Source organism: Rhamphochromis sp. 'chilingali' (genome assembly GCF_963969265.1).
Source record: "Rhamphochromis sp. 'chilingali' genome assembly, chromosome: 8".
Taxonomy (NCBI): Eukaryota; Metazoa; Chordata; class Actinopteri; order Cichliformes; family Cichlidae; genus Rhamphochromis; species Rhamphochromis sp. 'chilingali'.
The window spans coordinates 13206204-13427409 of record NC_137935.1 but is presented as its reverse complement, the minus strand read 5'-3'; the positions used below and the strand labels follow the sequence as shown (position 1 = coordinate 13427409).

The window sequence follows — 221206 nt, the reverse complement described above, 5'->3', positions numbered from 1 at the left end:
CATCAGTTTGTTTGTTTTTTTGTTCAAATCACATTCAGAGCGACTGGACAACAGCAGAGTATCTGAAAGTTACTCCATGTTTTTGACCTTTAGAACAAAATATAGTTACTTGAATGTGAGTGAAACATTACAAGATGAACGTGAACTGAAAACACACAGCAAGTGGGTGCAAAGACAAAAACACAGACAACTCCCAAAAACATGTTAAAGCTGTGGATGCATCACTAACGGCTGCATCCTGATTAACAGGTCTAGAGAACATAAATTCATTAGGAAAGGGTTTACTGAGGAAAAACAGAGTTGGATTTTGTGCGGGACCTGTGTGGTGTTTTTGCATATTCACTTTGCTCTGAAACTTGGCATCTCTTAGAAAATAAAACCCTGGGAAAAGTTATAACTTTACTAAGTTAACATTATGAGGTACATTAACAAGGCTAACCACTGGGCCTAATGACTAAAACCCAGGTTTTGACAAAACTTTAACAGGAGTTGAAGTTTTATTGGCTTCTTACAGCAGCTTGAGCCTTTCCTGTGAGTTCACCACGCTGCATACCAGCAGCATCAGACAGCAGTAACACACATCTGTCAGGTTCTCCAAAGGGACCGACTTCAGCGGGTTTGCCCAGGTGGCCTAACAGTACTATCTTCATTTATTATTCACAACTATGAAATGTATAGCATAGGTTCAAACAGCAACTGATTTGTCACACTTTCTATAACATCTGTCCTTTTCATCTTCTACTCAACTTTAAGTCAAATGTTTTTTTCCCCCATTATTTTTATTTCACAGGTGATGTTATTACATATTCCAGTCTCCAGTGGATTATTTGCAGCAGTGACATTATTGTGGCTGTGGATGCAGCACTCTATGTAAATTAAGCCGAGCTGATGTTTGTGCAGGTTAGACGAGGCATTCGTTCAAGCTGCTGAAAAGGAAGGACTTGAATAATTTGTATGGTATCCTAACTAGTTACCAGGCAGTAGATTTATAATCAAAATTAATTTCCACATTTTGTCCATCTCCATCATATGCCAGCTACTTTTGGAAGAAAAATAAATAAAGAGAGAGCACAAACTGTTCACAGTATATTATGATGTTATTCAATGGTGCCAAAAATGGCTGTGCATGAAAATAGAAGCTTCTGTTAAAAAGATGGATTAGATCCTATCAATTATGCTAGCTGTATAATCGATTTTCAAAATTACAGTAGGCCAGAAATTTTAGTACAGGTTTGCAAGGACCATAAAAGGTCATCAAAAGGTCCCAGTGCTCCCACAGCCTAAAACAGAAGAGCTGAATTTCACATTACCTCCTTCAGTGGACAAGCATAATAGATGCTGTATTAGGATGAGTGACTTGCACACCAGGTTTCACTCCTCTCTGTTACCACCCACCTATTTTACAGGGTTATGTAATTCCTTACTGAGCATTACCTAATGCAGCACAACTTGCCAGACGGGGCTCTTCGGACTGGTGAATATTTCTCCAACAAGCGCTTGCAATACCCTCATGCCTGCCTCATATGTGGGTCCTTGACTTTGAAAGGTCTGGGAAGCCCTGAGGCTAAAACATCCTAGGCGCGGGCACGAGGTCAGTTCAGCAGCGCGCGCTCCCGGCACCGAGTGTGCAGATTTCCCAGCCTTTCAGTCAGTCCGGTCGCGGCTCCCGGAAAGACTCCCACACTGCCTCAGCGATGCCGCACCCGGTCAACGGTTTTCTCCGCAAAACGTCTACCTCAGATGATCAGCCGTAGCCCGAGTGTGAGTCCGAGCCGCGCATTTCTGCAGTGCGATGCTGACAACATGTTTCCTCGTCGAGGAGCCCTGCGCTGTGCAGCATAGAGGAGGCAGCAGAGTGGAGCAGCGGGTACAGTTACAGGTAGGCTGCTGTTTGAGCAGGGATCGTAACTGGCTGTGCAGACATAACCACACCGGGTTTAATGTGCTGTCAACCGCCGAAGCAGTGGCGTGTCCAGCAGGGTGGCCTGGGGGGGCACAGGCCACCCCCCCAACCAGACTGGCCACCCCAGGTGCCACCCCAAAGGCAAAACAATAAAATTCAATCAAATATCAAATGTCCGATTATGTTTTCACGGTGAAGCTCAGATATCCGAGTGTAAGTGAATGCAGCATCGGCTTCTGCGCTTTGTGCATCACGTTAGCAAAGGTAGGAGAGCCAAGCACGAAAGATGGCACCGCAGGAAACAATTTTTCGGTGAAAGAAAATGAGGCCAGAATAAATGTCCCGGTAAGTAATATTAAGTTTGTTGAGTTTAGTAAACTTCGGTGAAATTAGAATACCAAGGAAAAAATAACATTTAAAGAATTATTGCAGCCGTCGAATATTTCAGACAGTATGCTACTGAGGGCAGCTAACATAAGAGTTATGAGTTATAATATATAATCCAAGTCGTAACATTGCTGTATGGAGCTGCAGATTTGGTTGCAGGTTAACATAGCTGGACTGGCCATCGGGCATACCGGGGATATGCCCGGTGACTTATTTTTTATTTTTTTTTGTAACGGCATGAACAATGAGAGGTGGTGGATTGGCCAGATGCAGGTCGATGTGTAAAAATAACTCAGTTGTTTGGTGGTGGCTATGGCGGGGCTTCCACAGAGGCCAGCAGGTGGATGAGGGAAGGGGATGTTAGTCTTTTCAGTTGTTTCCCCACTTTTTTCAAAATCAAACACCAGTTTGTGAGAAGATTATCTTCTTTTTTTAACAGGCAGATAAAGTTTTACATTGGAATTGGCTGATTTGTCAATTATTTGTTACAAATGTTCGTATTTTAATATTAAAAAATGTTTTTGCCCAAAACATATGTGCACTATATGTCAGTAAAAATACTATGCAAATATTGCTGTCCTTGAATGCTGAGTAAACACTGACAAAGCACTGATTGTATCTCTTGTACTTTATCAACGCAGTATCTAAAAACTTTGCACCGTAGTGCTTAAAATCTCATTCTAATAAGAGTTAAAAGCACATTCAGTTATTAGGTTTACAGGGTTATTTAATTATGGTTAACGGTTGGTAGAATTTTTTTTAAACATTATCTGCCAATTACATCTGCCACCCTTCTCCAAATCTGTGCCCCTACCTGGCCCCCCCAACAAAAATTTTCTAGACACGCCACTGCGCCGAAGGTGTGACCATCGCGCGTATTTTAGACCCCCCCCCCCACCAAGCTGATGTGATTCTTGACATTAGAGTTGACTAATGATCGTGTGTTTATGTGTGCGCGTGTGTTACGCACGCAGCTGACCGCTGATCTGTCAGGCCCAACAGGTCAGAGTACACAGGCTGTAAAGTTTTCCCAGTGGATCCCAGGAGTCGGTTTACGGGACTGCAATATGCGCATGATTGCATCACAGGGAATTAAAACTGACTTTGTCTGTCAAGAGGATTTCGTTGCTGGTGTGTGTCTGTGAATCACTGTTGTGCAGTGCGTGGACACAGTGTAACCAAGACCCGTGTTACTGCAACAGTGCAACACTTGCCCTGCAATAAGTGTTGTGACACCTGCACTTCCTGTATTCGAATTTCTGCCATGTGTTTATTTATTAGTTAGAAAGATCTTTAGTGTTTGAAAGCTAAGAATTGTATTGTAATTTGTGAGGCTGTGTTCATTATGTAAGATATGGCAAGTGTGGTGGAGGCTTGAGTATAAAATAGCTGTAGAGTAGAAACAAACATAAAGCAACAGTTCTGAGTGAGATGCTACTGAAATATATTAAATGAACTGTTAATGTGTTAAATGTAATGTATACCAATCAAGTGAATTTCATTTGCCCAGATTCAATTAAATGTAAAATTTTACATTATACTTATGTAACAAAATCACATGTAATTACATTAGTCAAACACAGAAACAGGCAGATTTTTGAGTGAATGGTTAGTCCATCAATCCCTCAGTTAACTGAAATATGTTAACAACATTTGAGTAATCATATATATACATTTTAAATGGCTTTGTTTTTAAGACTGCAGATGCACCAGTAAAGACTTTGAGCTATTTGACATTCTGTACTAATGAACTATATTTTTATCCAGTTGATGACATTTTACACAACTCCCAGAATCCACTGGGTCCAGTTTGTCACTCGGGAACAATTATGTTTGTAATGTCTGTAGGACAAAACGTGCTATTTACAGACACTGTATTTGGCGTTAGGAGATAAATGCATTGGAGATGTCGTAAAACAAACGATTCATCGTAGAAAATATTATTTAGAAATGTGTGTTGGAGTGTGTGGGCTCGCTGTAATAATTGCATTAGTCATATTCTATGGTAATGTGTATTTTGTGTAATGTGGTCCAGTCGACTGTACAGTACAGCCTTATAAATGCATTTCCACAGAGCTGAGTCAAAACCTCCCTGACAGCTGAACATGAGCTTTACAAAGTTTGTAGCTGTTGCAGGGATTGCTGTATTAGATTGCACTAGATTGTAAAGGGAGCTGGGATCTTGTCCTCTGGCATTCCTGCATTTTTTCTTTTTTTGTCTTACACAGTAAAATGGTAAAATGTCTTTTTTTTAGACAAAGTAAACACTCGTGCTTATACTGGAAAGACCTTCATCTTACTGTAAGGGTTAGACTGTCATCCAGAGTGACAGATCAGCTTGTTGATTAAATATTTGGCTCTGTTGCATACAACTTAATCGCCCTGCTGGTCACCCCGCTCTCTGCCTGGCACCGGGGATCACTGTAACTCTGGAGGTTGCGGGGCAAAGGCCGAGCTAAATTTAATCTCACTGTGGTTTGATTTCAAGGAGATTATAAGATCAAATGACCGCTCGCCACCACCATCTCCTCCTCCTCCCTCTATGAAGTGATTTGAGCCCAAGCTTCAGTAACTACAGTTGATTTTTTATTATTTTTTTTAAACGGCATTATCAGAGAGCAGTGCCTCACCTGCTGTCTCAGTCCTGCCGTGCAGAGAAGCAACAAATAGACTTTCTGGTGATGTGTCGGAGCTTCTGGCCAAAGGTTCCTCTGAGGCATCATTTGCCTCCTTGTGCTTACCTCATCCTCAGTCTGGAGGAGCATCAAGTCACGATGGACGGGAGAGCGGTTACCATGGTAACCACAGGGCTTTCTCCTCTGCGTCTCTTGCCTGTGTTGACTGCAATCCAGAGCTCAGAATGAGAGCATGAAACCAAGTTTCCTCCATCGGCCAGCCACTTGCCTTTTGGGGGGTTCTGCAGAAAAAATAAAAGAATTTTATTAAAAGTGCAGTTTAAGCTGATACAGTCGGTATTTAATAAACTTCACAGATACCATGGCCATGTGTATGTGAAAGGGTCACATACCCAGAGACAGTTATCACTATAGACCGTATATAAGAAATGGGCATCGTATTTGGGTCTGAAAAGTAGAACCAGTGCTCAAGGGCCTTAAACCTGCTTTCTTTCTAATAGCAACTATTGGCAACTATGATATAGTCATCTTGTTTTTCCATTCATGACCTCAGTAAACACTTTGCGAATATATTTATTGTCCCAGTCACCAGTTCCAAGTCTTATTGAATCCAACACGAAGTTCATTTTGGTAATCATAGTTCCATGTAAAGTAAATAGTTTATAAAGCAGAGTATCTGATTGGCTGTCATGTGATTTAAAGTCACAAGTTTATGAGTGTGCCGTGCCCTCTCTCCTTATTCGGATTCACCCCTCACATGTGAAATGTAGTTTTAAAGGACCCTGATGTTGACGGGCAAAATGCTCCGCTCACAGATGAGTGGGTGGTGTCATGGTGACTCCTCCTCCCCATCTATGATTATCATCACACTTTGTTGTGTACCTCAGCTTCTCGGATAATTTCAGCTTTTTTCTAGCTCATTTTGGGTTTCTGACCTGCCATCTTTACTATTTTGGCTCATTCTAACCACAACAGGCCTGCAAACCTGCTTCACACAGCCCAGCTAACACTGAAATACAGACACCCAAATGTGGTGAAAACAGCAGGACAGAGTGTAGCAGATTTACACTTATCATGTAGCCAGAAGTATTTATTTAGGCAACTTCCAACAATGTGTGTTTTATCATCTGGCCAGTAAGGGATCAAATTTAAAAAGTAAAAATCAAACATTCTGCAAGCTAGCAGTGATAATTACAATGCAGCCTTATTGTTACTCTTTTTGCTCTTTCATTAGACTTCTGCTAATTCCATAATGAAGGTGTGATTAGGTCATATTACACTGTTTACTGTAGGTCCACAGAATGGGAGCGATTTTTGCATTAATATGTGTCAGTTAAATTCAATTTTTACAGAGAAAGGTAAAAAGACATTTTCATATTCCCTCTCCTTCTTCTTAGCTTCCTTCCTTCCTTGGCTTGCCTTCCTGCCTCCTCTCATATGTGATAAAGTATCTGTGACTCACTTAGACACATCTGCTGTGTGTTTGTAGCTACAAATATACAGGCAGTCATTCTTCTTGTCAGCACACATGCTGATAGCAGTTTCATAAAAAGTGTGCACGACTGTGTAGGCTGCCCTGTTTTTCCTTAAAATGCCATCTAGGCCATCAGATACCGGGGTGACATCCTTTTACACTCTCTGTTGCAGTCTCCTGACATCAGAGCAGCACTACTTTTTTTCTTTTTTTTAAGTGACAGGTAGAGGGTTTCTTTATTTGTACATCTGGATTAGGTTTGCTTAACACATTGAAAATGACTGATGGAGATGTGGTGGAAAGATGATTTCTGCTTGACGTACAGCAGCTCTGCAGTTTTAGTTACATGGGTTTGATGCCTGGTTTGGCGGGATGGTGTTTTTCTCACCTGTACGGCTGCATCAATATGTGCTACCTGTTTCATTGCCAAGATCAACTAGAGTAATGACTTTTTTTTACAGATGTGACAGCTTTATCTTTTTATAGCTCAAGCTATTTGGGGCAATTCCAAAATAGTCCTCCTGTTTTTTCCTCCATGTGTTGTGATTTTCATGATGCTGAGAGGTGTTTGGTATAGCCCTCAATCATATGTTGCTGTCGGCTATCTTCAGCTCATCCCCCACAAGTTGTCAGGCTTCTGTTTCTGTCAGGCAGCTTTAAAGCACACAGCTAGCCTGCCTCCTCTGCAGTGTGCAGTACAGCATGTTCCTATGCTTGATTCACTGTCTTATGCGGTGCCATCAGCAAGGTCAGGTATTGTACCATGTAGCACACATTTTTTTTAAAATCATGGAATGCACGATAAAGGAAATATTGTAAACAATGAAGAGATAATGCTTGGATCTTTTTGTGTTAACCTAGATTTTTAAGCTGTAAATAGAGGCACTAATTTTATTACATGTGCCTCTAGAGCCACATTAATTGGCAGCATACTGTCTTCACTTCTATATGACTTTCCAAAAAACATTCCCTCCGGTGACCCTTATGAAGCAGTGCTTGATGCAACACTTCTAAACAATAAATTAGTTTGCTGCTTGCTTGTATAGTACGTTGGCTCTCCTTTGGCAAGGTTACAGTGTCTATTAGAGAGGAGATGCAGTATGAGATGTGGATGAATTGGAGTCTGATCTGGCCCATATTCCTGTCTGCCTGCTCACATTCTGCTGAGTCAGGAGGCTTTGTAGAAGGCCGTCAACAGCAACTCAGTGAGGCTCTGGGCCAGAGGGGCTGGTGGGAAACTGCTACTACAGCAGCAGTTAGTTGGGGCTGACGAATCTACTTGTTACTCCAAACATTTCTGTGCTGATTAGCAGAGCTGCTTAGGGATGGTAAAACTGCCTTAGAGTTAAATGGAGGGATTTTTAGTGCTGGAGATGAACCTCAGAGGTGTGAAAAGAGGCTTGTTTTTTCCACCCACACGCCCTTTTAACATGCACTGTTTCACAATGCACACCCACATTGGTTAGAAGCTAGTTATGGGAAGATTGTGGTGCCGAGTTTGCTTAATCAGGGCATTTCTTCTGTTTGTTTACAGTACATAAGGAGGTCAGTAGTGATACTGGATTCCATTAGACAGTAAGATAGATCAGGGCCATATTGGTATGAGCCTTTCCAAATATGATGATTCTTACGCATTCTTACACTTAAAACTTTTTAAATTTGAGTTTTGGAGTGTGAAGTTGGCATGTTCTCCTCATGTCTGTGTGGGTTCTCTCCTGGTACTCCAGCTTCCTCCCACAGTCCAAAGACATACAGTTGGTGGGATTAGGTTAACTGGTTATTCTAAGTTGCCTGTAGGATTGAATGTGAGCATGAATGGTCGTCTGTTTCCTGTGTTGGTCCTCCGACAGCCTGGCGACCTGTCCAGGGTGTACCCCCCTTCTCGCCCTGTGGTAACTGGGATAGGCTACAGACCGTGACTTGGAGCCAAGCCGAGCACATAAGAAATAACCCCAGACCAAAATTGCACCTGGACAGCACCAGTATGAACCTTATTTAGTTGTCTGTGACTTGCAACAGAGTGAAGGTCAGTACAGGGTATACTCTATGACCTCCCAATGTGAGGTGGTGCTTTGATAGGGATAAGAAAGAAAGAAGAAAGTGTTCTTTATTGATCCCCGTGGGGAAATTCCTCTCTGCATTTAACCCATTCACTCAGTGAAGCAGTGGGCAGCCATTGGGCGCCCGGGGAGCAGTGTGTAGGGACGGTACCTTGCTCAGGGGTACCTCAGGGTGGCTGTTCAGAGGAATCGACCCCCCGACCTTCCGATCATGGGGCCACTGCTCTACCTACTGAGCTATCCCTGCCCCTAGATAACTAGAAGTAGATAATGGATGAAGTCCATATTAAGACGATAGCATTACACAGTTGCTGCAAATTTGTTGGCTGCACATCCATGATGTGAACGTCCCATTCCACCATAGATGCTCTATTTGATTGTGCAGTATACTCATTGTCATTTTAAAGGAATCAGCAATCAGAGGATCAGTACACTGTGGTCACAAATGGATGGACATGGTCAGCAACAATATTCATGTAAGCTGTAGCATTTCTAATCATGCCAGTTAACACTAAGGAGCCCCAAGTCTGTCAGGAAAAACCTCCCACACCTTTATGACACTAGCCTCAGTTTCCTGTTCTTAGGTGACTGGAGTCACACCTGGCGTGGTTTTCAGCAGCTGTAGCCCATCTGCTTCAAGGTTCAACATGTTGTCCATTCAGAGATGCTTTTTTACATAGCTTGGTTGTAATGATTGATTATTTGAGTTGCTATTACCTTCCCATCAGTGTGAACTATTTTGGCCATTCTCCTCTGATGTACGAAGTCATTTTTAACCAGAGTACTGTGCTCACTGTACATTTTCTCAGTTATGGACCATCTCTGTAAACCTTACAGATGATTTTGTTGGAAAATCCCAGTGGATCAGCAGTTTCTGAAATACTCAGACCACCAACAACAATGCCATATTCAAAGTGATTTGAATCATCTCTATTAACAATTTGGATGCTCAGTTTAAACTTAAGCAGGTTGTTCTGAACATTTCTACGTGCCAAAATTTATTGAGTTGTTGCCATGTGATTAGCTGATAAGATATTTGCATTTACTAGCAGCTTAACAGTTGCACCAAACAAAATAGCCAGTGAGTGGATATCTATGAGCAAAGATAATGATGCTAAGTGAACTAATTTTATCCCGGGGCTCATACTGAAACTGCCATGACAGCCTTGACATTTTCTTGAAGGTGGATGTTTTCTCCAGCTAACTCCTGTCAGTGCAAAAATGATAAAAAAAAAAAAAAAGGAAGAAAGAAAAGAAGCTGATATTCTCATGAAATCCTCTCATGAATGTGCCGTCTGACATTCTTTATATCCCTGAAGCAGCTCCTGGCACTGTAGCATGATGTCATCGCAGATTACAGTCTGGGCTATGTGAATTGTAGCCTTGAGAGTCGCGCACGCTGCAGCCTCAAGTGTGTTAACGTCTGGCGGCTTCATAGGATCGGACTCCTTCTCCCATGCTCTACTCTTACGCTCACCCACCCACTCTGGCTTTGTCTCCCTCCCTCTCCTCCCACTCACGTTTCTCTACAGCGGACAGTTGCAGAAAAGCAGCATCATGGAGGCTGGATGCGTGGTTGCCGCGGTGATTGAGAATGCTGCCTCAGGACCAGAGGGAGAACCAGGAAGTAGTGACGTCCTTGAGAGGTGAGTTGCTCTGTTTTTTTTCTCACATCATGTCAGCTGATGTGAATCATGTAAAAACATAAAAATGTGTGGAGACAGACGTGTGCGTGCGTAGCTCTAACTATCATGTGCTTGTGTGCTCATTTACATGCGTTTTTGCATTTGAGATGCTGCATGAAGGAAAGTAAGAGCAGGACAGCGTTAAGGCTAAAACATGACCCTGTCCCCAGAGAGAGAGACAGACAGACTGTCTCTGTTTCAAGCTTCATCATGTCCAGACTTTACCATATCTCTTCTTCTCTTATGCAATTCACTGTATCCCTGTGGATCACATAAATTACACTGTGTGTCTGTGTTCCTGGCCTGGAGTCCTGATCTCATCATGCTGAATTACGCTGACAAAACCGTGCTCTGTCTCTCTCCTGGCTTTGTTGCTCATAAAAGTTGAGCTGAATGGAACCTCACCCTGCCCTCTTCAATACACTGAGTCACATTTCAAGTGACGGTTTTGTGAAGCAGTCCCTTGTGGGTGAATTGTCTTTATGGCTCACTGAATAGTCAACCTTGGCTTTCCTAAGGGCATCCAACAGACCCCAAATGTGCTACAGTTTGTTTTGTTTTGCTTTCAGATTAATCTGGATCACGGATATTTGTGCAACATATGTTTCCACCTTGACCTGATTGGATTAAACTAGTATTTTCACATATTTCCCAGTTATCATATGTGATGCAATTTAAACCTTGCAGTGCTTGTACAACATGTTTTCTGGGCCATGCTGTTGCAATGTCAGGATTTGAGACCAAGCCACACTTTATGAATTTCTCCTCACTTGCTCCCTCTGGTGTATTTTTAAAAAAAAAGTGACAAGCCTTATTTTAAAGTCTCCGTGGCACAGCAGTTGATACTGTGACATGTTATCTCTCTTTTATTTAAATTCCTGGCCTGTGTCTTCCTGTAGTGACGTGTTACCGTCTACCGAGCTGGACAAAGACGATGCCTTACCTCAAGCCACTAACAGTAATCCTCTAGAGGAGAAACAACCACAGGAGACATCCACTGTCATGGTACACACACACACACACACGCACACACAAACACGCCTCTGACTCATCACTTATACAAGAAAACACATAAACACCAGCAGAGATGGATGTCTCCCTTCTTCCATGAGGCTGCACTGGTTCTGGAGGTTATTCACAGCATCTTGTCACCGAGGTCATATGGCGGACATGTGAAAGTCAGCTGTTATGTAAATTTGCATTTAAGGATATCTCACCAGAGACTGAGATGACATGCTTGATAGCAGCTGAGGTAAAGGTGTGATGACGGTGTCATGCCACAGACACATGATGTCATCTTTTCTCTCTGTTTGTCTTCTTTATCTATCTGAAGGGGGATTTTAAGATGTAAAATTGGTGAATTTTGTTTGTTAATTACCATCTGTCTGTTTCTATCTCTCTCTATCCATATTAATCTCTCTTAACTCTGATATCTGCACATGAATATGCAGAATCTGTTAGCAAGGGACTTGCTAGATTCTTGTTCCTGGAAGCGTTCTGGTTTCTGCTTAAAGCAGTATTAACCATTTACATCTGGTCAATGTTAGACTGCAAGCAGGGAAACAGTCCTGTGAAGAGCAAAGGTGGGTGGCTGTGGGGTAGTGTCATTACCGTGGGACAGCATGTATCTTGTGCCAATACTTCCTGTTTGATTAACCGAACATAGATGCATTTTAAAATGCAATTTAAAAAAAAAACAAAAAACTACTGACTGTATGATTATTATTTCTTATTTGCTTTTTAAAAATGTATCTACATTCTTAAACAATAACGACTACAAAAAACAGGAAGTCCTGGCACCAGATACCCGTTGTCTCATGGTTACCTCCTGAGGGATTATTAGGCAAAGTGGTCACATGATGTGTGCATTTTTTTTTTTTTTAATGTATACTGTATTTAAAAAAAAAAAAAAAAAAAATTCCAAGTTTGCATTTTGATTTTCAAGCTATGTACACGTGGAGTGGGTGGAGACAAGTGTGACGGAAGGATAGTGGCAAGAGTGTTAGGGGAAGTTTGCTCAGTGGTAGAGAAACCTGCTATAATACATGTTTGGAGACGGTGGCACTTACCTAAAGTCAGGAGGCCAAGGTGGAGGTTGCAGAGTTGGCAGGATTAGAAATGAGTACATCACAGGGACGGCTCAAAGTTAGAGAGGCAAGGCTGAAATAGTTTGGACATGTGCAGAGGAGAGATGGTGGATATATTAGACAAAGAAAGTGGATTATAGAGCTGCCAGACAGGAGGAAAAGAGGAAGACTGCAGAGAAGATTCATGGATGTAGTGAAGGAGGGCATGCAGAGGGTTGGTGTGACAGAAGAGGATGCTAGGGATGATCTGCTGTGTCGACCCCTAAAGGGAACAGCTTAAAGAAGAACAAGATTACAGCTTATACTGCATTCATGCGTTCACTATTGAAAACTTGATTTCTAACTGGAAAAATTCCAATGAACTCTGCCTCAAAGTGAGCAAGTTTGCTGCACCAGTTTTCTGAGTTGTTGACATCATGGTGGTATGAAATATGCTGAATAAAGTACATTTTTGGTTCAAAGTAATGAACTTGATAACATCTGACTTGATAACAAGTCAGATAAAGCAGTATTTGTTCATTATGTACTAGAATATATATCTGTCCATTCATGTGCATGGCTTTCTAGCTCTATGGAGCACAATAACAACGTAGTACAGTAACAGAATCCATGGAAAGAAAAGGCCTAATGCTTACAGGAATTGCTAATATTAGTGTAAATGACATTTCAACAAAACATGAACACATATATGATAACACAGTTATAGGATAGCAAAGAATGCAATACACCACAGCATATAGTAATATAACATATTAGCCTTGCATACTATGCTGTAGCATAAAACTTATTGTACTGCTTAGAGTCACTCCTTTAGTGTGTAGCACTTCAGTTGTAGCACCTTCACTCTTTCATGTGATCGACATCATTACTGTGGTCACTGCAAATGGTTCTCCATCAGCTGTCCCGTGACTGACTGACATTTATCGAAGGGTGCTGTCTCCGTTTGGCAGGCAAGGAGCGATGACATCACAGAGCACCCGGCTGAGCCCATCCTGCGTTCCTGCGTCAGCACAGCCAGCATGAAGGTCAAGAACATGAAGAAGTAGGTGTTCCTGGAGACAGTGTTGCTGCTATTATAGGCAGTAAACCAGGCCTCTTATTCAGGCCACTGAAATGAGGACCTATAAAATGACGGGTGTGACACAGACAGATAAGTGAGTCTGTTATCATGTGCAAACCTAACCTCACCCTTCTTCTTCTTCTTCTTTTATGCCAATAAACTTTGCTCTTCTCTTTTTCAGTGTTTTAAATACTGATAAGTTGCTGCGTTTGCTATATTTTTTTGTTTTTGTTTTTCAGGCTGACTTTTCCCAGAGGTCACTTTCCCAGATTGGCAGAGTGTGCCCATTTCCACTATGAGACAGTTGATTTTGGCAATGTTCAGGTGAGACCTGAAAATACTTACACCGTGACTTCAGCAGCAGAGTTTCTATGTTTAGTAATTGTGTCTTTGGCTCGAGTTCAGTGGCCGTTTTAGTGAATTGCTCCAGAAAGGAATCATTCTTTAAACGCAGCGTGGCAGCTGAATCGATAACCTTGTTTGCCTTTCCTGGACAGTTACTGCTCTAGCCTTCTTTCTCCTTAAATGTCACAATAGAGCAAATAGTCTATTCTATCCAGGAATTGTAGGATTTTGTATGAGACAAATTTAAAATCTCAGTCTGATAAATCACATGTTACGTGTGTGAGTGTGGCTGCAGTTATAGTTGATGCAGGGGAAGAGTTAACCTAAAAGCACAGACTAAACCTTAAATCCGGCTTCATAACACAGGCCTCTGAAGTCAGTGATTGGGATTCCTTTCCTTTAACCACGTAATAAATTATTTGGACATATAGATAATTTTCTAGGTTTAAGAAAGACTTTGTTCACTGCAGTGATAATAAGAAGCAGTGAAGCCTTAGTGGCTGCTCATCCATGTGTGGAAGTGATTGTTAGTCGCCTGGTTAATCTCGGTGTAGTGCAGGTTGCTTGCCAGCAGAGTGCGTCAGTCACCTCTGATACAGGCTGCTCCAACTACAGGCTGCCAGTGTCAGCTTTAGGCTGCCAGAGCAGTGTATGCATGTATGCACACATACTTTAAGGCTGAATCCCTACATCTAGTATTAGTCAGCTACAGTGTAACAGGCTGGACGGGACTTCGATTCTTGGATGCTCTGACTCTGTTGCGCATCCTCTTGTGGTTGCCATGATTGTGATGGATGCATCAGCAGCGTTGAGGGAAGTGGAAGCAGCACAGTTCCAGTGACCTTGGAAAGCACCACAAGGAGACAAAAGGCAGAGTCAAGCTGAAATAGAAATTTGGGTGTGTGGAGACATTGCTGTGGGGTGTATTGCACGCCACAATGCAACGTGATGAATCCTCGACTTAATCTGAGAGATTAGTCTTTGTCCCGTGATGCATTTCTCATGTCTCTTCATCCACATAGTGCAGCAGCCAGGCGCTGATCAAGTCTCATATATCATGATTGCAGAATAGCACAAGGACAGCAGACTGCCTCTGTCTGCAGCCTGCCTGATTGATCCCTCTCCAGGTTAGCTGCAGTCTCGCCTTGAGAGCGCAGTGAAGGAGAATTGTTTTGAAATGACAAAGGGTCATCTTTGTGTCTTGTGCCTTTGTATGATGGATGAGCTTGTGTATCTGTGTGTGCCGGCTGAGCCCATTTTACTGGCAAACCCCCTTTTGTTGCCGGAGAAAGGAAAGAGGGTTAAGAGAGAGAGAGAGAGAGACAGAGGGAGAGCGAGAGGAGGAGGGTGATGGAGACCGAGCGCAGGAGAGGGAGGAGGGGGAAGAGATCGAAAAAGGGATGCAGGAAGGGGGGTAACGCACACACACACACATATATACACACATACACACACACACACACACACAGTTGGGAGCATCCTCTTTTCATATATTCTGCTTTTAGAACAGAGCATGAGCGCGCGATGATCCAAAGCACTGGAAATGAGCTTTTTGGGTAAAACGGCAGGGGACGGCAAATAGGCGAGCTGCGTTTGAGCCGCTGCTCTGAGCTAAGATTTGGCTTGTTGGAGGAGCTTGCTGAGGTCCAGGACTGCGGCTGCACACAAAGAGAGAGCCACCTCCTCCAGCTGCGGGGAATATGTGAGATGCCTTAGTGGCAGGTAACATAACCATGCGTTGACTATATATTCATCTGAGCTTCTGATGGTTGATATTCGTGAGGAAATAATGTCACGCTTGTGCATTAGCATGCTCTAGTTTGAAGAGAGGAGCCTCTGAGGTTTGAGCGTCACGGAAGAAGTGATGCTCAAGCATGCCTTCGGTGAAAACTTTGAGATTTTTGCTGTTTTATTTTTATTCAAATCTTTTAAATTGAAACCTACTTTTTTGTCTGTGATTCAGTCCATAATCCTTCTCATCATAATCTCTTTGGCTCGTTGACCCGTCCGTACCTAATTTAGCTGTTTGGTCGGGACTAGTATTTCAGATTCTCACAGTGTACAAGAGCTCTTCCATCATGAATTATTTAGATACAAATTTCTCAGACTGCGTTCGTTGTCACTGTGGTTTGCTGTATTACTGCTGAGCAGTAACTGGGTCGCTGCGTGTTGTATAACAGTGTATCTGGATGAGTTGCTAACAGATATAAATAACCAGAACTTCCCTTGGCTTCGAGGCCTTTGAAGTCGCTGTTACAGTAATGTCTATCAACAAATTCCCAAACTACAGTGAAGCTTTGATCGTTTCAGTTTTGGGGCATATTAAAAATTAGTGAGGAGGAAGAGAAAAAGAAATATTCTTTAAATCTACACCACCTCCAAGTTCTGAAATCCTAACAGCTGATCTATTATACATTTCATACTGCAGGATTTATAGTGAAGTGCTGCTGGCAGATGATATATATCCTCCTTATCCGCCAAATAACTTAACCACGAAGGCTGTCAGTCACATTTAAAGATCATTTGTCGGAATTCCTTTTTTACAAAATCTTCACATCCTCCTATATTAATGCATTATTTGCCCACAGTGCCTTGGTGCTTGATTTTCATCACACTTTTTCACTCCACTGTTCAGCGTAAAAGTGGTTTTACTATTTCATGCAGAAATGGGTCCTTACATGAAGTTCTCCTTGTATACCAGGTCATATACAGAGAGGTTGTTGTATTAAACTGATCAATTATTTAGCACGACAGCCTTCTCAGCGTTAGCTTCTTTGTCTCTCTGTAGCTGGCCTTTGCAGAGGGGCAGAGTGAAGGACCAAAGGCTGGGCTGGACTCCAAGGAGCTGGTCTTTCTGGTCCAGATCACTTGCCAGGTAACATCACTTGCTACTTTTGTGAACGAGATTAGATCGCACGATGTCGTATATTTCTTTCCATTTCCATTTATCATTTGTTCGTCCTCTCAGGGTCGAAACTGGCTGGTGAAGAGGTCTTATGAAGACTTCCGGGTGCTGGACAAGCATCTGCACTTGTGTATATACGACCGTCGTTACTCCCAGCTCACTGAGCTGCCGCGATACGACACGCTGAAGGACACCGATGAGGTATCTATGTCCATAACGTATAAGATCACAGATTTGCCTGAAGTTATCTGTTTAATGTTACAGACAGTTTGTGTTTTACAAATCTTGATCATGTGCTTCCTTCCAGTCAGTAGCCACAATGTTGGCAACCTACCTGTCCCGCTTCTCTAACATCGCTGACAATAAGATCAACTGTGGTCCGGTATTAACATGGATGGAGGTATCTGACTATCTTTTTGGTGATTTTTGTTCTGACATTTTGCTTTTGTTGCAGAAAAACGTAAGTTTTTTTATTTTAATCAAGAATTAGCACAATAGCACAACAGAATTTAGAGTGTCCTGGGCAAGACTGGTAGCATTAACCCTCCACATTTCTGATGGTGAGAGAAACCAGAGCTCCAAGATCATATCAACACAAGCATGAAAGAACTTGCGGTTGTCAGTGTATTTTGTGAAGTAGTGCGTCTCCTGTAGCTCATTCGCCTATAAAGATTACATTTGATGCCCTCCCCTGTAGCCTTAATGACGATTTTGGACATTGAGGGGTTATAAACATGCTTTAATAGTTTAATAGCTTATGCTACATGCTGTGCATTGTTCAGGCTCCGCTTTAACAGGGAACGACTGATATTAAGTCAAGTTGGAGGTAAAAAGAAAATATTTTTTTCCCTCTCTTCTGCTTCCTGTCTCTGTCACTTTTACTGCAGCGACAGAGCTCCCGTTCCCTGCTTCCTGTGCTTAAGAAAAACTGGGCTAACACGTCTCTGTTGTAACACTTTTTATTTTTAGATCGACAACAAGGGGAACCATCTGCTGGTGTCTGAAGAAGCTTCAATCAATGTCCCCGCCATCGCCGCTGCCCACGTCACCAAGCGGTACACAGCCCAGGCCACAGACGAGCTAACCTTTGAGGTACCAGCTATTATAAAACATCTATGAGAAACACACTCCCATTTGTTTAACTTGTTTTTTCTTCTTTAGCTAGATTTTATTTGACCGAGTGTTTAGCATATGCAGATTTCTGATTCCATCATGATTCCTTTTTAATGGACTCACCTGTGATCAGACTCATCATCACACGCTTTGTGATCCAGGTGGGGGACATTGTTTCAGTCATCGACATGCCGCCTAAAGAAGACACAGGCTGGTGGCGAGGGAAACATGGATTTCAGGTATAATAAATGCACAAATGTCCTCTTTCTACTGTATAATAATACAGGTAAAAACAGGTAATACCTTGAATTTAATTAAAGAGAACCAGAGGTGTCCCACTTTGCATCCCTGTTCTGTTTTACCTTTTAATATTTTTGAGTCATTCTATCATCATGGGTCTTCTGCTCGACTTTCTCTGGTTTCAAAAACATTTTGTGTCTGATCCAAAAAGATCTGAATAGTTTCTAAATGGTACTCTAGTTATAACTAAGCAAATAATGTTTTTAAAATATGTTTTGTGTATTTTAATTTTCGAGTCCTACTGCCCCGGAGCAGTCTGATAATCCAGATTAAGTTTAAAATATAGTCAGAGAGACATTAAAAATGCAACAATGTAGCATTTTCATATATATTCTGGCAGTTAGCGTGTGTCCTTGCTTGCCTGCAGCAGTTGTGGCTTTAGACTTACTGTTGGAATGGGGAGTTAAGGTCTTGGAGATACCGATCTCGGCATGAGGAAACGGCAATTTGGCCTCGCGACACTTATGACAGGAAAGTTAATTATTAATCCCTTTCTTATAACTGTTAATTATTTTGCTGTGTTTGATGTATAAAAACATTTCAGGCATTTTATTGTGGATACTTTATGAGATATTCATATTCAAATATAGTTTCAGATTTCAAAGTGTGAACGAAAAACACGCTGGGAGTGGCTCAACAAACCAGAAATACAATGTATACAAAGTAATTAGCATATGAAGCCTAAATTTCACAGCAATCGTTATATCCTCAGACTTTGGACGCACAACATTTTTATGCAAATTGGAGATGGGAGAGCAGAAAATGTTTTTAAAAATTTGATGCTTTCAAATAAATGAACCATTTACAATGTCCATACAAAGTCTGTGGATATATTTAATAATAGGTTTGGCCTGCAACTCCAGGATGCCTTACCAAAGTAATCAAATGTGTTGTTGTCCCTGCTAGAGTAGAAGTAGTTGCTGCCAACAGGAGCACGTTTTGCAATGAGGATCTAGACGCAACGAGACAGACTCACAGGTTTTGTGTCTGTTTGTCACAAACAATGCCAGCCACACTATTGCAGCTGATAGCTGAGGATTTAGCGTCTGAGGCAGCGTCTCATGCTTCCTGACCTATTTCTGCACCCTCGCCGTATAACAGTCTGCTCCAGCATAAAACACCCCCTCTGGTCCTTTTAACATTCAAGCGTATCACAGTTTCTGTCTCTCCCCTTTAGTCCTCTCAGTCTCTCTTCTCTCTTCTTCCAGGTTGGTTTCTTCCCCTGTGACTGTGTTGAGCTGATAAATGACAAGATTCCCCCCAGTGTTCAAAGCTCAGTGCCAAAGCCAGGTACTTTTCAGTGTGTGTGTGTGTGTGTGTGTCGGTGCGTGATGATTTATTTAAGACTTGCTTCCAGGATATGAGTCAGATTGATTTCACTCGCCTGTTATATGTATGTTGGTTGTGTGTTTCATCTTAATCAGTGTGTAAGAAGCATGGAAAGCTGGTAACGTTCCTGAGGTCTTTTATGAAGTCTCGACCGCCGCCGCAGAAGCTCAGGCAGCGCGGCATCCTCCGAGAGCGTGTGTTTGGCTGTGACCTGGGGGAACATCTCCACAACTCAGGACATGAGGGTAAAATGGATTTTTATTTCTCATTTTACAGTGAATCATTTTTACCTGCTGGCTGTTCACATTTCAGTGTAAACTGCTGGAAGGTAAGAACTAATCCCAAAGCAGGGATTACCTCGTGAATCTGTGGCTCTATAGATTTTTGTAGATTTGCCAAAACTGCTTTGTGTATTTTGGGTTTTTAGGCCTTCGGGTCAATAGGTAGACAATACTCATGTGACTTTCATCATGTGTATTACTTTAATTTCATACATTTCTTGCTAAATATTGTAGTAAAATCTGTTCTTCACGCTGGATAATGTAATTTCACCTGTGTTGTGACTCCTTACAATGAAGCGATGCCTACTTGTAACCTTTCCTCGTGGGAACACTTCAGCCAGTGAGTAATGATTCATAGAAAACAGCTGAAATAGGAAAAAATCCAGTTGTATTACAGTGTTTTTCCCTGTTGAAGGTGGGTGATGTATGTTTAAATGCTGCGTAAACACTTCACTCAAGAGTCTTAACAGCCTCAGGACTGTGTGTTTTGGATTCGCTCAAGATAAACCACAGTACCTTGTATTTACAGTGATGAATGAGCCTGTTATCCACTGCAACACATTGACTCAGTGAAATGTTTTTAATTGTTGCATAGCACAACGAGCCATGCTGTGGTACAGAGAAATACGATCCAGGTTTTCGGGCTTTGGCTGCACATGCAGTACTTCGTGGTATGATTGATTTTTGTCAGGGCGTCCCATTCAAAAATTGCTTTTGAAAGAACCGATCGAGGCATCAAAAATGTGTGCAAAATGTAACACAAGCAACGTGATATAGAAAACCTTCAACTTATAAAACACCTGAAGAAAGGATATTTTTAATGACGACTTTCAATTTGACACTAGCTATAAGCGTGTTTGAGTCTTTACTGCAAAGTAATCCATGTCTAAGGTGCGAAAATAGCAGATTATCACAAAAACACACTAAAAAAGCAGCTATTTAAATGTGACTATTGGAGTTGAAACAGAGAATGATGCGGAGATAAGCTGGACGTTTACCACTGTTACCTGCCCGTGGTCAGTGATGGCCAACCCAGTAAACAGACTGCAGTGGTTAGTAAAAGTCTTGGCTTGTAATAACATGTAGAGATGCACAGTACACCGAATCAAGACAAAACGGATGTTTTATTGTTACATCCGCCATTTTCTGTCACTTATCTGAGTCATTGGTCACAGGGCCAGCTGTCTAAGCAAATATGTTCAGGCCTCCCTCTCCCCAACCACCTCCCTAACTCATCCAATGGACCCTCTGGGGGAAGCTCATTTCTACCAGCAGGCTGTATGGAGTGCAGCTGTGCTGTAGCTGAAGCAAAAAAGGAGTTTATTGAGACCATGGTGCAAAACTTTTAGTAGACTTTGGGGCAATTGTGGCAAACCATCAGGTTTTCCAGGAGGGGAGAGCAGGGCTCTACTCACATTGTCTACAGTAAGTGTAGTGCACTGGAATAGTTAGATCCCAGTAGCATGGCTTCCACAGAAGAATCAGAGACTGGGGACCAGGGGGAAGACTTGCCCATCACTGATGGCCAGGCTCCTGGGGTGGATGAGATTCTTCTCGAATTTCTTAAGTAACCGGATGTTTCAGGGCTGTGTTAGTGGGCATGCTTTTGCAGCAAAGCACTGAACTTGAGGACAATGTCTCTGGACTGGCAGACTGTGGTAGTGGTTTCTCTTTTTAAGAAGGTGGACCGGAGAATGTGTTCCAGCTTCATGGGGATCACACTCTTCAGCCTCCTCTGTAAGATCTACGGCAGGCTGCTTGAGAGGAGAGTCCATTTGTTAATCAGAGGAACAATGAGTTTTGGGGTTTTTTATTCTTATGTGGTAATGCATAGACAACTTCAGATATCCTAAAGGAATGAAGCATGTCGCTGACCATCTTTTGTCTATTGCAGTGCCCCAGGTTGTTAAGAGTTGTGCAGACTTCATAGAGAAACATGGAGTGGTGGATGGGATCTACAGGCTCTCAGGGATCTCTTCCAACATTCAGAAACTGAGGTTTGTGCCTGTTTCGCACATGCTGCAAAATCGATATATAACCCTAAACAATTCCTGAGGATTCCCAGGAAGGACCAAATTCCAAAACTGGCATCTACCTTCTAAAATATTCCCTCTAGTCTGAGTTCCCTCTGGGGTTTCAGTGTCTTTTTTTTTTTTCTTCTTTTTGCTTATTTTCTTTTTTCTTTCAAAAGCTTTTTTGGTGACTGAATTATGATAAGTAATTGGAAATATACTGAGATTCATTAAATATTATTTTCTTTTTGAGCTGCTTCTCTTGGAATCCATCAAACACAATTTGTTTCAAGCTGTGCAGCTCTGAACGGCTGTAATGGTCTTCTCATCTAGTTTATGCTTGCCAGGAGGAATTTGTGAAACAATCCCCCATCAGTACATAAATTAGGCACAGAACCTGATGGTGTTTGGCAGCCAATCAAAACGTCTTTTCTCACTTAAAACTGACTGACACCACATGAAATAGTCTTTCAACATTTATGAAAACACAGGAGATAAAAAAGCAGTCGACGATTTTCTGATAATAATCAGCAAGTTTATTAATAGATTTCCTGCATTAGATGCAAGAATGAAGTTTTTTTTTAAACAAAGACACTGAAATAGTAATAATAATTATCATGTGGTAAATTAATGATTTCTGCCTCAAAAGGAGCTTATAGTCCTGTTTTTGTTGTTTGTTTTTCTCATATATTGACAGATGGGCAGTAGGATGACTCCCACACTGTTCTGCTTTCTCTTTATTTTGGTCTCCATGTAGGCATGAGTTTGACTCTGAACAGGTCCCAGACCTGAGCAGAGACGTCTACACACAGGATATCCACTCAGTGGGCTCTCTCTGCAAACTGTACTTCAGGGAGCTGCCCAACCCTCTTCTCACCTACCAGCTCTACGACAGATTCTCGGTAAGGACCACAGCACGGGTTTACACTGGGAATAGATATCAGAAAGGAAGCTGGTATTGCAACAGTGTCAAGTATTACAAGTAGGGCAAAAAAGCTGCGAGGAACCTATTTCTAGTTATTCAGTGTTGACAAAAGAACAGAGGAAATCATTTCAAAATTTCTGCTCATTTTGAAGTGCTGCTCAAAATGGGGTCAGTGCATCACGCTGAGCTTTCTAGGAACAGCGGGGGTTGTGCATGTTAAAACCCGAATAGCAGATTAAGCGAGACAAAACAGTGGCTGCTTTGAATATTTAAAAAAAGAGGGGGAAAACGAGAGCGGGGATGTTGAGGAAACTCCCTCGGCTGTGATTAACGGTCTCGAAGTCATGCGCGCTTTATCCTCTGTCTTTTTACAGGAGGCTGTGTCTGCAGCCACAGATGAGGAGAGGCTGGTCAAAATCCACAATGTCATCCAGCAGCTGCCTCCTCCACATTACAGGTCAGCTTTCAAGCTCGCTGCTGCTGCACCCTGGTGGTCTGAAGTAGAAATGGGATTTTGTAAACAGCATGTCGGACCCTGCTGAGAGCCTGATTTGGTTTGTGGAAGCCGTGAGATCCCGTTTTTCTACACAAGCCGATATCTCAGTTACAAAAATGTCTCACATATTCACCAAACACAGCAATTGAAAGTTATTTTATTTAGCTTGAGATTTGAAAAACTGATCCTACCAGTTTCAAATCTTTTTATTGGTAATAGGAAGGATAACTGTGTTGGGTTTGAGCAGATACAATAAGCTAAAGTTGTCAATTTTAAAGTCTAAAAAGAAAAAAGCTTAGATTAAAAATTTACTTTTTTTCTGCAGGACACTGGAGTTCCTCATGAGGCACCTCTCCCAACTCGCCACCTTCAGCTCCATCACTAACATGCACACAAAAAACTTAGCTATCGTCTGGGCACCTAACCTCCTCAGGTGACTATCATAGCGTCACAGCATTAGCTTTGCTGTTTCATTCTAGCCTTTCTGTGACGGTGAACTGGGGCATGTCTCAGTGGTACAGAGCTGTGAAATGGGTTGCGCTGTGCTTTGCTGTGTTTCAGGTCCAGACAGATCGAGTCGGCCTGCTTTAGCGGCACGGCCGCGTTCATGGAGGTGCGTATCCAGTCGGTGGTGGTGGAATTCATCCTCAATAATACTGAGGCTCTCTTCAGCCCCAAACTTAATTCGATCATAAGGGAAAGGACTGGTAAGTGTTTTTTTTTAAACTGTTTCCCAGTCAAGGATTATAAAAGTTCTTGTATACATTATATACCCTGTATGCATCTCTAACACACTGAACATTTCAACTTTAGGTAACAACACCTTATCCAGACCAAAGTCCCTGATGGTCTGCTCCCCATCCACTAAGTTACTGTCTATAGAGGAAGCTCAGGCTCGCACACAGGTACATCTGAGCTCCCCGGCCACCACCCCCTGCCTCACCCACAGTGACTACATCGAGGTCGGAGAGGGACCAGGAGCTCTCCTCGGCAAGTTCCACACAGTCATCGAGCTTCCGATAGAGAGGTTGGTATATGGCCGCCTTCTGTGATATATGTGAAGGAATCCTTCTGCTTCTCGAACCGCGACTCACGTGTTGTCACACCCGATCTGATCTGTTTATTGATAACAGTTAATGGATGAGCAGCATATTTGGCACTTAATTAAAAGTCATTTACAAAGCAAAGCTGCAAACTTTATAACTAAATTATTCTTTAATTAGATGCCATGAGATGAATAATCGGCCAAAACAAGTATCTGAAAATGTCAAGTTCACTTTTGGAAATTTTGCATTTTCTCTCTTTTTTTATTTTTTTTAGTCCAATCAGATGACTGATGAGCCATGATGAGGCATCCGTCATCTGTCAGTCCGTTTACAGTATTGGTCACAGTTTAATCGCACTTAACGATGATCACGTAATGGGTCTTCACTCAAGTTTTACAACAATTTGGCTGAATACAAATTGTAACACATAAAAAAAGAAATGTGTGGATAAGGTCACTTACAAGGTTTTTCCATTTTCACAGTGTGACCTTCATGCACACCACTTACAAATTCTTGCTCCTGATGGGCTGAAGAATCAGTTCAAACAATTTAGTCATTCAAGTCATTAACATGAGATCCTCCATGATAATAAACATGCTTGAACAACATGAAAAAAGCTGAAAAAACAAATGACAGGAGAGTTCGAACTTTCACTTTGCCACGTGTATCCTGTTAGACGGGGGTTTCCTATCATCATTGTGCTAATCCGGTCCACTCTATGACATGATGATCACGCTGTTTATGGCTGTGGCAGGATCCTCTTTGAGTTTTGAATGGATTTGAATTCTAATACGTTTGTGTAATACAGCCAATGATAAGAAAACCTTTCACTCTCTTCTCATACTTCACAATATCATGCAATTTGTGATTGATCGTGAGTCATCGCTAACACTCTGGTTGTAGACTAGATAATTAATCACATCATATAATGAAAAAATAGTAACTACTAATGTCTTGTTTTTGTTCACAGCAGTTATTTCTTCTTCTTGTACTTTTAGAAACAAGCGCCAGTATTGAAAATGATGCGTTTCTGTGTTGCAGCAGCAAGCGGCCTCCTGCTAAGGCTAAGAAGTCTCCAGTGGGGAACTGGCTCTCTTTTTTCCACCTGGGAAAATCCCATTCTGTGTCCAAACGTAAACTGAAGCGACACCCCAGTGAGCCTAACGAGATAAAGAGCATTGCACTGCCAGGTCAGCTCACTGCTGCTGTTGCGCAGCCAGAAAACATGCAGCTTCTGTACCCCAAATCTTTATTGCTTCTTTTTTTGCATTTTAATTTATCGCTTTCTTGTACTGATTGATGTATTTATTAGAGATGCTGATTAATTTATTAGGAATATTAATTTGATCAAATGTTTGCAGGGGGAAGAGGAGATAGTGGCACTTTGCGCTCTACCAAAAGTGAAGAATCTCTCACCTCTTTGCAAAATTTACAAGGTAATTAATGTTTAATATTGTCTATTTTTTACACTTCAAACATGCTGCCAGTGGTTTATAATATTTTTGTACAACATACTACTAAATAATCAGTATAAATATAATATGAGTATAATTTATTCCATCCCAGGGGAGCCTCCAAGTTACCGTCCTCTCAGACCTCGTTCAACTAGCGAGGCCATGTCTGCCGTCAGTAAAGACGACCTCCACAACGGCGGCAGTAAACGCGACCGCAAAACAAAACCGCCACACGAGAGTCATGCTGGTGCTGACCGTGTCAGTACTGCAGCAGGCATTTCACCTCCGCACCAGGAGGATGACCTCGACCTTTCTCCACCGGCTGCAGGCATCTCTATTTTAGACTTTGACCCCATGTCTTTTCAGTGCAGCCCACCTTCAGCAACCCCTGGACCACAACACGGTAAAGATACAAACAAGTGGAGGAAGAATGTTGGTTGTTCCAGTGAATCAGAGCTCATCTCTTCTCCTAACAACAACAACCTGGCCTGCCTACAGTCTCCAGACATTAGTCCAGTGCTCAGTAAAGGTGTGAGGAAGGTTAGCTACAAGCAGCTCTCCCCTAAACTCAGGAAGAAATCATTTAAGACGCAAGCAGATGTTCAGTCTGCATCCATGTCTCTGCCACCTCAGAAGGTTTCTTCTACCCCAGCGGATAACAGTGACGCTCCACTGGCAGATGGAAAAGGGCCCAAAGCGTCCTATCAACACTGCAGCCCACTCAGCACAGCGAGCCAGGCATCAGCTGTGACAGACCTCACTCAGTCTGCACAGAACATGTCCGATCCAGGTTAGTGCCATTGCTCTTTCACATTGCATACTTGATTTATACTGTAAAGTTAGCGGTTATTTAAATAAGAATGCCTTTCTTAGTTTCTTATGAAAGCTTTTGTGTCTTGTCCCATCATGTCTTACCATAGCTTTGTTTGTCCTGTCATACTGTAGCGTTGTTTGTCTTATCCCTCCCCAGGAACAGATAGACTTATGAGTTCAGTCTCTGTTCTCCCTCCTCACCCTCCCTTGACGAGTGCTGCACGCAAGTTGGCTCTGGCTCTGGCTGAAACTGCCCAAAAGGCCAGCAGTGGCTCCCAAAGAAGAAGCAATGTCCCTGTGCATCCGCTTCACAGACCGGAAGCATCTCACGTCCAGGACAGACCACCACGGCCCTCAGTCCTTGATCTCAAAGCATATCCCCAGGAGTACAGCGGCTCTAATGTCTCCCCTGCTTCCCAGTGGCAAACATCGGTGCACAGCCCTGCGGAGACCCACTGCTACTCTCATCCTCTTCATTTCCTGCCTCCGCACCTCTGCTCAGAGTCGCTACAGGTCACCGACGGACAGGAAAGCATGTGCAATTTCACTCCTAATGTCAGTCCGCTTGGGTCAGGGAGCTTGGATGAAGGCAGCGCTGAGAGGAGGGACTGCAGAGAGAAAAAAGAGCTTAGCGATGTCACGCAAACAGAGCACACCTATCAGAGTGTTGGAGTGTCAACACCCACTCAGCCCGTCTACTCGCCTCAGAGCCCATCGGCTTCTCCTGGATACGTCAACCCGGACTCGATAAACGTTTTTAATTTCCGCTCCGTTCTGGCAGAGACCTCCATGCCCGCATCCATCAAGGAGGTGTTTCCGCGTCCATTACAGCCCTCCTTAACGCATCATTACAGCCCAGAAGAGGAGACGCCGCTCGGCATGCTTGAGGATGTCTACAGTAATCAACATTATCATCATCATCATCATCATCATCATCACCGACCAGTTCAGGCAGCACGAATGCCTGCACCTCACTGCCCTCGGCCTGATGCTCTGTCGGTTCACCTTTCTGGGCCAAAAGGCTTGTACAGGCAGTCCTCCGAAGGCCGCTACAGCAGTTTAGGTTTAAGGCACCCTTTGTCACCTCAGTACAGACGATACCATAGAGATGAGCACCTTATCAGTGGCTGCCACAGGCAACAAGGCCAGTGGCAGAGGTCAGACGATAGAGTAGTCGGGCACCCGGCCATCCGGAGGGCTCGCTCCTTCCATGCCCCTCAGATTAGTCATTACGAGTTGGCAGAGACAGAAGTCCTGCCCCCTGACACCATGTTTTATGTCGAGCAGACAGCAGGCCAGGAAGCACCTTATCAGAGGCTGAATCAGACTGGTCTTCACCCTGTGCGGCCGCAGTTTGAGAACACACACGCTGACTACCACTACAGTCCCTATTCAAATGTGAACCCTGCAGATGGCTCTCGCTATTACGCAGAGCCCTGCCGGCAAAGCGGCATCCGACACAGTAAGTCTTACACCGTGCGTTCAACAAGAGAAAGCGGACAATCAGATTACTACAACTACTCTCCTCAGCGCGTCCCCCCTGTGAACAGAGAGCTTTTCATAGAAAGCAGGGACACTGTTGTTTATGAGGCGAGAGACGCAGAAGTTTTTGAAAGACTCTTATATCAACCAGTCATGCAGGAGAGTAAATCCAGACATAAAAACACATATCCAGCTGCGTCTCCTTGCGAGAGTCCCATCTCGCTTGCTGACACAAGAAGTAGAGACATCGCACACACGAGAAGCAAGTCAGACCCTGGAAATGCCTGCCTCCTTTCCGCTGACAAGATGGAAAGACAAAATGTTATGCTTACATCCCCGACTTCCCAGAGGTCCCAACCGGTAGACCCCGAGGTCACCAGGCGGCAGCGCGTTCACCGCTCAAGCGCGGACTCGGGGCCTTCCAGGCGGATTCACATCAAAGAGCGTTCCTCTCAGCAGCCACCGCTTCGCAAAGTCCCCTCGCTCCCGGAAAGAGGCTGTCCTAACTTTAAGACCGTCGAGCACAACGACAGAAGCCATACGCGAGGTCACGACCAGGATCGATTAATGATGACCAACGCTGTCAACAGCTACTCTGGTATGGTGAAACCCAGCATCCTCAGGAGACCCGGGAGGTCGCAGAGCACCAGAGAAAACCGTCACTACTACCATTACCACGCCAAATCCCAAATGGATCCCGAACATCTGGGATCCTTTTCCAACAGAAGGACTCAGAGCACTAAAGTCAGGCCCACACAATATGACCACATGGAGGGGTATTACGCAGCACCCAAGCCTAAACCCACAAGATCCGTTAAAGCCGTGGCAGGATATCTGCCTGGCCAGGGCTGCATGTCGCCCCGCGGGCACAGACTGTTGTCCCAGGCTCTGGGTCATGAGGCTTTTTATCACGCTGCTCTGAGATCAGAAGCCGGGGTCTACGAGTGATTCTGACCACTGTTTTGTTTTTTTTGTTTTTTTATCTGATTCCACATTGGGGCCAAAGGAGAACAGCACTTTATCCTCAGCCAGACCAACAGACTGTTGCTTTGAAAGTGTGTTTATTTTAACCTTCAGGAGCTGCTACAAAAAGTGTGAAGTGAGGCTGCTGCTGCTGGGGATCATACTGCCAGCGTTAGTGGTAGTTTCATATTTTCCCAGTGGCTTCCAGGGAAGCTAGAAGCCAACAAATGAATCGTATGCAGGCCTTGTATTAAATGAAAAGAGTGTAAACACTAAGACGCATGACGAGAAGAAAATGTGTTTAAAAAAGAAGAGATTTTATTTAATGTCTAAGCAACACAACAAGGGATGACAAGGTAAATTAACTGGTTTTATGAATATGATTTTAAAGTTTAGAATGTGTATAAAATAACAGTCATTTTAAACGTATATTTCTATAAATAACACATCTAACATGTGGCCAATGTACTGTACATTTGTTTTTTATTCTGGTCTGCTCAGACTTCAACAAGCACTTTTAAGGATAACTGTGTACGAAACACATTGTCTTAACGTGGTATACATGAAGCCTCTTGATATATAGCGTATCTATTTTTTTCTGTAAGAAGCAGCTTGCTCAGAATCTTTGTTTAAAATCCAAATTAGCACTTTTTGGGAGGGTCGGTAAAGCGGAAGATAACCTCATGCTTTCTAACTTTGCGCTTCTTTTTCTTTATCACACATTGTGTATTGCAAAATAACAATGAGTGCTATGATTTTTGATTTCGTATTTTCCTTTTCTTTCGTTAAGGTCGAACGCACCGCGGCAAAATATGCTCGAGATGTACATGCGAGTCAGCTCATGCGGTTCGGTGAAAGTGTATTTTGTGCGGCATCGTGCTTTGGTCGCGTAATGAAAGTTTCTTCGCTCTTCATGGGGAACTTTTAACAGTGTGGTGTTTTACATGTTTTATTCATTTAAAGATGCTCTTTTAAATTCTTAATGTAGACGAGGATATTCTGTTAAGACATGTTAATTGAGTTATTTTAGTGAGAGTAAAGAAAAAAAATAAAGATATATTATCAATGATTACAGTGCGTCAAACTCTTATTTCGTGGATATATTTAGAGGACATGACTTAAGATACTGTATATGCATCTTTTTGCTTTACTTTACCTTCAACCCTTACTCATTAGTGTTAATGTCTAAAAATGGATGCTTAGTAACCAGAGATATTACTTTCTTCGTGCTATTTATCAATACATGGCACCTACATTACCCACAATGCAACAATAGGCCGCAGTGCTGTCGAAGAACACACTTTAATGGCTTTCATCTAAACTAATTAATTTCTAGGGGTCTCTACAGTGTTGGAAAAACAATTCTGCTTGCTACGAGATATGCCTTTTTGTAAATTTTTACCACTAATTGTTACCTTAAAAAATGCTTTTGAGGTCTAAATTGGCCTACGGTTCATACTTGGCACTTATGTTTTTGTTTCTAAGAGACAGGCAAACACAAAAAAACCAGTCTAAAACAAAATGTGTAGATGTGCACCAGTGTAACAGGTGTTTCTCTACAATGCATCCATTAGAGGGTGAGGCTACAGAGGTCTGGTAAGCTCACGTCTTTCTAGCTAAACACTTCCTGACCTTTTTGTTTTTCTTGTTTTCATACTTTTAGTTTTTCACTGAAAGCAAAGTCTGGTTTTGGTGCCATTTACAAGATTTTGCTGAGTCACAAAAGGTTTACGACATATAAATGACTTCCAAATTGACATTTTATGTGTAAAGTCAGTTTCCCAGGAATTTGGGTTATAAGCTGTGACTCCGTTATGAATCAGCAGGCTGGGTTTGGAGAAAGAAACTACTGGAGCACTAAAAAAAAAAGCATTCCAGGATTTGAGCTAATAGACTATGAAACATGAAACTTCATCCCTCCAGGTTTAATAGTCAAAACAACATTTTGTGTCAATAGTGTTCTTAAGCAAACTGGGGAATTTCAAAGCTTTTCTGTTCAGTTAAGCAGGCATTATGGAAATACAATATGAAGCGTCGTTAGTCAAATAGTCTACTAACTATCTACTTTTTTAAAAGATCTGAGATGTGAAGAAATCAAGAAATGTGATGTTATAAATCAATTTCTAAAATGCTGTGAATAAACAATGCAGTTATTTAAATAAATATGTATTTATTCCATCTTTCTTATTCTGATCCTCAGGCTGAGAGTCACAGAGCTTGGAGCAGTTTTAACAGTGGCGTGTGCTCACCACCAGGTGGCACTGCAGCACTGCAGAAACAACATAAGCTCCTACTGCATTCAGGGGAGATCACAGACTTTGATTTGCTTCTCAGACATCTCATATCTGCTCAGAAACACTGCAGAGGATCCTGACTATTTTATTGCTTGTATTGCTTTTGAATAACTGTGCAGGTTGTTAAAGAAAAATACCTGGATGTGATGTAGAAATGTGTAAAGAGCTCATTTATTGACAAAGATATGCTCTTCCAGTTAGCTGTAGTAGCGTAATTAGCTGTAGAAGACGAGCTTTAAAAGCGAGTGTGATACTATACTTATATACCTTAAGCTTGTAGCCACAGAAAGCCCATTTAAGCCATGGTTTAAAGAGAGTTGAGGGCAGTAGAATAATCAGAGGGAATCAGCCAAGGTTGTCCAAAGTGTCTGGGGAATTGTTGCATTGTTAGAAATTATTAAAGTGTTCCCCACCAGATCAAAACAGCCTCCCATTCACAGCTGACTGAAAGGCTCGGTCTTTGGCAAAAACCATTAAGAGAGTCTGCGGACTCTAGGCAATGTCTCCTGGCAGCTCTGCATTGCTCCTGGAGCAGCGAGCCATTGTTTATTCATCGCCACATTGGCATTCAAAGTGCATCCTCACTGTTCTCTTTCATAACCAACAAGTTGCAATTTTTATGCATGTGAAGGTTGAAGTCAAATTATTTATGGGAGACCGGACCTGAGGAAGGCGCACGGCCTCTAGCAAAATGGTTTACGTTGAGAGCAATCCTTTTCTATAGGCTATTGAATTCGCTGGATCATAGCAAGATATGCATGTATTATTCAGCTTTTGAGAGAAAGAATTGTTGCCCTGCTAGACTGCCATCTGCTTTTTGGACATTGTGATGCATCTGAGGCATGCTACCCTTCAGGATCAGGTTAAAGTCTTATTTTTCAGCATGGGGACAAATGAAATGAGTGGGGAAAAAAGAGGGGGCCTTTCTAGTGTCCCTCCCTCGAACTTTTCACCGCCCCTCATTGCAGCGAAGGCTTTCAAGTGCAAAATACACACACACACATATATATATATATATCAGAGGGGAAATTGCATGAGCATGTCTCGATGTACCCGAATTGGAAGAAAGAGGCAGAAGAAGCTGAGGTTCAGCTGCGAAGGGAAGGAACTTTCACCTGTATGAGAAATTATTCAAGAACATCTGGTGGAGTCCAGATGCAGAGATGGAATGTGTGAGGCGTGTGGTGCCAAACGCCAGCAGGTGCAAGGTGAAAGGACTCTCACCTCTCCAGGGGCAGGTGATCTGCAGGATAATAGTTACCCACTACTCTTAGGAAGACGACTCTTCAGAGTTGAACAAAATTGTGCACTACAGACTCTTTACATTCTGAGCGAACAATTTAAAATCCTTAATGGTTCTGACTGTGACTGCAGTCAGCAGATCTATTAGTAATATAGCACATGGCAGGAGCTGCGTTTCTCTGGTTCACAGCACTTTAGTGGCTCCATAAAGAACCATTTTTGGTTGTTCATTACAGTGTAATGTTCCATTACAAAACATTATTGGAACTTTATGAATGTTCACTTCCTCATTGTTTCTTTGATGGATCTTGACGGTGAAGTGCAGAGCATATTTAAATAGCAAAACACTGCAGTAGGAGCATCCACTTCAAAACAAACCAAAAAAAAAAAACCAACCCTCCTTTTAGAAAGATATGCATCCAGCTGGGGCTTATTTATGAATACATATCATCAGCCTAAATAACGGAGAAGTTTTTTTTTCCCTTTTTGTGAATATGTATAAAGACGCATTGTCTTTTAACCCACTCAGGCTCAAACTAAACTTTTTATTGCTAATGCACAACCAAGTCCTGCAGTGGTACTTCTGAGTAAAAAAAACCTCATAAAATATGTATGTGGGGTAATCAGGTTGTTAGTTTTTAACTGTTGCAAATCGGCAACGCCTGCCTCGAGAGGGTTAAAAACCTGCTCTCTGTATATAGATAGCAGTGTGTGTGTGATGGCCTGGAATTCTGCCTTAAAATAGATGTTTTAGTGAGCACATAAAGCAGCACCTGATCTTACTCTAAGCTAAAACATCAGTTTCGGGTGCTTTCCCTTGTTCGTGCAACAGAGGAACATCTGATCCGCGTTCTGCCATTCTGGCTCGGTGCCACCTTGTCCTTCTTGGCGACAGTTTGGAGATGAGCGTCGCAGATCCGACTTTGGGTTTCTGTTGTGTTTTCAGCATCTCGCTGATTGGGAGACGCTTCCATAATCACCAGTGTACTGAACATTTTGTATACTTGTTAGCAAAACCCAGAGTATCTCATCTGATAAGAGAAAGTTCTTAGAGATCATCTTCGTCTCACTTAATTAACTAGTTAACATGACAATGGATTCGCGTTTAATTAAAGCAGCCAAGAGAACCTTGTTAGTACTTCAGATAACCAATTAGGCCCTGGCTTTGGGCAGAAATATATATTTTATTCAAGTGTATCCATGGTTTTAGAAAATGAAAATCAGACGCTTTTTAGAGGGAGTAGTGGTGGCAGGGTGGAGGGGAGCAGGGACAATGCTTAGTGATTGAATAAGTGATTAGACCTCAGGTTTACACAAAGGCTCCTCACTTGCAGTAATGGCTGCCTGTTAGGGCTTAGTTCTCTAATTTGACATTCACATGCATATCAAAAGCGACTAAGCAACTGGAAGACTGCGTGCTGGCCCATACAATGCAAGGCGCAGTTTGTGTTGCAAACAATGCTCTTGACCTTTAACTGATGAATAATAGCCTGAGAAACAGAACGTAATTATCCAAGGCAGTACGGCTGGTTCAAAAGGTAACCACTAGTTGAGTAAGCTTTAGCCATGTGAATCCACTTGGGGCGTTTATCTGTAAGCGATATATCTATTATTATGGAGCATATCTGTGCACTAGTGATTACAGTTCGATGATTTTGAATTCAACAGATTTTAAACTCATAAGGCGTCACTAATGAGGAAATGGGGACAAAAGACAAATAAGTCAACAGGTTCTGCGCTGCTGAGGAAAAGGTTTTATTCATCAGAAAAGAAGAAAAATAAAGGCCACCATCTGGATCAAGGAGCATTCAGTGTAACCATCAGATAAAAATCCAGCAAAGCATGCTCACGCTTAGTTGCATGGTTACTGTTATTGTTCCACTGCCACAGGTGGACATACCTCACTTCTGGTAAGTTATGGTTGGTCGGTGACTGTAAGTCAGATATATATCATGACATGCATGATGAAGACCTCGTAGAAAAAAAATCTATAGCTGTGCACAAGAGTAATTCCATCCATGCAGTCATTTAGCAAAGCAGAAACAGGAGCCTGCAGTGCTCCGGGCTCCACCTCCTGCAATTTCATAACCATTTAATTTATACATTTAAAAGCTGAATTTAATTTCTACATTAAGAAACAAAGCATGCTTGGGTATAATTTATCTTTCTGACATGCCCTTTCTTAAAGTGGCCCAAATCAAATAGGCTTTGAGGCGGGGCAGGCAAAGGGTTTTGTTTTTCAGGTTCCAGCAACCAGCGAAATTCTTACGTAACATGTAATATGGTTAAAAGTAAACTAACTACATTATGCCTCCCTCTGCTGTTTATTTTTCCCACATAACTTACATGATATCACATTCAATATGTGGAGACCTTGTTTTCAAAACCTTATTCCTACATTAAAGGTTGGCACACAGTTCACAAAGCCTTAATATAAAATATTTTTTGCAATTAATTAAAGGTAAATAATTGAGACATAGAGCGCCTTAACTCAGAAATGTAGAAAATGACCCCAAACAACAAAATGCTGTTATTACATGTGGTGCAGGAAGTGGCAAACTACCCTGACTGGAGATATAAAGGACTTAATGATGTGTTTACAGGTAATTATCTATGTAACTGGAGTGTGTTCACGTTTGCTATAATTACTCAAGGTTTAAAATAAAACTCTCGAAAAAAACGCATTGTTCGTTGTGCTGCTACTATTCCTCAAAACACTAATTAAGTGAAGAAGAAAAAAGTGTTCCATCTTGTTTCCATTAACTTGTCTCTTTTGTTCTTTCCTGTACACATTTTTCTTGTTTCACTAGCTCCATTTTCTTTGTTCACATCACAATGACTTAGTAAGAGTGCACTAACGCTGGGTGCCGAGACATCTCAAGCTCAGGCTTTCATGTCTTAAAATGAATACCCAGTGATAGCACAAGAATTATGCCTTAGATGATGGCTTCCCTCATCTTGTGGTAGTTTGTCACACAGTATGTGTGCGATCTCAACTGTTGTGTCAACATAGTTCTCAGCGTAGACGTGTAGCGATGACCGCACAGACCAACTATATAAACAGCTCTTCTCAGCAATGTTTCACCAACCGAAAGCTAAATCCTTTGCACAGCTGAACAAAGGAAACGAATTCCAAACATTTCTCTGTATTTGTCTGTGAACCTTTTTATCCACTCACTTTTAATCTGCGCTGCCAAGCCAGAATAACTACTGTTGCTGACATCTTACCTCGCTAAAGTAGAAAAGATACCACAAAAGCATGTGACTTTTGGGTGGAGTGGGGGGGGGGGGATCCACATAACAGTTTGTTAGACCACAAAAATAAGACAGCAGCTTATCTTAAATCATCATGGAGTACTCTTTAAGCCAACCACCTAAAAACAGTTGGTCTCTAGTGGAATTCTCTTGATTTCATTGGGAGTAAACCACCTTAACCCTTTAAGACCTACCATAGAACCAAGTCCGCCAGAGCTTATATTATATTTTTACATGCTGTGGAGCCATTTTTGGGAGCATTTCAAGTTGCTATACATCAATACAACCATTATAGCCCAAACTTTAATAATATGTCTGCATTAGGTGCATAGTAATTACATAAATTGCAAAAAAGTGCAATAAACTACAAAAAAATTGAAAATCGTTTTTGTTTTTTTAACATATATTTCTAGTTAGAGAAATTTAAGAGGCTTATCCCTCAAAACTGTAAATACAAAAAAGTTACACCAACTAGTTTCCCACCACAGGAAATTTATTTTGAGTGTCTTCATAGTTTTATTTTTGAAATACACCAATTTTTATATACTGCAGGAAAAACGAAAATAAATATTATAGTGCAAATTTGCAAAATAACAGCATATGCATCAAAATAAACTATTTCCAGCAGTGCAATATGAGTCTTAAGCATCCCAGAAACGACACAGAAAGTCATAAAGTCAAACATAACTTTTTAAAACACATAACAAGTAAAACACAAGCTCATAAGGCCCCGATCGTAAAAAAACTACATTTCCGCAAAATGACGTCACTTCCGGTTTCGGGCAGGTCATGCGGTCATGTGATAGTTCGCGCTGATGGACGTAGGAAGTGTTACAAACAGCTGATGGATCGGCGAAGCGTGTTTCTGGAATATCATGTTTTTGTTGCTGCAAGTGATTTTTATGCAGTTTTTGCAAAGCTATATGTGGAAGGAAACTGTGACCTAGGACAAGCTGATGGCATAAGATGTAAGTACAACTCCTCCAGTTTCATATGCAAAAAAAATTATTGCGCTAGCTTACTTGGTTGCAGAGCTACCGGGATTTAAAAATAGTTACGCAAAACAGAGCGTGCCCGCTCCGATCGGCTGTAAAGGGTTAAACTGTATATTTTGGATTATTTAATAAATATCTCATTTAATGGGAGGTTCTTTATTCAAATGGGGCTGGAGGAAAAAAAATACAATTAGTTTGCAGATCCATGAAAATTTTAGATGCACATCTAAATGATTTGTTGTTGTTTGTTTTGTGATGATTAGCTGCAGCAAGCCTAACGATGATTAAAAGGAAGGTTTTGCAGTTCAGACACCAGTTGTGCAGTATCACTAAGCACCTCAAACTTCAAACCCTTTATGTAGAGCTGCCCGCCTTTGTGTTTCTTTACTTTTCACTTCTGATAATGAATTATTTTAGTTAGCGAGTTTGCTGTACTAAACAATTAAGGCAGTGGCTAAATCTTCAACCATAGCTCAGCTTGTTTATAAACTTGCCATGCTAAATGACAATTATTAATATAAGGACAAAAGTGCACAAACATAACCGTCATCATCATTCGTGAGGACCCAACACTAACTCTAACTCTAATTCTAGGGAATATATATATATATATATATATATATATATATATATATATATATATATATATATAACATTTTAGTTATTTGGTCTTCGCGATCATGGAGCAAAGAAAATATTAATCCTTCTAACTGACACACATTAAAAAAATCATTTTTTTATTTAAATGCCAATTTTGCCTTTCTATAAAATACATATCCATAAAGTAGAGTGCATCACACAGACACACACACACAATTAGTGCTACAAAAAGAATGCTAAAATCCCATAGGTTTACTCACTAAAACTTGAGCACAAACTTCTGGAATGATCATACAGCACAGAGTAGTATTATTGTAGTATTAGTCAGATATCCCATTAAAAAAGCTCACTAAGGAACCAACAACTGCTGCTGTTCAGCTGTAGTGAGGGTCAGCAGTCAGTCTGCTGTTTACCTCAGCTAACAAGTCTATTTTGTTGGGGGTGGCTGTAGCTCAGGTGGCAGAGCAGGTCAGCCATTAATCAGAAGGTCGGTGGTTCGATCCCAGGCTGCATGGGCAAGATACTAACCCCATGTTTGCCTACTGGTGGTGGTCAGAGGGCCCGGTGACGCCTGTGTCCGGCAGCCTCGCCTCTGTCAGTGCGCCCCAGGGCAGCTGTGGCTACAATGTAGCTTGCTATCGCCTGTGTGTGAATGACTGAATGTAGTGTAAAGCGCTTTGGGGTCCTATGGACTAGGAAAGCACTATACAAATGCAGGCCATTTACTACTTTATTTAATCTTTATGACAGGAGGCAGTGAATCAGTTAAGTTCACTTCTTTCCAATGACAGCAATACTGAGGTGAGTTGACGATATCTTGAACTTTTCTGTTGGCAAGTGTGGCTGTTTTTTTAGCGGCTGTTAGCTTGTGTTAGCTGCGGTTAGCATTAGTCAATTACTTACATTGTTGGACTTGGACACTTAGTGAATAAACTCTCATATGGTTTGAAGATTTAATCAAGCTGTTTATTAGAGATATTTTTTTTGGGACTTCTAGGACACTCAAGCTTATAACCCACTGCTTTTTAGCCAGCTTGTTGTCAGCTGTCATGGGAAGGTCGCATGGCTAATCTATTGACAGTAAGTAATTGGGCCATTAAGCATGTTCATGCACACTTTTGGATGTTGGACCCCTGACTTCAGTTTAGGAGATGAGGCTTAGGAGATGTTTTATCTAGATGTCATAGTGTCTCTTTCCATCATATTTTTGTTTCTTTGGTGAAGGGGAAACTTACTCAGATGAGAAAACACAGCAATGATCCTTTATATCTTGAGTGTGAAGGTGCACAGAAACAACTAGGAGTTCTCTTCTCTGCCTTTGGTGTACGTGGATGGTCTCTATCCACATGCATACAATAGGCTTATGTCCATCTCTAGAGATGGATGGACATGGTAGCTTCCAAAAGCTGCTCCTATGTATTTTAATTGATTAATTCTGATTTAAAAAAAAACATCACCCCAATTAGAGTTATTATAAAGGCACATCTATTAACAGAAGCCAAAACCAGGCTATAAACTATAGAAATTAACTGCTTTTAGAGCCAGCGTCAAATGGCTATTAGAGGAACTGCAGGTTTTGGCATTCATTTTTCAGCCCTTGAGCTTGCCCCTAGGTAAGGGGTACCCTCTAGCTCTTGTTAAAAGTGATTTCTTTTGAATAAGCTGCCTTTAACACATGTATTTATGTATGTAACAGTTGAAATAACGGATGCTGTTCTCCCCCCTTTAAAGTCCACAACCAGAACATCTATGGCATGAAGTTTTCTGCGAAATCTTTCAAACTTTAAACCCTTTTTTCTTCAGCTTCACTCATTGCTCTTAGCATTTGTAAGACAATGCACTGTGCTACTATCTCCAAATGCTGTTCACAAAGACAGTGACTGAAATGGTTACAGAGCATGAAACAGATAATTCTTTTTTTTTTTTTAACTTATCCACATCTTCCCAAATGGGAATGAATTTAAGCTCAAGCTCATTCAAGCTGATGAACTCCATCCCACGATGCCTTTCTTTCAGGTAGGGGCCCTGTGTTAGAATTCAATGCCAATTTAATTAAAACATGTAACTTTTAATTACCTAACTAATTAATTTAATAAGTGAAAAAATAGACTCAGTGATAAATAATTGAGGTGGCAATGTTCCTGCAGCAACTCACCAGCTCCATGTGACTGACTTCAAGGCTTTGTACAGACATTTTTTTTAGGCTGTAGCAGGCTGTCCCACAAAAATAGAACGCTTTCATAAGCTGACAACAGAAACGCACACACAAAAACGTAAGCATAAAAAAAAAACATCCATAGAGGCATTGCAGTGTATATGAAAGGAGCTGGATGACTAAATAAATTTTGTAGGGCAACAATGGTATTTCTTTTACCCGACTATCTCTAAAAGATAATCAGAAATTAAGAATTTGCTTTAAATGAAAATTAATTATGCATCAACAATACTAAATATGATAGAAAGATTACATGCAGACATAGCAGAATAAAAGATAAGAGCAGTAGATTGGGAAATGTTTGCCTTGCTTATTGTATCAGGGTGGTGGCTATGAAGCGGAACATCAATGTAAATTTAGCAAAAGAAAACTTGGTGCCTCTGCAGAGAGGAGTCACCTTGAGATTTGGTTGAGGGAACTTCACAGGATGCTGCTTGAAGCTTAGGCTCAGCAGATAATTACAGATTTCCTGTCTGAAACACTTAACCTTTTTGGGGGAGGGGGAGCGAAGGGTAAGAAAGGCCCTTTTTTTCATGGCTTTTTCTCATTAATAACACCTAAAACTTCGACATCAACATCCAGCACATTTCCTCCCTCTGGTAAACATCAATCTCTGATTAAGTATCAGGGCATTAAACATCAAGCAGCAACATCGCTGACATTAGAGCCTATAGTGCTGTTCGCAGCATCTTTCCGGTTCGGAGTTAATCACCTCACAAACACAAGTCTCTTCTCTCTGACACTTTCATACGGGATTAACAGGCTGGTTGTGTGTGCTTTAATTAATGCAGATTTCTCTAGGTCATACTGTAGCAGTCGGAGATAATTGTGTTGTGGTTATCACAGGCTTCAGGTGCTTGTCCTTCACCATTGTTTCAAACAGCCAGCTCATCTGTTTCATGGAGTATGACTTGGCATTTCCCCCAAAACATAAAAAAGTTATATACATTAGAGATTTTCAGTAGAAGTCAGCTGATTTATTTATTTTTGCTCTACCAACCTATTTGGCATACAGTGGAGTAACATTGTGCATTTTGGCTCATGCACACTGCTTTCTCCTGCAACTTTTACAATGTTACTTATCTTAAAAAGCAAAACGTTGCTCTTCTATACAAAGCAGAAAACACTAAATCGCATATTGATGTCTTAAGAATACAGTCGCCTCTTGTTTGGCGCAATTCCAGTGCTTATTATGATCACTGAAAAACAGCAACATTAAGAAATGTGTAAGCAAGTAGAAATGTGGAGGGTTTGCAGTAGCTGTGAAGGAACATTTCTCTAGCCTGAACATTGAACTGATGGCTGCTGGAAAGCATCCATACATCTCAAAGAGCGGAATTCGTCATCGCTGTTGCTGTTTGAATCCGGTTTGAATAGACACACTGTTCGTATTCCTCCATCAGCTGACGTAGAGGTCGTCAACGTGACTGTGGCTGTGGTGAATGGATGTGGATATTTAATGGATTCTGATGACCCTCTGAAGCACGCAGTGGACTTGCTGCTGAATACTGTCTCTGTTTGAGCTCTGCTTCCACAAGAACAGATACAGAAGATCTTTACTTATACTGCAATATCTGCATGAATTTTAAATTAAAGCTCCTTATTATATGCCATTTAAAATCTGAGCTCATTGAGCTCGTCAGTTTTTTTGTGTTTTCTTTTAACTGAGCTCCTCCCGCGGTGTTTGTTCTGAGCTACCTTGCTTTTATGTTCTGTCTGCTGTAACATAGTAATTACCTGACATTTGGGATAAATAAAATATTCCTCAGTCTTTTTCTTCTTATTATTATAGCAACACTACCCATAGTGACAGTCACCACAACAACAGTGCATAAATCTGAAATATATGCTGCAACTGAAAGTATAAAACGTTAGAATAAATACAGGCTCTTATATTGCAATGTGAGTTATTATTTACTTTAATGTTACAATGTTAAAATGTGACTTTAGGGTACTTTTATATGATTAAAATCAACAAATTTAAAACGGTCTTGGATAAAAAGTCACTTGCGGTTTGTGGAGAACAGGAAAAATACACCAGCGGGCGAAATTACAAGTGTAAGGATTACCAGGCTGCTTTCTTTGACAGAGCGTCAAATACCAAGGTGCCCTTTGGCATCTGTGCTGTGACACACAAGGTATATGGCTATAACTAAACAGGCCCTCCCTCCCAGCTTGTTATATGCAGTTTGTAAAAGACCCCCTGGGCATCACATTTAAACACAATGGGTAAGTATAAATTTAGCACATGTTTTGGATGGGGTGTGTTTTAAAAAGCTAATCAAATGATTGTGTTTTCGTTTTACCAACAAATGAAAAGGAAGTGAACAGAAAAGGAATCAGCAGGTGGAAGAAAAGCAAAGCATAGTATAAAAACCTTGAATTGCACTCTCCTGTCTTGACCCTATAATGTAGACTTTGTTGCTTCTTAAAAGAGTACAATTACCTCTCATCACCCAGCATTGGTGCCACTGGTGTACAAAGGCACAGGTGCCAAAGAACACCATGAATGTCTGTCTGCAACATGACAATGGCAGGATTTGCCTCAGTGGGAGGAGTGGGGTGTATAATACCTATCCAGTATATGGTTAAGACAAGGTGGTGAAGTCAGTCACGTTCTTTAAGTCACACCTCAAACATGTTTTCCCCCGGTTATTTATTATTCCTGCATTTCTCACTTTATTACTTTTTAATCTTTTATTTTGTGTTTCCATTTACATTATAACCAGATACTTTAGCACCAGCTTCTGCAGCTATATTCACCAAATCACCCACAGTTCTGCAGCTAATTTGAGTTAAAAGAAAAAAGAAAAGGAAAAAAAAGTTAATTCTGATCGAAAGACTATAAAATATTCACATATTGAGTCACTGCTTGTTGTGTTTCATAGTGAGGGAAAACAAATGAGTCACAGTAGACCAAACACTGCATTAAATGCTATGTTGATAGTTGTTAATACAGTAAATGGCTGAAAAAGATAAGAGATAATGTGCCGTCAATTAGCTAAAATATTAGCTGAAATATTTAGCATGATGAATAAATGGTTTATCCATTGACCAAAATGAAAATGAAAAAACAAGTAGTATAACAATATCCACTAAAACTGTTTAAAATCAGAACATGTCTCCTTCTAAAGGGCTTAAAATTACTCCTGCTCTACATAATTGCACATACGGACTCTTGCATAAATTCCACATTTTCCTTCTATGCTGTTTGCATAACCTTTAAGGAAATTAGTACAAAGGGCATTGACTCATGGGAATTCGCTACTGTTTGACAGCATTATTTAATAGTGATGATTTTATCTTAACATGATGAAAAATTGTGATGTTCTAACAAATTTCCTGCAGAATGTAAAGGGTTGATACAGCCCACAGTATATATATCTATATATCTATATATAGATATATATATGGCCTGAGTCACCTGAAGAAATGGTACAGCAGTATAAAACAGATATTGAGCTCTTTATAAGGAATTAAACAAATGCAATTGAAAGGTTTCCGTTCTGATTAGATTTGTCCTCCTGCTAATAATCTGACAAAAAAAAGTCAAAGTATTTGTGCTAAACAGGAGTGATTTACAGGGAGACAAGTGTGCAGCCTGTTGCATTTGCCTTTGTTCACCCACTATTTAATCCCACATCATTTAATTATACCTCATCCATGCCAAGTGCTACATGCCATCAATCTCAATCAATCAATTACCCAACTAAACAAGCCATGCTTAGACATTCGTTCACTCTCAATTTCCCCATTGTGCTAATTACACTTAAACATGTCATTCCAAATTAAAATTGAACATTTAAATGGGATTAGTAGCATCTAACTGAAACATCACCAAGACAACCAGCAAGCCGCCCTACCTGCCTTTAATTTAGACGGCTTAACCTCGAGAATAAATATGGAGAAAATCCCATAATCTGCTATATTTCACACAGAAAAAAATCAATACACGGCTAATGTTCTTTGAGAGAAGCATTATATTGCAGTGATTGTATGAGTAAGGGAGAAAAGTGGCTGGTTTATAAGGTTAAACTATTCCCATTAAAATTTGAATAATGTTATTGACCTTTACCTGGGATGGATCACTTAAAGTAATGGGAAATGGTGGCACTGACAGAATTATGATGACAGAAATAGCTTATGGTTATGAATGAGGTCTTGTTCCTCAAAATGCCTATCAATTTGTCAAAATCACTAACATCCACATGCTCAGCTGGAACCCTTAACAGGGGCCCCCAAGCCTGTCGATGTCAGTCATCGTGTCATTTAAAACACTTCTTGCCTCTATCTGTGCCACGCCACGTGTGTCAGTCACTGATGGGAGATCAGATTGCTGCCACTGCTGCTGCTCACCCACGACGAATCTACATCTGTACAGTATTTTTGCCTCGACGCGAGACCTTTCTTCCTTTGTGAGTTTGACGAGTATCAGCAGCGCAGGATGAGGCAGGCAGGTTCAATCCAGCTAATGTATTCAGCATGGTAAACAGGCAGAGTGAATTTGACAACAGATACGAGTTAATAAATTCAGCGCCGTCTCCGAGCAGGACAAGACTACAAAGTGAAACCATGTTTTTTGATCAAGTCACAGCGGCACACCACTTTAAACATTGATATCTTTTTATTAAGACAAGTACTCTTCTGATTTTTTTTTTCCTTTTGTAAAAATGTTGGCGTGAACCAATACAAAATATGCATGGCCATATGAGAAACATCCTCTTCACTACACAAAAGAAAATATGCCACCTGGGAATAGAGAGAAATTTAAGATTCAACAACATAAACAACCATTGTGGGGTTATAAAACAAGCGACCCACCCACCCTGCTCCCGACCCTTCCCCACGCCGCCGCCCCAGGCTTTAAACATAAAGTTCATCCAAATATCCAAGACGTTACAGATCGTTGATAAAACTTCATGTCACAGTAAATACACCATCTTCATCTATGAATGCAAACAGATGCTTGATTGACTGTCTGTGGTCACATCCTATAATTACTAAATAACCGATACTGCATGAGCAAAATGTTACAGTGGAGGAGGAAGAAGAAGAAGAGGTTTCATGAACATCATCGTGATTTTGTTGACACTGACTGTACATCATTTTTGTCTGCTTAACAAATCTAGTTTTTCTTTCTTTGTGAACTAGGTCTATGCAAAATAATTAACGTTTACTGTAACAGTGCACCATATTAAGAACACATAAACTTGTACAACTGAGAAAAACATGTACATCCTGTGGTTTCTTTACTTTTTCGAATAGCTGTGGTACTACAGTATATACTTGGGGCCATAAATTTGCATTCTACCTGAGATGCAAAAAAACACTATTAACTATTAACACTCATGAACCTGAGAGAGTGAAAACAAACATACTCAATATCAAGTATTTCAAAATAACAAAATCAAAAACGGAATTAGAACGATGCTTCCGGCGATCTTTTAACGTTGCCCCATTAAAAGCAGCAATCACCATTTAAGATAAATATCAAATCCCAGAAAACAAAAAGGTCATGCACATAACTGTTCCCATGACACTGTAACTACAATCCAGAAAAGTTACTTTTATTGTAGCTTATTATAGCTTTAAGTACAGTATTCCTCTCTGATAATACAGTACTACAGAGCCTTGTCCTTGAAAATATCCAAATAAATAATAAATGAAGTGAAGCTGAGATAATAACACTTTTTTTGTGGTCATTAATTAAGACAAGTACTATATCCTGGAATACAACATTCTAGTCAGTGGAAGCTGCCAATACTTTTTTTCTTTTCCAGCTTTAAACTCATTCCAGCTTTTTTATGCTGCAGGTTGTAATTGTGATGCCGCTCTATGGTGCGCGGACAGACGACTGGGATGAGTATTGGCCCTGTAAGTTAAAAAGGACGGATATATACAAGGTATACTGTAAGAGTGTACATGAGGATACTGTATGATACTAACCATATGCCTCAAAATCAAAGGAGAAGGCACTAAATTAAGTCCTTCAGTCTTTTCCTTTATAATGATAAGTATCAAGAGGTGGGTTTAAGGCAGTGGTTATCCTTTTTCATAATACATTTACAGATTTTTTTTTTCCTCCATTATTTTAGGCAATACACTGAAATCACTCGCTAATTACCAAACGGATTTTCCTCTTCTAGTCAGAGATGAAGCGCGCGCCGTGTGCACACTGCCGATTTGTGTTGTCGAACAAAAAGAGAGAAATTTCTAACAGCAGACACTTCGTCTGTGAAGGTTTGTGGCTGCAGGATGACAGTAAGAAAATTATCTTTCCCCCAAGTCTAAAGCTATCTGCAAATCTTTGATAACTTGTATGGCCAAGAGCCCTCGCAAGTTATCAAAGGTGAAATGTCTAAAAACACAGCAAGAAAATATAACTCATTCATATTTGCAGCAATACTTGTGTATGGGTAAGGGCAAAAAAAAAATAAAAATAAGCTGTGAATTTTTTGTTCACGTGCTGTATTGACAGAGACGTGCCAGGATATTTTACATGGGCAGGAAACACTGAAGGCCTAACATTCTTTCTTCCCTTAGATACGGCAAATAAAAGGGTAAAACCTTGGAAAATTAATAACTCAAGGCCTTTTAACATCTCCCAGTTAACTGGCCAATATAGTGTGCCATCAAATAAAGTCAGTTATTTAGCGAGAAGCTCACTGCAAAGCTCTATGCTTTACACAAGCTATACTTGCTGTATACTGTATAAGCGCACTATAATTATTAGATTTGGTCCAAGGTAGACTACGTGGGTGGTATGAAAAGGTGACAAATGTCATATTTAAAACAAAAGCGAACAGACACATGGCAGGGTATACCAACAGCTAATGAATACCATTAAATAAAATGTTATGATCAGTGTAGCAGGACCTATTTTGTGTAAGGCGTGTATGTGTGAATGTAAAGTTTGACCCATAATAACACCTGCAAACAGAGTCTTTTGGGTCAATAACTACTGAAGAGGGGTAGAATCAGCTACACTTACAAGCTGCAGTGAAGCTCAAGGTAGCCAAGTCTCAAGCTAGCTGGCTGTTGGCTGTAGTTTTCTATTTATCATAGAGACATCAAGCTTATCTGAAGCTTAGCAAAAGGCATTGTGTAGAGTTATTCTCTCTCTATTATAGATTCATTATTTATGTATCCCAATCAGAAATGACAGAAAGGGCTATATAGAACTTAGAACTGTATATCATGGCACATTACAGCTGCCGAGATATCGTAGGTGGAGTTGGGCAAAAGCCTCTTAGCGACTAATCATCAGAAACCACAAAAGATTGGTTGTACTGTGTGGTTTGGTGCGAAATGGTACGTACCGCCACTTTTACATCACCTTCATGTACAAATACATTCTATGATGAGCAAAATTACTCACGACTGTTATATAAGTAATCAACACAGTGAACCTGACCTCAAAGGGGCTGAGGGAAATCTGCGCTGTAATACTTGAAACCCAATCAGACCTGCCTGTACGAGGGAATGTGGGGAGGAGGGGGGGCCTCTGATGAACTTGCAGGCACTATTGGACTTTGACCCAGCGGGGAGAAATGTGTTGACACCGTATTCCAGTTAATGAACTCTGTAGATTGCTCCAAAAAAAGAAAAAAAGAAAAAAGCACTGAGGAGCAGGCTCATCACGCTGTATCTGGGTACATGAGCTCAAAGCTAGCTGCGGCACACATAGACGAAGCCAAATGCAACAAAAGATCAAGTGGAGTACATGATAAAAGACAAAAAAACGAATCCAATTCAACCGGCGTGTGAGGGGAAAACAACGAAACAAACAAAAGAAAGAGAACAAGGCACAAAATTGTCTGTAAAATAACTGAACTGTACAGAATAGGCCCCAGCTGTCCAGGAAGGGTCGAATAGGACACTCAGCAACACCTCTTCTTCTTACCACTTGGCCACCACGTCAGTCCAACTTTTCCCGCCTTTTTCTTTCTTCTCCTTCTCTTTAAATATTGCCCTCCCTGCCTTTAAGTCATCTTCAACCAATCAGAGTTAGACACAATGCTCCTACAGCACCACCACAACCACTATCACAACCACCAGCATCCCCACCCGTCTCTCCTGGCCTGTCCAGTTTAAATATAATACTCCTTCTTCTCGTCTGTGTTGTTGTGTCCCCCCTCCGCGTTGATGATGGCCGTATCCGCATCGGCTGCGTCGTCCGCCCCTTTGGCTTCATGCGTGAAGTAAGTTCCTGCAAAAGAGCGCACGCAAATTAGCTGCATGCCGCCTCGTCACTCTCTTGTTCACTTCAGTCCCATTGTACTCCATCGGCAACAAAGAAAAAGCAACAAAAAAACCCACTTGAACGCTTAAGATGTGTTCATGATCAAGTATGATTGCCCTGCCGGTGCTTTACCTTTGTGTCTGGCAAAGTATCGACCAAGAACAATGAGCGCGCAGAGGATGGCAAACATCACCACAGCAACCACTCCACCGATGACAGCGTGGTCAATTTTCTGCGGTGCCCCCTCCCCGGCTCTGGAGTCTAAAAAGAGGACAATAACCGTAAATAATTTCATGATCAGCAAACCCTCTCAGGCAGCAACAAAACTAATACCTTCACAGAGACGTGGACAGCACTGGAAGCTGTGGCTATTATATCATTAGGCTGCCAAAATAAACGAAATTGGTTTGTTTTGTCTCAGAGCATTTTAGCATGACCTAACCACAGAGTGGAAACTCTTGAAAAAGCTGCTGAGGAAAAAAAAGTAAGCTTATGTTATTTGCCAATGAAAAATAGATAATAAAGCAGCACAAGCTGGTCCAGAGAGGAAGGTAAACTGTTCACAATATGTTGCTTAAATCCTTAAAATAAGCTATAAATCATTTCAGTTTAGTTTGATTCAGCCTGCTAATAACCAAACTGATGCTTTTTACTCAGAGCAATGTTTCATTTTTCCTCACCAATATCCTTCCAGGCTGTATCTGCGGCATTATAATGCGGTTGTTTTATAAAACCGCTTAAAATTAAGCACCTGTTAATTCAAATTCAAACCCATTCACGTATTACATTTAACACTGACGTTTAACATTTTGGGGGAATAGGCAGATGGGCTTTCTCGCCAACAGTTAGATGAGAAAATCAATATCACTGTTGTGACTGCATGGTAAATAACAAGCTACAGGCTGCAGCCTGTTAGTGTAACTTAGCATAAAGCCTGTAAATGAGGGGCTGGGGGTGGGCTACTGTGGCCTACGGTAATAAAATTCCACTAATTAACCAAATTCAAGTACTGTGAATTTACAGGGACTATGTGCCAGGCTACTTCTCTGAGTTCTGCGGCAATTTGTTCTTTGTGCTAACTAAAGTTAACTCGCTCCTGAATGTAACATGTACAGACATGAGGGCAGCATAGATAAAGAATGAGTGAATAAGAATCTCGCAAAAGTCTCAGCTCACCCTTTATTTCTTTATATTTTGCTAGGATAGCATGAAATAGGTGCAGCAGTTACTGAAACATGCAAACAAAAATCCAAATACCGAACATAAGACAGAAATATAGTTTCTGTACTGTTACTACAAGCTTGAAAGTCAATATTTGGTATCAACAGCTTTATTCTTAACTTTGTTTTAATTTCTCTAAGTAGTCTCAGGAATAGATCTCCAGGTTCTTGAATGACATTCAAAGCTCTTCTTTGGATGTTAGCTGACTTTTTGTTCTAATCCCACACTGCTTCAATGATGTTGAGGTCCAGACTCCGGGGAGGCTAATCTGTGATTGATAGTGTGCAACTGTGTGTTTCTATTCCAGTATGCTTTTACTACATTGGCAGTGTGAAAAATGAAGCTGTTGTCAATCAGATACTTTCCAGGTGGATTAAAATCTGACTATATTTTTCTGCATTCATAATTCCATCAGTTTTAGGAATATCTCAATACCTCTGGCTGAAATGCTCCAAACCATGACAGGGCTGGCTGCAGACTCACTGTTGCACCTCTCACTTGACTTCCTCCATAAATATTGACCATGATTTCAACCAAAAATGTCAACTGTTGGATTCATCACTCCATAAGACCTGTAGGAGCCAATTTTGGATTGATACCTTATGTATGCCGCTAGAGGTCACTTTTTGAGTGACCGTAATTAGTGGCAGATGTGTTTTTGATCAGAAGCAGGCAAATAGTTTGTAACCCCTGCGCTGCTATGTTAATCGTGGAATTAAAGAATCTAAAGGACAAGATGAGTACGGCTGAAGTTATTGGACTGTATCAAGTTTAATAAGTTAATTCATACCAGAGACATCGCATCACCCTCGCCAACGAACACCTCAGTGGCTTCAAGAGTAAGCTTAGCCTGTATAAGACATTAGCCTTTCTCCCTGTGTCCAAAAGGGCCAGATGCACGTATCAGGTCCTGTGTGAGGTTTTTGCTGGATTTTTTTCTGTTTCTTAAGGACACGACTTACTATTTATCTGCTGTAGGGAGTTTAGGCCCGCCACTCCTTCTGTTGCCCTCTGTTTGTCCAGGTTTTTAAGGACACAGCGCACACCACGCTGAGATATGCCAAGTCTCATTAGGAATCACTGGTGCACAAACACTGTCATATACTGTTGATCCTGTCATACTGTGCTATCTTTGCATTTTTCATAGATTTAACTAAGAAATGGGAACAAATTATGCATTTTTGTGACAGGCTGCTAGAAACTAAGTTGTCTGTTGTATGTAGACACAACAGTGATTCATCTCTTAAGTTTGGTGAGTGAGACCATCAGAAAGTCTGGAGAACGATCGCTCAAGACTTTAATAAAATTACTAGAAAATCTGGCTCATTGAAAATAAAATATAAAGAAACTAGGGCTGGCTCGGGACTTTAAAACAGTCGTTTAATTAATAAAAATATCTAATCTATTTTCTGAGCAGGTTTAGAAAAGTCACACTTCTGTCTAAGCATACATTTGTGGTGTTACACTGTTGAACCAAGCTCGTTACGTGGATATTTCTAGCGCTTCGATAGCTGATGTAGCTGCCCCTTGAGTGAGCGATGTTGAAAAATGTTTTAAGACAGTTATTTCACCATGAAACAGTAGACACTGTCTGCAATTTCAGCGAGGGTTCACACACTGTAAAATACAGTCTGATTTAAGAGGCCATTTCTGGAAGTTATAGAGCTCAATCATCAGAAATAGACACAAGTCTGGAGATAAATTGGCGCCCGGTGTCCCCATGCAGAGAAATACGTGGCTGCCTCAGGTGTCAGAGAGTATCACTGTCTAGCACTTAGCCAGATTTATCCGTGCACCACAGAAGAACATGGCAAAATTTGAAGCCTTTAAATTTCTAGTCTCAGAATAGTTCAGAGGCATTTATCAATAGTCTATATCTGTGCACATTTGGACTGATGGAGGAGTGGCGGGTGAGGGAATGGCTCCACTGTTCTTTGCTGCATGAGGGAGCAGCTCAATTTTCCATCAATCTCACTAGTCATGCTCTGAACTTGAATGATTTTGATAAAAGACGAGCGGAGAGTTCAGAATTTCTTAAAGCTGCGAGGGCGTAATAAGTCGAGTCGAAGGGTCTAAGACGAGCGACGCGGGCAGATCTCGGCCTAAAAAACAACACCTTATTTAAGCTGCGTTCACTTAGCACCGGGACATCTTAGCAGCGGAGCTACAATGAAACTAATTAATGAGAAAAGTTGTGTTTCAGTTGAGCGCTCCCTTAAAATGGACTCGTCTTCACAGAGCAAGCCGTTGCTGTGCGTTGGGGTGTGCGAAGCAGGGATGTGCAAGGCGCAGTTTGTTTACTGTATCGAGGATGTCAGATAGCGCGGCTCATTCCCCGAGGAGAGGGAACAGCCCATGCTCCATGCTAATGAACATGCACCCACTAAATGGCCTGCGAACCGTCCTGTCTCCTCTCCCCTCCCTCGCTCACTCCCCACCCCACACCTTGCTGCCCTCACCTTGCTCCCCGCTGTCTTCCGTTTGACACATCCACCAGGAAACATGCAGGGTCTCAGCCGCCTCTGCACACCGAGGGAGACTTTTATTTAACAGGTAGAAAAATTCGCCCAGAGTAAGCACCGAGACCTATCACAAAAATGTCAGAGAGAAACCAAAAATCCTATAATACCTACAGTATCAGCTGTTATGGTTGGTTGCATTTCATGTTGCCTGCATTAAGTACACTACTCAACACTAGTTTTTATTTTTATCTCTCTGTGCTTACTGCAGAGGATGTTCTGCAAAAGCATGGTCTTAAATTTAGTATACATACAATAGATAATGAAGCCTGCAGCTTTTTGCAAGGAGATAATCAAACAGTAGCAAAATAATGCTGTGCAACACAAATGTCTGAAGTGCATTTTACGGTAATTCCTAACAGAAAGGTCAGTACCTGTGAGAAGCACTACTCTGTCTTCAGAATTCTTCTCTATTATCAGGCAGGGTAGGTTTGCTGGTAAGATGCTACTTTTTGCTTTTTTTGCAGTGTTTTCGGAAGTTTTTTAAGGAATCAAATCAGAGGCTAAAAGTCAGAATAAACCACACAGTTTTCACTCCGAGGAAACCAAATTTTTCCATTTTGTCAAAGAGATACTAGGTATCTTTTGGTGTTGATTCATGAGCGCTTGACCCCTTGCCATGAAGCATATTTTGAAGTGTTATTTCTTTTAGTGCTGGGCTAACATTGGATGATATTTACTTCAAACCACAGGTTAGCTGTGGTGCCTGAACATCATCAAAAAAAGGGTTAAAACTGAAGCTAATCGCTGACTGAAAACAAAGCACAGACCTCCCTAAATGCAGTGAGTGACTTTGAAAAATCTCCTGGCTGAGACAATTGTGACTAAAGCCACCAACACACCTCCAGCCTTCCTATAAGAACCAGTGCCAAAGGACACCTTGTGCTTATCTCTGTGATGCCAGCAGCTTCTGACAATAAACAGCCTTTGCTACTTTGCTACATACATTTGGTGGCCATGTCTAAGTCAGATGAAAGGAACCAAAAGGCTTCTTTTGGGTTCACAAAAGGTGAATTCAAGATTTTTTGAGACTTTAACAGCAATTTAACAAATGCCACCTGTGGATAGATAAGTGCCAGACAGTGAATTGCTGGATTAACCCATTTAAAAATGACACACTTATACAAAAGTTTAATTTTTTGGCTCATCATCACTTGATGAGGAGCTTCCTGACTAAAGATCCCTGTAAAAAGATTAAAAAACCACATTCTCACACAATAGTCTAATGCAAGTGTAATAACATTACTACCTTTTACAAAAGGGCCTTTTGTGAATTAAATTCATGGCTTAACACCTGCAGAGCAGATCTCCAAATGAAATAAACTGAAAAAAATGATTCCAGCAAGCTGCTGAATGCTTCAGAATAATTCAACCTTGATTAAAAGAAACCAAAAAGTTCATACACATTTTATTAACTAATGCAAACACACATGTACCAAATATCAGGAGCCAATCAAGTTTAGTGTTTACTTAAAGATGTTTTGACATGCAGGCAGGTGGAAAGCGCTACCTTGTGATTACTAGGAAACCTTCTTTTCCTACTTGCAGCCAGCACTTAACCTGCCAACAATGAATCCTGTATGCATGTCACAAATTACGGACACACCTCATTTGTGATCCTGTAAGGTTGTATGTCGCTCACATGAAAGACTGAGTAAGCGGAACATTGTAGAATAGCAACGTTAAATAAACAGTACAAAGGTTTCCTCTCCAGAAATGCTGATCTGTGTCTGACCCTGATCTCTGACAGGAGCAGGAGCAGATTTACCTCATAAAGTGTTACTGTAATATTACTATCATTCGTCCACATTGCCGTGATGATGCCTTTGTCACTCACTGCTCCAGCACATCCAGGATCAAGATTGTGATTCCTTCCGGCATACATGTTCAGTATATATATAATACTCGACTGTGCTAGGAGCAGGAAAAAAACCTCCAAATGACAGGCAGTATTATTAAAGCAGCCTTTGTGGCCTCACTTGAATTAAGTAGAATTTGATTATGTCTGTAATGTGGCTGGTGTCCATACAGCCAGCACAGCTCTGCTCACGGCTCGGTCGGGGAGTGCTGACATGCCCACACAGGCGTCCTGACAGGATGAGCACAGCCGTGGGGATTTATGGGGGAATAAAGAGGATTTGCAACTGATGCCTGTGTCTGCACGGTGGTGAAATCTGCTCCGCTGAACTCCCAGTACCACATGCTTTACAGTCGCACCTTTCCAGCTCTGTACTGGAATGACTAATTGCCTCTCTGGTCAGTAACAGAGCATCCTATCTGACTGCTACTGTCACTGTTAGAGATCACAGCTGCAGGCCTGTCACCGGGCTGATTACATGGACACATGATTTCAGCCTTCCCATCTTTTTCTTTTAATAGTTTTCCACTCACATAATGAGGAATTTCAGCACACATGCTTCAACCCAACACACACACGCATTATAATTTATAGATGTAATTACATGGATATAATTGAAACAATGACTCTCGTGCATTGATACAGACAAAAAAAACCCTTCACTTGCACTGAATAGAGCCTCAGAGTAACTATTTCCAGGACAAGGGCAGGACAATGAAGCATTGCTGCAGAGTAAACTTAAGGACTGTCAATAGCCATTTTTAGTGCATTGAACTGCTAACATCCGCAGCTCTTGTATTTGTTGCCATTCGAAAAGGAAATGAACGTAATGAAATGAGCATACGTGGGCAATCTCCACCAAATCATTTTTTTGTATTGCTGTTGTAGCAGACCGTCAATAGAGCACAACATTGTCCTCAGCTGAATTCCAATGTCAATGCTCGCCCGCTAAATAGATTCCCCGTGTCTTTTGTAATAACCCAAACAATGATTCGAAGATGTACCAATACAACAGTGACATTTAACAGAGGTGCTCAGATGCAAGTGAAGGCCTGACTGCAACTAATAAAAACTGAAGCTGAATGGAAGCTATGCCATTGAACTTAACCTCCCTGTTTATTGTATCTTTTGAGACTGGCAAATTTTTTGCACACAATAGGAAGAAGTACCCATGGACACTTCATCCTTTCTGTTTTGTGTGCTTTCACCCCAGTTAAGATCAAGGCAATGGAAAAGGTTGATAAAATAATCAAATCCTTTCTCTTTTGCTAGAGTTTGCTAGAGTTGACCAAGGCGAGGTGCCACAAAAGACACAGTGTGAGAAACATAACATTCAGCCTTGAAACCCTAATGTGCCAAGAACACTCCTATCTATCTATCTATCTATCTATCTATCTATCTATCTATCTATCTATCTATCTATCTATCTATCTATCTATCTATCTATCTATCTATCTATCTATCTATCTATCTATCTATCTATCTATCTATCTATCTATCTATCTATCTATCTATCAATCAATCAATCAATCATGGCATGAGGTAGCCTTTTAACTTCAGGGTGGGTTGGCATACTAACCATTTCCCTGGAGACCAATTAAAATGGACCATTAAAATATATATTTTTTCTGTTTCTAATAACTCTTTTAAATAAATAAAAAAAAGGCAGGAAGGGAAAAAAAAACAATTGCGTATGGGAGTCAGAGTAAACAAACGTGAGAAAAACCTAATTAGCATTTCTAAATGATTCTTTAATTTTTCCAATGAAATACTTCAAAGAAAAAAAATGATACATGCGAGAGTTAAAACAACGCTGGTAAATGTTTAATGACTAATTATGCTGAATACTAAATGCACTCCTAACAGTCTTTGTTGAAGTCAATAGCGTACAGGAGTTAAGACTTGACTCCCAAGACTAAACAGAAGTGGAAAACCTGTCAATGACTAAACTGCTGGAAAACATGCTTGAAAACCTGCCAGAGATGGATTCCTATAATACTGTCTGGCATTACATTGCGTGACTTATTCACTAAAAAACAGACAAACCCATGTTCAGGTCGGGCCCTGAAGTCATGTTTGTATTCAGTGCAGCTGCATGTTAAAGTCATAAAGATCTATAAATCCCTGACAGCTTCGCCAAGCACGTAATAAACCTACATTATTGTTAGTAGTATTATTAAGTCCAAAGGGTGCTGTATAGAAGCCAGTGTGGTGTTTACTTGCAAAGCTTATTGGCAGCTAATTTACAGCTTTGCACCTTCTATAAACCAGAAGGATGAAGACTTAAGAAATCCACCTTTAACTCATAACAACCCAAAGCCATGTTTAGTTAGCGAAAGAAATATTGTGTTTAATTGTGTTGTAATCCTACATAAATTATTTATTATTTAGTGAATAATTCTAGTCACGTTTGCAACCTAAATATTTTTTTCCTCTCCAAACAGTGTCTGCAGGTCATTTCAGGTTAAACAACACCCAGCAACAAGCTATTATAGCATGAATGTAGCTGGAGAAGCTGGTGCTGTTTAAGCTCACATGACTGCATTAACATTTTTATCAACTCAAATCTTAAGAACAATTTTCAGCGAGGATATCGAGCTGAAACTGTAAAATTATGGGTAACAAAAAAGAAAAAATTAACCCCAACCTCCTTCCCGCCTTTCCTTTGGTCCTACAGATTAATCAGCAGAGGTTCTGCTGCAGCATGATAAACAACAATTTACTCTGGACTGCAGATACGCTGAAACATAGGGTGTGTTCAATCAAGTCTACAAGATAATTCCCTGTTCCATGTCTTTCCTCTGGCTCCTCTCAGCAAGCTGGGGGAAAGGGAGGGGGTGGGTTACTGGAGGCTTAGCCAGGATATGATGTCCCTGCCTTGGATCATCTCTGAGCATCTGACGAGCTGGAGCATTATCGCCACAGACTCCCTTTATTCCTCCAGAGCTGGAGATTCTGGATAAATTCTGACCCTCTGCCCACAAAAAATACACCCACTGACAGCATGCTAGATGCATACTATTTTTTTTGTTTCTGTGATGCTGTGAATGTCGGTTGTCCATCCTGAAGACAACATTCTCCTTCTTTCAAACTGAAATGAATTTCTCCCGAACAGCCACATACTATGTGCATTTAGCGCGATATGTCTGGTGCAAGTTCAAGCAGTGACTTATCTCTCCCCGGTGGTCGACACAGACACACAAACACACACTCTCTGCATCTTTTCAGACACTGGAAGACCTGACACAATGAACTCCTGTGAAACTTTCTGAACATGAAACAGCACAGAAGGCAAACAACTGTGACTTTCTGTGCTTTAGGTCTGGGGGTGATGCTTCTGAGGCTTCACCAAGGGGAAAAAACATCACCAAAAAAATATTTTAAAAATAAATAAAAAAGTCTACCAAGCAAAATAACATTTTTTCAATTTTTTTGATCCACAAAAAGGAGCAGGAGTTGGTTGACTGCTTTCAGAAATCCTCCTCCATACCTGGTCTCATTCCCAACTCATATACTGATGCTTAGTCCCTTTGGCATCACATTTTAATGCACCAGGTACCACCTTAGAGTAATTTTTCAAGGTTCTGGGCAGTTTGTGAGGCCATAGCCAAAGACGGTAATGGCAGAGAAGCCTGCCTTCTCATGTGGACTTATGCTGGTTGTTACACTTCATCATCCCACAAAATGGTAATCTGAACCCCTGCTAGTCATAAAATGTGTATGTGGTGCGTTGAAAGTAAAAAAAGTGTACGCCTCACAGACTTTCTTAAACAGAACATATTTATGTATTTATTTATTTTATTGAATACATCTGTCCAAGTGACTCTTCTCAGTCTCTACATATATATTAAAAACTCCATGCAAAGGCCGACTGTAACCTCACAGAGAGAATAAAATAATAATGGACATAGTTACCGTGACAGCACCCATGGGAAATCCTTTTTTGAAGCAGGACATGACCATGACCGTAACTTTGTGCTGAACATTGGGGGGGTCAAGATCTCTGTCTACATAAATAAATAAATCTGGGTAAATTCCCTGATGATTAGCAACTATTTTGCTGGTAATACCTGAAATGAGTAAAGAAAATCAACAGCCTATTTATGCAAGATACTTGATAATTCTTATATTTGTTGGGTCTGATTATTGGGGAGGTCATAACCTCCCTAACCCCCTCTGGAAATTACGCCCCTGGACATGACCACAAAAGAGTAGCTCAGGCTGTTAATCTCCAACTCCACCAATGAGCACACTCTGGATAACCCTTCTTTCTGAAAAGTACGATGCGAATTTACAAAATGGGCCTAATTCTTGTTTCTTTTTTTCTTTTTTTTTTACATGAGGGACCGAGCCCATAAACTCAGCAGCAAACTGTTCACTGAGGTCAAATTAGAAAGTTGTTCACTATGGGCAGAAATCTGTGCCATCAGAAACTGAATTTGAATAAGTTAAATTTGAATTTGAATTGCTCAGATTGAATCTGAATTGTAACTTGAATAAATGCTTTTGAAAACTGAATTTGAATTAGTCTAATTTGAAATTGAATTTATGGTTTGAAAATGATCATCACTAAATTGAAATTGAATTTTATATTTTGAAAATGAATTGATTTGCTTTGAAACGGCATTTTATCCTTTAAAAATCCAGCTCTCGAATAATTTCAGTTTCACTTCTCACCAGTCAATTTCAGTTCCAAAATTCAGTTTTTTGGAACTTACATCCGGTTCCGGTTCAAGCGCAGATTAATAGAACTACGTTTTACTAGCGGACCGAAAGTGTTACTGACGGGAATCTACAGCGTCTTGAGTTGAATTAAGACTTCAGAAGTCATTCGTCATGTCGAATGACCAGCAGATAAACTCTCAGGTTGGTAATAAATGTATTACATGTATAAGAACAAGCGTCATGTTAACAAAAGATAGCCGTACAGTAACTTTTATGCTTATTGTAGCTGTTAGCTAAAAACGCTAATTTAGCGTAGTTTGCCCTGAATTCAGCTTTGACAAATATGATCGACGGTTTCTAGTAGAATTCCAAAGTTGTCATCTTGTACCCTCTCAGAGTACCCCCTCTGTATGCTTGCAGAGACCCCTACAGTAGGGAAACATGCAAAACGGTGCCCAAACCTTTGTATTTTAGCTTTATTTATGTCTTACACAGCATCCCAACTCTTTAGCTAACTTAATAACTTTAGCTAAAGTGAATAGTTAGTCTAATTCATTAGTGCAGCATTACTGGATCACCTCTGTTTGAAGTGATATAATGTGATATACAACTATCACTGAAACAGCAAACTTTGTAAATAAGCAAACAACACTTCTCATTCTCTAAACGTTTGGCCACAGCTGTAGATTACACTATCAGTGCTTGTTCACTCTTGACAATAATAACATTTCTAAATTTACTTTGTGCATTTACAGGTAAACAATATCTAATATTTTATCTAAATGACTGCTTTGTCTTTGAAAAGGGTGAAGAGCCTGAGGCCGGTGACAGTCCAGTTCTACTCTAAGTACATCCTTACAGTGGCTCACAGGACAAGGCCACATTACTGTCCTGCCAGAAGAGAAGAGAAACTTCAGAGTCTTCATGCAGTTCAACACACCTGTCATATTCCATATGACAGGGGTCTCAAACTCCAGTCCTCAAGGGCCAGTGTCATGCAACTTTTCCATGCCCTCGAGGACTGGAGTTTGAGACCCCTGCCGTATGGTGTTCATGCTGTTTTCTACCCCACAGTTACAGCATGTCTGACTGCCTGTTCAGCATATGCAAAAAATATATGATGAGTTTAAGCATGTGATGACTAAGGCCTTCCATTATGGTGTTTGTCATCACATGTCACGGTTGATCTGATATCCTCGTGTTGGTGTTGTTCCCAGATCATCATACTAATTGTTGTTCCAGGATCAACATTGCAAGTGACCAATCAGAATGTTGTGACGTCATACTTTTGCGACTTCGGGAAAAACCGGCGTAAAACAAAAAACTGTACTAAAGCTGCGTGAAACCGCCTCTGTCCGCCGATCAACGGAACCTGACCCTAACCCTTTAATAAACAGTAAGCAGAATTGATATTGTCCTTGCAACATTGGAATTTCATAAATGCACGAATGGCTTGGCGCGCAAAAGAATAACGTCACAACAATGTGATTGGTCACTTGCAATGTTGAACCTGGAACAACATTTTCATGATGGTCTGGGAACAACACCAACACGAGGATATCAGATCATCCACATGTCACAGACATGTGGATGATCATTTGGAATAAACAAAAAAACTAAAAACTTGTTACTTCATCTTTTATCTTTATCTTTATTATTATTATTATTATTATTATTATTATTATTATTTTTCATTTTTCATTGTTAGGCATTGGGTTTATTTGTAGTAGTCCTTTCCAACTTCTTTCCCTCTTCCATGTCACTGTGTCAGCTTGTCAGCATCTATTTGGGTTTGGAAGTGGAACAGAAAGTAAGGAAATCCAAAGTGCCATTAAAACCAGGAGAGGTTCTTATATTTCAGAAGAAGGGATTAATTCAAAAGAAATTACCTCAATGCCATATTTTATTTAGGAACCCTAGAGAGCACTTTGCAAAATAACACATTCTTATAATGTCACCATCAGATGAGCCAAGCTACAACTGTCAGGGAAGGTGATGTAGGTACAGAGCATATGAGAGTGGTTAAGTTAATGTCTCTTGTCTAGATGAAGGCACAAGAGGGATCAATGGCAAGGCGTAGAGATTCAGTATCTTCAGTCTTCAGTGGACACTCCATTTCTGGCACAAAACACCTGTAACAGATGGTCGATTTAGGAGGTGACCCGACAACTTCAGCCTGTCAAACATAGTAATGGAGCAGTATGTTTTAAAAAAAAAAAAAAAAAAAAATCTAATTAAGCATGCACTCAGTACCCTAAGAATTATTATGGTAGTTAAACACAGTGATAGTTGTATATCACTGTAACGGTGGACCCAAGAAATACCAGCCGGAGCGACTTTGACAATGCAGAAACCTTTTATTAAACTCGGGGTAACGTGGACACATATACTCCGCGCTCTCTTTCTCTGCTGTCACCCCCGTCTCCGTCTGTCACTGCCAACACATAAAGAGACACAATCACTGTCAGATCCCAGCACACCTGTTCACCCCGCCCCTGCGCCGCCCCGGGAGCTCACTGCGTCACGCCTCCTCTGCAGCTGGCCAAGGACCACACCCACGCCACAATCACATTATATCACTTCAAACAGAGGTGATCCAGTAATGCTGCACTAATGAATTAGACTAACTATTCACTTTAGCTAAAGTTATTAAGTTAGCTAAAGAGTTGGGATGCTGTGTAAAGCTAAAACACAAAGGTTTGGACACTGTTTTGCATGTTTCCCTACTGTAGGGGTCTCTGCAAGCATACAGAGGGGGTACTCTGAGAGGGTACAAGATGACAACTTTGGAATTCTACTAGAAACCGTCGATCATATTTGTCAAAGCTGAATTCAGGGCAAACTACGCTAAATTAGCGTTTTTAGCTAACAGCTGCAATAAGCATAAAAGTTACCTTACGGCTATCATTTGTTAACATGACGCTTGTTCTTATACATGTAATACATTTATTATTAACCTGAGAGTTTATCCGCTGGTCATTCGACATGACGAATGACTTCTGAAGTCTTAATTCAACTCAAGACGCTGTAGATTCCCGTCAGTAACACTTTCGGTCCGCTAGTAAAACGTAGTTCTATTAATCTGCGCTTGAACCGGAACCGGATGTAAGTTCCAAAAAACTGAATTTTGGAACTGAAATTGACTGGTGAGAAGTGAAACTGAAATTATTCGAGAGCTGAATTTTTAAAGGATAAAATGCAGTTTCAAAGCAAATCAATTCATTTTCAAAATATAAAATTCAATTTCAATTTAGTGATGATCATTTTCAAACCATAAATTCAATTTCAAATTAGACTAATTCAAATTCAGTTTTCAAAAGCATTTATTCAAGTTACAATTCAGATTCAATCTGAGCAATTCAAATTCAAATTTAACTTATTCAAATTCAGTTTCTGATGGCACAGATTTCTGCCCATAGTTCGCTCACAGCCATCGATAGTACCGAAGGCAACCCCGAAGACAAAGTTTTACAACCCAAAATATCGCCCTCTGGTGGCCACTAAAACAAATGCAGGTTTAAGGCACTTCCAAAGCTTGACTGATGTTAAATTTTTAAGACTGATGCCAATAACAGCAGTCGGTTGTTTAAAAATCCAATAGACACATGAAACATAAACATATTTCTCTAAAGGTTGTGATGTTTAGTTATTCATTAGCCTTTACTAAAATAATATGACATCAGACAAATATGGCAGTTTAGAAATAATCTTCTTTCAATGTCACAACAAGTTGTCAATGAGCAATTGCTTCGATCTCAAACACATGTTGCTAACAGGAAAGTTGCAGAGTGCCTTCTGGCAGAGAAACTATGCAACTATGCAAAGTTATTTATAGTTTACAATTATGTGAAGTTTTTAATCAGTTTGTAAGCTACATAATTATGTTTGGTTTTGTAAGGAACACTACAAGGATATGTGAGCAACTAAAGTAGCTAAAATAAATGCTACCAAACTAAAACAAAATAAATGCTACCAAAGATTTACTGTACTGTACCTTTAAAATCACTAAGGATCACATACAGTAGCTAAAGAAGTTCAGTTGCCTCTGATTACAAAAAAAACCCCCTACAGTGGTGGCCATGCCAAGTCAAACCAGTCTAAATGAATGAATAAAAAATTGTTCTGTATACTTTATTGGAGAGAGGAAAATGCTTTACTTTGCTGTTATGCTGATTAAGGTAGCGCAAACCAATCTACCGCAAGCCAGCTTAGCATTGCCCCTGTGACAGGGTATTTAGAAGAGTAGTGAACTGCAAGAAAGCTCAATTACATCCTCCCAGCATGTACTGAATAAATCACGTTAAATCCTCTTTTCAAGCCTGTCTTTCGGAAATTACTGGAATGTTACAGCAGAAAACACAGAGGCGACTGCAGCAGAGTAACTCCGAGGAGAAGAGCTTAGAGAAAACTGCAGAGTAATGCACAGCTTTGCAAAGCAACTTCCTGTTGTGACTCTGCCACGCCCAGAGAGAGTCAGAAAGCTGAAATGAGGCTGTAACCATGCAGTGCGATCACTGACATGCAGTACTGCAGATAGTGAGGACACATAAGGAAATATTTCTTAACTTGCTCTGGGGAAGAGCTGTGTCATAGCGGTTTATGGAGGAGATCTCGCACATATAGCCCTGTTTTTAGTAAATGAATGCATAATGCACACAAATACTGCTTAAAGGCCGGTGATCCAATGACTGTATAAATGAATGCTGTCTGGAAGCATCCCCCTCTTTAGACTCCCGTAGCTCTTTGTTGCACTCTTTCCAACTTATTGGTTGCTTTTTGCTTTTTTATGACTTTATGAATTGCAGAGTGGTCAGAACAAAAGAGGAAAATTGACATAACTCTAAAGTAGCTATTGATAAACTGATCTATTCTTTAAGGATAGTTTTTGTATTGAAATGTCACATTCTGGCATATCTAAATGTCAGCTCCCAAGGTTGCCTCACCATCTGTCTAGCCTTAACGGTGCTTTTGAAATAATAGCAAAACTTAAAAAAAAAAAAAAAAAGGTTTATATTGAAATGAATGTTTTTTTTTATTTTTTCAGCTGGGGTAAATCAAAGCGTAGAATCCAGCACACAGATGATGCCAAAAGGGTGCTCTGCTAAAAACACTGCAAATGAACTGCCTTTCATTGAGTTCATATGTGTTTGAGAAAATAGTTATTGATGTTTTTTGGCCTCGCAAAGACGAAATGTGACTGGCATTTGTAGAGGAGATGTAAAGGGCATTATAATATGATGGATGGGCCGGTTGAGATATAGCTGCAGATGCTGATAAGATAGCAGAGCAGCAACGCGGAGTCTCTAAATTTTCTCAGATCAAGATCATGTGACTGGAAAAGCCTGTGACAGGTGTCTCTGGCAGCCCTGCACTGCCTGTTGTCATTGTCACCTATCAGAGGCACTATCTGATTAAAACTGGCCATCCACAGTCTCTTAGCTGTAGGTACAAACCAGCGTTCACTCTCTCGCTCTCTCCAAACATCTTATCGCACTTGCATGCAGGCTCTCTCTCTCTCTCTCTCTCTCTCTCACACTCACACGCACACACACACACACAACTATTAGGAGGGACAGCAGTGGGGGCATACAGTACCTTGCGTGTTGACTGGGTTGGTGGTGGGTGTGGGGATAGTAGTGGGAGCATCTAGATGAAAAAGAGTAAAAAATAAAGAACATGTATAAGAAATAAAGAAAGACAAGAGTAAAGAAAGAGACAAAAGTCATTGAAGATGAAAAGCTATACTATAAAAATTATGACATGCACACATTTTAGCTACGGTGTGAGTTACTGTAAGGTCATGCCCGTAGCTTTGAGACTGGTTCAAGGACAGAGCAACACTTTTTAAGTTTATCTTAAAACAGAAGTCAGGTACAAAGTCAGGCACCCGTATGAACATTTAAACATCGTTTGCACTGTTAATTCATCCTCTTCTTACTGGTCCTAATGCAGCAGTTCTCCAATCAATTTAAGTGATTTGGTACTTTTTTTTTTGCAAAACACAAGAAAAAGCAAAAAGAAAAAGAAAGAAATTCAAAACTTTTACAGGGCCTTGCCAATGTCAGTTAAATCAAAATCAATCAAGCACCTTTCAAAGTCACATTTTTTAAGTTATGAAATCTTTTTGTCTAACTAATCATCTGCTGCAGCTCTACAGAGAAACACTGCCCAGGAAACAAAAGGAGGAAATTGGGTTCTAAAAGAATTTGACTTTAGAGGATAGCCTCTTATTCAAGCCGGGGCACAGAAGATAAACTTTGTTTTGCAAAAATCGGGACTGCTTTTGTTCTCAATTTATTTTACTGGAAATGCCTAAGTAGCACGGACCAGTATGAGTCGAAAGATTAGAGCAAACAAACATGTGTTCATGTTCGTATGGACACCTGACTGGTGTTTTAATACAGACATGGAAAAATGTGAACCTGTCCTTCAAGCAAAAGCTGTGATATAAAAGCTAACATCAGCATGTTAACATGCTCAAGCAACAGTGCTAACATGCTGATGTTTCAGAGGTAACATTTTTACCATGTTTGTCATATTAGTTTGTCCAGACGTGGGGGGGGGGGGGGGGTGAGGTGCAGTGTCTGAACTAAATTTAAATGGCAAACCATCAAGTAATTGTTGAGATAGAAAAGTCTGAGAATCAAGTCATCCAGAGTCATCCTCTGGTGAATCGACATTGCGTTTTCTTGCTGGGGATGACCATCGTAATACACAATCATACACTTGGCTTTTAAAAATAAGCCTTCAACTGCCACGTGGAAAAACTGCTTGTAAAATGTCCACAGTTGTCGTCACCTACAGCACCCTGGAAACCCAGAAAACTGAGCCTTGTAACAGTTTTATGAAAACATGTATTTTAACCTTTATCTTTTCCTAAACAAGTGCTAAAGTTTTTGTGCCTAAACTTAACTGAGCAGAACCAATGAAACAAGCAAAAGAGTAAGTAAGAGTAAATTTCAAACTTCAAACCAGACAAACTTAAAATGGTCCAAGCCAATCACATGGCAGTACCTCAATGTATTTAGGCATGCGTATATGGCGAAGGTGACCTGCTCAAGTTCAAACTGAACATCAAAAAGGGGAAGAAAGGTGACTTAAGTGACTTTGGTTGCTGGTGCCAGACTGAGTATTTCATAAAATGCTAATCTACTGGGATCTCTAGTGTAAAGAGACAATAGCCCAAAAAAGAGAAAATAACCAGTGAGTGGCAGTTCTGTTGACGTCAATGCCAGAAGTCAAAGAAGACTGGTCACACGGCTTTAAGCTACTAACAGTAATTCAAATAACCCCTTGTTACAACAAAGATATGCAGAAGAACATCCCAGAATACTCAACCCCGAAGCAGATGGGCTACAGCAGCAGAAAATCACACTGGGTGCCACTCGTTTAAGCCAAGAACAGGAAAGACAGCCGAAGATTCAGGCAAACTCATCAAAACTAGACAGCAGAAGATTGGAAAACATTGCCTGGTCTGATGAGTTTTGATATCTGCTGTACCACCTGCAGATGGTAGGGTCAGAATCTGGCATAAACAACACAAAAGCATGAATCCATCCTACCTTCTAGCAACAGTTCAGGCTGCTGCTGGTGGTGGTGTAATATTGTAGCGGGGTATCTTCTTGGCACACTTTGGGCCGCTCATTTAATGCCACAGCCTACCTGAGGCTATGCCGATTAATGCAACATGCCACAGAGCTCAAATCATCTCAAAGTGGATTCTTGAACACAACAAATAATTCACGTTACTCATATTGCCCCCACAGTCTTCAGATCTCAGTCTGATGGAGCACCTTTAGGATGCGGCAGGCCAGAAATCTGCAGCGAAAGTGTGACGCCATCGTGTCTACATGGACCAAAATCTCTGAGGAATGTTCCCAACACCTCGTTGAACCTGGTCATGAAGAATTAAAGCAGATCTGACGACAAATGGAGTCCAACTTGGTAATGTGTACCTAATAAAGTGACCGTATTTAAAAACATTGTCCTTTTTCAGACATTTCACAAGTTAAGAATGATCGTTCATTTCACTAAAAACAACCTCATAGTGTTTCTACAGGTAAGCCAAGAAATGAAAGTATTTAGCACACATCATCTGGGGATCATGAATAGGTGAATACCAAAACCCCATTAAGTAGTCGCTGAGCCCAAACAGTCATGTCACTATCATGGCTAAAAATACAATAAAAAAAGGCATTAACATTTCACTATACAGGGGTTGTTGTATTATATTTCATAATGACAAGCTATTATATTTCTTTATTTGTAAAAAAAAAAAAAAAAAAAAAAAAAATTCTAATTAAGTATGAATAATAATGCCTGGCAATCATGCAAAGGTATTACTATTTTCCACAGTCTCAATAATTGAGTCAGGCTGCAAATTAAAGCACTTTGGTGGTCTCCCGCTGCAGCACAGCAGAGCCCTGAGTTGCATCCCCTGCCCCACACTGTACTGATTAGGCCTGTCACTAACCCCCAAACAAAATAATCAAAAAGACAGAATGGAGGGCAATTCAGGTATGCAATAGTACTAAGGAGGGCTGAAAGCTTCCTCATCAGGGGAATATATGCCAGGCTCTGGTGCAGAGGGAAGATAGCACGACCCCTTGCTGTGGGAGAGTCACAGCAGGGGAAATTGGCTGGCTGTCTCCATGCCTTTACTGTCTGCACTCCATCAAAAGACAGCAGTGGGGGACCACACACTCCCAAACTAATGATAAAACATCAAGGACAGCATAATGTTGCCGCCGGGGATGGAGTGTATGGCAGAGGTGGTGCTGATGGTGGTAGGGTGTAGCATCGGGTATCAGGAAGAGATTCGGCTCTGACAGTATTTGAAAAGGGGGGTGGGCTAGATTTCTTTCCCTGTGACCGAAGGCAGTGTGATAGCTGAAATGTCAGTGTCTGGAAGAGGGAAATTGGCCATTCAGGGATGAGGGTCTTCACAAAGGCCGGGATAGGATGTGGCACATATAATATCCAGACGAACAAGAATTCTCCATGGGCAATTTCCAGGCTGAATGACTCTGGGCTCAGCATTATGAGGGCTGAAATATGAGTGTATTTTTGAGAGACCATATTTTCAGGGAGCATTTGTATCAGTGAAGAATTTGATATGAGAGAATTTAACCATAAAGTGAAACAATGTAGGAGAAATTGTTTATCTATGCCTGCTTACACCTGCCTGCCAACATGACGGCGTGGAATGTATTTTACTTGTTTCTTGTTTTCTCTGCTTACTTCTCTTAGTTAAAAGTGCCCTTTATATAAAGTTTTGCAGAGGTATTCTATAAAAACACACATAGAGAAAAAAAGCCTGTAAAAGAGGTTGCATCAATTTATCTAACGATTTCTCTTTTTTTTCTTATTGCGACGAAAAAAATCGGCAAGCTGTTGTGTTGAAACTCATTCCACACTGTGTTGCATGTTTCATAAAATCAGTGTGATTCACAAGGACACAGTTTCCCGACAGCCTTTCATAAGAACAAGGAGACCCACGAGCCCCGTCATGTTATGTCGAAACCCTGATAAACCCTAAATTCCCAGTGCTTGTGAAGCTTTGATTTATTTTTTTGTCTGTAGAGGATTTTTTGGGTCAGGAAGTCAAGTGCGGGCTTAACCATGGTGGCAAAGTGAGGGTTGTTTTCCTGCCAACGGGCAGCATGTGTGAGTTATAGCATCAGGTCACCTCTATGAGAGAAAGGCCTCTCTCTGACCAGCTCTCCCTAACAACACACACCAGCCAGAGGGCACAATTCACAGCCTGTTGAAGGCACACCCTTGTGGAGAACAGCATGACAAGCCTCTTTTTCAGCCTTTCAACTGGCCACATACAATACGAGCACTACAATGGGGCTTGATTTGACGTGAATTTACATCGGCCTCACACCTGTCCCGGCTGTCACGCAGTGAAAGGTCATTAGTCTTTTTGAAATAGGAAGAGCCCGAAGGACCAGTGCTGGTAGAGGGTGGCAACAGGCTGAAACTGATAGACAATTCAGGCCCAGCTCTATCAATAATTCTGCAAGCAAATATTTATAAAGTACAAAACAGCTCATTAAAATAAAACTATTGGTTGCAATGCCCTTAGTTAAATAAAATACTTTTTTTTGCAACAGGCGTGTGATGGCTTTAGCAGGAGCTCGCAAATAGCAAAACAAAGCAAAACTGGCAGATAAGAGAGGGAAAATTGCATTTTACAACAGAAAAATATGAGCCTAATGCTAGCTGGCCAGATAAGAGGGGTGCACTGGTGGACAGTTGAAATTGCTGTTGAGTATTGCTGCTGGAAAGCTATGGAAAAAAATGGCACAAGGTTATCACGCAAAGAGCAATGCATGTTGCAGAGACACACATTAATTAAGCTACTGTTGCAAGCATGATTAGTCTGGGACAACAAACTCTCACGTGGACCACAACATGATTTTTTTCTGGCATTAAATCCTCCAGAAAACAGGAGTGGGAGTCGCAGATATAATTATATGCAGTTTGAGCACCTTTTACCAATCTCCTGTGTCTCATTACGGAGAGCTAAAGTCATGGAGCATCCAACATTTGCACACCAGAGAAATGGTGTTTAATCGAAATTGGTAAAATATGTGGATAGGAAGTTACTAATTGAAGGAGTCATGGCCAAAGGCACAAACACTGACAACGCAGACACTGTAGCTTTTATTCGGGACCGGAGAACATTCGCTTCCCGTGGCTTTCAGTCATTCACGTAAGTGTTATGGGTGCAGAATGAATCAAATGATACATGAATTTAACAGCAGTAGACACGCATCATGCATGAGTTCCTAAATGCCCGCAGGCAATTCAGTCGAAACTTCTGAACTATTAGAATATTATATTACTTTCAAGATCTGTGATGGGGAGTCAAAAAATGCTTATGCCACTTGTTCAAAATCGGAGAGGATTTGATCTGAGAGAGTACAATAAATCTTTGATTCCGAGGAATCTTTACACAGCAATTAGAAATTTAGCCGTGGTAGCTTGAATAACGCTGCCTTGAGTGAGCTATTTGCTGGCATATGCTGTCCTTTTGTTTGGAAGTGATCATTATAGGCCCATTGGGAACAAGCAGATGCCATCATCTGCCTGGCAGAGCACAAACCATGGGGCGGCAGAGTTATGGGAGTTACAGGAAATCTACGTCATGGTGACAAAGTCACGCGTGTCAGCTGGTGAAATAAACACATTAGTCCTCGAGCAACCTATGGAACTGCTGAATGTCAGACATACAGTGATGAGGAATTCTGTGTATGTTCCATTAACTGCGTGCAGGGAGACATTTTTATGTGACTGAAAATATTCCAGCAATGATAAAATGGAATACCAGCGCTTTTCTGAGTGCTTTGTGCCTCAGAGATTTGGATTAGCGACATCCTGCTGTGTTTGAAGCCCAGTTTAGAAGACATTCCTAACACCCCACATGGTTATTCTTCAGAAAATTCAAACCATCAATAGCACCTATGCAGTTTCAGCAATCAGGGGGGAGTCATTTCACAACTCTGTAATGCTTCCAGGTGTAGAAATTCAGTCTCAGGTTACTCTTACAAAGCCCCAGAAAACCATCATCCCTGCTCCAACAGTAGCTGTTTATTCTTCCTTAATTCCTCTAGAGTCTGACAGCTTTTTGCATCCTCTGCACAAGACTTTGTCCCTCCATTAAAATCCTTTTCAATGCTGGCCCTACAATTGGTGAAATGGTGTTGACATGAAGGCCATTACAAACACATTTACTTTCACAAATGCACATCTTTCAGCAACTGCCGTAAACATCTGCTCATCAGCTAGACAAAAAAAAAAAAAAAAAGAACTGTTACATTGCTGGTTTTTGACACACAGTTCATGGCTGTCAACATGACCTAAGCAAGCAGACTGAGTAATAATCAAAACAATATCACCAGCAGGAAACCTGCAATCAGCTCTTGCACAAAATCCACAAAAAGCCAATTTTGAACAACAGAGCCTTTCTCATTCGACTCTGCAGCTTTGCGCATGTTAGGCTTAAATGTGAGTGTTGATTTTGGAGGCCAAATTTAACAAACTGCATCAACCCAGCATGGTTTGGGTGGTTTTAAAACCAAGCTGTCCTGTTTCTTTCTGGGTTTTTAATTCGGAGAGAGAGACGATTGGTTCACTTTAAAAACACATAGTTGATATTATTCTATATGCCGCGTGACTCCTCATACCAGTATCGGTGAAAGGAATACAAGTGCTATGACCACAACAAAATGTTTACTGCCACACAGATTGGATATAAAGCATATACATACAAGGAATTACAGTAAAATAATGATAAACATACAGCTTTAAATTTATTTTTTATACAGCTTAAAGGGTAACTCATTGACTTAGTGCCTTTTCCTTCACTTTAACAGTTTAAGCTGTATAATTTACCATGACTGGCATCCAGACTAGATTCGGTGTTACAAAATCCTGCCAGTGAGTACACGCCCGAAACTGCGAATTTTAAGTTTCTTTCCACCCAAAGAAACATCCCCCCTGCACAGGATGAAAGAGAAAACAGCCTCCAGGTTTAAAGGGACAAACAAACCACAATCTCATCTGAACATCAAGAATCATTTTGATTCCAGCCCCAGACATTTGTTTAAAGCAAAGACTTACAAGCAACCGGCAATAGGTTATGAGTCTTAGGTAAAAAGAAAGAAAATCTATTTGAGGTAACGCAAACATGTATTTTTGTTTATATTTCCTGAGAGCCTAAACAACAGATTCTCATTCCTGGTCTTGTGTATGGTCACTGGCAGACAATGCTGTTGGCACACAGGCAGGAACAAATTGAAACTTGGGAGTGAAATACAAAATGCTTCTCTAAACAGCAGGGAGCAAGCACTCCAAGGAGAGAAAGCTAAACCCACCAACAATGGCTGCACCTGCTGAAAATTTATTTTCCCCTTATCCACATCACCCCTGCCAGCCACCAAAAATAGGAAATTAAGGTCCAAGTAGTGTGTACCTCACTGACATCAAGTTACGAGATTTCTAAATGATGAAGTCCGCGGTGCTTTGTGCAACTTCAAACAGCTACCTCCTGCTGTTCCCCCCTCGGGGATTCAAGTGCAAGTGCCTGATGCCTTTAAACAGTTGTATGGAGAAAAAAAATGTTTTCAGAATTATGTGCAATTGCATCCAAGTAAAATTTACTGGCAACGGCAAAAGTAGTCGAGTTAGTCATTAAATCCGTATGTTTAGATTTTGTTTTGTGTTCAATTTGGTTGTTTTGTTGAGGATTGTACTGTGTTTAAAAGAAAACAAGAAAAACACAAAAACTCCAATTAGTGTGAAAAGGCTGACAGGCATGTTAAGCTAAGAAGAAAATGAGGCCTCAGTGAAGAGAGGTTAACCAAGAGGAGCAAACTGTCTGTGAAATTTAAAGTCAAGTCCTGGGAGAGATGGTCCCTCAATTGCCCTTTACTGGATGGCTGGAGAACACATTGAAATTCCAACCACTTCGACGTAAGTCAACAGCACCACGGCCGATCTTGGTCACAGAAAATGAAGTAATAGCCAATATAGTGCATAGTGTTACGCAGTGCTCTTAGGAATATGGTACTGTTTGTGCATGAGTGTGACGATGCATGTCTGTATAATCCTTGTCTCCACTGGTGGTAACGGAAGGTGCATATTTCTGATAACATTTCTAAATGCATCACAGTCTGATAGCATATTTCTGCACAAAGCAAGGTGGCGTCTATTTCCAGACACGGTGCAGACTTTAAAAAAGCGATAACCTTACAAGGAGATACAAAAAACTGCATTAAATTAAAAATGGAAATGAATCAATAAGTGTTTAGTAGACTAGGCGTCAACAGGCATTGACATCAAGGCTAAAAGAAGTGACCTAACTTTTCTTTATCTTTGCTAATTGCTCAACGATAACAACTCAGACATTCTAGGAATGCAATGCTAAATTAGTCAAGTACCTTCTTAAAAGTGTCTGTGTCCTTTATCAGTGAGCAAAACCAGACAATGAATGATAAGCAATTCCACAGAACGGAGGAAGAACTACAAAACACAAAAAACCCCACATTTGAATAGTTACATTTGGGCCACACATTCAGGGGAGGTAAGTATAATGTGATATAACATATAGCTGCTTCTGGGTTTCTACTGGGTCTGATTTATTTGCTGCTGCTTCAAAAATAATAATATACCATAACACATCTCTCTATTTGGGTTTTTGACATCCCAGTGTAATGCCAACAGCCACTTTATACATCCCTTTGTACTCCACATACTTCAGAGTCATCATACATTGATGATACAGCTACAGCTAAAATCTTCAACATGAATTCAAAGCCCTGTGGATTTGTCAGCTGCCGCCACCTTTTAAACTTCCTATTTCTCTAAATAACGGCTAACGTACATCTATGCTTGAAAAGTGGCTGCTTGTATGTACACAGTGTGCCATCACTGTAACACAAAATCATAACCACCAAAGCTGCCGAAGGTCTTTAAGTCTATAAGCTTTTCATAGGAATGATGAGAATCGATGGAGGTATTTAAAATAATAGTGTAAAAAGGAATAAAGTATAACATCTACCATGTACATAGAGGATGTAGTCGACATAAGCCTCTCCTACAGCATTGGACGCCACACAGCGGTAGGTGCCATTGTAGGACTTGTTGAGGTTCTCGATGTAGAGATCAGAGCCGGTGACCACAGCATGAGGCGGCACATCCTCATCTACTCTCAGCCAGTTAATCTGATGGGGACTGGAGAGCACAAATACCACACACATCACTCAGCCTCTGTATATCCATCGTAGAAATCTGAAATAAAGGTCAAATCTGAGAATCTGAGAAGGGCCATTGGCAGGCCCTGTCTAATGATGTAGTTTATACAGCATGCTAACAACTGGTAACATTTAAATGGTACACTGAAATGTAAAGGTTAAGAGGGTATTTGGACTGGCGGGGAAAATAATATACAGTGGAAAATAGAAAATGAAACAGAAGTCTCAAGCACTGAAATGCATCCATACTCACTGTGGCTTTCCTTCAGCGATACATGTCAAATCCAGATTGTCACCCTCTCTGGTTAAACCTTCAGGATATGTCACCACGATCTTTACTTCTGGTTTATCTGGAAGTTAAAGAGATCAGTATTTACAATGCTTCAGTGGTGTAAGCTATAATCCAGCTGACTTTCTTTCTCATACTTGCAGCTAAAGGGTGTGTTAAATGATTATTGGACTCTAAAGCGAAGCGCAGTGAGAAACAGACTTCTAAATGAAAGAAAAACAGTCAATAACGAAACATAGAAGAGTATGAAATGATTATAGATGTGCTCACTAGACATCCAGTCCGTCTGCAGTACCTTATAGTAAAATGGCTTTTCCCCCCCCCCTCCTCTTATCAATGCTAGCCAAAGATTGCCAAAATGTCAAGCGGTTGCAGTCAAGCTTTCTCTTTTTCCTTGAAAGGTCAGACAAAACAGTTATCTTCTGAAAAAAAATTAAAATTCTGCACAGACTACAAAAGGGTACCTTAACCTTTCTTTGATGTTTAACAGCGTAAGGCCGTGTGCATTACCTCTTCAATCAATTCACCATTTAAAGAACACCTAAACATCACTGATACCTGAGCAGAAACGTTTTCCCTTATGATTGCTGTACCTCTCAGGCCAAGGCACCATTACACTCTAAGAAACACCAGCTGTACGATAAAGCAGTCAAATACATGCGACACATCTACGGCATGAAGGTCTGAGGATACTACAAGTCTTTCTAAGACCGTATCAACTGCAAGTTATTTATTCCTGTGTGCGCACAGTTCATGCAGGAGTCGTGCAATATGTCAGTGTAATCTACATCGCAGCATGGCGCAAGATCTACACCTGATCACGCTCAGCTATAACGCTGGGTTCAAGAGTCTGTTACTTCTTGCCACTCTGTCTTGCAAGTTTCCAGAGATGTAAAAGGAAAGTGTTTATTGTGGGTTTTGCATAGTTTGCACTTCCTTTGGAGAGATCTGGAAAAAGGAGGATGTACAGTCATGTGAAAAAGAATGTTTTTCACAGGACTCTATGCAAAACTACATATACCCTATGATGCAATACGTTGTAGAACCACCTTTCGCTACAACAAGTTGAAGTAAGTTTTATCACTTTGTTGTGGAAGAATTTTGGCCAAGTTGCTTTGGTTTATTGAGGTTTGTGAGCTTTTTTTTTTAAGCATAGCTCTCTTAATGTCTCACCCCAGCATTTCTGTTTTATGACCCATTTTCACCAAGCTTTGACTCTACAATTATTTGGTATAAAGGACAGTGGCTGCAAAGCTCCCAAATCATCAACCCTCCACCACCATGCTTGACAGTTGCTACGAGCTGTTTGTGCTGATATGCCGAGCCTAGTTTTCGCCAAAGGCTTTGCTGTGCTCTCTTAATTGCCCCTTGGGGATAAATAAAGTCTTTCTGATTCTGATTCTGTGCTTTATGGCCAGATATCTCCACTTTGGTCTCGTCTGTCCAAACAAGATTATTCCAGAAGCCTTGCGGTTTGCTCAGATACAACTTTGCGAATCGTATTTTTAGCGAGAAGAGGCTTTCTCTTGGCAACCCTTCCAAACGAGACATATTTGCTCAGTCTTATTTAAAAAAAAGCAGTCATGAACTTTAACATCTAAAATGCTAACTGAGGCCTGTAGAGTCTGAGATGTCGCTGTTGTTTTAATGTCCACTCACTTGAAGATTATGGCACTGTGTCGAGTCAACACACACCCACATACAAAAGTGCTAATGATCAGTTAATCAAGTGCTTCATGTTAGCATCACCTGGCTGCTGTTTCCTATGAAAGCTGTAAGGGTGTACTTAGTAGTTAACATTCTTTTTACACTGCTGTTGTTCACCGTGCAGTCAACCATAACGGCCCTTCCAGGTGGCTTCTGTCTGTGTTTACTTTCAAACTCCAACACAAACATTTATGGCTAAGATTACCCACAGAACTCCAGATTAAGTGTACTAGGCTCATAATCACATTGACTTATATTATCTTATTAACCCTTTCCATTCATACAGGTGCCTTTACTGAGATTAGCCTGTGTGTGTTACTAAAAATGCACTTTGTCATCATCTTTTGAAGGCTGAAGGAATTATTATTATTATGCTTTAATTATTTTTGCTGTTTAGAACAGGTTCAAAAGATCATTGTTTCCCAGGTAGTAGTTTCTGCCCAATTTACAACTTTGACTAGGCGGACTCACTCTGGCCTGGTGATGCGGAGACTTGTGCTTGTACTTGTATTTCAGAATTTTCCCAAGTGTCTATTATCAATACAGCCCAAGGTTGTTCATTTTGTCCTCACAGTTGTAAGGATTTGAAAAATCAATACAGCCAAATTCTGTGCCCACTGCTCAACTGTGACAAAATAACCAACACTGTGGTGGATTCTAACTCTGGTAGAGGTATAAATATGCTTCTAGTAACTCTAAAAGAACCCTGTCAGTGCTCTTGCTTATCTGGCTGTGTAGGTTCTCTTATTCTTACATGTAGTATTTTTTACTTACTTTTTTTGCAATCAGAATCAAGTGTTACACCTGAAACATCTTAGGTGTGAAGTGAAATGAAGGACATCTGATATCAATGGCCCAGCCTCACTAATAAGCAGTTAACCCCTCAACTATCCCAGAAAAGAAACAGTTCCCGACACTGTCTGTGGGGCCTCGGTCTAGTTCTAGGCTTGAAAAGACTGAGTTTTGGGTCACTCACAAAGTACTTCCAAGTGTCTTTGAGCCAGGAGGTCCTTTACAGCTGGGTGGTCAATGATGCAGTCCACTGGCATTCCATCATCCTCCTTGGTGACAGAAAATCTTACCCGGCTGGTAACAGTAAACATCCTGTCATACGTCTCCTCAACTGTTGTTTCACCTGGAAAACCATCACAGGGATGACAGGAAGAGAAAGTTAATGGCGAAACAGGGCAAAAACAAATCTGAACTCCTGCAGCAGCAGCAGCAGTCTGCACTGGCTTTAATGAGCAAATAGTCAAAGCTATTAAGAGAGCATTACCTGTCAAAGAGGACTACTTTCAGATGGCATTTACATTTAATTTATGATTCAGTGATGTGGTGCCCAGGCGAGACTTTAGGGGATTCAAAGAGTCCGAAGGCCTTCGATTCTGACGAGAGCAGCGAGGAGCGGCTGGGTCATATCCAGCCTGATAATGAAGGCTTCTGCTGCTCGAGGGTTGAGCATTGTTGGGGCTAACCCTGCAGTAATCTGCTGCCCACTAGGCCCTAGGCTGTCAGAAGGGCATTCATTTAGAGAGCATTACAATGCCACAGGGGCATTGCATTAGCTGCAGTGCTGAGTGTGATGGTTTACTCACACTTAATGAAGTGAGGAAATAATTACAGCCCCACACTGACCTGCAGCACACTTCCATTTCAGCCTTGTCACAGGGGAGCTGTGCCGGACTCAGTGAGGGCAAAACACTGTTGTTCCACAGTTGATGATCACCAATACACATATATGCGGCCTCTTGATGGATATTAACCCCATGTAACATATACGCACCAACCCAAGACCTGCCTACATAAAATTTAAAGTACTGGGAGCAGTAAGTGGTCAATGCACTTGTGGGCATTAAATTTGACCACACTGCCAGCTGCAATGAGGAAACAGGCAGTCGAAAAAGTGCACTGACCATTTGAAAAGGGTAAGTAAGTAATAACAGTAATAACAGCAGGAATACAGTGTCAGTGTGAAGAGGCTGCATTAAAAAAAAGGGTTTCATCTAAACAACAGCGATCTTGCTAGCCTGCACAAAAATGCATAAAAGTGTTGCAGCATGTGTTTGTGCCCTGCAGTGGGTAAAGGTGAAGGTTCTTTGATTAATCATGTGTACTACTATATCTCAGCGTCCATGTGGACATGCTCACTCTATTTTAGACCACTCAACTGATCTGGTCTTAAAAGACATCTGATTAGAACCTGATATCAGAGCCAAGAGGAGGTGCAGGAGTCTCATTCCCTTGCAGACCACTTGAATTACAATATGCTGCAGGGTTTTAGTGGGTTTTTGGTCCAGTGATGCCAAAAGCATGGTGCCTACTCCAGCTTAATTATGCCATTTAACTTCACTCGAAAAAGCACCACAACAGCAGTAAATGAGTTTATCCCAAACATCTTTAGTTAAAGTTGAGTCCTGTGATCAGTGGGTACTTGTTCCTTCCCAAATAAGAGCAAAAAAAAAAGTCAATTAAGAGCCGTATTGTCACCATACAATCACAAGGTCAATGAGGGCATTTCCAAGCACACCTGCCAGGAGCAGCGCCCTGCGCGCCAAAGAGTTGGGTGAAGTGGAGTGTAAACTGAAGAGATGCGGTGATTAGCCATTTTTCTCTCGGCCAGTCGCACTAATTGCCTCATAAAATCACAGTGAAGCATTTAGAGCGTGCGATAACAACAATCACGGCAGTTTACGTTATGTTTGTGTCGAATAAAATGTTGGTTTGCAATCTCTGACAGGGTGTACAATATCAATTTGAGGCATGTCAAATCGTAAATAGAAAGGTGCATACAGTATGAGAGAAGATGCTTTAAAAACATGACAACCTTGTCCTGGCCAAAGAAAAGTGTGTCTCTATGTGTGAGAGTTTGCGTGTGTGTGTTTTCAAGCTTCATTCAAAACTCACTTACAAAATTGGCTGGTGTATCCTGTGTCACACCATGTCGTATTGTGAATGGTTGGTGTGTGGCCATGGGTCGTAGCAACAGTCACACTGTGAGATTTTGTTTTATTTTGTTTTTAAATTCTGGCACTCTGGTGCCTTGGTGGAAAAAATCAACTTGGCCAGTAGCAGACACAGGCTCTCACAGATCTCACAGGCTACCAACATTTAAGACTGATGAATAACAGTCTTACCAGGTTTCATAATTGCACAGTGTAAAGAAAACTTGATGAAAATGTTTCAGGATTTGACACCATAAATTAAATATATGGTTGGAATTCTTTAAATACAATGTAAAAGCCTTAGCCAACCCCTTATTTCTTTATATTTTGTAAGAACTGGTAAATGCACAAGCTTAAATGCAAATACAGCATATAAGGCAAAAAACCAGACTTTCCACAATTCTGACAAGTATGAAAGTCAATATTTGGCATGATCACGTTCATTCTACAGCACAGCATGAACTCTCTTAGGCGGGCGTTCTTGTAATTTGTAATTTGTAATCCTTAGGAATAGTTCTCCAGACTTCTTGAAGGACATTCAAAGCTCTTCTTTGGATTTTGGCTGTCTTATGCTCTCATGTCTGTCAAGATGATCCCACACTGCGTCACTGATGTTGAGGTCCAGGCTCTGGAGAGGCCACTGTGTGTTTTCCTATCCGGGTATGCTTTTACTGCATTGGCAGTGTTTTTAGAATCATTGTCATGCTGAAAAATGAAGTCATTGCCAATCAGACACATTCCAGAGGATATTTCATGGTGGTTTACAATTTGATTTTCCATGCTCATAATTCCATCAATTTTAACAAGATCCGTTAACCACTGGCTTTAATGCAGCTCCAAAGCCTAAAAACCTCCAGATGGCTGTAAGACAGTGACTACTGTACCTCTTTCCTGACCTCCACCATGCATATTGACAGTGATTTCAACCAAACTTTTCATTTTTGAATTCATCACTCCATATGAACTGTTACCACCGATTTTCAGTCCAATTCTTGTGTAATTTGGGATACCTTAGCCTTTTAGTTTTGATAGCCACCCTTCCACTGAGACCATTTCTGATGAGGCTTCAGTGAACATTAGATGGATCAGATGATGCTCTCATGCTGTGTTTCAGATCTTTGCTGGAATTTGTCCCATTTCTTAAGGGTATGCCCTTTAGATACTATCCATCTGCTGTAAGACTGACACTTATTTGTCCACCACTTATCCAGTTTCCTCAATGTTTTAATGACACACTGCACACGTGCATAACAACTGCAAAGTGGTTTTAGTTAATAGTTCTTTGGGAATGCAAAGATCTATTTTATGCCTGTCAAACGGTGTTATCTTTGGCATTTGTCATAGATTGAACTAAAGAAATGGGAACAAATGATGCGGTTTTGTAACAGGCTGCTAGTAAAGTACTTAAAGATACAATTTAATATTGATTCTTTGCTAAGTTGCCTGTTATGTGCAGATGCAACACACGTCATCCCTTGAGTTAGGAGGCTTTTTTATTAAATTATTTATTGAATGATTTATAGGTCAGCGTTAAACCGCTTAACAAATAATAAAAAAATTGCTCTGAAAATTGGACTGGACTAAAAATGACTGGAACAGGCAGCCAGTGCCTAAAGAAAAACTGAAATGCCTTCAGAAATTCTGGAGAACTGTTGTTCAAAGACACTTAAAAGAATTACAACAAAGTCTGGCAGCAAAATATAAAGAAATGACTAAGCTTCGCACAGTACAGTTTTTCTTTATAAAGAGATTAAGTGATCAATAAATACGTGAAATTGTGGCAAAATAATGAACTAATCAAATTAAGCCGTAATTGGTTCCCATCTAATTTTTTATAATCATTTTAGGCTAATTGCATTTTGTGGGAAATAATCAGCTGGATAGCAAAAACTTGTAGAGTGGTGACATAATTTGATGAATTGATTGATGTGATTTTATAGAAATTTTTAGAAAATAATAGAATGAATTATATTAAAACACTACTGCCAATGCTGTTCACTTTATGTGATCGAGCAAATGGGCTCTGACCCAGAGGTGGGCATGTGCGGCCACAGGCCGACTACAGGAATGCCACTTTATTCTGAGACACATTGAGCATGAGCGCCTGGAGAGAGGACAGCAGTTTTACATCTTTGCATTATTGGCCACTTATGTTAACTAACATAAACCCAGCTCTTAAATCATATGGCACACTGCTTTATTGAGAAATCTTGTGTGTTGTATCAAAATATTTTAAGCTTTTTGAACGTCACTTCAGGTGAAGCTGTGTCATTATACATGTCAGGGAAAATTACCATTTGACTCTGTGACTGACACTGTGTGATAAAGGCAGTGTTTATGTATTTTTTTTATTCTAAGATAAGCAGTTCAACTTTTTTTGTCACCCCAACATCAGAAATGAATCTGACACCCTCGTGACACCTGCTTTTTATGCCTTGGTTGCCTTGCCTTGAATCTTGATTTAATCGCTGAATTTATTATTAAAAACAGCTTTTGCAATTAGTTCTGTCAGAAACGCTAAAGGTAATGAGCTATCTTGATGTTTGCTCCAACAGTAGTTAGCTTATGAAGCAGATGTGAATCCTATGTAATAGATAGAAGAGGTACGATATGTGTGACTTTTTTTGTAGTAACTACTGAAAATCCAGTTATTGGCTGATGTAACTGATGATTCAAGTAAAAACAAATGGGTTTTTATGTCATTTTATTTTCTTCTGCTTTTTTGTGGTATGTAACAACCTCTCCGCCTTAAAAAAAAAAGAGCTGTCTCTGTGCAATGTCAAGAGGACTTTCTGCCAAATTAGCCCCAATCCGCCTTGTGTAACTGTGTCTGCCTGAAAGTCCCATGGTGTTGTGTCTTTCATTTGACAGTACAAAATACCAAAGGGACAGGCAACACTTTTCAAGGTCAGGAAAATAGCACCACTTACCCTTGTCTTGGCATTTTCATGAACAAAAGCGTCTTTAATTTGACTTCTACGATCAGTTCTGCTTTGTTTCGAGTCTTCTTATTAAATTCTTTTAAAACGAAAACCAGTAGAAAATCATGGGGAAACAAAGTTCTGCACCGCATCTTGACAACTCATACAGAGTTATTAATGATGTACAGGCCAACCAACGCTTGTCAATTACCAGTGTCATCCAAGACCCAGATGAGGAAAACAACCGTGCATCAGGTCATGGAAGGACTCAAATCTGAATGCAGAGGAGATTTGAGAGTGGCAGCAGAGATGTCAAATCAAACGCTCTTGTGAGCATCGAGCACTGATCAATCCCAGTGCAATCAAGCATAACCGCTTCTCAGGGTGACATTTTCTTTCAGTCAGTTTCTAACCCGGGTCTTCTGCCTGCCAACACACCAGCAGAGCCACCAGTGATCAAGCTCTTTTGGCGAGGCTTAGACAGTAAACTGCTAGAGGTATTTCGATTAGCAATGCAGAGAAAATGAAAATGATAAAGATTTTTAACTTGCTCCGTTCACTCGATATAAGATAAGGCGAGTTACGCTGGGGACCCTGGAGATGTAAGGAAAATACACTGTGAGTGACTTAACCTGTACAGTAAGCAGTCGGGGCTCCTGTGACGCAAAGCACAAAGAAGTGATTAAAATGCTTTAAACCCTCGGTGTTCAATTGCTACAATTTGTCAAAATTGATACTCTGAGACACAACACATATTTTAAGATTCAGTGTGACTTACAGTTACCAAGGATATCATTATCTCAGATGTCACCGTAAATAAACATCCATAAATTTGCTTAGAAATCAGAAACAGAAAGACACTGCTCATTACTCCAGAACCTGTCTGAGAATTGCCAGGTTTTTAAATTACTCTTGTTTCTGCATCCATTACAATAAAGAACATCCATCAATCCATTTCCTTAACTGCTTATCCAATTCAGGGTCTGGAGCCGATCCCAGCTGACAGGGTATGCCCTGGGCAGGTCTCCGAGGCCACCACAGGGCACAATAAGGAACAGATAATAGTTAATTTGGTGGAAATTTAATGGTGCCAATTTGCCACAAGATAAGTGGTTAAAAGATCTTTGATAGCTCAAAGGACAAAGCAGGTGTTGACATATATAGAAAGCATTACGGTAGCTATACGTCATTACGGTGATACTGAAATGTACTCGAGCTTACAAGCAGTGAAAAATAGATTATTTGACCTGTATTGGGAATTTATTAAAATATTTTAAAAGCAGCTCTTTTGATGTAATATTGTCGAATGTAATTTTTTGTTATTTAGATGCCAGGATGTTCAGTAACAAAAGGGGACAGAATAGCATTACATACCAAAAAAAGGTAAACCTTGACTTTGGAATACTTGCTCATATAAGTTCCAAAAGTCAAAAATAAACCAGCTCAAGTGCATCAAATTAAAAACAAGGGCAAAAAAATTAATAACGTTTTATTTTATCAGTTAAGATATTCAAATTTTTCAAAATGATTTTTTAAACTGTATATTAATTCAAAATCTTTCAAAGTTGAACTTGAAAGTTCAGCTTTTGAGTTTTTAGTGTGTTTTCAATAAATGGAATATTTCAAATTCATTATAAAATCCAAAGCCTGCTACTTTTCAAAGCTCCTCTTAAATTTTCCGCGTGTGGCGTCACATGATCGCCTGTAAATTTGGAAAAAAAGCATTAAAACATTAAATGCAGCTGTCCAACAGAACAGATCTCTTCCTGTACTCAGCAGACGAGCACTCGGCTCCACTACATTTGAAATAACACTGCAGATGTCATTTATGCTAACAAGCATTTTGTGTGCTGAGTCTCTCGCAGGCCACAGCCCATCAGTCCCGTACCTGCCAGCATGATAAATGGTTGCAGAAGCAATTCGGCCAATTTGAAAGAGTGTGTAAATTAGGCCAAGGATTTCTTTATTACCGGCACGACTGTCTCGCCCACATACATACGTAAGACAAACATGATCAGAGAGATTCTATAAAACTACTGAGATGTGTGCATGTGAATCTCAATCTGAGCGGGAGCTAATGAATTGTTTAGCACGTCCATAATGAGAAGTGATTTGTGTTTCCTTGGGTACAGGAGGACGTGACTTTATGGCTTTCTTTATGTATCCACTGCCACTATGGATTAGCCCTGCTCAGCATGTCAGGGGCATTTCACTGATCTAACCATCCTGTTGTCTCTTCTTTCCTTACACAACACTCAACAACTCATAAACAGAAATTGACTTCGACTCCTGTAGGGAACACTGGAGGCACAGATGGCATTTAGCTTCAGATTCACTCTTGTCTAAATATTTCATCTCTCAACAAGCCAAATGAATCCTCTCCATTCTAATACATATATAATTTGACAACAAGCTCTGAGACATCCACTCTGTGTAAATACGATATGACTAAAACGAATATCTCCCTAGTTGTATAATAAGTATATCATGAATAATTGATGACCCCCTAATCATAACGGAGAGGTAATAAGGCTTTCTCACCACTCCACATTACATCCCTGTTTCTGAGCAGCCTACAGCCGGCCTTAGGCGGAAAATGCATGGAGGAGAAATGTGCAAATAACCATGTTTGCTATGTATGGATGGTTTAAAGAAAATACAAAGATGTAGAGTTTAGTAGCTTTAGAAAACATATTCCATCAGGAGACGGAGTGTAACCAGTAAATATTTAAGCAATTTTAAATCTGAACTTGGATCTGTGAAATGAAAATTACAGTATGAAAATGCCTTTAAGGCAAATGTTTTCGAAAATTTATGAGAAAAATAACACAGGCCCGAATTGCAGGTCTTGCAGTTGCGGTTGCATAGTTTGTTGATTACATAGTGGAGCTGAGCAGGCAGCACAGGCTGAAGGACGGGTGGGAGGGGGGTTACACACAAGAAAAAAAAGAAAAGAAAAGAAAGAAAGCAAGCACTGTCTTTCTGCAGCTGTGTATGCCAGACTGGATTATCTTCTTATATGTGTCAGTCAACATAATCAGTACAACACACATTAATGTTTTGGAGTAGAATTCCGTTTTATTCACAGAAGAAGTGCCTGGAGCATGTGAAGCAAACTGGGTGAGGCTGTTATTCTACTGACCTGTCAGTTCTTCCTCCCCTTTCATCCATCTGATGTAGGCGGCTGGCTTGCCGCCAATGGCTGTGCAGGTGAGCTCCGTCTCGTTCCCCTCGCTGACCACGTCCTCGCGGCTCTCGATGATTGGGCTGCCTGGCGGGACTGACCCAGAACAATGGCAGAGGCAGCACATAGACACACAGACAAAAATCTATTAAAACTTTACAATAAAGTTTCAAATACTTAAATACTGGGTAAAGTCACTATTCCTCACTATTAGTAAGCTACCTGTTCACACTGATCGTCAGTGAATACATAAGTTTCAGCTTTTACTGATTTACAGTGCTCTCCATAACAGTTGGGACGATGATACATTTTTTCGTAGTTTTGCATCTGTGCACCATCACAATAAATTAATCAGTCAATATGTGATGGAAGCACACAAACTTAACAAACTGGTTATACACAGTTCCCCATTTTCAGAGGCTCAAAATCAATATAAACATAAAGACTCTTTGTACTTGGATGGAAAAACTTTTAGAACCCACGGACATCACAAAGTGTTGTTTCCCCCTTGAGATGCTCCGCTACCCCTTTACTGCAGCCACCTTTGTATCAAATAATGGAAAAGCATGCTCTGTTGAGCTCAGATCATGTGACTGATTTGGCCATTGAACAATATCCCATTTCTTTACCTTAAGAAACTCTTGGGTTGCTTTTGCAGTACACTTTGGGTCATTTGTACTGATCAGTCTGCAGCATTTGGTTGAATCTCTTCTATCAGCAGTCGCATCGTCACAATGCTGCCCCCACTATGTCTAACAGGTTTCATCCTTTTCCCATCATTCTGGTATTTCATTTGTCCAAAGATCTAACCTGACCTTTGTGCTCTTGAGTGTAATTAGTGGTTTTCACCTTCTAAACTCTCTGCATTTCCATTCATGAATGCATCTCCGAATTGTGGACTTTGATTGTCTTCTGCCTAATAATGGCATTAACATTTCTCATATTTAAAATTAAATTAATGACAGCAATAAATGACAGCACGTCTGCTGTATTTGTCATAAAATAACAAGGGAATAGGCCTCACATGGCCATGAGACTACTTGCCAGTCAATTAGACCAATAATTTACATTTTTTCTTGAATTAAACCTGTAAGTCTGCACTTCAATCACGTATTGTTGAAATTACACTCCACTGTGGTGGTGTACAGAGGCAAAACTACAAGTATTGTGTCTTCAGTATGAGGAATAATAATTATAGATTCAATATAAGGACTCACATATCTCAGCGAATTCTTGGAAGGAGATGGACACGATTATACAAAGAAGTGGAATAACTTGAGCGACAGATATACCAAACAAAAAAAAGACACTACTGCAAATAAAGGGGATCCAAGAAGGAAAAAAGAGCCAGGATTTTGTTTGTTTCTATTGTGGCTAGCACTGCATAGGTGCACCACAAGGCAATTAACAGCATGCACAAGCATGAATGCTAGCAACGGCATCGTAGTAGGCACTTAAAAGACTCACCACAGTAGTTTAAAGTAGCCGTTAGTGTGAGAGGTTGAAAATGATGTTGCCTCACCAGCTATGACAGATATCTAGTCTTTTCGCAGATTTTTGGGGAAGCAATAACAGAAATACTCTATTTTCTCATAAAAAAGAAAAGAAACTTGTGTGAATGTGGCAAGGATAAACTACAGGCTAACATTAAGCAGTGTTCTGTTATTGTCTAAGGAGATCCAATCTTTTCATGTTCTCGTTTGAAAGCATGCACAATCCAAGCAAAGCTTTAATTTAGAATGTTAACCTTATGGAGAGTAGAAAACAACTGAAAACAAAAAAAAATCTTTTTTGTTTGTTCTGCTGTGAGGTTGTGACACATCATCATTTCATGCTGATATAGTGAACTGGTTCATATTTTTAAATCATATAATTATCATTTATTTAAAGTTTTGTTATACCATCTGGAAAATGGGAGCCTGATACTCGTTTGTATATTTGATAACTTTGACGATTTCTACCAACTCACATGAGAAATATAGTTTTATTTAGATGCTACTAGAATAGACAAGCTGTTACAGACTAAAATATATTTTCATTTGTAACAGCTTGTCTGCATTTCAGATGCTTTTGCAGTTGTTCATATCATACCTGTCTAAATGAACGGACGTGTGCTTATTTTAATCACTGCAGGTGCCTACACAAGAGGTCATATGACTCACATTTTTATTTTATTCATCCCAAGAGGGGCTTAAGTAGCTGATATGAGTTGCGTGATAATCTGCACAGTGTCGTGACAATCCATCAAACAAGTGGCGGACCAACAAACCACATTACCTCAATTACTGTTGTTTTTTTATTTTATTAGGTGAGTAAAAGGAGTTTGTGATGCATTCATTAACACCTTCAGCTAGCATGAGTCACGAATCTATCTCCTTGCATTTCTTTTAAGCTAATGTTAAACAAGCATATGTGATTAGAACCTATGGGTGTAAAAAGAGGATGGGGAACAGTTCTCCCTCATCCCTTGTATTACTCATCACAGCAAACTTGCTGAACTTCAGTTACTTGAAAGAAAAAAGTCAGCAGGGTGCTTATTTCAAGGACTCTTCAATGCAACCCTTAGTTCAGAAATACTGCAGCTAGGTTTCAATTGTACAACTAGAGTAATTACTTTAAAGTGCTTTTAATTCCTTTCAATCCCCCAGGATGTCTGCATGTATAATAAAGCTTAACTAGAGTAATTTCACTCCAAAGCATCAAAGTGTGGCACAGCTGACTCTCAATAGGGAATCATTTGGAGCAGCCAAGTCAACATTCACCGGGATTCACATAGTCAACACAGCTGCCAAAACCAACGCGGTCTGAGCCATCAGTTTCAGCATCTGCTCCTTTTCGTTATGCTGTTGAGCACCGCGAGAGCCTAATTGGCTGACATTTTGTTTCAGTTGCTAAAGATAACAGGATCAAAGATTACTATTATTTCATATTCACCGTCTATAATGGAGCAAAATAAAACAAAAGACTGTGTGCGCGTGAGGTTCACACATGTGTCCTCACACCTACCTAGGACAGTGATGTCTGCGTAGGCTTCCTGAGGAGGATCTGTGTAGAGCTGGCACACATAGCGTCCCTCATCGGAGAGTGACACATTGGACAGAGACACCCGCAGTTCGTTGTCAGAGAAATTCACCAGCTGGAACCGGCTGTCCTTGAGAGCTGTGGGGATACATGTGAGACAGAGACAGTGAGGATACAGAGTACAGGGACACAAACACGGGACATGGGGTGAGAAAGAAGGGGGACGGGTGGGGGAAATGGGAAGTGGTGGAGAGTGGTGAGAAAGAGAGAGAGAGGACGGAGAAAGACAAAAGAGACAGTAGAAAATGAGACTGAGGAGAGAATGTGGTGGGCAGAGTGCTGCTCTTTTGTGGGCTTTCTCCTTAATTGAGTAAAAGAAAAGTGAGTTTCAAAATGATTCATACAAGTTGATTTATAAAGTAGCTTTACAGTCCAAAGAGCACTCGCAAAGAAAGGAAAGTGTGAAGAGTGCTCATGAAGACTCCTAACAAGCTAGGAACTCTTAAAATGGGCTGCGGCTGGTCATGGATGGATGCATCAAACTCACATATTCCACAAAAAGGAGAGGCATTCAAACATACATAATGAATGAAATCACTGTGTGCAAGAAGAGAGGCTCGGATGCCTCAAACTCTAAATCAAAAGTAGACAAGAATATGTATACTAATGCCTGTATAGACTGGCTGAAATTTCTTTTAATGTCATCAAACTAGGTTAGCCATCTCTGAGTTTTACCCACTGCGTTTCATTTAGGTCAGCCCTCATCCCAGAGCACTCTTTTACATAAACAGCTTTGGTTGATTTGATTGGGAGCCCTTTTGATGTTTTGACCTGCCTTCTTTATCAAGCCCTCTCTGCATCTGTCGAGCTAACGAACTCAATTCAGCCCCCTTAAAGCGCAGGGAGTTTATTATTCCCATCAGGCTTTACACTTAGCATCATGATCATTACCCAAGGTCTCGGGGCAGTGTCAACATGAAACCTCATGCCCTGATATAATTTGAGAGCTCTTTGGAAGTCTCTCCTCAAAGGGAAACAATGACACTGATGCACTTTGAGAATCCGAGCACCTGCTAAGGAGGGAAACCCTTCACTTGTGAGATGCTGATGGCAGTTTACACAAAGCTGTTTCATAACTGGCTCGCTGCTTACATAAGAGCGTGGATGATGCACAGTGTCTGCTGTTTATTAGAATGTGCATATTTTCACCAAAATATGTCTAATGATTACATTCATTAGCCTATTAAATATCAGGAAATATGATGGCTTTATGAAAAAAAAATTATCTCACATTAAAATGTTATCCAGTCTAAGATCATGCTTATTAATATAAAAGTAGAACATATTCCAACTCAAAGAGCTTAAAAGAAAGATAATTAGTTAATTGTCTTACAATTTTGGCAAAAAATAGCAACAAACAGTCCATTGTTCATCATGTAAACTCACAAGTAAATCAATAATCACAGCAGCCAGTGAGACTGCTCTCATCAGGAAGTCAGAAAGTCAAATTCAAGGATTGGACATCCTTTCTCTGGTGCTTTGAAATGGTGATGAGCTAATCAAAACTGAGAGCTGTAATCACATTTGTTGTGCACAACAGTACTAGGTCCACCAACCAGCAGCCGGAACTATTTAATGAATCAAAAAATTGGTAAGAATACATATATATGATCTGTGTACTTTTTGTACTTTTCTTGGAAAGCCTTTCATAATCAAAGTGCAATTTATAAACAGTTTTGGAATCACATTACTTGTGTCAATCTGTAAGACACATTTAGTTAGAATGGGCCTTAAGTTATGGTCCTTGAACACTTAGAAAGAGAGTGACATCTGGACTTTCTCTAAATGCTCCGATGATCCGATGCTTCACAGTATCCTACTTATGAAGTCCTTCATGAATACACATTTATTTCCTGTCAAATTTAGAACACTTGTGGTATATTTTATATCAGTAATTTAGTATTTGTGCCTGTACATTACAAGTAGGGCTGAAGCGGAAAAGGGGGATGTCTCATATTTCTGTGCTCCAATCACAATTTAGGAACATTTAAATCAAAACGCTCGCTTATGGTGCCAGGTCCCCACCGCATACTTATGAAGTAGATTGGCTGAGCTTTTGCATATTAAAGTCAAATATATTTCAATCAGCCACAATTCTTCACGTCGTAAAGAAGTACTGCTATAACCGGCGTACTTGTTACGACAAAGCAGTGATGTGGCATTTGCACGGAGTTTCTAGGCATCAGAATCTTGTAAATCCAGCGCTTAGTCTATTGCTGCTTGGGTTTAGATCTCTGCCAACTCCTAAGCTTTTTACTGATGCGTGAAGATTGATGAAAGTGAAACAAGGTGGTAAAGTTGTTGCTAGACCGCTAAACAATTAGCTGAAACTTGTTGTAAAGCTCAATAAAGTCTAGGAAAGACGCAGCTTTGGCTGGTAATTCTCTGCACACTCCTAACTATGAATGAACCCTTTCACACTGTCACATTGGGTTGACGCTCTCACTTTATTTGTATTAAAAAAAAAAAGTCTTTATAACAGCCTTATAACTGTAACAGCAACCAGTTTCCAGAAGCTCTAAACCTACCAGGTCTGACGTTGAAACAAAAGCCTTTCGGCAGTATCATTTTAAACCTTTGTAACACAAAGTCAGACAACTCCTGAGAAGATGCAGTGAATAAATAATGGTGTTCAATTGCATCACCATCCAAAGAGGTCCACCTTCGCTGATAAAGGCTCATTTTTCCCATTTCAGATGACAAGTCTGCCAAATTGCATGTCATTTCGCATGTATCTGGCACAATAAATGGCTCACCCTAACAAGACTCGCTCCGCTTCTACCTGTGACATAATTCATCTTTATTTGGTGCAGCAGAAATTTGTTTATATGGCCTTCACTGGTACTGTAAAGCTGTTATCGTTTTGGTATTTCTGTGCGTATCTGTGTTTCTGCGGCTGCCGCTTTGCTTGTAGCCACTGTTCTGGCTCCTGGTGTGTCTCTGTGTCACTGCTGTTTACTTCCTTGTATACAAAGATCTGCCACTGTGTCAGGCGGCCCCGTTGACAGGTAACAATGCCACTGGCCGAGGGGGGTCCCAGCAGAACCAGCAGTCCTTTAGGAACAGAGCCTAGAATAGCGCTGCTATGGGGTTCACTAAACCCCATTACCAGAAGCACAAATATGCAGCGGCGGACCAGAAACACTCCAGCCAAACATATACTCAGATCTAATCGTGGATAAACAAAACTGCTTGTTTTTTGTAATTGAAGGCGGCACTGCATTGAGTTAGGCGGAGAAAATGCCACGTTTATAGGCCCGCTTGGAGCGCCTCGACAAAGCACGAAGAGGAAAATGTTGTCTTAACATCATGGAAAGATTTCCTTAGCAGTGCTGATCTAAATTTGATTGTCTCTGTGATGTAACAGTGAATTATTCACTGTTGCTTTTCTATCTGCTCTTTGGTGTCAAAATAAATATTTTTTTAGGTGTAGAGCACAACATGATCTTTGCTATTTTACAGTCCATTCTTCTCTGCCATATTGTGAGACAGCTTTAGGCATTTTGTACAAATATGACAAAGATGTGTACTCAAACTCCCCCGATGCTCTTCGCTAGTGGAAAATGGAACACACGTCTCACTACCTAGACTTGTGAAACAGCTGGGATGCAATATAGACCGAAATGAAGGGTGTTCCTCGTTCACCTTGAATCTTGGCTCAGATCCCAGATATAAACAAGTTTTAAAAAAAAAAAGCAGAGACAAAAACTCAGTTCGGAGTAGAAGTAGCCCATATGCTCATGCATAATCATAATGTTCAATATCCTAATCTAAGAGATTATCGTAAAATCGAACAGTGACAAGGACACAAAAGTATTCCCATTATGGTAGCATTGTTAATTATCTCATATCAATCTTGCAGTATTCTTAGCCTAATGACTTGTGTAAAAGAGCCAGAAAGTCAAGGACAGATGGAATCATGTTTGGACAGAAAATCTGACAAAAAGCTGGAGCTGATGTTCTAGTGATATCTGATATCTTCACAGTAATGCCAAACACAGGACAATTCCTTTGAACGGGATGTGTTTACAATTGTTGCAGCTCTTTACGTGCAACAATCGCACAAAATAAGCAAAATAAGCAAAAAGTCTAGACGAGAGTGTAGACGAGATGTTGTGGACAAGCTAATGAGGAGAAATATGATGTTCCACTATGCTGCAGGAATAGGCTGTTTATGATTACTCTGTTTATTGTGTTCTTTGACAATTGACTAAAAAATAAAATATCGGTGAGAAATGCACAGGATCATTTCAGGCTGTCACATCTGAGTAACATTAAAGAAAGACAGCTAAACATCTCTGCTCTGCTTAAGTGGTGTCACGGTCTGTGGACGGAGGCCGTGCGGTGGTGTGTGTGGTGGACCCAGGTGCGAACACAAGTGAGTAGACGGGAGTGAACTTAAACTGAAAGCGAGCCTTTATTATGGCTGATGACACAGAGTTCAAACAAAGCAGAAATACCGTGACTAAACTATAACTTAACTGGGAAACTAATACTGTGATAAATTATGGAGACTCGGAGAACTATGACGATGACTGCAAAGACTGGCTGTGAAAACATGGAGGGTGGGAACAGATGACGCGACACAGACTGAATGAAACACAAAGACTAAATACACATAAGGGATGATCAAGGGAAGTGGAAACACATGAGGGGGAACAGCTGATACACATGAACCTAATGACAGGACAGGGAAAGTGAAACTACATACACTGACATTAGACACAGACTTTCAAAGTAAAACAGGAAACATGGGGATTAGACGTGACCTGAACTGAACATAACCACACAGACATGACGCATGACAGGTAGACGCACGGACCAGGGAGACTGAATACAGGAGGAGATGACATAAACAACTAAGAAACAAAGGACTAAACAGCAACCTCGAAATTAACTAGATTAACTAAACTAGGGCACAAATGAATACCAAAATATATAAGAACTCAAACACCGGGTCACAGACCCAGCCCATGACAAGTGGAGGTAAATTTTGTAACTTTCAATAGAATTTTTTTGGGTTTTTTTGCAATAGATTATAAATTATTCCACTTGACAGTGAGGAAAAGATTCTTAATAGGTTACAGTTTTTGTTGTTGAAGTTTGAAAGTGGGTATTTAACATGGAAACTAATACACACATTGCACATTAAATTATACCCTGACAGATTCTTGCACCATAGTCTTCTGGAAGAAGAGCCATTATTATAACCTTAGTTTGCTTATTATTAATACGATTAGGATAAATTGAATAGGGGGTGGCTGTAGCTCAGGTGGCAGAGTAGGTCAGCCACTAATCAGAAGGTCGGTGGTTTGATCCCAGGCTGCCTCCTGGCTGCATGCCAAATATCCTTGGGCAAGATACTAACCCCATGTTTGCCTACTGGTGGTGGTCAGAGGGCCCGGTGGCGCCAGTGTCAGGCAGCCTCGCCTCTGTCAGTGCGCCCCAGGGCAGCTGTGGCTACAGTGTAGCTGCCATCACCAGTGTGTGAATGGGTGAATGACTGAATGTAGTGTGAAGCGCTTTGGGGTCCTTAGGGACTAGAAAAGTGCTATACAAATGCAGGCCATTTAACATATGTGTTATTATTTTATTATTCCTTTATTTATCCAGGTAAAAATCAGCAAAAGCCAAACACGCATACGCCACATAATGACATAACAATTTAAAACAAATGCAATTTTCCACACAAACATGTGAAAAACAATATATGATATCTGGTCATTAAGAGCGACATTAAAAACAGTCGCACTGACTAAAAGAGGTATTCTCTTGTTCTTCTAAAATTTGACTTAAACTCCCCCAAGGTAACCACTTCTGACAATTTCAACTCCTTCGGCAGATTATTCCAGGAAGTGGGAGCACCGTATCCTGGACTATTATCACAGGGTCATATTATTATCATGAACGCGTGTCTTTGAGTCGGAAGACTTTTGAGTAAAGTTCCAGTTTTTCAAATTGCTTTGTTCTGTGTTTGATTATTGTTTGCTTTGGTTTTGATATCTAGTAGTATTGTTTGTTTGTTTTTGGCTACTTGTGGTTTTGGTCTCCCCATTTGTTTTATACTGTGTTTTAATCTGTTCTGTTCTTATCTAGGTTTAGTTCAGCTGTCTCTTGTTCCCCTGTTGTTTCCACTTTCTTTGGTCACCCCTCAGTGCACCTGTCTGTATAAATGAACTCAGTCTTTTTTCGTCCTCTGTTGTGTTATATCGTTTACTCCTAACTCCGAGTCCCTGTTTGTCTTTAATTCCTAGTTATCGCCCAGTGTTTCTGGATTTATCTCATACCTGTTTGGGATTTCTGTTTATTTTTCCCTTTGGGCTTTTTCATGGATTATGTTTATTGAATTTCTGTCAGTCACTTCTTGTTTTAAACTCTGCCTCTCTGTGTCCTTGCATTTGGGTCCTCACATCAACACACTCCAGCTTTCAGCAGCTATGATTTAAAATGACCAAAATAAAAGAGTAATAGTAGTAGTAGAAGTAATCTATTTTGTTTGTTTACTAGATGTCAACCCCAGATACTGTGCATAACTATCAAAATCCTGAAAGTATTTATACCAGCGGGAGTATGCCAAGAGTGACCAGGCTTATCTTACCAGTGCCAAACTACTGTATAAAAGTCATAAACATAAAAAAAAAGATTCTCTAAAACTGACAGTACAAATATTCTTGGTATCTGGTACTCAGGATTAAAAGAAATTGGATTTCTTCTATTTCCATCAATTGTTTGCACTCATGGTCCTTGGTGCAAACAAGGACCACAAGTTTGCATTTCAAGGCGTCATGCTTACAAACACAATACAGGCGCTAACTGACAAATGCTTTTCTTCAAAAAAGGAAGAATGATGACGACTCACAGCAGAAAGACATCTTGTGTGTGTGTGTGTGTGTGTCTGTCTGTATGTGTGTGTGTGTGCAAGACACACTGGCACTTACGTCTAACGTCTTTGAAGTAAATGGTCTGTCTGTTGGGGTTGAGCAGCTGGATGACGGAGTCATCGTTGTTCCTCACTCTGCAGCTGATGGTGGCCGTTTCCCCCTCAATCACCGTCACGTTGTCAGTTGCCAGATTCTGACCTTCGACTTCACAACGCAGGCAGAAAACACAGAAGCAAAAAATACATTTGAAATGTGGAACAAGCATCTCTGTCTGGATATTTAAAGTATCTTAAATATTTATGTTTCTAACAACAGGGACTGCATGTCAACACACGCACAGTGCAAAGATACGTGAATAGGCCGTGTAGATTGTCTGTTTGCAGCCATGTCTAATCCTTTTAATATAAGAGCCATGTGCAGTGTTTGTCACTATTGATCTCCCCCAGCTCAGAGTGGGCCCTGTGAGTCAGTGCCAGATGGGCTGTAAGCTCTGCTGCCCACGAAGGTAGGGAGTGAGGAGAGGGTAGGAAGAAAAAGAGACAAAGAACGAGTGTAAGAAAGTGGCAAGTAGTAGATATGGGTGGGGTGGAGGAGGTGAAGAAGAGAGGGGGAGTTAAACAGAGCACGAGAGAACAGAGAGAGGAGAGATGAGCCGAGTTGGATGCTGTATATGGTTAAGCTTTATCAGAGCCCTCCATCTGAGGTTCCATGTGACCAATGTGTGCTCAGTGTGCTCAGCGGTTCTGTTCTGTATCTCTAGGAATAAAAGTGCTGTAAGCATCTGAGTCACTCTCTGTACACTGGCATTGTTGCCACTGACAGACCCTGGACCTTGTCATCGTAACTTACACCTCACACCAAACCCCCCACACACAAAAAGCCTTGCTTTGTTTCCCCTGTCTTTGGAGAGAAAGAGGAAGAGAATCAAAAGTCACCTTGTGCTATATTTATCCGGCAGGAGCCAAAAAAGCGTAAGAAGAATGGAGAATACGTTTTAATGCTTCAGATTCACACCAGCGGAGGAACAACACTCTAAGCCACAGCCCCAAGAAAACATCAAAAGCACATTTGCATGCCCGAGTTGTCAGACACCTCTATTGCATTCTGACATTTACAAAGTGGAGGGGGGGAAAAAAACGCCTGCATTTTCAGATAGTGATAATGGGAATAGACAGGCAAACTAACATGATTCAAAATGAACTCTGTGAATGCGGCAAGCAATAAGAAATTAACCTCCTGTGGAGAAAAGCTCCTCAGACCTGTCTGATGCAATGAACTACCCATTTCATTCCACTCTGCTGCCGGGTCTCAGGCTCAGGACAAAAGGAAGGTAATAGGTAAAAACAGCCACAGATTATGTCCAACAAGTACACAATACAGTCAATTAAAGGTTTATCGTAAATAGGTAATATTTACTACATGCTAATGTGGTTGAGGACAATTTCATGTAATACTGCTGAACAGGCATGGACTAAGAATACGTCCAAGAATAACTGCTCAGATAGGACAACAATGACTGAATGTGTAAATGAGAGAGTACATGAGAAAATGCAAAAAAAGGTTTGAAGCCCCATCTTTTTCAGCACATTACCTCTGACTGATGGATTGTAATGCATATAAAAATGGAAATGAGATCTATGTTTTAATGTAACATATATATTAGACCTTTAGTTTCCCTTGTGTAAAAACAAGCCACAGCAAATAATGAGTGGATAGTGCACATGCAGATCAGAAAAGTGTGGATCCCACCTACACTGTGACTAAAGTCAGTGCAAAATAGTGCACACTGCCACAGGCTGAATCCATAGAGGAATCACCACAATCTACCAGGTACCTGAAAAAACTGTGTAACGGTTAACTGTGAATTAATCAATAAACACTATATATTGTGACAATCCTGCTCCCTAAAATATAAGTTCAAACAGCTACACTATATTCCCCTTTACAATTGAACGCAAACCTATTTTCTCTTCAACAAAATACCTGACAAGCGAGTTCACGGAGGTGTAACGGTTCTGAAACGTAGGCCAAACTTACAAAAATCCCTGGCTTGCTATAGCAGGCTGTATACCAGTAGGGTTGCCAACCGTCCCTTAAAAAACGGAATCGTCCCGTATTTAGAAACAAAAGTTCACGTCCCGTATTGAGCTAATAAGGGACGCACTTTATCCCGTAATACAGTGAGAATCAAAAGTAGTCTATAACTTTTAATGGAATTAACGCTTTGTTTGAAAACATAATTCCCAGCCCCTCTCCTGCTTTGTGACCAATGAGCTGACAGCACACTTATGACAATTCGAGTATGACAAGTCAGATTATCGCTTATCTCATTGGTCGAGGAAAGGTCGCTTACGAAGAAAATACCGGCCAACAGGGAAACAAACGCCGACACTGCGGTGCAAGTCTCGGACGGCACACTGTGCCTCCATAAAATGAAGGTTATAACAGAAAATCTGTCGCTCTCTCTCTCTGTCTGTCTTTCACTCACACAGACACGCACACCGCCACCATCAACTTTGCTAAATTGCTAATGAAAAACATTAATAAGGCAGCTGTGATTGAGCAACAGTGTAAATCCAACTATTTTCACGGTTGTTGTGGTCGTGATAATTTTGTGATGCCACATCGAAAAGGCTCGGATGAGCTTTCCAAAGTTCTACAAGTTGTGCCTCCATCGCTTGTGTCCAGATCACACGCTGCACAGCTGTGCTGCTCCGTCTTTTTCACCGACGTTTATGTGTTTGCGCGCGAGCAATGTGAGCGCCTGTGGTGACACCCTCACGAGCGATTGATGATCGGGAGCTGCTCGAGGTGTTAATCGCTTCTCGTTACCCCACGTATACTACACGATGCACGATGAAGGCCAAAATCGGGCCGATCACCAAATCGGTCGCACGACTCAAAAATCGGCTCAAAATGGGCCAAAAATCGCACAGTGTAAGCCCAGCGTTAGAGCAGCAATGTTTGTTCGCTCAGAGAAAGAAAAAAAAAAGGCTGCAAAAGTACAGGGAGGAATGGGAAAAGGAAAACACCTGGCTGGAAAAGTGCACTATAAAGCACTGCACTGTGTGCTGGCGCACTTTTTCCATAGGCATGCTTCTAATGGGCACATGAAGAACACGAGGGGCGTGAAAGCTCGGGGAACCCTTAACCAATTTCTTGTCCACCAGGCATGGCAGAAGCAGATATGGTATGTAAACACTGGTTTGTTTTTTTAAACCCTCTGGTTAAGGTTAATATGGGCATGTGCAGTGGATATCAGCGCTATGTGGCCAGAAGTGTGATAATATAACTTATTTTGTGTAATAAACAACTGCAAGGATAAATGATTACAACAAATAGATGACTAATACATAAAAGTAATACATAGATGAATAATGATGATGAGTTATGATGCGTAATCATGGGAACAAGCGGGTTTACAAACAGGAGCAGCTGATTAGCATTAGAAAAGCTGAAATAATACCTCAGCTGAAGCCAATTGTACTAAATGCACTATATGTGCACTGTTACAAGAATATTTTTGTTCTATTGCTTTCTATTAATTTATATAATTTTAAGTTAAGCAGGACAGAGTTCTTTTAAAGAAAGATTTACTTATATTCTCAAAAGTTAAGCATGACAGGCTTCTGTTTAAGAAAGAGACCTGTTTTACTGTGTTAATGTTGTCATTTTGAGCTAAAAATAAATGGCTAAATGATCATTTGTTTCACATATAGTCATATCACAAAGAATATGCATCTGCTTAAATCAAGTTCAAGTCAAATGGTTAAAAAATAATTTCACACACAAAAAAAGAGCTACCACACTGGGAAGGGTGAAGACAACTGGGTTGCCCAGCCCTGGCCACGAGGTGTCCCTTATTTATTTTTCAGGGAGTTGGCAACCCTATATACCAGTGTGACAATACCTTCCACACTCCTGCCCAACCCCCTGCCACAAATGTTGAACTTTTATTACATTTCTAATACAAGCAATGATAGATGATTGAATGATAAAAACCTTGTAAAAGTTAACCTAAGGAGAAAAATTATGTGACAGCCAGAAAGACAGGAATGGATTTATCATTGTAGCTAACTGCAAGGGCATTACTGGTATGCTAGCCAGGCTTTATGGTTAAACACAGAATTAAACAGTCTTTTTTTGTGATAGCGTAACAGCACGAGTTTAAAAACAGGCTGAAAAGTAGCATAATCTGATCCTCATCCTCACATATGAACCAAAACCATGTTGAAGAGTTGTAACCAGGGGATCATGTGTCGGAAGAATCAAGAGTTCATTTCTCATGTGCTGCAGCCTGGCGTTGCTTCCAGCGACATCATGGACATACGTGTACCTTTTAATGTGTTAATGGTGCAGATGCAAAGTGGCGGTCGCAAAACTTCAAGGATCTGGTTAACTACTGAGGAGGATCATTGTTTTTATGTGCTATGTAATTTCAAACGTGCCTTTAGAAACAGCTCAAAGAACATACAAACTATTTTGTGCAGTCTGACAAAATGTGTCTGTGAGTTAAATGTAAAATCGTGAGGAAACATGTCAATATGTGACACAGAGAGATGGATAAAGATGTAAGAAGGGGAGGAAAGGAGAAGACGGGAGACTATTTTCAAAGGTAAGCACAGCTTAGCAAGTGAAATGTTACACACTGGCAATGTTAAGCTTGCATATAATGTCCTAATTCATTGCAGAGTTTTTAAAATCATAAACTGGATCTACACAAGGTGTGTTGCTGAATTATGTTTTAGTGAAATATCTTGAAGTATAGTTTGTCTGTGTTATTCAAACACTGCGTTAAAAACTAGGCAGTTTAGTGCAGGCTAACCTGGTTAGCTTACAGTATTGTGATAAAGTCTTCAGTAATGGACTGGTTACATACAGGGTAGCAATTAGTTTACATTTAAGGCAATAATGCGGATTAGATTCACTCACCAAATTCTACCTATAATAGCTGTATAGCATCTAGGGATTGGAAATCTAGCCATAAGGTTTGTGTAAGCCCTACTTATAAGTTGCTGCATTCAGTAGAATAACGAGCTGTGAGGTGTTACAACACAGGTTAGCTGGTCACAGAGCATACAAAAAGTGTGACTATTTGAATTCTTCTTTTCTCCAAGCTGCACTGCTACACCTGTGAAATCCCACTTTAACCCCAGCTTGTAACCTTTAGACATTTCTACTCCTTTTTTCTTTTAAGTTAACTTTTCAGATTAGATTAGGCACAAATATTACTCAAAGAAGAAGCTGGAGCTCATGTCAGCTTCTCCTCAGTTTCTGAGGGTTGGTTCCAACCATCTAATGTGATTTGTTGCCTGAAAAAGGGAAGAAAACAAAAACATAAATGGCAAAGATATGTTGACTTGACTACAAACGTATTTGAATCCAGGAGATGCCTCCCTTGAGAGTGCAGTTTACTTGAATAAGGAAGTAATTTCAAGGAAACAGGGCTCATTGTGAGGTGAAGGAAAAATTCAATATGACGGCAATTCAGGGTTTGTTCTGATGAGCTGCATTAGTTTAAAGTCAGTATTCTGGTCTCATGGGTTTCACAGAATGTTATTAGTCTACAAAAAAACCTATATCAGACTTTAATCACAGCTTTTAAAGTCTCCAGTGTCACATAATTTGCTCCTGACCCATTAGCAATATGGTGTATGAGAACGACTGAATCAGTGATAAGAAGAAAGAGGCACTTTCTAGCTACACTAGTTGTTTACCATCTAAAATAATAGAATAAAACAAGATAATGGTGAGCATCAAATCAAAAATGACCTCACGTGAAGATTTAAAATGTGGATGCATTCTAGTATAGTATAAAGAAAACAATACAGTGCAGCTCCTCTGTACACTACATAATAGTGTTTTTAGGCAAAAGCAAAGTGTAGTGTTTTGATGTCTATTTTATTTCATTGCTGTAAAAGTAATATATTTGGCAGTCACAACAGCAACATAGAGCAGCAGCCTCAAAGCAAGGTTATTCAGCTCCCAATCTGTTGGGCTGAGAGAAAGGGAACGCAAAAGATAAATTCTCCATAAGGTTTAGCAGCCCCAAGCAAGGTTGGTCCCCCTCCAATATCCTAGCCTAGGCTCATCTCCAATTCAAAACACACATAAATATCGTCGCTGTGATTAGCAATCCCATCAAAGTAAAAACAGGCCACTTTGTGGAACATGGAGGGTTTTCGCAACTGAAGTAAACATTTTCAATTGCCTCGGCATCCTAGTCATGATTGGGTGCAAATGAGGAAAGGCAGTCATTAATTCTGGGTGGTGGGTGGGGATGTAGGGGGGAGTGGGCAGAGGCATGGCACAGATGACTGGCTGATAAATTCACACTCATTCCAGCAGCTGTCTGGGAGAGTAAAGTGCCTGTATCTCTACACATGGCTGCCCTCCTGTTCCTGCATCACAACATACTGAATGAAACAGTCAGAGGGAAATACAGACCTTCAAAAGTCTGTGTGCTCTCCAAGGGGATGTACAATCTGGCATGAAGTGTCTGGCGCGGAGTCTCGGTTCATCAGCCGTACTCAAAATGCAAAACGGCACAAACCTGACCAATTTTTACAAAAGTTGACGAAATCAGGAAATATTAGGGGGTCGGCTCTTCCATCAGAAGTTCGGAGACAGGCACCTTTTGAATGGAGCTCGCGCTTTCTTTGAACTTTTCTCTCTTGTTTTCACATCAAAAGACATGAAAGGGGCAGCAAAAAGCAGGATAGCCAGCCCCCAATTCCTCTCCCTTGAGTCACCGCTGTCTGCAGCAGTCATGTCCTTTCAAGGAACAACCAGGACTATAGACAGTCATTAACAATAAAAGTTTCTCCCTCTCTTTCTCTGATGCTGCCTTTTTGCACTTTATCCCTCTCAGTCATTAAATCCTGATCCTCATGATGAAATGCTGTTTTAAGGATGTTCACAAGAAAGAAGGCCTGTGTCTCAGGGTATAATTAGCGCTGTGCCATTTCTCCTAGACCTGCATGGAAAAGCTTCAAAAAAATAATTCGTACCCCCTAATTTGACCATCGTTTTTTTTCTAACTAAATATAAGCTCTCTTAGAAGCTAAGGGTGCCCGTTTGTATAATGATGCTGCAACACAACTAGAAAAAAGGATGTCCTTCCTGAAAAAGCATCTTTTATCAACTAAAATATTACAGTGTTGTTTTTCTCACAGAAACGAAAGACTCCAGCGGGTTTATAAATCACACTCATCAGCGGTAGCAGCTCTTTAGAGATGAGTTTTAAGTGAATAAAACTGCAAAGATATGAAAAATCCCTTTGAATGATTCTCACTAGGTCTGCACGCTCACTGTGTTCACTGTTTGTTTTTGTATTGGTCCATGAAAGGTTAAACACCATATACTACACTCACAAGCTACTTCACTAGGTACACCTGTTCAACTGCTCTTTAATGACACCACATAACCATCCAATCACATGGAAGGAACTCGATACATTTAGGCAATTCAAGGGACTTTGAATGTGGTATAATTGTTGGTGCCAGATATGCTGGCCTGAGTATTTTAACCTCCTAGGACCGGCGTCCACATCACATTTTGGGTTGTCTAGACCACAATACTAAATTTTGCTCTTTCAAATGGCTTTCAAATTAGCCATATTGTTCAAAGGGGCACAATTGTTGTTTCTCATTTTGTTTTTGTACTCAAGCAAAATGCTGCTGTGTTCAGACACCAAATAAAGAGTTTTGCACATCATTACTCGATTGTAACTTTATAGTGTCCTATCAAACACTATAAAGCCAAATATCAAAGAGAAATTAAAAATGTATGCCATGAAAGAGTTCGGGTCTTAGGAGGTTAAAAACCACAATGTCACAGAGATTTCTAGGGTTTACATGTCTATGCAGAGAAGCATCTCTGAATGCACAACACTCAGCACTGATCACTGACTGAACATTGAACCTTGAACCAGATGGGCTGCAGCAGCAGAAGACCAGACTCCTATCAGTTCGTATGCATTCACCAAAGTTAAAGAACACTGCTTGGTCTGATGAGTCTTTGTTTTTACTGTGACATTATGATGGTAGGGTCAGAAATTGAAATGGGCCCATCATGTCTTGGATCAACAGTTCAGGCTGCTGGTGTTGGTTTAATGATGTCAGGGATATTTTCTGGGTACACTTTGGTCCACCATCAATTGATTACCATTTTAATGGAACAGCCTAACTGATTATTTTTGCTGTCCAGCCAACAAATCTGCAACAACTGTGTAACAGACGATGACGATATTCACCAAAATCTCTGAGAATTGTTCCAGCACCTTGTTCAAACGATGCTATTAAAGCAGTTCTGGAGGCAAAAGCTGGGCCAACCCAGTACTAGTACTAGTAATAAGTTAACTAGTAATTCGGTTAAGTTTAGGCACTAATATGATAATATCATGCTTCATTCCATATTAACTCTTTTTGAGTGTTTACTTGCAACACTTATCCTCTGATAAAGGAGCAGCTTGGGAAAATAACCTTAGTGGATATTCTGTCGTGACAGGTCTTTTTTTTCATAGCCTCACCCCTCAAACTAGGTAATTACGGCTCTTAGCCTGGGAAGTAGCACTGATTTAGTTTATTACAGGATGGAAATTATGTGAAAATACTGCTGTTTACAGCTCGGAAAGAGAGAAAAACACATTGTTAAATTCATTCCTCACACTTTTACTGCTGAGATTCTACTTTTGGAGAGGCTACAGAATGGGAGGAGATTAGCAAAACTTCTATAGTTAGGAGCAGGAATGTGTCAAAACTACAGACAAATTGAAGAGGAAACCAAGTGGCTTGAAAAGAAATCGAAATCAGCCATTACATGTGGTGAAATGTTGATTTGAGAATTACAAATAAAAACAGAGGATCAGAGCTGTGAGCCGACGGCTATCTCCTCCTTCCTGAAAAGAAACGTTATGAACATAACCAGCCATTCATGTAAATATGCACAGATGAACAAACCGCAATGGACAGCCAATCAACAGACACAGACAGAAGCAAGCACTTCCAAATGAACAGCAGGTAGCAAAAAGAAAGATTACCTGTCAGGGTTTCAGCAGCTCCTGTTGCAGCACAGGTGAGAAGGAGAGCAGGAGAGAAAAGAGGAGAAAAAAAAACAGACAAGTTGTGAGCAGACAGGATGTAAGCAGGGAGCTATATTCCACTGGTAACAAAAAGCATATTCTTAATTTTTAAATAGGCTTGTTGAAATTCATTAAATTCAAGCTCCATATGCTATTTGTGTAATTTTCCACCAATTAAGACAAATACAAAAGCCGTCATAATGAGTCATTTTTACAACACAGGTGTGTGCGATTCCGACGTAATGAGCCATTTTCCTGCCTTCATCTATTTTCCGATGTTACATCAATATAGAGGTACAGAGGGAATATTTGGACTTTGTTTTCTACCCCTTGTGTCCCTGATTGAGATTCCAGCCAGCCCCACTGTGGAGCAGCCACTGCCTGGAGACGCTCCCCTGGGACCCGCCGTGTATCCTGGAGAAGAGAGCACCCATTCGGAACGGTGCCCACCCAAACTGGCATCTCACAGGGCATGGGAGACTGGCGCGTTCCCAAGTCCCTGCAGCATTGCTCAGGGCCTGTACCCTCGGGAGAGCTTCCATCATTCATTGTCTGCTATTCATAAACAACTCTGACACACACACATGCACACACACACAAATCTCTTGCCCCCTTGCTGCACATCTACATTTTTATATTTCGCACCATCTTTTATTATATTGACATTTCACACAGACTTTGGTGCTTCTTTACTCTGGCTGTGAGCAATGGGAGCTTCAGTGCCAAGCGTGCTGTACAGTATGGTGAAGTGACTGCCTGTCTAACTTGTCATTGCTGGCTTAATAAGGGTGTAAGGTATGACACATGTCCTTGTTATGGCTCCTTTGTGCATTTTCGACGTGTCAGCAAGTCCCTCGGGACACAAAAATGTGAGTGACAAATCACACATGATGGGAAACAAATTTTGAACGTTGTCCAGGAGCCCGCAACGATATCTCACTAACTTAAAGCTTTGCTTCATCTAAAACACAGCGTGTCAGCCAAAACTTGCTTATATGTGATAATTCACCAGAATGAGGCTTCTGGGCAGTTGATGTAAAAAAAAAAAAAAGAACTCACGAATAATAGGCGTTGATAGACTTGAGCTTGAATGAGCACGCTGCATGTATCCCAGTCCAACCAGTCCTCAGGACAGTCCATAATGAGGCTTTTGAGCTGCTTTAATTGCCAGGTAATTATAATGTTGTAGCAACATTATGTAAATGACTCATTATCATCTTGTATGTGTACCATATCTGCCCTCGTTTTGCTGCAATACTTTGTCAGGACTATAACCCAGAAAAATGCGTCGGCCTGATAGCGGGGCATCTCGGTGTTTAATCTTGTCAAGAGAGACCTATATCTAAACACAGAGACTTGTGATATAGTGTAGTGACACCTTCCCTAACCCTTCAGTATGATCCACTTCCTGCTGGTGGCCTCTGAAGGGGCTATAAATAGTGTTTTGGTGGCGGGGGTGCTGTCGTGCAGCGCTCCCCTTCTCTCCTCTGTACCTGCAGCACATTAGGTAGAAGTTATGAGGTGCCAGCTCGCCTGTGATTAGATGTCATGGCTGTCGCTCTGCTTAGACAGTGCTGATAGACAGATTTCTGGGGAAATGCATGTGATGGCATTCGTGCGAGTGCACCCATTGCACCAATATGTCAATCACACTGGATGAGAGCAGGCAGGCTAACCGTCCTCCAAATAATGTCTGTCCTTGTCGCCTCACCTCTTTTCCTTTTCATCCAAATCGCATCTTCCCGTTCTGCACAATGAGCAACATTATGTTCAGAAACACAAAAGTGGAGCATTTCACACTCTCCACCTACATTGATGCTACATTTCCTGCTGGAAACCGGCTCATTGTGAGCATTTGAAAGGGCAGACTCTTGCACTGCAGTATGTTTTCTATACGAAGTGAGGCTCTAAGTGCACCAGTATTCAGGGGTCTACGTTCAACCCATTGCCACCCCAGTGAATCCATAATAATGCACGCTGTTTTTTAGTCACTGAGGCAAACTAAGATCTCCGGAGACAAGATGTCTGTGTGGCAAGAGTGGCACATAGCCTCTCTCTCTCTCTTCCTACTGCTCGGTAAAAGCAGTGGGGTAACACTAATGAGGCAACATTTCTTCTCAGTACTAGAGTGATGCCTTTGAATTAATGTTCTTCCTTTCAGGTAAAACATCCCTTGCTTATTTATGCTCATGATCTGAAGCGTGTTGCATGTCAACCTAGTGTGTGATCGCACTGCATAAGAGGACACAACAGAGTGGGATGTTGGAGCTTGGTGTAGTTCCCCATAGAGACACCCACACTGGTTACCTTTGCGACAGTGCATGTGTGTGTGGAGTAATGCTGTCTTACTGTGGGTAGCCCACTGTGTTTTCATTTAATTAGTAGGATCAGAGGTGGGCTTCAAACTTTTTCTCTTCAAGGAAATCGGATGGAGAAGCGGACTCCTGCAGAGTGGACCCAATAAACACAGGCGACTCTTGAGGTCAGAATTTTCACAAAGCAAACTGATGAAAGAAACTCTGCTTTCCTCACAAATAAGATCAAAAACCAGTCTCTAACACTTTACTCTAGTCTTTCTTATCAGTTGTAACTAGTTTGAAATCCCTATTAAACAATTTGTTCAGTTTCCGCAGATATGCCATTTATTTTTTCTGTGAACTGCAGATGAAATGATTGGAGGCGTCTTCATGACATCTGAGCACGCTCCATGCTTTAGCTGAAAGCCTATCTATTCATTTATCAACAGCAAAACAAATTCGCAGACATTCCAGGTTTGTACTGTAGGTAGCCTATTGGCCTAATAGTGTGCATACATATAGCAACTCCAGGGCTGAAAAATGAAGACTCAAATGTCAAGGCAGCAGTTCCTCTGATGGCCACTTGATGCAGGGTTCAAAGGTGAGTCAGGCCCCGAAGACTCGTGATCAGGGTTTTTTTTATAGCAGCTTTCAAACCAGTACAAAAAGTGCAGTTTTAATCCCCAAAGCTAATATTTTACATCATGACAATTCACTAGCTGGGCCCATGTTGTCATTTTCTCAATGCAGCTGCCAGGCCTGGCAGATCCTCATGTACTAATAAGAAGTGAATAAGTGAAAGAATTGAAAAAAGGGGAGGGAGGATGGGGCACGAAAGTGGGAACGAACAGCTTGTAGAACTGGGTCATCATATATAGATAAGATCCAGAAGGGGCGTGTTTGGAGGCGCGGTCCTGCTCCTGAAATTCAGATAATTTATCTCCAATAGTGTATAACTGTTTTAACAGCCCACCTATTTAAGCTACATTAAGCTATAATGCTATCCATTATTAGCAGCTTGGCATGACAGAGCCACCTCTCTGTCATGCCTGTGGGGTTGGAGTTTTAGTTCAATTATTATGGCCTGCTGTGTCGTTAGCACCAACAAAGCGCTCCTGCTTGTCTTTAACTTTTTATTTGTATATTACTTAGCATAAATTAGCAGATACTGACTGTGGGATGCACCCAAGCAGTATATATGGATACACCTCATTAAACAAGCATTAGCTGCTGTCTCAGCATTTTACCCTCTCATCCAAACTATGATCACTTCTCAAAAATAAAAAAAAATAAAATAAATAAAAATGTTTGCAGCTACATTGTGAAAAGTGGCTAAGCCCATCTGTAGTTACAGTCTGTGGGTGCTCAGACAAAAGTTCAGTGCCAACAGCTCTCAGGTGGGAGACCTTTCTTATCTACCAAAACAAAGGATTTATTTTCCCATTTGGGGTGGAAAGTGAGTCATCCCTTTGGCATAAATACTTCTTTGAGTTATGGGTTGTTGCAAAATACAAAGACTAAAAAGTCTATGAGCCTAAGGAAATAATATTAGGCTTACTCACTGCTTAATGTGTCATGAAAATAGCCATTAATTGACTCCTAAAAACCTTTTTAAAAAAAAAAGCAAACAGACCTGAGTTGGGATTACATAACATTTAGTCAAGCAGATGACTTAAAAGTTGACGTGGCTGAAATCATAACAGCTACCGAGCAACTTGATCTCTACGACAATGGAGCCAACGTCATCCGCCAATTAAGACTGAATAATATGGCCTAAATCTCTACAAAAAGCTTCTGAGTGGACCTCTCAAGATTGTGTGCTCTTGTTATACTAAAAAAAAAGAGCTATTTTCTACTCTGTAAAATGGCAGAACTAATTAAGTTGCATTTCATTTATGTACTTGACCCACTTCTTTTATTATCACCTCTCCGGTACTACTTAATCCAGCCCAAACAGTCAGTGAAATATCAGAAAATGCTCACCTGTAAACACGGCCAGGAATATTCAGATTAAATTTCCCCTGAGTCAATTGAGACATTATAATCAGGTAGGCTTACAGGAGATGCAAAGCATGTTTCTGCTTGATAAACCGCAACAAAAAGGAGATTTTGCAAATATCCCCACAGAAGTGGGTAATTGCTCTGTGTTAATGGGATATGCTTTGTAAAGGTCCAATCTATTGCTTGATTGTGTGAGCAGCGCCAGCAAGACACATGTAGCTGACGCGAGTCTCTGCGTTGGGAGATTAAAGGGTAATCCTTCAGAAATGCTGTCAGATAAAAAAAGAAAAAAGTAGCTATATTGAATTCGGTGCCCTGTCCCCCCTCAGTGAAGTGCTATGGGCATCTGCAATTGCACAGAAATTCCCAGAGATGCGTGTTCTTGTGAATGCAATTTTCAAATTAAGACATGTCAGTGTTAGAAACGCCTTTGAAAGCATAAAAGGTGAATAATATCATCGGTGTACCTGACTGGGTGCTGTCGTTCACAATACACATGAAAATGTCTCTGCGGCTGACAGAAAAAAAGAGAAAAAAAATTGCAAACAGCAGCCAACCGCTTTCATGACAGCTCCGCACAGCTCCGGTAGTGTTCGTGTCTTACAGTCGTGTCATAAAGAAAAAAACAAAAAACAAGGGGGTGGGGTGTGTGCGTGTGTTTAAAAAAAAGCTGCTAACAAATTTCTGATGAGTGTGGATGCCAGGCTGCTCTTCCACACGGTCTCACATGATAGGCACCACACAATCCCTGTTACCAAGAAAAGTGGCAAAAATAAAAGCAAAATAAAAGAGACAGTGGTTGCTTTAGATCTGTCAAACTAAAGGTGATCCGACAAGAATTACAAAACAACACTTTTTCAAAAGATATATTGCAAATCAGCACAATATGAGGAAGGGAGAACGGTATAGCAGCACACGATTAAGTCATGCTGATTGTGACAAATGCAGTAACTATCCGGGTCTATGAATCACTTAGCAACTGCTTTTGCTGGGAGGTACAATGATTTCCTTTTTTTTCCTACCAGGCACAATGATCCACTCTGTTATGTTAACAAGACTAGTTGACTGAGCACAGACTTAAGTGCAGCAGCGGCAGCAGCACTACGCTCTGCACCCAAAACCATGCACCAGAGAAGAGACTCGTGTTCTAAGCCGAAGCAAAGCTTAACCTCTGGCAAAGTGACACATCACATCTCATTCACGTTGTCTATTTCGGGTGATGCTGCAACTTTTTGGTGTCTTTTTTTTCTGCTCAGAGGCAGCAGGCACTTTGAAACCTCTTTTCAGCCTGGTGTCAGTTTTTAAAAGAAAGTTGCAGCAGGAGTGCCACGTTTGTTATCACAGTAGAGAAACCGACGCTCTGATTGTGCCCAGATAAAAAAAAAAAAAGAAACAAGAAATGTTTCAGATCAAGACTCCAAGAACTGTTTATGGGGAAGAACCACTGCTATTCTGGTTACACTGTAATGCCTCACCTAATGTGCGGTCTCTTGCAAGGAAAATTCACATGAGCAATACTCAAGCAGGAAACGGTGAGAACGTGAGTGCGTCCTTTTTAGCTTGTCTGCCAGCATATTTGCTTACTCACTAGGAATGTGTGTACATCTGTGCAAGCACGCCTGCGTGTATGTGTGTGTGAGGGGTAATTAGGACATTAGGAGAAGCTTCTGACAGGCTTGTCATCGCCACAGCCTGCCCAGTGGAAAGGAGCTGGTCAGAGGGGTAAGTGGGGGTCCGGCAGGGTCAAGAGACAGCTGCTGCACCACCACTCACTGTCTGGAAGCTCTCAGAGAATATTAAACCACCGGGGCTTCAGCCAAGATGCTCCCTTATTTATGGAATACACAAAGGCTTTCCAAAAGGAGGCAGTGGCTAATTTATGCCACTGTTGTGAAAGTGCTGGGTTTTTTTGTGGTTTTGGGGGTTTTTTGATCATGAAACAAAAGAGCATAAACATAAAAAGACCAGAATAAATGGCGATGGCATCGAGGTAACTGAGGTTATTTTGTAAATCAGCGAATTTGGAACACAGCGTCTGTTGTTCTCACTTTTTCACTCACGCTTCTTTTCTTTTTTTCTCATGATGATAAATCTGTGCGGTCTTACACCTCCTGTGTATGTGTCGCCAGCGCAGAAAGGCTCTATTATTACAATGTGAGACATATTAAATACATCTCCAAAGGCTGATGACCTTGGTGATGGCATACCATTAATTGTATAGATGGATTATTATCATCACAACAATAACATGGCTGCCTTCTTGCTCCACTCACCCAAACACCTGGGCCCATTCCCCGGCTGCGTGTGCTCATATACTCATAATCACTTCTATCAGCCCAAAACGTTAACTGCATCCGGGGACGCTAAATACGTCCATTTGTTTGCAGTTGTAATGTCTTTTGTGCGCCTCAATCAGGCACCTGTCAGACACACACCTGCTACCTCAGAGCTAAGAGAAAAGGCAGAGGGAAAGCCTTTTGTTTCCTCACAGAGTTTATAATCAGCACGTTGTTTCCAATCTTCTCCCACCATTTTTCAATTTCCCATTTCCCTTTTCTCAGTCAAATCACTGCTATCAATCAGGTGCGTGTTTGAGAACGAGAGAGAGAGAGGAGAAAGAGAGGGGGAAGTTCCTTGATGGAACCATCTCCAGCCCCAGGCCTCATTAGTCAGAGAGTGCAGAAAAGAAACGTGTGCGTGGATGTGAGTGGCGCGCGCACGTGCGAATGTGTGTGCACGTGATAAAAATGAATACAGGGAGAGTGTGTCTGTCAATATGAGGCCATTTAGCATTTCCTATTCCATCCAAATGATGCACAGCGGACATTATGCTCTCTATTTGAGTTTCTCTAAATGGATATTCAACCCAGTAAGTTCTATTATATTTTGCCCTTTCCCTCCACTGTGCTTACTGATATCATGGCAGAAGATGACCTATAGCGTTTCAAAACAATTTCTGTGCAACCATGACAACATCTTCTCATATCAGCTTGCAGTGAAAACATCTCAAAAACGAATGCAGCTGACTGATGTGGCAGTCGATACACAACAGCTGCATAGGCACAAGCTATATTGATTAATGTGACAAGATGGGCTCAAAGTGCATCGACATCCTTGAGGAGAGTCGGCTTAGTTGCCGGTACTGAACACTGCTACAAGAAGAACAGCACAAAGCCCTCGGTTAACATTCATGAGGCACAAATTAGGAAACAAATACAAACACTGAATAAAGGATGGGCAAACACAGCGAGCCGAGATTTTTGCCAACGTGGCAATATGTTCGATGTTTTACTGAGTGTATTGATTATAAAAGAGATCCATTTGAAGTGGCTGGACAAAATGGCAACTATAGTAAATTCACAATGGCAGGGTAATATACGGCTTCACTGCTTTCATTTATTCACAGCTTGACATTTCCTCCCTTCCACAGAGTGTGCTCTAACTGTGTGCCAATGGCCACATCACTTAGACTGGACCCGCATGAATATTTAACATTAGCGCCTGGCTCGTAGCACGCAGAAAATGAATTATTTTTAGTGGGCTTTGCAGAGGCACCGTGAAAAACCCCTCACTCCGGTGATGAATCGCTGGAGAGTTTATGTTGTATTAAGCAGGCAAAACAAATGGCTATCAATCATTTGAAGCTTTCCATGCTTGCCAGCTATGCATCTCTTGCTCCCCTTTCAGAGATTCAGTCGGTTTTCAGAGGGATCAGCTGCCAGCTTTGGGTTGTGCAAAAAAGGGTCAGCCTCGAGTTCACTGGTGTTTGTTGACAAGCCCTTTTTAGAAGAGGCAGACAGCCTGCGACTGAATGCAGCTTTAGGTAAATGTAAACACAGCTTCAGATGTGCTTCGTGAGTTAGCATCGTGCTACGGTTAATGGAATAAAAACCTCAGTTTCCATTCTTCCGTGATGCCCTCTTTTTATCTGTCTGCAAAAACTGCTTCATAATCTCAAACTTAACTTTTGAGGTTTTCAACATTACCCTTTTTTTCCTCCATGTGCATTGCACTCTAGGTCATTACACATCCATTGCATCATGTGAAACGCTTCCAAACTTTATTAAGCCCGACACAAACGTGACCGAGACTTACACAAGATGCATTTCACGGCGCACGAGCTATAATGAACTTGTATGGTACTGTATTATTGCACAATCTGTCAGATGCATTATGCAGCTACATCAGCGATGATAATAAATCATTTTGAAGAAAGGGAGAGAACTAAGATCAAATATAAACCACAAATAATTTGTTTTGAACGCGCTCCAGTACATCTTGGGAACTTGGGTTTTGTGTATACAATTTTTAACTCTGGAAAATATCCACTGTAACGGAAGGAGATCAACCAGATCCGTGGCTGGCCAATGATCAAATCATGTTTGATGTTTGAACTACCTAACCTCTTAAATCCCACTATCCCACTGTTGGGAGAGTGAATTAAAACTTGTCCTGTACAGCAAAACACTCTTAATGGGGATTCCAATTTTTCTGCCTGACTAAAGACTATATGTCAGACTGAATTTCAGGGAAATGTGTGAACTGAATCTAGAAGAAGCCCAGAATTTGACAGTTTAGAGCTACGTTAACAATGTGTTTCCAACAGATAATACAGCTTAGCATATATTCATTTTTTTATATAGTGCCAAATCACAATAAGTCACCTTAAGGTGCTTTATATTATAAAACCCTACAATAATATACAGTCAGCACAAGTGAAACAGGCAAAAAAAGAGTTGCTCTTTCAATTTCCATCTTGCATTTATGCAATAAGTCATTTATTAAACCTCAAACTTAATTTCTGCAGTCCTAAAAAGAATTAACACACTGTAAATATATTACAACTCTAAGAAACTGTTGGAACATGCTTCTATGCATCACATATTATGTGTAATCCTATCAGACAATCTGTGACCTTGCAACTATTTAAGGGATATTTTAAAGAAAACTGGGTCAACAGGGCTTAAATTGGTTTATATGATTCCTAATAACAGAATAAAATAGAGCACGTGTGCGACAACTGCGCGACCTACTTTTTAAATGTATGTTTGATATAGCGTTTGATAAGGTTTAAGAGAATTTTGGTTCCAGAGAAGCATGCAATCTGAGATCCATGAAAAGATCTTTTGTACCATTTTGTGCGAGGGAAAGGTTCAAGCTGAGGTTTGAGTGAATCATCATTTGTAAAAGCTGATTTAAAATGACATCCGCATCAGTGAAAGGCTTGCTGGATCCTGATAGACCACTTCTGAGGCCGCTGGTACAAAGGTGTGAATGCTGCAAATAAATAAAACTGCTTGCAGAAATGAAATTTCAAAATAAATCCTCGAATATTAAGAGTGCCAACAGATCAAACCTAAGAGCGCATAGAGAAGTAGTGCTTATAGATGATTAAATCAGCGCCTCATGCTTCCCCCGTACCTGCTTTGAGTTTTATTTGATTGGCTACGCAATTACCTTAACATTGGTTAATTGCTAGTTAATCTACCTCTCAAAGCAATCACATAACCCTCTGGTCTGCCAATCAGCAATTTAAAAATCACGTTTAAATTCAGTCAGCTAAAATATACACGTACGCACGAAAGGGTGCCCAGGACGCCGACGTGACACGTGGAGTTTACAGATTCTCGGATTACTTGACAGTTTCATTAAGACAGATTACCGTGACCCTGAAGTTTTAATCTACCAGATAAAGTGAAGCTGTTTTTACACCCATCGTCCAGGATGCACTTCATTTCCAACAACATCCGAACCTGAGATGAGATTTGGCCCCCTTCAAATACAATCTGAATTGATTAAACAGAAACTGGCAGGCTGAACAGAGCAGAGGAGAGTACAAACTCGTCCACGCAGCCAGTGGCGACTGTGGACACAAGATTGAGGGTAAGATATCCGTGAGTGGCCGGGCACCTGAGTCTGAGAGATAGTACTGCTTACTTGCGGAGGAGGGGGGAGGTGGGTCAAACGGGAGAACGACAAGGTGGGGTTTTTTTTGCCTGTGTTTTCCCTTGAGGTTAATATTTTATGGATGTGTGATACAGTTCAGGTGACAGTTTGAGATGACGGAGAGTCAGCGTGCAGGCGGCAAGAGTTCAGCGATTTATTAAAAGGGAGGGAGTGTGGCACGGGGGAGATCTGAGAAATGTGTTAGTAGCTGTTAATGCGAGGGGTCTCAAAATGACTAAAGTTTGTGCTCGTACATGCAGTCATGCACATGTGTGTGAGATGAGCTTTCTGCAACCCGAGCCCATTAGAAAAGCAGAGGCACTGGCAGTACAGATGTGTCTCTCTCTGAGTCCGACATGAAACACAGGAAACGGCCTCTTTGATCATTATCTACCTGTCAGTCTGCCCTCCACGGGGACCACCTGTTACTACTGCTGATGTGCCGCAATGACAGGCCAGGGGCACTCACACAAACTTAACACACATCAGGCAAAAAGAAAGAAAGAAAAAGGAGCACCGCTATGAGTCTGGATGGTGTCTACATTCAAACTTTTCCCCATGGAGGTATAACCATGACTACGAGTACTGTGGGTAAAACGCAGGTTATTTTTCTAAATTTGGATTCCAATTAGCCTCAGTGACTGTGAGGCTCGCTTGGGTCCACATTCGCATTCATACCAACAGGCAATTTGGTCTCCGATCCCCGTGATTGTATGTTTGTTGGATGTGGGAGGGAAACAAGCTGAAATCCATGTGATCAAAGGGAGAACATATCTAGGAGTGAGTCAGAAGCAAACAAACTCGCACAGGTTCATTTGTTTGACTTCCTTCTTCTACAGCTACGTACTGTCTCATACAACCTGCTGAGAAAACTTCTACAAATAAAAAGACACAGCGACTACATATAGACTGCGCTGTGAGGTTGAGCCCAGTGGCTCCAAGCATGATTGCAATCAACAAATGTGGTCATCTTCCGCGGCTTCTGTGTGCCCTCACGTAAAAAGGAGTTATTTTCTTGCACCCACAGCTTATATGATAACGATGTCAATTAATTCTTTTTTCTCTTTCCAAAGGGAAAGCAACCTTAAAAAGATGGTTCAAACAAACCAGAAAAAAACATTTGTCAGTTTCATTTACTTGTTGTCAGGGTCTAATATTCCAGGGTTTATTTTTATTTTTAGATCTAGTTCTTTTGTTTTAACTTTTGACGTTCTAATAAAAAAAAACTTTGACTAAATATCTCAGCTATAGCAAGGAAAACTGATGCGTGCTTTAGAACAGAAAACTACAAAAGACTGTGATAAAAAAAATTATATCCCTGATCAGATGCAAACTCTCGTCTCCCGCATCAATCGAACCTTTAATCCACCTTCTAAGCCCTTCCAATCCGCCTTGCTAGATGAAGGACACCTGCCTTTCTGCAATCATGCAGAATGCTGGTATTAAAGATAATTTGTGAGACGTGCAACTTGATGAATCCAATATTAATGCAATTACCAGAGGCAGTGGGCTGGAAAAGTCGACGTTAAAATGTTTCTTGTTTTAGAAACTTCCGGCAAAACTGCCGCCGACAGGTGTTATTATTTTTTTTATTTTCTCTGTAAAATAAAATACCAATAACGTCTACTGTAATTGTGTGAAAACACAAATAACCTGCTAAACTGACCCTTTAAAGCTAGACTGCTGTGAAGCTGTCAGCAATAAAACGGGCTCCGTACTGTGCAGAGACCTGCTGGCTTCGAGGGAAATAAACTTTTCTAACCAGTTCCCAAAGTGAAGCTGTCTGAAGCTGTCTGTACGGTATGTGAATCGTTTGTGTATCTGTGGGTTAACAACTGTTGGTCATCGTTTTGAAAAGAAATTCTTCAGAGACTCGGTTTGCTTGGCTTGTTAGGGGAATATCAGCACCTTTATGATCAATCAAAGAGTTTCTAAACCCTCGTACCCTCTGCTGCCTTGCTGCTTTTTTGCCGCATTCCCTTTTGCTCCGTCTTCTGTAGGTTAAAGTTACCACTTTAATCTTTGCTTGCCCCCACTGGCACCCAGCATAAACAAACGAACACTATAATGCAGCAGCATACACACATTTATATGCACAGCCATGTTTGTCTGTCTTTGTGTTTCGGGCAAGCTTGACTCCGTTGTTAGCGTACCACCCACATGACTTGCGGTGGTCACATTTGGTTGCGGCAATTTACACACTTTAAGTTGTAATGGCTTTTCCACATCTTTCTCAGAAACAGCTCAGACACCTCTGTAACTACTTTGGGAATACACTGCGCGGCCACAGCGCCAACAGCATTAGTATGAATTGTACTGTCAATTTAAAGGGAATGTTTGAAGCTTATTCTAATGGGAATGAGTCTGTTCTGAGAGCAGGACACGCAGGACAGTGGAGGAACATGCGGCTATGATGTTGTGTGGACGCGAGCAGAAACATTTCATTGTACATGCTAAATTTTCTGACGCAGTCTCACGTAATGCCATCTCTGTCAAGCTTCAGATCAGAGCGTCAGATCTTTCAGCACAACATCAAAGACTCCTCACAACCAAGTGCGCGCCAAACAAACCAGACTCCAGCAGACTCACAAATTCACAGGAGCTTATTGCATCTGCACAGCCATATAACACAGTGTCTGCACCTTAAAGCCGGCAAACACACTAATCACCTCAGATGAAGAAGACCAAAGCTTGTAATGTCCTAGCTTATTTGGATTTTTTAAAAATATGTATACACCAGACACGACTTCAATGTATTGATCACTTTTGAAATGAATTGAATTCATTACAGAACCATACTTGTTCTTATAATGATATAAATTTATTTTAAAAACATCCTAGCTAATAGGAGTATATCTATCACCAGTTCAACTGCTTGTAACTTTAATTTTTTACTGATAAATTAAATAAATGATGCAGTTGATCATGTGGTGCGCAGCGGGGTACGAGCATGCATTTAGATTGTTGCTTAAAGCAGCTGTAATCAATATTCTTATAATGGCAAGAAACTGGTTCCTTGTAGGGAACAGACAGAGAATTAGCGGCAGACGCTGCAGCAGCACTCAGCTTTACGGAGCTTTATATTGCCTTTCAGTTCATTGCTTACAACTTGCTGCCCAACTCTACTGTTTCACTTCACTGCTGCTGCTCTGGCAGTTTCATATTCAGCTGCAGCAGGCAGCTGTTTTCAGTTTTCAGTTACAGAAAAGAAAAGAAAAAAGCTGTAAAACCATATTGTACATGACCTGCCCGGTAACAAACAAGTGGCAGACAAAGTTAGAAACTAGCGGGTGAACACAGTATGGAGCAGCAAACGAGCTGATATTTCCCTAAGGAGTTTGTGGAGACAAGTACAGAGCTACAGTAAAGCCAGACTGAATATTCATCAGGTCACCTAAAAAACACAACACAAAAAATGCTAATGTTGCTTCGTATTTACTGGATGTGCTAAAAAAAAAAAGATGTTTGCCAAAAGAACTTGAAGGTGAAATATGTCAATCTTGTAGTTGTAGCTTGTGCAATGGAAACTCGAGTAAGAATCACCAGGGCAAATATAAACATTTATAACTAACATTTTAATATTTTTTCTTTTAGCATGGTGAGGAACTTTAACTGCAGCTACTTAACAAATGCAGTGGATTAAACAAAAAAGGCTCCTAACTAGAAACAAAACTAGAAGTATATAATTCTACACAGTGCTCAGCCACCAAATGTAGGGTGGGTGCCACAGTTGTACAAAATTGACAGTACTTGTAATGTTTTTCTAATGGTTAATCCACCAGTATGTGCATCAAAATGATGTAACAAACTAATGTTGGCAAAATATGCCTGTAAAATATGTGAGTTTCATACAAATATACCTGAAGGTTACATCAAAATGGTTAAGTGGTTCACACAATGCAGAGACTAGCAGGTAAACTGGAAATAGCTTACATTGTTAAAATTTTAGGTTTCATTTAATTTGATCACAGAGATGCTGCAAACACTTTCCAGTTTTTTTTAAACAATTTTAATTATTTAAATAAATTTCATCAGTAATTGAAAACTATTGAAATGCCAGGCTTTATAATGTATTTTTCCACTTTAAAAAAAAGAAGAGTCTTTTTTAAAATTGTTTCTAAAAAATTATCTTTTTAAAAATTGTTTCTAAAAAAAAAATCTTGGTCTTATTTCAGCTTTTTTCTTGTAATTTGTTCTTGCTTTTAATTCTAGGTTTCATGTTTGTTTTTCTTTCTTTAAAGCACAGAGTGGCTCTGTGAAACATACTGAATATTTCTTGCTGTCTTGCTTGTTTTAGCGATCGGTGCTTATTATGCATCCTTCCACAGTTCATAACAATAACACCAATATCATAGTTCTGTCACAAAAAGGTTTATAACATATAATATCAGCAATCCAGTGGATATCGCTGCTGCTGCTGATAATAATAGCAATAAAATGTGAGATGTTGCACAGTAGTCCTTGCCAGAAGATGCGTCGAACGTGGAAGACACGATGATCACTGAAGAAATAAAGACAACCATTTGGCTAATCTATGACACAACACCGCTGACACTCATAAGATTAGAGATGCCTTTCAGTCTAAATCAGGCCTCTATCTGCATGCTTAGCACTATTACTGCCTTTATGGGGTACTACCCTCAGGGGTCTATTGCCCACACGATAGTGGATGCCAAGCTCAAATACACTTTCTCTCACACAGTCACACCGAACGGGATGAAGATGAATCAAATATGATGATTAACAGGAAAAACATTCAGTGAAAGTCTTTATAGAAAGTGTTTCCGTGGGCTGATGGCACAGTCAACGCGGTGGAAACTCCCCAGCAGTCATGAATCACTCGTCAGGAGTTTCCTTTCTCTCAAATTTAAATGCATACTTTAACATCAAAGGTGCGACCATACCGCTAATGCAGCAGAACAGACTGTTGGAGCTTTCATGCCCAGAAAAATAGCGTTTGATAGAATTTTTTTTTTTGCCAGACACAGAAAACACTGGCAGTAGTGTGTTTTCCAGGAAGATGAGGCCTATGCATAGGGTACTGTTTGTTTTTCAGACAAGAGACTGCCACTGGAATGCCAGTGTAAATACTCGGTTTTGTCAGTTCTCTCTGCTGTTGTTTGGGATCCAGAGCAACCACAGGATCAGCATCAGAGAACATTCTTATCCTTCGGCTTACAAACATACCAAACTGGAGCTCCGCATCCTCTTCCTAGCCTTACTGTTCTTTGCTCTGAGCCAGCTCTACTCCCAGAATTTCTTTAAAAAGCCCTCACAACTGTTCCTCACATTTGGTTTGTGCACAAGGTTGATGGAGCCACGGTTCAGTGGCAAGTTCAGTTGGGGAGGTCTGCCTTTTGCTGTGGCGGTGAAGAATTATTAAAAGATTCTGCAGCTTTTTGGCGAAAGCAATAAAATGACATGACAAGAGGAGCGACGAGGAGATGTTTTTGTTTGTATTGAGCTCATGTTACAGCAAAACCCCCTCAATATGTTTCACCTTTCAGTTTAAATTTGCACCTTCCTACTCCGTTTTGTATTTACGAGGAGCGGCGCAGGGTTGAGCAGTGGATTTTTAAAATGAAATTACTAGAGTCAGTTTCAACAATACAGAATACCTCTCATACAACCTGGCGATAACAAAGAGCTGTATAATGAGGTAAAATAAAGGCTAAATGAATCCAAATCAGAGGAGCCATGAGACCCGTGGAATGTGCGCTGAGAACAATTAGCTAGCTCATCCAGCATACGAATCAGCTCCTGGCACATTACGCACATACTGTAAAGCTCATTACTGCTGCGAGGCACACAATCAGTCGATCAAATTCAGCGGCGGAGCGCGCTCCGTCAGGATCCGCCTGTCATTCAACTCTTTAACCCGCTGCTGCGCCCCAATCACCCAGCGCAGACACAACAACAGCCTCACGTTCTGTTTTAACAAGTCATGCTTCGTTATGTGCAGGACTTTTCCCAGACTTTTGCGCTCTTTGATGGATGCTGACTGTTGTGATGCTTTCATCTCCTTTCTCAAAAAAAAAAAAAAAAAAAAAAAGGGGGAATAAGAAGAAAAAAGAGAAAGAATTCTTGAACGCAAACACCCATGGTTAAACATAAAAGGGCTGAGATATTTTAAAACTGACATCACTTCAAAGGGAGTGAACACATTCAAAGGGTATCACAGGGAAGAGACTCAAAAGCCTGCTAGTCACCTGTAATCCACTGCTAATACTTGGTCCCCACAAGCGCGCATTAACATTCACGTCGTTCACACATGCCCCGGTTCGATGTATAGATGCGCACGAGGGTCGTTAATATTCAACCTGCAAGAATGTCTCACATAGATATTCTGGACTCGCTCGATTTAGGAAACAGGATCTATACACGAATGCAAGGATTATCTCGTGAATATATCAGTGTCATTACAGCAGCTGTGTTATAGTGACAACTGTTCTGTCAGCCGGCATCTCTTTCTCCACTGCTCTTTTTGGTGTCTCGTTCTTTCATCACTTTAGCTCTTTGACTCCTGCCTCCACATTCTTTGAATTTGATGCCAGCTCGCTGTGTTGAAAAGGTATAGTTTTTTAAAAAGAGGAACTACCTTACTTTTAAATAAACCAAGGAAGGAACCGTGCCTTCAAAGTCTTGTTTTTTTTCCCTTACCACGGAAGAGAAGCTAAAAGTGTTTTCAAAGTTGAAGAAAGTCTTTTAAAGTACTTGATGGAGCACAAACAGGCATTTAACTGAAGTGTTTGTGATCACAGTGGTGTTTGTTTTTTCCTTTGAAAGTAGAACTATGAGACATGTCGCATATGTTTAAATGATATATAGTAAATAGGAGGTATTGGATTCTAACAGGAAAAGTTTCTAAGCTGCATCCATGCTACTCGTACAGAGTAATTTAATGCTCTACTCTATTGAAAGGAATGCAATATGTTATGCCAGCTCAGAAAAAGATTTTGCTTGTGTTTATCATTACTATTTAGGAAAGATCAATGATACGCATGATGCAAGTCACAAGGTGAGTTCACGTGCATGTAGTTTCTGATTTGAACATGCAAGTCTGACAGCATGCACACGTCCAGCTTTTCCGCATATCTTAGCTGTGGTTATCTGCCGATGCAGATCCACACTATTTTTTAATTAATGAGAGAAAGAGACAACATTGAGCTGGATGTAAACATATTTTGCGAGGAAAATAGGGAATAGGTGCAGTGATTGAGTGAAATGTTCATATGGGAAGTAAGTATATAAAACAAAATCACCAGTCTTTTGGATATTGGCTGCTGTTTGTTTCTTCTATGTTAAGATGATCCCACACTGCTTTAATAGTGTTGAGGCCTGGGCTCAGGGGAGGCAAATCGATGACTGACAGCATTCCAATGTATGTTTTTCTATCCATTTATGCATTTACTCCACTGGCAGCGTGTTTGGGATCATTGTCATCCTGAAAAATGAAGCTGTTGCCAGTCAGATGTTTTCCAGATGGTATTGCATGGGGGATCAAAATCTGATTTTCTGCATTTATAATTCCATCAGTTTTGACAAGATCATCAAAACCACTTGTTGAAATGCAGGCTCAAACTATGTCTCTACAGCCATCTGATTTACAGATTTGAACCAGAAATGCAACATTTGGATTCATCACTCCATAAAACCCGTGGTCACTGATTCTCAGGTCAGTTCTTGAGTAATTTGGCGAACCTCAGCAGTTTTACTCCCATTGTCCTTTCCACAAAATGGCTTTTTGACAGCTACCCTTGCAATGAGACCATTTCTGAAACAGTAGATGTCTGAACATCCAGGCTGTCACCCGGACGGGTGACAGCCTGGATGCTCTTTGCTATTTTTTCCCATTGCTCACAGGTATGAATTTCAGATATTGTTCATCTGCTGCCTGACATTTCTTCTTTTCTTCTCCACTTGCCCAGTGTTCTCAAATTTGGCGGGTGGGGGGTGTAGGGCACGCCATACTTAGATATGCCACGTTTTCAGCAAAAATACTGTTTATGCCTGTCAGACTGTTATCTTTGGCATTTTCCGTTCAAATAAAGAAACGGGTGCAAAAAGTTTGTTTTGCAACAGGTTGCTACGAACAAAGTGCCTAAAGATGTAATTTAAAACTTTCTTTGTTGAGTTGTCTGTTATGTGTAAACATAACACTGAATCATCCTTTGAGTTAGTGCCTTTATATGTTTGAATGATTTATAGTTCAGTGCTAAGTTGATTAAAAAAACTAAACATTCCTCTGAAAGTACTCAGGTACAAGGACTGGACTAAATTTGAGTGAAAAAGCACCCAGTGTCCAAAGAAAACCCCAGCAAGCTCAGCAAGTCTGGAGGACTATTCAAGATCAATGAAAAAACAACAACCCTACAATAAATTCTGGCTTCTTGGAGGAAAATATAAAGAAGTGAGCGGTGGTTTTACAGTCTACATCCAGGAATATATATTTGCTGAACTGTTGTCATTTATTAGTGAAATAATAAATGACAACAGGTCTGTGATAAACAGAAGTTAAAAAATAAAATATGTATTGGTGTTATTCATCACATTTATCTGCACTCTTCCCATTTCTTTTCAAGTGCGAGTCACAACTGCTACACTGCTGTCAATTACAGTCACAGTACTTTCTCTTTGTCCTTTTTCTTCCACACACCTCCTGTCTGGAGCTGCCAAAGAGCTGGAGTGAAATATTATTGAACTGGACAGAGGGCAACACTTTATGTTACCATAAGTACAATAAAAGCTTCCCAACAAGCATTAAATCCAACCAACATGGCTCGTGCTTCTATCTTACACCACGCCTCTCTGACCAAACATATTGAAAGTGAGGAAGTCAGTCGAGTCTTGTTCTTGACTTGACTGACTTTACTCTTGAATCTTATTTTGACCACTGTTTGCAGTTAAGCAATAAAAGAAAACATAAAAGCAGAAGCTTACCACCAAACTGCTGCTGCTTTACTTAGCTTAGATTACTGTAGCGCCCTACATGCTACACTAGCTCTGCCGCTAGCTGCTAACTAGCTAAAGAACAACAGATCAGAAGACACTGTACCATGCATCAACACTGTCACCAAAATGCAGTCAAGCTTTTTTGGTCACTACTGGACCTTTCTGCAAGTCTGACAGCATGCATATCTCTGCACTGATAAAACAGACAAATGCACAGCATTAATAACAAAGAAGAAAAATTTAATGATTTCTAAATGCACATAATGTGCACAGCCACAGTGTGCTTTGTACAGTGGTTGAACAATGGGGCATTGTGCAACATCAATATTACTGCTGCATATAATAGGTTCAGGTTCAGATATGTAACAAACTCATAGAAAAGCATTCATAAACATTAATCAAGCACAGGACAGAGGTGCTTCAAAACTGCAATAACAGCCAAGCAACACAGTTCACAAACTGATCCGTCATTCGGAGTTTTTCCACTTCCAGTCTGGCTTAAGGCATCTGCTGATAATGAGTACGGATCTGATACCAGTTTAATTAAAAGGCTGGATTTCTCACTCAGAGGAAGAGACTGGGAGTCAGTCTTTTACGTTTAAAACAACATTAGGTTCAAATTAAAACATAATTTCGGGCCCATGAAAACAGACAGATGAGTGGTACTTAATTCTAAGATACTCAAAGGCAGACATGGATTCAAATCGTTCACCTAATTTATTTATAGTTGCCTGATTTCAACGCAAAACGATTGACAGGCTATGCTGCTGTTTCTTTTTTTTCGGCCACAGTAGTTTAGTGGACAGAGTTTAGTGAGGAGTCATTACTATAAATGTTGGAAAAACTTGAATTTTTTCAACTTGAACACATTTGGGAAGGATGAAGTATTAATATGATACGATAATATAAAGGACGCTTGTGTTATCTTGGATAAACGCCAAACACACACAAGCACTATTGTTCAGAAAGTAATCTCTGGCACGAGAAAAAGTGAAAGTTTACACAATATATAACAGAAGGAGGCTGTGAACATCGGCCAGCATACCCTCGGTACAGTCATCGTGAAAAGCAGAGTCACACATTTTGGCAGAACACACACAAGCTCTTAAGGGAAAAATGAGCTTCATTTTTAAGCTGCTCAAATTTCCATTTCCATTTGATTGCTCTCTCAAACGGCTGCGTATTAGTTTGGCACAGCGGGCAGATAGAGTCCACTCTATAAAACAAATCTTTAAGCCATTTTGTTTCTGGGCATCTTCACTTTGACCCAAAAATCATCAGCTTGTGCCAAGTTACAAGTGAAGCGAGTGAAATAAAGAGATAAGTTCTTTTATGGACCACATACTGCACAAAAAATGAATATTTTGGACTTTGTTGTAAGGCCTATAAAAGCTAATATCACTTTTCTTTTTAATTTTGAAATTCGGTGCTGTATTAAGAAAACATCTAAAATGCCTCCAGGCCTCAAAGCAGAGTTCTGCACAAAGTCATTTTAACCACGGGCCATCGTGCCAAAGAAATGGCCCTTACATCGTTTTTAAATTTGATTTTGCATTTGCATTGTATCCAACTCCTCTGAAATCCATCTGCAAAATATTTCTGTGTGCTCTTTATTTGAAACGAATAACTCTTGATGGATCGGAGCTGACAAATGAGAACGGCGTCGCAAATGCACGTAAGCTGAGAATCACAACCTCACAGGTGAGCCTGCTCCACCTTGGTTGTTGCTGATGATGATTTCTGCATTTGTAGGATAAAAAAAAACAAAAAACGCTGAGAAGCGCTAATCTCTCCACTCTGATTATTGCTGTCACTTTAGATTTATCCATTGTATGTGTGCAGATTTGGCAGTCAATTTCATAGTCTTAAACACATTCTCTCTGGGAAACGCTAAGGTCAAGAGGGATCCATAAATAATCTCCAAGTCTGTGACTCTTCCAGTAAGCGTTATTCAAAAGGGATCAATAGGATGTTGTGATTCAAACACAAAAACCCATTCTTTTGCTTATCAGCAAAGCTCTCTCGCAGCACTTTGTGGTGATCAATTATTAAAATCAACTTCACATGGCCCCCACGTGTCAACAAAACAGGGAAGTCAGATTTATTCTATAGGCAAAGACTTTTGAGAGGTAATTTTTCATCTGAGTGGCCTTTAGCATTTCTTATTAAAATACATTATTGTTCTTGTAGATTTATTTATTCTATGTGATAGCTCATTAGTCAGATTAATGTAATATACTCTCTTCTCTCCAGAAACAGTATGCCCGCGAAGAGGTCCGCGTTGCTGTATAAATAAATGACATGAGGTTCAATTCTCTTGCTTTTTTGCTGAGGCACTGCCTTTCATTACGCATCTATTTTTAAGGATGAGGAGCTGCTAAATTTAACTTTAAGTGGCTGAACAGCAGCTGAGATCAACTCTCAGCTCCAATGTGCAAAATTGACTTGAAGTCTCACACGTAAGAAGCATTTCAAGGCTGAGCCACAGCACATGGCACTGTACACTCTTAAATATTTATTGTACCGCATTAAATCATATCAGAATTCAGTCTGTATCGCTCATCGGATGATTATTTGCAGCAAACACACTGATACGCGCAAGCTTTAAACACATATGGCACTTCACGTACGAGGATTAATTCTGTAAATACACCTACATGCTCTTACTCTGATCTCAGTGCCACTGTGTGAACGGTGTGTCGCCTCAATTATCACAGAGAATGGGAAGTTATTTTTATTCTGGAACTTTATGTGATGATGAAAGGAAACTTATTTAAATGAAATTACAGATTTACATGTACGTACTGCTGCCCAGTGAAACGTACCTGTTTAAGCAGCTGCTCAAAACTGCAGTTCGCTATCTTAAAGTAAGCACCTCGTGAATTTGTGCCTTTACTGCTAATGAGAGACACAACCTGAAAAAAGAACTTCAGCATTAGAAATTTTACATACAATATCCATGGCAGCATACTTGGGGTTGTTGGATGCTTTAGAGTTAAACAAGTATTAGTATGATTCCTTGATATCTAACCTGTAAATTAACCATTAATTAAAGACTTTTAGACACATTTACCCCAGCTAACTTAATTCTCATGGCTGGTTCACGTTAAACTCGAAGTTTTTGTGAATTTGCATTTGTGCAAACTGAACAATTCCAGCTATGACAGTGTCATGAAAATCCATGAGCTGGGGCGCTTCCACAGACTCCGGGTTCTCGCCCGAGGCCACTGACAATCATACAAAAAAATGGACAGAGCTCGGGGAAAAGCAATCCCTTTGGGATTACGTTGGGAAAGGAACCCTGTGTGAAAACTCTGCCAAATCAAGCATGTGGAGCTACCTGCTGCGGTGACCCCTGGTGAATAAAGGGGGCAGCCCAAAGTAGCTTCTTTCGTGAAAATATGTTTCAGATATCGGTTAAACCTCCGCACCTGCTGGCTGTGAGGAGCAAATATTCACGGGCTTCCAACACCACAAAATTAGGGCTTCATTTTGCACCATGATGTTACGCATCATGAGGCTGAAGTCGGCATGGCAACAGTGAGTAACACCTGCTTTGACTAGTGGGCCTCACCGACAAAGACGAGGAAACCATGCTTCAGAATTCGTGGTTTGCTAACGCTGTCGTGGAGAGAGAAACTAGACAAAAAATCTTTGTTTGACTGAGGAATTTATCTCAAAGCTCAAAAGAAGCCACAGCATCAAAGCTCAGTACAGTTTTAAACTTTTATTCAGCTGGAAGATTCCTACACCGTTTACAGTGTTTACTCTCACTGTATTTTTATTCTTATGAAGTAAACACAACAGAGCGGTTTAGCAATTTTACTCACACAGATTTTATTGGACCACAGTCCTGCTTAAGACAGACAATGAATAAAGTATTTTGTGCAACGGTTAAATTTAAACATCTATCCAAACCAGAGTCAAACTATTCTATTCATAGTCGATCTCTATTCTTCTTTCCTAGGATAACAAAACAATACACGAGATGTCAAACACACTGCCAGTCGTTCACACAATGTGTGGCGACGCTCACGCTGATGAGTTGTATTTTTCAGCGGCCACATAATGTCAAATGTTAAGAACAATATTGATGATAACAGTAAGTGTTTCAGAAGATTAATATCTTCATTAAATAGCAAGAACATCACCATCTCAGGAATTTAATTACGCTCACTACAGAGTCTAAACATCTCCTGCTTATAATGTCATTTATATACCATTAACACAACAATTTGAGAAATAAAATGCATCTAGAAAGAAGCAATGTGCCACCTGGTTGACACCTGATGAGCGTAATGACTCTTTTTATTGATATGTGTAAATGTTCACTGATAATGCTTTTAATTTGTTTATCCGCTCAGAACTCTTGTTTAAGGTTAGGGAAAGGTTGCCGGTTAAATACTGAACTGGTTTAGCCGATTTCCTCCTAATGACGCACGCTTACGATCACGCTGCAGAACACGCCGCTCTGCTAGTTTTTACAGTTCCTCAAACCCGCTGATTTCCATTCATTTTTGTTTAGATAAAAGTATCATGTGGTACTGCAGAGGAGTATTGCAGTTTCAATGTAATGCAATACTACACTAGACAAAAGCTAAACCAGTAAAAACTCTTGAAAAAAACTTGTATATATTCCTTTATGTGCATGTTCACACAGGACCGCCCCCTCACCAATTTTGTGCTGCACAAAAAAGCAACACTTCTTGGACTGAAAGTGTTATTTTATGCCAGTGAATATAACCCTGTTAACAAATGTGTTGATTTTCACAAGTAAAACACTAGAAAAAAAAGAAGGTTGGTACACAATCTGCCAGTGCATGTTTGTTGTTTACTCAAGGCCCCTGGGAGTCAACCTATACTGGGATTTTCTTCTTCTGGCACTACATAAAGATAAAAAAAAAAATGAAATAATGATCTCCATTTCTAATAAAGTCTTCCAAATATATTCCCGGGCTAAAATAAACGAGAGGTTTTTATTTCACTGCTGTTTTCAAACAAATTCCTCGATTAAACGCTAAATCCATCCCGCCGTAAGTCTCCAAAGAATATAGTGCATTGCTCATCAAAGCATCTAGTTTGCCTCGCGTACTCCTGTGGAAAGTAGGACACGCCTTCACTCTGGGGAAGCACTGCCCATCTCTGCGGCTATTTGAGGAACTACAAAGTCCCAGAGGTCTAATTTCTAAAGTCAACCACATTTGTATAAAAAAATAGTACCGAGTCATCTCCACTCTAAATGCCAAACTATACTCAAGGAGAAAAAAAGGTGAGGTTATGTCTTTTTCTTTTTACTATGTCAGGAGAAAAAAAAAGACAGCAATTACAGATAAACACTGTTTACAAAATGTTCTAATACTGGCTGTTTGAGATGATGTGATTCCAGTGTTTGATCACAATCCTAAGGCAATTTTTCAAATCTATCTGCACTACAAAACAGTCTGATGGAAAATGCATTTGCTGTGCTCTGATTACAGATTATTACAACCCAATGAACAAACATTTGTCTTGTCAACATCTCCAGTATGAACTACTTCCTCCTGATTGTGATCCTATTTGTATTTCACCACATGCTATTTTTCATGTCAAGAAGTCACTCTCACGTGTATTGCTCATCAAATGTGAGAAAAGCGATTTGCGAGGCGTCACGTCGACCACAAGGTATGACAGAGGCAGACGCAATTTAACCGCAACATCCCGGGTATATGAGGTAAATCTGGCTGAAGACCATGTCTGCATATCATCCCCCCCTTCGCTCTTTTTCTTTACACATTTGTCCCGTCATCCTCCACTTCACAGTGCTCAGTCCAAGCAAAAATGCCAAAAACTGGACTTATGATATGACACACAGCTTTGTAAATGGATAAGCCAGTCATGCCAGTCAACTTCTGCCTTGAGCCCAGAAGTCTATTATTAGCAGACTTATTACTTTTTGATGGCAAAAAAGATAATTGAAAGATTTTTTTTTAAATTATGATTTTCTTTCAGCACATTTTATTAAGAAAATGATTATATTAGAACAAACCTATGATGTAATGATGTAAAATGTATCTACTTACAAGTATATAATTCAACGCATTAACATCATTCATGTGAAAACAAAGTTTCCACATGCCTCTATGCAGAATACCTTTAATGCTTTCACAGGAATTAAGAGGGATAAATGGCAGCTGCTAAACAAATTCATCAGCAAGTGTGATAACCTCTATATAAGCCAAAGTTTAGGGCAGTTTGCTGTTCTGGAGCATTCAGGTGCGCTAACACAATACCACAATGGTCCCAGGAGTGGACATCCCAGGTAAGAGAAACTGCACTTGTTTGGAAGGGTTGGCCAGTGAAAGCATCTACTCTCTCCAAGACATCTGGAATAATGTCCTTTGGACAGATGAGACAGATGTTGAGATGCCTGGCCATAATGCACAGAGAAACTAGCATAGCAGCAGAAACACCTCACACCAACTGTCAAACACGGTGATGGATGGCTGGTGACTTGGGCTTGTTTTGTAGCCACAGGACCTGGACAACTTGCAGTCACTGAGCATTTCAAAGGACTCTAGAGTCAAATGTGAGTCCATCTGACAGCTAAACTTTGGCCAAAATTGCGTCACATAGTACGACACAGCATGCAAATCTATAGAATAGCTGAAAAAGAGTTGTTGTGTACCAATGGTCAACAGTCCAGACCTCAGAGTGATTAAAATGCTGTGGTACGACCTTCGGAGAGCTGTGCAGAAATAAACAGCAACCAACATAAAAGAAATGAAGCCAAAGGTGTTTCTTCAAGCTATTAAAGTATGACAGGACTGTTAGGAATGCTGTGAAATCTTCTTTTCTTTTTCTTTTTTTTAACATATATTGTAAATTATTTATTTTTAAATAAATAATTGACAATTATAGTGTTACCCTAAGAAAATCTAAACGTGATATAGCATAAAATTGACTGTAATTTGAAGAAAAAGTCACTCTTTCAATAGTGAGCAAAACCTCACCAAAGACATCAAGTCAGAGTAGATGGAAGTGTAAGATACAAGACTAATCCTGACATCTGACATGATCTCAAGCTTTAATCAAGCCACAAATGCTGCCAGTCCACAGGAGCAGCCCTATTTAATAACTGTTTTTGTTTATTTTCTTCATTTTGCAATTTTGGTTTAAATGATGTTTGTGCTCACTCCAGGTCAGGGACGAGCTGCTGTACCAAATGAAGGAGTTTAAGTATCTCTGGGTCTCTTTCCACAAATGAAAAAAGACGGGAGCAGGAGGTTCACAGATGGATTGGTGTGGTGCCTGCGGTGCCTGTTTTGGTAATAAGAGAGAGTGTGAAAAGCGAAGTTGCCGACTTACTAGTTGATCTATGTAGTACCCTCACCTATGCCCATGAGCTCTGGGCAAAAGAATGAGAGTGCAGATACAAGCGATGAAAATGACCTCCCTCTGAAGGGTGACTGGGCTCTCCCTTAGCCATAGGATGAGGAGACTACTACTGGACTACTCCTCTACGTTGAAAAAAAAAACAGTTGAGGTGGTTCAGGAATCCAACAAGGATTCCTTCTGAATACCTCCTAGATGAGATTGATGTGTCGCTGTGTATGGGAATGTCTTAGGTCTGGGTGTCTCTGCATAGACTGATGCCCCCGTGATACAAACCTGGATAGGGATCAGTCACAAAATGTATGGATTGACAAAACTGTAGTATTTTGGAGCATCTGACTCCATGTTGAAGAACTTGACCGGCCTGCACAGAGCTTTGGGACGAACTGGAGCTACAAGCCAGACGTTATCACCCAACATCACTGGCTGACCTCACTAATGCTCTAGCAGCTGAATTGGAGCAAATCCCTTCAGCCTGGAAAGCCTTCATAGACGTGTAAAGGCTGTTATAGCAGCAGACTGAATCCCAAAGTTTTGGAATGAGGCATTTAATAATCACATATGTTTGGCTGTTTGCATAATTTACCGAGGGCTCCACAGCCAAGTAAACTGTCATAAATTCCCCTATCTGAAGACCTGTCAGCATCACTTTGCTATCTTCCGTTCCTCTCTGCAGTCGTTGGAATCTCAAAGCCCGTACGGTTTGTGCAGATTCTGGTGCAGCTTTAGAGTAATAACTGGCAGGTTTCGCTGCTAGACTGACCATTTGGTGCAGTTTGGCAGTCTGAGTCACTCTGGAGTATCACCGGGAAGGATTTTCTGTCTTTTTCAGTATTCTTTAATTTATTCTATTATGAGTTCACCGTTTTTTTATGAGTCAGATGTGGGCAAGGGGGCAACACATATGAAGTCTGAGACAAACAAAACATTATCATATTACAAAAACAATCTCACAGCCCTAAAAGTGCCACAGTCTGGAAGATAACAACTTATGCAAAACAATACTTCCCACAGGATTCGTCTTATACAACCCTAACTAAGGCTTTGAACTCAGTGAGAGAAATTAATTTCTGAAGTTTAAAGTTTTGCTGCAGGCGATCCAACACAGCGGATGAACTTCAGGGTCACTTTGCTGAGCTGAGGAACTGAACCGAGAACGCTACTGACCTCCTCACTGTTATCCTACTAATAAGAGGCGAGCAGTTTTAATAATTAATGGCCTTAGTACCCCCTCAGTGGTTATATTTACGAATTGCTAGCCATCGTCATTTGATTGATTAAGACATGTTTACAATTCAGTGGCTGAGATGAATAATTAAACAGAACAAAATGTAAAGCTGTCACTGTAATGGGGTTGTTTTCAGCGACTGCAGGAGTGTAAGCACTCTTGTTTCTAAGGTCCTTTGTTTTATCTACTGTTTTATACTTGCAGTTTTCTTTAAATAAACCTGATTTTGTTTTATTTTTTATTAAAGCCGACTTTGAGAATGGGCTTTGTCCCACATGCATATTTTAGTTGCTCTCTTTGCCTCACTGCGCATTTCAGGACATCTAACCTATGATGTCACTATTGTAAAAACATAATTTGAATTTGTTTCGCTTATTTATTTTATGCTTTAATTCATTTAGGCTAGACACTCGTAAACTGAAGACATTCACTCGTAATAACTCGCTCCAATCTGGTACCTATTTCCGTCCGTTTTCAGACTCTCACAGATCCACAATCCTATGCAAATGCATCTGCTGTTGATGTATCAAACATAAACCCTCCACAGCCCCAGCCTCTCCAGCCTGTGGTTGCTGGTGTGGTGTTCCCTGTTGAGGCCACCTTATTAAGCTGAATGACAAACACTTCAGTACTTGAAGTGGAGAGAGGCTGCTGGGAGAGGAGGCGTGTGCTTTCCCACATTTCAGTCACATGCTACTTTTCCAGAGTACCTTTTTTTATTCTGCTGTACATTTTCTGCCGTGCTTTTTGTTGAAGTTAACTAATGAGCAGTGCACTAAGTAGGCATTTCACGTGTAACACTGTATATGAGTATTTCCATGTCACAATGCAGTGACTGTACCTCAAAGGTACTTATTAGGCAGAAATTGTTATTCTACAATAAATTACTAATTAAAAATGTTCATACAAGACTTCCAGCATGTAAACGTACAGTGGGGCAAAAAAAGTATTTAGTCAGCCACCGATTGTGCAAGTTCCCCCACCTAAAATGATGACAGAGGTCAGTAATTTGTACCAGAGGTACACTTCAACTGTGAGAGACAGAATGTGAAAGAAAAATCCATGAATCCACATGGTAGGATTTGTAAAGAATTTATTCGTAAATTAGGGTGGAAAATAAGTATTTGGTCAATAACAAAAATACAACTCAATACTTTGTAACATAACCTTTGTTGGCAATAACAGAGGTCAAACATTTACTATAGGTCTTTACCAGGTTTGCACACACAGTAGCTGGTATTTTGGCCCATTCCTCCATGCAGATCTTCTCGAGAGCAGTGATGTTTTGGGGCTGTCGCCGAGCAACACGGACTTTCAATTCCCGCCACAGATTTTCTATGGGGTTGAGGTCTGGAGACTGGCTAGGCCACTCCAGGACTTTCAAATGCTTCTTACGGAGCCACTCCTTTGTTGCCCGGGCGGTGTGTTTTGGATCATTGTCATGTTGGAAGACCCAGCCTCGTTTCATCGTCAAAGTTCTCACTGATGGAAGGAGGTTTTGGCTCAAAATCTCACGATACATGGCCCCATTCATTCTGTCCTTAACACGGATCAGTCGTCCTGTCCCCTTGGCAGAAAAACAGCCCCATAGCATGATGTTTCCACCCCCATGCTTCACAGTAGGTATGGTGTTCTTGGGATGCAACTCAGTATTCTTCTTCCTCCAAACACGACGAGTTGAGTTTATACCAAAAAGTTCTACTTTGGTTTCATCTGACCACATGACATTCTCCCAATCCTCTGCTGTATCATCCATGTGCTCTCTGGCAAACTTCAGACGGGCCTGGACATGCACTGGCTTCAGCAGCGGAACACGTCTGGCACTGTGGGATTTGATTCCCTGCCGTTGTAGTGTGTTACTGATGGTGACCTTTGTTACTTTGGTCCCAGCTCTCTGCAGGTCATTCACCAGGTCCCCCCGTGTGGTTCTGGGATCTTTGCTCACCGTTCTCATGATCATTTTGACCCCACGGGATGAGATCTCGCGTGGAGCCCCAGATCGAGGGAGATTATCAGTGGTCTTGTATGTCTTCCATTTTCTGATGATTGCTCCCACAGTTGATTTTTTCACACCAAGCTGCTTGCCTATTGTAGATTCACTCTTCCCAGTCTGGTGCAGGTCTACAATACTTTTCCTGGTGTCCTTCGAAAGCTCTTTGGTCTTGGCCATGGCGGAGTTTGGAGTCTGACTGTTTGAGGCTGTGGACAGGTGTCTTTTATACAGATGATGAGTTCAAACAGGTGCCATTCATACAGGTAACGAGTGGGGGACAGAAAAGCTTCTTACAGAAGACGTTACAGGTCTGTGAGAGCCAGAGATTTTCCTTGTTTGAGGTGACCAAATACTTATTTTCCACCCTTATTTACGAATAAATTCTTTACAAATCCTACCATGTGAATTCATGGATTTTTTTTTCACATTCTGTCTCTCACAGTTGAAGTGTACCTCTGGTGCAAATTACTGACCTCTGTCATCATTTTAAGTGGGGGAACTTGCACAATCGGTGGCTGACTAAATACTTTTTTGCCCCACTGTATGACACACAGTGGACAGTATATCTGTTTACTCGTTTTTAATAAGTTTAAATATTTTCTTATGCAAATCAGCAATAATTTGAGGCTATTGTGCATAGAACAATGACATATTACCCCCTTTTAAGTTTATACAATGAACTTGTTACCGAGAAAATCCTTATTCACACATCCAATAGTTAAGGAGCATTAATTTGAGCTCAGGATTCACTCTATTTTAGCTTTGTCTTTGTTCTCTAGCAAGTCCTAAGGGAATGTGCGGCTGTTTAGCTGCTAAATGCTCCAGTGTTTTCACCCGCTAGTCATTAATTGTGTTTGCTGTTTGGTACAGTAGCTGTTTCTCTGAAAAAGGACTGCCTGCTGTGTCCAAAATCAACACCAAGGGAGCGATGAGAGTGAACCAACATGGAAAAGTTGCAGGACCGACAGCAAAACATTAAGCTGAAACTCCTTGTAAAGCTTTTTAAAGCTCGGGCGAGCTTTAGATTAAGATGGTGTTGAGCAATATTGTTATTGCATAAAATTCTGTACATAAAAAACTTCCAATGCATAACTTTTGCTTGAAGCGGAGCATCTTTATAGTGCAACATGATTTAAAAACTGCATACATTGAACACAATGTCAATAAAAAAAAACTTGGAGAAACTACAAAATCAATACGAAATTTTTAGACATCAGCTAAACAGTAAACTCAGTCCTGGTATTTAAAATGTGTTTCCCCTGGAATAAACTAAAACTTCATATGACAGACCAGGCCCACACTGAGAAGGGTAGCGACGCTTGAGGCTCTCCTGCCTCAGAAATGCAGTTTAATACTTGCTTTTGCTCCAGCACCAAGATATTTCCCCTACTGGCTTTCTAATTCAATGTATGACCTCTCGCCAGAGAGTTTTAAAAGTCTTCAGGCAATGATCCAGCAGCTTTAGGTCTGGCCAATGACAGATGAGTTGCAGAGGCAGGAGCGAGACAGCTTGCCCTGGGCAAACCACAGAGCTTTGGTCAGCCTGCAGGGGTGAACTTCTGCAGCAGTGACGGGAAGAAAAAAAGCGCATGTAATGTTATTTCCAGGCTACAATATGGCACTGTCCTTTCAAACCCACCACCAACCACAGCATGCATTATGTGCAACTAAGCAGCAGGAGATCATCATGATACAGACAGTTTTTCTTCTCTTATTCTATGCCAAAACACACTGGAGACTTTAACTGGCAGCATTTTAGCATAGAAATTACTCGAATCATTTTCATAGACAGGAAGTGGTCACCTGGAAAGGAAATTTGTGCGCAAATACAATATGCAGCTTTTTCTGCACTTGGATGAAAATAAGTAAAAAAAATTGAACTGGATGATCAACACAGATCACAGTCCACAGACTTAGCGGTTAATGACACCAAAGGGAATCATTATGAGAGCAACAAGAAGACAAGCCATGCTACCCTCTGGTGTTACTAATTGCTACCACAGACTTTTGTCCATGAGGATTTTTTTTTTTTTTGAGTTACTGCAATAAGGCAAAGCTCATTTAGTAATTGGATATGCAAGCAAGAAAGTGAATAATAGATCTCATGGAGTGAAAGGAATGTTTTGCATATGAGTGGAAGCTGCTATTTTGCATACTTTAAGTAGTACACTTGAGTATGCTGGTCATTTTTTTTCACTGATGAATGAGCTTTTATGTCTGTATGATGTGTGACATGCACAGGGACACCGGTTCTGTGATTAAAAGACTGAAAGTTTTAACCACACTTGTTTTGATTTGATGTTAAAAGGACTGCCTTGTGTTTCTTGTTGACAGTTCGCAGCCCGTCTAATTCTGCTTCAGTGTGTCGCTACATGCAGTAACAATTAATTGCATCAAGCATAAAAGACACCGATGAGAATTAATTCACTCGACATGCCTTTTAAAATTAAACTCTGGCCATTTAAAGATAATTTGCGGCACATCTTCTGCATTATATTTAATAATGCATTGATTGCAAGTAGATTTATGATTCCCATGTCTCTGTAACTGTTTCTCTTTGACTCACACATGCAGTAGATCTTTGCTAAGCACACTGTGCCATTGCAGTCCATTGCTGGAGGGAGCCTGCCCTCCAGTCACGCCGTTATCAGACAGTTGATGAAATGTTAACAAAGAAGACATTAGAAAGCAAACGGGAGACAGCTGGTGCAATCTTAGCAGAGCAGAGCAGCAGTGGAGATGTCAGACAGACATTCTGAGTTGCTGCCAAAAGGCACAATATGGTCACTAAAATTGCACTGCATGGACAATTTGCTTTTTTGTGCAAGAAAAATGGCTCTTCAAGACTTAGAGTACAAGAAGTAGTTCTTTTCATACCGCTTTGTAGGGATCTGCTTTAAAGGAACACCTTTACTTCAGCTTTATACGCTCAGTTAGATCAAAGAAAATAAAAATATCTTGCTACTCTTAAAAAAAATCAGTTCTCAAGGTATTTTCATGCAGGAGAACTCGTCTTAGTTTTTTGTAACGCCAGCCTGTGCACAGTGTTGATGTGTTCTTGTGAAAAACGTGTGTAATCACCTTGAACTTCACCTATGATCTGAGCGTTTCAACACCCAGAGGTCTCACCCTAACGCCCGGCTTAAAAGGAAACTGTTGTTTAGAGACACAAAACATGAATGGAGTCTTTCCTGAATGCGAAGCACGGTCACGAAATCGTGTTAAATCGTGTGCAAGAGGAAGGAGCTGCTGCCTTTGGCAAACGTTTAAAAGGGGCATTTTGTATTACACATGCAAAAAAAATGGGATGTAAAACGTTAACATGCATTCCGTCTCTCCCTGTCTTAAATCAAGCTCAGTGGGGGAATTGCACGACTGCACCGTGCAGCCACTGCTTGTTCCAGTTTGTTTCACGGAGGGGGGCTAAATAAAATAACTGAGAAATCTTTTTGCCATCGTGTTTGATCGCAGGTGGCTCAAGATAACATAGCTCAAAGTCAATTACTGACAGTAATGGATCATGTAGACAAAAATGACTTTTATGATCTAATGTTATGGTTGAGAATTTTTCTGAGTCATCTACTGCCCCAGGGTTAGGTTACAGAAAAGCTTAATCAATTGTGAACAACTGGCTCGGTCCTGTTGGTTGTTTCTTTGAGTTTATCTTTTGAGCCAGAAGGACCAATTTCTGGCCTGGCCTGCAGCAGTCAGCAGTGAGTGCCGGCAGTGCAGCGTGCACATTTGTCATAATTGTCTGCAGGCAAGCACACAAAAACAATACTTACAGTTGTTGTGCTGGTTTTCTGCTTTGACAAGTAAGCATATTGTAGGTGAACACACCCAGCAGTACAACTGGCTGGAGGACTGAATAGAGCACCGTGAAAACGAGCGGATTCAGACCCATAAACATACAATTTACTGCATCTGATCAAAACTGTAAATGCAGGTAACGTTTTAAAGTGAGAAAATAGTAATAATGTTATTTTGCTGAGATTTACATGGAGCACTGAAAGGGAGGCATGTCACTGTTACTGTGTGAAAGGGGAGATCTGTAATATCTTTTGTTGTATCATAGATACTGTCATTCATCAAACCGGGTGACCTCTGGCCAGTGCCCTTAGCCACATCCACAGAGTCTAGCTATGATGGATGCCTTATTAGAGTCCTTTATTAGTGTACTTTAGCCGGGAGATAAACTTTGTAATTAATGTCTCAGTTTGAGTATATCTCATTTATTTCAATCGGATAAAGGTGACTCTTCCAGCCGACCGGAGAACAATGGCCATCGGAGGAGACAGCAGTTTGGCAGCCGAGCGGAGCCTAGGAATGCTGAATAACAATCCCATCATCCATCATGGTACGTAGGGAGTCGGCAGACTGCGTTCGTCCCGAGGAGAAGTTCCAAGGAGCAGTTCACAATCAGGAGGAATGGCAAGGCTGAAAACGGCCACTTCCACTTGTGCTGCTTCTGTATTCTTCAAAACAGAACAAAAGAAACGGGCTGTACTTTTTGTTCTGCATGGAAGAATATGGCAGCAGAAACTGGTTGTATTTCTTTACCTAACTTGGCTGCGTGCTCTTCAATTAGAATTCAAAGCATTTTAGCAGCCAGGGGTGCCAATATGTACCACTGGCATGCTGCTGTAATCTACAGTTCAATATTACCCACGCATCATTAAAATCAGACTTGATGAATGACATAATGATGAGAGCAGCCCGAGCTGTGCTCAGCTACGGTCTGTGATGATGGCAGTAGTAATTTTCCTGTTAGGCCGGCCCCTCCTGTTTACTTAACCTTTCCGCAGTCCTCATTAACTCACCAACACCAGCAACTATGTTGGGTTGCCAAGGGCAAACACAATGGGCAGATGGAGCTGAGCTGAGACCATCACTTAGCCGGGCTGAGGTCACTCTTCTATCCTGCTGGTTCAAACCCTTCTCTCTGAATCTTAACATGTCATTACATTATTCCTGCTGCTAGCTACGCAACCAGCAATAGCCAGTATTTCACAGGCTTTCATTTAAGAATGAGGGGAAGCACGAATAAGCGAGGCGTCACAGGAAAGAAATCTCGACACTATTTCCTTCTGCTGTAAAGGTACTCTGAGGTGTTTCACTAATTTATTTATTTATTTCACAAATACCCTTCAGTAAGTCTCCATGAGAGAGGACAAAATGCAAACCCAGCACTGGGGGTAATAGGATATGCAGTCATTCATTCTGCTGCCGGTTCATACTCTTTGGCCAAATGACACCTTGGAAAAGAGCCACCCCGATACAGTAGCACCTTGTGAAATCACAGCCATTATTAATCCAGAGAAGGGCATGCAGTCTGATTACACACAGCCATAAAAGACAGTCACAAAACACGTCGCGAGTTAGCCCGTCTATAAACGAAAGCTTAACACGGCCCTGAAAATGTGTGCAATTAAATTTCCAGGAAATCCAACGGCGTGATTAAAACACATCTTAAAGCCGCAATCTGTTATTTTCCTCACATTCAAAATTACAGAGCATCCTCCTGTTGCATTTTACAGAACTGCCATCTTGTTGTTTTTAGTGAGAGATGAATAATGAATTTATTATTCACTGCTCATTGTGAAGTTGGGCAACAACGTTAATGCCATCATTGACTTGTCAAACCTGGCCAACGTTCCTCAGTCTCATAGCACATTAAATAGCGTTTAGCACACTGAGTATGTGGTGCAGTTCATATTAAAATTGAAATGCTGCATTAGCCAGAGCAACACATCAAGCGAGTGTGTCTAGACCTTTGCTGCACATTACTCCCTTGTTTAGTGCTTACTATTACAAAACGTAATAGAAAAACAGCAGAAGAGTGAAGAAGTCAATAAAGGGAGACAAAAACAGAACAAGTAGTAATGAAGCTAACACTAGTAGAACCTACATTACGTTGATTTCATGCAAAAGTTTGAGGTATTTTTTATGTATTTTATATCAATTCTCTGTCTCACTCTGACACTGTGCACAAAAAATGCAAATGTGTCCTTCAACAACTGTTTTTTTGTTTTTTTAAACTATTTGGTCAGCTCCCCCCCTCCCAGATTGGCAAGGACATTGCCTTTGAGTCTGGGCTTTCACTGTTGGTTAATAAATAACAAAATAATCAACAAAGTATGACTGTGAACATTATTTGCAGCCTTGACTAGAAAAACCTTCCAAAGCCTGTGTGAGAACATTTTTGACTGTAACTGTCAATAGCAGAAAAACAAAACCAAAAAAGAAGAAAATAACATTTAAAAACAATATTTAAAAAATGAAAACTAGTAGGAGTGAGGTTAAGTTGGTGCATTTACTCTTGGTGGCTAGTAAAACAATTACAAGAAGATGGTTAAGCCCAGTCAAGCCTACCCTGGATGACTGGTTTGGGATCATTTTAGAGATATTTAGGATGGAAAAACTGACATATCTGTTAAGAAATCAAAAGGCCAAATTCTACAAAATTTGGAACAATTGGATCCTATTCATTACACCCACAAGAGCTGACTTTACTTGATCTCACTGTTACTTGTACTTTTGTAACCTACTTATCTAATTTCTGACCATTGCCAATTTACTTTATTTTTGATTTTTCGCCATGACAGCAGCACAGGCACCCCCCCCCCCCCCCCCAGTTCATGTTTATAGTTCCATATAATGTGTTCTATCTTTATGTAACATGAGTCCCCTTCTGGAGAACATGTGTACCTTGTTAAACTTTATTCATCAGGCAGCTCTCCAAGTAATATCCATTAGAGGATAATTATTGGCTCTCCTGGACTTAACTCTAAAAACCTGAATGAACTCTGTTTTCATGTTATTCATATATTGCTATGTTGATGGATTTTTCTTGTCCAAATAAAGATATAATTAAAAAAATAATAAAAACTAGAGATTTTTTTTGTGAAGCCCCTAAAAAAGCAGCTACGGCTGCTTGCAGATTTTTAACTACCTGCATCTGCGCTGGTCTCCCAGTTGACCAGTTAAAGCAGATGGCCGGTAATGTCAGCACTAGCAGGAACTTTGTCTCCCAAGCTCGGCTTAGCCTCTGTCGGGTCCCCCTGGTTATTTGAAATGCTCACCAAAGGTCACGTCTGCCATGTTAGAGTAAACAAGAGGCCAGTTATACCAACGTGTTTTGTCTCTGTGACACTCTCGGTGGGACGCCCACACTCTGTTTTATTTAAGTGGGCCTGTCTCCAATCAGTTAAATCAACAGCAGCCGTTTGGAACGGGAGCTGGAGTGACAGGTGAACTGTGGCACTGTCTGCTTTCCTTCCCCGTGTTATCAGCTCCCAGGTTTGTGAATGGCAGGACTTGAGCCACTCTCCTGTCGATAGTGAAACAACCCACCGGGACACACAGGAAATCCATTAGCCCAGTACTGCTGTTTGACATGCTCTCAGTGAACTGCACCTATCTTGACACAGTGCAATTTGAGGCTGTCCTGTGACTGAATTACTGAGGGCACTGTTGCATCAGTTTGAGGGACTCGAAAGAGAGAGACAACCATAAGAATAATAGTGTTTCTTTTATCCAAATCTTTTAAAAAGGCATTTTCTGACTTTTCGGACATGACTAATTTTTTCACGTATACCTTCAATGATGGTAAATAAACCACATATGAAGATCTTAGGTAGATAATATTTAAAGAAATGCTCCACCATTGTAAATGCTTGTCACCACTCTCAAAGCAGCATTCTGCCTGTTATAATTATGGAGTTTTAGTCAATAGCTGGGTAATTCGGCTGTGTAAAAATACTTGCAATGCTAGAAACAGCATTTCAACTGCTTTCCATGGAAACTAGCCAAAGCCAGGTTAAAAAGTCTCTAAATGTTGTCACCACCTAATTAGCCTCTTCGTGACATCGTCTTGTCACATTTGCGTTCTTCATAGTGTCAGCTGCTGTCAATCCTTTGCATGTGTTTCCCCTCTGTGCTCACATACAGTTTTTAATACACATTATTTCTCTATAAAACCACACTCATACTCTGATTCAGTTGCCTGACAATAAAAAATAACTGCAACATCCTCAATAAAAAAAAAGCTTTATCAAAAGTTTAGGAATTTTCTTTACACTGTTGCAGCTTATGTGTTCTATGTCAGCTGCCATGCAGTTAAATGAATGTTCTGTTCTCCCTGAACAAAGCAGATCTAAAATATGTGTATCTACGGCAGAGAGGTACTTGCACTTTTCTGCAGTATGGCCAGTCATCAAAGTCTCCATCTTTGTAACCAAAGACTAAATTCTGCAAAGTTAATGAATATACAGAGACAAAAACAGCGAGCTTGGTTTTGTTTAAAGATATCTCACTGACTCAGTTATTGTAATTAAAGAGACAGAATATGAGGTGTTTGTAAGTAGGATTTTTAAATTTAAAATGTTCCTTGTTACTTTGTTAATGTCATCAAAGTATTTTACATAAAACATCAACTCATTTAAAGAAAGTAGCACTTTTTTTCATGAATATCTCAGGTAAATTTCTCAAGCGATCCAACCTAAACAGAAGTGCCGTTTAGACACCTTTTTAGAAAAAGTGACACATTCCAGTCCAGTCCAGTATGGTCGTCCACTTTCAAACTCTTTCACACCACAAAGTATAGTCCTCACTAAACAGGCTCCCAGTTTGTCGGACGTAAAGGCTGCTGACTTTCATGCCATCTGGTGACCTCCTCAAAGCAACTAGGAGACATTTCTCTGGTGGCGGCAATGCAATATAGCACCTATGACTGTATTATTGGTTATTTCTCTGCGGGTGTCCTTCAGCCCTATTTAGGTCACTCCCTCCGCTGCGTTATACAAATAAAATTATGCACAGATTGCAATTCAACTGCTATTCCGCCACTTGGCAAATTGCTATGAGGCCAGGAGAAATTGAAAAAGCTGGCAAGGTCTCAGCTACCTGACAGTGACTGTGACTATGATGAAGTATCCTCCTGTTACCGCTGTTGACTTTGCCAAATATCGGAGATCTCCACAGTCTCCACCCCATGCTCTGGGCCCGCCAGCTTTATAAACAGAGAGCAACCGGTGCCAACATTTCTATGAGTAACACCAACAGACCAGCCTGCAGGATCATGTCTCTCTGAATATCTTGCTGAGAGGTTACTTCGTCTTCATGTTCTGTTTTGCTCCTCACTTAATTTTGAGATCTCAGAAGCGTATTTCTCTTCCAGGTCTCGGTGGCTTGGAGCACTCTTCACAGAAAAGTTGTGAATCCAAACAATCGGTGGCAACGGATTGTGTTAAAAAAACACACACACAGAGTTCAAAAACACATTAATGAGCCACTGTAAAGCACAAACAATATGTATATATGTAATTCAACATTTCTTCTAATCATGGATTCAAATGTTTTTGCTTGTTCTTTTTAAAGTGACCTTACTTTTATGGTGATCGAGGGGGTTTGAGTTGTATGTGGAGCTGGTAGCTGTCAACAAAATCTGCCAACGCTGTTTGGGGGCTGACATTTTTAGCTGCTGCTTTGTACCGTCTATAATTTGAACATTTGACACCAGCTTAGTCATTAGGAAATTAACTATAATCAAGAACGTGTAGTGCTGTAACCTCGGCACGCCCCCATGTGACTCCATTTATCGGATCACAGCATCAAGTAACCAACTGCCATAGAGAAAGACAGACGGTACTAAGTAATAGCTAAAAATGCCAGAATTTACCAACATCAGTCTGGAATAAATCTGATTTGATCTTTAATCAAAATTGAATATACCTTGCATTTGTTCTGCACATTTTTAATGCAGAGGTTCTCAAAGTTTCAAAGAAAATTACAACTGGTGTGTGCAATTTGTCTGATTTGTAGTTATAACTTCAATTATTTTTGACGCTTTATAGTTTTATTTTCAAATCATTAGTAAGGCGGTTATTACAATCATTAACGTTAAGAAGAGCTGAAACAGAAGAGCTGAAGTTAAATAAACAAATCGTTATGATCTGCCATACGATAAAAAAGGAACAGTTATGCAATCTTTCTTTGTCACTACGCAAAGTGTGGGCCACACTTGGTGAACCCTGGTCTTGCAGCGAATGCATATGACAACACAACCGAGCGTATGCATGTCAAACAACGCCGAGTCCCACACACACACAAGCAATCACAAGAGCTGAACTCAGAGGAAGCGACAGGTTATGACAGGAGTAAAGTGGTTATCTGAGATAAGAAACGTCTATCCTTCAACTGAAAATCATATTCTCCCTCCACATTTTATCTGTGGGTAACACCTGTTGCGATGAAAACAAGTCGAATGGATATAGACACATGAGGGATATTCACTTGCCAATACTCTCTTAGATCCAGGGCAGGGAAACGAAGCCACACTGTACATCCCGTTTGAAAAAAATCACTTTAAATGTGCGTATTTGTGCAAACTCACGTGGTCGCTGTGTGAGCACTACCGCCTCCTTCAAAACCAAAACTACTTGAGGTGTCAATTTCATCGAATCCCACAATCATTCCTTCTAAAATCTCAGCATAAACACTTTGCATTCATCCAACCAAGCCAGGCCTCAGAAAGTCTGCAGGTCACTCCAGTGAATTTATTGTAATGTGCCGTCCGGTGTCCATCAATCACATCAAACTGCTCTTTAAGCTTGGGGACATTTTGTATTTCAGACGAGCCTCACTAGACCGAGCACCCTGTGTTTAAGGCCGAAAGCTTACGTTTATGTGGCTGCTGGCAGACTGGGCCCTGAACTACATGTGGCGTGGAAATCTGATCCATTTATCTTTTGGATTGTGAAGATGCATCTGACCTTGCTACCCCGAGGAAATGTTGATAAAGCTTTCTGCCTCAGAATCATGGTTGATAGCATTAAGTTTTCTCTGGAGCTTTCGTGTTGCACACCGGCTCACATGTGCAGACCAATCAGAGGGGTGTGGAACACCGTGGTACATGCTGTTGCTTGAAATTGGAGATTTCTCAGTCGTGTTTTTCCTGCCAACACATTGTAACATTTTCAGAATGTCCATAAAGATGCTGAAATGTGTAACTGCGTGTCGGTTTCACAAGAAAATACTCCACATTTGTCTTTGCACACCTCAGCTGCTATGATCTGAGACTGATTCTCAGCATCCAAATATGTTGAAACATCACCGGTTGTCAGGCAGTGGAAATATCTACCATGCCTGACATAAAGAGAAGCAACATGACAAATTAGGTCAGAGATAACAAGTGTCAAGACTGTAGCTCCATCTCCACCTCTCTCTTCTTCCTCTAGCTCCCAGTTTCCTCCCTGTGCTCTCTTATAGACAGACCCGGTAAATACCACATGTGCATGCAGGCTTCACCTGTTACAGCTGCTGCCCATTATCACATAAGCCTTTGCTTTTTTTACCCATTTCTCTCCAGTTTGTTGTCATTCTCGTTCTTACTGCTGCTGTTATTGGTCTGTCCTTGGAGTGATGCATTACAACTATGTGTTTTTTCTCCTTTTTTTTAACTTAACTGGCACAATCGTTTGCCCATTTGTCTTGTTGTTGGGTATAATCATATCATATTCTACTATTGTTATTTAAAGGACGCAAACGAACAATTAAAGTCAGGCTGCCTGTTCAGAATCTGCCTGGATTTACATGTAAATGACAGACAAAATGTTATTACTTACATATACGATCAAAAAAAAAACAAAAGACCTTTCAAGAATAGCTCACACGCTGCCTAGTGATGTGAAAAGTACCTTTTTGTTCAAAGGACACCACCTTTCGATAGATCCTGTCCAGACTACAGCAGCGCTTATTAAGTTTTTCAGAGTTTTCATGGCAGTCTCTCACAACAACAAATTCCCTTCCTGCTCCACATCATTCGGCTTGACTGCTAGGGCAAAAACATTATTTGAACTGACGAATAAGTCTACCTCATTCTAACCCATCACTTTCCATTGCTGTTGACACTGGGCTTTAACCATTATATGAGAAACTCCATCCTAGCTCCTTGAGTTCAACCACTAGCTGTTCAGGAGGCAAGCTAGCGCTGCTGAAAGAGAATACACCGCATGAAAGAAGACAAAGATTTTACAAAAGTGCATGGATTGTGCAAAGATCCAGCAGTATCAGGCATCCTGAATGCTTGCAAAGCCAGATGGATATTCTTCTTCTTCTTCTTCTTCAGATGTTTCTCTCATGCCGGTTTTCTTAAATGTGAAGCTTCTGCCTTGTCAGTTCTGCTACACGGCCAGCAACCCGATGTCACCCTCCCTGCCTTTAAACTATGACACCTGTCACAGAAAATCATGTAATTTGGTGAAAATCTCCGACCCTCCGATGTCCTTCCAGTTTCATCCACTGTTCTCTTGCTCACTCTGACTTTCTGGTGCTGACACTTATGGTAGCCTCCCTTTGAGAAAGGAATGGTGCAGCTTGTTCCCCCTGCCCTGCCAAGCTCCATCTGTTGACCTCTGCCTGTGCTCACTCATCTCTGTAGGGTCTTTTACCTGTCTGTCGCCTCCTGATAGGAAAATAGCTATACTTTTGGCACCGATTAGCTCTCCCTGCCAGCATGGCTCATTCTGGACTACTGTCTGAAACAAACCCTCTCATGAGGAAATAAGAAGTAGATCATGATTAAAGTCTCCTTGTTCTAAATGAACAAGTGCAGAGGTCAACAGTACACGGGTTTGCCAGTTTCTAGTTCTCGAGGCTTTGCCTCTTCTTTTATGATCTAATTAACATTTTTGGTCCCACACTGCTTGTAAGTTCATCCAGCACACCACTCCACCAAGTCTGATCCTCAGCTATTTCTCAATGATGCCTGTGCAGCTGATACACGTCTATCCTCCCAAGAAAAATGAGAGTGCCAGTCATATAGCCAAAAGCAACATATGTTTAGCTACAAGCAACAAAGTGACACGTCTCTGTCTGGAGCAAAAGGAGAAAGTAATGCTAACAACAAAGACACAAAAGAAATAAAAACTCGCTATTTGGACAGAAAAACTGCTGAAATTGAAAATTTAAGGAAAGACAAATATTTTTTCTACCACCTAAGCACCGCTAACCAGTGTGTTTTACTTTGTTTCTGCGTTGGCAATTCAAGGTGATTTTTTCACGATAGCGAACAAACAGCTCAAAATGGAAAACGACGAAAAGATAAAATTAGTGATCACTTTTTTAATGGCTCCAGTTCCAGAAGTAAGTTTCCCATTCATATTCAGTAATATTACTGATATTTTGGGCTCACTAAGAGACCTGATACTCATGGTTTTAAACACTTCCATAATAACCCGTGACCTCCACCAATAACAGACGAGTTACAGTTTAGGATTGTGGGTAGAGCAAATAAATCACTTTTGTCTTAAAAAGGTTCATATGTGTTTACTTTTGTTTTTATCTTCTGTTCTGTTGTGAAGCACTTTGTGATGTTTATCTTGAAAGGTGCTCTACAAATCAAATTGTATTCACTTACTGACTTTACAGATGATACAGATGTGTTTTCACAGGAGCACATACCATCGGTTTGCCTTGTCGTAGGTGATTAGTAAGTCTACTTTAGATGGTTATAACATTATGGCTCATAATCAAAATCCCTAGGCAGAACATGAATGTGATATTTACTTCAGGAATCTCCCTGTTGTGCTCTATACAAGCCCTCAATGACCCGCTGAGAAAGCAAAGTCGGCATTACCAGCAGGCAGCTATCCTGTCTAAAGAATGAAAATGACAAAGAAAAAAAAGATTCAGAGAACATGTTCAATGAAGGATTAGCAAAATTAAAATTCATTCTTCTTGTTTTATGTTTTCTCAGTGTGAACTGGAATGACTGAAACCAGGAGATGGTGACTGGCGTCCTAAAACGTATGGAATACAGGGTTGTACAAAGCTCCAGTGCTCTTGTAATTAAGTGATCAAATTATTTAAAAATATTTATGTCTTTCCTTAAATTAATTTTAAAGGCTCGTTGATTCAACATTAATATATGGAGGGGCTGACAAGGACTTGCTGTAAAACATTTTGAGCTTTCTGTGGTTTTATACGCACACTATTTGTATTTGAATACCAAAAATGGACGCGGGTGTGATGAGATATGCGTCAGTGGTTTTTTGAAGTCCTGTCTGGTGCCTTGTCTAAAACCTTATGACTGTCGCCGTGGTATTTTTTCTTTTTTTCTCTGGCATGCTCAGTTATCATCTAACACTGTCAAGTGTTGTTGCAAGCTGTACTCGAATAATTGTAGGGTTACATCACACAGCAGATACCTGCTAATGTGCTCATGCAAATCACAAATGCGATGAATATTTTCTTGTTAAAACTTCTTGAGTGCTCTTAGTATAATTAACAATATAGCATATACAAACGCTACAGACATGGCCAAGAGATCCATTTCAGTATCTCAAAGCAGCCAAACCCCAATAATTAATAACTTTAAGTCTTAATTTGATACAGATGGGTAAGAAATAACAGAAATCCCCACCTGTAGCTTCGAGAAAACTGATTAAATAGAACAAAACCACTGTGTACCAGGCTGTAATCAATGTGCATTTAAGCTTTAAGGTTTTATCATGAAAGCCAATTGAGTTCAACCACCAGCTTTTCTGTTTACAGCCAGACTCTAATTGCAGGATTTTTTTATACCGTACATTTGATGAACAGAGGTTTCAAGTTGAGACCAACCTTGCCTCTGACAAAACCTGTTGTTAGGAAACAAAACAATATATATATTTTAAGAGGAGCAGTGTCTAAAATGCAAAATGATCTTTAGTTTTTGCATACAAATGCTTTAATAGGGTCTTGATAGGTGAGGTCATTAGAAGCGATTAAAGTGTCCAGTAATCATCCTGCTGTTCTCTTGCTGTTTGGACTGTAGATGAGCTCAGTGGTTGAGCAGGGAGCAGGGTACCAGCATTAGCACCACGCAGAGCAGCAGTGCTCTGATTTACTGTTCCCAGGACTGGTGATTGAGGAGAGCATTACGTCACAGCTGATAGATCAGAGAGTCTTACGGCAGAGTGGAGCTCCATCAACTGCTGCTGACAGTAGCGTTAGTGCTGACAACCAGCGAAAATGGATTTATGGAAAGACAAAAAAAACCCCACAGATACTCTATGCACTGACACAAAACAGCAAGAGCGCTTACAGGCACAAAACACACACATACATACACACTAACTCAATATTGCACAGGCCCATAATTCTTGGGGGCAAACACATGCATTCAATAAGGTACATGAAGACATTATTGCAGCAAACCCAGATCTGCACAACACAGATGCTCCAATAAACTGCTTACTGGCAAAGTGCTAAACAGAAACACTTTAAGCTGTCAATCGACGGTATGTTTGTGGTAGTTAATGCATTTCTTATTATTTCTTCCTGGGTGGCAGTTACTGCCGTCTCACACAAGGTTTACTCCAACAATCCAATGACATACAGGTTATAGGGACGGGAGACTTTAACTGCCTGTGGGAGTTCTTGCTTTTAATTTGTCTCTCATGCACTTTTTGATTGCCTGGCCAGTGTGATACCCTGTTTTGTTCACTTTTCTTTTCCAAGCCTGAGTCTTCAGCGTTTTTACTTAATATTCAGCTTTTCGAAGTGGGAGTTAGGGGTGAGGGAAAGACAATCAATACAGTGTAATACTGCCATATTTTGAGTGGAAATATTATATCAACACAGGAACACCAAATATTGACATCTTATTATTAGATTATTATTATTATTATTAGATATTAGATTTTTAGCTACATGAGGAGAAGTGATAGTCATGAGTACAGGAGGAAGTTGGTCAAACAAAGATTGGGGCACAGGAGAAAGAAATCAGAGAAGCACTGTCTGCTTTGATTGTTTGCAACAACGATGGGACAAAAGAGACGTAAATGACACTTGGAAATATCACAAACATGACGGCCGTCTGCTTTTTTTTTTTTTTTACTCATTGATTATTTTTTTAAAGTGTCACGTGCTTGGGTTCCCTTCCCATCTTTATCTGCTGATATTGCTTTAATTCCTTCTTCTTCGGCTGCTCCCTTTAGGGGTTGCCACAGGGGACAATCTGCCTCCATCTCCACCCTATCCCCAGCATCCTCCTCTGTCTCATCAACCCTCTGCATGGCCTCTTTCACTTCATCCATAAACCTTCTCTGTGGTCTTCCTCTTTTCCACCTGCCTTGCAGCTCCATCATCAATATCCTTAAATGTAAATTGATGTTGCTGAGGTATTACAGCTACACACACCACACTTCCGTGCTATAGCAACCTATAAAAATTACTTTATTCATCATTTTCTGCCCATAATTCAACTATGAATCCCAATAATCAGTCACCTTACTTCTGCTTTTAATATTTTCAACATTTGAAATCTTTTAAATTATTAACTGTTGTTTAATAATTTATAATGGAGATTTTTTTTTCTGCTCCATGCGCCGTTAAATATATATTTTTGCATTACAAAGGTAAGCAGTGATGTTTTTTTATTAGATTGATAAAACTCTTGGGTATCATAAGTCCTCTCTCTTGATCTCCTACTGCTAACAGCAAAAGAAGAAGTTGTACGGCTGCCTGTTTTGAATAGAGTTTAGCCAACTTTACTCATCTTCGGTGCCAGAGCTGAGCATGTCAGAGCAGAACAGAAACGTGCTGCCCTCCATTTCCATTACACATATCTCTTTCCTTCACATCTAATTTAGTAGCTTGGTAATTAGGAGAGCAGGCTCGGGTTGTAAAAGTTTATAGTTTTCCATGCTGTTAGGCTGTGTGTACAGTGTGTACAGTGACGCAGCTATTTATCAAGGTCTTCCCAACATATGATCGGAGTAACTGAAGGTTAAAGGGAAAGCATACTATATCCTGCACGGTGTGTTTAACTGTGACCTCCGGAGAGACTGCTGAACATCGGCTTGAAGCTAACTCTGGTACGGCACATCAAATGATATCTAATGTTCACTTCAAAAGTAACAAATCAGTGGGATAAATAAAAGTGATGATTGCGGACCTTCTATATATCTTTCAGGTGTATGATTAATTACGTTTGCTGTGCAACGTGTGGTAAGAAAATGGATGATTGGATAGAGGTTTCATCCTGGTGCATAAACTCACCACTCAAAATCAGGATGCTTGGAGAGGTTATGATGTATTCTTTAAAACTTAATAAATAAATAAAACTCAGAAAGTACTTACATGGGCCAGAGAAAGTGCATAGTTTACTTAAAATGTATCTGTAAATCTGAAACTTTGAGTTTATTGAAACCAGAAGCTATAGTTACATAATGACTCAGTTCACTGAATAAATGCATGATTTATCTACAGTTATTAATAATAAATTGTGTTTTTTTAGACTTCACAAAGAACTTATAGACCTACAAGGTATTGTGATGAGTTTAATAATCACTGACACGTAACATGTTGTTTGTAAAGATGGAGTGAATCGAACAAGCCACTATGCAGAGTTTTGAAATATTAATTCCAATCTACTCCCACACTGGTGATAGACATCGGTACATTACACTGTTAATTAGTTAAATAAGCCGGTTTTTCAATTATTTCCAGTGTGATGAGTGTTTATTCTTGAACCACACGAACTAACCATCCACCCAGCAACAACCACAGCAGCGGCGTGAGTGCTATAGGCCCTGCATACCAACTGCTTATCAACACAAATGCAAATGTGACCTTTAATATTAGAAACGAAATTATGAATGAGATTCAAATTCAATAGCTGGCAGACACGAAGCATATCGTCAATATCCATGAAGGGAACCTACAGCTTTCGCTCTGTTAGCGGTGCAGGTTAATTGAAGTTAGCCCTTTGAAGAAATACAAACAGGTCGCTGACTCAACAAAGGATGACAAAAGTAGATGAGTTATGACATTAATACAATAGTGTACTGCTGAGTAAACGGGGCTGCCTTTATGTGATTATTACTGACTAACTCAGTCTGCAACATGGAAACATCATGGAGGAAAATTCAAACCACTGCACAACTCAAGTAGTTCGTGTTTGGACACATTTTTGGCTTTTAAACACTTGGAGCACAAATAATTAAAGCCAAAAAAACAGTCTCAGGTTAGTCAGGCTTATTTATAATAAAAGCGTAGTGAACTATGAGTGCAAGAGCAAAAAATGACCAATCACTGGTGACAATGGGAAGTAAAAGCTCCCTTTTAAAAAGAAGAAACTTCCAGCAGAACCAGGCCCAGGGAAGGGAAAGAGAAGATAGAAACAAAACTATAAAAGAAACTATAGGAGAAAAGGCTAGAGTTTAATGATGATTGAATACATCAGTGGTATGTAAACATACAGAGAAAAGAGATGAGTGAAGGAAAATCACTCAATGAATTCCTCAAGGAACCCCCCCCCCCCCCCCCCCCCCCGCGCCTACTGCAGCATAACTCAGCAGGGCTGATTATTCAAGATTTTGTATGTGAGGAGAAGGATTTTATATTCGGTTCTTAACTTAACAGGGAGCCACTGAAAAAAAAGCTAAAATGGTAGAAATATGGCCTCTCTTTCCAGTCCCAGTTAGTGCTCTCACTGCAGCATGCTGGATCCACTGGCAGCTTTTCATGGAGCCCAGCGTGCAACAAATGCATGAACTAGTTTTGCACCATCACTTTGACACAGAATAATTCAAATTTAGAGATCTTGTGCAAATTAATATAGTCCTACGCATTTAATTACTCACTGAAGGACATATCCTGCTCAAAAAAACAACTTAAGGCCAAGGTAATGGCATCAAAACTGGTTAGACACCGTGTTTCTAAGATATTTAGGATTGAGTACAGTACCCTCAGTTTTATCTGAATTTATAAATTGGAAATCAGAGGCCATGCAGGTCTTTAACTACGTGATTTGTGTCATTTGGCTTTGTGGGTAAATAAATCTGCAAAGGATTGAAAATGTATGCAGTAGAGATGGACCGATCCGATATCACGTATCGGTATCGGTCCGATACTGACCTAAATTACTGGATCGGATATAGAAATAAAAAATGTAATCCGATCCATTAAATATCACAAAAGCAGCTCACAAAACTTGCGACATGGCATAACCCGGCTCATAACCGTAGAACGCTGGAGCAGTGTGCCTCATGTGATAGAGCGGCTGTGGCGTGCAAGACCTGTCAGCAGTCTGGTTGAGCATTTTGAGCCTCGCTACCAAACTGGCATTTCATCCCCGAGGAAGTTATCCCAGAGAGAAGTAAAGCAAGTGTGTAAGTTAGGGTTAGGGTTAGGATGTTTGTAAAGCATTCCAGCTTTAAGCTTAACAACCGATATATGGGGCGACTGCCTCTTCTCTCCCCCTCCCTCTCCTGCTGCTACTTCAATCATGAAACTGATTAATGATCAGCTGATTGGCTTTTCTGTCGCAAGTCGGTCTCTCTTGTTTGTTTATTGCCCACTTCACGCCAGAAAGAGGAAACCAGGGGTTGAATAACAGCTTGATAATCTGTTGTTAGAATTTATTTAATATTACTTTGTACACCAGGATCTTTTTCTACATAGCTGACGGCTGGTAACTGTGCAGGGGCGGATCTAACAAAGTTTAGCCAGGGGGGCCGATAGGGCATGAACAGGGAAAAGGGGGCACAAAAACATACTTTTCTTTCTTATTCTCATTTAAAATGTCTAGCTTTTAATAAATAATTATCTGAATCGTACACCCAAAGTTTTAATGTGATGTAAAATGTATAGAAGTCCATTACTGTATATAGTAACTGTTAAGTCTAATATACCCTAGTAAGCTATAGTACTTTTTCCTTTGGGAAGGTACCATCTGTGCAGTCTGCAATTTTGTTGAAGAAAGATGTTGAATCTATTTAATATTTCTTGAAAAATAATTGATTTCTGTGCATTTTTTTTCCACCCTGCATCAAATTAAAGTTGATTACGTAGATTAAGCATCATGAGGTGGAGGGTGGGTGGTTCCCTATTTTTTACTTTTTTTGTTGGGAGTTTGCAACCCTATTAGTTAGGTTGCTTAATATTTAAAATAACAGAATAGGGAGGATGGTGTAGGTTTAAGTTTATTAGATTGATCAGTTTTGCTGAACTATGAAATATTTTGGGTGCAGTGTATTTTTTGCATACAGGTATAACAGAATAGCTTTAGTGTTTGTTTGTTTTTAAACTTGAGTATGAACTTATACAAAATGCAGCAAGATATTAGAAAAACAGTTTTATTGATTAAAAAACACACTATATCAGATTCATATCGGTATCGGCCGATATCCAAATTTATGGTATCGGTATCGGATATAAAAAAGTGGTATCGTGCCATCTCTAGTATGCAGTGCTATCTGAAAATATTGCCCAAGGGAAGTTGGTCCCAACACAAAACCCTATGGAAGTCCATGCCTAACTTTCCTGTGTGAAGAATACTCCTCATTTCCATTAAGAAAATAATAATAATCAAAATCAAGATAAAATGTTCCATCAATTGTGATTTTGATTTGAGATCATATTGCCCAGCCCTAGTCCTGCAAAACTGCAGAAATAGGCAGAAAGAACTCACAGTATTAAAAGCTCAGATCTTATTACTGCATTCAACCTTCAGACTGTTTAGTTTAGCTTAGACATGCATGAAAACGTGTCACAATAACAATCTGTTATTTAGAAGGAAAGCTTAAAAAACAAATGTCAGTTATGTGTGATTTATGCTCATAACTCGGGGAATAAGTAGTAGATTGTGGTGCACATTGTGCAAACAAAGAACTTGTACTAGTTATATGTGTGCAAATAGAACTAACACAGTGTGCTGATTAAAACAACATTTTTGGTGGTTAGCTTTGTGAGTTTCGTTTGTACTGGCTGCAGGAAATTCCAGTGTGGGAAAAATGTCTGTTTACAGTTTATAGTACTGGTATAATATCAGTAAAATGTATTTTTCATGTTCAACTCATACAACAGTATGCTGTATTTGCATTCAACTTGTACCAACTCTGCATCCAAGGCGAGAAAATCTCAGACTTCTTACAGACAGGATCACCACTCCACATATTGCTGGCTAGTTTAAACTCTAACAATGCATAACATTTTATGAGCTCATCAAACGTTCCAGGTGTAAAATCTTATTCTGCATAGTTACTGGCAGAGCCACAGTGTCTTCAGATAAAACAAGGGCATCAAAACCTATGAAAAGAAGTAAAATATGATCTTTGGGAAAATGGAGATTGTGAAGTTAATTACTAGAAAACCATATATATATTGCAGTTCTTATACTATTACTGCCACACTAACCCTTGCAAGTATCTGGACGCTTAAAACTCCGGTAAGGGGTTAGAGAGTAATTTCATATAGTGCAGCCATAAAGAAATAAATTCTGGACAAATAATTAAAAAGGCTCCATTCCTGTTGTGAAGGACTAAAGTACAAATGGGACACAGGTAGATGTTTCAGTTTACAGACCTTTTAAAGCAGCCAACACGTACAGATGTGAGAATAATACTGCAGAAACCACCCAGGCACAAACAATGAAAGAGCAAGGATAAAAACTGCAAAAGGACATGTGAAGAAAGATGCCACCTTTTGGGGATGTTTTACTTTTAGATGAGTCCAAAAAGTAAATATTTGTTGATGATTTTGATTTGTTGAAGTCCTCCGACAAGACCGTGCCAAGGGTACCATCAAGCTAGTAGGTGAGAACATCAGAGTGTGGGGCTGTTTTTCTTTCAATCATGGACGTGAGTGTGTATGTACTGATGGAAATATGAACTCTGAAGTCTGCAGAAGTGTTTCTAGTTACAAACTGAAAGAAAAATGAAAGAAAAAAAAATAACTCAAGTGACAGAAATAGATCCTTCAGATCTAAACCACACTAGCTGTGTGTTAAGATAATATTTTGCCCAGGAGAAAATCAAAGTCTCAGAAAAGCCCTCCAAGACCTTGATTGAAATCATACAGAGCTCCTATAGAATGCCATGGAGAAGGAAAAAAAAGGAAAACCTCTGAGCAAGGATGACAGAGCGAAAGCTTTGCTGGCTGAATCCATGTTCAAATGTTAAACAGTCCTTCAAGCCAACGAACGAAAAAGTGAAAGAATATTCCAACTGTCCGGATACTTTTGGAATACTTTGCATGCGCTATCATTTGAATATTTACCGCAATGTTTGAGGGTTTTTGTCATGCATTTTAAATGGTCTTTAAACGTTTTGTGAGCCGCTGTATATTATTCGTTTTTTTAACTTATTAAAAGTATTTTTCATCGCACAATGACTACAATTAATCTGTTCTTTTACAATTTCTTATCTATTGAAAACATTTGTACACATACTGTACAAAAGCACAGACACACATGCATTTATTCTGAACGAAACACTTCTATGATGCTCAATGTACAAAATGTAATTGAGATATGTTTTGGAGGCGCTAGTTACATTTCCAATTAGCTGCACAGCTGCAGAGCAGGAGAGATAAAGGAGTCCCTTCAATTTTCTTTAATCAGATGTTAGAACACAAAGGCTCAGATAAGGATTATTTCTAAGACGATTGAGCGATGACAGGCTGTGTGTAATGTGTATTTGCAGCATGATGTGTGCTTATTAACAGTAATCTATAGACTTCCTGAGGGCTTTAGAGTACGCTGCCTCATATGGCACCCTAACAAAATCATGGGAGGTGAATTCTTACAAATAACAACCGCTATGAACCCACAGCTACGGTTACGTAAAGACATAATCTTTTCAGTTTTACATAAAGCATAAATTCACCACCGCTAGGCTCTCGAGGTTGCTGCCTCTTGTCTTGCCTTGAGCAAACTCTTTCCCATCCCATCCAGGCTGGGAGTGATGAGCCCTGTTATCCAGATTGAGGTGAGAGAAGGGTTGGTCTCCTGCCTCTAGCACCATCTGCCGCAAAAGGCCACTTTTAGACATGCTGAATAGACAATACTGTACTTGCGAACACAGGTGGTGATTATCAGAGCCATGACATCATCAATACAGACAGAACAGAGGGGTGCTCGGCTCTTTTAGCGATGACTGGATAAACCGGATTTGTCCATAGGAAAGACTCCACAAAAATCTCCTAGCTTGAATAGCTGCAGATGTGCTTTAAATCCAGTAGTCCCACATTTGATCATATTGTGCTGATCAAAGTAGGTCACAGGTGTTAGCCCAGGTTCTTCTTACTCAGAAGGGGCAGTTGTTTGTGTAAGAAGGCGTGCTTCTATATCATGTCTGCTCAGTTAATTGATTAGCAGCACCTGGCTGCTACTTACCGTCTTAACCTCAATGAAACAGCATTAGTGTACTTTGGTTTTGTTTAGGACTGCAGGGAATCACGTGGAAACTTTTTCTTCCCCCCACAGGACTGTAATCTATCTCACACGCATGGCAAATTTAGAATCACCTATTAATCTAACACGAATATTTTGTGGTAGGAAACAGAGTAATCAGAGGAAACCCATGCACGCAGGCCCAAGGACAACACGCAGAAGGGCCCCAGCTGGGGTTTGAACCAGGAACGTTCTTGTCATGAGGCCACAGTGCTAACCACTGAAAAAATGTACTGAATAAAATTTAGAGAGAAAAGAGACTTAATATTCAAAATGACAGCAAAATCCTGAACGTAAATCAAAAAGCTTGAGTATCATGACACATGATCATTTTACAGTTAGGTTGCCAAAGAGACCTCTACAAATCTGTCAGAGCTCAGGTCAAATAGCTTTGGAAAGAATTTTCCCAATCCTTTCCTGTGCTGTACAAACGAAGGCTTCTATTACTTTTCATTTTTCTTTCTATTACTTTTACTTTTCACAGCCAACATTCACGCCCACTTCAGGTTATGCTGGCCAACTGTCTCAGAAAAAGCAGTTTGAACTGCCGGGAAAGTGTGTGAGAAGTGTGGCCTTGTCCACATATTTACACAACATCACATGGTGCTTTTCAGAACAGCTCTAAAAAAACTATTCACCCTAGTAGTTGTCACGACAGTATATGTAAAAATAAGCCTGAAAAATATCTGTAAAACACATTTTTTTACTTTCTGGAAATCTGAAAAATAACATTTCTTACCTGTCCCATTAATGCTACACTTCACCATAAAATATAATGATGAAAATTCATTAGAAATCCATTTTTTAAATCATTTTCTGGCATTGCTAATGTCTTTTAGTAGTATTATTTATTTATTTATTCGGTTGTCGGAGAGCACATAAGTCAATAAGTCTGCATTTTTTCACCTAAAATGACATACCATGACTTATAACAAAACTTAATTTCTACTTAGGTTTTACATGGTCTGCACTACCAGATATATAACCAGATATAAATGGGGGCATGTGTGACAGCAGGGTATGGCTTGTGGCTTGGTTATAGGAGGGAGAGGGTGCAGCATCAGTTGGGGAAATAGTGCACCTGGAGTGCATTTGCCTCCCCCCTTCATATAGTAGGTGCCAAAGTAAGAAAAGTTTAACAGACTGAAACTGGGCGAGCTGTAAAGCATTTTCCTGCATGGATGTGTATAGTAGAGGGATCGTGTGATGTAAAATCACTCCCTATCTGTGGTTATTGAGAAGAACCTGCTACAGTATTTTAGTCTGATCTGAGTATATCAGTGAGAGTCCTTCGGAGCAAGCACACAACACCCATTCTAGTGTGTTTGCTTTGCTCTCCTGCTGCCCCTGACAGAACTGATTTAAAAATGAGTTTACAGGGCTCTGAACAATTTAGCACCTCCATATTAAGATAACTTCAACACTAGCAACATGCAAGTGCAAGCTGCCACATTTCAGCACCACAGCTTCATAATGTTTCCAAACTGTTTCCATAATGAAATACATGACAAAGCATTAAATACCCAGGATGTGTTAAAAATTTCATCCTCGCGCTGACTTAAGCCAGAAACAACCTGCGCGCGGAGAGAGAAAAATGTCTTTCGAGCTATTAGATCAGAGCAGCGGTCCAACCTTTGAACCTAGAAACGAAAGAAAGCCAGCCTCAGAGGGAGGGGGGTATTGACTGAGGGGAGAGGCAGGGCTGCGGTAAGTGGGATCTGAGGTGGGAGTTTCCGTGTCAGCGGGCTCATCTTACAGCCTCCCTGATGGACGATGGTGATGTCCCCCAGGGTCCAGATGGGATTCAGTGGTCAGCTCGGTGACAGCTGGTGAAGGGTGGTCAGGGCTCATGCATAATGGAGGCACAGCAGACCACACCACAACTTGACTGCTTCACTGATGTGGAAGTAGTTCCATCTCAGTGTCAATACTGCAGGGTTACTTGAATATTAACTGCTGTTTAAACTCTGCGATCAGGACAGGCATTTAAGTGCTGATTGATATTTGCCTGTTCTTAAAACAATCTCTTTTTTTCGTATTTGTATTCTATGGTCAGTCAGTATGGGCCATGACAAAAGTAAGAGAAAAAGGATGAGGTACGAGCAGTCAGGTGATCAGATTTATGTACAGGGGACATTAAAGTATGAAAAGTATGAACCACAAAATTAATCTGCAAAAATATTAAGATATTTTAAGCTGACATGATAAAAAGGGTTAGAAAACGACTGCATATATCACATCAGGGAAACATCACTGATGTGCATTCACTGGGAGTCGCGTTTGTGCCCACATCATAAATCCAATAAATAAGTCCAATATGCACGCTCTCTTTTCATGTCCCCCTAACTTCAGAAAGAAACCTCCAACTGTTTAGGAGCTAAATGGTCTACTTCGTCCACTAGCAAGTTGCTAACGTTGTCTCTCCGCCATCTGGTGCTGAGAACGTAATGTAAAGTGCATTCATCAGAGCTATAAAGTGAAAACGGCTCCCTGCTGCTGCAGAAAACGACGGCTATGAGCCAAAACAGTAAAACTGCAGCTATAAAACCAAAACAATGAGCTTAGAGACTCTAAAATGCTCTGTAGAGCCATAAGAGGAACTGCAGAGATGTTCTATTTCCCTGTGGGATCATAACTACAAGTGAAGAATTTTACAGTGAAGTCAGTTGGCTTATTGTAAATACAAACATATTGATTATAGACGACATTTTAGGTTATCCAAAATATAGATCGGATAACAAGTGGATAACTATGTTATATATGTGTGTGTTTCAATCGCAGTATAGCACATTTTAGTCCCGCTCAATCTGGGAAAGCAAGCTTCTTTATTTACGCCTGCTAGCAAAAAACTGAAACCTGTCATGAAGCTACAATGTGGCTGGATGTAGGACCAACAGGGTAAAGAGCATTTTAAGCAAAAAATAAAACAAACTGAGCCCTTCATCAGGACACCAGCAATAAGATATGAATCATCAGTATAAAAAAATGTGACACTTGGGATGCTGACAGCTACACCTATATATGTAGCGAGCACTCTCACAGATATAAAATATTAGCATTATTAGCATTAGACTCTGTAAGGATTCTGACAGGGAAATCAGAATCAGAATCAGAATACTTTATTAATCCCGAAGGAAATTAGGGATGATTCAGAAATCAGTGGTTCATTTTTATTTATATAGCATCAACAACCCCCCCCCCAACAATCAAACGGTGCCCTTTGAGCTAGCACCTGATGACGGTGGGAAGGAAAAACTCCCTTTTAACAGGAAGAACCCTCCAGAAGAACCAGGCTCAGGGAGGTGCGGCCATCTGGTGCGACCGGAGAAATGTGGGAGTTATGTTTCCAAGTGGTTCACCTTCAGCTGTAGATCTGACAGCTGACTAGATAAAGGGTAAAAAACTAACACTTGTTAGCTAAAAACATTTAGTCTGCATTTCAGACCGTGGTTGCGTATTATAGGGCCAACTGTTTCCCCTCCAACGTGCACAGTTTTGAACTTTGTCAGTATTTCTCTGTTATTTATTTGGACCTGGTCTTGAACTCTAGGTTTGATCTATCTGCATAATGAGAAGAAATTGAAACTGAATTATGATGGATGCTACAGTTTGGGTAATAACTTTCTCATCTTCCATTTTCTCTTCTAAATCAGTTCTGTCCTGGGGCTTTGTTTAAAACCTGTCTGATTAGCTGATGGCTCATGTGCATTCTCCTGGTGGGGCTCTTTTAATGCTGAATTTCCACATCTCAGCAATGGCATTTAGCAAAAATAAGACCAGGTTTTAGGCAACTGTGATTGCTTTTCAGAAACCTTACAGGATAGACGTCTCTAGGTGTCTTAGTTGCTGTCATGGCTTCCATTTCCAGCACGAGCAAGTCCTCACTTGTCAATGTGTTGAGAAATCAGTGCTACTAGCTATTCTGTTGTCAATGGACACACTGCAGTACATCACCTCAATCAGTCATCCCAGCCCTTGTAGGCAGCCACCGCTACTAGCGACCCGACCCCCATGCCCGATACAGCAGCAGAAAAGTGCTTACCTAGGAGAAAAAGACAGAGAGGACATTAAATCAGTGAGCATAATATTCTAGTGAGCACTAGACTCGCTTTCACAGATTAGCCAATCTCTTCTCTGCACAGTGCACTGCCACGGAGTTGTACCTCCAATTGAAATGGAGAGAGGGGAGATTATCCCATATATTCTGGTGCTCAGCAGTTTATGTGTCTAAATTCAGGCAGCAACAAAGGTCAATACACATCTGTGTTTTTCGAGGAACGAGTACTTCATCAAAACACTGAAAACCTTCATCAAGCTGAGAATCTAAAATCTAGGTCTTCTGGCTTTGATTTTTGAATATTCACAGAGCAAAGCTCAAGAGGAGAAAAGCAAAGGAGGGGGGAAAAAGCAAGTTTGGGGGATTTCGTGCTGTAGCCCGGGAGGGATTGAGCCCTGTATTCAGTCCACGGGCCTGTGTGAAGTGTTTTTCACTCGGCTCGATCAAAAGACAAGGATGTCTTCCAACGCCGGATGTTACATCACACAGCTTGATTCTTCACACTCTCTTATCCATTTCTCTGCTTATTTGTACCCTTTTAATTCCAGGGATCTCACAACCCCTCCGCCAAGCCAAGTAGGCACACAAACAAGGCAAATGAACAATCTGAGGACGGAAGCTGCACAACTTCTGAGGGAAAATAAATGGAGATGCATGCAGTGTGTGACAGACTCGAGTGAATTGAATCCCAATCAATCAAGTACCTACTACTGATGTAATGTAGTAGCGGAAAACAGAGAATTACAATTGGGTGCTAAGATTAAGAGACGACAAAATGAACCAGGATTTGCTTCACTTAAGTCCTACATTACAAGAGATGTTGAAATGAGGGGTAACATTTCACATTAAAGCCCTAACAGAATTCATAAGCACTATTAAGCTTTCTAAGAAATTAGCAATAACAAGTTGTAATGCAGTTGTTTTTTAAAGGTTTTATAGAACATTGAGCATTTTGGGTTTTGGCCTTCTGGTTTTACAAAACAAGACTTGTTTTTCTTCAGGTTTTATTTATTTTTAACCTTTTACAATGAAACAAATGCGAAAAGAGCAAACATTAACATTGCTAAAACACGGGATTCATACTCGGCTCTCTTATCAAAAACTTCCAAAGTCCAATAGACAAAAAAAGTGTTGGCAGATAATCTGGCAAATTACCAACGTCACACCAGAGATGTATTCATGGACCGCGCAAGATTAAGTGTGATAGTGAGCCTTTAACAGTAGCACATCTATTGGAGGAGAGATGGATTCAAATAAAAAGTCTCATTCAAAGCTTTTAAAATGTTAGTGATTTCAGATAAAAAGTCAAAATGATGCATCAGGAAGACAATGTGTAGATTTATTGATAATTGCATGTTGCAGTCTGAAAGCATACTTTATTTATTATTAATCTGAATCTGCAAAACAGCTGAAAACAGAAAATCATAACAAACGTTGAGGACTAGAAAGTACAACATCTCCTTATTGCATGTGGAGGTAAATACAATAAGCGATGCTAAATGGTATGGGTTACAATACTCTCTCGAGGAGGAAAGGAACAACAGTTTAAGGCACAAAGTAACAAAAGAAAGGCAATGAGAGCAAAATATTGCTGTTAGCTTTGAACTATGACTGACAGCAGAGGCAAGTTAGCCTGGTGCCCTCGTGGCTGATCTGGGCTCATCATTAAAAACAACCTCCACCCTTCAGTCCATTGGACTATGAACCCCAGGTGCTTCAGAGATGGCTTTCTTTCTCTCTTTTTAAAAAAAAATTGACTGAGCTGTGACAGCCAATGGAGCAGGACAAAGATCGACTCACACTGAAAGTATAGTCCATACAAAGCCTGGGAGACACAAGGGCAAAGCACACTGTCTAGACTGCTACTGATAATCAGTCAAAATGCACGGGTGGGTCAATGGGTAGGAGGAGTTCAAGGTTGTCCACCTGAGTGTGTCTCCCTTGGTGGGATATGGCAACTGCCCATTCAATAGAATAACACGCAGCTTTCTGTGAGCTCTGAAAAAACACAATCTCCAGAGTAAATCAGAATCAGAATCAGAATCAGAATACTTTATTGATCCCTGGGGGAAATTATTTTTTGTTACAGTGCTCCATTTTAAACCAACATTAAGACAAGACAGACAATACGCTAACTAAGAATAGTACAATATATACATATATATACATACATACATACATACATAAGTCACTTATAAATAAATATTTGGAAAAGAAACATGTGTAGTTGTAGCAGCAAACAGTGTGTTAAGTGGATGCGTTGTACAGGGAGATGGCCACAGGCAGGAATGATTTCCTGTGTCGTTCAGTGGTGCTTTTCGGTAATCTCAGTCTCTCGCTGAACGAGCTCCTGTGACTGACCAACATGTCATGGAGTGGGTGGGAGGTGTTATCCAACATTGTCTTTATCTTGGACAGCATCCGCCTCTCCGACACCACCTTGAGGGAGTCCAGCTCCATCCCCACAACAGCTTTTCGCATTTTATTTGCTCTTAAATAATGAGATATCTGTTCAGTGATTTCTGCAGTAAAGCCTCGGGGTAAGTAAGTTATCAGCACAGAGATAACATTTAGTTCATCGTAGCACTTACAACTGTAGCTTTACTACGCTCTGTGCTTCACAGAGCCGCTCTTTCACTGTTGTTCTGAAGCCTTGATGCTCCAACCAAGAAGGACACACTCTAATTTTCCAGCCTTGAAAAGTGTTAGGTTTAAAGATCGTTTCCAGTTTTACAAAGAGCTCTGAGCCATGAATTAGCAAGAGGGACCTGATCTGCTGAGCAAGGTCGGAACTTTTACAAAGTTACACAAATGCAGATAGAAAGAGGTCATCCAGCCATTGCCAACTCTTACAATAAGCGCTGTTAATGACAAGACAGTTCACAGAATTGGGGGATAAGATAATGCAAAAAGGCCAGACCTCCTGCCATCTCAGATCTGACCTTATTATCAATAGACTTCTAATTAATTAATAATATTCTTGGTTATTATGAAGAAGTAAAAATGAGGAAGTAAAAAAAATATGCAAATTTAAAACATTGTGATAAAAAATGGGTCTCTGTTTTTCGTCTCCTGGTTGAAACGAACTTGTATTTTTAGATGATATTTTATCTATGAATAAAATTGCTATATTTTATTAAAGTAGATTTTATTATTTCCAATTCATCCATACCCAAAAGTTCACGTATTCAGAAACATCTCTCTTTTAAAAGGCTTCACCAGAATCTTTAAATCATCATAAATGAGGAGTCCCTTGACTTCTTTAGAGAGATTTTCATTTGTCTATCAATAGAAATAATAAAACCGTCTGTTTTTTATTGGCACCCAGCGATGAATGTGAAAACTGCAGTGGTGTCACAGACGCGCGAATAGTTTCATCTCTGGATAATTTATGCGAAACACAGAATGACTATTCTATTAAAGAGCAAGAGTTTGTCAGCTAAGACCATTGATTAACAATAAATCCACTGATTAAATAATTAACCTCAAGCCCAAAGTAATTACTTAATCACTCTGGGTGACACCTCTAGCTGTGTTATGTTTCTGCTGCTTTCAAAGTTACAAATTTACTATTCCATCAATACGATGTGCCATCGTGCGAGTTAAACCACGCACAGCAGCAGACCTGCAGCCTGGCTAAACTGGCACTCTGATAGGGAGCTGCGTTCAACTGAAGTTAAAAGAAAAGCGGATATTTCCCCGGGCGGTGTTATGCAAAACAAGCCTCTGAAGCCATCGATACTGCCCTACGTTTTGGACCGAAGACTCTGTGCTTGCCCGTGGTTGTCAATCGGCTGCGCACACTAACAATTTGCTCCTGTGTCAAAAACAAACACATGAAAAGAAAACAACAATCCGAAGCGGCACAATTTCAGAGAGACGCGAGGGCACGGTGTCGGTACCGAGTGGCACGGGCAAGATGGCACCGTGCAGCATTTTAAACGACTAAAGCAGCTTCATTATTTTAGGAGGTTTGTTCCCGAGAGCTGCAGCTCCCTGCAGATCGCATCAGTGTCAAGTCATCATCCGTGACAGCAAACTGCCTCTGCTGAAGACAGCAAAATGCACCTCCGGTAAACACGCGGCAATGACAACGTGCCCCGTGGTTTAGTCTGAAAAATTCAGCATCTTCTGACAATGAAGTTAGACCACATCAATTATCAATTACACTTAATGGTAGAGGAGAAATTGAATTAAAACAGAGTTATGGCTGACCACAGGATACGAAGAGATATTGTTCTTGGCAACCGCATTTTATTCATTCATCATTGACGTAAAAGTAATAGGACTTCAGAGCTGTACTAATGACCAACGACAGCCTCTCTGTAAAATAGATGAAAGGTGTGCCATTATGGGGTGGACTCATGAGAGGAGAGGCCATGCGGCTAATGACTCATTAGAGACATCTATAGCCAGACAGGCTGGGAGCCAAAAGGCCAGGAGTCCTTTTTAAAGACTCAATACCCCAGCTGACACTAATTGTAGCCGTCAAGATAGCATGGATTTTCATCGCAGATAATAACAGTCTGGTCCCCTGACACATCTTGGCCTGTTACCCACCAGTGGCATTGCCCAGATCTGCTGGATCCACTCAACAGTATCTCCTACCCCAAAGAGTTGGTGCACTAGAGAACCGCCATAAAACAGCAAGCACTTGGTGCAGTAATGACGGCTTTAGATCTGATAAGACGCTAAATACGAACCATCCGACAGTGAGATGCAGCAGAGAGGTCGCCTTAAAAAGAAACGCTAGCAAGAGTGATTTTCAATATTCTCGTTGCATCATTCAGCTGCCGCAAGCACCTGCAGCGTTGAGCAGACACATCTCTCATTTGGACAGAGGCAAAGCGAGATGTTTTATGGTCTAGTCATACTCCCTGTCACTGTGCTAATGTGATTCAGTTCCAAAACAGTCAGAGGAAATGAGAAAAGCCACTCTTTCCCACCCTTGTAGCACTCAGACATGATACACATGGGGCTTTACACTGCTAGCAGGAGGAAGGGGAAAAAAATTATAAAAACCTTTCATGATACATTGGAATAAGTGGAGGAGAGACACTTACCACCGAGTGCAGCGGCAGCAGGGTGATATTCTTGATGATAGATTTGAATGTTAGAATAGAAACTGTGAAGGAAAGATTGGTGGCAGTTCATTACACTTCAAACTAAAAATGATTGGCAGCAACCCTCCCCTGGGCTTAGCATGGAACAAGAGCCGGAGTACTGTACTTTACAGACTATCGAACACGCTGGCAGTCAAAATACTTATCAGAAAAACATTCAGAAGAAGCCCCGTGTTTTTTCTTTTTTTAAGTCTACATAATAGGCTTCACGGAAAGCACCAGGATATCAATTGGCCACAATGCCTGCAGTGTTCACTATTAGCCATTTAATAAATAGCTGCAGTCTATCCAAATGCAGGGAAAATGTTCTGACAGCGAATACAAATTCACTTTAAATGGGAAGTCGGTGTAAACCTTTGCAGCGCTGTGACTGTGCAGTATGTATGTTGGACTGCTCATTTTTAACATATTTTCCATTAACCTCAGCTGCAGAGTGCCAGGCCTGTAGGCGATTTGAAATAAGCTTTCCATAAAGGACAGATGATGATTTCTAATTTTCCAAGCATGCTAGACTAGAGTTTTTTTTAAAAACCCCGTTCGCTGATTTACTCCTCTTTAATTTGTTTGTTGTTGTTTGAAAAAAATAAATAAAAGCCCTCTTTGTTTACCCTCAGTTCTAGTGAATTTAGCCTGCATTTTGTAAGCACCACAGCCACCAGTGCAACAATATCGCCATATTATGCTCACCCCTCCGCAACAGCTACACTGCCTTTTAACGTTTACTGAATTAATGATGCGATGAAATAATGGCCATAAATATGAAAGAAGGAACGTGGTGCCCGTGCCAAAGTCCAGTTGTGCAGCCTTGAGCTGAGCATCGCGCTGTTTTGAACATGGACGAGTGGATCAGACTGAGAATCCGAGGGACACCTCACACTCCTGTGGCATGCCGATCAAAAAGTACTGCGCGCTACTGTCCTTTTTGACTCTGACTGGGAATATAATTAAACACCTAACATGTTCCTGTATGTGAATGAGACCGTGAAATCATCAGGAAAGTGTTTGCTGAGGTCACAAATAGGTGAGCCAAAAGAGCATGTTTTAATATGATTCTGACCTCCTGTCAATCATGCTGAAGGACAGGCATGCTATGAATAAAAAAAAGTAAATGCACCGTGGGTAGATGCTCTTGCCAAGCGACCACTGGAGAGCACACAACCAATGGGATAGTTGGCTTCCTAGAGTTTGTTTTCTTCGTGGCACTATCTACTTCCAATGACCAGAGGCATCAACTGATGCAGAAGACTGGAGGCCTGGTCCTCTTGCAAGCTGAGATTGTGTAACTTGGTAGAAACAAACATCTGCTGCTTGCACGTCTGCGTACTATTGTATTTATTAAAAGTCGGGTTAAAAAGCAAGGCAGCACCATGTAGAATTCAAACTGTGTGCAACTGTGAAACAGCGGTGACCACTTTGAGTGGGAGATATTAAACATAATCTACCTTTAATTAATCACCTTTATGTTTTTGACCTGCAATTCTTATTAATCATTATCAGTGAACTGTGGCCTCTGTGTTTTCATGTGTGTCATCGCTAATTTCCTTATTGAAACTGGCCTCAGCAGCCTTTTAATTTGAAACACAAACAGGAAATGTCCGCTTTATAGTGAAAGCAGAAGAGAAATAATAATAAAAGTGACTGACCACAGGCCTTAGGTTGGAGATTAAGAAGCCAGAACAGGAGAGTGAAAGGTAGGAGATGACTCCATTGGTACTCTGATGGACTAAGTGCTGTGGAAATGGACATTATGCTGAATTTACCCATTACACTAATTCTCTGTCCCCTTTGTTCTGACTACTCTGTCTGAGACTCTGTAATTATTTCAGTGTTGTCTGTAAAGCAGATCAGCACTCTTAAAGCTTGTTTTGACTAAATGAATTTCCAGTAGAATAAAAATGACAGATTCAAAAAATAATTAGTCTTAGTTGTGTTAAAAAAAAACCACACAGCCTGTCCAGAGTGTTGCCATTAAGACTTACAGAAACTATAACTGCACATTGAATCTTCAATCTAATTTCAATTCAAGAAATTCAAGAATCGACCTGTTTATCAACAGGAATGAGCAAAATCTAAAATGTTGCTTCCAGTGCAGTGGTTAGCACTGTTGGTCTGTCCAGGGTGTGTGTCATCTCTCTCCCAGTGACAGCTGGGAAAGGCTCCAGCCCGCCCAGGACCCTGAGTGGTGAAGGGGAACTAAACGACACCATGACTATAATTCAATAAAATGTAAAGGAGACCTGTTGTGCTCCTTTCCACCTCAATATTTTAATTCTTGGACTTTACCTGAGTAGCTTTGAATGAGTCACAGTTCAAAATGATCCTTATTCTTTTTATACTGGGCCTTGGTGCAGCACTTCAGTTTACACACTCCCTGAAACAAACTGTTTAAGCTCCCTTCCTCTTCCCTGCAAGCCAGCTTTTCTGTGATTGGCTCCCCACTACAAACAGCACGTTTGAACAGCAGGTCGGTGGGACTGCTGTGCTCACAGCCAGAGCTATGTGCCTGATATGAGCATGATAAGGATATCAGCACTCGCTGACATTGTTCAGAGCCAAAAGACGAGAGTGGAACTACTTGCCCATCTCTGGAATAACAGCACCAAAATAGTTCCATAATAGTTGCTGTACTTTTTCAAACTACAGGTACAAAGAATACCATTTTTCAGCCACTCAGATAATGTAAAAAAAAGTTTGCGCGATTACTTTTTATCCACCCATTTGTATAATTGTAATTTGAACTGAAAAGACAGGCGTTAGGCATCTCTTGGATCCAGACAGTAACTCAAAAGAAGCATATCTGCCCTCATAATCAATCATAATCAACAGATTACACCCCATTTCTGTACTACCTCTCCGAAAAAGTGCTACAAAGTGAAGGAGAATTTGTGTCTATGAAACTGGGTGTGCTTGTTTTTTAAAGAGCTTCCAGCAGCGAATGAAAACCATGCTACCCCAGTCAACCACCTCAAAGAGAGGAAACAAATCCATAACCACTGGCTTTAAAAGGCCACAGGACCAACAAACCTTTTAAAAGACCAAAAGAGGTGTAAGCTGAGAAACAAAGGTCAATCTAATATGGACTTCTTTAACGATTGTTTCACTCTTTGACTAATTCCCAGAGGCAAAAAAAAAGAAAGAAAGGAGCATGGGGAGGGAATGAGGAAAGATCCAGTTAGCTAGTCCACTTCCTGCTCCTTGTGGCACAGCTCTCTCTGGGAATTTAACCAAGGTGAGATAATCTCATATCTATAAAGTGCTTTTCACCTAACCTTAAAATGACTCTTAAAGCTAATGTTCACAGTTTTTATAAAATGTCTAAAGATCTGCCAGTGTAGTGATAACGGGGGCAAGGCAAGTCCTCCCTTATGTCTGCTATTACTAGGCTAATCTAACCTCCCCATGAGATTTTCTAGATTTAATTTAGGCATTTGGAGGATGATGCTTGGCAGCGACAAGGGCCATCCATCTTCTCTTAACAGTCCCAATCTTTATAGAGGCTCCAGACTTCAGGTAGTGCATGTGATGGATAGCACCCCTGGCTGAGGACAGTCCATTAGTAGAAAAAGAAAACCACAGAGCAAAAGCCCAGTTACACTGTCTCAAGTGCAATTCGGGGGTAGTGGCAGCTCTGTATACCGCATTACTAAAGGAAAAAAAACAAAACAATGTTTTAGAACAAACGTCCACCCCAGTTAACCATCCTAGCACCCCTCACAGGTTCAGATCATTGAACTCTAACCCTGCAGAGAGTTTAGCTTCGACTGCCACAGAGCTCAGCAGCCTTTAAAGAAAAGTAGCTCAGCTCGATCCAGCAGTATTATTCTGATTTGGGGCGACAAACACAGAATAAGAGACAACTTGAGGCGACTAGGGTGCATCCACTCTGTACTTCATTTTGAAGCTTCAATTGCAAAAAAAATCTAAGAGACGTTCAATAGTTTAGCCCTGAAATAGCAAAATAACACTTCTCAGTGCCAACTGACAGAGCGCTTGATACAGTAGGCTGATTGACAGCGTGCGACAGCTCAGTCGGTATTTGATATCAGTCAAAGTTAAAGTTTTTTATGAAGACAGACTGAAACTAGGTCTATATTTTGGAGTTGAAACGGATGTGTAGGAGGGAAAAATAATATTTTCTGCCCGGAGGACCTAACCTTGAAGGTTTAAGACATATACTGCATTTTTGTAACTGTTTAAAAACCCCTCAAGCATTAAATCTTGCTCAACTTTGAATTCATCACCGATGCTAATTTGTGCATCCAGAAATCTCCGTGACCTTGTACTGGCACGACTGGGATGATGCTACGTAAACAGAAAATAAACAGGAAGCAAACTTTGCTAGTTAACCAGTTCACGTGAAGATGATGTGTTTTTACTCCCCCCATGATGTCCAATTAAGAGCTGTGTTTATCAAAGGAGCTCTACATCGGAGCTTTTTACAGGTACCCACCGCTGCTGCCGCCACTTTTATCTGCACAGACAGCAGGACACCAGTTCAAAACAAAAACATGGATCATGTATAAAGTAAAGGGGTGGGGGTGGGGGGCGTCTCATGCATATTTGCAAAGACCTGTTTGCTAAATCACTTTGAGCAAACACAAAAACACTGTTTATCACACATTCATTTGGCATTATAGCAGGCTTCAGTGCATTTCAACCGAGTAAATAAAGGGAAGATAAAATGCAGTAATCCATCACAAATCATCTCAGGCCTCCTGTCATCTCACACAGCATGCTAGCCTGCCTTGGCTTTAATTAAGTTATTCTGGAACTGCTGACAACAAAATAAATAAAGAAATGGAAGGAAAATAGAGAAGAGTGTGAAGTGTGGGGAGTTTCTATGGAGACCTGAAGCATCTGGCTTGATCCCAATAATTTGTTCTCTGCTGTCTTCATCTCTTTTTCTGCCTCTGTCTCTCCCTCTCTTTGTCACAAGTTTCTACGCAGAGACTGTCGTTCCTCACGTGCGTAACCCCCATGACGGCGCAGAATCGGTACCTTTGATTGCAGCCGCTGTCATCATTTCATCCCATCTGGGTAAAGTCAAATTTAAGACAGCAGTTTCGGTGCGTTTTTATCTAAGCGTGATGTTCTGTTTGTCTCTCTTGGAGACCTGTCCCCCCTCTGAAACAGTTAATATCAAACACGTATAACAAAATCATACTTTATCACTTTAACTAACTTTAAGGCCATGGAATTGAAATGAAATTTTCGAGTGTTGCTGTTGTAAAAACATCCCCAACGAGGTTGAACAGTTTGTTTGTGAGAAATCAAACCAGGAGTGACTGATGTGAGACAACAATCAAAAAAGACCAATACACAAGAGAATGATAGGGCAGCAGGCCGAAAGGATCACAATAACTGTGCTCGTGCTATTTATATGAGAGATATATTCAACCTATATAGTGTCCTGCTGGATAAGTGATGGCGTAAAGTGTCAAACTGTTAAACTGGGGCTCTACTACAGCATTTAGTCTCAATTTGAGCATAGCCTTTTAAAGCCTGGGGCTTGTTGGGAGGAGTGATGGAAGAGATTGTAACAGGCTCTCTACAGCTGATTTAGGGACAGAGACAAGGGATGATAGATGGATGAACTTTAAATTTGACCCCAAAGGATGAAAACTGTGTGGGGGCAGGCTGACATGGAATTCATAAGATAACAAGATTAAAGTTCACTTCTCAGAGGCTCGCTTGTGACTTCTCTTGTAGTTGATGCTTATGGTATTTAAACTGCAGCCAACTGTTGAATAGTACATTTGAGCCCATATGCCAACATACAGGTTCCTGCTTTTATTTATTTACTTTTTCTTACAATTCAGTAAATTCAGCTGCTTTTGTGTTTGGAGCTGTTGGTGTAGCAGAGCTATCACTGTGAAGGCATTGGATGGGCTGCAGGAAATTATAACTGCCGTTGCTGTTTTATTTTGCAAAGGTTTTAACAGTGAACAAGAAATTACTTTCCTATTACTTGGGAAAATAACTGGCATCTTACAAGTAAAAATAATTGTTGCTGTCCAACTCAAAAGCCAAACACCACATTCAGAGAGACACCAGCGGTGCACTTGTGTAGGAATTTGTGACCCTCTCATTCATGCAAATGAAATGGGTTCTCAGTGCATGTACCTCTGGCAAAAAATAAAAATGAAGTCTGCATTTAGGCACCTCTTTGGCAGTGCATAAATACTCGTTGTGACTGCCAAGTGCCTTTAAAACAGTCATAATTGTCCTTGGTACACCTGCACAAACCTTTTCAAAATAATTGACAGTGGCAGGCCGGGTTTTCTTAACATCTCGAAGAACCTATGATGGTTCTTTTATGGGCTTAGACTGTCTCAGTGTCTTCTGTCTCTTCATATAATCGCAGACTGACTCAGCAATGTTGAGATCAGGGCTCTGTGGGGCCCAGACCATCTGTCGCAGGACTCCTTGAGCCTGGAGATACTTCTGCATGATTATGACTGTGTGGAGGATTATTTTTTGTTCAGTGTTGCTGCTTTTATTTAGATTTTTAATCTTAATAAAATAAGGTGTTGTGGCTCTCCTAACTAACAATGCTATTTTCCCCCAGAGTGCTTTAGAAATGTGCACTGCTACAAAACTGAGGTCATACAAAGAGATGAAATTTAAAAAAAGAATGTGTATATATCCGTAGTTGCTCATTTGAAATGATGATATGAGGGTGTTCTAAGATACACACTACATCTAAAACATAAACATTAATAATTACAAGTGTCTTTCTATTTCCATTCTTTTTCAAATGGGAAATCCTTTCAATAATTTATGAGTTTTTCTGCCCTTTCTCTTCCCATTGTCAGATGGTAAGCACCAAAGTTATCCCCTGGCGCTTAAAAAGGAAAGAGTGGGTACACATCTAACATTAAGTAGATACCGGAAAATCATTTAGACTCGATGATGCTTTAAGATGCTTTGAGTGTAGAAAACTTTACATTTGGCATTTAGGTTTCAAGTGTGAAAATGTTTCCTCACATGACAACGAGTGGGCACTTTGGCAGATTAGATTTTTTGAAATAAGACAAAGCAGAATGGAGGATTTCCTCATGGGAGGAGAAACCTTGGCTCATAACTCCATCCATTGTCTCCTAGTCTTTTATTTTCCTCTACTTCAACAGAGGGATAATCTGCTTCAAATGACACCATATTGTTGATAGCAGAGAGGCTTATTGTCCTCCTTTCATGTCTCTGATAAAAGACACAGAGAGCTACTGTTCCAGCCACCGGGATTGAGAAGAGAGTACCATTACACTTCCTCATCTCCATAAAGCCTCCATTCATCCATTTACCTCTCAGGACTCTGGGCTGCACCAGCCTGAAGGAAGAAGCAGTCGAGTGCAGAAAGCTGCTTCACTTTGCTCTGCTCAGTATGGCACCCAAGAAGGCTGATGTGCTGAGTAGTGACAGTCAGCAGATTCGCATTGTTGTGCACTTTCATTTGGGCAACAAGGGGCCGCTTTCGTTAAGTGCAACTCGCTGGGATGAAAGAATTAGAGTTGGCGAAGGCAGCGTTAGTTTTACTCCATCACTTTGAAATCCCGACTAGAACCATCTGTCTAACTCACTCTGAAAATTCAAGCCAGCAGAACCAGGGACAGATTACTCATTTCTGCTCCAACTGTAGACGCAGCAATTTAGTTATGAGGCTTATCCTCATATTTTAAAAAAAGAAAAGTTGTCCCATTAAATATAAAGATTACTTAATTGTCCTGGGGGACAATCAGAAATATCAGTACAAACATTGCTGATGGGAATATTGGTCTTGCCGGGCTATTTTGCAGAGCGTTTTAGCATATCATCGTTAATGGGCGAGGAGCTCAAAGGAGGGAAGAGAAAAAAGACGCACTTGCAGTTGGAAAGCGTTTACAGAAATGTGTTTTCTTTTTCTCTGACATAAAACACGCCTGGAAAACTCTAGAAAGCTGTCTGAAAGGAGTTCGGTGCTTCAGTCCAGCATAAGAGCCAGATGGCTAAGCATTAGCAGGAAAGTCTGAAACCTGACAGTCATTCAATACACAGACATCTGATGACCTAGCCGCCCACCTAATTGAAAGCCCCCACCCCCTCCCAAAAGACACAGACACACACACGCAAGCACACACACACAAGCACACACACGCACGCTGAGAAATATGTGTTTACAAAACAGAACCCTTGAGGAACATAATGGCCGGCGAAAGCTTTTGTGAGCTCTGAAGTGAGGGGTGGCTGACCCTCACTCTGCCATCTTCATTAAAGCCTCTGACAGAGCAAAGACAGCTTTAGGTCAATACTGAAGTAGACCAAGGCTAAGCAGGAATCTCCCACACAACACACAGAGCTACACATGCGCAAACGCTCGTGAAATTCACACACGCACACGCATTTGCTTATCAGGAAACAATGATCAGACACGCACATGCTGTCGAAGCCCATCCTCGCACTATAAAGGTCATATTCACAGGTGCGAGGACTGCCTAATTGCACATTTCATACGATCTTGAAGCCTCTGAATGGAAACTGCAAAGGCATTTCTAAAGATAAAAAAGCAATAAGGGCTCACAATATTATGTTTCTCCCCAAACATATTTGGTGGAATCATTGCCATTCAAATTACACAGTATATTTTCCAGCTGATATACTTTAAACAAGATAATCATCAGCAGAGGGAAGTGGGGTAGAAATTTCATTGAGCAAACAATGATTATTTTATTCAAAATCCAGGGGAAAAGAAATAGGGAGAATATCAGATGAGATGATTCAGGGTGAAGCGTGCTTAAAGCCGCGGACGGCCCCGTTTTCGCCGGCATCAACTCCTGTCGCATGGCGCCGGAAATAAAAAGAAAACATTATCCCACAATCAATAAGATAAATGGGAGCAGTGAGACAGAAAACACATTTTAATGTGGAGCCGGACAATATGTTAATATTATAATCTCTTTTTTTTATAATCTTTCCATATTACCATCGCATGACAACATTTTCATATGGTGATACTTTTTTTCACACTCTTCATGTGTAAATGAATGATAACACATTTTTGCCAAAGTCTGTCACAGCGTGAGCTCCAAAACACTTCATACCATATTGTAGACTTATTTTTTTCATGTGTAAGATTTTGCTCTCGTAAATCCACTTATTGAAACAAACATTCAACGCCAACACGAAAGCACCCCGTGGCTCCGAAAATATGTATAAATGCAAGATTTGTCCGATGCCTTAAACGGCATGATGTTTTTTTTAAATGCATTATCCCATCTGCAAAACAGGCGACCAGAGGCTCTCAGCCTGTTATTAGGGGAACAAGTTTATTGTAAGGTTCTGGAAAGGAGGCGGTGAGCGAGGACGGCCATGCAGAGTCACATCTGGCCTTGGAATTGCAGACAAGCTCTTCACCCCATCAAGGTTGCGAGACCAAGAAGTTTTACGATTCTATTTTTATTTTTATCAATCTATAGCATCAATTCACAAGAAAAGTTGCCTCGGGATCTCTTATATTGTAAAGCAAAGACCCTGCAATAATAATGTCCACATCTATTTTGTGAAATTAGGCAAAGCTGGACACTTACGCAGGTAAGAGTACAGGGTGCCCAATGCATTTTCGTTATGAGGTGTCACACAGTTCTGTTTTATCAGACGCCGTCATCATCTTAGTATGCACAAGCAGTCCTTTGGCACTCATGCCTCGGCTATATTGGCCACTTCCAGATAAGGGACACATTTTAAAGACTGGCAAAGCTCGCAGTAAGGAAGCGGAGGAGTGACAGTTGTTTAAGTGGGTGGTCCCCAACCTCCGGGCCACGGATCGGAGTCTTTTGGTACCGGGCTGCGACAGTTGAGGCTCGGGTGTGAAATTTATGGTTTTCAGGGTTTTTATTGGTTTTTCTGGTTATTTTTTTATCGTTTTTATCGTTAACTCGGTGTACCTGGGTCTTTTCCTGTGTGTTATGAATAAATCTTCCCTTTTTTGGTACTGGTACTGGTTTTATTTGGTTGTATTTATCCGTGACACCTTAAAGAGCGGTCTAAGAAAATATGGTCGAACATAAGCCGGTCTATGGTGCAAAAAAGTTTGGGGACCGCTGGTTTAAGTCACAGGATTGTCAACCAGGAGACCGTGGTTCGTGTTCTGTAGAGAAGTTTTTGTTTTTTTTCATCTGCTGTATTTTTTTTTTGACACATTTTACTTTGTTTGTTCATTTGATTAAGGCACCAAGAAATATCTGATTAGGTCTACAAAAACACTGCGGCCTTCCAGGCTGGGATTGACAGACCTCTCTCAAAAGACCCCAAACACCTTGAGCCTAAAGACCCACGCCAGCAGTTTTGACAAAATGTCACTAAAGGATAATCCAGGTTGGTTGCTTTTTTTCCTCTGGTCACAAAGACAAGCACATTTCCAGACTATTGCCTCATTCATGATATTCATGGATATCTTGAAACCTCCGAATTGCTTCTCTGCTTCTTGGTGATCATGATCTGACCATAATCTTCAGCACATGCACGCCATCATGCAAACCCGCTCCTTGTTTTCAAATTCACTTCCTCCTGTAGAACTTCCAGAGTTTACTCTAGTGAATTCAAGACACTTTAAATAATCGATGACAGGTGTAAAGTCACATGTCGTGAGTTCATTTATAACTGACCTATAATTATCTATTATTTGACTGGAAAACAACATAATACTAACGAATAAATCAAAAAGCTAAATTAAATGAATGACGAGAAACGCTTCCTCAATTTAAATACCTCTCTTTTCAGCCTCTTAGCGCTAAGCGGATGTTTTTATTGGTTAAGATGGAAAACTGAACTTAAAATACATCATTTATTGACCAAGCAATTGACCTTTTGGAAAAACAATTTCCACATTACACATATAATGACTATGAAGGCTTGCTGTAAGCAAAAGGTTACAAGAGTGAATATATGTACTGTGCCTCTGATTTACAGTAATAAATGTTTTATATAACAAAAGGAAGTGATGAAAAAGACAAACATTATTTCCAGAGTTGCTGTTATGGAAGGGTCAGAAAGACACATTAGATCTAGCCTTGTGTAAATTATAATGTGGACACTCTGACTTTAATATCATATTTAACTGGAGTACATCTCTCGGGATTCACTTGAGAAAAGAAAAACAACATAAGAACAACAACAAAACAACAAAACCCTTTCCTTTTAGAGAATTTATGTGAACCCTGTGAATGCTTTTAAGGTTTTGAAATGATAGAAGATGCTCGGCGTGATGCTCAACATGATGGGCGAGGTGTGAAGTGAGTGAGAATTGATCTTTAGTTCTTGTCAGTAATAAACATGTCAAAAACTATGGCTGAACTATGTTTAAATCTCTGACAGCTGTGAACTGTAGCTGCAAGTGTGAATGAAAAGCTTCGTACAAAAGTTTGTCTTATCAACAGCACTAAGCCACTGGGATTTTCTGAGCCACGACAGTGTCAGAGTAGAGTCCTTTAGAATCAATATGGGATTTTAATGAATGCAAACAGAGGGATTTATGTGTATAAATGAAGGAAGTTGCGCTCATCAAACCTCAGGTGCTTTTGTGCACAACTTGTAAAATCATTTCAAACTCTTGTGCTTCCTGCACATTACCACCACTCTTACCCAGGTGAGTTGCCCAGCTTTCCTTTAATGTGAGTAGTGCTGCTTCTCCACTCTTGGTTTGACAGCCTTGTGCCTCAAGTGATAGACAATAAGTTACCAACCACATCCCCTCAACAAACAAGAAGCTTCGTTGGTAAGGCATAACACATGCAGATGTTCAAGCTACCCTCCAACATGTTTCTGACTCTTTAACGACCGCAGGGAGTTACTTCTGCTTCAAAATTCAGAAGCTGTTTGGGTCATTACTGACGAACAAGACCAAGAGTCTGCAGCCTCACATGACGCTAGCATGGCCACACACGCTGCAAAATGCTAATGTATGCAAGGTCACAGTAACAGTATCGATTTGCTGACATTTAGCATCTGCAATCACTACATGTTAGCATGCTAAGATAGCACAAAATCAAACAAAAGTACTGCTGAGAATGATGGGAATGTCCGTCATTTGCACGTATATGGATATGAGTATTTAAATTTAGATGACGCACCTGTGAAACTCACAGGCAATCCATCCAACAGTTGTCAAGTTTAATTATACCAAAAAATAGCGACTCGAAGCGTACCGCTGGTGTGTCCAAAAATTGTGTTTTTTTAGCACTTGATGGAAAGTGAGAACTGCAAAGTGTGGGCAAAATGACCTATGCTGCTGCTCTTTTTAACTGTGCCTCCTCACTGCAGGTACATTACGCTGCCATCAGTGTTGATGTTGTCTCTGTATTGGGACGGGTTCATCTCTAATTTTATAACAGGTCTAATTATCTTCTGTTTCTGTAGGAGCAGGTCTGATGGTCCTCTGGTCACCGTGAGACTGAGTTCTTTCATTTTAGTAGGAAATGTGTAATTTGTTTAGATGAACCTTTCTAATCAGGGTCTATTTAAAAACCTCCCATCCACTAGCACCGCTAACTGCACTGCTTGGTTCACACCAGTAATCAGACAACAACACTGCCAGAAACTGAACCTGGATCTGTGCAAAACTGGGCAAGCGTTCAGCCCACTGGAAAATCACAGAAGTGTTCGGAGCAGCCGAATGGCGGAGCTGGTATTGCTTTAAACATAAAGCAGCAGAGAGATGAAACAAGCACTATGGATCTGTTCATTACAGAATGGGTCACTCTGAGCAAAGAAAGCTAACGGGAAGATTTAAAGAGCTGCTCAGAAGGAGCCGGCATGTCTTTAATTTCAGCCTACTAAAAATCCAAAGGGATAAGGAGAAAATCATTTATAGCTCATCCTGGCAGGAAATCACAGACATATCACTGCCTACATCTTGTCACCTCCAACCAACTCATACAGTGTCATCAAAATAATAAATATGTGCTTGAACCCATCAAATGTGAGCTGAGAAATGACCGGAATGACAAAAGCAGCTTCTTGCATTTTGTGAAAGTCAATCCCCGCGAACCTGAATCTCCACGCCTCTTTCGTCAAATTTGAAACTACCAAATAAAACAGACTTGTAAATCATACAGAAGTCCCTCTCGAGTATCAACATTTCCTTAGAAGGCGGCTTCATTTATTTTTCAGCCATGCATATTTAACAGTTGCTCTCACTTGGGGAAAACAGGCCACTTTATGGAAGTCATTCCAAGAATTCATCAACACTGTCAGTGAACGTGACAGCCAAATATTTCTATGTCAAAAATGCACGAGCCCCCCGAAAAATGCGGTAAGAAAAACCGACCTAGGGATGATCAACGGTGCTCGAGACACGATGAAGTGAATAAGAGCGATCCTCACAAATGAAATCAGTCATTTCACGCGTTCATTCACATGTGGTGGAGTTTCTCTTTCGACGAAGCAAAACAACTTGTTATCCCCTAAACGCCATACAGGCAATCTCCTCTCAGTGTACTGTCAAATTTCATCATAAGAGTTCAACACTTTGTTGCCTAGATTAAAGCGCGAAAAGCCAGATAACAAAAACCCCAACAACAAACATGCACCACATGGTTTCTAAAGGCATTACAATTCTCTGCATTACGCTGCAACTCACCCAGCTTAATCCTATCTGCCAATCAAATCTAATACAAACTCTAACCAGGAAAGTTACAGCGAGACTCCGGCAAAATAATGGATTTGTAGCTTTTATTTTTATGTGTAATGAACGATAAATTTCAGAACAAACGAAAGGCAAGAAAACAATAACAAAAAAGAAATCTTTGATAGACTACCATGAAAGCCCGAGTTCAAAGAAATATGGACTTGCGGCGTATTGCATCATGTGGGGGCACACCACCGAGTCATCTGCCACAGAGCTCATTCCAGACAAACCTGCAGCAGAGTGTGTGCAACAAAACAGAAAGATTCATTGATCTTTTTTTCCTTCTCCCCATCACCTCATTTAGACCAAAAATAATAATAATCTCCAGAGTGATATTTATGGGACATAAATAAGAAATAGACAAATCTAATTGATTTCAGGGTCACTTCCATCAGCTCCCAGAGCCAGTGCAATCAATGTTACTGAAATCTCTGCTCCCAAGATTTCAGAGAATAAAAAAAGAGAATAAGTAAAAACAAAAATCTCCATAACTGCCATCATAAGCTTCAGAAGATCTACGTGGCTGTATCATAAAGGCCTAATTTAGACTGTTTTTCTAAGCGAGAGCTGCATGAACAAACCCACCGACTGCCACATGACCTCCGCAAAGAACTAAAACACAGGGTGTTTTCCCTCAGCGCAGCCATAATGATACATTGCTATTTATGTTCCGGCAGCTGGTGGGTGGCTGTGCAGAAAAGTCACTCAGTCTGCCTCCTTTATTTGCCCCCCGAATCTTGTAAGGCACCGCGAGGTTCGGTTTTATGTGAATGCTTCTGTTAGTCAGGATGTAAATTCTTTTTTACAAGCTGAGTGATGGCATAAACAGTTTTTTGAGCTGCGAATATAAAAATCTTGATCATGTAAATAAATTGTGCGTGTAGGCTCGTGCGCCTAATGCCGCTCTTTTCTGCGTGTTTAATGATCAGCGTGGCAGTGGGAGTATCGGCTGCTGAACTTAATGGGAAGGGCAGAGGTGAAAGGAGAGCTGTAATGATTAGGGGAATAACGTATAATTCATTTCGATCATTCAGTCTACTTACACAGCTGGTTCCAGTTTGTGAGAATTTGCTGCTTTGTCATATAATATTTAAGATTTCCATTTAGGATGCCAGCTCTGAGTCTGAAGAGTGTGACGGGTGTCTTTATTTTGTTACAGGCAATAATTGAGGCTCCGCAGGTGTACTTGTGACAGGAATATCAATATTCACCCCCCGGTTTATCACTTAAACATTAAAGATTTAAGAGCTTTGGTGTTTTCTGTATCTACAAGATAAATATTTGCAGGCACTTCCTGTCTATATTTATTAAAGATCAATGTCCACACATGATGGGTCACCGTGTTCTTCTCCTCAGTCGATCTTTGTACTCCGCTGCCAAGGGCACAGCTCGGTGTAACGCACGCAGCACAGAACAGTTGGAACGCTGGGCACATGATGAGAAGTTAGATCTGCTTTCTTTAGGCATTAAATACCGCACGCAATCAAAGGTGAAATTAGCACTTTCTGGTTTATTAAATCCCACAGAGGGAGTCATTTGATTATTCTGCTCCTCCACTAGTGCTTCTTACCACTGTCACACCTCAAACTACAAATTAATTTGTTTAAAATGCAAAAAAGGTTGCACCTCATTTTCTCTCAGATTTCTTCAAGACAGGCGAAAAAGCTCGCAGTACCCGTCGCCGCAACACTCTTTCGACATATCCAGTGTAAGTATTTACATTTTTGTGATTCCTTTTCTACAAAAGCGCAGCAGAAATGTGGCACTTCTCCACAGATAATTAATTGTGAAATAAAGTGGTTGTAGGATGAGATGTGTGAAGAAACTCCAGGTGTAAGGATATTCTTTAAGTGGCACATAACAGTGAATATCAAAGATTACGAGGCCTGTGTGGGGAAATAAAATCTTCCTAAACTTATTCTCCGATTCTACGGTTCAATATAAAGGGCTGAAAAGATGCTGTTCTGTCATATTCTGTGGTCTCAGACTTACGTAGAGAATGTCAATTGTTTTCTATGTGAGAAGAGGTAATGCCCCAGGGAGCAAGAAAACAGAACATAAGGGCATCTGTAAATATATTAAACTCTTCAAAAACAATTTATATAGCACATGTTAATACATACATATCATATACAACACAATAACAGCCTCATTTTTGAAAACTAGTAGGAATAGATATATCCAGATAAACCGCCTAATAGATTAGAGGCAATCGAAGTGTACATCATGTTTGCCAACAATTCAAAAATACAAATCACCAGCCACTTTATTAGGTACACCTGTTCAACTGCTCTTTAGTGCAAATGTCTAATCAGCCGCTCACATGGAGGCAACAGCAGGCAACAGTAACTCAAATAGCCCCTTGTAACAACCAAGGTGCGCAGAAGATGGGCATCACTCCTTCCAGCTAAAACTGGAAACACAGTCCACAATTTGCACCGGCTCACCAAAAGTGAAACACATTTACTGGTCTGATTAATCTTGGTTTCTGCTACACAAAAGCAATTTGGCATGGACAACATGAAAGCATGGATCCATCCGGTCTTATATCAACAATTTATGCTGGTACAATGATGTGATGGTCTGGGGGTTGTTTTCTTGGGCCACTTTGTAAGAACTAAGCATTGTTTAAATGCCACAACCTGCTTGTTAACCGTGACCATCCCTTTATGACCCCATCTTTTGATGGCTGCTTCCAACAGGTCCCAAAGCTCACATCATCTCAAACTGGTTTCTTGAACATGACAGCGAGTTCAGTGGACTCAAATGGCCTCCACAGTCACCAGATCTCAATTCAACAGAGCACCAGAATGTGTTCGACACCTTGTTGTAGCTATGCCACAAGGCAAAAGGTGGTCCAAGCCAGCCCTAACAAGTATACCTAATAAAGTGGCCAGTGAGTGTATATTCAGTTTAACTTTAAGCAAAAGAAAAGTGTCAAATTCCAACTTATGAGAAGAGGCAATGTTTGGCATTTTTGCTTAAGAATAAAGCTCAGTTACTTCATCTAATATTTGCAACATTTCTCCAGAAATGAAAAGCTTTGGCCAGTAATTTCCTCATACCATGCACAAACTGAAAGGCAGATAAGCCTCTGTCAAACATTATCAAAGTACATTAAACAGCTTGTCTAGGTTCAGTATTGATTTCCAGCAGTTCTCAGAGTAAACCTTATCTATGCCTCTGAATGCTGGCTTGCGTGCACTGTTCAGTTGTGTTCAACTTGACAGGGCTGAGCTGTTACAGAAGACAAAAACAATGCTTAGGCTGCTGAAGCAGGAAAAACTTTCCTCTTTTTCATCTGCAAATTAACCATTGACAAGATCCAAATGGGTAACCTTAATTAACTGAAGCTGCTGTGCGCTAAAGGCTGAACCACCTGGCTGTCAAACAGGGAACACAGCGAGAAACAGACTAGTCTGAGCACAAGTTTGTGCCAAAACGTGTCTTTTTCAATACAATATTCTAATTGATATCATCTGAATGGACTGCTAAGCACTGACTGTACACACCTGGCCTCAAGGATATCACCTTCATCTCATTTTAATTGCATTTGCAACGAGGAAAGAAATAAACCTGCTTTAACGAATTAAATCTGATGATTTTGATCATTTACTTAAAAGTGTGGAAATATTATCAGAAAACTGTATCTTTTGTGTCAAAAGTAAAAAAGCACTTGTGTTATATTATTATTTATTAGAAAATTATCAAAGATGCATTATGCAAAGCGATTGTGGAGGAAGATGATATAAATTCACCATGTGGGAGTCACGATTATGTACTTCCCCATAGAGTTGCACTGTCTCCATTTTCTTTATTGTGTTTTTCCCATGTAAAATTGATTTTTGGTTTTCTCTCATAATTTCCATATAATGGAAATGGAAAGCTCTGCTTGGAATTTTTTTTCCTGATGTACAGTACTAATCTTGTTTTCGGAGTGGCAATAATGATGGTAGAAATGCTCCATAAATGACACAGTATTACACATAAATAACAAAACAGATTTTTATCTTTTATTCACTTTTATTAACTTTGTACATTATAATAAATAGTGAATTTTGTGTTATTACTACTCACCGTCTCAGCTTTGATTGATTAACCACTGGAATACTTTTAGGGGAAGAGCGAGAGAAAATATGAAAATAATATTACTTGACAAATGCTCAGCAGAGCTTACATTTGCTTTAATGTCCTGAATAGTACATCTATTACACGTACAGGCTACACCAGCTCCAACAACCAACCAACAGCTTTATTTTACCTTGTAAGCTACAGTCCAAGTCGCTTGTGTTTTACTATAGCTGTGAATACTCAATAATAATTGAGTGGAAAAGCTTGAAAAAGACATAGAATTATACAACATTGAAATAAGTGGGTAAAAAAGAGAACTGAAAAGCTTTTATGTTATGGAGCATAATGATTACAGCCTTTTTTTTATATTTTATTAATGTAATAATGATATTCAGTTCCCAGTTTTAGTTCAGTTCCTCAAACCATCTCCAAACTTTCCAGCAGCCCAGTAAAATGTCCTACTTATTAACATATGGCGTTTCTGAGGGGGGAAAAAAAGAAGGGCAGTCAGGCACTGTAATTTTAAACGGCCTCTGTCGTCATAGGGTCTCATCACACACTCACAAAAGCTGCTTGAAGAATTCCTAAGATATCATTTAAGTTTTTAAAGGTCATACAGTTTGATAATTCTCGCTCCACAACCTGGTGACAGATGTGATCAGGTCATGTACTTTCACTTGAGCTTAGGTCTGACCCAGAAAATTGGGCTGAGAATATTCATGTGAGCGTCCTTGGAGGATTCCAGAGACTCTCTCTTTCATGACCGTCATACGACCCCTCCTGTAGCAAAAATGGGCAAAGTGCCACACCATACTGTAAAAATGCTTCCAGATGGCCTCCATATCCTCCTACTGCCTGACTCTGTGGTTACGGGTTAACTTAGTGACGCCCACTCCGAGTGTATTCACAGTGATTGTAGCCGGTTTCTGTTTAGGCACACACAAAACAGTGCAGTCAGGCTCCCAGTAAAAAACAAACAAACAAAGAAAACCAGAGGACAAAGTCCTTTGCTTGCATTTTCTCTACATACAAATAGACATATACAGTGGCCATTGTGTTAGCTCTGATTTAACTGATGTTTAATTTGTTCCACTGGCAGCTCTGGTTCTGTCCTTCAGCCACACTGACACTAGCACCAGTTATCAGAACATACGAGTCATGCATAGGCTTCTTATTTTGCAGCAATCTCTGAAATCTTCATTCAAACGATGCTTTGAATTACTGCTGTTCTGAAGGTAAGAGTCTTTGATAACCATCTGGGTGAAAAAAGAAAGTATTCCGCCTGTTACTCGCACACACACATACAGAAGTAAATAAATGAAAATATTCTTCTTACTTTTCTTAACGTACAATGCTTTTTATAGTCTTTTATGTTTGTCATATTCTTCCTTAATGGCAATTTGATACATTTGTATTCATTATCTCCTTGATGGTACTTTTTTAATCGGTGGAGTCAAATTGCCTTCATATGGATAAGCAACACAAAGGAAAACAATCCACTGCTTGAACTCATTGTTTTGTTCATTTCTTTACTTCTATATTTTATTAAGCAACTGCTACTCCAAGCCATACATTTCAAACTCCCACTGTTTCATTTTGAGAGCTTCAAACTGGTGACACATGAATGCCTTGGACTGGATAAAAAAAGCTTCGTTAATGCAACGCCTTTGTCCAAAAAGAGACGGAAAAAAAATACTGCAGCGAGTAATTGAGCAAGAAGGAGCAGCCACACAAACCTAATCACGCAGTCCGAAATATACACTGAGATTGGAGTTTTAATTATTATCTTTATTTAAACTATTTTGTTATGAGCAAGCTAGGCTTCAGTTCAATTCAACTTCATTTATATAGGGCGAAAACACAAAAACAGTCATCTCAAGGTGCTTTATATTGTGAGGTAAAGACCAATAAAAACACAGCCACAATCCTCTTCTGCTATATTTTTTCTGCTAACACTAACAGATGTGAATCAGGTAGGACTATATTATCTAGATTATCACTGTCACTGAAATGTCATTGAAATCTGCCAACCTGTAAATTTGTATTGAAATAACCTTTGGAATGCAAGTGGATACAAAGTTATACTAATCTCATGATCAAAGCTTGACTACCAATAGAAGCGAAGATATAATGGGGGGGTAAAAACAAGGTACCAAGGCAAACAGAGATTGCAATGTCTACTACTGATCAACTGTCAGATATCAAGCAAATATACGTACAAGCGGCTTAAAGTCACATTCACACAGGACTAGCAAACATGAGGGAAGCAGAGGCCGTAGAAAGGCAATGACATTCAGCGACTTTGTCGAAATAACCAATGGTGACGTGAAGTAGGCGGGTCCTGAATTCATCCTTTCTCAATTCCAAGGCAAGATATTGGATGGACTACCAATGAGAGTGGAGAATACTGTTGATTAACATATGGTAGGGTGGTAAATAATTAGTTACCCAGGCAACTGGAGCCTGGAATGTCTGATAGCGACCAAATGTCATCTATAAAATAATGTACAACGTAAAAATCGCTACCTGCCTGTAACAAGGAAGCTGGTGTACAAATTATGTAACATCAATACTAAGAACATTGTCGAAGGTTGTATCTCCCATCTCTTCTTTTCTTTTTTAAATTTATCGGCCATTATAAATTCTGATTCCGATATGGCTGCAAATGGCTAATAACGGCAGACATATTGGTTGAAATATGGAATATGTGTATCATTTAAAAGTGAAGTAAAATAAGACAACAAAATATTGAAAAAGACACTTACTCTGTGGCTCTGGCCTTACTGTCAAACGTCAGCTTGACCTCCTTCACAACACAGCACAACCTAATTAGATGGGCTGTAGTACGTGTGATTAACTTTCTAAAGTCTTTTCAAAGTAAAAGCCATCTGAAGAATCAAATATTGATTCGTGACCAGTTTTTCTGTCTTTTTTTTGAAAAAATAATTACTGAAAACCAAACCTCTGTATCCTGGTAGCTGGTTACAGCCATGCGTGTGTGAAAAGAGCTTGAGTATTACACTGTTTAGAAGCCAAATATCACACATCAAATTTTGCTAGTTAGCATAAAAAAGTGGAACTCTGAGGTTGCACAGTGGTGCAGTGGTTAACACGGTAGATAGTTAGTTAGTTTTTTGTTAATTTATGTTGTAATTTATGCTAGGTCAGTCTGTCTTGTCTCTGCTAGCCAGCTAACTAGGCCTCTTAGTTAGCTAGTTTAGTGTTAACTTATGTTGTAAATTTATGTTGCATGTAGCACCTTGGTCCTGGAGGAACGTTGTTTCGTTTCACTGTGAACTAAATGTCTATGGTTGAAGTGACAATAAAGCCAAGTTGAACTTGAACGGTCACCTCCCCTTAAGAAGGTTTCTAGTTCAAACTTGGCAGGCAGGTGTGGTGTTTCAATGTTCTGCCTGTGTCTGCATTGGTTCTGTCAGGGAACTCCTCACAAAATCCAAAGAAATCTTATGTTAATTGAAGGTTCCAAATTGTCTGTAGGTGCGAATGTTACCCTCAACAACATCTCTGTTTTAGCTCTACAATGGACCTATCCAAGGCGTACACCTTCCATCACCCAATCTAATGGACAATTTAGGAAAACAGATCGACCGACCTTGGAATTTCAGAAATAATATATTTTTTGTGCCATTATTTGTATTAGTGTTTCAAGAACTGCTGAAGCAAGACATTATCATTTGTCAAAATATTTGAACAGTAAACAATAATCTTAATAATGTTAATATTCAAATAGAAATATGAACATTAACACAATAATGAAACTGATAAATATATGCAGTTAGTATGCATGGCACATTAACACTTTGTGTGTGCGTGTGTGTGTACATCTAGATAATTCTCTGTTAGTGTACATTATTGTGCAGTAGGACATGTTATTGTAGGATGATGCATATTAAATAGCAAGTTCTGTCCTGTCTCTTTGTCCTAACACAGGTTATTAAGCTCTTTGAAAATTGAAATTATGAAGCTGAACTTGCCCCTTATTGCGCTGAATGTTTTACCTTGGTAAGAAAATAATCTGTAGTTATTCTTTCACAGATGGAATATTTTTAATCCAGATGGTTGGAAGAGGTTATATACTCCCACAGTACATGTTTAACGAGTTTTTCGAAGATCACACTGAATTTATTTTTTTGTAAATCCAATGTTTTTGTCTCTGAAACAAATAGCTGAACTTAATTTTTTTAAATGATTAAAGTGATGCTTTAAACACATGCTTTAAGAGCACCTTAGCAGCAGACTACTCAGTTATTGCACGTTTCCTTTCCCTTCTGTCTAGTGTCAAACTCACTGCTGTGCCAAAAAAAGCAACACAAAAACTTATTCATCATTACTTGTTAATTAAAACTTCAGCTGATCTGTCATAAGGACTGTGTGGGTGCGATTGGATGAGGCTTTGTGCAGCGGTCCAGTAATGTGAGGAAACAACCCAACAACCCTCTCTTCATATGTAGTTCGCTAAATCCCGATTGGCTCATGAAAGTACGTGACGTCACGTTTTTCCAAGAGCCCGGAAAAGTGCGTTTTATGTAGCTGTCGCAATAATAATGAAGTGCGAAGCCCAGACATTTTTGTTTTAATCAACTTAGAGCAGTTATCGCGCTGCTGTACTGTCTACCTGCGTTTCACAGAATGAAAGGCAATTTGTCACATTTTCAATGATGCACTTAGCGCTGTATTTCAAAAACAGAGCAAGCAGGAAGGATGTCAGAATAAACAAAACAAATCAGGCCTAATTGTACCTAAAATTAGATAACTGTAAGACAAGAGGAGTTGTAATAGTGAGGGAGGCAGCGGATGAAAGCGTAAATCAAGTCAAGATCAGGAAGAGGTGAGTAACAAAGCCCTGCCAAGCTTTACTGTTTTAGAAAAAAAAATCCTCACCTCAAGGTTACAAGCAGCCATGCTATGTGCAGCAAATGAAATACTCAAGGAAGACATAAGTCTCATTAAGGCCCATAAAGGACATCCCTAATAAAATCCTCAGTCTGACATGCAAGAGCTCTCCAGTGATGGCTGATTAATTGCTGGTGCAAATGAAAGCATGAGAGGGAGCCGGGGCTCTGTGGCTGTAATTTATCCTCTCCTGTCCTGTCTTGTCCTCACAGCCTGGGGAGATTGCCCAGGAAGACAGGAGACAGAGAGTGGGTGGCTGGTTTGGAGGGGCAAGGGAGGGTATCAGCTTCATATTATGTGGAGGAAAACATGTTTAGGTGGCCAGTGAGATCATTTGTTTAGATTGCTTCAGTTATAACAAGCTGTATGTGATGACATCTGGGTGTTTGGATGGGGAGAAAAATTCCCCGAGCAGGTCAGACTGATAATGATGACTGCAACATGTTCTGTGAAGAAATATGGTGGCAGCAAAGATGACCCAAAATATATTCTCGGCAGTCATACATCAAGTAAAGACTGGGCTACTTTATGACAGCTTGCTCTGTAATCCATCAATAATACAATCTCGATGATTCTCAGTCAGAATATATATTTCATCATCTCCTTTTGTCAGATCTGTGTTTATGATTTATAGAGAGGTTCCCAATGCCAAGAGGGCGTACTTGTCAAACATATGGCTAATGAGTGAGTCATTATTTCCATAAAATGCTTTGATGCGTTGCCTTTGATTATATCTAAATCGGACCAAAGCGGATTAATCAGTGGTATGGGTAGCTTTAAGAATAGCAGATGATATATGTGGCTGCCTCAGTCGAGGTCATAAGACAGACATGGGGGTCCAAGGACAATCTGGGCCAGGATAATGTCCAGCTGAGGCCAGAAACACCTGCCCTCTAACTGTAATAAGTGGCTGTGTCACACAAAGAGGAGTGAAGAAAGAAACAAAGAAAAGAGGTTAGAGGAAAAAAAGGAAGAGTAATGAGGAGCCGCAAAAAAGCACCATGGACTGAGATTCCTGCAGTCCCACCTGGTTTAATTCACACTCTACGTATGAGAAATAATTTGTTGTCTTTAACAAAAAAATAATTGGCATCACACACTTCCTCAGTGTTACTACTGAGATCCACAGTTAGTAGTGAAAACGTAATTTCTCTTCCCGCAGTTAGAAGCTGGCAACATGACTTTTTTTTGGTGATTTAAAGTCAGACTATTTCAAGCAGAAATGAGGATTCTGCTACTTGGGTTATTCCACAGTTTTATTGATTGTCAAAATGACGAATGTTCACATAAGCAGCTTAAACGTGATATCAACTCAAAGCACAAAGTCTGCAATATTCTGTGTTTTGTTACTGTCAGTAAAATCCATTTGGTTTTATTAAGTGTTTTAATATTTTTCCTCCCTTGTCTGTGGCTCGCCCTTTTCACACTGATGACATAATTACAATGAAAAAAAAATCGCAAATAATCAATATCATTTGCCTAATGAAAGCGCTCTGTAATTTCCAAAAAGAAGAACAACCTGCCTCACAGAGAGGTAGCAAGAATTTGTTAGGGGTTCATTCAAACTGCTAATTAATACATCTTTAAAATATTTGTGCCAACAGCACAATGTAGATGTTGAACACAATCAATTCTCTGCATTTCTTTTGACTAATTAACAGTAATAAATACATCAAATTAGGTTACAGAGACAAATCTTGTTGATAGAATCCAATCGCCAATGAATGAGATGGGTTTTCCTTATAGACTAGCTTTAAAACTCCTATTTCTTAATTGCAGTAAAGTTATTATTTTGTGGTTCTGAAAGAAGAAATTGTAAAAATGTTTTAATTGCAGATAGATCAGAAACATTTTTTAACAGAAAAGAGTAAAACATAATAAAACATCTGGATATCTTTTTACTTATGGGAAGATTCTTTTTTCCTCGGTTCTCAGGAAGATATTGTATTATATTTTACTGAGCTAATTTATTTCCATCCACTTAACGCTTATCCCATTCAGAGGTGGGGTACGCCCTGAACAGCTCGTCACAGAGGGACAACCAGCCATTCACACTCTCATTCCCACCTATTTAGAATCAGCAGTTAACCTAACCCACAAGTTGCATTCCTTTGGACTGTCGGAGGAAGCCGGAGTACTCGGAGAGAACCCACGCAGACGGGGGTGAATATATCCCAAAAAGGCCTTGAACCAGATGGTGGATTTGCCCTTTCTACTGTCCTGGCTGTTTAGAGGTTCTGATTGTAAAATTCCGACAACATTTGGTGCACACCAGTCCTCTCTCCATCTTTCACCCTTATTTCCTTTTATCTCTCCGCTGTCACCATCAACAAAAGACAAAATATCCACCTAGTTTTCCTTTGAATCCTGTCTGTGTAGCAGTGTCATTATGTCAGCAATTAAGCTTGTGAGTGCATTATTATCACAATCAGAACAGCAGCTTTGATTGACAAAACTCCACATACACACACACACACACACAAAAATGGTTTCCTAACTATGAACAATAGAGAGTTTACTCAGACTGTGTAAATGTGCCGACAGCTTGAGCTTTATCAGAATGACGTGCGGACGGGCAGCAGCATTACAGTCGCGTTAGATTCCTGAGTTTAACAAGCTGTTGCAAGCTGATTGAAGCCATGAAAAATGGCCACATCACTGAAACAAGTTTCAAGGGCAAAAAGAAAAAAGAAACGAAGTAAACCAACCTTAAACTCAACTGGCAGTTTAAGTGACGCTTAACTCACCAGCATGGAAGCAATAGCTTAATAACAGGAAACAGAAGCAACAAACGAGCAAAGGCTCGCTGCCAGACTCATTGTCACTGTCTGCCGGTGGTGCGCACGCTGCTGCTCTAACAGGTGATATATCATGTGAACCATCATACAGCTGGATAGAGTGATGATGATTTAAAAGGCTCGGTGAGAGGAGACAGCTTGTCTGAGAGCCTTGTTTCGATGTGTCCGCAGTTAGATGCGATGTGTCTGAGAGTCACCTTCAAACGCAGCTCCTCCAGACTGAAGGCTTGATGGGCCTCATAAATACCAAACATAATTATGATCCAGCAGAAAACAAACCTCCATTTTTCAGGCCATTATGACAAGAGTAAGGATAAACCAAGTAGGTCTTTGCATATCTCCGCTGACTGATATGTCATTGTGATATGTTTTATACTCCACAATTATGCCATCGCGGATGCCTGATGACCACACTGGCCTGGATTGGCAATACCCGACCTCGGAGTCAAGAGTGAGACGTTTTTCTGCAAATTGCGTGGGTGTTGATGACACAAGAGGTTATGAATATTCCAAAGTGACCTAGACAACACAAAGAGCGATGGCTGGAGACAAAAACAAACATGCAGTAGGTTTGTCTGACATGCTTGTGTGCCTAGAAAATCATTAAACACAATTATGCATAATCACCGGACAAAACATGTCACCCATCACACTAATAGTTTGTTTACTATGAATATATCATTTCAAACTTTACACGGTACATAAGCACAAGGTGACAGCATTTTGCTAATAATGACACTTACACTTACAATATATTTTGAAAGACAGGTGCTCCCCTGAGGGTAAGCCAACTGTCATTCAGCAGTTCATCAGCCAAGGGCTCAATGTGTCATCCACGCAAAGTTTTCTACCTGTGCCGCTAATCACCGAATAATCGAGTCAAAGAGACAACAAATAAATCTTTATTCTGCAAGAGTGATGTTTGCTGTTTGTATAAATAACCCAAGTAACTTTTCAAAGACTTTTGGTTTTGAGTGCGTGACAAATGCTACCATCTCCAAGCTGCACTTTCAGTACAGATGCGGTTCCACCTATTATTATCACGGAAATATAAAAGTGGCATCAATCTTCTTATCCGAGCTTAAGCAAGACATGTCAAAAGTAATTCTGCTTTATACTAATAACATATATATGTGTATAAAGTAAAAGAAATGTATCAATTTCATTAAAATACAAGGTTGCACTAAAAGAATCTCGTGACAAACTGTTGAAGATCAGTAATTACATCTGTGTGAAGGCTTCTGAAGTTGCATTTAATCAACAGAATTACATTTTGATCTATAAGGCACTACAAAACTGTGACTAATATTAAGGGTATGGTTTTGACCTTAAGTGAAGCACAGCAAAATGCTGTTTAATTCATTTTTTCCACGTGTGTCCCTGAACACACACTCCAACCTTGAAATTGGACACAGAGATGAAAAAATACATTCCCAGCTCTCACCACACACACACACACACACACACACACACACACACACACACACACACACACACATACAAAGTGAAGATGTGTATGAATGTGAGCATCATTTAATACATTGCCCTGAACTACAACCTTGACTGAAGTCACGGAACAGGTAGCAATGGAAACACAACTTCTTTATTCTCTTCAGTATTCATCTCCTTTCCACTTTTCCGCTGCAACAAATGAAGAATGGACATGGGCATAATTTTTTACTCTTTATGGCCAAAATGGAATTTAAACCATGTCTGTAATTGATTGTAAAACTCAAATAGTACACATGAAAGCAATCAGAAGAGTCAGTAAAGGGGAAGAAGATACTTTTATGGGGACATAAAGATCCGTTTCCAACTAAAGTAAAGCTATGCAGGTTCTTTTAATGTGCCGCAGATAGTTACAAGAGATTGTTTAATTTTTAAGCTTCATTAGATTTGAAAGTTGCAGCACTGTCTCATTTTCTATAAAAATGGACAATAAAAGGACCAAAATATTAATCTAAAACACAAGCTTAGGTAAAAAGGTCCAACTGTAGCTCAAACCTAACCTTTGAATAGGGGGCACAGTGGTGGGGTGTCTAGCACTGTCGCCTCGTGACTGTGTGAGCTTCCTCCCACAGTTCAAAGACATGCATGTTAGGTTAATTGATGAATCTAAATTGGCTGTATGTGGGGATGTGAGAGCGTGTGGTTTTCCTATCTGCTTTGTGTTAGACCACCTCGCTGTGGTTTATCATGTCTTTGCTTTAATGGATGAATGGAGTTTGAAAAGATTCAAAAAGTGTCATAAATTAAATATCCAACCAAATATCTCCCATTCTGCTGTTGGAAAATGTACAGAAGTGTTTTTGCAGAACCCTATGAAGTGAGCTGTGGACCTATTGGATAAAAACACAATCATCCCTTTGCCTAAATATCTTATAAAACATTTGCCAATTTTGTCTCAATTAGCACCTGAATTCTTGACTTGACTAAAAACAGATTTGTGAGGTCACAGTAACCTTATTTACCAGCAGATTATAGTAAGTTCACCCTTGAATCCAAGTGAATATCTGACAGTATTTTCCTCAAGGGGTTCTAGAGGTACTGTGCAGAGGGAGATCCAGAGAAATATGGATGCCCAAGGCCATGGCTGTTTCTGTCACACAGTCCAGTCAGCAACCCTTTGGCAACCTCTAGTCGCTAGGAAAAATGTGCTTCCCTGAATCGTTGCTGGATGTTGGAGGCTATTGTCAAGTGAAATCAGTCGCAAAGAGCCTGGTCCACAGTCTTGCAAGAGGAGTCACGCATGGTTTTCATGTAACATGTTGAACTGTATGCAAACAGTGAAACTTAGACAGAAATTGGTTAAAAAGCCCCTTTTCCATTAGTACCTACTTGGATCCAATCCCCACAGTTCGCCACTGTTTTCAGGGTTTTCCATTAGGTCATAGTACCTGGTACCAGGTACTAAAATGGTTCCAAGAGATCCGAGCAGGTACTAAAATGTGAGGTCGTCATACTGCATGCCACCAAATTGGCTGGTCAGCGGCAGCACTCGATGAGTCATGAAAGCATCTCTCAATGAATATCAAAACCACCATTTTTTAAGCCCGACAATGAGGGAAATGCAACAAAAACAACACTGTGGTCCCCGAGTCTGAGAAAAAGCCACAGACAGAACAGCATGTATATCCATCTTTGTTTTAGCGTTCATGACGCATACAAATTACGTCATGGGATGCTCTGACTCGTTGCTATAACAACAGCCACACACATTAGATGGTACTCAATTGTGACGGAAAAAAGTCGATCCAATCCGAGCTGACTCGTGGTGAGCTGTGGCAAGTTGACCAGAGTTGTTACTAATGGAAAAGGGGCTATAGTGGTCACAGACCTGGTTGCCAGTCATTGTTTAAGATGTGCCTTAAATGTGGGATAAGTAGAGCACTCTTTTATTACCACTGTAAAAATTCAGATATTTAATTCCCTTGACTTACAACACAGTTTGTGCACATATGAGGCAACATACAGTTCTGTTTTTTTTCTATCATACATATTGTTTTAATATTTTTTAAACAAGTGAAAGGACTTTGGCTGACATAATTCAATAGGTTTTTAAGAATCAGAGATACTATTTTAGTGTATTTTAGTGTAAAGATTGTTGCATTATCTGCATATATTTGAATATTAACATGTTGTCACATATTGCATAGATCATTAATGCGGCACCATCATTACTTCCTATGAGATAAATATGATTTGATGATCTGATCATCTGATGATGATCTGATTACATTTTTCTAGAAAAATTTAAAAGTGTCCATTTCAATAAAAGGAGCTGATGACTGACGCTGTTAAATTCTTTCTTTACAGTAACCATGCAAGTGTTTATATGCATTATATGCAGTAAACATTTAGCTTTTTCTGTTAAATGTTGCACTATATAAAGAATCGAAATTGAATTAGATGTAAATTGGATGTAAAGTGCTGCAGCCATGGTTTAGTTTATTAGTGAGTAACTCTGCTATCTTAGCTATAGGGGTTGGCCTTTTTGTTAATGAATTACTAATTCTGAATTCTACATCTTTTATTTTTGTCTTCAAAGTAGTTTTAGTAATTCTTGGCAGTTTTTCCCCCATTCTCCTTTGTCCCTTAAGTTATCTGAATAAAAACATTTGTTTCGCCTATAGTATGGTCTATTACTTTCGCCAGAATATTTGTCGGTATGCATAAAGACCATTTTTAAGCAATCTGTCCCCACCTTTTATCAGTATTCCCTTTTCTTTTATTTTGATTCCTCCTTCTAATGAAACACTTCATTAATTTTTACAAGAAATAAATCACACCCGCTGTCTATGCCCCCATCTGTAATCACTTCAATCCAATCAGTCCCTTGTAGAGCATTTTCAAGGTTTTGCTGCTGGCTCTTTGGGACAGTTTTACATTTGGATTTACCTTTAAGTCATTTTATAGTTTTAAATGAATTTTAAAAATGCTTTTTGTGAGCTTATCTTCCAAACCAGGCATACCAATCTCAGAAAACAAGCCCAGGAGCTCCATGTCCCAAACACTCACCATCAGGATTAGAAACCAATAAACCAAGACCGATCACACCACTAGAAGCAGTCCACAACACAACAAGTGGGCACAACAGCCCAGAAGCACCTCTACACCCCACAGCCTGCCCTGAAAACCACTGGGAAAGCAGACCAGAACACCGCCGGACCACCAGACAGACCAGCATCCACATCTATGCCAGGAGCAACATCAAATTACAGCTCCACCACAGGTGACTGTATGACGTTCATGCTGATAATAGGTGGCTTTGAGCCTGGGTTGGGTTCTATATAACCAACCAGTATTATTAGTGACAAGCTGTGCAAATCCCAGACATAAATCATGTGCTTGTGGTTGTCTCCTTAGATCAGTGTTTCCCAACCACTGTGCCGTGGCACATAGGTGTGCCGTGAGAAATGATCAGGTGTGCTGTGGAAAATTACATTGTCTTCCACTAGAGGGCAGTACAGCCAGTGGCTCTAATTAATTACATAATAGTCATGCTGTGAGTGAGACAACGCAGCGAGTAATAGCAATAGATAAATATTTGAAAAGAAAATATGACCTGGGTCCTGGACAAAGTTCCGACCCAGATGAAGGCCCTAGCATGACTAGTGGTCAGAAGAAAGCAAAAAAGTGTGACCGTGTGATTTTTTTAATGTGAAACATGTGCGTGGCTCCAAAATGTTGGAAAACAATGCCTTAGATGATACCTTGATATATCCACTGCTTAGAAACTTGGAAAATTAGGAGATGTTGGCTTCTCAGATTCAGTTCTTCTTTTGTTTTTACAAAAGTGATGTGCTGACAGCAAAAATATTCTAGAAAATAAGTTATATTATAATCCAGTTTCACAATGCATATGTAGCCATCTTGCCTCAACACTGCTGCCAGGAAATCACCAAGCAATCTCTAGGCCTATGTCACCACATTTCATGCATTTTCATCAAGTAGTATTACAAAAGAGAGAGACGCGATTTGAGAAAAAGGAATGCTTTCATGTCCTTTATCTAAATAGAATTTAAAAGCTGTTGTTCCGAGGGGTTAAAAATTTCAGCTTTCTACCCTAATATCTGCTGCTTCACCTCAAGCAAGGCTGCTTTCTGATGATTCAAATAATTCCAGCCCCTCTCCTCAAATGGAACATTTTGATGGATTATGCAGTGTCAACCTTCACCGCGCTGAGCACATTTGAATAAATGTAGATTTGAGATTTACTGAAAGATGAGGCCAACATGTCAAAGTGATACACAACTGAATGCAAATGCTCTGACTTTGAAGCTCTAGCATTTCGAAAACGCAGAGTGGAATTTTACAAACTTTTATGTGCCGAATCTAAAATCTTTTCTTTTTTTCTATGTTAATTAAATTTATTCAGGTTGTTGTCACACCACGTATTGGCGTATTCCACTGACAGGCAGTAATGAAGTTAATAGTGATTTGCCCGTGCGCTGACATCTATTGTATAAACTGTCTTCATTACAGGAAGGGTTTTCATTCGCCATCATATCATTAGAAATTCAAAGGAAAGAGTTTTAAATGTGAAGAGATTCTGTTAAATTGGCCTGAACGTACAATATAAAAAGGCAGAAGGAAAGAAAAACTCATTTGCGCAAAACAGTGAGAAACAATCAGCATAAACCTTAGAAGATATGACATTTGGGTACAAGTGACAAAATTAAATCATGTACAACAATCCTATTACACATGTATGCCATTTGACAACCCTTAAGTCTACTGATATTTGAACCAGAATAATCCATGTTGTGCAGGTCCAGCCTATTTATTCATGCACAGATTGTGATTCTCTCAGGGTTGGGGAAATCAGCTTTTGCTTCAATACCGCTTTTGTCACATGCATACTTCCCTGCCCTCGCTAACTACACTATCTCCCTGCCTGTTCAAGCAAAACTTTATGCTAAGTAAATCATTTACATCTCCCAAGCAGCCTATCTACATTTTCCAATAAAACCCTAAATTGATGGATGTCATCTTAGTGCTCACAGGCAATAACTCCTGCTGCTTCGAAATAACAATATGTTTTCGCTTTATGAGGTCTAGACATGCTATTCTTTTTAATGACATCCCTAGGCCAGTACTGTTTACATTTATTGATATCTGTTTTTAGACTGGAGCAACTCTGCCTTCCTTAGTGGTTTTCTGTACAGAGCTAAGTTTGACTTACGCTGACAACAAAACTTTTCATTTGGTAAGTTTTGACCACAGAAAGAGGCTGTAAAAATATTTTGTTCATATTCTTTTCTGAGATGCATCCTGTTGATGTTTTTTTTTTAAAAAAGAGTGCAACTTAAAAAGCAAAACCTTAAAAGTAATTGATTTGGCAATTTTACATGTTATGGAAATTAAATTAAACTTTAAAACTATAACATATATTTGCCAAAGCAATTGGGCAAGTAGCTAAATTGCATATCAAGTGGAAGTAGTATAATCAATGAATATTCCTCATGTGGTTTCATATGCACATTGCTTGGGAGTCTTCCGTCATATTGGACATGATACACCCAGACGTTGTATGTGAAAAATATGTAGTCCCGATTGATTGGACAGTCATTTATAAAGAAGGCTATTCACGATAAACTTCCTTATGAATTCTTAGGTCCCTAGGAAACTGCCTAAATCAACTGATCTTTGCAGGGAAGACACCAACTTATGTGCAAACATTTGCTGTGCCTATAAAACTTGAAAAAATGCAAAGCAAATTAGAACTGAAGAACATTCCCTTTCAAAGTAATAGATGCACTTTAGCACTGCAAATGACATGTTTCAAACTTTTACTCTTAAAGCAAATGGTCTCCATTTCTAGTTTGTGTCACACTTTTAACAGTTTCGCTACCCCTCGGAGAGTACCTGCTAAATGTCTGTAGAGAAGACAGCATGTTCCACCTAAAGTACGAGTGAATGCAGCAACCTACTAGCGGCCAAATCAATTGCAAGAAGGTTTGGAAAACATTTTTCCCAAATGGCCAGTGATTGCCAAGAGGTCATTGCCAGGTCTAAAGTTTTGTGTGACTGGGGCTTCAGTGATCAATTTCCCAGCAACTACCAACAACCTCCAGAAAGCGCTCACTCAATGGACACAGAATAAACCCTCCAGACGTGTAGGGCTGCTGCGTTATCACTTGACTGTACATTGTCACTATAACTGTAGAAAGTCACGGACAAGTTAACATCACATGGTTGGCAGGTATGTGTCTGCAAAACTTCACATGACTTATACTGCATGTAAAGCTTGATACACAAGCTGAATTCTGTTTTTAATAAAATAATTTCACAGGTTTAAAAGTATACTTCTAGTTACTGTGCCAATCATCACCACCTTAAAGTAGAGCTAAGTTACAGGTAGCTAGCTAACCTTAGCCGTAATGCTTGCTAACAGTAGGCTACCGTTGCAAGAAATTACTGCATTTTCAGGACAACAGAGCAATGGAGGACGGTCTATTGCAGGCATGGATAATTCATTTTCCTAAGGGGTCACAGGACAAATTGGGACTGGACGAGTAACCTAACTTCAGTTCTGATCATTATTAATTTGGTCTTTTTTTTAAGCTTATTGGTATGGCCCTACACAACAGTCCCAGTTTATCATGTAGTCCCTTGGGGAAATTAATTGTGCACTCCTGGTCTAGTGTACCTGTAAACACTACGTTGGTTATGGGTTTCTAAATGCTGATGAAAACATATTTATTAAACAGCTTCTTTCATGAGCCGAGTCTGACATAAACACAGAATTTTCTCTCAAATTGTAAACAGTTTTAGTGATTTCAGCTCTGAAATTTTGAGATCAATGCCATTTTTCTTGTTGCACATAAAAACAGGACTGAATTAGACATAAGCTATTATCATGCATTATCAGCGAGCGCGTTAGCAGCTGATAACAATCAGGGTCAATCACATGAGCTCCTCTCATCTCTTTAAAAGCATTCCTCTCCCCATAGTGATGTATAATTTGGCAATGCCAGAGAGTTCAGAGGAGGTTCTCCCAAGAGGAAATTTATAATTTAAGGATGCGCAAGTGAAAAAAATGCAGCTAGCAAAATAAAGTGCCACAGGCGATGTTAAAATCCCAAATTTCCAACATGAACTAAATATGCAATTTGACATAATATAAACCAAATAATGGTGAACAACAAAAATGCAGTTTATTTTTTGTAGTTTAAATTTTTCACATTATTAAGGAACATTTAGTTAGATTTGGTTCTGTCTACAAGCAGCTAAGTCACTATTGCCAAACTGGAATGGAAGTGTTTGTGGCAGCACAAAGTGACAATTCCGGTAATGACCCTGTTTACGGCTCACAAATAATGATCCTGTGAACCCGTGTACCATCAGAAAATAAGACAGCAAAATTTTGTGGCACACACCCGGATGAAAACAGAGCCCAGAGTTCACAGGAAGGAAGGAAAAAGCATTTCCGTAAAGTGCACACAGCTACCGAGCAACTATTGAAATGACTGATAGCTCTCACAAGAGAGGGAGCAACACTGATCCTTACAAGGAAAAACAAAATCCTAATATGACTGATAGACAAGATGACAGACAGACTAAACTTCAGTTTCTGCACACACAGGTTCACACAGTGTGCTACAGTGTCCACATATTTTACTAGTTACTGCCTTGTCCAAAAACTAGATCATTAACACACTTAAAAATAAAGGCAAATTAAGCGCAAGAGAGGTGTTGAACCTTTTTGTAAACAGTAGCTCCCCACTAATGAGTACTGGCATGTCTTCTCCCTCTCTGAAGAATGCAAAACCAATTGAAACGGGTTTAGAGAGGGCATAAATTTCACAATGACCAATTAAATTCACAGTGTTTCAAAACTAGATGAGACCTGATTACACAAAAGAACATGAAATCAAATATTACTGAAGTGAGAAGCAGACTTTGTTGTTTCTTCACCTTGCTAAAGTATGGAGTTCTGGTTGTAAGCTACAAAGCCATCCACAAAGACAAAGGTCCTTCCTGATCAAGAACAGCCACTAAAATGTACGAATATGTGCCACTTTGCTATTCTACCTTTGAGCTGTCCCGTTGCCTCCATACATCTTCTTATGTGTTTATCGAGTGGCATATAAAAGTATGTAAAATGAACACTATGTAGTGCATACTAAAACATATAAAGGCAAACATTACAACAAAAAGGCTACCTTTAGAATAAAGGGAATACATGATTGACGTCTTGCTCCCATAAAAACGACACCTAACGACCTCCACCGTATCCTCAATGATGAGTTTTGAAACCTCAGTATATGTCAATAAAAATGTGGGTTGACATCCATTAGGATAGTTTCCAGATTTTGCAAGGGTAGCTGTATATAAGCGGACGTGAAATATGACAGAAACCATAACGTTCAAGGGTTAATCCTATAGGTTCTCAATAAGTAAAGAGTTAAGCTATAACTTTAGAACAGTAAATGGCAAGCATGGATAGAAATTTGGGTTATTTGTTGTGGATTTGAATAAATGAAAGTTCTGCTTGTTAGTAATGGAAAAGGGAAACATTCAGTGGGTGTGCCCTCCCACAAATAGACTCCCACCCCCCCAAAAAAAACTTCATCACAAATTCAAAGCATTAAGACTGTGCACTTTGCATATATTTATATATGCAAATATAACAGCTCTTCCATTTTTGCCAGAATTTGTACACTGGTGGAACAAAGAAAAAAGTAGAGATGAAAGAATTAACTTGAGTGAAAATCTGACATGTGGAATCGGCTTATCTTGACAAATGAATAGCATTAATGAAGGTATGCAGCTTAGATCCATGTTCCTGTTTTTTTAAGCTCTGAAACTATTTTGTGCAATATAAGTTGCACTTTTAATAGGAAAGTTATAGAGGGTTTGGAAGCAGTAACACAAGAACAAAACAAACATCAACATATAATGATAAAGCAAAAACATGCATTCTGGCTCCATTAAAGCCCCGCAGTTCATTAAGGGAGTCTCAAGACGGTGTAGATCCCACTGGGAAAACAGAAAACAGCATACAGCCACATACTGAATGAAAAAAAATCATAAACTAAATAATCATTACAAGAATACAAAGAAACTGAAATCTAAATTAATGCAATTAAATTTCGTAAAATGTTTTGGAGGCTTTGGCTTCAACACGTTGGTCAGTTTGTTTGGTCCATTAAAACACAATCAGCAGTGTATATATTTAAAAAAAGATAATAATACTTCCATATATTTTGATAAGATCCCCAACATCACTAACTGAACTGAAGCCCCAAACCATGACCTGACTGGTGTACCTCTCTCCTGACCTCCATGTGTATACTTCATTTTTTAACCAAAGCATTCAAATTTGTATTCATCACTAAGACCTGTCTTATGGAGAGACACATCTTTGCTGGACTTTTTCCTATTTCTCAAGGACATGACTTTGAGATACTGCTCATCTCCTGTAGATTGTTTTTGTAGGCCTGACACCTCTTTTTCTTGTCCTATACTTGTCCAGTTTGTCCCATTTTTTTAAGAACACACCGCACACCATGTTGACATATGGCAAGTTTTCAGTTAATAGCTCTTTAGGAATCAACTTGTTGTTCCAAAAATACTATTTTCTGCCTGTCAAACTGTGTTATCCTTGACATTTTTCATAGATTCGACTAAAGAAACGGGTACAAATGAGTGTTTTTGTGACAGGCTGCTAGGGAGAAGGGCTTAAAGATACAATTTAAAAATGAGACTTTGATAAGTTGTTATGTGCAGACACAATACTGGTTCATCCTTTTAGTTAGGTGGCTTTTCTTAAGCTTAAATGAGTCATAGGTCAGTATTAGCAAAAAACAACAAAAAAAACTAAGTGGCATTTCTTTTTATTTTTCAGTTAATTGCTTTGATATTTTATCTTTATTTGACAGCCACTGCAGAGGTAGGGGAACTATGGAGTGAGCAACACAGCAGCATGACATCCAACATAGGTCCCTCATCTAGTAGAATAGTGCCAACAGTTTGCCAATAACAGAGATATTTAACTTATTTTTCCATTAATGCATTATTATTACATTTCAATGGCCTCGGTATAGTTTCATGTTTTCCTGCATATAGCCGACACCAACACCTCTGCACTCTTTCAAATGAACATGCATGTGGAGAGCAGCTATAATCCAGCACTGTCACAAAACAAGAGAAAACAGATACAAGGTATTTCTTTCTGTTAGTTGCATTTTTAAATGGGAGCCTAACATAACAGCGTATTTCCAGATGCTAATTAATCATCTCTTCTCAGCTTTATTTTGTTCCACCACGTGTTTGGTGAAAAAATTTGCTGTTTGCAGACAAAGACAAGTGGAAAATAAACTCCCCCGTGTCTCTTTCTTTCTCCCTCGCTCTCTGTCTCACAAGCAGCAGTCGTGCTCTTGTGTTTGGGCCACATAGTGTGCACTTTGGTGGGTGGATAGTAATACCCTAACTGAGTTCCCCACAAACTCTTCATCCGCTGCCCACTCTGCTATCAAATGCTGGCAAATATGCAGGGGAGGTAGAAGGTTGCCAGGTCCTATCATCTGGGAACCAGAGTGTGCATGTATATATGTGGGATTCTCTTAGGCCACATATTAGGCCTCTTGGATTTTATTGATTGGTGATGGTATATATACTCAAGTGCCTCAAGTACTGTATGACTGAAACAAGTACATACTGGGTCTTTGAGAACTTTAAGCTATGCTAAGATCATTTTATTTTAGGGAATATTTACCAAGAATAAAAAGTAACTAGATATGATAAGATGTTTTTTAGCACCACATACAGAATCTTTTTTGTTTAAAGCGAGTGTGCAACATGAATTTAATCAGGTTTTGCAGCGCAGCGATACTGATAAAGTATATTCAGTACAGTTGGTATGCAGACTAAGAAAGTCTTTATTTTTGAGGATGCTGTTGATGCGATCATTCGCACACAAAGAGAAATTAAAACTAATTGTGTGAAACAGCTTGAAGAACTTTTCAAACAACACAAATTCTATTTTCAATCGTTGGACATGGATTTGATTCTGAAATAGAAAAGCTCCCATGCGTTAAGCTCACCATCTGAGCTTCAGGGCAGCTGATGGCTTAATGGCTCGGGGTTAAATTTCCTTGTTAGCTACAAACAGACTGTTATTTGGAAGCCATTGGATCAAGCCCATATTTCCTTTCAAATACATTTACCTGTCATCTCAGCTGTAAACAATGTGACTTTGAGTTTCCCCTTTCCATTAGCTCTATTGTCTCCCATGTCTCGCCGCAGTGCAATGACTCAAGTATGAAAAGTAATCAATAGGCTTCTGGTTTGGGTGAATGAGTCTTAGTGCTTGGTTTGCACAGTCTTGATCGGCCTGACAATGACAGATTATAGTGCTGTATCTGAGGGTAATTAAGATGGGTCTATCGTCACGCTGATAATTCAAGAGCATGATGCCCCAGAGGCTGGCAACACCAACCTGTCAGACAACAACTCACTTCTGAGTAAACAGCATCCGAATTTCACCTTGAGCAGCACTCACTGTATGGATTCTGCAACGATGATTAGCTCTTACATTTTTATCCCTACTACAGACTTACTTTCATCAGGTTAAACCAAGTGTATCTGAATATATATATACATGCCTAATTATATTAAATTCAGATCACTTATTTAAAGGGGGCAGCCATCTATCCGTGCATCCATCCAAGTAGACTCTGGGGGCAACAGCCAGTCTGTCAAGGCTGGCTAATAATATGTATGATATTCCACCAAGTAAGCGATGTTAACCCAACCTACAACCCCAGAACAAATGTTTCTGTTTAGAGCTGCTTAATGTGTCCAGTCAAAGGATGTATCTCTTCAATCAAAGGAAATCTTTTAAAAACTAATACCCAGCAGCGATAGAGACTAGATCTGCATACCGACTTAAAAACAGCGGGGATACAGCTAGCCTTGCTTTGTCGAGAAATATCAAAATCTACTTACTATGTTCTGTATGGTTCACTATTTCATTGGCTAATTTCTTGAATACTTTAATCTAAAGTAACATCACCAGTTTGATTTTTATAGAGGCTTAAGCACCAAACTATGCCTTTGTGGGTGGTACTACCTCATTGGAGTCTAAAAATGTCGCCTTGCTCTCGTCAGTCCAGGGTTGATTTTTGGTCTGGATTACACAAACAACCTGCAATATGTTAATCAGTGAACTTTAAAGGTGTTGGCTGATGTGTTTTTCTAGCCTTTATGCAAAACTAAGGCTCCATATACATAAATAAGGCCAACAAATATTACAAATATTTATCACTGTCACCAAGTGCAATACAGCAACAATGTTCAATCAGCAAACAGACCATTAAAATCAAGTCAGCTACACATCGTCAACATCTAACGTATATCAGGGGTATATGTTAGATGTTTTTTCATCAGTTAAATGAATAAATCATTGAAAAAATACTGTTTTTCATGCTTTTCAAAAGAGATGATTTTTTGCTTTCTTCTGCTTTGTAACATTTTATCGAATAGCTAAACCATTTTCAAAAACAGTTGGGAAAGCAGCATTAAATTTAAAAAGAGGCATAATTTTGGACTATATGTTCTCAGAATAAATCATATTCTGGGAATATGTCTGATTTCTTTAATACATGTTTGTTCTTTCCAGATGACATCACTGAGTAAATCAAATTAGGAAAGCTTTAAGGTGCAATGGTTGCAGTGTTAAAACAAAACTTAAAGTACTAAGGTATTCTAATGTTGTCCCAGTGTAAGGGAACAACATTTCATCAAGCTTGAATAAATTCATTCGGAGCGTGCCAACAAGAAAAGCAGGGACTGATTCCACAGGAGGGTGCAAGGCAAGAGCCATCCTTGTCTTAATATGTTACTGGATATGCACAAGCTGACAATCTTTGATTTTTCCAATTTCACTATATTCTCAGAATAAAGTGTGATAGCTGCAACAATTGTCTTTCTATTAGAAGAGTAGGATTTATTGATTAGTGAAATGTTTGCATTCTGCCGGCACTGAGGAATAGTTGTATTTTTGATTTTGTAAAGCAGCGCTGCATCACTCCCACTTGTATGCTGCTGTTTACACTGGACTCTGAGCACACACTGGTTATTTTATCAGGCTCAGATCCACCCAAACAAGCCACGAGAGGAGAAAGAAAGGAGCTGCTCCATTCCTGATGTCTGAAATGCAACTAAGCTCTGCCAGGGGAAGAGAAATTCCTGCCTTCAGACTTCTAAATAACCTGCCATCAAGCCACAGTGGGCAAAGTGGATAAAACCGGTCCAAGGAGGGGGGGTGGGCAATATTTCCAAATGTGGAAACGTAATGATAAACTGAATCCGGGTCATTTTTCTTAGCAGATCAAACAAAATCTCCTCTTTTATAAGTTAAATTGGAACCTTTTTCATTCTTATTCCAGCAGTGGATTAGAGGGAACTCGATAACTGAATTTATTGATTAGGGATGCAGTCTACTCTAAGAGAAAAAGTCCTTTCTCCTCCACATTCATCAACTGTTATTTAGTCCTAATGTTGTGAGTTATCATCTGTGCCATCCACCCTCGAGGTTCTCTCTTTGTTCAGTCCTTTTTGCCATGACTAATCTAAAGACAACACAATTTGTTAAAATATTATTTAAATAATTTGGGTTGCCCATAAGAAAAAGCATTGACGACCTGGATAATCATCAATAGGAAAATCCTTGCCTATTTTGATCCCCGTTTGGTTCAAGCAGTGCAATTTTTGATGGTTTAACACTGAAATGAAATACATCATCTAATATTTTGTGAGAATCACAACTCAGATATTGAATATGACACATGGATGAGTGGACAAATTTTGCAGAATGGCCCTTTGGGTCCATCTGATCTGTGTAATTTCTGATAATGTGAAACGTCTCCCCAGAATCTGTCAAAATCCAGCAAGAGGACAAATGCAGGAGGACCCAGCTTAGCTTGGTGGGTGCAAAATGTGAAATGCCATGATGGCCAGTCGATTGCATGTCATGTTACAAACTCGTAATTTTTATAATGCTGCACAACCCTCAACCATACCGAGGTTAAGAGCGAGTTTCACCTCATTTTTGAGCTGTACAGCCCACAAAGTGACTGTTTTGGTTGGCTCTCACCTCTCAAAAGATCAACATTCGAGATCAAAACGCAGACAGACACAGTCAGAGACTACCTGATGAACGTATTTGAGCATTTAGCAGCTAAAGAGCAACCAACAATGCAGCTATAAGAGAGGAACATTTGAGCGACAATAATTTTTTTAATAAAATAAAATCATGTTTATGCAGAAAAATAAAAAACTAAATGTCAACACAGTCCAATATCTTTTATCATGTTTCAGAGTTTTTGTAGAATTTGTTTCTCATGGCTATATACAGTAATAAGATTTCTCAGTATTTATTAATTTGAGCATTTGTAATTTATTTCATGTGGTCTTCCTATTCATTTGATATTAAACGTCTTTGCATCAGAGAGAGCCAAAAAAATGTGAATTTACATAAAATTACTGCCAAATCTTCAAATGTATATTCAACAAAGAGTGGCGTGCAGTTGCAACTGTACAACAACAAACCACCCCTCCTTGGCTACCCAAAGCCATGTGCAGTAGATGTTTAGCTATGACACGGTAGAATCGCTGTAATTGAATAAGCATCTCATTCAAGGTGAGAAGGATATATTAGAAAGCACAACAGCAACCAGTTAATGTCAAGTAGCGATCGCAGTAGATATTAGCATTGCCACTGTTTTAGATTGAATCATATTGCACTGCGGTAAATTCAGAGAAGGTTTAAAGGTGTCAAAGTGAATCTATTACACCGTTACTGGCATCTGTGAAGTTGTATTTGGCAAAATGAATAGTCATACTGACACCACCAACCCAAACCTAACTTTAGCAAGCAATCAATCGTGTTTTGTGGAGGTTTTTTCATTGTTTGTTTATTGTTTCTTTTTTATTACTTTAACGGTTATGGAGGGTTTCTACCCACTGGAGTTCTTCATTTCCAAAGTGCTGTGCTTTGACTGCTCCACGGCCTTAATGGTGGCTTGTAATTGCTCCATCACCCACACTAATGTGCACTCTATGCCCCTTTCAAAACAAAATCTTTGCATTTACTTTTTTTTTTGTCATTGTGGTCCTGATTGTCAGCGTCTAAGCATCGCAGCCAATAGAGTGAGGTCTCCCAGATCCAGGGAACAGAGAGAACAATGTCATATTCATAAGCAGAGACATCAGCACTCCTGCTCATTACCACAGCACTGTGAATGGAGGCTTCTGTCCCCACAATCATGAAAGAACCTGTCATCTGTCTGTTTCTCCTAATTGACTGTTTACTACATTTCAACACAGACAGACAGACACATTTTTGATCGGCCTCAGTTTGTCATTCAGTTGTACATAAATTCCTTACATAGAAGATCCACAGTTATTTTTTTTTATTTTTTTTGGTGGCAGGCTGGTTGGGGGTGTTGGTAATAATAACTACACAACTCAGTGTGATGTAGGTCTCCAGCACTACCTCCTGTGACCTTGACAAAACAACCTGATAGAGCATTTACTTAAAGGTTCTGCTATAAAGTGTATGGACAAAAACCTTCATGCCCAGCACCCAGGGAGATACTTTTAAAGAGACGTTGGAGTCTTTCAGAAATTGAAAGGAATATAAAGTCAAGGATAGAAAGAGATTTTCAATTTTTCCCAACACGGACCTCCATAACCACCTTCTTTCTCTGTGTATATTGGCTGGCTTACAACAACACCTGACGTGAAAGGACAAGTGTTGAAGTGAAATCTGCCCATTTGCCTTGAGCTACAAGGACCCTCTGCACGTAGATTCATTTTATAAGCTCAAAGAGAGTGTGAAGTTTGATCGCGAGTGCACATTCACACACTCTGCCTTGCAGAGACTAGATAGAGATGGCTTTAACTGCATTTGATTTACAGATGAGCCCCTGCAATCTTTGCATTTTCACACAGCATATACAGTAGGAAGATGCAGCCTGGAAGTGTGATGTCCTCAGTGAAGTAATAAAACTCCAGTCTATATGATTTTCATCGTTGCAGCTCCTACAAGTGGCTACATTTCTTACATGCATCACCTGCCATTTTTCTGCCAGCCGCTCGCTTTCCAACAGTAAGATTAGCTGCCACCGCATAAAGTAGTGCCATGCATTATCCAGCAATTAGAGTGAGGCTTATTAAGCAGAGTTTAATGTAAATTTAATGAGCAATAAATTCAATTTCTTTAAATAGAAGAGAATATTATTGTTACAAATGATGTACTGTGGTGATCTCACCGTACAGGCCATGAAATACTTTGCAAGCGGGCACATATCAATGAGCCATTAAGTGCCGTATTACATTTATCCCGAAACACTGTACTGTACTGTACTGTAAGTGCTATTTTATAGAGATAGTCAAAAGAAGGCCACTTCAGTTTGCTACATAAATGGCACTAATGAACTGGGAGCTGAAACAGTTACTCAATTAATCGATTTGTGGATTCGCACAAAATTAATCTGCATCTACTTTGGTAATAAAGTAATTGTTTGAGGCGATTTTTGAGAACTAATGCCAAGCTTCACTGGGGAATTTGAGGCTTTTCTTCGTCTTTTGTGAAACTAAACTGCACATCTTCAAGCCTTAGACTTTTAGTCAGCCAAATAATGCAGTTTGATCGGGTTACCTTGGGCTTTGGAAGACTCGTGGACTATTGATCTAGATACTCTGGCAGTCAGTCAGGTAGTAGCTTTTTATTAAGCCAGTTATTTGGTATTTGTAGTTACTTCACAGAATTATTTGCTAAATACAAAACCCTAAAAGGAAATAATGAGCTGGATTTATATACTACATATATATTCAAAAAAAGTAAATGCATATATGAATAACATTTTACTGTTGTCTAACTGCAATGGTAAAATGTTCAAAATTAGTAAAATGCAGGGAAACATTACACTGTGCAGGAAACAAGTTAAAAGAGGATATTTTTATTCATTTTTTGATATTTGATCCTGTAGGGCTCAACAAAAATATGCAAAGTCAAATATGAATGTACTTCTTCGAGGCCCCAGCTTGCACCACTGGCACACACTAGCGGAAAAAAGTGGGGAGCTCAACATTCGTATGATGACTGAAGAACTAAAACACTGCCACCCTCCAGAATCCGAAGAGACAAACAGAAATTGAGGGAAAAGCAGCACACCGTTAGCAGATTTCAGTAGGATCTGTTTCAAAGCCAAACCCCACCACAAGGAGCCAGAGACAAACGTCTTCAATCACTCACTGGGTCACATGCCAACTGGCAAACCGAGAGTACCGTAACAACTGTATGTTTCCTTTTGTTTCTCCCAGACCCTTTCCTTCAGCAGCGCGTTGAGGCTTCATGACAGCTCGTATTGATCCACTTCACCATCACTCAGTCCTGACGAATGACTTTAAACTGGCAATAAGTGGGATTATGCAACCTTCTGAAATTCAACCATCTGATCTGCTACAACAGGCCGAGCCCCAGGAGACGCAGGCAGAGAAATACTGCTAAACAGATACTTTGGTGAAATGCAAAGTCTGGGCATTTCATAACAGGATGCTGAGAAGCTCTTTAGCATTATCAGTGCTTCCCTTTTCACCTATCACTATGCACATTTTGTGCTAGGAAACATCAAGTTAGTGAAACTATTCTCGTCTCACTAGTTCAAATCCACACATTCTGGATCGTTTACAAAGAAAAATTTGAAAGCTGTAAAAAGAAAAGTTTCCCCACTGCACACACAGAGTTTGGGCCTTTTTTCTTTTGCGCCCAGCACTCACACATGGACAGCCAGAGAGCTGAATAAACTAGGGTCACATCCAACCCTTTCTCGCTTGGGGATTATTACCTGAAAGAAGAGGTCACACGAGTTTCCTGTAACGCTGCAGCTCTCAGCGTGCCGAGCTTGGGGTTGTTTCACATTCACGATGCTTTATTTTATTCAACTGAGAGGTTAATTAAATTAATGTGACAAGGAGACGCCAGACAATGCTGTAAATGTCATTTAACCGCTATTCAACACAGACTATAATAAATTCAACAACTGTGAAATGAAAGTCTCAGAAGCAGTGAACTGGAAAAAAACGCAATGTCTAAAACTTCCTTTGACTAGTAACCTCATTTTGGGAACACTCTTTACCACTCGGGCAAGCACAGGCATGCAGTGATTAGTTTCTGCAGACCTGTTGATGTGTGCTGCAGATGCCACTGTTGTACAATGTGCCTGCAATTTCTAAAATAAATAAATAAAATAAAATAAACTGCTAAAAAAAAGGGGGGGGGGGGGGGGGGTCGCTCAAGTAATCTTCAAGTGTAAACCTGTCACTGCAACTGTTGCTTGCCATTTTAACAACCCGGGGATTGACAGCACAACATGTCCATCCTACCTCTGGGAGGGATTTAAAGTGGCTCCAAGCTGACATTTTAACCGCTTCACATGCGTCACATTGTCAGCGGATACGTTTTCCAGGGGAAAAAAAAACACTGACGCATGCAACTCTGATGCAAACGCGGTGGAATAACGGGGAAATGATGGGACTGAGCACTGCAATAGCCACGCACATTTAGTTAGCCCTGGTTCGTGCAGTTACGCTGTGAAAAAACAAGAGTAACAAAGACATAACAGATTTACATTTCCCAGCGTCACTCACTGAGGGGAAAAGTGAAGACTGCGGACCGGGAACACACACGGTCAGCAGCGGCTGCAGTTGTGCGGCCAGAGGACAATGTGCGAGACTAGAGCTGCAATGCGTGTTTTTCCTCCAAAGCGCACCTGAAGCCCAGACTTGGGAGATTTGTAGACACAGAGATGAGTTGGGACTGTGGAGGGTTATGCGGTATAAGCAAAGGATACGAGCGCACTCCAGCCGTGCTCTCTCTATCCTCTCTCTCAAGGCACAAGAGTCGACCACGTTTCAGTGAGCAATTGCCTTGTACTTGCCCTGGGTCAAAATACTGTACGACCACTTCACTCGATTATCTCTGGCGATACTTTATCTCCGCCTGTCCTAACTGTGCAGCGCTGAGAATACTTTTTTCTAGCAGTCCTATCTGTAGCTGTGCTGCAGTGAAAAACTCAGGACAGCACCCCTTTTAATCAGCGCTAAAATAAGCCCACACGATAAGCAGCCCAACAGTCTCGAGAAACGGCGTGAGTAATTTGGAGTCGACGGCACTATCGGAGAAATAGAAAGTGATGCTGAGATTTGGAGGGGAAGCTTGTGCGCATCTAGAGCGCAAACGCACCACAACTTCTCCCGGTACTCCTCGGGCTTTTGCTGTGGAAGGGCTATTTCTGCATTAGGTACGGACACACACGAGAAGCCCCACCAAAATAAAAACATACATACACCTACGAAAACACGTACCTTTCGGAAGAAACGCTGCTGAAATCACGAAAACAAAGAAAGAAATTGCGAGAGATCCGCTTCCCGTGATCGCCATGTTGGACACCTGCTTGAGACTGGCGGCGCTAAATCACCTAGAGACGGCCATGGGATGAAAATGTAGACACATGAGAGGCGGAGGGAGGGCTCAAGCAGGGAGCCCGCTATGATATTGGACTGCGTTGTGTTGCAATGACATGCAGGCCTATAAAACACTATAGGAATATTACAGTAATACCTGGAGACTTTACAGAAATGTAAAACAAACAGGGAATCACCCGAAAGCCCAGCAGGAATATTGAAAGAATATTACAGTAATTCCACGGGAAGTGTAAAAAACATGCAGGGAGGTGTGGTGATTTCACCACCGAGAACCACAGACACTTTATAGGAATATTATAGTAATTTTATTTTATGGTTATAGCTTTTTAGTTCATGTGAGTGAAACCAGCCTGTCCCCAGCTCGCTGCGCTTTGGCTTTATAGCTGACGCACAAATAACTCTGAGGTAGAAGAAGCGTTTAGTTTCTTATTTTTACGCAGCAGTTAGTCCAATGAGAGTAATATTTGGTAATTGAATTGTGTATTCTTATATTTACGATGCGCATCAATAACCTAAAGGAGCAACACGTATACATGGGTTATAATGTATCCACAGGTTTTAACAGTTCGTCTGTGTTTGTGTGTGTGTTCAATAACACGTGTGTTAAAAGGACCGCAACAGCCTGTTTAATTAAAGGAATAATTAGTAAAGTTTGGTGAAACGCTGTTCTCAGAGGTTTTGCTTAATGCCTACTCAAAGAGCGCCCCCTTTTCTTTAACTTGTGTATTGCATCCTTTGGTTGTGGCAGTGGTGGCGTGCTCCTCGAAATGAGGAGAAAACATGTCAGAAATCACATCAGAGGTGATCATTTAAAAAATTTGAATGGAAATGTAATATTGCAGATTATTAATAAGTGTGACCACCTGAACCCTCTGTTGTTCTCCTGCTCTATACTTTTTTTCTTTTTTTATATCATACTTCCTAATGTTTCAAGTCCCTCAAGTTATTCTCACCTGAAACATGGTACATGTGGACGATCTTGTGGGAATCACAGCGCTACAGAGAACTGTGCATGACGACGTTGAATCTCATTTCCCTTTTTCATTGTGTCAAAACAGCACAAAGGCTGCTAATTGCACAATCTATTCTCTGAGACTGCGTGTCAGTCCTCATTCCATGGATGAGTAGATAGCATTTAGAACTTCACTCTAATGCTGCAGCCGTCCCTATCACTACAGATTGAATTCCACACATCAAATTTATTTCAGATGTTATTATCTGTGGCAGCTTGCCAGTTCTGCCTGCCACTCACACAATGTCTCCACAAGGTGTTTTCTCCTCACAGCACTGGCCAGGCTGCTTTACTTTCTGACAGCATAGTATTGGTGGGCACCAGTCTGCAAAGTGCACCTGGTTGAGGCATCCTCAATAAGTCAAAATTTCATATTTTTTACAGACCCCAGCCCCACCCATTGGTTATAATTTGATTTGCAGCATGCCTCATGGTCCTTTCCACTTCATGTGCACCACAATAACCCACACCTCCAACTTTTGTTTTCTCTCCCTTTCTGTCTCTTTTCCTGTCTCTGTGATTCAGTCGACTACTGCATGGCATTTCCTTTGCTCACGAGAATAGATGGGGTTCCAGGGTCTCTCTAGGAAGAGAAGCCCAGCGTTTCTGTCTCCCCGAGCAGGATGAATAATAAATGGGAATGGATCAGATGACTGAACTGCTTGATCTGGATCCTCTGTAGTAATGGCTAACCATAGATTCTCCCTGCTATGTGTGTACGTTGGTATATGAGTGTGTGTGTGTGTGTGTGTGTGTGTATGAGTGTGTGTTGTGTGTGTTACAAGACAAACGGTCATGCACAAACTGTTAAGCAGTTTATTTTTGAGATCTTGGATGTGGGCCGAATAGTGGTGGAGCCATTTAATTGGGCCGCCATCAGCATTTTCTATTTAAATTAGTGGAGAAACTGGTAATAAAAGATTTTCACCCAGGCCTCTTTTTCAGTTAATGTTTGATTAGAAATGCAATGGTTTTAAATTAAGATTTCTTTTTCCCCCTGGTATGAAATCAATCAAATTAACGGAAATTGAATTATTTGAGATGGTAATCTATTTAGGCAAAACCATTCACCATGAAAATGTTTTCCTCCTGTTGTGAAAGGAGGAATAATTGAATCAGACCCTTGTAAGTGACCCTGAATGGCTGAGCCAGAACATGGTTTATTGAAATGAAATGTAGGTTTTCTTATGCTCAGGCCATATACGTGTATGTGAGCATTCACACGTATGTGTTTTCCTCACACCGTTAGCACATACTGTAGGGGACTCTACAGTTGTATGATGCGTAACGCAGCGGGATAGAACACGGGAAGAGTAATGGACTGTAATCATGCTCGAGGAAATGCGTGTTTGCAAGACTCTCTTCTGACCTATTATTCACCCAAAATTCACATTTGCATGTCTTTAAACTTATTTTAGCACAACAGCATTTATAACCGAGGACAGGATTAGTGCAAATTTTAATTTCTTTCTTTTTTTTTATCCCCCCATAGCAAATTATTACAGGAAATGATACTCCAAATATATCAGGTCATCAATTCTTTATGCCTTTGAGGGATGAAACATGTGCGCTCAATTGGTTTCCTGTCTGGTTTTTTGTCACGCTAATATACACGTAACCACCTGTAAGTCATCCTTGCTACAGGTAAATGTCAAAGGCAAGACCAGATTGAACTGTGATGCAATTACTTCCATTAATAATGAATCCTTTGAATGTAATTTGTGCTTTTTTTTTGCTTTTTTACAGTAAACAAAAACACCACCACCCTATTCCATACATTTGTTTCTTCAAGGCGCCTGAATTCATCTTTCATTCAAACCTCCGTAGCTGAATATGAACTGCATGCAGTAACGACCGCCATCATTCTCCCATATAGAAAACTGGTAAACTGTTACACACATGCTACACATGTTATCAGCCGGTGCATGCACTGCCTGATAAAGGCAATTTTGCATCCACAGACATACAGCAGGTGATTGTAATAAATCATGAGTCACGTGGTACCTTGCAGAGGCTTAATGGTAATAAATTTGTCAGGATATAGTGTATGTCAAGTTGGCTGGGTAGGCCCGAGTTTGCCTCTCTTGTCTCTATATATGTGTAGAAGAGAAATATTGTTTCATTCGTCTCATTTATATAAGTCTGAACTCTGAAAGACTGCAGGGGCTTGCACACTGCACTTGTTTGGCTACTTCAACCTTTTTGGAGCTTGAAATGATCTCTTATTGCTTTATTCTCTATTTGTTTTGCCAGATATTGTCTATTTAATACGACATATTACACATACCTTACTTTTGCTACCTTCCTTACTCTTGTCCCAAATATTGTTTAGACAGTAAATTATGAATCTGTACATTACGTTTTCATATCATTTAGGTCGATTTCTCCAAGCTCGCGTACATTTTCCAAGGAGACTTGCAGCATCTGTTGCTTTAATTTAATTCAGCAGAACAAGATTTAGTTGAAATTTTCCATATTACTAACATCCTAACAGTTTCAAGTTCTTTTAAACCTGCTCACTTGTTTCCACAAAACTGAAGCCATGGTGTTACAGCTGACTGCATCTGGATCTTTTCAAAACAATATGTCATCTTTTTTTCTTTATTTAAAAAAAAATCTGAGCTAATAAACCTTTCTATGCACCCCCTGGTTACTGCAGAAGGATCCCCTCCGGTAAAAAGCACCCCTGGCTGAAAAACTGCCTAAGGGCCCTAATAAATGTTATATCCTACAAGCTCTTGAAAGTCATTTCCTTGTAAATTGGATTGAAGACATTTAAACTGTTTATTTATCCCTGGCATAGAACATTATCCTACAATCATTTTATCATGATTATTGGTAGTAGACAGGCTCATAATCACAAAAAGAAGCAACTCAATGGGGATTGCTTTTGTGCAACAATTACAACACAGATGCTAGCCGTAGAGAGCGTTGTTTTCAAACAACTACAAATAATATATGTGAATAACAGGGGGAAAAACAGAGCAAAGCTCTTTGGTTTCATGATGTATTGCTAGTTGCGCTTTACTGGAATTATTAGCACAGCTAGAGCACTTGGCTGAAAATACCCACATACAGTAGACTGAACAGAGTAATGCAGATCGAGGCTCATTAGCATCAAACTGTCTATTTCTGCCGGGAGCCAAACGGCTTGTGGCTACCTGCTGTTAATGAAGAATATCATGCCTCTAATTTTCCACATCTAAATCAAAGTCAAACTGATTATACAATGCAAGTGATTACATCACATTAACACAGATGTATAGGTGCATTTTTAGCCATCAGAAACCACATGAAATTTGGTCATTACAGCAAAACCAAGGAAATTTAAATGTTTACAAAACAGACTACGCTGTACTTAATTGTATAAATAGATTAACGTTTTACCAGGCTCAGGCAGTCAGTTGGAGGACATTACTTCATTTCCTCTAAATAGCATGAGGATTAGGACACATTCACATATTAGTTAGTGACAAAAATCCCCCAAACTAAGCTTGTATCTCCAGTAATCCAGATCAGTGATTTCATGCATATGCTCAATTATAGCGTGGCGGCATCGACATTTGGAGAAACTACAGCAAACATAGGTTCAAGTCTGTGCTACTATCCTATAGCACCCAAAGGTAAACTTAAAGTTCATTATATGCTCTATCCAAAGCCAATCAAGTCAGTATTTTCCCCAGCCCTGTGCTACAGTTCCAGTCACTACAGTGCAAAATACACACTAAAGACCAACTAAAGAGCAAGAATCAGACCTCCGAAAATCCAATAAAATGCTTTAACCTTGACAGAGCATTCAGCAATCATCTGTAATCCTATTGGATACACAAATTAGATTCTAAGACTATGCTTTCACACATCAAAATAATTTCATTTTTCAATTACTGAAATCAAAGAGACAATAATATGGCTTAGAAACATCCAAACACTTCTTAAATTGCAAATGATTTGAAGAAAGGCAAAGGTTATTATCTTGTAACCTCTCTCTGCAGAAGAAGAAATTCTCCAGAGTCCAACCCTTGACTCAGCTTAAAACAGCAGACCATTAGTTTAAAAAAAAAGGACACTTTTTTCAGTTGAAAGAACATATCTTTGTTTTTATTTCTTGTTTATATAGCTACAAAAGGATTTCAGGTGGATTTAAGAAGGGAGATCCCATCGATTACGTTATCTGCTCCGCTGGCAATTTGGATTTCACCGACTGCTGTTGAAGAAATAACTGTTTGATCATATTAGCGCTTTAAGTGAACTCACAGAAAGCTCCTTGCAAAGCCTAATGTCTTTGATTAAAGACAAGGCTTCCACTCAGGGTCCATAAAGGCTTGATGAACATGTCTACACTTGGCAATAGCTGCATCCTCTTCTTAGGAAAAATTACATGTTATTTGCAGCACAAGCCCTATAAACAAGAAAAAAAAGAAAGATGGTTTAATTAGATAGCTAGTGGCCTGTAAACTGTTAAGGGGGCTTTATAGTGTCCTAATTTCTATGTAAATTTGCATTGTTATTATAATACTACGCTACAGTCTTGGGCTGTCTTTGTTATGCTGAGCAGGGCCAAAGGGAGACAGAATTACAGGTTTGGCTTTATTGATGTTTTTTAATGGAGTTACAATTGAGCTTTAATAGTAAAGAAACTTTTTTTTTAAATGCACCTGATTATGACTATTTAGTATGCTGTACAAGTAGATACTAAATGCAATATGTGATTATTTTTCAGGTATTCTTGGTCTGTTTGCTTCTTTTTTTTTACCACAATTTTACATTCATAGCACAAGACAACTGTTGCATCTATTTACTTGTTTTTCTCAACTATACTTAGCTGAAGTGTCCTTCATAAATAAACTGCCAAATACATATCAATACTCAAGCCCATTTCAGTCATTTATGCTGTAAAGCTGCTGCTACTCCCCACGTTTTAAATCGGCTCGGTTTTGAAGACACAGCTCATCAAGTAACAGTCTTAGCAGATTAGATTACTTTTCCTCCCCTGTGTTTAAAAAGTTCCCTTATTTAATAAATGAATGGGAAGTGTGGTATGAGAGTCTTTACAAAAACAGACAGGATTTCATCAGGTGTGAAAAGTAGTGCTTTAGCCAGGCTTAATTGGGTCTCTCTCTCTCTCTCTCTCCACTGGGGAAGTTTCACAGGGTCGGGTGGAACTTCATTTTTTCAAATCTGTCCAATTTTGTTTCCTTTCTATCTACGTGGGACAGCTACAATTAACCAAAAGCCAGTCTGTGGTTGATTATGTGCTGATGTGCACTCACAGTTATAGCCCTTTATAACCCTACACAAGGATAATTTATTTTTATTATGTATAATAATAAGAATATATTTAGTTGGTAAATATATATCAAAAGGTGTGTCCATCCATTCTCTTCCCCTTATCCAGTTCAGGGTTGCGAGGGGGAGTACCCCCTGTACAAGTAGCCACCCTGCTGCAGGCAACATTTGTTTATTTTTAATTTTTAAAATTTCACAGTCCTTTTACCAATGCTCGACCAATTTGGATGTAAACTGAACAAGCACAAGCTTTGAACACACTGATCAGATGTTGGTTTAAATGTTTATGTTCTAGCTGGTTAGTTAATTGATGTTTGTGCGCCAGTCACGCTGAGATATCTCATTGATTTTGATTGTGCGTGCAAATTAGTTTACATGAAGCCATACCGCTGGACTTCTAATGCGTCTGTGACGAGTTATTTACTCTACTAATCAGATTTCTGTTACAGCCTGCATGTCCCACTATAGCTTAAACAACAAGTCAATAAGACGGGTTTAAGTGGTAGCAGTTCTGACTATGGGAATATAAGCCAGTGTTTTGCACCTCAGCTGAGTTTACTGATTTTTTTTTTCAAAAAGAAAAGTTGGAGAAATAACCACAAAAAGGTGAAAGGAGTGAATTTTATCTATGAAGCCATCCATGAAGCCATTAGCCCATTTTATTTCCTCTAAAGTTGCCACGTCTCTTGGGTCTTGTGGATGAGGATGATGGGCTCCAGTTAAGCATTAATTCTTAAATAAAATAAAATATTTGTTTTATGTAAGACTCTAGTCTTCTTTTCGATCTAATCTAAGCACTAAATGAAATCCCTTTGCTTCCCAAAGTATTTATTTTCAGATCACAAAGTGCTGTATTCTGATCCCACCAAGGCAAGAACATGGCCTTTATCAGAATTGCTTTTCAAAATAAAAGTTTCTGAGATGATAGATAATAGCACAGTAACTGATCTGAAGGAGCATTGTCTTCGATTAAAATCATGTCTGGGTCATTGTTAACAAACTGCGTACTATCCGCATTCAATGAACAGAGTGAAGCATGGTTCATGAGAATGAGGTCATTTAAATAAAAGACCCCAACCCTCACCACTGTAGCAGCTCAAATCCACACACTTAAAAATAGGCAGCCAAATAACCACAGGACGCTGAGGCGCGGAAGAGCTGCAGCCACACCGCTTTGCTCTGTTTGCAGTAAATCTCCAAACAGGTAGCCATAGCGCTATAGTTGTCACTCCATAGGCAGAGCCCGGCAGTCTCGTGTGTCATTAGGCCTGTGGTGCATTGCGCAGAGGCGGGTGGCACATACTGCAAGCAAAGAGGATCCACACCAGTGACCACACCGATGTAAGGGCAGTGAAATGAGTCAGTCCCCTTGACTGAAGAACAGAGGGCAGATAGTTGTGTTGCACGCTGTACGCGATGAGTAGCCTCTACGGGTGAATGGCCTCATTTTAATGTGTATGTATAAGCAAATACTGACTGTGGAGACTGCGTGAGTTCTGTGAGGCCTCTTTGAAAAACACCTGGATCATGACAACTTACAACAGGGTTATAAAACTGTAACAGCGCCTCAGCAAACAGGAAATCATTGTTGTTGTTGTTTTAAAAACAACAGAAAGAAAAAAGAGGCCATGTTTGATTTTAAATACTTTGCAAGAAGGCAGTGTAGTTGGTGTCATCTACTGTTTTACACACTTAATTATTCCAATCACAGGCAGTGTAGAATGATCGCTTGTGTTTACAAAGTGACCCTAATTATCAAAATATTTCATTAGCAACATGCAGTGTCCTAGTATGTTGGCCTCGTAATGTTTGTCATGTCTGCAGAATAAACATATGTGAGGTATATCAGAATAATATCATGCATAATGCTCAAGTGTTTGACTCTGTGAACACTAATTAATCACTTTAAAATTGCTCTAACATGTTGTCTCACTAGCCGATGTTTCAAGACATCACAATGAATACATGAGCCAACTAAGAAGAAGGACCTAGTGACAAATACTTTTTTAACGTGCTGCTTTATCTGGCAGATATTGTACTTTCTGAACGTTGGTGAGAAATGTACAAATATACAGTACAAATCTGAAAGTTGCACAGTCTAAAAACAATATAAATAACTCTGATGCATTTGTTTCAAAGAATGAAAAAAGGAACACATTTTTAAAGTCTTTCCTCCCATTTGAAAGAGGGTATTTTTTTGAAGTTCTAACTTCAGACATCAAAGCTTCCCTGTTTTATATATTCTATATTCCAAAAAGAAACTCTGCTTTAAAAAAAAAACTTTGAAAATTGATGGTTTATTGCTTGATATAATACTGTGCATGCTCTTAGTCTCAAAACAATAACCTCTTTCCCAAAGCAGAAAATAAAACTAAAAGTCTTGAGCAGACATAAAGGGGATGCTTTGCACTGAAATGGTGAGCCTCACCACCTTTTCTGCCGCACTCTCATCCTCTGATTGTCTACAGATAGCGTCTTACTCATCTTCACCCTGACCTTTGGTTTAATGTCTCCTACTTCGATGTCTCGTGACAAGCTTTCAAGGCGAGACAAAGTAGTGGATGATGTGGACATGAGCTAACTTTTTCTACACTGTCTTACTTCCTGTGACACGATGGTTTGTGCTGTATAACAATCCCATTGAATAACACCTTTTACATTTTTTGGCTTGATAAAGCAGCCTGCTTTATCAGAGATACACTATTTCACTATGCTGCTTTAGCAGATCTAATTTCCGGCGACTATACGCTCGTGGGCTACTTAATTAGGTGCACCTGTTCAACTGTTCTTTAATACAAATATCTAATCAGCCAATCACAAAGCAACAGCTCAATCCTGACATGACCAAGGTGACCTGCTGAAGTTCAAACTGAGCATCAGAATGAAGAAGGAAGGTGATTTGAATGTGACATGATTGTTGATGCCAGTGTTTCTGAATATTTCAGAAACTGATGATCTGCTGCGGTTTTCCCTGAACCCATGTATTCAGAAGAGCATCTCTGAACATCACATCGAACCTTGAAGCAGGTAGGCTGACCACACTGGATGTCATGCTGTCAGCTAAGAACAGGAAACTGAGGCTAAAAGCTGCACAGATTAATCAAAATTGGACAACAGCAGATAGGAAACACTTTGCCTGGTGTAATGAATCTCGATTTCTGCTGTGATATTTGGACAGTATGTTCAGAATTTTGGTGTAAAACTTAAGGGCATGGCATCAATTCACATTGCTGGCGGTGATGGTGTAATGATGCCCAGTTGCTACTCATTAGTAGCAACTGGGCATCATTTAAATGCCACAGCCGGCCTGATTATTGTGGCTGGTCCGACCTGACCTGCACTCAAACGGCCTCCACAGTCACTGGAACAGGTGACTCGACAAATCTGAAGCAACTGTGATGCTGTCGTGTCGGTATGACCCAAATCTTTGAGAAATGTTTGTAGAAGCAGCTAACAAAGGTGGCAAAATGAGGTTCAACCTGGCATTTAGTAAAGTGGTTAATGAGTGTATAATCAGTGTTTACATATAGTTCATATCATAAACATACCATGAAGACAGATACTTGGTTTC

The 221206-nt window shown here is 40.3% G+C and overlaps 2 protein-coding genes across 7 annotated transcripts; one reads left to right on the top strand and one right to left on the bottom strand.

Moving 5' to 3' along the window:
• The first annotated feature begins 2170 nt into the window (after nucleotides 1-2170).
• arhgap32a (Rho GTPase activating protein 32a) lies at nucleotides 2171-30169 on the top strand. 2 transcript variants are annotated; one of them, XM_080888863.1, is made up of 22 exons: nucleotides 2171-2248; nucleotides 9993-10106; nucleotides 11045-11150; nucleotides 13183-13274; nucleotides 13532-13616; nucleotides 16426-16512; nucleotides 16606-16743; nucleotides 16850-16942; nucleotides 17512-17634; nucleotides 17817-17894; nucleotides 19164-19245; nucleotides 19380-19529; nucleotides 21460-21562; nucleotides 22335-22479; nucleotides 22877-22959; nucleotides 23324-23431; nucleotides 23560-23705; nucleotides 23812-24025; nucleotides 25086-25234; nucleotides 25406-25480; nucleotides 25611-26288; nucleotides 26469-30169. In XM_080888863.1, the coding sequence occupies exons 1-22, from the start codon at nucleotides 2241-2243 to the stop codon at nucleotides 28739-28741; spliced, it is 5130 nt and encodes a 1709-aa protein (XP_080744989.1). In that variant the 5' UTR covers nucleotides 2171-2240; the 3' UTR covers nucleotides 28742-30169. The 2 variants fall into 2 exon arrangements, with proteins under 2 accessions (XP_080744989.1, XP_080744990.1); XM_080888864.1 differs by lacking the exons at nucleotides 2171-2248; nucleotides 9993-10106; nucleotides 11045-11150; nucleotides 13183-13274; nucleotides 13532-13616 and adding an exon at nucleotides 14916-15359 and having other exon boundaries at nucleotides 26469-30168.
• A 13800-nt stretch (nucleotides 30170-43969) lies between these two features.
• On the bottom strand, nucleotides 43970-211354 carry cadm1b (cell adhesion molecule 1b). 5 transcript variants are annotated; one of them, XM_080888452.1, is made up of 11 exons: nucleotides 211218-211354; nucleotides 102670-102690; nucleotides 93687-93833; nucleotides 86674-86826; nucleotides 83626-83763; nucleotides 75597-75755; nucleotides 72878-72974; nucleotides 72432-72604; nucleotides 63458-63508; nucleotides 47732-47860; nucleotides 43971-47566 (listed from the first exon to the last, which is right to left on the bottom strand). In XM_080888452.1, the coding sequence occupies exons 1-11, from the start codon at nucleotides 211291-211293 to the stop codon at nucleotides 47448-47450; spliced, it is 1263 nt and encodes a 420-aa protein (XP_080744578.1). In that variant the 5' UTR covers nucleotides 211294-211354; the 3' UTR covers nucleotides 43971-47447. The 5 variants fall into 5 exon arrangements, with proteins under 5 accessions (XP_080744580.1, XP_080744579.1, XP_080744578.1 ...); XM_080888454.1 differs by lacking the exon at nucleotides 63458-63508 and having other exon boundaries at nucleotides 43970-47566; XM_080888453.1 differs by lacking the exon at nucleotides 102670-102690 and having other exon boundaries at nucleotides 43970-47566; nucleotides 211218-211341.
• Between the last annotated feature and the right edge of the window lie 9852 nt (nucleotides 211355-221206).

Excerpts from the sequence above, each read along its gene's own strand:
- cadm1b (XM_080888452.1), bottom strand. The coding sequence starts at position 211,293 with ATGGCGATCACGGGAAGCGGATCTCTCGCAATTTCTTTCTTTGTTTTC. Across the intron at positions 86,827-93,686 it reads TTACTTCAAAGACGTTAGAC|CTCTCAAGGACAGCCGGTTC; the intron begins GTAAGTGCCAGT and ends GTATCCCCACAG. Across the intron at positions 72,975-75,596 it reads AAGACACTTGGAAGTACTTT|ATAAACCAGAAGTAAAGATC; the intron begins GTGAGTGACCCA and ends TTTAACTTCCAG.
- arhgap32a (XM_080888863.1), top strand. Across the intron at positions 21,563-22,334 it reads TCCAACATTCAGAAACTGAG|GCATGAGTTTGACTCTGAAC; the intron begins GTTTGTGCCTGT and ends GTCTCCATGTAG. Across the intron at positions 25,481-25,610 it reads CTCTTTGCAAAATTTACAAG|GGGAGCCTCCAAGTTACCGT; the intron begins GTAATTAATGTT and ends ATTCCATCCCAG.